Here is a 282,016-nt window from a genome sequence, read left to right as displayed (position 1 = left end):
GTCCTGGAAGCCTTTATGCGGGGGATTCTCTGGTGACATGTGTTCCTTTTAAAAGCATGCAGCCTCCACCTCTATCTTTAGCAAGAGATCAAGGCCGTGCCTCTGGCAGAGGGCGGCTCTGAAAGGTAGGAGATCACTGGGGAAATAAAGTGTCTCAGCCTGGATGTGCAAATTGACCTGGATCATTTTAGTTTTGCATTCACGTCTGCACTTTGTAAATATTTGCCTGGCATCCCGCTGCTCACACCTGCTTGCTGTCCCCTCAAGTTTATGGAAGGCAGCAGGCACCGTCATTTCTCTGTCCCCACCTGGCACTGCTAAGCACTGCCGTGAAAGGAAAACTCTCCAGCGAAAGCCACAGGTGTCTCTGACAGTGCCTAAAACTAATGGCCTGTGGCTGGCCGCTGTGACTAATTCTCTGATTATTGACTTTATGATTTTACGCTTAAAACTTCTTTATAATAACACACAGAAATGTTTAATGGGCTCTATCCAGAGCCATAAAAATTACTTATTGAACAAGCGTTTTAAAACTATTAATCTATTGTTTTCCATTAATAATGGCTCTCCAAAGAACAGGCGACAGCTTAATGTATCCACGGCATTTCTCCTCGAAAAGTGGCCTTTTAATACATAAATGCCGCTCCCAAGGCTTCATGGGTTGGCTGGCCATCGGGCAGCTGGCCCTCCCAGGACAGATTTAGGCTCCACCAGTCCCAGAAAGTGCTTTAAGGATTTCCCTAAAAATCCTTAAGGGGGCCCTGGGAGATTTTCCCGGTCTCTGAGAGAGATCGAAAAGCCTCTCTGCTCGATATCTCTTTCTGTGCAAAAGAGAAGAGGTATTTCTAGGGCCTGTGCTGCGGTGCCCACGGTGGAGAACACAGAGGAAAGCGGGCAATGTGCACATCTCTCTACTCTTGTTCCCTCCAGAAGGTTCCCGGTAATCACCTGTGGTACCCACCCCCTTCCTACTTCCGTTGGCAAGCCCACGGCTGAAAGGCTTCTGTGATCCTATGTCCCTGTGTTCTGCTATTTCGGGTAAGCAGTTCCCTCACCAAGCCTGAGGTGGTTTCCCACTTCAGATATGTAAAAATTTCCCCTTTGGGACGCCTGGGTGGCTCAGTCAGTTAAACGTCCGACTTCGGCTCAGGTCATGATCTCATGGTTCGTGGGTTCGAGCCCCGCGTTGGGCTCTGTACCGACAGCTCAGAGCCTGGAGCCTGCTTCAGATTCTGTGTTTCCTTCTCTCTCTGTCCCTCCCCTACTCCCACTCTGTCTCTCTCTCTCTCAAAATACATAAACATTAAAAACGAAATAAAAAAAAAACTTTTGGCCCTTTGGGGCCCTTTGGCCCCACATCTATTTATTTTTCTGGGTGATTTAGATTTTGAAACATATCAGCACCAGATGGGCGTTTCTTCTAGGGCTTCAGGTTGTTTATTCATTCAACAAACGTTCATTGAGTGTCTACTAAGTACCAGGCTGTGTTCTCGGTTCTGGAGATACAGCAATAAACCGGAAACGTGGGGCCTTGCCTGCCCAGAGCTACCCTCTGTGGGGGGAGCACAGATAACAAAAGGTCATAAAGGATCATTTTGGGGGCTGCCCACCTGGGTGGCTCAGTCAGTTGAGTGTCTGACTCTTGATTTCGGCTCGGGTCATGATCTCGTGGTGTGTGGGATTGGGCCCCGCGTTGGGCTCGACAGGGTAACAGCGTGGGATCCCTGCTCAGGATTCTCTCTCTCCGTCTCTCTCTGTCCCTCCCCTGCGTGTGCACACTCTTTCTCTCTCAAAATAAATAAGTAAACTTAAAAACGATTATTAAAAAAAAATCGTAGAAGATCATTGTAAACAGTGGTGAGTTCTGAGGGGCAAATAGGGTGAGGTTGTGACTGGGGGTGGGCGGGGACTATGTTAGACGGAGAGTCAAGAAGGCTTCTTGGGGAGGTGGCCTTTGAGCAGAGATGTGAGTGACAGGAAGGAACCAGGGGTGAGAAATGGAGGAGGAGCATCCCGGGCAGGGGACAGGGGACACCTGGGATGAGGTATCCGGGCAGGCATCTCTCCCTAGGCGAAGACCTACCCAGCCAACAACTGTTCCCTACCCGGCAAGTGCAGAATTCTGCTCAGCCATCTGCCTCAAACTCTCCCAATCTCTCCTGGGCATCCACAGGCCATGTAGTCTCAGAGGCACTTGACCTTATCTGTCGAACAAGAAAACACTTCTGAGAAGGACGGAAGAATTTCTCGGCCCAGCCTCACTTCAGTGGACCGGTTAGGTAGGGGCATGGAGGAGTCACGTTGTCAAACCTGAAGGGGCCCTTTACCCCATGCGGAGGTGTTAGTTCAGAGAAGGTTAGAGGCCAAACGTCTTAGGGTGGGGTTTCTCAGACGTCAGTGTGCCACAAATCACCTGGGGGAATCTTTTTAAAGTTCAGATTCTGATTCCGTAGCATCGAGGTAGGGCCTGGGGTTCGGCAATTCTGTCAAGCTCCCGGGTGATGCTGTGCTACTGGTTCAGAGACCACACTGAGTGGCAAAGGTCCTGGAGGTCATGAAGTCCAACCGTGGTGTTTCACGGGGGGAGACAAGGAGAAATGGGACTTAATGGTGAGAGCACAGCGCTGAGGTCAGAGCACCTTGTTTTTTAATACATATAATGTATTGTCAAATTGGTTTCCATACAACACTCAGTGCTCATCCCAACAGGTTAGGGCACCTTGGTTTGAATCCCACCTCTTTTCTGTGTGTGTGTGTGTGTGTGTGTGTGTGTGTGTGCTGGTTGCTTAGTTTCAGTTTCTTCCTGTGAATTGATTGTATGATGACAATGGTGGTGATGATGGAAATGATGGTGGTGATGATGGTGATGATGGTGGTGATGAGGTGATGACGATAATGATGGTGACAATGATGGCTTTGACAGCGGCGATGATGGTGATGATGGTGACGATGGTGGTGATGATGGTGGTGATGATGGTGACGATGGCAAAGATGGTGATAATGATGGTGGTGAAGTTGGTGGCAATGATGGTGGGGTAAAGATGGCAACGATGGTCATGATTTGGGCAAGAATGGTGATGATGGTGGCAATGATGGTGGTGATGATGGTGACGATGGTGGTTATGATGGCAATGACAGCAACAACGATGGTGGTGACAACTTCATAGGGTGGATGCAAAGCTCGAATGCATGCAAACTATGGTCTTTACAGGGTGCTCATTGTAGAGAGTGGTGCCTAAAGGTGACGGCTCTTATGATGATAACTACCGTCACCCAGAGACAAAACGACTTCTCCATGGTCACAGAGCAGTAGAACCGGATGCCCAAACATCCCTACTATAATTTTCCAGCTCATCACGTAGCCAAACAAATTACAGTGTCAGAAATCGAGCCAGTGTTAGAACACACATGACCCTGAATCAATATGGAACCCATCGTAACGTTCCCCTTCTGGTACAGGAGGTACATCTGATTTCTGGCAGGCCTCAGGGCCATCGCTGTCGACACAAGCTCTGGGAGAGTCAGTAGAGAAAATGGGGACTCTGAGCTGAATCTTCACAGCACAGACATGTGATAGCCTGGTACGGTTTAGAAGATATGAGTAGACCCTGTGGAACTTGTTTACCGGTCACTTGACTCCGAAAAGTTGAGTAGGGGCAAGCCAGGGCATCCCTGGAGCTTTGCAACTCAGGTGAGGGCTCCAGGTAGAGGGCACAGGCTAGAGGTAAGAAACAGTCTGCAGTGTCCTGATGCCACCCCACCCCCACCAGTCTCCAGATGGCATCCAAGAAGGATCTTGAATATGTGAGATCATGCCAGTCCCTGCGGAGAATGGTTCAACAGCTCCCCACTACCCCTGGGAAAAATCCAAACACTTGCCCAGCCCATGCAGCCCCACCCACTTCTCTGTCCCTTCCATCACCATCGTCCGGCCAAACTCGTCTTTCTCTCCCTCGGGTCCTCTGCCCATACTGTTCCCTCTGCCTTAACACTGTTCCTCATTCTTCACATGGCCAGCTCCCCTTTATCCGGCAGGTCTCAGCTTCAGTGTCGCCCCCTATGGAACACCCTCCCCGACCACCTCCACCTGTTACCTACCCTGGCCTTGTGTTCGTTTCCTTCCCGGTTTACATCACTGTTGGGAACTATGTTACCTAACGGCTCAGAAGGATTTCTGTGCATTTCTTCCACTTGAGTGAAGGTACGTGCAGATAAGCTTGTCTCCCATTCAAGTGAGGATGAGCTCAAGGGGGGCAAGGGCCGTGTCTGTCCACACTCTGTTCCCAAGGCCCTGCCATTGACCTGTGCCTGGCATGTAGAACTGTTCAGTAAATATTTCACAATAAATAGCTATAGCCGGATCCTAGCATGCTCAAGAAAAGGGGAATGATGGAAATAACGTGGGGTGATTCATCTGCTTCCCTTCCTCCCACAACACGTAACTGATAAGCTCTACGAGAAAGCCCAGATTATGTCTAACTCATTCACCGTAGCACCTACAAGGCTTTGCCCAGCGCAAGGTGCAAGACCCCTGATAAGTAACTGTTAAAGATGTGTTTTGGGGGCACCTGGGTGGCTCAGTTGGTTGAACGTCTGACTTCAGCTCAGGTCATGATCTCACGGTTCATGGGTTCGAGCCCCGCGTCGGGCTCCGGGCAGACACGCTCGATGTCTGGAGGCTGCTTCCGGTTCTGTGTCTCCCTCTCTCTCTGCCCCTCCCCTGCTCGCGTTCTGTCTCTGTCTCTCTCGAAAATAAAATAAAACATTAAAAAAAAAAAAACACGTGTTTTCACCCCAAGTATGCTGGACTTTTCTGTAATCACACGGGAACAATATCAAGTGTGAGGGTTTGGCCAAGGGAAGTAGAATCTTGTTGGATGTGACACGTTTTCCAAACAGATCCCTGCCCATGCCCCCCTAATGGCACAGGGTCTATAGAGTTCTTAAATTAAGTATAGTCTAGATGTGACTTCTCTGACAACTGGAGAAATGGGTAGATGAAAAAAATCTCATCTCCTGGGTTAATGTGTCTCCCAATGTCAGAGGCATTGAAGCTCCCAGAAGACCACAAGACGCAGGGGTCCCGGAGTTGGGATGTCAGGGCTCAGATGCTGGATCTAGCTACGTGACCCAGACAAGCCATTTAACATCCACAAGACTCCATTTCCTCTTCTGCAAGATGGGCACATGTGCAGTAAAGGGTTAACCCTGCCTATGGAAAGGTCTGGCCCTTCGCCCCCCGTTCCCAGGAGGCAAATTCTAAGCCCTTGGAATATTTCACGTGGGAGCCTTGGGCCACACCAGATAGCCTAAGCCTCCACGTGATGTATGGTAGGGCGCCTTGGACCATGTGATGTCAGCTCAACCTTTGGAGGAGCTGGAGACTAAGTCAGCTATGCCCTAGCGAAAACTCTGGACACCCAGGCTCAGGTGAGCCTCTCTGTGTACCTGTCACACACTGTCGCTGGAAGGTAGTGTGGTTAGCATACCTCTCTGGAAAAGGACAGACAGAATCTCGGACCTGGATACTTCCGGATTCTGCCCCATGCTCCTCTGCCCTGGGCTGATCTTAATCTGCATCTCTTTGCTATAATGAACCGTAACAGTGAGTAGAGCAACTTTTTTTTTTCCTTTTTAAAAAATTTTTTTAACGTTCATTCATTTTTGAGAGACAGAGAGAGACAGGGCGTGAGCGGGGAAGAGGCAGAGAGAGGGGCAGACGCAGAATCAGGAGCAGGCTCCAGGCTCCGAGCTGTCAGCACAGAGCCCGATGCGGGGCTCGAACTCACGGACTGTGAGATCATGCCCTGAGCCGAAGTCGGACGCTTAACAGACTGAGCCACCCAGGTGCCCCAAGAGCAACTTTTCAGGGTTTTCTGAGTCCTTTTTGTAAACTGAGGGTGGTCTTGAGGACCCTTGAACTTTGAAGCTGGTGTCAGCTTGTCACCTCGTCAAAGCAAGGGTGGCGTTGGGGACTCTGAAAACTTTCAGGTCAATACTAGCACCTCCCCCATTGGATATCAAGAAGACATGAGCCGATGCAGGTGAAACCCTTAGCACGGAGCCTGGCCCGGAATACATGTTCAACAGGTATTTGCTCCTCCTCTGGAGTCTTCTAGTTGGCGCGGTGGCTCAGTGTAGACCCTCTGGAGCTCTGCTGCCTGGGCTGAGGTCCTGGCTGTTCCCCTCGTTGCCGTGGGACCCGAGACTAGTCACCTTCTCCTCAGGACCTCGGTTCCCTCGTCTAAAAGTCAAGCTGTCATAAGGATGAGTTAACGGACACAGATCCCTGAAGGCAGGCCTGGCACACACATCATGCTCCGTGCGCTGGTTTTTATTATTGAAACAGTGCTAATCTCTGAGTCAGAGGATCCCAGGCCCAACCCTATTTCTGGCACCAGCCAGCCACCGTGACCTCTAGCACTTGACCTCCGGGAGCCCCGTTTCCCTGCTGGGAGGATGAGATCATGAAATCCACGCTTCTGCAGAAAGCTTTCTCACCCCCAAAGTTACCCAGTCTCCCCGGGGTTGCTTATCAATCTGCTCAGTGGGGAAATGCCGGAAGCCTGATGCGAGCCATAAACACGTGATTTATTTACCTGCCAGAAACATCAAGTGCAGGGCTTGGCCTGGCCTTGTTTAACCTACAGGGGAGGATCCATGGGAACAACATGGGTTGAACACAGATTAGACAGACGGCCCTACAGGAAAGGAAGGACAAGGGAAAGGAATGAGGGGTAGTATACAGCTGCTTTTCTCCTTTCCTTCATTCAACCCGTTATGTTTATTTGTTGTTTTTTTTTTAATTTTTTTTTCTTAACGTTTATTTATTTTTGAGGGACAGAGAGAGACAGAGCATGAGCTGGGGAGGGGCAGAGAGAGAGAGAGGGAGACGCAGAATCCGAAGCAGGCTCCAGGCTCTGAGCCGTCAGCACAGAGCCCGACGCGGGGCTTGAACCCGCGAACCGTGAGATCATGACCTGAGCCAAAGTCAGTGGCTTAACCGACTGAGCCACCCAGGTGCCCCCCATTATGTTTATTTGAAGCGCCCACCCCACGCAGGGACCAAGACGGGGAAAGACCCACTGAAAACAAGTAAAGAAATACATGAGCGAAGTCATTCCAGATGATGACCCAGCTCTGAAGAAAATAAAACAGGGCAACGAGATACAAAGGGTTTGGGGTGAGGAAGGTGAGTGTTAAAAGGTAAATTTCAAAAAAGGTAACATCGTGGCTCTTGTGCAGACAAAAAAGAAAACGAACCCGTGTTAGAGATTTTATTTAACTCATTATTAATGAGGGAACCAGGCAGAAGTTACAACCAGTTCAAAGAAGAAATCAAAGAACAGACACATTTATAGATGGGGAATGTTGAAATGAATTTGCAAATAGATCCGAAACTGGCTTCTTCCTTATTCTGCAGAAGGGGATGGAAGTCAATTGAACCGCCCCGATGCCATTGATTTGCCTGTCCAAAGACAAGAATCACTTGCATTGTCATAGGAGATCTACATCTTATAACACTAAAATAGCTCTGAGGCAATAGAGTCGGGGAATCAGCAGGAAGGGTGTCCTATAAACAATACAGTTTTCGGGGCGCCTGGGTGGCGCAGTCGGTTAAGCGTCCGACTTCAGCCAGGTCACGATCTCGCGGTCCGTGGGTTCGAGCCCCACGTCGGGCTCTGGGCTGATGGCTCGGAGCCTGGAGCCTGTTTCCGATTCTGTGTCTCCCTCTCTCTCTGCCCCTCCCCCGTTCATGCTCTGTCTCTCTCTGTCCCAAAAATAAATAAACGTTGAAAAAAAAAAATTAAAAAAAAAAAAAAAAAAGAATGAAGGGAAGCCCTAGAGAGATCTGAGCAAGGAAGGAACAGGATCTCACTTACGTTTTAAGAGAATCTTTCTGGGGGCTCCTGGGTGGCGCAGCCGGTTAAGCATCCAACTTTGGCTCAGATCATGGTCTCACAGTTCGCGGGTTCAAGCCCCGAATTGGGCTCTGTGCTGACAGCTCAGAGCCTGGAGCCTGCTTCGAATTCTGTGTCTCCCTCTCTCTCTGCCCCTCCCCCGCTCGCGCTCTGTCTGTCTCTCTTTCTCTCCCTCAAAAATAAACATTTAAATAATTTTAAAATAATAAGTAAAAGAATCTTCCTGGGGACACCTGAGTGGCTCAGTCAGTTAAGCGTCCGACTTCAGCTCAGGTCATGATCTCATAGTTTGTGAGTTCAAGCCCCGCGTTGGGCTCTGTGCTGACAGCTCAGAGCCTGGAGCTGCTTCGGATTCTGTGTCTCCCTCTCTCTCTACCTCTCCCCTGCTCATGTTCTGTCTCTCTCCGTCTCTCTCCCAAAAAAAAAAAAATAAACATTAACAAAAATTTTTTTAAAGAATCTCTCCGGTTGCTGAGGCAGTAGCTATTTAAAAATGACTGTAGGCAAGAGCCTGAACTTCTCAGGAAGATGTTTCCTTTGGGGGAGTGTAGGAAAGGATCTTGGACCCAGAAGCTGGAAAGAAGAAAGACTGACAACAGCAGGAGAAGTAGGAGGGTAGGAGCAGTGAGAAAGCTCCCTCCTCCTGGTGGGAATACATTGGTTCAACCACTTACGGACCCTCATAGAATCTACTAACACGGAACCTCTCCAGCGTCTGATCTGCAGCAGAAATGCAAGCACATGGGCATCAAAGGACATGCACAAGATTGTTCGCCACAGCATTTATTTCCTGAAACTGGGAACTGCTCAAATGCCCATCAGTAGTAGAGTGGATACCGCGGTCTCTTCATCCAATTCATCCAACGGCCTCCTATGAGGCGATAGAAAGCAGTGAGAGACTGATGAGTGTATACAACACAGATAAACCTCAGAAACATTTTGCCGAGTGAAAGAAACCAGACGTTGAAGCATACGTGCTCTTTGGTGACACGTATCAGAGGTTTAAAAATACACACAACTAGCCCTTGGGTTTGGAAATCTGGACAGTAGTTACCTTCGGGAAGAAGGCAAGAGGAATCAATGGTTGGAAGGAGCCCAAGAAGGGCTTCCAAGGAGCGAATGTCCTATTTCCTATCCTAGGTTGTGGTTCTAAGAAGGTTCTCTTTGGGACAATGATTTGAGCCATACCATAGAGCTGAGGAGAAAAACAGTGAAAGCTTAGAAGTGGATCCCCCAAACTACGAGGTTTCTTCAGTAGAAAACTGGGTGTTGTCTAGGAATTGGAATTATTTTATTCTATGCAGCTCTCATCATCTTTGAGCTATTTTACAACTCAGTTGTTGACTCTTGGGAATAATGCAAATGATTCTTCTTTTCTTTTTTAAGAGAGAGTGCATGCGCGCAAGCATGAGTGGGGTAGGGGCAGAGAGAGAGAGAGAGAGAGAGAGAGAGAGAGAGAGAGGAAGAGAGAGAATCTGAAGCAGGCTCCATGCCTAGCTTAGAGCCCGACGTGGGGCTTGATCCCATGACCACCATGAGATCATGACCTGAGCTGAAATCAAGAGTCGGACGTGAACACACTCAACCAACTGAGCCACCCAGGCGCTCCTGCAAATAATTCCTGTCCAGAAAAATATACACTGTGTCGGACAGAGTGACAGTTGGCTCTGGACTGTGGATGTTGACCAATGTTGTATCTGTGAGGCTGATCTGTCCTGACTGCCTTCAAACCGATGGCAACATGGTAGCCGCTCCTCATTCGTTAATGAATTGAATAAAATCCCCGACACATGGGGGCACCTGGGTGGCTCAGTCGGTTAAGCGGCCGACTTCAGCTCAAGTCACGATCTCGCAGTTCGTGGGTTCGAGCCCCACATCGGGCTCTGTGCTGGCAGCTCGGAGCCTGGAGCCTGCTTCGGATTCCGTGTCTCCCTCTCTCTCTGCCTCTTCCCCGCTCAAGCCCTGTCTCTCTGTCTCCATGTCTCTCTCTCTCTCTCTCTCTCTGCCCCTCCCCCACTTGTGCACACTCTCTCTCTCTCTCTCAAAAATCAGTAATTAAACATGTAAAATTTTTAAAAAGTTTGTTTAAATCCCTGACACATGTTTATTTCATATTTGTATGAAAGTCATACTTACAGCCTTCTTTAAAATTTCGCCTTTAACAAGGTCTCTATCTTTCCCCCCCGTAGGAGTGTTAGAATCCCATTTAAAAGAAGTGAATAAAACAAGTTACATTCAAAAGGGCAGGAAACATCACCATGGTTCTGTGCAAGGCAGTTACCCTCCGGTCCTTCAGTTCCTGGGTGGGACAGGGGGCCGGGCTAACTGCCAGGAGTGGGGCTGGCAAAGAATGACAGGTGATGTCCCCAGCCTGGAATCTGAGCAGAGGGCAGAGTCCCTCTCCTAGGAGGCGGGCTGGCCCTGCTCTTCAGGCGACTCCTGAGGCTGAACCTGCTGCGGGCCTTCCTTCGGTTCCCCGCAGGGGGAGGCGCTATTCTTATTCGATTAATTCGCAAAACAAAGACCTGGCTGGGGCCATTGGGCTTGAAGTAAGGTTCTCCAAGGGCGAGCAAATCTGACACCAGGGCACAGAAAGAAACCGGGGGAAGGAGAGGTGGCTGTCCCTGACATTTAGCAGCCATCCTCGCTGGGGGAGATTCCTACCTCTGCCCTTACATAAAGGAAGGCTGCGCAAAATCGAGCTTCCAGGAGGCCACGGGCGCCTCCTTCCCTAGCCGCTCCGATACTCCTCCTCGAGCTTCTGACCCCGCCGAAGGTTGACAAACGGTTAGGAGGAAGGGGTGAGTTGTGGGTTTTGCCCCCTCGCTTCTGCAACCCAGCGGAGGCAGCCCCTGACCTTGCCCGTCCCAGCCTTGGAGTGGAACCACATTCCATCCTACAGCTGAGCCCCCTTGTTGGGCGTTCCTGAGAAGCAGGTGGGATCCAGGATCTGCAGGAAGGAGCAAGGGGGACAGCGCCCAGGCCTCCTCCCAGCTGGCCCTTCCCTGCCCGCACCTCCTGTGCCTTCATCGTCATCAGACTTACCAACCTCACCTACCGGAGACCAAAACCCTGCTGCGATTGCCACCGTCCCCCCCTCCCCAGGGCCCCCCCACCCTCCCCAGGGAGTGGCAACCATCAACTATTGTTGACAATTCGAGCCCTTGGAGACCTCACTCCCGATTCCGGCTCCCCTGAAGGAGCTTTTCAAAGTCTTTCTTTCTTTCTTTCTTTTTTTTAATGTTTATTTTTTTATTTTTGAGAGAGAGAGAGAGAGAGAGAGACAGAGCATGAACGGGGAGGGGCAGAGAGAGAGAGGGAGACACAGAATCTGAAGCAGGCTCCAGGCTCCCAGCTGTCAGCACAAAGCCCCAAGCGGGGCTCGAAAGCACAAGCTATGAGATCATGACCTGAGCCGAAGTCGGAGGCTTAACCGACTGAGCCACTCAGGCGCCCCTCCTTTTTTGTTTTTTTAATGTTTACTTATTTTTTGAGAGAGAGAGAGAGAGAGAGAGAGCTCTCGTGCTAGTGGGGGAGGAGCAGAGAGAGAGAGAGGGATAGAAGATCCCTCCAAATCTTTCTTTTTTTTTTTTTTTTATTTTTTTTTTCAACGTTTATTTATTTTTGGGACAGAGAGAGACAGAGCACGAATGGGGGAGGGGCAGAGAGAGAGGGAGACACAGAATTGGAAGCAGGCTCCAGGCTCTGAGCCATCAGCCCAGAGCCTGACGCGGGGCTCGAACTCCCGGACCGCGAGATCGTGACCTGGCTGAAGTCGGACGCTTAACCGACTGCGCCACCCAGGCGCCCCCCTCCAAATCTTTCTTAAAAGGGGATGTCAGGGGCGCCTGGGTGGCTCAGTCGGTTGAGCATCCGACTTCGGCTCAGGTCATGGTCTCGCAGTTCATGAGTTCAAGGCCCACGTTGGGCTCAAAGAAAAAAAAAAAAAGGATGTCAGCGGGGGAAAACAGGCAACAATTCTGTTGCAAAGGAAATTGAGATTTTCTCTGTATCCTTACCATTTAGTAGCTCATGACCACAAGCCCATCATTTGAAAACTCCTTGAAATCAAGCATCTTTTAGCCAACTCGAACCCTAATTTGTCTTAAGAACCCCTCCAAGAAACACAAGGAGTGCTGTTTCCTTCGTGTTCTGGGAGGCAGGTGCACCTGAGAAAGCCCGCCCCTTCCCAAAGCACCCCCAGACCTCATCCAGCCTCACACATTTGGGCCCCTCTCCCACTATGAAAAAGGAGACAAGAGGCCCCAAATGGAGTCATTTGTGCAGCAAAGCAAGACTTAATTCCTCATCTAATTTCTGTTCCCGACGCCTTAAAAGCCTTTCCTTTCCTTCCGTTCCATGGGGCTCCTTTGCATTTGCTAGATGGGTGCTGCTGATTTCGTGAATCACTGAATGAGGCCAATTTGATCTTTAGATTTACGCAGATGAATTTTGTTTTTTTTTTTAACACCACCTAGACGTGAGGCTTCAGGCCTCTGATGGAAAATATTTGGCCTCTGCTCCAAGGCCTGTGGGGATTTTCAGCACTCCCCTGGCTTTTCCCATTTCCCACAGGGACCAAGGAAGACCTTTCTGGATGACCTAGTTAAGAGACACTTCGCAGACAACTGCTGGGGACCCTCCAATCCTCAGGCTTGGCCACTCTCTTCTGCCCTGGACGGATTTAAGAAACAGAGCCAAGAGCACAAGGGTCAGCCTCTTCTTTTCCCCTCCAGTGCAGATCTCAAGGGTCACTGTGGTACCAGAAAGCACAGGTGGACGCCACCGTATCTCAACCCTTCCCTGCCCGCTTTGGTGACATCAGCTGCTTCAGCCCTGGGAGCCCCAAGTGAAAGATGCTAAGATTCCCCGGAAAGGCAAGGCCTCCCCCTCAGCTTGAAGGAGAAGGTTGTGCAGGGAGGAGAAAAAATTCCCTCTACTTCTTAGGGTCCCTGGCCACACTAGGGTCCACACATCAAACCACCGACAGAGACAGATTGTAGGAGAAAACACACACGTTAATATAAGTTTTACGGGACACAGGAGCCTTCCTAAGGAAATGAAGACCTGGAAAAAATGGTTAAACCTGAGAGTTGGTATGCTAGGTTGGATGAAGAGAGGGCAGTCGTGGAAAGATATTACGGGCAAAGGGGTGTGCGTGCAAGATAGAGAACTGGGGGAGACCTGGCAAGGCCCGTTCGCTCAGATCCCTCTCAATGTCCCTCTGTCTCAGGGGTAGGGATGTTCCTTTTCTCCAGGCATACAGAGGACCCCTCTCTCTCAATGGTTCTGTGACCTGCTTCAGGGGAAGGTCAGAATGCCTCCTGCCTCTGCCATTTTCTCACTCCTTTACGGTATTCAATACGCCAGAGTACCACGTTTTAGGGGAGCATGATGTTCTGAGCCCTGTCAGCTGTCTCCAGGCCAAATGAAGAAAAGAAAAGAAACTCAGAAGCCACGTATAACTTGAGGAACAGTCGTGTTCTCTTGACCCAGCTTCCCAGAAACCTCCCCAGGGCCCTTCCCGGTGGAGGTCAGAGGTCGCTGAGAGCAGACACAGCCAGCTGAGGCTTAGAGGGTTTCGGAGAGAATGAATGGAGAATTTCTGAATAAAGCAGCTGGGGCGAGAGAAATCATGAACAGAGGAGGGAAATGAACTGACTTGAGGTTTTTAAGGGGTCACTGTGGCTGCCGGGTTGAGAATGGCCTAGAAGTGGGTGAGGGAAGAGGGAAGGAGACCAGCTGAGAACATCCTAACACCCCCCCCCATCCAGGAGACAGGTGTTTCCCCTCCCCAACCCCAAATACACCTGGTCCTTCCTGCCTCAATCTATGCTCTGCTCTCCCACCCCCACCCCCACCCCCCCGCCCTTGGCAAGACTCACTCAGCGGAGTGAGTGTTCTCCAAGCTTTCCAAGACTAACAGTGTGTGCCTGGATCTTGTTGTTGGATCGTTTTTTTTTTTTTTTAAGTTTATTTATTTTGAGACAGAGAGAGTGTGAGCAAGCAGGGAGGGACAGAGAAAGAAAGAGAGAGAGAATCCCAAACAGGCTCTGCTCCGGCAACTCGGAGCCCAATGCGGGGCTCGAACTCACAAACTGTGAGATCACGACCAGAGCTGAAACCGAGATTTGGACGCTTAACCGCCTGAGCCACCCAGGCGCCTCTGTTGTTGGATAGTTTTAAGCATGTGATGCTTTAGCCCCACAAAGCAAGGCTGCAAACAAGACTGGGAAGAAGAAGGAGAAGGAGAAGAAGAAGGAGAAGGAGAAGGAGAGAGAAGGAGAGGAGAAGGAGAAGGAGAGAGAAGGAGAAGGAGAAGGAGAAGGAGAAGGAGAAGGAGAAGGAGAAGGAGAAGGAGAAGGAGAAGAACCAGACCAGAAGTTGGGAGACACATCCTGGTCCCAGTTCTGCTGCCGATGAGCTTGGGCAAATCCTTTCCACATCTGCTGTTACGGGCTGAGCTGTGTCCTTCTGAAATCCGTAGGTTGGGGTCCTAATCCTCAGTACTTCAGAACGTAACCTTATTCAGAGGTGAGGCCTTTCCGGAAGTCATTAAGTTCAAATGAGGTCGCTAGGGTGGGCCCTGATCTAGTCTGACCGGTGTCCTTTCACGAGGAATTAGGAACCAGACACACGCGGAGGAAAGATCGCGTGAAGACACAGGGAGAAGACGACCCACAAGCTCGGGAGAGAGGCCTCAGGCGAAAGCAACTTTCCAGACCCCTTGATCCCGGACCTCCAGCCTCCGGACTGTAAGAAAATCCACTTCTGCTGTTGAAGGTACCTAGTCTGTGGTACGTTGTCATGGCTGCCCCAGCAGACAAGTGCACCTGTAAAGTGACGACTTAGGACCCTTTGGCTCCTGATGTCCCTTGCATGTCAAAAATATATGTCTCGATTCTAACTGTGCCCATTTCATCTGTACCTGTAGCTTCTCCCCACCCCCTCCCCCGCACCCCAAGAGTTGGCATCGTTGAAAAGTCCAGGACCAGGGCGCCTGAGTGGCTCAGTCGGTTAAGCGTCTGACTTCACCTCAGGTCACAATCTCGCGGTCCGTGAGCTCGAGCCCCGCGTCAGGCTCTGGGCTGATGGCTCAGAGCCTGGAGCCTGCTTCCGATTCTGTCTCCCTCTCTCTCTGCCCCTCCCCCGTTCATGCTCTGTCTCTCTCTGTCTCAAAAATAAATAAACGTTAAAAATTAAAAAAAAAAAAAAAAGAAAAAGAAAAGAAAAGTCCAGGACCTTCAAATCCCAGCAGAGTGCTGGGCACACCCTAGCTTTCAAAAAACACTGAATGAATGAAGAAAAGTAGCAAGAGGGCAGAAATAGTAGGGAGGGAAGCGAAATAGAGGGGACCTTTGACAGACATTTGACAGGGCCTGGCATATAGTAGGCACTTGTCAAACGGGGACCCGCAAATCCTCAGGCGTGGCCACTCTCTTCTGCCCTGGACGGATTTATCCAGAAACAGAACCAAGAGCACAAAGGTTAGCCTCTTCTTTTCCCCTCCAGTGCAGATCTCAAACCCCATTCCTCCTACACACACGTACCCCTACACACATAGCTGCACACTCCTCTGCACACCCTTACGCAAACCTGACGTGTACCCTTCACGCACACCCTCACACACACAGGCGCACACAAAAGTCTCCTGTCTTGGAGAGGCTTAGATTCACCCAGCTCTTTTCAGTGGGGCTCAAATTGCATTTCTCCATTTGGGAAAAGTCACATTTTCAAAACTGCTTTTACTCGATACACCGGAAGCCCCGGGATTGGCTGAACCACAGCCCCTGCACGGTTTCACCACAGTTTTATTTACGAACACCCTCCCTCTCTTGCAAATGAGAAATTGCGAAATCCTTTTAAAACTAAGGGCCCTTCTACCTACTAACTAAGCCGGTTTTTCAAAAGCAGAAACCACTGACCCACTCATGGGTTTCTTTTGATATTTAGAGGTCAAAGATTAATAAAATATATTTAACTCCCATTGCCAAGCTTCCAAGGCATTTTAAATGTGCCCATCTCAGTGAGATCTGGCATCATCGTCACCACTTTATAGATGTGGAAACTGACATTTAACCAATTATCAGGCTTGCTGAAAAGCTTCCTGATTAGTCCCTTAGAAAACACACACAGCACCCTGGGAACCAGGAAATGAATGGTCAACTAGTTGTGATGCAGAAACAGAACTTTCTTCTTTGCTCTATTAGAAGGAGTGATTTAATCCATTCTAGGAAACAGTTCCCTCTCCTGGAACAGAATGCAAATCTTTGACTCTCCTTCCCTCTCCAAGGGGGGAGCCCGTTTTCTGCTGCTGGAAATCATCATTTATTGAGTACCTCCAGAGCCAGGCCCCGTTCTGAGACCTAGAGCATCTAATTTGGGGATTCTTACCCCAGGGTCCACCCCAAGGCATATACAGAATCTGGGGGTTCTTGAATTTGGGTGGGGAAAAAAATTACTTCTTTATTTTCACTAACTTCTAACTGGAATTTAGCATTTGCTTCTGTTATGAAGGTAGGCAATACGCCAGAGCGTTGTTGTAACTCTGTCCCCAACAGAAATCCCCAATAGTTTGTTTTGTTTTATTTTGAAGTAGGCTTCACGCTCTTTGAGAAGCCCAGCACGGGGCTTGAACTCACGACCCTGAGATCAAGACCTGAGCTGAGATCAAGAGTTGGATGTTTGACTGAGCCCACCCAGCACACCTATATGCTTTTTTTTAATGTTTATTTATTTTTGAGAGAGAGAGAGAGAGAGAGAGCGTGAGCTGGGGAGGGACAGAGAGAGAGAGGGAGACACAGAATCTGAAGCAGGCTCCAGGCTCTGAGCTGTCGGCACAGAGCCCGACACGGGACTCAAACTCACAAACCACGAGATCATGACCTGAGTTGACTGAGACACCCAGGCGCCCCCACTATGTGCTTTTTAAAATGTTATTTAGAGAAAGGGTCCATAGGTTTCACCAACCATAGAAGGGATCCATATGTAACACACAAAAGATGAAGAAGCCCCATGAGACAGACATTAGAAAGATGGGCTCAGAGAAGTTAAAACACTTGCCCAAGGTCACCCAGCGGGGATTCGAGCCCAGCTCAGTCAGACACCAGAGCCCGTTAATATGGTATGACTTCCCTTTCAGTGAGACGACTTCAACTCTGGTTTCAATGGGCATTCAGGGTCTTTCCGGATGGGCCCTGAAGGGAACAAACATATCTTACATCCCAGCACAGAAGCCCCAGGCATGGGTCAGCGTTTGTAGGAAGAAGGTCAAGCCTGTTCTCCACTCCCACTTCTTGGGCAGTACCCATTGGGTCTGGGTCTTTACTCGGCCTCTTTCAGACCCCCTAGTGAGGATCCCAGGACAAGGAGCCCCAAAGGGACCCCTGGATGCCTCCTACGGCACCCGAGCCCCCAGATCTGGGACAGTGGGGAGTGAGCATCCGATTATAGCCCCAAGCCTGTGAGCATATGGCTGGAATACCCTTCCTCTTTTTTTCTCCTTTCAAAATTGTTTTAATGTTTATTTATTTTTTATTTATTAAAAAAATTTTTAATGTTTATTTATTTTGACAGAGAGAGAGAGAGAGAGAGAGAGAGAGACAGAGCATGAGCGGGGGAGGGGCAGAGAGAGAGGGAGACACAGAATCCGAAGCAGGCTCCGGGCTCCCAGCTGTCATCACAGAGCCCAACACGGGGCTCGAACTCACAGACTGCGAGATCATGACCTGAGCTGAAGTTGACGCTCAACCGACTGAGCCACCCAGGCGCCCCAATGTTTATTTATTTTTGAGACAACGCGAGACACAGAGTGCAAGCAGCGGAGGGGCAGAGAGAGGGAGACACAGAATCTGAAGCGGGCTCCGGGCTCTGAGCTGTCAGCCCAGAGCCTGATGCGGGGCTCGAACTCACCAACCGTGAGATCATGACCTGAGCCGAAGTCGGGCGCTTAACTGACTGAGCACTCAGGCACCCCTGGAATACCCTTCTTACGTGACAGCTGGACGAGAGCAGTGATCCCAAACCCCACATGAAGCCATGCTGTCCAACAATCGTGTTTTACTCCCGACCTAAACTTTCGGGTCCTGTGATGCCTTTCGTCTAGCAACATCTCCCTCAGAAAAAAGCCAAGTACCCAGATTATTCACACTGTCATGGGAGATCCTCTGGAAAATGCTAAACTCTCTGACATCGCCGCATAATGACACTTTTTCCCTTTCTCAGGAGCACTGACAGGGTTAGAAATAGTAGCTAATACTGACTGGCACCTTTTATGTGCCAAGCACTTTGCTTCTCCAGCAACCCCACGCGGCAGTGACCATCACTAACCCCACTTTACAGAGCAGGAAGTAGAGAGGCCCAGAGCATTTTGTGATTGGCCAGAAGTCACAGGGCTGGTGAGAGGTTTGCACTTTGACCCCAAGCGGTCCGCATGAAGCACTCCATGCCAAGACCTGTATGTCCCCTTTCTAGAACACAAGCCTCAAGCTGCGACTTCCTCGGGGAGGAAGGCACCTAAACGCCTGGGAGTTTCTCTGTTAAAACATTTCTTCCCCCCGCTCTGTTTAGAAAATATGCCAGTTGCAGAAGAAGAAGATACACTCGTTGGATTTCAAGAAGCAAATGAACAGGAGTCGAGAGCCCAGATTCTAGAAATACTCAAATTCACTAGAGATCAGAGAAATGCAAATGAAAACGACATTAGGAGAGAGCATTTTATACTCATCAAAATGGCAAAAATTAGGAAGGTGGAAATTAAGGGTGGAGTGTTGGCAACGCTGTGCAGAGTCCCGAGATCAAAATGCTGAGAGCCACAACCAGTCAGGGGTGGAGTTCACGTCCTACCCTGGCATTTCTTTTTCTTCTTCTTCTTCTTTATTTACTTATTTTGAGAGGAGGGGTGGGCAGAGAGAGGGAGAGAGAGAGAATCCCAAGCAGGCTCTGTGCTGTTAGTGCAGAGCCCGGCGCAGGGCTCGATCTCACGAACCGCGAGATCATGACCTGAGCTGAAATCAAGAGTCGGACACTCAACCGACTGAGCCGCCCAGGCGCCCCGCCCCCGCCTGGGCATTTCTGCGCCGGTCTCTTCATCTGGCAAACGGAGGTGACATTGCCTACTTCACACCCTCGCGTTGTGAGGGTCCCAACGCTGTTGACGCCAGGTGCTGAGAAGGGCACCCGAGCGGGGTAAGGGCCCCGTGAATACAGAACTGGCCACCGTAAGCTCCCAGAGGGCAAGGACTTTTCTCTGCTCGTTTGCTGTATACCCACTGCCCAGAATAATCGCATGTTCTGTAAGTGAAGTGCTCGGTTAATATTTGTTGCATAAATGATGCGTGTGACTGGTCTAGAGAGAGGAATAGCTTGATGGGATGTCAAATAGTGAAAAAGAGAAAAACAAAAGGAAAATCTTGGAAATTGTTAACAGCACAGAAGAAAGGAAAATGAAGTGTGCGGCCACGGCATGAGCCAACTGTCTCACCTCGATGTGGCTCAGGGAGGTTTGTGACGGGGAAGCCAGGGGGCAAGCCAGAGGCTCACAGGGGAATGAACCAGTAAGATGAGGGGGTCACACGACAGAAGACCGCAGCAGTTAGAAGCCGTCACTCAGAGCACGGCTTGGCAAGCCTTTTTGTAAAAGGCCGGATAGTAAATATCTTGGGCTTTTCAGAGCATAGAGTCTCTGTTGCTTTAGGCTTTAGATGATATACAAATGGACGGGTGGACACTGAAATGTGAATTTCATGTAGTTTGTGTATGTCACAAAACACTATTCTTCGTTTGATTTTTTTTCTTTCCTCGACCATTTAAGAACCTTAGTTTGCAAGCTATACCGAAACTGTCGTGGCCCAGATCTGGCCCTAGTTTGCTGAGAGTTGTGTATCCAACGACACAACAAATTCTAAAAAATGCAAAGAACAAAGCCAGTGATCTCAGGCAGGATGACAGCTGGAGAGAGATGACCACACATCCTGTTTTTCCAGGGATAGACTAGTTTACCCCAAGTCGTCCTAGAAATTAACAGCCTCTTTTTCACTCTCAAAAGTCCCAGATGGGATGATGAATTACATGCATGCCTCTACTCCATTAAACCCTCATTTGTTTTGGGGTGCTTGGGTAGCTCGGTCATTTGAGCAGCCGACTTCGGCTCAGGTCACGATCTCATGGTTCGTGAGTTCGAGCCCCTTGTCGGTCTCTGTGCTGACAGCTCAGAGCCTGGAACCCGCTTTGGATTCTGTGTCTCCCTCTCTCTCCCTGTCTCTGTCTCTTACTCACTCTCTCTCTCTCTCTCTCTCTGAAAAATAAACATTTAAAAAATTTAAAAATTAAAAAAAACACATTATTTGTTTTATATAAGTTAAAACATATGTTAAATCACTGTACCCTAACATCTCAAGCAGGGGTCAGCAATTATTTTCCCTGTAAAGGGCTGGATAGTATATATTTTATATATATACTATATAAAGCCGATGCAGCATGAGAACAGCTATAGACAAGATATAAATGAACGAATGTGAGCGTGTACCCCTAAAACTTACTGATGGACAATTTGCATATCATAAAATATTCTTCTTCTGATTTTGTTTCAAAGAATTAAATATGTGAAAACCATTTTTAGCTTGTGTGTCTTACAAAATCTGGCAACAGGCTGTAGTTTGCTGACCCTTGGTCAGGAATAACACCTCGCACCTGGTAGGCACTGCATAAATGGCTTGCTTTGCTGAGTACACTCACTGAACAACCATGCATGTCCTTCAAGGACCGGTGCATGATTTAAGGTGCAGGCGGCAAACACAAGTGTGAATGTCCTGGGGCAGGGTGAGAGGGGCTAGGGATTAGGAATATGTGGGGAAAATAAATAAGAGAAATGGGGAAGAAATGGGGAAGAAGTGAGATGCGGGACAATGGTGGATCATGAACTGAGAAGGTTGGTAAACCCAGCTCCACTTCTAAGGCCCAGAAAGAAAAAGAGGAAAAGAAAAAGAAGTGAGGGGTCTGGAGCCGGACAACCTAGAGTTGAAACCCTGGTGCTGCCTTGACTATCTGGTGATCGTGAATAAGTTTAACCTCTCAGCGGCTCTTTGCAACTCAAATACAACTAAATACAGTACGTGCTTCCTAGAGACGTTGGAAGGATTCCATGAACCCACGCACATAAAGTGCTCAGAACAGTGTCAGGCACTTAGTAAAGGGTCAATAAATGTTATGATATTGTGGTTGTTTTCTATAAAGAATAGAGAAAAGGGGTGCCTGCGTGGCTCAGTCGGTTAAGCATCTGACGCTTGGTTTCAGCTCAGGTCGTGATCTCACAGTCGCGGGACCGGGCTTCACGTCGGGGCTCTGCGCTGACAGTGAGGTGCCTGCTTAGGATTCTCTCTCCCTCTCCCTGCCCCTCCCCCTGCTTGTGCTCTCTTTCTCTCTCCCAAAATAAATAAACTTTAGAAAAAGAAGAAGAAGAAGAAGAAGAAGAGAAAAACTTGTTCCAGAGGATGGACAAAATGGAGTCAGAACAAAAATCCCCTGCGAAATACTCCAGAAGTTCCCAGAAGTTGGGCTGGGGACTCTGAGCAAAGACTCTGTGGAGGAAACCTCTAACATGAAAGACAAGACCAAAACAAACAAACAGAAAATAATTATCCTGATGAAACAGACATAATGCTGAGTGCACGAAAACATCAAGGAAACTATCATTAGCGTCTTCCGAGAGTTAAATAAAAACGTCAGTTCTGTGCAACAACAGTTGCTGTCATTGAGGAGCAATCAAACAATGAGAAAGATCTTTTGGAAAACAAAAATATAGATGCTGAACATTTTTTTTGAGCCAATAGAAGGATTGAAGGTAGGGTTGGAGAAATTCCACAGAAGGTAGAACAAAAAGGAAAATTTGCACAATAGAAGAAGAAATACTTTTTTTAATGGTGGGACATTGCAGGAGATTCGATAGCTAGCTAATAGAAATTCCAGAAAAGAGAACCAAGAAAGGAGTAGGGAAGTAATTGTCAAAGTAATACTACAACAAACATTTCCAGGACTGAAGAACAAGAGAATCTAGAACGAAAAGCTCTCCATGTGCCCAGAACAGTGAACAAAAAAAAGATCTCCAGGAAAACAAAGTCACCATCTTGAATTTCAGGCTACAAACAATAAGGAGAAGATTATGAATGATTCCAGAAAGAACACACAGAGTACGTGAATGACCAAGAACGCAATAGACTGCTCAAAAGCAACAAGAGAAGCTCGAGGGCGGTGGGGAAAATGTCTTCAAACATGTCAACCTAAAATTAAAAATGTCTTTCAACCTAAAATCCTGTTGCAACTGACTACCAGTCAAGTGTGAACATGGAATAAAGCCATTTTCAAACATGTAAGGAAGTCCCAGGATGACAGCTGAAACAAGGTCCAGAAAGGAGGGCTGAAGTCTCCAAGAAATTTTTAAAAATGTAAATTATCTGATAGATTTGACTGTAAGGAAAACCTTGAGAAGTTTATACATCTTTTGGAGAGTGTAGGGGGAGATTTGGATGTTCAAAGAATACAAAACAAATGAAAAAAACCCAGGCAATTATTAACGCCAGGGAAAAGAAAAAGTTGCACAAGAAAGGATACTTCTTGGCTCAGTATTGAATGAAACGTATTTAGTTATAATAAGGAAAACATTGAATGTGTACTTAACTAAAAATTGTGAGGGCGCCTGGGTGGCTCAGTCGGTTAAGCATCTGACTTCGGCTCAGGTCACGATCTCACAGTTCTTGAGTTCGAGCCCCGCGTCTGCTATCAGCGCAGAGCCTGCTTCAGATCCTCTGTCCCCCACCCCCGCCCTTCCCCCACTCATTCTCTCTTTCTCATTCTCTCTCAAAAATAAATAAACATTAAAAATCAATCAATCAGGGGCGCCTGGGTGGCTCAGTCGGTTAAGTGTCTGACTTCGGCTCAGGTCATGATCTCACGGTTCGTGAGTTCGAGCCCCGCGTCGGGCTCTGTGCTGACAGCTCAGAGCCTGGAGCCTGCTTCACATTCTGTGTCTCCCTCTCTCTCTCTGCCCCTTCCCTGCTCATGCTGTGTCTCTCTCTGTCTCAAAAATAAATAAACATTAAAAAAAAATTTTTTTAATCAATCAATAAAAATAAAATTGTGATATTTTAAGAGGATGGAGGAAATGATAAAGGAGCGTGTGTGAGATGAAAACCTTCACTGATAGTAATAGGAAATCAACAAGATCATCTCTAAAGTGGATACATCAAAGTATTGTAGAATAGATTTATTATTTAAGTATGTATAAGTATAACTATGGGGAAAATCAGTTTTTTGTTTTGGGTATTTTTGCACTAATTGGCTGTTCACAAAAAATAATTTAGAAAGTCTAAGACCTCAGTCAAACAGGGGAGGCATATCTTGACTTTGGCAGGTTCTAAGATACTGAAATTAAAAGGAAAGTCAATCGTAATGAAACTGAAATAGCTTGCAACAATATTGTTATTTTACCTTTCAGAAATGCTCGTGACAACCAAAGTAGCAATGAGTACACCTAAGGTCCAGATTCTAGTTTCTAAATGCCTTTTCTCACAAAAAGGAATCAGGGCTCTTTAGAGGAATTCATTCATTCCAGGTGAACCTGGAACATCTTGTACCAGAAACAAGAGCATGCTTAAAGACTAATGGAGACACATTAAAAGGACCCGAAGCTAGTTTAAAGGGTTTCCCCGGCCATCATCAGGACAATCTGATCATTAAAACCACTAATGACTGTGACTTATTGTAAAACATTGAATAAATAAAATCCAAGAGTTCATAGTGACTATCAAAAGAGAGAGAGAGAGAGGTGGGGGGCACCTGACTGGTTCTGTTGGTGGAGCATGTGACTCTTGACCTCAGAATTGTGAGTTCAAGCCCCACATTGAATGCAGAGATTACTTAAAAAATAAAATCTTTAGGGGTGCCTGGGTGGTTCAAACAGTCGATCGTCTGACTTCTTACAGCTTATGAGTTCAAGCCCCAAGTCGGGCTCTGTGCTGATGGCTCAGAGCCTGGAGCCTGCTTCGGATTCTGTGTCTCCCTCTCTCTCTGCCCCTTCCCTGCTCATGCTCTGTTTCTGTCTGAAAAATAAATAAAAACATTTAGAAAAAAAATTTTTTTAATTTGCCATTTTGCAACCCCAACAAAGTGACTGAATCAGGCAACTATCACCAGTGGATGCAAAACCATGAAGTGAAAGGTTGTAGGCAAACGGGATATTTGCCTGTGTCAAAGTATCACCCAGAGATTACTTGCAAATTGCAAAGACGGAAAATATGTTTTTCCGGGAGGGATGTGGTGGTCATGCTCTTAACCAAGAGATCAAATTTAGCATCACCGAAAATAAGACAACCAGGCATAATGTGTTCCTGATGGGGCGCAATGGAACATACGTAGCTTTACTCACAAAGTGTTCAGGCCATTATGTCTAACCTAAATGTGATCTCAGGAAAAATAGGGGAGAGAGGAATGAGCTAAGTAATGCCATGAGGAACCAATCTAATGAATCCAAAATGCACCACCTTCTACAAACTATCTGGCCGGATATCTTCCAAAAGTCAGTATCTTGGATGGGGAGATTATTCTAGATTTAAAATGACTAAAGAATGGGGCGCCTGGGTGGCTCAGTGGGTTAAGCGTCTGACTTCGGCTCAGGTCATGATCTCGCTGTTCATGTTTTCGAGCCCCGCGTTGGGCTCTGTGCTGACAGCTCAGAGCCTGGAGCCTGCTTGGGATTCTGTGTCTCCCTCTCTCTCTGCCCCTCCCCTCCCAAAGATAAACATTAAAAAAATTAAAAAGACTAACGAACACAATAACCAAATGCAATGCATGCAACTTAACTGGATCCTGATTCAAGAAAACAACTGTAAAAGACATTTGGGGGAATAATTGTGGAAATTTGAATACGGACTGGATACAAGGTGCTATTAGGAAATCATTGTCAATTTTCTTGGGTGTGATAGCAGCATTGTGATTATGTAGAAAAATGTCCTTGTTCTTAGGTGATGCAGGTTGAAGTATTTAAGAGTGAAATGTCACAACAACTTCAACCTACTTTGAAATGGTCCAGCAAAAAATGGAGAGCTAGCTAGCTAGCTAAACAAATAGGGCAAAATGGTAATGATCCTTGCATCTGGGCGGTGACTATGCTAATACTCATTGTAAGTTTGCTTCAATTATTTCTAGTTTGACATTTTTTGAAAGAAAATTTTCTTAAATGTTTATCTAGTTAAATTGAGAGAGAGAGCATGTGGGTGAGCAGGGGAGGGGCAGAGAGAGAGAGGGAGAGAGAAAATCCCAATTAGGCTCTGCGCTGTCAGCACATAGCCTGACACAGGGCTCAAACTCACGAACCATGAGATCCTGACCTGAGCTGAAATCAACAGTCAGATGCTCAAGTGACGGAGCCACCCGGGCGCCCCTATTCTCACAACTTTATCGTAAGTTTTCAATGATTTCAGAGGGGGCAACTGGATGGCTCAGTCGGAGGAGCATGAACTCTTGATGTCCAGGTCGTGAGTTCGAGCCCCACGTGGGGTGTAGAGATTCCATCCATGTACACTTAAAAAAAATATTTTGGAGTAAAAAATTTTAGAAAAATCTAAGTCAGACCTAGACCAGTTGGAGATGCGGCTTCCAATTTAGGGACCTAAAAACACCAGGACTAAGAAAAGTAAACCTTGACAAAGTTGCCCTTATTTAAATACTTGTATTGTCTTGGTTCTTTCAGCGTTCAGGAATGTATGTACACTTTCTGGAGCTGGCAGAGCTGGGAATCTAGGGGAGACACAGCCAAGTGACTAGAGTGAAAACTGGGGCCCTTTCCCAGACATTCTGGTTCTCCGCCTAGTGTCCTTTCTTTCCAGTTGAGATTCCTCATCCTTGTGCTTGGAAGCTAGCACCCCAAAGAGCTATTGGGGAGCCCCTCGGTCCCTCAGCTTCTGCCTAGCACTGGCACCCGTGTCCTTTATGTCCTCTGGGATTGTTTCCCAGCTACTCTCTGTCCCAGCCCCCACCTGGATTGTAGACCACTCCATGCAGGCTGTGGCTGGCTTTCATTTTTCTCGTGTGTCTTTACACTGTAATTTTGGCACAGTGCTGGATGAGCCGTGAGAGCTCGGTATATCCTTTCTGATCCATTATCTTCAGAAAGCATTTAATAAATGCTCAGAAGAGAGGAGATGGGTAAGAACAGGAATGTCTGGCCTTCTAACAAATCCTCAGGCTTAATGTGTGCAGGATATGAACAAACAAACAAACAAACCAAGGGAACTTACGAAACACATTTCAGGGTGCCTGGGTGGCTCAGGTGGTTAAGCCTCGGACTCCTGGTTTCGGCTCAGGTCACGATCCCATGGTTGATGAGTTCAAACCCCACGTCGGGCCCCGCACTGATGGTGCTGGAGCCTGCTTGGGCTTCTCCCTCTCCCTCTCTCTCTGCCCCTCCCACACTCTCTCAGACTAAATAAATAAAATAAAATAAAACACACACACACATTTCAAACAAGTAGAACGTTTGATATGATCATCGCTGTAAAGCTGAAGCCCAGAGATGAATTGCAATTAAGAGCAGAAGGATTCCACACTGTCCAGCCTCCCTCTGGCCTTATCGATTCTCTTCCTGAAGGAGCATTTGCCCTCTTCAAGACAGTGTCCACTGGTCTTCTCAACTGGCCGCGAAACTTCTGGGGGGGAAGGACAGCTTTTGTGGTTTTGTCCCTGCTTGACTTTTCTCCAGTTTCTGCACACCCTGCTCCACCCACCTATGGCTGGCATCCAGGGCCCACAGAGCTGCCCACACTAAATGCCTCAGTCTCAATCATGGCACAGAGAGTGGGCCAGGCTGGAGGATGGAACACAGCTTCAGGGTCTGACAGAACGGGGGAGAGCAATTTACAGCCTGGATGACACATATGGGCAAGTGTGTGACCTCAGGCAAGTCACTTGGCCTCCGAGCCTCAGTTTCTTCTTCTGCAAAACGGGAATAATAAAACTAACTTCTCTCCCCAAATGGCCAGGTGGATGAGTTTAGATGACTCAGGCCTCTGCGCTTGATCTAGTGCTGCAAAACGTTAGTGACCACCAGGAGCCACATGCCCAGCTCTGCCGTCCTGCGTGTAGGGCCGCCTCTGGGTGTCTGTCTGCCCCCACCCTCTCTTCCCTTATCCCTGCGAATTGATTCACGCATAATCTGATTAATATGAACAGCAGGCATCGGGACTGGCAGGTCTTGACATTTACTCCCTAGGAAGCTTCAAGGGGGTGGCGGTGGAGCTCCTCCAGCCCGGAGCCAGACTGCCTGGGTTCAAATCCCAGTTCCACCAGTTACTGGCCCTGTGAGCTTGGGCAAGGTGTGTCCTAATGTAGACAAAGTACAGTATTATCATCAGAGGCCTGGAGCTGGAATATTTTAGCATTAGGGTTAGAGTTCAAATCCCAGGTCCACCATTTACTACCCGAGGGACTTTATGCCAGACAGTTAATTTCTCTGTGCCTCAGTTTCTTCCCTCATCGGCACAGGCGAATTGAATCAATAGTACCTACCACACACAAGACTGTAGGGGCAATCGGATATGTGAGTACGTGGAAAACACCTGGCACATAGTAGGCTCCATCATTTGACTATTTCAAACAAGGTCATTCTTTTCAGGTGTGGAGATCGGCTAGGGGAGGGAGGAGTGGATGCACTCGGCTGGCTTTTTAGACAAAGGGGGCTGGACTCCCGGGCTCGCTCCGGCCTCCAGAAGGTCAACCGGACCGGGGATCCAGCTCCCAGCTCCGGTCTGGCCCCGCCCCGCCCGAACCTGGCGTCTCCCGGCCCCGCCCCGCCACTCCTAGCCCTGCCCCTGCGCTAGTCTCGCGCACTTTGAAAGTGCGCGAGCTCGGCCGAGACCCGGGGCCGACGGTTGGCCGGGCGAAGCCATTTGTTACGCTACGTGGGGGGAGCTAACAGCCTACGCCTCCATATTTTTGTCAACTTTTAGCCTTTCAGGCTCAGGTCCTGGTTTTACTGTCGCCTTTAAGTCCGTTCTGTTTGCTCAGCCTCCCGGAAGGGAGCCCTGCCGCTCTGGGGAGAAGGTCGTTGTGCCTCGGTGCGGCGTCCTTCCCCTCCCGACGGGGAGCCGGTGGGAGAGGACGACGGCCGGCGGGGGGAGGAGGCGGCCCTAGCGCCATTTTGTGGGAGCGAAGCGGTAGCTGGGCTGCTCCTGGAACCGTCGCTGCTTCGGGTTCCCTGTCGGGCTTCCTAGCAGCGGCCTAACGGGTGAGTTGCGGCCGCTTCTCACCGAGGACGCCCTGGGGGTCTCGGCCTCCGCACGCCGCGGCCCGTGGCGGACGCAGCGGCTTCCGCCCCCGCCCCGGGAAGGGAGCCGTGGGGCCGGGTCCGCCTGGTCCTGCCCGAGCGGGCTCGCGCGGGCGCGACGTTAGGGGCCTGGCGCTGGGTGGCAGCCGGCGCCGAAGCCGGGACGCTGGGCCTGCGGTGCCGTGCAGCCCGGGGCGGAGCTTCCGGGCCCTGGCAGGGCTCTGTGTTTTCGGCGCTTCGCAAAGCGCCGGGGGACGCCGCCAGCCTGGGCCCTGTGCTCCTGCTTCTGGTCCTCGGGCCGCTCCGAAAAACCCCTCCCTCGGCCGCCACGCGCTGGCTTGTGGGAGGTGGCGGCCCGCGTCGCGAAGGACCTGTTGTCGCTGTCCTTGCCCGAGTGTGGGGAGCCCCCGGAAGTCCCACAGTGAGGAACAGGGAGGAACTTTTCTTCCCGCTCTCTTCACCTGGTTCGCTGCTGCTGTTCTCAAGACACAGCTTCTGCATCTGGTTCTTAGGGACATCAGCTTTCATTCCCACACACGTCTCAGCCTCCAGGATGATTATTTACTTCTTTCTGGCAGCGCGTATCAGGGCCGTAATAAATAACTGCTTGTTTGGTATCCTCTCCGTATGTTCCCCAGCCCCCAGTAACCATCTTGCCACCTGCGACTGACTGTTTTCACTTGAGCATCTGATGCCTAGTAGGCACGCGGCAAGTGTTTATAGCAGGACTGAAATAGCAAGGCATCGTGTTTTGTTAAGAATCACTGGCCTTGCCTTTGCCTCGTTTCGGTGGTAACCCGCGCGTGTAAGAGCCCAAACAGCAGAGATGTCCCCGGAACATGGACGTGGTGGTGGTGTTCACCAGGTGATGATAAGCAAACAACTACTCTGACTCGAGTGTCGGTCATTAATGGTTCTTTTTCCTTTAAGAAAACTAAGAGAAGATGTCTGAGTATATTCGGGTAACCGAAGATGAGAACGACGAGCCCATTGAAATACCATCAGAAGACGACGGGACCGTGCTGCTGTCCACGGTTACAGCCCAGTTTCCAGGGGCCTGTGGGCTGCGCTACAGGAATCCAGTGTCTCAGTGTATGAGAGGCGTCCGGTTGGTGGAAGGAATTCTGCATGCTCCCGAAGCCGGCTGGGGAAATCTGGTATATGTTGTCAACTATCCCAAAGGTTCGTTGCCGTTTGGCTTTGCAATGCTCAAGCGTTTGTTTCTCATTCTAAGTCCGATCATGGCCTCGTTTCACGGCGAACCATCTCCTATAACCCAAGTATTTCTTTAAATGTTACTGTTAGCTGCTAGTCCTAATTAGTGAAAATTGGAAATACAGAATTTTTTTGAGAGAGAAAACTATGTATTATGTGAACAGATGCTGCCAAGTTAATGCCAAATTTAAGGAACCGCTGAGAATGCTTTGCAGTAATCAGCCTCTTGTAAATAGATTCTTTTCAGGTGCCCTGATGTTTTGCTTTGGTTTTTGGTCCTTGCAGGCTTCCATCAGTCATTCAGTTGATCTGATGTTTTTGCCCCTTAAATCGATTGCTGTAACCCAAATCTGAATTAGTGCAACTATAATTTGGGGTTTTGGTCTTATTCTCACTGCCCCTTATCACTGATGTTCTAAATCTAAAAAAAGGAAATACGAAGGAATGGTGCCAAGGAAGTAGGTACATTTCAGCAGAAGGAATTTGCTGTAGTTGATCTCTTTTGTTAAAACGCGATACCAACAAAGTATCATTTTTGATTAGTGTGCAAGACTTTGACTTACATTTTGAGAACATTTTTAACAGCAACTTGGGGTTTTTTTTGTTTGTTTTTTGTTTTTCGTATGCTGTTTTTCGAGCCATTGGCTATAGATTAATATTTACCCAAATTTAAAATGTCATGTAAGGGCACCTGGGTGGCTCAATTGGTTAAGTTCTGGATTTTGCCTCAGGTCATGATACTGCAGTTCTCAAGATCGAGCCTGGTGTAGGGCCCTGCGCTGACAGTGAGGGGCCTGCTTGAGATATGCCCTCCCTCCCTCTCCCCTCCCCATGCTCGCTCTCAAAATAAACAAACATTAAAAAATAAAATGCCATTTAGATGATAACGTGTCAATACAGGTTCATTGGTTGTAACAAATGTCCCATACTGGTTTGGGGGGTTATTGATAATGGGGAGAAGCTATCCATGTGTGAAGGTAAAGGGGGGTATGTGGGAAGTCTCTGCCATCCTTTCAGCTTTGCTGGGAACCTGAAGCTGCTCTAAAAAATAGTCTTTCTAAAAATCTCACTTAGTTCCTTTCCTCTTCCGAACACTGAGGATTTTTGTTTGCTTTAATGTTAGTTTATTTTTGAGAGAGCAAGAGCGAGAGTGGGGGAGAGGCAGAGAGGGAGACACAATCCCAGAAGCAGGCTCCAAGCTGTCAGCACAGAGCCTGACAACATGTGGCTCTAACTCACAAACTGAGATCATGACCTGAGCCAAAGTCAGACGCCTAACCGACTGAGCCGCCCAGGTGCCCCCCAAATACTGGTCTTGAAAAATAACCTAAGATTTTGGTTTTTGTTACAAAATCAATGTGAGTTCACTGTTGAAAGTTTATAAAAGAAAGAAAAAGAAAATTGAAATTACCCTTAAAATCCACAGCTGGAGATAAAAGTTGATTGTGTTTTGGTCCGTAACTTTTAACTTATAGGCATTAAGGTAAGCAGATATGTTTAGTAGGCATAAAGATATTACAGCACTGTTTTTTAACCTGTTTTTTTTCCTTCTTAATGTGTTTTAAAGTCCAAAATGAAGTAGAATTAGTTTTGTTTTGATGTGCCTTTTGAGAGGAGAGAACAAACCATTGTAATCTTGAGATCCTGCAAAACCAGAGGTGGGTGGGAGTCCCTGCATTCGCACCAGAAAAGCCCTTCAGCCATTTATTCAGTCCCTCCTTCTGTCTTTGAGAGCTGATGTCACTCCTTGCCAAAAGTTTTCAGTATCTTATTGTTCTTAGAATCTTTTTGCTTGTCGTTGTTAGGTGTAGGAGTTAATATGTCCTAAGAAGTGTTAAATGGGGAGTTCACTGAGAGATTTCTGCTCATTTTGTTCAGATAACAAAAGAAAAATGGACGAGACGGATGCTTCTTCAGCAGTGAAAGTGAAAAGAGCTGTCCAGAAAACATCTGATTTAATAGTGTTGGGTCTCCCGTGGAAAACGACTGAACAGGATCTAAAAGAATATTTTAGTACCTTTGGAGAGGTTCTTATGGTTCAGGTGAACTTTGATTTCATTTGACAGTTTTTCTTCTCCAGTGAATTCTTTTCCCCGAATTCCTGCAGTTTAGTGACACTGCCCTTCATGTTCAGCAGCTAGTATCTTTAACATTTGTTACATGTATGCATAGGGGATGCCGAAATGGTTCGGGTGCCTGGCGGGGTTAGTTGGTGGAGTGTGTGACTCCTGATGTCAAGCCCCATGTTGGGTCTAGAGCTCACTTAAAAAATTTGGGTTATACTCTTTCCCTTTATGCATATATTCTATATTAACTTAGATTGTTGGGAGATTAAAAAAAACTTTTTTTTTTTAAGTTTATTTACTTTGAGAAGAGAGCGTGAGTAGGGGAGGGAAAGAGAGGGAGAGAGAACCCCACGCAGGTGTGGACCCTGATGCAGGGGTTAAACTCAGGACCCTGAGATCACGATCTAAACTGAAATCAAAAGCCAGGCAACCAATTGAGCCACCCTGGGTCCCTAAAAAAACACCTATTTTTTTTTTAAAAGGGGGAGCCACTTCGCTGGCTCAGTTGGAGGAGCGTGCAGCTCTTGATTTCCATGTCGTGAGTTCAAGTCCCATGTTGGGTGTAGAGATTACTAAAATAACTTTTAAAGAAAGATAAAAACACATTTCCTCTTTTTCCAATTTAAGAATGTAAACATTAGAGGGGTGCCTAGGTGACTTAGTTGGTTAGGCATCTGACTTCAGCTCAGGTCATGATCTCACTGTTCGTGAGTTTGAGCCCTGCATCGTTCTCTCGCTGTCAGGACAGAGCTGGCTTCAGATCCTCTGTCTCCCTCTCTCTGCCCCTCTCCCACTCTCTGTGCAGGCACGTGTTCTCTTTCTTCCTCTCTCTCTCTCAAAAATAAGTAGTTTAAAAAAAAATGTAAATGTTAGATCTAATTTATCTTTGCATTGTAAACCAAGTTGTTAAAATTCTGTTTCATAACATGATTATTAACATCTGGATTCAACATTGACTCTCCTGTTGTTTTTACTTCAAGAATAACTTGGTTAAATTTTAATTAAGCAACTCCATCCGAGTGAAGCCATTCAAATTACCAAGGAACTCTGATTTGGGTGTGTGTGAGTGTGTGAGATTTTAGTAAATTTCAGTGATTTTTTTTTTTCCCCCTAGGTCAAGAAAGATCTCAAAACTGGTCATTCAAAGGGGTTTGGTTTTGTTCGTTTTACGGAATATGAAACCCAGGTGAAAGTAATGTCACAGCGACATATGATAGACGGACGATGGTGTGACTGTAAACTTCCTAATTCTAAGGTACTTTACTCTTTTTTCCTCTGCTTTGGGAATTTCCTCTGCTTTGGGAATTTTTGTCAAATTTTGACAAAACTCCCTTAGAAGACACTGTAGAATAATAGTAAATGTACTTGGAAAAGGTAGTGGCGGCTATATTCCTGAAACATTTTGTCTCGTTAAAGCCTTAGGACCTTCATGCATGCTGAATGTTTTATGTTTGTTTGAAATAGTTTATTACCTCTCTTACTAAAACTTCGTTCATTTTATTCTTTTTCTTTGTTATTTCTGGTGAGTGAACAGTTTCTTACGTGGTTACGTGTTAAAGCACAAAGACAGTGAGAACACATTAATCTTGTCACAAAGGCCTAATTTGTTCCTAGCAAGCAAGACTTATTTGGAGAGTTACCATCTTTGCTAGGGCGTTCCTCAGTCATTGACTTTCCTTAATCCAAATAAACCTTTTTGAACTTGAAACCTTAAGACTTTGGAGGCACCTAGCTGGCTCAGTCTATAGGGCGTGCAACTCTGGATCTTCCGGGTTGTGCATCTGGGCCTCGTGTTGGGTGTAGCGATTACTTTAAAATAAAATCTTTAAAAAATAAAATGTTACTCTTCGCTGAAGCATTAAAGACAAGTGCTAATACAGAAGAATGTATCTCCTTTTTAATGGCTAATCGCATATAAAAGGCAGATCGCTGTCGTTACATCCTCTATCATAATGCTCTTTTCATAGCTCATAAAATATTTCTCATGTTTTTCTTTCCTTTCGATTTGACCAGCAAAGCCCAGATGAGCCTTTGAGAAGCAGGAAGGTGTTTGTTGGGCGCTGTACAGAGGACATGACCGCCGATGAGCTGCAGCAGTTTTTTTGCCAGTATGGAGAAGTGGTAGACGTCTTCATTCCCAAACCGTTCAGGGCTTTTGCCTTCGTTACGTTTGCAGACGATCAGGTACTTTTCTCTTTAATGATAGTCCTCTGACTGGGTAATTTGTCGTGAAGATTTCCCATCCCGCTGATTGCCGTCCTCAGCTGAGCTTTCTCACCTTGTAAGCTTTGGGATATGTATGGGTCTAGATAGTCGTCATAAACCCTTTAGGTATTTTTTCAGGATGTGGCACTTAAGTGGGAGTGTTTTATATCTTTTGAAAATAAGCTGAAAAAGTCCGTGCTGCTGTTACTACAGCTAAAGTCCATTTTACGGGTTTAAATGAAATGAGCTTATTTTTCCTCCCGCGTAGACACTGGCTTGAAATCTAAGTTTGATTGCTACTCTGGTGCATGAGTCAATGGTTTAATTTCCTTTATTTACATCCCCTATTTCTTATAGGTTGCCCAGTCTCTTTGTGGAGAGGACTTGATCATTAAAGGAATCAGCGTCCATATATCCAATGCTGAACCTAAGCACAATAGCAATAGACAGTTAGAAAGAAGTGGAAGATTTGGTGGTAATCCAGGTGGCTTTGGGAATCAGGGTGGTTTTGGTAACAGTCGAGGGGGTGGAGCTGGTTTGGGAAACAATCAAGGTAGTAATATGGGTGGGGGGATGAACTTTGGCGCTTTTAGCATTAATCCGGCAATGATGGCGGCTGCCCAGGCGGCACTGCAGAGCAGCTGGGGCATGATGGGCATGTTAGCCAGTCAGCAGAACCAGTCAGGCCCATCGGGTAATAACCAAAGCCAAGGCAACATGCAGAGGGAGCCAAATCAGGCCTTTGGTTCTGGAAATAACTCCTATAGTGGTTCTAATTCAGGTGCAGCGATCGGTTGGGGATCCGCATCAAACGCAGGGTCAGGCAGCGGTTTTAATGGAGGCTTCGGCTCCAGCATGGATTCTAAATCTTCGGGCTGGGGAATGTAGACGGCGGGGTTGGTATAGACTGGTGGGAATTCCGATTTTTCTAAACACATGGTAAGTATATTGTAAAATACATATGTACTGAGAATTTTCAGAATTGGTCTGTTCAGTGTGGAGTATATTCAGCAGTATTTTTGACATTTTTCTTTAGAAAAAGAGGAAAAGCTAAAGGAATTTTATAAGTTTTGTTACATAAAGGGTTGAAATATTGAGTGTTTGAAAGTGAACTGCTGTTTGCCTGATTGGTTAAAAAAACAAAAAACAAAAAACCCAACACACTACAATTGATATCAAAAGGTTTCTCCTGTAATATTTTATCCCTGGACTTGTCAAGTGAATTCTTTGCATGTTCAAAATGGAAACCATTGATTAGAACTACATTCTTTTCTCCTTGTTTTAATTTGAACCCCACCATATGAATTTTTTTCCGTAGGAAAATCTCCTTTTTTGGAGATCATGGTGTCACAGTGTTTGGTTCTTTTGTTTTCGTTTTTGTTTTTTTTTTTAACACTTGTCTCCCTTCATATGCAAAAGTACAATATGAAGCCTTCATTTAATCTCTGCAGTTCATCTCATTTCAAATGTTTATGGAAGAAGCACTTCATTGAAAGTAGTGCTGTAAATATTCTGCCATAGGAATACTTCCGTCTACATGCTCTCTCATTCAAGACTTCGTCATCACACTGCACAGGCTGCGTCTTTGACGGTGGGTGTCCCATTTTTATCCGCTACTCTTTATTTCATGGAGTCGTATCAACGCTATGAACGCAAGGCTGTGATATGGAACCAGAAGGCTGTTTGAACTTTTGAAACCTTGTGTGGGATTGATGGTGGTGCCGAGGCATGAAAGGCTAGTATGAGCGAGGAAAGGAGAGAGCGCGTGCAGAGACTTGGTGGTGCATAATGGATATTTTTTAACTTGGCGAGATGTGTCTCTCAATCCTGTGGCTTTGGTGCGAGAGTGTGCAGAGAGCAATGATAGCAAATAACGTACGAATGTTTTTTGCATTCAAAGGACATCCACATCTGTTGGAAGACTTTAAGTGAGTTTTGTTCTTAGATAACCCCGTTAGTTGGATGTGTTAAGTGAAACGATACTTGTATTTCCCCTCCCCTTTTGTCAACTGCTGTGAATGCTGTATGGTGTGTGTTCTCTTCTGTTCCTGATCTGTAAGTGTGGTCCTGTGAACTGAAGCTGGTGGGTTGAGAACATGGACTGAGCTTGTGGTGTGCTTTGCAGGAGTACTTGGAAGCAGAGTTCACCAGTGAGCTCGGGGTGTCGCCACGAAGGGTGGAAGTTCTAATGTCTGTCAGCTACCCATAAGAATGCTGTTTGATGCAGTTCTGTGTCCTGTGCTTGGATGCTTTTTATAAGAGTTGTCAATGTTGGAAATTCTTAAATAAAACTGATTTAAATAATATGTGTCTTTGTTTTGCAGCCCTGAATGCAAAGAATTCATAGCAGTTAATTCCCCTTTTTTGACCCTTTTGAGATGGAACTTTCATAAAGTTTCTTGGCAGTAGTTTATTTTGCTTCAAATAAACTTATTTGAAAAGTTGTCTCAAGTCAAATGGATTCATCACCTGTCATGCATTGACACCTGATACCCAGACTTAATTGCTATGTTCTTGCATTGTCCAAAGTGAAAAGTTTTTTTTTTTCTTTTTAAACCTAGTTTTTAATAAGTCTGGGTGACCGCACCTAAAATGGTAAGCAGTACCCTCCAGTTTTTTTATTAGTGCCTCTGTGCATTTGGGTGATGTTCTATTTACATGGCCTGTATGAATCTCCATTGGGAATCATGCCTTCTAAAAATATTCTTATTTGGGGGGGAGTGGGAAAAACGACGTTGATTATTTTCAAATGCTTTGTAGCAAAGCATAGCAGTTGGAAAGGAGGGCATTTCAGCACCTTTTCTAGTTTGGGATTTGAAAAGTGGAATTAATTGCAGTAGGGATAAAGTAGAAGAAACCACAAATTTATCTTGTGCCTGAAATCCATTACAAAGCCTGATAGCTTTAAGAACTAGCAGGGTGGGATGTCTGTCTGAAAGTGTTAAGTGAAATGGGCTTTGTCCTCCACAGGTGGGGGAATAGAGTAACGTTGAATGAAATCGTTGACAGAAAACTCAGATTAGACTCTCACGGCGCATTGTGCAGTATGTAAAAGCAATAATCTATGATTCTCTGTTGTACTTTTTATGTAACTGCTGTGAGAGTTGAGCTTGTTTTCTGATGGAAGAATGTTAACATTTTTGTGTCGGTAGCTTACCTGATGCCCTTCTCTAATTAGATGATGATAACTAGGTTTGTCATTTTTCAAGTTACGTGTTTTAAGCTTTTAGAAATGAAGTCGTCCTTTAGACTTGTGATCGCCACGTTGTTTCGTTACTCAGTTTCCTCTGTAAAAGGATCTTGCATTGTTTTAATTTTTTTCTGCATCTCCATTGCATGATTTCCAAACCCTGTACCATCTGAATTTTGCATTTTAGCACTTGCACTGTTACTCAGCAGCAGTAACTTGGTAACACTTAAAATGGTATTCGGGGACCTCCAAAGACTAAACTGACAAGCCTTCAAGGAGCCCAGGGGTAAGTTCACTTGTCAATGGCATGGTTTTAATCCCTTACTTGCACTTGTTGTGAATCTAGTTTCCGGTCTTAGAAGGCTTTCGATGTGCAGCAGCCTTCTGTTAACAATGTTTGTGGTACTAGTAGCTGTGGGTATTTAATTCTACCCTTAAAATTAAAAAAAAAAAAGAAAGAAAGAAATGAAGTCTAGAAGTAAAACTATTTGGCAAAGATTTGTTTTTAAAATTAAAAGTCTTATTTGGTCATCTCAATGCATTCATTCTTAAAACTTTTTTGAACCAGTTGAATAAAAAATTTGTTGCCACCACAGTTTAGTGTCTGGAGTCTTACTGGAAAAATTCAATTTCTTTTTTATATGTGACAAAGGTGATGGAAAGTTACTTTGGAAAAGTCTCAAGAAGTTCCCCTTTAATATGCACAAGAGGAATCAGGCAGAAACTCAAAATGAATTTTTACATGAGTGGTAAATATTTGGCTAGAATGAAACTCTTTGTTAAGTGTTAGCTATTAAAACTTTAAGGAGGAATAGCCAGCCGAAATGACCTGAGATCTTTAAGGTTAGGTGAGCTTAAATTGTGTCCTTAGGGAAAGTATCTTAACCGCTTGATAATTCCAAAGATGTAGGTGATAATTAGAATAATTTGTTGTTGAGTGCCAGGAGAGTAGCTCTTCATTGTGTATGAGTTCTATACTCAGCTCTTGTGATTTGTGATCTGTTGTTTTAAGTATGCCCAAGGATTTTCGTGTTCATTGTGAGAATTAAAAAAAACTACAGACTTACCTATGCTATGGCCACTTAGTTCTGTTGTCGTAGTTCTTCTTAAGGAATTGCCACATTTGATTCAGCTGTCTTCTGAATTTGAACATTATTTAGGTTATTATTTCCAAGTGCCGGGAACATCCTCACAGCTGAATTAAATTCTTAGCGTTGGCGTTACTAGGTCAAAGACTGCATGCTTTCAGGGCTTTTCAGATACATTGCCAAGTTGTCCTTCAGAAAACCTGTGTTGTCTTTGACAGTGTGAAATGGTGCTGTTCTGTGTTTTTCTCGTCTGCCAGTTGGATAAGTGAAAAATTATATCTCGCCAGTTGATGGCATTGGTTTTGCACATGGGAATCAGTCAATACCTAACCTGAGGTATTGATGTTTCCGTTTTATCTACAAAATCACGATTCTAGGTTATCCCTGAACCAGTACTGCTATAATATATAAAGCTCTGTTAGAGATCAAGAACAAGTCCCCAGACAATGGAAGAGTTGTCAGAGAACATGAACGGGCAGTTTATGGAAATGCAGATATCTGGTGCAGATACTGCCCTTTGTAAGTCATGAAATGCAGATTTAACTGGTGATTTTCTGTGGGATTGGCACAGGTGATCTCACTTGCCTATGTCCCCTCGAATCCGGCAGGAAGCGGTGAGAAGCCCCAAGGGAGGGGCACCTGTGGTGGCCTTCTTCCCCGAAGTTTGCTTTTGGTTTTGGCGGTAGGGCAGTAACTGCCGTGCTAATGTCTCTCGGGTCACGTTGCTGCTACGGTCTTTTAAAGGGGTTTCTAAAAAGAATCCTTTTCTGATTGAAGACACAACGAATTAAAAGTTATTAATTATGTTCTTGATCCAGGGAATATAGTTAACAACTTTTGTGTAGACCCCATACTGGTTTGCTTCCCCACAATTCATGGAACCCCAGGACACTATTCCTCCCACAAACCATGTCTGTGTCTCGTTATCTAGAAACACTAATGCCCCTCCACTGTCCCCTTTGCAGCTGTCCTTGCCCCCGCCTTCTAAGCCAGCGCAAAGCATGTTTTCTGTCACCCTTCCCCCTGGATAGGGCTGCTTTTCATACGCAGCAGTACATTTCTGGTGATCGACAGTTGGAATGTCAACAAACATTAGACTCCTGGCAAGAAAACCCCTTTGGGTTAATCCCCATCCAGACACGGTTCCAATGTCATTTGTCCTCATGAAGGATTCGGCTTCTTTTCGTGGCAAACAGATAGGCAGGATGTTGCTGTTGATTACAACTCTGTTCTTCAACTTAATCAGTGCTATGTCGTTATCAAAGCCAGCATCATGAGTATAGCCTTCGTGTATAAAAATGGCCTCGGCCCAGGCTTGTGTATAATGAGCTGACAGTCTCTTCAGGGCACCCATTCTGATCTCTAAGGAGGAGGCATCTTCTTTTTGCTCATACACAGCGTGAGCAGCTGTGAGGATCCAGTTGTCCTGTAGGAGTGCGCCTGCTGCCGTAGTTCGACCTAGTAATAGGACTTGCCAGGGAAAATCGCCACGCTTTGCGTTTTGCCCTCCATATATACGCCCTCTTACGGTGCGAGTTGATATTCCACAAACTAGGGAAAGAAGCAGATACATAGAGCCTTTATAGAAACCCAGTGGTGTTTTTTTTCCGTAATCATTCCCACTTTGGAATTGTATCTATTTAATATCATCCAAAAATATCATCGGGTGAATTGGTGGGTGTCCACCCACACGGGCAAGTGAGACTGCTTTAAAACGGCACAGTTCGAACCTGAGGAGGAAACCTTTTGGTATTAGCATTAGCTCCTCAGAAAATGAGGTGTATGAAAATTAGCTTTTAGAAACTAATTTGTTTTGCTGAAATAATTTGGCCTACACGATAGGGAGTATTAATAGGGCAGACAGGAATTGTCTGGGCTGATGTACTGGGGTGATGTGATTACAAATCCAGTGAAAGGAAATAACCTTTTCATTGCTTCTGTTTTCCTGCTTGTAAAATGGGGTATTTACCCTGTAGTTCTGGGAAAGCAGGAACTAAGGTCACTGTTGCAGGATTTGCAAAATCACTTTCGCCTTTGAACATTTAAACGTTTTGCAAATCAGAATGTTGGCAGTTGTAGCCAGGAACCTTCAGGTTCGGAAATTACTATTTTAGTCTAGTTGGTTCTTCCAAACTAGATTTTCCTGTGTGTATTGCTAACTAAATACACTCAATGTAGCAAATATGTCTCCTGTTGTGGCAGAATACTTGCACTAAAACGTACAAATGTTGTGTCAGCTAAGATGTAGTTTTTTTAAGAAAACTAATTTAAGCCAGATAACGCAGGAGTAATGAATACATTATTACCTTTCTGATTTTTTTTTTAATCGCTGTACTCAACTACATCTTCAGAGCCAATTCTGGCAAAAAAAATTTTTTTTGGGTACTATTCAAAAGGCAGATTGCATTAATGTTTAAAAACTAGATGTCGTTGAAAACAGTTGCTAGGGAAATGAGTTATTAGCTTTGGGTTTTAATAGTTTCACAGAGAAGAAAAAGTTAACTCCACAGCAGGACTTGTGTTTATAAATGTAAATGGTTCAAGATAATTCTTAAAATCGTTTCATTTTTTACGCTCGCCTAGTTGTGAAGTCAAAAATAGTCCAGTGACTGACGTGCAGTCGGCACCTAGCAGCCCCTCCGCATGGAAAGGGGAGAGTGAGAACGTGTTATCTGGAAATAATAACTTGGTGTAAGAGCCAAGTGCTGAGGTTCCATTTCTGCCCAACACCAGCCAGAGCTCCGCTCGCCTCCCGCCCAGCTGTACTTTCCATCAATTACGCGTCTCTTGTGTAAATGTATCCATTACCAGGCTCACAGACTGGGAGCGATTTTTCTCCTTTGGAGCTCGTCCAGAATCCATCAGCCCCACACACATATTTACCTGCAAATCATTGGAAAAGCAAAAATGTTTAACTGCATGGAGAAGGTGGTTGTCATTTGCTTGAATAGCCCCTTGAAGAATGTTGATTCTGGAGCATCATCGGGAAAGAGAGGTGTCTGAATAACCATTTTACATGATTTCATAAATAGGAGGTCTCTGCATTAACCATGTTTGCCTGCAAAGTGGAAACCTTTTAGATGTGTAACTTGAATATGTATCAAGATCTCAAGTGCTTAATGATAAGGTTTTGACTTGTTAAATTAAACCATTTGGAATATATTGTGTGTTTGTAGTAGTCATTTACTAGATAAGATCTGTTTTCAGATTCTTGCAAATTGACATTAAAGTCACTTGAGCTGTAATACTTCACTTAGCGGGCGGGGGTAGTGCCTTTTAATCTTCCCCGCAGCCTTAGCCAAAAATGTTGGCTAAAGTTTATTTTCAGATCCCGAGGGTTTAGGTTCCAAATCACTCACCCCCAACTTTGAGCACTTTGCTTACCATCCTCCGATCTCATCGTGTAGAAGATCTCGTTACAGCGGTATTGAATCTCCGCCTTGTATGTGGTCACTTCAGGACCTGTGACGTACTGCACTTGGCCGTTGGGTAGATCTTCCGGCGGGCCGCAATCCACAACTGGTAAGGGGAGAGGGAGGAGTCAGGTCGCACTAACCTGATTTGTGTCCAGCGCTGACCGCGAAAGGCCAGACGGGCAGGTGGCTGTGCTGCTGGGCGCTGTGGCCCGAAGCTCCCCCTGTCTGGGAACAACGCTGACCCTCTTCCCTGAAAATGGAGAGGTCGGCCTTACTGTGATCGTAAAGCATCGCCTTCCTCCCGTTCCGACCCGAACGCCTAGGTTGCGGTGAGGCCCCTGGGGTGGGAGCCGCACGGTGCTTTCCAGAAGGAGGGGGTTTGAAGCCACCTGGGACTCCTTAGTGCCCGTGCCCTAACTTCTGACGGAAATTCTGGGGCAAAAGGGCGTCAAGGAAGGAAGAACGGGGCACCGCCCACGCGTCCCTGGAGAGCAGTACTCCGTTTGCAGTTTGGCCCTGAGAGTCAACAATAGGACGGAGGACTTGGTTTGTGCTATAAGGCTCCTTGTCCCAAGTTAACTTTTTAGGAGATCTGGAAGTCCTAGTACCTTGAATTTGCATTAGAATGCTCACCCGTTAGGACACGATCTACCCAGTGTGTGAACGATCTACCCAGGTTCGGAGATGAAGTGATAGGCCAGAAGCCCTACTTCACGCAGGAGGTCGAAAACTCGACACTGGACGTTCTTTCTCCAAACATTCAGAGCTTACACTGAGATAGCAACTTAGCCGTGAGCCTGGTTCTGTGCCGAGTGCTCCTCTGATTCTCCGCAGAGAGGTGCCCACGGCTACCTGGCTTCATTAAAGTGGCCGCGCTGGGGTTCGGAGCCGGACTCCCAGCTCCCAACGCTCCCGTGGTGCCGGCTCTCCTGCTTTGGAACTAAGCATTGGTAGTCTCGGTGGTGGGGCTGAAGCTACGAAGTGAAAGTGTTTCAATTGCCTGTGAATTCTGTGGGAACCCTTGCACAAAATGTGCACAAATACATTTACAGGGGCGCTGACCACAGCAGTGGATGTATTCGGAAAGACCTGGGGACAGCACACATGCCGTGGCGGGGGTGCCACGCAGCCACTAACGAGGGCGTGATTCTCCTAACCCTTGGGTTGACGTGGAAAGAGAGCCCAACAACACGGGGGAATCCGTGCGATCAGACCGAGTCTCCTTTTGCTTGAAGAGTGTGGACTAGTGAGATACGTTAGGATACACACACAGCATGAGAGCTAAAGCACGTGAAGGCACGGACCTCCAAACTCTCAGGGGTCGTTTGGGGATGTGGGCAAAAGAGGCTCTCGCTGTAGGTTTCGGTAAACTTAGGTTTTCGACTTAACTTGCATTTTATCGCTGGGAAAACAACTTACGATGTGATTCTTAACTCACAGGCTGGTAAGTACACCCTCGCTCCAGTTTGGTGTGTATGTGTCCGCGCAGTGACCGCCGTCCCTACAGTATGGTGGCCTGTACCTGTGCACACGTGTGAGAGCGTGTGTGACCGCGGGCGTGTTCTAACAGTGGGATCGCGGGCCTTAAAGTGCCATTTTCTCTTTCCCATCCTGCACGGAGGTTTCATACTTGGAAAAAACAGTTTTAAAGATTACGCTTGTCCAAAGGCGATACTTTTCCTAGTAACTTGGTTCCCGTTTAACCTGTAAGAGCGCCCGGAGAGGCCGGGGAAGAGGGGCAGGTTTGGAACCCGGTCCCCGAGAAGCGGACCATTTCAGAAGAGACCGGAAGCAGGCACGGGCGGCACAAGCCGCGCGGGGATCTAGGGTCACGGGGCCTTACTGCTGCACTGCGGCATCGGCTTGTCCCAGGATCCGTCTTTCTGGCACACGGCAGCAAATGACCTGAGGGGCAGACGACCCTAAAGAAGAAGCCGGAAAGGGTTGCGTTACTCGTTTGTATCGGGACCCCACTCCCCGAAGCTCCGCTCCCGCAGCAGTGCGGGGGGGGGGGGGCGTCAGGGGGTGCCGCACCCACGTGACCGGCCACACCCCCGACTCTGCCTGGGTGCCCATGCTCGCTGGCGGCCCACAGCTCTGCCCGTTGTGTCGCCGATGCCGCAGACCTCCTCTCCCTCTCTAAGAGAGGTGTTGGCGCTGCAGGGATCAAATGGTGACCTCTGCGGCAACTGCGGAATACTTTTCGCTCTCCACTGCAATCCAGGAACACAACACGTCCAGTGCCTGCTGCTTTTTCACCAATTCTTTACATAAAGGGCCAAAGGGCGGTGGCCAAACTTCGGGGAAGGCCCGCCGGCTCCCGCGTGGAGCGAATGTGCCCGGAGTTTTCTAGCATTGTGGCCATCAGCTGGGGGGAGACAGTTACTAAAAATACTTTCCTAGGCCTCGCCTGTGCGTTCTCAGTGATTGCCAGAATGGTTTGCAGAGAACGTGTCTGACTTACTGAAACGTTATTTTAAAGTTGGAAGTGAAAGATCACTTGGGCAGAGCAGAAGAAGCCTTTATGCTTTCAAGGAAGCAGGAGGGTTTTTTGTTCGTTCTTTTTCCCTTCCACCCCCCCACCCACCCCCCAGCAGAAACTGAAGAGGTTTGCAGTGCAAGGAGCTGCGGGCCAAGACCCTGGCCGGGAACTTTGCAAGGTGGGAAAAGTGCCGGGTTTTGTTTTGCTTCGTTTTGGACTCACTCCTCCGCAGGACTGGACTGAATAGCTAACTATCGTTTCCGTGTTATTACTTTGTACCGCTGGGATTCAGTGACAATTTTGAAGAACATAAAGAGGACGTGTTAATCTCTTACCTGGGCCCCTGAAGCAACACAGTAAGCATTTTTAAAAAAATTATCCTCCCTCACCCTTCACAGAGGTCACTATTTATAACTTTGCAGAATGTACCGTTTCCTAGTGCCATTTAATCTTTGGTGCGCCCGGGACTTGTGGCAAGGAAAGGTCGTCACGTGACCGGGGGCGGGGCCTAATTTAATGCCAGGTGGTAGCCCGGGCCTCTCGAGCTGCCTTACGGTGTGAACAGGGCAAAAATCCCTTTGAATCACCAGCTTCGGAGAAGAAAAGGGCTTCTTCTTTTCTTCCTTCCTTTCTTTTTTTTTTAAAGTTTATTTTGCTTATGTTGAGAGAGAGGGTGGGAGGGGCAGAGACAGAAAGGGAGAGAGAGAAACCCAAGCATGCTCCGCATGGAGCCCGCTGTGGGGCTCAAACCCAGAAACCGTGAGATCACCGCCTGAACCGAAATCAACAATCCGGGGCTTAACTGCCTGAGCCGCCCCAGGTGCCCCTTAGAGCTTTCTGCATAAAGAACGAAAGAATTCTTCATAGACCTCTCTCTTCTAGGCCAGCTTATCTCTTTGAATGTTAGTGGCTAATCGTGGGCCAAAGAAAGCCCCGTGCTGACCACAGCTGTTTTTCCACTTGCACCCGTCTGCCGATGCGAATATGTAGCCGCGTAAAAACCGGTCATGATCCTGCTGCGCTTGGAGCTCTGTGCTAACTTACCTGCAGGAGCTCGTACCCAGTCTCGCAGAAGACGGCCAAGCGGTCTTTCAGGACGTACTGGGCTTGCACAGGCGCGAGGCGGCCATTAGGTGGAGCCACCGGACCAGGGCAAGGCCGAGCTGCGCGGGGAGGGGGGGGTGGTTGGAAACCGGGTTTAGGGGTTTTGATGCGGCCTCTCGAAGGCCCGTCTGAATGCAGCCATTTCAAGGTCTTGATTTTATAGCCGGAACACTTAACACACAGAGCGAGCTCGCCACAAGTGGGGTAGACCGCTTCAGAGTTCAAACCAGAGGCCAGATGACCCTGTGGGGCGCGTATTGCACCGATCGGGATTAGTAGCCGCGCCTGGGCCTCCCGGAAAGCCGCGTTGCAGAGCCGGGCACCCGGGGGGCGTCTGCTCTGCCCCGGGGACCTTACAGTCTCTGCCGCAAACCAAGAGAGAGTGTCGCTTGGAGGAAAAGAGCTAGACCCGCATTCGCAGCAATTACTTTTAGCCTCTCTGGGCCTCCGATTCCTCTAGGGGTCGTGAGGGCCGGATGTAAAGGCTAGTGCCTTGCTGAGCGCTGGGCCAGAGTGGGTGCGGGCGACCGCCCACAACAGCCCGGAGACACCTGGGGTTCCGATCCCCACCGGCACTCAGGGAGCCTGTGCTTCCCCCTCGCCAGCACGTACTCACAGCGCTCAGGCCCCCCGGGGACACTGCCTTCCACTCCGGCCCCCAAACCCCAGCCTGGTGTCACCCTCGGCTTCCCCTCTGCCATGCCAGTGGTTTGCTAAGTCCCCCCAGCAGCTGGTCTCCGTGCCCTGGGGTGGCTCTCGGTCCCTTGCTGTCCCAGAGCCCTGCCCACCAGCGCCCCCTGCGCACCCCCCACACCCCCACCCCTCCCCTGTCTCCAGGGACAGCCCTGGTGGCTGCCCGGCACCCAGGCCAGAGCCCTGCTCCGCTCTGCCTTGGCCCTTCACCCACCAGCCCCGCAAACCTGACTCCCCCTTTGAGTTGCTCTGAAAGCAGCACTTCCGTTGAAGATGTGTTATTACTCTGACCTACAGGAGAATGAATGAACCGGGGACAAACCAATCGGTCTCCTAGCTCCGGCCTCCCTCCTCCCGACCAGTCTCGCCCCTTCCCACGTTTCTAACCGAGGTGGCCCAAGGGTCAATCCTTTCTAATGCAGTTTCCTCGTTTAAAAAATGACTCCAATCCCCATCATCCCAATTATCACTTCCTCCAAGCCACACACCCTGTGCTCAGCGCCTTCCCCGCATCAGCCCAGGAAGGAACGCCTTTTGAAGGAGACATCGTTCTTAATTGGGACGACTGGGACATTACGGCTCAGAAAAGTTATGTGAGAGGTTCGGCGTCACATAGCCAGGCAACAGGTTCGTGCCTGGACACACATCTAGGCAGCCTGACACCAAAGCCTGCACTCTGATTTCCTGGATGGGTGGGTGGTTGGAGAGAAGGATGGATGGATGGATGGATAGAAAGATGGATGGATGGATGGGTGGATGGAAGGAAGGCAGGCACTGAGGATGGAGGGAAGGAGGGAGACATACTCTTTCCCCTAAGAGAAGGTGATCTTGCCTGGAACAATCCTTTCTTTTCTTTTGCTTATAACTGTCTTGCCCCCTCTTTCTTCCTAGGAAAACCCTCCATGTTTGTACAACCCCCTTCAGAGCTCCCTTCCACTTGGTAGATGGGATGCTGCCCAAATCATGAATCATTTAATGAAACCAATTAGATCTCACATTCGCTCAGTGGGATCTCGTTTTCTGGTTTTGATGGCTGGACGTGAGGGGTGGTGCGAGAGGGCACCCCAAGATATGACTCTTTAGCATAAGGATTGTTTTGAGCTGGTTATTTCCAGACATTGCAGACACAGGAGAGGCTCTGAGAACAGAGTCGAAGTTTTCCTTTTGTCAGGGAACTTTATGTTTACAAAAGACACGTCCATTTTGTAAGCGTGTCCCCCTCTCTGCCCTAGAAGAAGGATGAATACGTCACTAGAAAACTCATCACCGGAGAAGGCAGGGTCTTAAATCTGTATTACGGACCTTACTATCATTTACCATACTTTTCCTGGTCACGTCACCTGCCCGTAACTGGCTCCCCGCCCCCCCCCTCTTTTGTCTTTAGCTGAAGATGTTATCGAAGCCTGAGTTCTAAGTCCCCATTGTCCCCTGGGTAATCTCCCACGTGTGCATGAGACGTACCTGTTAACAAACTTGTTTGATTTTCTCTTGTTAATCTGTCTTTTGGTCCCAGCTAAGAATTTAGGAGGGAATTATTTTTTCCTCTCTTACAGAGGAAGGAGGGCTGGTCGGGTGGATGGAAGAGGGAGGGACAGGAGGAGGGGTGAGGAGAGGGATGGACACGTGGGCGGATGGCATTTCCTCTTGGGGTACCATTGTCTCTCACAGGCCATCCCCCCCACCCCCAAGCCTGCTTTGTCTTCTGGTGGAATTTGGGACATACTATCCCAAACTACAGCACCTTGGCATGTTGAATATCTTTTTAAACTGAAGGAGTTTGAGAAAACAGAAACAGGGAGATCCCTCAGACCTCTGCTCCCCGGCCCTTTGTCATTGTCACAGTCAGAAGACCCTCATGTACTGTCATGTGACAGGTGCCCTCCTTGTGCCAGGAGGGAAGGAGCATCCTTATCTCTAAAGACAAAGGGAGCCAAGAAGAATCCAAATAAACAGGCCTTTCTAAGTCCTCCTCCCGGCACCCCACCCCCCACCGAGTCTACCGCACTGACCTTAACGTGTCATTTTTTTTCCCGTGACCATCCATCCACCTTTCTGCAAACCCGGCACAAAAGTACACAGGCCTGTTTCTTTGGGTCTTTCTTTCCTTATGACGTCTCCCATGTAGAACTTACGTGAAATAAATCTGGACGTGTTTCTCCTGTTGATCTGTCTTTATCAGTTTACTTTTCAGACCCAGCCAGGGACCCTAAGAGGGTCAAGGAAAACTTTTTCTCCCCCTACACTTCCCAGGCCCAGCTAGGAAAAGTCCCATCCCGTGTGGCTCCTTGACTCTCCCGAAACAGCTTCCTGCTGGGATCTGAGACCCACTGGCCCTCCTCACCTGTGCTGGTGTAGTGGATCTTCCAGCCCGTGTGGTCCCCCGACTGATCCGTGACAAAGGTGATGGTCACCGCGTTGCTTTTTGTCTCAATCCTGCTGGGCAACGTCGTCCCGCAAAATGGGCCATATTCCTCTTTGTCTGTTTGAATCTGAAGGCAGAAAGGGCCCTGTCACCTCAGGACCCGCCAGAGCCAGATGAGGTCCAAATCCCGGGAACCTGACCTTGAGGGAGTCGTAGGGGCACAGGGTTTCAGGGTGCGTCTCCACGTCGAAGGACCCCACGAAGTCCAGGATGATGCTGAACCCCTCCTCCAGGTGGATGCTATAGGAGCAACTGGACAGTTTGGGGTACGGCTGTGGGTATTCAGGGCTGCTGAGCACCCCCGACCGGCCGGTGAAGACCTGACCTGAACACAGGGCTGAGAGAGGGGGTGTTCCTGTGAGCCGGGGCGCAGGCAGCCTGGCTCCGCCCCGTCCGGCTGTCCTCGCTGCGGCCCGGCCCGGGGCCCCGCGCAGGCCCGCCCCACAGACACCTCCTCGGACCGAACACCCCACCCCAGTGGTGAAGGGACAATCTGGAGTTGCTCGGGCTTCCTGGCTTTGGCTGAAACAGGTGACACCCGGATGTACATCCTCCAGGCCCCACTCACACCCCTGGGGCTCCTGGGCCAGAGTCACAACCCCCGGGGGGTAAAGAAGTGAGCGAGGTCACGGCGGGGTTGGGGGGGGGCAGAGGGGGGCGGAGACGGGGGGTGGTGGTGAGGGATCCCTTCCTTATCTACCCCTGACCCCAGCAACTCCCAAGTTCATCCACCACGGGGCTCCCGCCCACACCCGGCCCAGAGCAGTCCAGCCTTCCCTGGTTCCCCACGGGGAACAGCGGGGGCCTTCTCTTGTCCACTTCCCCTCCCACCCTGGGCCTGGGCTCCGCCCCAGGGGGGTTGGTTGAGGGAAGTTCAAGTTCACACTGATCAAGCGTGTCTGGTGCCCTTTCCCCACTGGGCCAGCTGATCGTGCACTTGCTGAGGGAGCGTCTATACCAGCCATGGGAGGTGTCCGACCACCCCTGCCCCAGGCTGTAGACAGGGGGTGTGGGCATTTGAGCCGGGAGATTTCCAGAACTGAGGAGTCCCAGCACGGCCTTCCTTGCTCTGTGTGGCTGCTCCCCAGGGGCAGAGGGAACAGCCCCTGGGTGTGGGGGACCAGACCCCCCATCAACACAATCTCGCCGGGCCTCTCTGCTCGGGGTCAGGCTCCCCCAGCCCAGCACACGTGGGACAGGAGCCATCCTCTGAACAGGAGCTGGTCTCAGGATGCTCCCAGCTCAGCCCCTGGGGACCTAGTGGGGCGTAGAGAGAGCTCGGTTTCCCTGTGTGAACTCAGGCCAGCCCTCGCCCCTCTCTGGGCCTCAGTGCCCCACCTTCCAAATGGACTGGGGGCTGCCGAGTAGGCCTTTCCAGCAAAGAGGCCCGTGGCCCGTGGAGGGGACTCCCACTGACCGAGGTGCCTCCAGGCCTCGGCGAGGGTAGGGAGAGAGGGGAGGCGGCCAGGGTGCACACCACGGCCCTCTCCCCACAGGGCCCCCCAAGAGACACGAAGCAGAAGTAGAGGTGGAGGCAGGTTTATTGTTAGGCCCGGGGATGGGGCGGTCGGGGGGGCTGCAGCAATCTCGGCCCGACCCAGACCGGAGCCGGAGGTGAGGCTAGGGGCTCTCCTCTGGAAGAGAGAACAGAGAGACAGGGAGAGACACTGGGAGAGAGACACTGAGCAGGGGGAGGCGGGGTCAGCACTGAGGCTGGGGGCCGCCCTCTCGCCAGGACACCCCCGGGGTTTCCTGCCGTCTGGCCACCTGGCGCCTGGCAGGAGTTCAGAGGGGGCGGGCAGTAGAGGCCGAAGGGGCTGGCCTGCTGGGAACCAGCCGCTTTGAGCACGCCCTGTCCACACTGGGAAGTTTTGTGCAGGGAAGCTTGTGTGAGCCAGGCCCGCGTCCCCCACTCTTCCCATCTGGGGGCCCAGGGCGGCTGTATGGGGGCGGGGGGGTGCCCGGAGCCCAGACGGGATACACGGTGGGGGCCTAACACATGCGATTTAAGGGAACGGGCTGAGGACCAATGGCCGAGCCGAGGGCAGAGGGAATGTGAGTGGATGGGACACACGGCAGGAGGGGACAGAAGATCAAAGGTGGGCCGGCGGCCTGCCAGGAGAAGTGCCGAGTGGGCCAAGGCCAGGGGTCCCTCCGGAGCCCCGGGCAGAGCGGCTATGGCCTTGAGGAGCTGGCTGTATCCTGGGCCAAGGTGGGGGCTGGGCTGGGGGCCGTGTCCGCCCCGCCCCCACGGCCACAGCTCACCTGAGCACGTGCGCTTGTTGCGGTGGAGAACGTAGCCCGCGCGGCAGGAGCAGTAGAAGCCACCCAGGTGGTTGTGGCAGTGGTGGTGGCAAGGAGGCGCCTCTCCTGGGGGCACCTGGCACTCGTCGATGTCTGGGGGAGGAGCGGGCCAGGCGGGTGGTCAGAGGGAAGGAGACGAGGCCGATCTGGGGCCTCACGGCTGAGCCGAGAGGAGTCCCCTCATGTCTCAAAGAGGCTGGTGCCCGGCCAAGCATGTTCTAGGCCCAGGGGCACCGTAACGTCCCCGGGACGCTTGGAGGTAGACGTCAGCACCACCTTCTCCAAACCAGGGACAGGTGAAGCGTCCTGCTCCGAGTCACCCAGCTAGCGGGTGATCGGTCGAACCCACCGAGCAGGTTCCGCCAAACCCCGCTGCACCCTCCTGAGGAGCACAGAGAGGTTGAGCCACGTGCCCAAGGTCACACAGCGGGCCCCCCCACCCCGGAGCCGCCATGTGAAATCAAGGGTCAGGCTCGAGGCCCACGCACAAGTACAGTGTTCCGGGCCGTCCGTTCTCGGCGGAGTAAGTGGGCTCCCTGGGCCCTTGCACCACAGGGGGTCTGTGGGCATGTCCCTGGCTCAGCACCGTCAGGCTCAGTCGGAGGGCGGAAGGCATGGCTGTCACCGATATTTGCACCGGGGATGGTGTTGGACTGAGCGGCGGACTTCTCTCCCGCTGGCTTGGCAGGAATCCAGCCTCGGGGAGGTGAGGAGGCTGAAGGGAGAGCTGGCCTGGCCCAAGACAGAGTCGCCCCCGGCCTGCAGATGGGCCCTCCCCCGCCCCCACCTCCTCTCGGCTCACCCTCTGCCGCATAGAAGGCCTCAAAGCCCGTGAAGGGCTTCTCGTTGGAGTAGTCGGAGTGGAAGGTGACATCCAGGCTGGAGGCCGGCGAGTAGAAAGTGTCGTTGCCGGGGGCCCGCTCCGTGTCTGTGCTCTCCTGCCCGCACAGCGTGGCCAGCACCTTGGTCCCTGAGCTCAGCTGTAGGGTCGGGGTCACAGGGAGGGAGGGCAAGACGCAAGGCCCGCCGTCCCTCCTTCCCTCCCTCGGAAGCCAGACCCCGCTCCCACGTGTCCCTGCCCAGCACCCCCCCCCGCCGCGGGGCCCCTTCGTCGGGAGCCCCCAGCCCCCGAGAGGGTCCGGGTCACCCCCCGCTCCGTCAGCACCTTGACAAAGTCATACTCGCAGAGGTAGGAGAGCTCCAGGTGGAAATGGGTGAAGTAGAGGCCCAGGCGGTAGCCGGGGGGAGCCCTCAGGGTCCAGCGCTGGTCCTGGTTGTTGCCATACTCCCCGGGGAAGCCAGGAGATGCCAGGCGCCCGAACACGGGCTCGGGCCACTGCGGGCCCTGGGGTGCGGCTGCCGAGCCCCACAGCAGGCCCAGGAAGATCAGCAGCAGCCTGAGGGCGGCGGCACGGGGGTGGGTGAGGGCCCGGAGGCCTGTCCTCACCCCTCGCCCCTGCGGGGGAGGCTGCTGGAGGGGGAGGGGGTGGTGGTCCACTCACCTCATCGTGCACCCATCCAGCTGACCAGGCCGGACCTGGAGCCTCATGGTCTCACCTTTGATCTGTTTGTCCAGTGCCCGGCCCTGCCCCCAGCCTCCCTGACCCTGGGATTCTGGGAATTGACCCCGTGACTCCGGCTTGCCCCGGCTTTCCGGCAGGGAGGACAGGATGCCCCAGGAGCCAGGAATTGCACCTGGATGACAGATGGCCCCGGAATGAATCTTGGCTCCGTCCCTCACCCTTAACTTCCTCCTAAGGCCGGAGGGGGGCCTCCGCGACAACGATGGCTTCTGGACGGAGGTGGGGGACGCATTTATGTTTGCTCCCTCCTGAAACCCTATGCAAGATGGGAGAGAGAGGTTTCTTAAATGTCTTTTATTTTATTTTATTTTTTTTTAATTTTTTTTCAATGTTTATTTATTTTTGACAGAGAGAGACAGAGCATGAACGGGGGAGGGGCAGAGAGAGAGGGAGACACAGAATCGGAAACAGGCTCCAGGCTCTGAGCCATCAGCCCAGAGCCTGACGCGGGGCTCGAACTCACGGACCGTGAGATCGTGACCTGGCTGAAGTCGGACGCTTAACCGACTGCGCCACCCAGGCACCCCTAATGTCTTTTATTTTTGAGAGAGAGAGGCCGCAAGTGAGGGAAGGGCAGAGAGAGAGGGGGTGGGCAGAGGATCCGAAGCGGGCTCCACACGGACAGCAGAGAGCAGCCCAATGTGGGGCTCAGACGCACTAATGGTGAGATCGTGACCTGAGCTGAAGTCAGACGCTCAACTGGCTGAGCCACCCAGGCGCCCCGGGAAAGAGAATTTTTAAAAACACATGAATGTATGAGGATGGAGGCTATGGGAGAGGAGGCAGCGTTCCCGTTTTGGAGGCTGGGGAAATGGGCAGGTGAAAATAACCCTCTAGAAAGCAACTCTAAATCGGCAACGGAAGGGGAAATCGGCTTGGGGATTGGTGGCACTGAGTCCTTCTGGAAGCGCTAAGAAGCTAGCCAATCCCGGGATGCCTGGGGGGCTCAGTCGGTTGAGTGCCCGACTCTTGATTTCAGCGCAGGTCATGACTCCAGTGTCATGAGAGCGAGCCCCGCGTCGGGCTCTGCACAGTCCTCTGCCAGACTAAAGCTTGGGGGTAGGATACGGCTGAGATGTGTGTTACTCTGTGGCCAGGCCCTAAGGGACGCTGCAACTTCTGTCTGGCTTTTTTTTGGGGATCAGTTGCTCTGGAGGCCAGCTGCCATGTTGTGAGGCCACTCAGTATCCCTATGGGGGCCACATGGGGGAGGAACTGAGGCCTCCTAGCAACCACCGGCGTAATTTGCTGGTCACCCATCAAATCACCAAGATGGTGAGGGACCCGTCTTGGAGGTTGATCCTCCGGTTCCAGTTAAGGCCAGGTGACTGGCCGACGGCTTTGCCGCAAACTTACGGAGGAGTCTAGGCTGCACCAGCTAGCTAAGGCACTCCCAAATTCCTGACCTGCAGAAAAGCATTTCAATCTGCCACCTCTGAGGTACTTTGCAACACAGCAAGAGATAATCCATAAAAATGGAAAAGAGCAAATCTCAAAATGCTAAAGGGAGATGATTTCCAACATAGAATTCTATACCTATCCAAATTCTATGCCCATCAGTCAAGCAGTGGAACAGGGACATTTCATGTGTGTCAGATTTTTCAAGCATCCCCTGTCCCCTTTCTCAGAAAGTTACTAGGGAATATGCTCCACCAAGACCAGGGAGTAAACCATGAAACGGGAAGGTATGAGGTCCAGGAGACAAGACTTCTGATAGGGAGTTCCACCAGGGGTGGTCTGAGGCTCAGGGGTAGTCAGAACACTTGTTGAGTCTAAACATTAAAACTTTTTTTCAGGGGCGCCTGGGTGGCTCAGTCGGTTAAGCATCCGACGTTGGCTCAGGTCGCGATCTCACGGTTCATGAGTTCAAGCCCCTCATTGGGCTCTGTGTTGACAGCTGGGAGCCTGGAGGCTGCTTGAGATTCTGTGTCTCCCTTTCTCCCCTCCCCTTCCCCCACTCACACTCTATGTGTCTCTCTCTCTCTCAAAAATAAATATACGTTAACAAAAAAACCCTACTTTTTCAGTAGTTATTGTTTCTTAAAAGAGTGCTATGTACTTTCCGGTATAAATCATAATGAACAAATGCATATTAGGTATGTTAATATTTCCTGTTACTGAACATTCCATTGAACATAATCATGAATGAACTATAAATTATAATGGGGCAGTTACTAGGGTCTCATAGCAAAAAACTGGTTAGCATTCTGTCCAGACCCTCATGAAGTATATTGAGTCCAAAGATCTTAAAAAGAGCTCTCAAGATTTGGTAAAAAGTTCGGGGCTGAACTGGCGATGAATTTATTAAAAAATTAAGCCAATGTGAGGGGCGCCTGGGTGGCTCAGTCTGTGAAGCGTCAACTCTTGATTTCAGCTCAGGTCACGGTCTCACAATTTGTGAGTTCAAGCCCCGCACCGGGCTCTTCACGGACAGCGTGGAGCCTGCATGGGATTTTCTCTCTCCCTCTCCCTTTCTGCCCCTCCCCTGCTAATGTGAGAACACACACACACACACACACACACACACACACATACACACACACACTCTCTCTCTCTCTCAAAATAAACTTAAAAGAGATTTAAGATGTGAAACACCCCCAGGGGAAGTGAGGTGTGCAGATGAAGTTGGTCTCCTGTCCCAGCCGAGAGTGACATTTATAGAGCTGTACTGGCACCTGTGCTGAATGTGGCCCCAAGATGATCGTTTAGTTGTTGAGAGTGTGGCTGGGTCAGGGAAGGGAAGAACGAAATCCTCAGCTTCCCTAGTGGAAAGTCAACAGATTATGACTGAAGCTGCCACGCTGAGAGGCAGTAACTCAGGATGCTCCGGACGTGAAGGCAAAGACCAGAAGCCTCGGCTGGAAGAGGTACACGCGGCTGCCTCTGCGAGAAGTGCAGTGGCCGAGGAGGCCTGCTATTTTCCTTCCAAATGGTCCACCTACTGGAATCCTTACACCGGAGCAGGGCTAGTTTTGGTAAATAAGTATACTTCAAAGCTACGGGGTGCCTGGCCGGCTCAGTCAGTAGAGCACGTGACTCTTGATCTCAGGGTCACGAGTTCAAGCCCCGTGTTGGGCATAGAGCTTAAAAAAAACAACCCAAAACTCAAACAAACAAAAACAAACCAAAAAACAAAACCCCAGAACGTCTTTATCCGCCATGCCACAGAGGGGGCCTGTTTGTGGCCCTCTCCGGCATTTCTGGGGCCTCGGGGCTCGGGCCACGTCTGCACTGAATGCCCCCCTCTGCTTTGGTCCGTTAGTCTGTGTCTACATCACACCCACCTCGATGTGGGGCCCAGTGCTAGTCCCTAACTAACGTGCACCCCTTCAAGGAGGCTTTATTAAAAGTTGGGTAAGTGGAGGGCTTTACGCTGCGGACAACTTCAACGTCCAGGAGAGGCATTCTTGTTTCCCGATGGCCTCCCTCTTTCTACACCTTGGGGCCTCCTCTCCTCTTTCTCTGCCCTGATTCTCACGTACTCAGCAAGCACTGCGTCACCTACACCCCTTAACGAAGCCCGTCATGGGTAAGGGCTATGAATGCTCCCATTTTACAGGCAGGGTAAGCAAGTCAGGAGCAGAGTGGTTCAAAGCCACAGAGCCAGCAGGAGGCAGGGTTGAGATTCAGATCCAAGTCCAGAGCCCCTGCCAGCAGCATCCCTCAGGTTAACCTTGGGACAGACCTTCCTGATGTCTGGTAAGATGGGCTGGGGCAGGAGGCGCCCTGAGAGCAGGGGCCCGGTGATGTCCCTGCTGGGGCCCGAGGGTGCTTGGGCTGAGCTGCAGAGGCATGTGGGGCGGGCAGAGTGGAGTGGCTCTCAGAAGGCCAGGTGCCTGGTACCCCCCACCGTGTGCTGACTAGATGTGTGGCCCTGGGCAGCATCCGCCTCTCCTGGGCTCAGTACCTTACAGGCAGCTGTGAAGGTTTAAGGAACGAAGACCTGTGCTGGGTCAGGGCTTTGTAATTGGCCACCGCATCTTCTTTTAACTGACACTCTGCCTTGCGGCCCAGACTTGTCGTGACGCCACCCGGTCTCCCTGGGAGTGGGGAGACCTGGGGGAACAACGCCCATCCCCAAGCCTGGGTTTCTGGCAAAGTTAGCGATCAGGTGTCAGAAGGTGGTCCGGGTCCAGTGAGGGTGTGGGGTTGGGGTGCGTGGAGCCCAGAGCAGGGAAGTGACCTGCCTGCGGCCGCTCAAGGAATTATCTGTGCAGCTGGAGGCTTGCTCCCCAACCCCGTGATGACTGCAGTTCCAAGCCCCTGAAACTGTCGGGTCTGGGGTAGCTGCCCAGGGCAGGTGCAGGTCAGGGGGGGTGTTCTGGCATCCTTCCTCCCTGCTGGAGCCACTCCCTTGTCACCGCCCTGCCAAGTCCCCTTCCAGGTCAACTCATCCTCTGGCAGTGCCTGTCGAGGGTGGAGAAGGCGGTTGGTGAGGTCGGCTTTTCCAAGGAGCAGGGCTCTTTCCTGTAGACCCTGAGATGGGGGTGGGCTGGAGGCCTCCCCCCTGAACCTGCACCGTGTTGTGGCTTCTCTCGTACCAGCAGAGCCTCAGTGCAGGTCATCGGGAAGGGTAAGGTGCCTGGGGCAGAGGATGGAGGTTCAGCACCTTGGAGAGGGGACAGTCATGCGCCCGCAGTCCTGGTGTAGCCACCCACACCTGTTTTCTCAAGTTCTCTCAACGCTCAGGGGAACTTCTGGGAATTGACCACAGCACACTCACGGGTTGGCAGGCAGGATCGGAACCTAAGTCTGAATCCTGGGCCACGTTAGGGCACCTGATGTGCTTACACAGGCCCAAGTAACCGGACCCCAAGCGTGCCCCAGCCAGCTGCCTGGAGTCATCTCCAGCTTCCCCACCCCAATCCCCAGGATGGCACCTGACAAGCCTGTGAGTGACCCAAATTCTTCTGAGACGACAAAGCCTCCGAGGGGCCCCGCCATGATCTTATCAGCCCCACAGCCCCGGCCCCAGGGGTCTGTCACCTCTGTCCTTGTGGGGTTCGGTGAAGGAATGACTAAGGCAGTGTCTCAGGACAGGACAGATGCGGGCACAGTTTGATAACTGCTGTGTCCCCCGGTGCCTGAGGTCGAGGGCCAGTCCAAGGCTACACAGGGAGGGCGTGGGGCAGACACCTAGAGGCCCGACACTGGGGCCGCCTTGGAGCCTGCTACACAGGAGTGTCCAACCGTGGCTGAGGTGGCGCCCGCCTGGGCCCACTCAAGATCGGGGGACACACGATTCAGACTTTGTTATAAATACACGTGTTTGGTGAGTGAGGGTGACAGAAGGCGGAGAAGGTGCCATACACAGCTGCCATAGGCTTGGAGGCTGAACGCCACATTGAGAGAGACAGACAGTCCGCCCAGCGGGCAGGCTGGGCAGCATTCCGGGGCCTGTAACACTTGCTTGGTGGGCGCGCCGGTGGGGCAGGGTTGGGGGGGTCCTGTCCAGGGCTTGTCACACCCGGGCGCCCCGGAGGCTCCCTGGCCTGAGGTCCTGGGCAGCACGGGCGGCGGTACCTGGGCTCAGCTCACGTCATTCAGGGCCTGGGGGGACAGAAGACCTCGTCAGGGGAGTGCTGGGTCACGTGGGGGCTCAGGCGGACCCTCGGGAGGCCCCGGGCCCCCCTGCCCGGTCCTGCCAGCGGCTCACCTTGCGGGCAAACTCGGGCAGGACGAAGGCTGCCTGGTGCACGTCGGAGTTGTAGTATTTCAGCTGCATCTGTTCAACCTGCTTCCGTGTCAGCTGCTGCACGGGCTTCCGGAAGTCGGTGCCCTGGGGACGGGGGACGGGGGCGTCAGGGAAGCGCCTTCGTGCCCACCTGCCCCCCTCCTAGCCCCAGGAGGGAGCGCAGCTCACCGGATTTTTGCTGCACAGCATGAAGCCTATCTGGCCGCTGGGGTAGGTGGGGATACTGCAGTAAGCGTAGGCCACCACGGGGAAGAGCGACTTGCAGAACTGTCGCATCTCCTTGATGAGGTCCAGGTGCAGCCACTGGCACTCACCTGTGGAGAGAGCAGGGCAGTATCAGCGCCGGCAGGCAGGGCCGCCCAACACTGGAGGACCCCCGCCCCGCCCCCGACGCCGGCCTGCTCACCCTGGCAGCAGAGGACGCCATCATCCTTGAGAGCCGTTTTCATGAGCTGGTAATAGGATTCCTTGAAGAGACTCTCCGCAGGGCCTGCAGTGGTGGGGACAAGGGACAATGTCTGAGACCTCCTGAGCCTGGCTCTGGCAAGTACCACCACTGCCCCTTTACACGTTCACAGCTGCCAAGGGGGCAGGGCCGGGATTTCAGCCCAGGTCTGTGGATTCAGAAACCAACCACAAAGAGAGTGCTTTTGAGAAGCGCAAGGACCCACTGTCCACCTGAGGAGGGCTCCATGTTTTCACCCCATTCCTGGGCGGGGAGGTGGGGGGTTCTCATTGCCATTTTGTTGGGGGACTCTCCACTCTGGGCCCTGGGTTGAGACTAGATCCCTGCCCTGATGCTGGCCTATTAAGACCAGAGAAGAGGCTGAAGAAGAAACTTAGGCCTCAGTGGGCCAAGACCAGAGCCCCACCCTCCTCTAGGAAACCAACCTGTGAACTTTGGGCAACAGCGTGGTCTGCCTCTGCTGGGCCAGGGCTGGGTTGGGGAGGTAGCAACCAAGACAGGAAAGACGCGGGACCCCCGCCTCTGGACGGTGGCTGCCAGGGGGGCCCAAGGCCCATCCCTTGCTTACCCATGGGGTCTGAGGAGTCAGTGATGATGACATCGAAGGCATCCTGGTTCTGTTTCATGAACTCAAAACCGTCACCCACGTGTAGGGTCAACTTGGAGCTGGAGTAGCCCACGGCCATGCCCGGCAGGAACTTCTTAGAGACCCGAATGACGTCCTGAAGAGGGAGGAGGGACCGGGCTCTGCCGTGGGGGTTGGAGGCCCTCCAGCAGTCCCTCTAATCGCCCGGTCACTTGGTCAAGCCATTCATTTTGTGGAAACCCGGCTTCCACATCTGTAAGATGGGGGGCACTCTGGTACCTCCCTCTCAGTCATGGCAGGATGGCTCCTCCCTGCTCCCCGGCCCACATCCCACTGTCCCTGTTCTCTGTCCCCAGACCAAACTGTCCCTTCTGAGTGACTTTCTTGCTATCTCAGAGGGAAGCGAGTCCAACCTCTTCCAGGAGGACCTTCCCCGGCCTCCACGTGGCCAACTGTTTTCCATCCAAGCCTCAGCTGAAATCTACCTCCTCGGGAGGCCTGCGCTGACCAGCCTTCACCCGTGAGCTCTGAGCCTGCCTTTTCCTTTCACCCCTGGCTCCCACCACGCCTTCACCAGATCACCCTCTTAAGTCTCTTCCTCCCTGGAAGACCGACTCCAAGGGGGCGGGGACTGGACGGTCCATTCACCACTGTGCCCCAGCATCTAGGACGATGGCTGCTGCGTACTAGATGCTCATTAAAAACAAGCTGAGCGTGAAGGGTAAACGCACGCACGAGTAGTTGGAACGCTCCTGGATCTTGACTTGAAAACCAGCTTAGTCTTACTAAGAGCCAGCATCGAGGCACACTTATTACGTGCAAGGCCCTTACCACCCAGATCTTCTACTGAATCCTCCCAACGAAGAAAGAGGCTGAGCAAGGTTAAGCAACTTGCCCAAGGGAACACAGCCAAGTCCCAGGGCGGAGCTGGGACTTGACCCCAGAGCCCAACACTCACCTCATCAATCTCACACTGGACCACGGACTCCACGGAGGAATGCTTCAACACCTCCCGCAGGACACCCCCGTCCCCACCCCCGATGATCAACACCTAGGAGCGGGAGGAACAGTCAGAAGCAGGGCATCAGCTGAGCATCAGCCTCACCAAACAGGCTCCAGCAGGACTCAGCGGCCTGGGCCCGCACGGGGCAGATACACTCACGCAAAACCATCTGAACAGGGTAGGTCTCTCAACCCCGCCGATGCACAGACCTTATTATTTCATCTGCTACTCTCAGCAACGCTGTCCTGCCTCAGGAACCTGGCACGAGGCGTCCCCTTTTCCTGGAAACTCCTCCCAGGGCTGCTGCTTCTTAAGCTTCGGGCCTCAGTGAGAAGGGTTTGCTCCTCAGAGGCTGTGTCAGCCCCCACCCTGTGAAGTGGGCCCGCCGCCACCCCCACCCAACTTACTCCCCTTGTGCTTTGCTAACACTTTCTGACAACCATTTAGGAAGCAGCTGGGCCGAGCATGGGCACATCCATGCCCGTCGGGGCCTCCCGCACTGTTCTGCGGGACACGGAGCGGTGGGCTTCCTGTGTGGGGGCTGAACCTTGCAGAGCCGGGGTACCTTGCGTGGGTTGGGGTGGCTGCAGAGGGGCAGGTTGGCTATCATCTCCTGGTAGGAGAACTCGTCCCTCTCTGTGCACTGGATGACGCCGTCCAACACCAGAACGTTGCCGTAGCTCTTACTGAAGGCAGGAGTGACAGTTAGGGACCTGGGTCCCCTGCAGTGGGGGCGATGTGCCCCCACTCGCCCTGGGTGAGAAGGATCTCCCCCGACCTGCCAAGGGGTCCCAGGGGGCAGTACTGGGGATGACACGTGGCGAAGCTGGGCGGGCAGGCAGGCCCGCCGGGTGGGGGGTGGGGGTGGACTCAGGGTCCCGGCTCTGACGTGTCCGGGACTGACACGTGGAGCTCGGCGCGTGGGGTCGGCGCAGACTCCGACTCCCTCCCCGCGGAAGAGGACCGCCCCAAACGGCGGCCCCCGGCCCAGGGAGACGGGGAGCAGGGTGGGGAGGGCATCGCGGCAGGGGACGGGACCGCGGGAGGGGACGGGCCTAGTTCTTCAGAACTTCTGACAGTTTTGCATGGGGAGGGGCGGGGGGAGAGACGGCCGGGGGCGGGGGGCGAAGTAAAGGGCGCAAGGCAGGGGTCGGGCAGGAAGAAGGGTGGTCGGGACCGAGATTCGGGCAGGAGGAATCCCGGCTGGCTCCGGAGCAGCGGGCAGCGGGCGGTCTGGGCTGAGGGCCGCCGCAGGCGCTCGGTGGCGCGGAGCCGGGTGGGCGGTGGTACCTGCGGAAGACAAGGATATCCTGGTACCGCGAGCGCTGGTGGTGTAGCAGCTGCTCCACCTGCAGCGACAGGGCCTGGCCTGGCCACAGGCTGCACGTCTCGCGGAACCAGCCCTCGCGGATGTCAGCGGGGCCGAAGGCGGTGGGGCCGTCGGGGCCGGGCTCCATGGCGGGCGGGCGGGCTGCGCGGGGCGCGGGCCCGGGACTGCAGGCCGCGCGGAGCCGCAGCACAACGGGACCAGCTCCGCCCGCCGCCCGTGAGGCAACCTAACCCTGCCGGCGGGGCGGGGCCTGCCGGCAGGGGCGTAACCCAAACTCGCCAATGGCGGCGCGGGTACGGGAGCGCGGCGGCCCGGAGGCACCGCCCCCACCGGCGCTCAGAGCGCGCTCATTGGCTGTCGGCCCTCAGCGCGGTGTCAGTGGCTGGTCGCTCTGTCCGTCGGCGGCAGCAGGGTAGTGCGGCCCGCTCCGAGGGGCCACGTGGGGACGGGCCCGGGCGGACGGGCCCAGGCAGCGGGGAGGGTTCCGGCTCTGGGCGAGCCGGGCCGGCGGCGGGGGTCGGGTCCGCGTCCGTCCCCGGGCCCCGCGCTGGCCGGGCGGTGCAGGCCCCCGGGCCCCGCCCCTTCTCCGGGGTCCGGGAGCCGCCGGGGCCGCAGGGAGGGAGCGAGGGGGCGCCCCGGCGCGGGAGGGGAGACCGGAGCGGGCGTCTCGGGCCGGGCGCGGACCCTCCGAGCGCTGGGACGAGCGGACCGCCCGCCTGAGCCTTCGGTCTGCAGAAGCGGGAGCGGGCGGCTACACTGCAAGGCGCAGAGTTACGTTGTTGTGCCAGGGCGGACCAGGAGAGTGTAGCTCTCGCCGTGTCCCCAAATTTGGCTCCTTGTTGGACGGAAAGTGTGGCTTGTCGCCAGGCGCACTGTTGTTGTTGTTGTTTTACTTGAAAAGGACCGACTTAGCTCCCTGACTTAAGCGAGATCTAGCCATTTTCTCTCAGATTCTCCTCCGACCCATGAGCCGTGTGGCTGGCTGCTGGATAAGGAGTCTTTTTCGAAACGAGTTTCTAAATTTACGAGCAATGTCCCGGAAGAGGCCAACCCACGTATATTCAGCACCAAATAAGACTGGCACGCGAGTTTTTTTAATTTGTCTTTTTATTTTTTCAAACAAACTGGGCTTTGCTCTTTGAAGGGGTGGGCGGGAACGTGCTGTTTTTAGGAAAATGTCAAGGAACTTATCTGAATCACATTAAGCATGCTAATTACCAAATATTACATGCTAATTGCTCTACACGCATAGTTCTTTGCACGCCAAGGAAGGGAGCTGAAGCTGGTGTAAAACTACCCGTGCCATGAGAGGGATGTCTTTTGACTGACGTTTTGCGGCCTCCCCTCGGAGGCGGGAAGCATGTTCTCTGTAACCTCAGATGAGTAACAGGCTGGTGTTTACCAGCTGGTGCAAGCCTCAAGCCTTACAGCAACAACGTATCTTGGTTGGCTTTAAGCTCCTTTTACAGGGAAGGTGAGCCAAGACAATAAAAGAATTGCTAGGAGACGTCTCATACAAAGCCGTTTCAGGACACGAGGTCATTCAGTAGAGGGTCGCACAGCAGGTAAGATTCGGTCAACCCCTCTGTCCAGTTACCACAGGCTTGCCTGCGTTCAGTCCTGTACTGGGGTCATGGCATTTGCCTCACAGCCTGTCCAACCTCCGTCAAGACATTTGCACCTCTGAGCTCTGATCGCTTGTTTACTTCTGTGTCCCGAGGCAGACTGTAAGCTCCATGAGACTAGAGCTGGCAGCACTGGGTAACAGGCTGAGTTGATGCTGGCGGCCTGGGCCCTAGTCCAGGCCCCTCGTAGTCAGCTGTCGCGGCTTTCTTCCAGGGACTGCACAGCTGAGACCAGACAGGGGCCCTGGCATTCCTGGGGCACTGCAAGGTCAGGGGATGGGGGGAGTGGAAGATCAAGCCCATCCCATGCCCCCTGTGAGCTGAACAAAGCTGCTCCCAGCATGCGTCTCCTCACAAGAGAAGGAACATAAATGACATCTTATCGCCTCCCGTAGAGGAAGTGAAACCACGGTCTCCGCCTCAGCACCAACAGGGAATGGGATCTCTGGGATGGTGTGTATAAGCAGTAGCTCAAACCTTCCAAGTTCAAAGAAGACAAAGGCCCTGAATAAAATACAGGCAGAAAAGTCCCTAGATGTACAGGACCATGATCCATCCCATAAATGCCACTCGACTTCAGATCACGAGGAGGAAACGCAGTGGTTCTGCCAGAAGTGGCCATATTGTGGAGCCCAGTTATTCAAAGCAGGTGGGGAAAACCAGGATGGAGGCAACCAAGGTATAGCATGAAATGTTTCCCCGAATTCAGACCAACGTGCATTTAAGATTCCGTTGTCACGCGTCACTGTCTAGCGGGTCAACTATCCCAACCTGTTAAAGTGTAGATAATATGTAAAAAGGGGGAGAGGGGAGAAGACAGAGGTGGGCGACTGGCCACTGTCCAAGGTGGAGCTTCAGGGGGATCGCGTGGGAAAGGTATGTGTGTCTGTCACCGGAGACTTTTAGCAGCTAGCACCTGAGGCATGTTTTAGGCACTGTGTTCGGCCAGGCTGACAGCTGTGGCCATGAGTGGGAATGAATTTGGCCACCGCATGGTATTACTTGGTGAAGATGTTTATGGCAAGCTGACCAAAGTGCCACAAAGAGCAGCATGCCTCCTTGAGTGAAGAGCCCTCCTCATAGATCCTCTCTCCGCCGCCAGCCCGCTGACCCTGCAACCTCACTCCTCCAGAGCCCAGGCGCAGTCCTCCGCGGTTCCAAATCACCGAGCCTTTCCTCCGCAGGCTTACCCATCCTCCCACGGCCTTGGGGATCCACGTGCTGTCCCCATGGCTTGACACATCAGTGAATGGAAATAGAGCTGTTCTCCAAACATCCCCAAGGTTCAGGTCTCCATCCCGTGGCTCAGGAGTCCTGGACTTGTGGTTTCAGGGCCCGGCCAAGTTTCAAAAACCCATCTGGGGACTGACGTTCAGGTTTTGCCAGCTCTTTCTTTTGCAAGGAACGGCATTTAGAAAGACCTCAACTAGTACTACTGTTCACGGTCCCCATCTTTTTAGAAAACAAACGCACCAAAAACCATTGCCACAAAGACAAAACTAATAAAGATAATTTCCAAGTAAAGGACAAGGAATCGTTTTAGCCACAGAAGAAGCTGAACACACGGTCTTTGTTGTTCTCATTTCCCCCTTGGCCTGCGTGCGGGAAGCCCACTGCGGCCCGCTAAGCGAGGCCTGGGGCCCACCGCCCCGCTTACCATGGCGGTCCTCAGACTTAGGCCACTGTGACAATCACCCGGAGAGTTTGCCGAGCCCAGCTCCCGAGGCCGCAGCTCCAGCCTGGTTGGCAGCTGTGGGGTAGAGCCTGGGTTTCTTTGTATTACAAGGTTCTCTGGACTTTCTCCCTTCCTCTTCCAGGTCCGACCCAAATGTGCCTTTCATGAAGTCTCCTCGGGCCATCCTCAGTAGAAAATGATTGCTCACTCTTAAAAATTCCCATCTGTCCATTTTTTAATCGCAGGGACTCTGAGATTTTGGGGGAGACTGCTTATTGTGCCTCACTGTCCATTCTCTCCAAACTGCATCAGAATCCTGGACTTTTAGGGGCACGTGGGCACGGAAATGACTTTCCCAGTAGCCCTTGCTGTGGCATGTGACTATAGGCCGGCCAATGGGAAGTGGAAACGGGCAACTTCCACGTAAAGGGAGGTGGGTGTGCATCTCCCACTCCTTCCAGCTGAATGGAATGCAGATGTGATGGATGGAGCCATGGCAGGTCCCCGTAACCCATGCGGTGGAAGCCCTACGTTCCTGTTGAGAATGGCAGCGCCACACTTAAGTGCCAGAGGGAGGACTGCAAAGTTGTCCCACTAGCTCTGGACTAACTAGGACTGAGGAGAGAGGAAAAAAACATCTGCTTTGCTAAGCCACCGACAGTTTGGCTTTTCTGTCGGTTGCGACCTTTCCAGTCCCGACTAGGCCAAACATCAGCCCGTTTTGGGCCTGGGCTGTTCTTCGCTGCTCTGCCTGACTGGCTGCTCCCTGGCAGTGCACCTGCTTTGGCTTCACGGCCCCTCCGGGGGTCGCACACAGCCGGCCCTCTCGATGATCTCTGGGAAAAATTTCTATGAAAATACGTTCTTTGTTTAAGTAGTTGTGAAAACAAAAATGATGGTATCTTTTGTGCCTTCTTGGCTTAATATCCCATCTCGATATTAAAATCAAGTGAAATTCTGAAGAAGTTCAATGCTCCATCATTAAGAAGAACATAAAAATGCAAATATACATGTTCAATAATGGTGCTTAACTAGAATGAATTTTGGAATGAGAAAAGATAGAAACTTTAAAGGTGAAAAACTGCAGGAGCATAAATCCAAGTTTGGAAATGAACACACACATAGTAGAAAGCCTTTCTACCAAAGCGTGAAAGCTTATCTCTGTGTGGTAGGGTTACAGACGATATAATTGTTCTCTTTTCCTCATTTCCTACAGTGAACATGCTATTACTTTTTTAATTGGGGAAGTTAAGAAAAAAAAGGGGGGTGGGGAGACAGGTACAGGGAAGAGACCGGGCCCTCTAGAGGCCACAGTTGGCTCTAAAGCTGTACCAGCCGCCCCCCACCCCTGCTCCACCCCGCCCCCCCCACCCCCACCCCGCCCCGGCCATGGGGTCTTTACCATTTGGCTTTCACTGGCATGACTGGAAGGCATGTGAAGGAGGGAGCATGGCTCATGGAACCGTCTTAAAATGGAGAGTCGATGCTCCATGAACAGGGTGCTCTGTGTTTTGTGGGTGCTGCCCTTTTCTGAGTCATAGGAGATTCTCCTGTGTTCTCTCTCAGGAATGATTCTGGACTTCTCCAGAAATCAATCCTCAAGGGCACGCTTACCCACAGACAGCCGGAGACGGTGATCTGAACAGGGTGGGATCTGTCCTCTCCTGCCGGAACTGTGGTGGCAGCAAAGGAAAAGTCAGGAACCCGCTTTCCTCCAGTAAGAATTATTTTTAATGGTTTAAAAATGAGTCTGTACAAAACCAGCACCACCGTCTGGTGCTTCCGGTCCGCTGGGGAATTCCAGGGGTCTCTTCCAGCGCTATCTCTTTGGCCAGCTGTGCCTGAGACCTCTGCGGAGACAATATGAAAACAAGAGTTACTTCTTCCAGTTTGGCTGGAGAGCTGCTCTCAGCTGTTCATAAAACCTTGCAAACCTTAATGCACAACTGGGGGAGCCTGGTTTGTTGGGGGGGGGGGGGCGGTGGTCCTGGACAACTGAGCTTGGCAGTAGGGTGCCCCCCCACCCTGGCAGACAAGAGCGGGCTGGGGCAGTGCCCTGGGGCCCAACGAGGGTGGCTGTGCTGGCTAAGATCTAAAGGCAGATTCCCTCATCAGGCCACCCCCCAGGGGTGAGTCCTCTGGTTTCAGGGTCTGTCCTGAGGATAAGCGTTTCAGGTTCTTAACTAAAATTTTCTTAAATGACAACCCACATTTACTTCACTGATTTTTCCCCCCCATTCCTCAGAATTGGGCTGATCTAGGAAAATTCCAAGCCTATCTGCTCGGAGGTGACCCCGAGGCAGCTGTGTGGCGATAGGTGGTGAGTGACAGGAATCTGAGTCTGGGACACAGTAACAGCACTCGGCAGTCCCTTCCCCTCCTCCCAGCTCGGCTTTCCTAGAGTGACCGGGAGGGATCTGCTCCAGTGAGGCTCTCTGGGTCTTTCCAGCTGAGACCTCTGAGCCGCTGCTGGGTTTGCGGGGCCACGCCGGCCTTGGCCACATACCTGTCTGGCTTTCCGCTTGGAAAGGACATGCTTTTGTTTCCCACCGACTGTTTAAGTTTTTTGGGTATGGCGCATTTCTGAAAAGATAAAAAGAAAAAAAAAAAAATCACTTCGGCTGAGTGATAACCTGACTGCAGGAGACACAGGAAACAGCTCAGAAGGCCCTCCCGAGACACCAGCGCCGCCGGTGTGACTGGTTTTCTCTCCACTGGACGTTTCTGGGTGCTCTGAAGAAAAGGCCGTCTGGATGAGCTACTAAAGGGACAGGAGGGCTCCACACGGGCCTCAGCCTCCGCGTGCAAATTTTCGGCCATTTTTGGCTCCGACTGGCACCGACACCCACGGGGGCGAATGCAGGCTTGTGCCGGCACAGAAAGGAGTGTCTGTGGCCTGCGGCTGTGATTCCCATGGTAGCAAACCGTATGCCAGCCTTTACGGCCTCTTTAAAAAAAGCTGTTTTTTTTTTTCTTTTTCTTTTTATTGCTGGAAGAGCTGACGGGTATTGTCCGGACTTGGGAAGGGATGAGGTGAGGGCAAAGATATGCAAAGGAAGATGACTGATGATTCCTAGCTGGGCCCTCTTCCCAGCAGTGGAAGAGGAAAAAAAAAAAAAAAAAAGCACCATGCGCACGTGAGAATTCTCAAGCAGATTTCTATTTTTCATGTAAAAATTTATTTTAGAGAGAGTGTGTGTAAGTGGGGGAGAGGGGCAGAGGGAGGGAGGCAGAAAGAGAGGGAGGGAATCTTAAGCAGGCTCCACGCTCAATGCGGAGCCTGACGTGGGGCTCGATCCACGACCCTGGGATCACGACCCGAGCCGAAGTCAAGAGTCGCATGCTTAACCGACTGAGCCACCCAGGTGCCCTGTCTTTCCTTTTTTCTTTTTTTTTATTAGCTGTATCTTCTGTTTTGTTTTTTAATTTTCAATCAAAATATAGCTGACATATACAATCTTACTAGTTTTCGGTGTCAAATACATGTCTTACCTTGCCAGATGGCATCTGCTTATTTGGATCGAACTGGGAAGAAGGTTTCGATTTGCTGTTTCCTGGAAGGTAAGAGAAGAGAGACGCCAGTGATCACGTACAGGAGTTAGTACACCCAACGGGCGGACTCCTGGGTGGGTGCCCAGTGTTCAGGAAGGGTGGGGCTGTCAGCCTGCTGACCCCTTTACGAGGAGGGCCGATAGCTGACACATTTCCACGTGTCACGCTCCCAGTACAGAAGGACAGCCCGAACACTCGTTTCTCACAGATCTATTCTCAGCTCAGGGCAGGTGGCTACAGTACTGCCTCTTTTTCCACCGAGGAGACCCATTCTGGTCTGTGTGCTGGTCAGATGCCACTGTCGGGAACTTGGGCTCTGAGGTGACAATCCTGCGCTACCTTCTCTCTCTTCAAAGGGATGTGGTGCCAAGGAGGCTGCTCTAGAGTCAGGAACGCCGCCTGTAGCCCCTCCAACGTACACGGACTCTGACGGGCCAAGGAACCGCAGAGCACCTCACGGGCATCAGTTTCTTCAGTAAACTCCTTACCATGTTTGTGTGTCTGAGAAAATGTGTTTCTGGGCCCAAGCTACAGTGAGGAAAGACCACGCGTGCCATCTCGCTCAGCTGCCAGAGAGGCCCCGGCAAGTAAGGCCCAGCACGGGAGGGCGGCACTTTCTGCCCGGGCGCTGCAGGCTCCTAGGGCGCCGGTGCCTTGTCCTTCTCGGGCTTAGTCGGTGCCTAGCGCACGCTTTCTCCGCGCTACAGTTCCTCCCCCCTAAGGCGCCAGACATTCCTTGGAGGGCACCAGTCCCCGCCTCACCAGCGAAAGCCTTGAAATCCGACTTGCTGTAGTCGTAAGGGGTGAAATCTTTTTCTGGCAGACCTGGGTCTTTTGGCTTCTTAGAAGTTTTGAGTCGTTTCTTCTCTTGTTTCTGCTCTGTGGTCCTCGGGTCACTTGTCGTTCGCTCTCTCTTCTTGGCGGCGCTTTCTAGCTGTAGAGGGAAGGAAGCCGGGGGTGGGTGAGACAGACGGACGGTCCCACTAGGGACTCCGCCGCTGTGCTGGCAGCTGGAAGGGGAGTGCGGGCCGTGAGTCTGGGCAGGGCTAGGGCCACGTGGAACAAATCCCTCGCTGGAGAATGACGGCAGGTCACCAAGGAAAGATGGGCTATGCGCTCTGGAGGGCTCTGGGGGGTGGAGAACGAAATACATACTAGGGCAGAGCAGGACGGTAAACAGGCTTGGCTGTTAGAAGCTTCAGCACCTTATCTACTACTAGAGTCAGGGGTACAGTCTGTTGAGCACAAATTCAACAGAGGAAATCATCTAAGAGGAATTACGATATAAACTTTTTGGAGGGGAAATAAGGCAGGCGCTAACTGACAAGCCAAAATGGACGGGGAAGACATAGCATTTAATTTGAACCACAGGGCAAGCCCTCCTGCCATTCGAGGAAAATCCTGGCCACAACCAGGGGCATCGGGTTTCCTAAAAGAAAGAGAAGGGCCGGCACGTACGGCAGCCTGCTGTCGGACGGACACGGCCTGTTCCGCTGTTGCTTTGTACTCTTCCCTGGCCTGGTCCCGGGTGGCTGCAAGAGAGAGCACTGTCTGTGGAGCTGCCGCCTCCGGCAGCCAAGCCTCCTTCCTCACCCGGCTGCCCCGGCTGCCGGGGCCGCCACAGCCGGGGTGCCCTCCCTGCTCCCCAGCCTCCCGCTCCGACCCCTCTCCCCCAGGCTCGGAAGAACGGCTGCCTTGAGGCTCAGGCCCGGGCGCTCTCCCCACACTCTCAATCTGACGGCCTACCTGCCCCTCTCCTGAGAGCCCAAGCCAGACGTCCACCACCTACGTGACTCCTCCCTGAGGACGTTTCGGATGGACCTCAACCACGGCACATCGAGGACCAGAACGAAACCCAAATCGGCGCCCTGTGCGCTCTTACTCTGTTGCTGGTCACCCTCGTCTTTCTAATCACTCAGGCCCAAACCTTCTGGCGTCCACGGCTCCCTTCCTCCTCTCACGTGCCTCACCCGACTCGTCGTGAAGTGCTGTCAGTGTCACCACTGGAAACGTCAGCTTCCAGCCGCTCGTCCCCAGCTCTGCTACCGTGCCTTCCGAGCCAGCGGCCCCTCACCTGGGTTACCGCCCTGTCTCCTCCCTGGGCTCCCACTCCTGCCCTCTCCACTGGGCCCTCTGTGGCCCCTGAAGATCAGTGCAGGTCACTGCTCCACTCAGACCCTCCAGAGCTTCCCAGTCCGCTGGGAGTACAAGCCGTGTCCTCACGACAGCCCTTCCTGCTCTCCTCCCCTCAGCCACGCTGGCTTCCCGGCCTCTCTCTGTGCGCGCCCGACAAGCGACCGCCTCGGGGCCTTGGACTTGTGGGGCTTCCCCTGGAAGCAGCCCGTCTTTGCTCAGTGTCACATTGATTAGACTGCCTTCACCAAACGCCACACGGAAGCAGCCACCACTCCCCCGTGCCCGCCCCCAAGCACCTCCTACCCCTCTCCCCGCGGAAGTGTCTCTGGCCATCTGAAAGGACAAACGTTCACGGCAGGCTGTCCACTGTCCCCCAGGAAAAGGCAAGCCCCGCAGGCAGGGGCCGTGCCATTCTGTTTGCTGCCATACGGGCACTTTGTTGAACAAACAGAATGATGTCCAAGGCCTGTTCTTTGACAGACACACTGACGGGCTGACTTACAAGGAAGTGAGCGCTACCTGTTTGCTCCGCTGCCTTCTCCTTGGCAATTTCTTTAGATTCTTTGCGTACCTGCACCTGGCTCGCCAGCTTCCAATGGTTGCTGATCTACAATGAAAACAAACGAGACAAAAACGCTCCGAAACTCAGCCACCTAGGAACGCTGTATTTTTTTAATGGGGTGATACCGGACATGCTAACCTAACAACTACACACGTTCTAAGTCAGAAGTTCCAAATCTGATGACACACACACACACAAAAATCCATTTTATTTATAAAATCTTTATCAAGAAGGACAAAGGGCAACTGTATTGCAGGCACTGAGCCGGATGCTTTCCCGTCCGTTGTCTCATTCAATCCCTTCTAATAATCCCCGGGACAAAGGCATTATCATCACCCCCACTTTGAGATGGGAAATAGGTTCAGAGAAGCTAAATAACTCGTCTGAGGGCACACGGTTAGCAAATGGTGGAGCTGGGATTCAAGGCAGGACTTCTCAGGGCCGTTTGCTTCTGTATGAACATTTGCCTGCGGTCAGGACGCATCTCGCTGACATTAGACAGAAGCACGGTAAGGGACGTACAGTTGCCGAATGGGCCACAACTGGTGGGGGAAGTGGGGGAGAAGGCATAAGATCCACCTGACTCCCCATTTCTAAAGGCAGGAGGCTAACCACCAGCGACAGGGCAGGGGCCCGTCAGGTTTCTGGCCTGACCCTTGGTGCCTAACGAAAGAGCGGGAGGCAGACGGAGCCAGGCCGTCCATCTGACTGGAGCAGGAACTTCCTGCAGGAAGGAAGAAGGCTTTTAACAGACAATTAACAACGCTGGCTCCCAGGAACATCTCATGGGGCTCCAGGGAAGGTATTTCCTTATTCCTCATTATGCTATTAAAAACAAACCAAACAACAGAAGACAGAGTGTTTTAAATTTAAGCTGTCATCTATAAGAGCCTTAAAGTAATATTCATATATAAAAATGCATCAAGCTGATCCACAAAGAACTTATCAAACTCAACACCCAAAAAACAAATAATCCAGTGAAGAAATGGGCAAAAGATATTAATAGACACTTCTCCAAAGAAGACATCCAGATGGCCAACCGACACATGAAAAAATGCTCAACTTCACTCATCATCAGGGAAAGACAAATCAAAGCCATAGTGAGATACCACCTCACCCCTGTCAAGATGGCTAACGTTAACAACTCAGGCAACAACAGATGTTGGCGAGGATGCAGACAGAGAGGATCTCTTTTGCCTTGTTGGTGGGAATGCAAACTGGTGCAGCCATTCTGGGAAACAGTGTGGAGGTTCCTCAAAAAATTAAAAACAGAACTACCCTACGACCCAGCAATCGCACTACTAAGTATTTATCCAAGAGATACAGGTGTGCTCTTTCGAAGGGACGCATGCACCCCCATGTTTATAGCAGTGCTGTCGACAATAGCCAAAGGATGGAAAGAGCCCAAATGTCCATCAATGGATGAATGGATAAAGAAGATGTGGTGTATATATACAATGGAGTATTACTCGGCAATCCAAAAGAATGAAATCTTGCCATTTGCAACTACGTGGATGGAACTAGAGGGTATTATGCTAAGCGAAATTAATCAGAGAAAGACAAATATCATATGACTTCACTCATATGAGGACTTTAAGAAACAAAACAGACAAACATAAGGGAAGGGAAACAAAAATAATATAGAAACGGGGAGGGGGACAAAACATAAGAGACTCTTTTTTTTTTTTTTTTTTTAAATGTTTTTTCAACGTTTATTTATTTTTGGGACAGAGAGACACAGAGCATGAACGGGGGAGGGGCAGAGAGAGAGGGAGACACAGAATCGGAAACAGGCTCCAGGCTCCGAGCCATCAGCCCAGAGCCTGACGCGGGGCTCGAACTCACGGACCGCGAGATCGTGACCTGGCTGAAGTCGGATGCTTAACCGACTGCGCCACCCAGGCGCCCCTAAGAGACTCTTAAATATGGAGAACAAACAGAGGGTTACTGGAGGGTGTGTGTGTGGGGGGGATGGGCTAAATGGGTCAGGGGCATTGAGGAATCTACCCTGAAATCATTGTACTATATGCTAACTCACTTGGATGTAAATTAAAAAAAAAAAAGGAAAAAAAGGCATCAAGCTGTACACCTAACATCTGTGCACTTTGTGACATATAAATTAAACTTCAATTAAAACCAAAAGCCTCAGGGCACCTGGGTGGCTCGGTCGGTTAAGCGTCCGACTTTGGCTCAGGTCACGATCTCACCGTCCGTGAGTTCGAGCCCCACGTTGGGCTCTGGGTTGACGGCTCAGAGCCTGGAGCCTGCTTCAGACTCTGTGTCTCCCTCTCTCTCTGCCCCTCCCCTGCTCACGCTCTGTCTCTCTCTGTCTCAAATTAAAAAAAAAAAAAAAAAAAACATTAAAAAAAACCCCAAAAGCCTCTTTCTTAAAAGGTTCCCAAATGCTTCTGAAAGTCAGAATAAAGTTCTCGCCCCTCTCTCTAGAAGCTATGCTTATATGTATTTATATATAAAGTGTTTTCTGTATTCAGGAGGTTCAAGATGGGCTTAAGACAAGAGCTAGTTCAGATAATTAAGAAGTCTCCTTTTCCTAGAAAGTCACTCTTGGAAAGGATGGTGAGTCCACTTACTTCATAGATTTTTGATGACGGATCAAACTTCGCTGCCTGAGAAACGTGAGCGCGGCGTTCGAGAGAAGGCAGAAACTGGAGGGACGGAAACAGTCGTGTTAAAGGCGGTCAGGAACTGGACGGGGGGTTTCGGCTGGTGTCAGCATGGGAGGCCTCGTTCAGAGCATCAGCCGAGCCATAGCTCACTGGCATTTGAGCGAGGTATCCTTGCCGGTTTCATCTGAGAAGATCCCGACTCCATCCCAACCTGGACACCAGGGACAACGGACACACTGGATTCAGGGGCTCCCTCTTTCCTGGGCTGTCGGCCTCTTTTCCAGGCAAAAGGCCCCTACAGCGGCAGAAACCTCTGCCTGTTCCGTCAGCCCTCAACTAGATACACAACGCTTACTTACCATCCTAAATGGATTTTCAAAGGACTCCATTATGTTCTGGGCTTTCTTCTGTGCAACTGTTAGTGGGCCCTTTCCACTCTCTTCAGCACTAGGTTCCTGCAGGGACAAACAGAAAACGATCAACTCATCACCGTCATCATTTTGTGGCAATACGATACAAGCAATGGCATAATCGTAACAGTAATAAGAATACTGGCTAATTTTTTAGGGCTCTCGTCTGCATAAAGCACTGTAATAGCCTGTAATAGCACACAGTGGGGTGTACTTAACATCTATTTATTAAACCAATGAACTCTCACTGTGTCCTTACAGACTATTAAAGTATGTGGTATTATTCTCCCCATCTTACAGATGAGGAAACTGAGGCACAGAGAGGCTAGGTCTTCCAGACCCTGACGGCTAACAGCGGCACAATGAGGACTTTAAACTTAGGTCCATCTGGCTCTAGAACTCGAGGTTGTAACCGGACACTCACAAATGAAAAAAATTACACACTTTTGCGGGGAATCAGGACAATTCTGCACCAGGGTGTTGCTTCCAACCGGGTTCAGCATGCATGCTATCCTTCCGCGTGCTCTGTGGTAGCAGTCTTGCCACCCAGGGCACAGAGACACGACGGTCTGTTAAGTACAGCGCTTCCCTGTTCACATGGCCCCAAGTTCATGCTCGGATTTGTAGCTGCTGAGTCACCTTGATGACTCAAAGCGCCCAGATTTCTCTGGTCACGAGTTACTGAAGCCAGACCCAATCTAAGTTTATGTGATTAAGTGAGAAAGTTAACTCTCAGGCACCACGTCTCGCAGGCGGCATTTTGTCTCCCTGGCTGCGGCCTCGCCTCTGGGGTGATTCTGGAACCTACGGAACCCACGTTCTCACGTGAACCCTCTGTTTCCTCTCACGGAACCCTCTGTTTCTCACGTGAACACCTGCTAAGCTCGATCCTCGTCTTTGTCCAAACGGATCAGACGCTTGCTTCTCTTTCCAGAAATTCTGAATTTTTCCTCTACCACCTCTGTTGTTGGCAGTATTCAGTCGTACCTGTGTATTTTCCCTTCATCCTGGTCATTTTGGTATCTACCTATCTTGACCAACAACCACACCCTTCATCCTCCCTTTGCAAACAGCCTGAAATTCCAGTACTGGCAGAAACACCCACTAGGGAGGACAGACGGGGACAGGCTCCGTCACAACCCAGTACGTATTCCGGGAACACGGCCTGACCCAGGTTGGCCACACTCGGTCCCATACTGGATGGGGTCACGACCTACCACGACTCAGCCCCTCTTTGGGATGGGAAACACGTATCTCCCCGCTTCCCAGTGCCCTCATATCCTGCCCTTCGCTTTCCTTAATCGGCCAGCATAGAGAAATGCGTTTCAAAGCCGCCTCTTTTGCATCCAGAGCACACGCGGATGGCACCGGGGCGTGCTGGGGCGCAATGAGCAGCGCGATACGCTCACGAGAGTGCTCAGCCGGCCCCTTCCGGGACTCAGGCCGAGCCGCCTCCACTGTGGCTGTCGGGAAGGTCAAGCTGCCTCCACTGTGGCTGTCGGGAAGGTCCTGCTTACCGATCACCGTGGCCCACGCCCTCCTCCCCGCCAGGCGTTAGCGCTCTCGTCAAGATGTTAACCCTTCCTCGAGGATCTCTTCACACAGAGCTCAGGAGACAATCCTCCGCCCATCTCTCACAGACTGCTTAGCAGATCTGTCTCCACGCCTGTCCCCTCCGGCCTGGGTTTTACTTCTGGCATTAGCGTCCACAGTGGATGCGACGCTCCAGGCACATAGCCTGTCTGGTAAAGCCAACAAATCCCTGCCGGTCTACATCACCTCACCGGCGAGTCCCACTACTCACGTTAAATAACGTGATGACAGCGGTAGCGATCAGGCATTTGGTCTCTGGAGGGGCGTCCTCTTCTCTTTGGTCAGGGAAGAGGCTTGCCTGTTTCTGCACGGGCACGGGCCCTACAGGGATGGAAGTCAATAAGGTCAAAGCCTAGCGGACAGCGTGCAAGGCAGTTTCCAGGACATTCCAGAGGCCTCTACGTTACCGTCGCTTGCGACGACAGGGTAGCCATCTGAAGGGGCGTGGGAGCAGTCGTGGGGTCCAAAGAGAACATTCTCCAATCTCTGCGTCAGAAAGAAACCGACAGGCCTCATGAAAGCCTTGCAAGCATGCAGCAGCTTTTCACTACTGTGCTGGGGGCTGCCTCGGACAGGGAGGTTTGTCCTGCACCGGCTCTGACTGGTGTCCCCCCCCACCCCGCCCGCCCACCAGAAAGAGAGGACAGATGCAGGACCATACCTCGGGACTGGGCAGCGGGCTGGTCTTCTTCACGCCGGTTGCCACTTCAGACTGAGGAGGAAAAACAAAAAGCATCTGAGGAAAGGTACGCCAGTGGGGCGCCCGCACGTGTTTCCCTGGCATAGACTGTGCCCTTCACTAGACTGTCGTTCACGAGCCCAGAGATTTTCCTTTGTCCTTCATCCCTTACAGCGCCTGGCGATATGATCAGTTGGTACTCGGTAATTATTTGTTGAACGAAAGAATGAAAGCCTTTCTCATGGCAAGGGACGACGCAGCAGATTTGCAAGAGCTTGAAAGAGATTCTTGTCTAGAGACCAGGGTTTCTCTTTCCGTGGACAAGCTGTAGAGCCAACAAAGGAAACTTTAACACGAGGACTGAGATGTGTATATCTTTACACATCCTAAAGGAATTGATTTTAAGTCTTTCTGGGTCAATAATCTTTCAAAATAATTACAAATACGGTTTACCATATACCAATATTACTACTGAGGCAACACCGTTAAAAATTGTCCCCTCCTAGCTCGGAGCCTGGAGCCTGCTTCAGATTCTGTGTCTCCCTCTCTCTCTGCCCCTCCTCTGTTCACGCTCTGTGTCTGTCTCTGTCTCTCTCTCTCTCTCAAAAATAAAGATTAAAAAAAAACTGCCCCCCCCCAAATACAAACCAAGACACGTAAATCTATCTGAACATGCTGTAGCATCGACACAAGCATGCACACACACACACACACACACACACACACACATCCGCCACCGTGCCCGCACCCGGGCGCCACGTGCGTGGAGATGCAGGTAACCGGACTTTTGGCTGGCTAGCCTGCCTTCACCTGGGTTTGTCGAAAGTTTGGCATCTCCTTCACAAAATCAGCTCTTCCTGAGTTCCCCATTTCTATCCGAGGCCCTCCTATTTTCCCAGTCACCTAGGCTTTATATTTGGAGTGAGTTGTCCTAGACTCCACTTCCACTATCCCCAAATCCACAGTCTGAGAACACGCCGGGGTACTTCGCCCAGTGCTCAAAGAAAATGGCAGTCGCTTTCATCGTCTGTTACTAATTCCCATCGACCTTTCTTCTCATGGCGCTTCTTGTTCGTGTTCCTTTCCTTCCATTTCTGGGACCGCCAAACTCACAAGACATTATCACTTCACATCTTGGACCCCTGCCAGGCTTCCAAAACATGCTCCCTGGACTGAGACCCTCAATCCATTTTTTTTTAAAGTTTATTTATTTAAGTAATCGCTACACCCAATGTGGGGCTCAAACTCACAACCCTGAGATCGAGAGCCGCACGCCCCTCCGAGCCAGCCGGGCGCTGTGACCCCCCAATCCATCTTATTCCACCAGGTTAACTGCCTCCCAACAACACCTAACTGGCCCAGTCATTAGACATTACTTGCTGTCGACTTATTGAAGACAGGATCATAAAATAACAAAGATGAGCTTTAGCTTTTCACTGTCATCAAGGAGACATGTCTACTGGCTTTCCTAGCCCCTCTTATTTTCTTGGGGTTAAAAAAAATTTTTTTAAATTTTTATTTATTTTGGGGGGGCAGAGTGTGAGCGGGGGAGGGGCAGAGAGAGAGGGAGACACAGAATCTGAAGCAGGCTCCAAGCTCCGAGCTGTCAGCATAGAGCCTGACGCGGGGCTCGAACTCACGGACCGCGAGATCGTGACCTGAGCCGAAGGTGGACGCTTAACTGCCTGAGCCACCCAGGCGCCCCTCCTGGGGTTTCTCTTTAGCACGGAGACCAGATCATGTATGGAGAAGACCACAGGTGCCAGCAGACAGAGCCTGGTGAGCTGAGAACCTTTGGCAGCAAAGCTTCTTACCTTCAGCAGGGGCATCTCCCGAGCCTGCTGGATCAAGAGGTGCATCTCATTGATCTGCTGCCGTACGAGGGGTGGAACAGGGTTGCAGCAAGCTATGATGCCCTGGGGTTCCCTGAAGACAAGGAAGGACAAACTCATCACTCCGGGACACGGCCCTCCGAGGCTTCCAGACAAGCACGGTGATCAGGGAAGCCCGAGCGCTACGGCTGAGGGGAAGACCAGGGAGACGAGCTCCTAGCGGGGGGCAGTCGGGGCCAGCCGCTTCCGCATGTGCTCTCTGCTGCGGCAAGCTTGGAGGAGGTGGCCCCTGCAGCCTGCCTCCGGCTAACAGGGAGAGCTGGAGAGGGGCACCACAGCCCTGCCGAGCCGTTGCACTGCAACGGGGTCAACAAGAGATCACGAATTTGGATTCTCTGCGTATGCTTCAATGAACATCATAAAGCATTCAAAACCCCAAGATTCCAAATTACAGAGGAGAGCATCTGTGACACTTTCCTCCCTTCAGAGTGGGTACTGGAGGCTCAGACTCACAGCGGATCCGATGTGAGGCGTAACCATTGAAAACGGCTGCAGTTCAGAAGCTTTAGTTCCTACTGGGCAGTCCAAGGGAGGAAATTCTGAATCCTTGGACTCGTGAACTTCCTTAGAGCACTCATTTTCTCTGAGTCAACAGCACTGGGGTAATAACTATCAGAGAGGCTGATTTTTGAAGGATAAAATTTCTCTGTTGAGAAAGTCAACATATTTATCAGTTCCCAGACTCACTTGGGCAGTTCTTCAGCTATCTTTAGCATCATGTGGTTTGGCAGGACGTATCTAGAACAAAACACACAGTGGTAGCACGTTAAATTCAGCCAGCGAGCCCCATTAAAAGGCTACAACCCGGGAGGGGAAAACATAACACACTTTCAGGGTGAAAAGAAAAAAGCCCATTATTTCCTTGTTACCCGAGCTGCTCAGTCTAGGAGCAGATATTAAAACAACGTCTAATCCCTTACCCGTAACTTTCATCTTCCCTACGAGCTGTTTTATCCCTCCAGGCAAACAGCAGCTGAAAGGCTGTCAGCTGCTGTGTGTTGAGATGCTTCTTCTGCTTCCTATACAGTTCGAGGTAGGATTCGTCCGTGAAGATAGGTTTGATGAATTTCTGCAATGTATTACAGAACATTCAGGATCAATGGGAATCAGAATTGTGCCCTGGGCTCTTGAAGACGTTTGGCTCTTTTCCTCTGTGTAAAGAACAAAGCAAAGCACGAGGACCCGGCCCGAGATAGGGTGGCCGTGACCGGTGACACTGTACCTTGAGGCAGATGTCCCTGCTCCGCTGCCACACCACCTGCAGCTGCACGGGCTGCTGGTTGCCTCGCTCCCACAGCTCCAGCCTCGTTTTATCATAAATGTAAAGCAGGTAATGGGTGTCATCTCGGGCGTAGTTGAGCATTTCCTCAGGCAGAGGTCTAGAATTGCAACAGAGGCAATAATTTCGCTGGTTTCTGCCCCGGGTGAAACCCTAACCCTAAAGCAATGTAAGCTATGTGCTCTGAGGGTGCTAATAAGACTTTGGCTCCTTGTAGTATCACAGCCAATACTCCAGTTATGGCGACATTTCCTACATCTTAACAGGACAAGCCACTGTCTCCACGGCTGGGGAGAAAGGGCAGCAGGTAACGATGTGGTTGAAAATAGAGACCCTGGGATCCCGAGTTTGAATCCTAGCTGTCAACACCTGTCCTCGGACAAGTCGCTGGGCTCACTTTCCTCACCTGGGAAATGAAGGCCGGCACCTCACAGGCTGCTGTGGGGACCACCCAGCACAACATCCCCGAAGCTCTTAGCTCAGTGCTTGGCACATGGCAAGGGTTAACTAACAGGTAGTGGCTTTCAGGCTTTGTCAGTTTTCATCTTCTATCTGGGCTTTGTTAGATCCTCTTTGGAAGTTCTGGTGTGCACAACTGGAGGAAAGCTCATTGGAGGAGGCTGCTTCATACAACAGCTGCAAACTCAGGAAGCCGGCCACCTGACAGTGATCGAGCTGAGCCCAAACCCCGGAAAGTGTGGCAGGACTCCACCAAAATCTTACACTCTAGTAAATACTCATTGTAAGGTGCGATCACCTACATACCTCAGAATTCTTTCAGACCTCTGGGAATTCACCACACACACGCACGCACGCACACACGCACTCACCCATCCCGACTGCAGAGATCTGAGTTTCAAACGAGAGACTGGCAGGGATACAGACACGAACACGGCACACCTCTTCCAACCTCTATTCCCGAGAAGCATGGTGTGATAGCCCTACATACACTCCACGTGGTCACCCTAAAACTTCCAGCTGTGCTGGAAACAGCTGGAAGAAAGACCAGCGACATTCAACTCAAGGTTTGGCTGACGTCACAGTCTGAACAAAGGTCTGCGGGGACGAGACGCTGATGGGCACCCATGCTTCCTGCGCCATCAGCATTTCCTCGTTAAGCACAAACTGACCGTATCCTCCAATCAGCCAGCTGAAACTGTTTGTTGGATTCCACGTTGCAGTAGAGTTTCAGCAGATGGTCCAGCGAGTGCCTGCCCAGGTTAAGAAGGCGTGCTGCCTGATGGGTATCGAACATGTTCACTACATACAACCCGAAGTCTTTCTGTAGCCATTCTATGTCTGAATCGGCACCGTGGAAGACCTGAAAACAAAGCCGGAGTCAGGGGGTACAATGTGCACGAGGCCACTTGTGCCCCGAAACACACTCTACCTCTAGGGGATTATAACTCTGGAATCAGAAGCCAGAAGGCAGATTCAGATGGGTTCAGTTTTAAACGCTTCTTTTAATTTGGACCGACAGCCTTCTACGCTCCTAATGGTACACTCCTCAAGTCTGAAACTGCTAACAGCCAGTGATTCTGAGAAAACAGCTCCACTAGCTTCAAGGATAGTCATGAAGTCCGCAGGAGCCTGATGGCATGGGCTCACTGCAGGAATCCTTAACATGACGTACCGTCGCCCCGGGTGGTGACGAGCTGTAAGCTGTATCTTAGGCTGTTCTAATTGGGGCTTAGAAACAAAAGCAGTTTAGTGTGGGGGATCCGAGTGCAGGAAATTACAATGATTTCTCTCCACGTCACCAGGTCTATGTTGAAATAATGAAACAGTAAAACAAAAGCACTTAAATCCCGCGCTCATGCGCCAAGGCTGGAAAAGGCTGGCTGACCTTAACGATGGCGGGGTCTGTGAGGCTCTCATTGAGAATGTACATGTCACTTCGGAGCTCCAGGGTGTCGACAATGAAGTCTTCTGTTCGGGTGGAGATCTGCATCAGGCAGGTCAGCCCCAGGAAGCTCCTGTAGGAGTGGTGCTAAAACCCGGAAAGAGGGGAGAACAGGGAAAAATGATTTTGCTAGGCTTTCCTTTACCCATTTTAGGTGGCCAGCTATAAAAGTTACAAGGCTGATTGGTCTTTGCCAAAAAATAGATCTGATGGTGTTAATTTTATACTCCTCAAGTAGGTGCACTCATAGAGGATGTAAAATTTCACTCAAGGTCATTCACAACTTACCTCTAAGTCTACCGCAAACTCCTGACAAGTCAAGAGCTTCTCATTGAGCTCCACCAGTTCGTCCAGGGAGGATACAAAATGGCAGGGTGTTTCTCCCACAGGCCTATATAACTGGAGCATGAACGCACAGGTAGGAAGAGAGAGGAACATTACGAATCATCCTTCGCTAAAGCACAAAATGAATTAGGAGTTCAAGAAATGACCCAAAGTTGCAACCTTCCACTTTAAAAGATATTTAAAGAAAGCCAAGATTGCAATTGATTGGATTTTTCCTGGGCTACCTGGCCATCATCCATAAACTCAGTTTGGATGCTAACCTGGGGTTCTGGCTTTTGAAGGACTGAATCTGGTGGAGTGAAGTGATCTAGTTCATACTGATAAGGATGTGCGAACCTGAATAAACAAAACAAAAAGAAAAGTCCTTTTGAGGAGTTTTGTGATTCAAGGAAGAACAACTGCTTTAATCCAATTTGTAAAGACAAATGAGCAAAGAACACTGTGAAAATATCTTCTCTCTATAAAAAGCACCATTATTTCAGTGAGAATTCAAGGGCATCAAAAAAAAAAAAGATCATGTCATACTGGTTCACCCTTATACTGTGATTAATTAAAAATCTACTGATTCATGGGGCACCTGGGTGGCTCAGTCGGTTAAATGTCCAACTCTTAATTTTGGCTCAGATCATGGTCTCAAGGTTCATGGGTTCGAGCTCCACACTAGGCTCTGCGCTGATAGTGTGGAATCTATTTGGGATTCTCTCTCTCTCCTCTCTCTCTTTCCCTTTCTCTCCCTCCCTCGCCCTCTCCCCCTCCCCCTCTCTCTCCCCACTCTCTGCCCCTCCCCTGCTTGCGTTCTCTGTGTCTCAAAATAAATAAACTTAAAAAAAAAATCTCATTTATAAAAAAAAATTTTTTTTTTCAACGTTTATTTATTTTTGGGACAGAGAGAGACAGAGCATGAATGGGGGAGGGGCAGAGAGAGAGGGAGACACAGAATCGGAAACAGGCTCCAGGCTCTGAGCCATCAGCCCAGAGCCCGACGCGGGGCTCGAACTCACGGACCGCGAGATCGTGACCTGGCTGAAGTCGGACGCTTAACCGACTGCGCCACCCAGGCGCCCCGAAATCTCATTTATAAAAACCTGAACTCTTATTTCAAAACACTGTATGACTGCCACTGTGGATGATAAAAAAATGTGCAATGTAGAATTCCTTGTGGTTTGGGGGGAAAAAACACAAACCTGTGGAGAGAGAGAGGGAATGGGGCAGGTATCTCAATTGGTCATATGCTAAAGGCTCTATTTTTTGTTTTTCTGTCATCTACTTGCATAAAAACCCTAAATCTCTGAGTTCCTTGAGGGCAGGGCCATGAGTCATCACCTTTATTCCTTTGCACCTGCCTGTGGCCTCATGGTGCAGAGCTGGGGCTGAGGGCATGCCGCTAGGGCAGACTCCAGCTATATGTGAGAAAAAGACCAACACCAGCAAAGTCATCACCACCTTTTTCTTTCATACGGAAGGCAAGGTCCCTTTGTCTATTTTAAGCAGTTAATTATTCTTTTTTAAATTTTAATTAATTTTTAAAAGTTTATTTATTTCAAGAGAGTGAGAAACAGAGAGTGTGTATGTGAGCAGGGGAGGGGCAGAGAGAGAGGAAGAGAGAGAGAGAGAGAGAGAGAGAGAGAGAGAATCCAAAGCAGGCTCCGTGCTGTCAGTGTAGTGCGGGGCTTGAACCCATGAACTGGGAGATCATGACATGAGCAAAAATCAATAGTCAGATGCTTAATCGACTGGGCTGCCCAGGCACCCCTACGCAGTTTTTTGCAGATGCTTACACTGCCAGTGAAAAATGCCGTCTCCCTACTGACTTTATTAGCGGGCGCCTATCTCATGCCTGGTGAGAAAGGCAGAATGTCAGAGAGGAAGGACAGGTTTTTTTTTTAACATTTATTTTTTTGAGAGAGAGAGACAGGGCATGAGCAGGGGAGGGGCACAGAGAGAGGGAGACACAGAACCCGAAGCAGGCTCCAGGCTCTGAGCTGTCAGCACAGAGCCCGACGCAGGGCTCGAACCCATGAACCATAAGATTATGGCCTAAGCCGAAGTTGGACGCTTAACTGACTAAGCCACCCAGGCGCCCCTAGAGGAAGGACAGTTTTAAGAAAACTGGAGGTTTCGAGTTCTGGTTGTGTGGGAAGTCAGCATCTCTCGGAGGGGGTGGTGGGGGTGAGAGCGAGTGCTACCTCTGAGGACTGGTGACGGTTACCCAAGATGTCACCTGTGCAGGCCCTCTGTGAACACCAGCAGGTTTGACCAAAGAGATCCACTGTTAGGATAGTGATAACAATCACCCATGCCTCAGATTCTCTGTTTACACGGATATATTTTACAAGAGTGAAGCCGAGTGAGAATGTGGCATAAAGGCAATAATCACTCACGGCAGAAAGTCCCGACAGGCAAATACTCACATGTCCTGCTCCACCTGCTGGGTTCTCTGCTGATGGATGAAATCAGCCAGGGCAGGGGGGACATCCAAGTCCTCTGGACGATCCTGTGGGCGTTCCCTCCTTTCTTTAGAGAGTGCTAGAGACCCAAGGAGCAACAAAAACGTCATCCCAGGGTGTCTGGGTGGCTCAGTCAGTTAAGCATCCAACTTCGGCTCACAGTTCATGAGTTCGAGCCCCACACTGGGCTCTGTTCTGACAGCACGGAGCCTGGAGCCTGCTTCGGATTCTGTGTCTCCTACCCTCTCTGACCCTCCCCACTCGCACTCTGTCTCTCTCTCTCAAAAAGAAACATTAAAAAACAAAAACAAAAATGCCATCACAAAAGGGGTGAATACATTCACATCTTGTCTAGTTATGGAGGAGTTAGCTGGCTCCTTCCAAGACAGGGAGGCGGGGGGAGACTTTTCCCGCTTTCTTTAGGCAGAGCCTGCACGACTTACCCTGAGGGAGGGGTTTCTGAGCGTTGGGCTTGATGAAGATCTTAGGAAGAAATGGTGTGTTGGAGTTGTCGATCCTTTCTCGGAATTTAAGCTGAGGCCGGGTGATGTTTTTGGCATGAAGCAACCGGAAAGTTTCAGATTTTGTTTTTTTGCTATATTCTCCTGCCTACGATAACAAATACAAATAGCTTATAACGCCGCAACTCATCGATGAGAAATATAAATCCCATTTCTGCCTTCCAAGAGCATTCATTTGAGAGTGTATGTTGTGGATTAGGTTGCAGGGTGCAAAGGAGAGAAGAGGTAATTAGGTTGTGCCTGTCCACGAGAGCAAGTTGGGCAGTGGCCAGTTCTGTGTCCAATGAATCAGAACAGAAATGCAGACTTGCACGGCCAGGGGCCCTATTGTAAAGCTGACATTAGAAGCTCTAGTCCATCTGAAAAGCCTCCCTCACCTTGCGGTTCCAGCTGGACACTATTGTCTTGGGGACCTGTAATCCTGCAGGGAGGACTGGCTGTTGGTTCTTATTCACACCTGAAGCCTCATCCAGTAAAATACCCTAGGGGCAAGAGACAACAGTTCAGGGTTAACAGGTTAATTATTTGACATTCTTAAGAAATACATTCAGGGGCGCCTGGCTGCATCAGTGGGTTAAGCGTCTGACTCTTGGTTTCAGCACGGGTCACGGACTCGCGGTTTGTGAGTTCCAGCCCCGCACTGGGCTCCGTGCTGACAGTGCGGAGCCTGCTTTGAATTCTCTTTCTCCCTCTCTCTCTGCCCCTCCCCCACTTGCTCTCTCTCTCTTTCAAAATAAATAAATAAACTTAAAAAAAAAGAAATATATTCAAAGAATCATGCATGGGAACATATATAAACACACACAAGAAAGTCAGCCCAAATAATTAAAACATTATTTGCTCAAAGACAGGGCAGTAATTGACCACTCCCAACCCTTGATCAGTTCCCCTGACAGCTCTCAGTTGAACTGAAAATTGAAAAATGATTAAACAGTGTGATCTGGCCCACAAAAAGAATCAAAAAGACCCTAGACTGTAGCTACTAAATAAGGAAGGATGGTACTCAGAGGGAGAAGGGAGGGTGTTTTGATCCATTCTGCCCCATTGAAGCAGACGTAGGGTATCAGTCTGGGCATCCAGATGACAAATGGTAGCATGGCCGAACTTGAAATCATAAAATATGAGCAACTGCTGAAGGACCCGTGGGCATTGAGACTATGAGAGGGATGACTTCACAGGACAGGAGTGTGGGATTTAAATATCTGCAGGGCCGTCACATGGTTGAGGGTTCAATTTGTTTTGGACGATCTCTGTGTATTTCCGTAAATAACTCTGCTGTAGAATTGGGCCTAAGTAGACAGTAAGCCAGATCATATGATCCACATCTCCTTCTAATCATGCAAATCAGGCTGTTTAGCAGATAGTAGATAACAGTGAAAAAAAAAAAGACTCAATTTTGGTTAGGCTCTGTACCCAGAAGCCTCTTCTCTCGCAACGCAAATAGGACTTGCAAACCTGGAACGTGGATTTCTTAACAGGCCTCCACTGAGCAGTGATAGGTTGAAGTAACTTATTTGAAGACAACTGCGTTATCTTTGGGGAAAAAAGGCCAACTGTCAGGAAGGGAATGTCATTGGAACAAGAAATGCTAAATTTCTGGGGCGTCTGGGTGGCTCAGCTAGTTAAGCATCTGACTCTTGATTTCGACTCAGGTTATGATCTCATGGTCGTGAGACCGAGCCCCACGCTGGACTCTGTGCTGAGTGTAAAGCCTGTTTGGGATCCTCTCTCTCTCTCTTTCTCTCTCTCCCACTATCTCAAAATAAATAAACACTTAAAAAAAAAAAAAGAAATGCTAAATTTCCTTTTCATTTCCTCAGATGCTGGGGTTTCTTTTCATATTTTAATAATACAAAAGCTCCTCATTTGTTAATTATCTTTTTTTTTTTAAAGATTTCATTTTTAAGTAATCTCTATGCCCGACATGGAGCTCAAACTCATGACCCTGAGACCAAGCCAGCCACATGCCCCCATTTGTTAATTATCTTAAGAGTAGGGTGAAACACTCACCACTCTTTCCAGAATGACGTCATTGGTATCGACCAGCAAATCAAACTTGTCCTCCAACTCTGTCACTTTACTTCGGTCCTTAATGTTGCTTCTACACCCATGGTACTGCATTACTCTGCTCATGCTAAAAGGACAGGAAAACCAAGGTTAGTTTGTATACCTTTATTCATTTGTTCCCAGTCTGAGAGAAAGCTTGAAAGGCTTGGCTTAGACTGTTCCCGATACTTTGTGATCAAACTAATAATATTTGCACCCTTATAGCAAAGTTGCGTGGCCTTGGGCAATTCCCTAAATCTCACTCAGACTCACGTTCCTCACCTGTCAATTGAAGGGATGGAAGAAATTAAATTCTAAAGAATGCATCATACTATGTAAATAATACACTCCGCATTCATTGCTTTATCATGAAATCTAAAAGAGATTCTCTGTCACATGACAGTTAAACAAAAACACTGTTTGTGTACTGTCTGTCCTCATACTCTTATTAAAAAGCTAATCCTCATGTCCCTGCAAGCTGTATGAGAGACTCTTGGATCTAGGTTTTCAAGTCCCACGTTATTCAAAAAGATTCATATATAGTGCAAGAGTCAATATGTTTTTTAAAAGTTAAACTTGGGGCGCCTGGGTGGCTCAGTCGGTTGAGCGTCCGACTTCGGCTCAGGTCACGATCTCCCGATCCGTGAGTTCGAGCCCCGCGTCGGGCTCTGGGCTGATGGCTCAGAGCCTGGAGCCTGCTTCTGATTCTGTGTCTCCCTCTCTCTCTGCCCCTCCCCCGTTCATGCTCTGTCTCTCTCTGTCTCAAAAATAAATAAATGTTAAAAAAAAAAAAATTAAAAAAAAAAAAAAAAGTTAAACTCAAAAGGTACCAAATAACATTTCCCTAATCAAAATCCATTGTCTTGGGGGACCTGGGTGGCTTAGTCAGTTGAGCACCTGACTCTTGATTTCAGCTCAGGTCATGATCCCAGGTCGTGGGATCAAGCCCTGCATCAGGGTCCACTCTGAGCATGGAGTCTGCTTATGATTCTCTCTCACTCTCTCTCTCCCTCTGCCCCTCTCCTCCGCTCACTCTCTCTCTAAAATAAATAAAATTGGGGCACCTGGGAGGCTCAGTCAGTGAAGCCTCTGACTCTTGGTTTTGGCTTAGGTCATGGTCTCATGGGTTTGCAGGATCGAGCCCCACGTCAGGCTCTGTGCTCATAGCAGTGCGGAACCTGCTCAAGATCCTCTCTCTCTCTCTCATCTGCCCCTCCCCTGCATGTGCACACACTCTTCCTCAAAATAAATAAACATTAAACAAAATAATAAAAAAATGAAATAGATGAGAAAAATCCACTCTTTAAAAAAATTTATTTTTTTAATGTTAAAAAATTTTTTTTAATTTTATTAAAAACATTTTTTTGTTTATTAACTTATTTTGAGAGAGACAGAGAGAGCAAGCAGGGGAGGGGCATAGAGAGAGGGAGAGAGAGAATCCCAAGCGGGTTCTGCACTGTCAGCGTAGAGCCCGATGTGGGGCTCGAACTCATGAACTGCAAGATTACGACCTGAGCTGAAACCAAGAGTTGGATGCTTAACTGAGCCACCCAAGTGCCCCTAAAAAAATTTTTTTTAAATGTTTATTTTTGAGAGAGAGAGAGAGAGAGAGAGAGAGAGACAGAGCACAAGTGGGGGAGGAGAAGAGACAGAGAGAGACACAAAATCTGAAGTAGGCTCCAGGCTGTGAGCTGTCAACACAGAGCCCGACACAAGGCTTGAACTCAAACTGTGAGATCATGATCTGAGCTGAAGTCGGACACCCAACCCACTGAGCCACTCAGGCACCCCTATTTTTTTTTTAAGTTTATTTATTTTGAGAGAGAGAGTGCGTAGGTAGGGGAGGGGCGCAGAGAGAGAGAGAGAGAGAGAGAGAGAGACAGAATCCTAAGCAGACCCCATGCTGTCAATGTGGAGCCCAATACAGTGCTCGATCATGTGATCAGTGAGATCACGACCTAAGCCTAAACGAAGAGTCAGACACTTAACTGAGTGAGCCACCTAGGCGCTCCAAGGGTTTTATTTTTTTTTTAAGTAATCTCCACATCCAACGTGGGGCTGGAATTCACAACCCCAAGATCAAGAGTCACATGTTTTACCGACTAAACCGCCCAGATTCCCCCACTGTCTCATTTTTATATGTTATAGGTCTTGATAGCACAGAAAAATATGATTAAGATCAAACTAATCTAGGAAAAATTATCGTCTTCTTTATATTCATTATTCTCACTGTAATAAAATAATAGAGTACTCACCACTGAAGCAGCCTGTCTCCCTGTGTTTCACAAAATGCCTGGAAACCAGGAAAACTTCGGTAGAAATCATACTCATCGCCAAACTGTGGTAGGCCCCCAGATGCCTTGGTGACTGCCACCACTGACCCAAGAGCAAACTGTCAAAAACCAGAAAAAAAGCATTTTTTGTTTAAAGTTTATTCATTTATTTTGAGAGACAGCGTGTGTGCATGCATGCAAAGCAGTGGGGGAGGGGCAGAGCGACACAGAGAGAGAGAGAGAGAGAGAGAGAGAGAGGGAGGGAGGGAGGGAGAATCCCAAGCAAGCTCTGCACTGTTAGCACAGAGCCCGTTCTGGGGCTCAATCCCATAAACCGTGAGATCATGACCTGAGCCGAGATCAAGAGTCAGACGCTTAACTGACTAAGCCACCCACGCACCCCAAAACAAGCATTTTATCTATTTATTATAACAAGCATATTTTAAACACGGGTCCCCATTCATTCAAAAGCTCATTTTTCTCAGGGCGCCTGGGTGGCTCAGTCGGTTGAGCGTCCGACTTCAGCCCAGGTCATGATCTCGCGGTCCGTGAGTTCGAGCCCCGCGTCGGGCTCTGTGCTGACAGCTCGGAGCCTGGAGCCTGCTTCGGATTCTGTGTCTCCCTCTCTCTCTGCCCCTCTCATGCTCACACTCTGTCTCTCTCTCTCTCTCTCTCTCTCTCTCAATAATAAATAAATGTTAAAATAGGGGCGCCTGGGTGGCTCAGTCGGTTAGGCGGCTGACTTCGGCTCAGGTCATGATCTCACGGTCCGTGGGTTCGAGCCCCGCGTTAGGCTCTGTGCTGACAGCTCGGAGACTGGAGCCTGTTTCGGATTCTGTGTCCCCCTCTCTCTCTGACCCTCCCCCGTTCATGCTCTCTCTCTGTCTCAAAAGTAAATAAAACGTTAAAAAAAATTTTTTTAAAAAGCTCATTTTTCTCAAGATTTACTATATACAATACATTGTGCTAGACAATGCATCTTCACACATTCAACAAATATTCATTTAGTGCTGATTTTACCTCAGGAACCAAGTTTTGGAGCTTACATTCTTGGGAGAGTGGGAGAGCAAGACTAAATACATACAAGACTAATATTCAAAATGGCCTGGGTTTGGGGACGCCTGGGTGGCTCAGCCGGTTAAGCGTCCGACTTAGGATCAGGTCGTGATCTCACGGTTCGTGAGTTCGAGCCCTGAGTCGGGCTCCCTAGTCAGTGCAGAGCCTGCTTCGGATCCTCTGTCTCCCTCTCTGTCTGCCCCTCCCCCGTGCTCTCACTCTCTCAAAAATAAACATTAAAAAAACAAATGGCCTCGGTTTGAATCTTGGCTCTGCTACCTATCAGCTGTGATCTTGGGTAAGTTGTTTAATTTATCTGGACCTTAGTTTTCTCCTCTGAAAAAGAGGCATAATAAAAGTGTGAACCCCATAGAGCTGTTGTAAGGATTAAATGAGCTAATGAAATCAGAAAAGGTAGTGCTTGGTAAGCACCTAAGTGTTACCATTATTACCACTCAAATTCAGGTCCATGAATTTTCTATGGGAATTGACTTCCATGTTTCCATTTAGGCAAGCATCTAAAACGTAAGAACATTCTAGATCCTTTCACTGACCAAAGTATAACCATCACTGCCCACGACTGGACTTGTGTTTATGTTCCAGTTAGTGCCAAGTGGTTCTTTATTTTAATTGTGGTGCGATCATGAGAAAAACACCTGAAGTGCTGTCATAAAGAAATCATGGTTGGTAACATGAAGGCCAAACGACACCACCGTGAGTTGTGTAACGAATGGTTCCAGTTGGGGGGGGGGGTGGCGGGAGAGAAAGGAGGTGGGATACATGGTAGCTGGTGAGCATGAACGCCACCCAATCAGGACCATGGCTAGTGGTCCAGGAACTATCCCAGCCAAACAAATGAATTAATAATGACATCTGCTAATGATGATCCACCTAGCTGAGTGGAGGTTGGGGGAATACACGGTGCTAATTTACAAATTATTTTAGTTTTGTGGATTTGTAAGAGTTATGCACGAGGCATAATTAAACCTACTTTTGTTTGTTCATATTTAAAAAGCATTACACAAATAATTTAGATGAACCCTCTCTGTGTTCCTCCGAGGAGGCAATGGTAAATGTTCTAAGGCACCCAGAGGAGGCTGAGTTGGTGGCAGCTGTTACAGGTGACATTAAACCCAGGGTCTGGGATTATATAGGACTGCACCGCATAAGAGGAAAGGACGATCATCCCGGCCGCGGGAGAGGAGGATGCCCGTGCGGCGTAAAGCAGCCGAGCCCCTCCGGGGAGTTGGTCAGGTGGCTCAGGCCCGGGCGGGGACGAGGGCCCGAGGGCTGGGGACATCAGGGTGACAAGGAAGCCCTTCCCAAGACGCTGACACGGCTCTCCACACCCGAGGCTGCATGGGCTCAATGTGAGAACGAGGGTCCTGGGAAGCGGGGCGTCCCTCAGTGTTCGCGTGCGATCACCGCCCGGGAGGGGAAGTGAAAGACTGTGCCCGGCTCGGACAGCGGCCTCTCGATCCCTACCCGGGGCCGGCAGCAGCGCGCGTGCGGCCGGCTGGGCGGCCGCCGACTGGATCCGGGCCTACCTCTGGCCGACCTCGGGCGGCTCCCGATGCCCCAGAGGCACAGCAAACTTACCTTCACGAAGCTGTCCGCGTCCGGGAAGCCCGGTAGCACCATCTCCCCATCGGGTTTGGCCGCGCTAGTGGCCGACTGGGCCTTGAGCTCCCGGGGGCTGGGAGGCGCCATTTTTCCCAGCCTGCACGGCTCTTCTCGCGAGAGCGCCTCAGGTCGACGCGACGTGCGCGCACTACGCATGCGCAAAGTTCGTCTTCTCGGGGGACGTGCTGGCTGGGAGTGTGAGTTGCTTTTAATCCCTGAGCGCCGCGGCCGGGGAGTTTACATTTTCTCTTTAACCTCTTATCGTATCTTCTTGATAACCTTGTGTTTTACGGTGGGACCCGGGGGATCCAAGTATCCTCATTTAAGGCCAGCTCCTCGCAAGCTCGTCCCGTGCCCGCTTCACCCGCTTGGTCGTGTCTCCTGTAATGATGCCCTTTCTCCGCACAACTGTGAGCCACCCAGGCTTCCTTGTAATGATGCCCTTTCTCATTCCTAACGGTCTACACGTGTGCTGGCATCCCTGCGACAGAGACACAAAACATCGCCGCACACCTCCTTCCAACAGCCGTCACGTTTCTCTTGCCCTTTTTAGGTAAACTATTGGAGAAGGCGTTTTCCTGCCACACGGGCGGGCCCTCCAACTCTCTTGACCTCCTCCAATCAGTCATTTCCCCCCCATCTGCACCGCTGGAAGCACTCTTGCTGAGGCACATATGGGGAACTCACACATTTGTTAAGTGAACCTGGGAAGAGGGGCTTTTGTTCGGAGGGAGGCAGTTTTGGCAGCCCAGGAGATGGTTCGGAAGGTTAGTGGGGTGTAGCCTTTCTCCTAAGTTCAGGGGTGGCACACCTTTAACCATTCATTTGGCTTAGTAAATGTTCAGTAAACATTAACAGATCCCATTATTCAGACTGCCCTATTAACGGGAATATCCTCTTAAGAGAACACTCGTTTTCACTCTCCCCCCTCCCCACTGGCAGGGTACCCCGGCAGGACAAAGACCTAGCCTGGGTCATTTTAACAACAAATATTTTCGAGCACTTATTCCGTGTGGCTCAACCTAATACCACATTTCAGGCTGTGCTGTGTGCTTTACATGGATTATCTCGTCCTCAAAACAGCCTTATGGGCTAGATCATACTGTTCTCCACACCGTCAGAGGAGGAAGCAAGCATAGATTGAATAACTGCACAAAGGTAGTTTGAGGTGGAGTTGAGATTTGAAACTAGGCAGTTTGACACCACAGCCTTAGTGCTTTCAAACTACTTTACATGCCTCCCAGAGTTTTAAGACCTAACCTACAGAAAGGTACCAGGGCTTGCAAGGATCCTGAAAGTCCTTTGCTACATGCCTCCCTTCACACAGGGTTACGTGAAGCCATCAGGGATGGATAGGTTAATTACGACTGTCCTTAAAGGTTTCCATCAGCTCACCTTGCTTGGGTCATTCATCTCAACAGAGTTGGAAGTTTTTGTCTAGATACAACCTGAAACCTGTTAGATTCACTAAAGATCTTAATCCCGGTGACTCATGTCCAAAGAGTATGTCTTTTCCATTGATAGCCACCATTTTCCCGAGTCCACTCATTCCCATACCCTTTATCTTTCACAGAAATGGTAATGTCACTGTAGTCCCTGATAGTGATTTCACGTAGAACCAAGAAAGTTATGGTGCCCGTATTTTCTGGAGCAGAATGGTTGATGCGTGGTGTAGAGTGACTATGGAAAAATCTAAGACAGGTATGAGACTTTCTAACTGGGGGGGTTAAAATAGTATCAGTATTTAAACCCATCTTTGCTTTAATACAGGAGTCCTCCAACAAATGTGTACGGAGCATCACTGTGGTCCAGGTCTCTGGCAGGTTTGGGGGATACAAAGTCTTATAAGAAATGGCTCCTGGCCTTGCAATTCTCATGCTTTCCCTAATACAGGTTCTCTGAACAGCGTTTATGACTCAGTATTTCAAACTGGGTAGCTGCGGCCCATGGGAATTTAGAAATAGGAAATTTACTTGAACTGAAAATGCTGTTCTTCGGAAGAACTCCTTAGGCATGCTCTCTCTAGAGGACTCTCTATATAGTGCTGGGCAGCTCCATGTAGAGTTCTCTCCTTCCCATTATCGTACGCCTCTTTAATAGGTCGTGTGGCTTCTAGTTTTCTCTTTACCCGTTTGACACTGGTTATGTTTTATTTTTTATTTTTTAAGTAGGCTTCACGCCCAACGTGGGGCTGGAGCTCATGACCCTGAGATCAAGAGGCGGATGCTCTACCGACTTAGCCAGCCATGCGCCCTGATCTGTTTTAAACACTACTCAGATTCTACTTCTGTTTTAGAACTTCCCATGGTTCCCTGTTGTTCCCGGTGTCAGGTTCAAACTCCTTGCTGTTGAATTGTGAGGCAGGCCACGGTCTGCCCCACACTCTACTTTTTAGCCTCCTTTTAGTTGCTGTTATTCCTTTTGTTCTCCAGTGACCACTCAGCCAGACGTGCTGAACTGTGAGGTCCGACTGGGTGAAACTGCCGTTTTACATATCAAAAATGGTCTAAGACTTGCAATTCAATACAGTTCAAGTTCACACTTGCCATTCCTGCAGGATACTGTACTTTCAGACCGCTTTTCTGCAGAATGTCTTCACTTGCTTCATCTGATAAGCTCCCACTTATCCTTTAGAACCCATGGCAGATGTCCCCTCTCCATGAGGCTTTCCTGGCTCACCCGGTGGAATTAGTGCCCCCAGCAGAGGCTCACACCCTGGATGTGATTCTTCTCCCCACTTAGCTTGGCGGGAGTTACCAGTCCACTCCTACACGATGCTGACCCGCCTTGTCTGGCCTGTGAACATCCCAAGGAAGGGGACCATGTCACGAAGATCCCACATCCTGCACAGCCCTTAGTGCCACGTGCATAATGCTGACTATTGGAGGACTACCCGCTTCCTTTATGAACTTGTAATTATGAAAAGACACTCCTACATGTTTTTAAAATTCTGATGTCGTTTATTGGCACAAAAATTATTCAGATACAACATGGTGTCTAGAATGGCTACACTTGATACTTTGTGCATTTACTTTAATATTTCCTTTGCTCAGAATTCCCAGTGGGTACCAGACCTTCCCTCTCTGTGTTGAGCAGCTCCACGACAGCATTTCTATTTCCAAGCCCTTGCTCTAAACACAGAGCGTTCGGACTTCACTGACAACATCCCAAAACCGTGCTGGGGAAGGCCACTGTGGGCCACCCTACCGCACCACGATCTCTGTGCATTTGCTCAGCTAAGGCCACCTAGTGCCTGGAAGAAACCCCTCCTAGCACTGGGGCCTTGGATTGAAGTGAGTTAAGTCGCGGCATCACGAGTGAGGCAGAAGACAGGCGCTTGCCACCCATTTTGGCCCATCTTACAAATGTTGTTGCCGTCCGCGGACCAGTGAGGTAACGGGATGGGTGGAAGTGACCAAGTCAGCTCCTCCCGATTTCTAACACGTGTCCTCCATGGCCTGAGGCTTCCTGACTGTGCAGAGTTTGCCGTGTCCTTATCGGGAAGGACAAGGAGGCCATTCTTCCATCAGCAATGCTTATGATGAGTTCTCTTGTGAGTTAAGTCAAAACCCGTATTTCTAAGTTATGGATCTTCTGTTCCCCCAAATCAATGGCTTGACTTATGTAGTATTTCTGTGTTTACTGTCCTGGGAACCAAATCAAGCCTTGTGTTTCTGACAATATATTCTTCAACAGCAGCTAGAAAGTTGGTTCAAACCAACGTTTAATATACAGTAGTTCTTTTCATTTACATTTCAAGATATTTAACAAAGTCGAACTTCCTGGCCATGGTTGCGGTCTAGTGGAAGCATATCCAAAGTACAAAAGCCTCAAGAGAAACGCTGTGGGCCCTTCTGGGCCTCGGGTTACCAAAAAGGACACCTAGGAAGACAGAGAGAAAAGGAGTATTTTAATAATTTGGGCTTTTTCAGGGCTTTACACAGATACACTGAAAGTGGAGAGACCAAGGTCTGACAACCCCTGGGGACATTCCTTGAGATCTCCCACAACTAATTGTGTCGGACACACTCATCATTTCCAGTCAAGGGCTGATGCCTGCTGCGGTCCCAGAAGGACACTTCGCCATCCCCCTCCCTCTCAAGTTTCTATCTTCAGACGTGCCTCCGGCAATTCATCAAAGCAGACCCCAGCGTGGTCCTTGAGGTTACAGTCCCAGAGCATTAATTAGTCTTTGCGTCTCCTGCTCTGTCACTGCTCTGGGTTCTTTTCTGTGGCCCTTCCCTCCATCTTTGAATTGACAGCAAAAAATCCAAAAAGAACCTCTCTCCCCACCCCTAAGGAAAGGGGGACTCACCTACTTTTCTAAACCACTTTTTAACGTAATTTTATTTCGGTGTTTGCCTTCCAAGTAGGCACCCGTGTTTCTCAAGTGGCTCCCTTTCTAGAACTGTGAGTGCACACGGTGAATACCAACTTTTAAAGAGATCTGACACTACGATTACCCTTTGTGGATAACCCCCCCACCCCAGGCTTTCTGCAGCTCTGGGACTGGGGCACAGGACGGGGCCCCACTGGCTGGTTTTAGCACAGGCGCTCCGGCACGCCCACTCACCAGCCGATGTAGCACTGGCACAGGTTTTCATGGGATGTTGCTTGCTTGATCAGCAGCTCAACTTGAGTGGGGACATCCAGGGTTTCGTCATGAGAAAAGTCCCGACCTAGGACAAGAGAAACAAAAACAGCTCTTGTGCACTTGGTTTTCAGCTCCGTCCTTGCCCCGGGGTCGGCTGATCTGTCTGTGCAGCCCGTATCAGGTTCTCCTTGCCTGTGAGTATGAAGGCTACGCGGTGGCTGGATTTTAAATTCACCTCTGTGAGACATGAATACACACCGGTCTCCTCCTCCAGACAGAGACTGGGTGTGAAGAGGGTAAGGGTAAAGGTCTGCGGTTGGCTGAGCCCAGGGGTGATGCAGGTCTGGCTGATGGGTCTGCGGAGATTCCTTTATCTGTTGCCATCTTCAGGCAAGTGGACGGGAAACCCTTCCCCCCTTTCAATCCTATAACCTCTGTTGTAGAGCCTTTGCTCCCACGGGCCGGCTTGCCTCCGTCATAAACCAGAACAGGCACTCGTGGCCGGCCGATGAAACCTCTGGTGAACGTGCCTGTCGACCTCCCCGAGGGCTCAAGATGGTCGAGCTGGCTTTTCACGGCTGGCTTCTCACCGCCAGCATGTGCCCTCGGCTCCTCCTTTACAAGTTAATTCATTCACTGAGCTCATAGTTTCGGACCCCTGATGTGTCAGGCAGCGCTCGAGGCGCTGGATTTGCTGGACACGAGCTCTCTCCTCATTGCTGCTACCGTCTGGAGGCACCTCTCCTCCCGCTGAAGGCGAAGTTCCTCTGCACTCGGATCCCAAGGCCTCCCGGTGCCTAGGGGGGCTTCGCACGGTCACTTGCCCTCCTTCCCTGTCTTTACATTTTGTAAACTAGGTCCTCTTGCCCATTAAAGAACAAAGGGCTCCCGCCCAACTACTCCCTCTGCAGCCAGGGACTCTCCGGTCCCTGCACAGCCAGCTTCTCACACTTTGGACACTTGTCTCCCCTGTCTGGTTTCTCTCCCCAGGTTCACATCCTCTTCAACCCCTTTGGTCTGGCTGCCAGCCTTGTCACACACTCAGAAGGCTGCCAGTGACTTGGGGCTTCCTGGGTGCCTCCCATCCTCACGACCCATCATCATCAGTCCCTTGGATTTTGCCTCCTGAAGTTCTGGAGGCCACCTCAGTCTAGTTAACTGTCCGGCCACCACTTCGGCACCTGCTTCCTTCCTCCATGCAGCCTCCACGTGGCAGGACAGGCAGGATTCCCCAGGGTAAACCCAGCGGGCCATTCCCGCCTCTCCACCCCACTTCAAGACCTCAGGGCCTTCCCGCTGCCCTGAGAATGGAGAACGAAAATGCAAGGCCCCACGTGACCCCGCCCCAGCCCCCTCAGAGCGAAACATTTTGCGCTGTGCTCCTCCCGTGTCGCTCTCTGCGGCAGTCACACTCGTCGGCTTTCAGACCATTTTTCTTGCCAGCTTCCTTCCCACCACGGGGCCCTTGCATGTGCCGTTTCCCTTACCTAGAACAACGTGCCTCTAATTACGTCCTTTTTCAGGTGTTAGCTCAAGGGCTGTTTGCCTAGGGAAGCTTTCCTGAACACCAGCACTTAGATTTCCCCGTTACCGGCATCACAGCCCAAGCCCTTTCTTGCACCTGACACAGTGTCTCCTTTAGACGTTGACCCCACGAGGGCAGGAAATCCAGCTGCTTTTACCAGCACAGTTTCTTCAGCATCTAGCGCTTGTAGGCGCTCAATAAATAAATACAACTTGACCACAACACTTCTGTGCCAGCCCCTCATGCTAAGGCTTGGCATCCCGTGTCTCACTTGAGCCCCGCCGCCTTCTGAGAGAGGCGCTGTTGTCATCTTCCAGATGAGCAGACAGGGAGGCCCGGGAGTCACACAGGATGCGGCAGAGCTGGGGTCTTCGGTCCCCCGTGACCACTGCCCGCCCCCCCCCCATCATACCCCCTGGTCTGTATGACACGTCTCGTTTTCAAAAGTATGCATTTCTCTCCCTCCACGCTCTCCACTCCGTTAACAGCCACCAAAGTGCAGGAAGGCAGTGAATCAGAGTGGTCAGATTTGCTCCAGTATCAAGCCAGGATGAGAAAAAAAATTTTTTCCTGAATTTGGCGGACTTTGGACCCAAAAGGACTGTACCCACCTCTGTCTGTTAAAATGAGATTAACGTCTGCTTACAGTGGGTTTATTGGTCTTTAGAGAATCAGAGAGGGTCCTTAACAGATACAGCCTCGGAGACCCTCCAGTGAGCTGCAGAGTCCAAGTTTAGGCGCCAACACCACCGGGAAGAGGCTGACCACCCACTCGAGGACAGAGAAATCTCTCAAGATTCTATGTTCCTTTTAAGCGAACGCACGCACACACTCACCAGTGAGCTTGTCTCGAACCCGGTTGATAATCTGAATAGCTTTCTTATTTAGGGCCTCTGGTTTCACCAAACCGTCTCCAACTGGAATACACAAAAGTAGAAATAACAGTAGGATTGGATCATCTCAACAGTCTCAACGGACGCCCCTGTTTTTCTCAAATATTCACTTTTGTAAGTGTTGGGTAATTCTCCCTCTGTGTCTTTCTTTGTGCTTGGAATATAAAGAGGAATTCACAGAGCGCTGTCTGCTCAAAGGCAGTTTTGTTGCCTCGCCCTGTTGGCCCCTCTCATGGCACAACACAGCCGCTGTGCTCTTCATGAGCCGGTCCTCGGTGCAGTTCCTCGGACGTTGCACTTACTGAAGGAATGAATGGACTCTGGCACCGTGGTCCCTGTTTTCTTATGCGCGGGTTCCCCAAGCTCCACACCGTCCAAAATTTCTAGGAGGAAAAAGAATCGACTGGCAGAACATTCCACCACCAAGAAACCACTGTTTCAAGTGTTAGCTCTACTTCTCCACACACCACCTCCCCTTTCAAGCTCGCCCTGCCACCTCTGAGGGGAAAGGAGAGGAAGAAGGGTCACTATGGATTTGAAAGATCTTACGTCTCCAAACACAAATTTTCAAGCAAACGGCCTTTATAAAATGTTCTGACGTAGAGAACAGGAGCGGGAATGAAAGCCCTGCTGATAAGACTTGTTTGGCTCGACAAAATCTGATCATATAAAAAACACGAGCCTTCCCTGGGTCACGCTCATGACCTGAGTGTTATTCTTTGGAGGAATCTATATGCCATTTCTGGGCAGAAAAAGTCCTCAGGCTTTAGGGTCACTCTCCACCAATTGTGGCCTTCAGGAGAAAAGAGTCTGGAAGCAGGAGTATGAGGTTATTTGCACATTGCCCTTGCACACCACAGGCCTTCAAAATGAAGCGAGTAGTCGTAATACTTCTATGAAACTTCACTTTTAAGCCCCATGACACCAGCCAGGTCCACCACTCTCTGGTGCCACCAGAACCAGCTGTCCTAATTCCCCGTAGGCAGCACAGAGGAGTCATGCGATAATGTACGAACGAGGTGGACCCTGAGCACGAAAGTCTCACATACTTTGGACAAGACCAGTCACCCGCACAAAGTATCCCAGACACCGCAGGTAATCCCGGCATCATTCACAAATCCTGTCGCAGTGTCCACGGTAGAGTCCGCACCGGTTCACAGATTGCACCATAGCCCAGGACCTCAATGTCCTGCCCAGAACACCCCCTTCCCTCCCACTCGTCTGAAATGACCCTTCTCGACTGCAGTTCAGAGTGGTAGGTCCTTGCTCTCAGCCCCACAGCCTCTCCTCTGAACCAAACCGCAAACCTTGAGCTGCGGGACCACACGGCGGGGGATGACAGTTGTCTGATCACTTCGTGGACTATACATGTTGATTGATTCTGTGATGTGATTCTATGCTTCTCTAAGGTAATCTCTGTATGTCATTCTTTTTGCACCCTTAAACATTATTTGGCTTAGCTAAGTAACAAGTTGCAAATGTTCCATAGGTGTTTGTAGAGAATATTTACCTTTTTTTACACCCCAACAGTATTTCCAAGGTGCGAACTATGTAGGATGTTGTTAGATGTTATGGGGGAAACTGGGGAGGAGGGACGGGGAACGTGAAACAAAGTTAAACCGCTTTACTCTTAAGACTTTTGAGAGGTTCACACAAACCCCGTTCTGCCTCTTGAAGGGCATTATCTTCCAGGGACCCTGTTCTGTGGACCCACTCTTGACAGCAGTGTTTCCTGTGGCTTCCCCGCCCCTCAGACAGCAGTGTGAGTACACTTCCAGTAGCTTCCTGGGTCCTCAGCCAGCAGTACGAATACACTTCCCGTGAGAACACTTTCTGTGGTTTTCCTCAGACGACAGTGTGAATACGTGTCCGCTGCTATTTCTAAGCTACTAACAATTCTCTAGGCCCGTGGACACAGCTAATAATTATCCCAGTCCAGACAGCATTCAAGGGCATATACTGGCTAATATTCAGACATACTTTCAATTGTGTTTACAGATAGATTAAGACTGGAAAGTTTGATCAAAATTTCTGAGCCTCAGGTACCCACCCCATCCTGAGAGGCATTAAATAAAAAAAAAAATGTGTGCTCAGTAAATATTTCTAGACTAACTTTCTGAAGTTACATAAATGCCCATTAGACGATATTTTAGCAGTGACACACACAACTTCTGCATGACCGTATCATTGGTAAGAGCCTCTAGAAACACATGCTTCCTTCCTTCATATTCAGCATCCATTACCGCTTTCCATCATGCCTCCTAATGGCAAGAACAAAGCTCACCCTGTTTGAGACAAACTCTGCACAAAAGGGACAGAATCTGCAATCTCCCATGGGATGCACCCACCTACTGACTGGCCAGCAGAGTAGGAATCTGTCCTTGTTCGGGACCGCTTGTTGCCTTTGGTATTTGCTGGGGAAAGAAATAAAGAGAGGATAAAAAGTGCTTCCAACTGTCACTTGAAAGAAATTTGGTTGAGACGATGTTTTCTTACAACCATAAAAATAGAATTTTTCGAAAAGCTAGAGCGTTGGGGAGAACTCAGGATGGATCCCTCAGGAGTCGGCAGGTGAATGTGAGCATGGGTGTCCATTCCTGTGGGACGCGCTATGTCATGGAGCTGAATGTAGATACTGGGGACCAGATAATAGAGGGTGAAAACAGGGTCTGTTGGCAGTGGTAGAGACACCTGTGTTAGTCACCCCCTTCTAAGGAGGAGGAGCAAGGGGGAGACGGAGAGGTTGCTGCCCTAGGTCACAACTGCCTGTGTCTCCTGTCAAGATGCCCGCTTGCTACTCTATATGAAATGCAAACAAACAGAAATCACTAGGGTACTTAATTTATCCTGAATTTATTTATTTGTTTATTTATTCATTCATTCATTCATAATGGATGTCTTATTTTTATATATTTTTTAATGTTTATTTTTGAGAGAGAGGGAGAGAGACAGTGTGAGCAGGGGGAGGGGCAGAGAGAGAGGGAGACACAGAATCTGAAGCGGGCTCCAGGCTCTGAGCTGTCAGCACACAGCCCGATGTGGGGCTCGAACTCATCAACTGCGAGATCATGACCTGAGCCGAAGTCGGATGCTTGACTGACTGAGCAACCCAGGCACCCCTAAATGGATTTTGTTTTTTACGTTTATTTATTTTTGAGAGAGAGAGAGAGAGAGCGAGCAACCAAACGGGGTGGCGGGGGGTGGCAGGGAGGGGATGGGGAGCAGAGAAAGAGAGTGAGAATCCCAAGCAGGCTCCGCACTGAGAACACAGAGCCTGACTCGGGGCTCGATCTCAAGAATCACGAGTATGACCTGAGCTGAAATCAAGAGTCAGACGCTTAACAAAATGAGCCACCCAGGCGCCCCTTAATTAATATTTAAATTGATGATTGGTGTTTTCTGTTCTACTTAGAAAAACAAACAAAAAAAACCCCTTGAAATTCATTTCCAGCCACCAGAACAGCTCTGTAAAAATACAATGCAATAGGGGCGCCTGGGTGGCTCAGTCGGTTGAGCGTCCGACTTCGGCTCGGTCATGATCTCACAGTCGGTGAGCTCGAGCCCCGCATCGGGCTCTGTGCTGACAGCTCAGAGCCTGGAGCCTGCTTCAGATTCTGTCTCCCTCTCTCTGACCCTCTCCCATTCACGCTCTGTCTCTCTCTCTGTCTCAAAAATAAATAAACATTAAAAAAAAAAAATACAATGCGATAGCCCAGTAATACACCTCAGGCTCCAGGCTGGCAGGGGAAAGATCAGTGAAATGGAACACATCAGATGTTCCCTGTCTGGAGGGTGTGGGTTCCAGCTCCCAGACATTTGCTCATACTCACTGTCCATCAGCCTCCAGTTCAGCAAGGGGTCATAGACAAAGGCTTCCAGCACAGCCATGACACTATCCTTGTGTTCCCGAAGCACTTCCATCACTGTGTGGCACGTGATTCTATAGTTGCCATCCAGACCAGTAACCTGCAGGACCAGAGCCATTCGCCACAGAAGTCGCTGGTACCAGCCCACCCCTGAAGGCCCCACAAGCAGAAGCAAGTCAAGAGGGTCTGCTCCCCACACTTAGGAAGCAGACACAGGCCATTAATGATGTAGCAGGATGGGAAGGTGTTCGGAGCAAGGGGTGGGGTCAGGCCTGTGGTTCGTAGGAGACAAGGTCTGACGTGAAGCATCTCAAAGATGGATCGTTTCTAACACAATGGAAAATACCAGGAAACCACCACAGAAGCCACCCAGGTACTTCAGGGAACTGATGAGATCTAACAAGCAAGTCTGTCTTCAGAGCGGGTCCTGACTATACCAGCCCCCATTCCAAAGTAGCTCGTTCCCAATGCCCACTCACCTCCATAGCATTGGTCAGCATTCTGGTTAGTCTAAATGGAATCTTCTCTGGGAATTTCTCCCTGGTCATAGCAACCTGTGGGGAAAAGAGAGAAAAACCAAGTCTGATGGTTAAATTGTTTTCTTTAGAAGAAGCCAGGCGAAGGCAGACGGCTTTTCTTTGTACTGATTTGAATTAGGGCGCAGAGATGAAGTAGCTTGAGTTTAGCGAGGGGACTTGTCACAGGGATTTAAAAGACAACCAGAGAGAGAGAGAGAGAGAGAGAGACAAAGGGATAGAGGGGAAAAAAGAAAAAGGACAAGCGTGCATCATGCCAGGCCTTTGACCGGCAGGCTGTGTCGGGAAGGAGGATTCCTCCACTTGAGAGGGTGTGTGAGCAGCCTTGCTTGCCTCCAGAGAAGTCAGAGACCAATTACAGCAAGTATCAATGAGCACTGATTGTGTTTCTTAGATTGACTTTCTGTTGCTTTGGTAGGAGAGGCAGGAGTCAGGATAAGCATTTTGGGCTTAAATTTGCTGGAATGGTCAGAGGGTGGAAAGTGGTCATCTGGAAAGGAAAGCTTTATGTGGTGTTTGAGAACGCATGGTCACCTCAAAGCAGTCCCCAAAGTCAATGTGCAGGATCTTCCCGCTCAGCCGGTCCAGCATTAAGTTGGATGGGTGTCTGGGAAACAGGAGAGAGACCGGGGAGAGGTCACTAGAGCAGCACTGATGAATAAATCAACAAGGATGTGATATTCCAGGCCCCGTCCACAGGCCAAAGCCAGCCCCCGCCTGCTTCTGTAAACAAAGTTCTACTGGACACAGCCGTGCTGACTGGTCACGTTTTGTCTCAGGCTGCTTTTGTGCTACGATAGCAGACATGAGTAGCTGTGAGACGTCATATGGCCAGCAAAGACTGAATTATTTCTAATCTGGCCCTTTACAGGGAAAGTTTGCTGATCCCTGCTCCAGGTCTGAAACGAAGGCTTATCTATGTGAATCCCAAGTTGCTTTCCCAAGGTCTTTGGTCACAAGATAAATCATTCCTGGTGGTGCTGGCATCTCAGAGTGACAAGGCTCTATCAATACCCCTCAGCATCTACCACAGGGTCTCACCTCTGAATTCTCCTGGTTCTTTTCAAAAACAAGAATTTATTATTTTTGTGGGAAAAAATTATTTTACTCTCAAATAATTGCACAAGACATGAGCCCGAGAGAGAGTAGATACCAGAGAACTAGTTTTTCAAAGACTTCTGGTGAGTCAATTTCTGAATATTCCTTAACTACTTTTTCAGTCAGTATATTTAGATGCAATTTCTTATGTAGAACTACCAGGAGGATCTACTTTGGTTGGTTTCATTTACAGAAGTAGAATTATTTATCTCAGCACAGAGGTGACCGATAAACGTTTACTGAATCAATACAACCAATCAAGATTGTTCTTTGTCTTTTAAGTAAGGTCTGCACCCACTGTGGGGCTTGAATTTGCAACCCTGAGATCAAGAGTCACGCACCCTACTGACTGAGCCAGCCAGGTGCCCTTGTACGTGGCTTTAAATATATCAAACCAACCTATGGAGAAAGCAGTACCCTAGGACTAAGCTTTCTCTTCTCTTTAGTTTGTTGTGTGGCTGTCGTGTGGATAATAAATTGGGACCTAAGGCTGATGCTGCAAACGAGGGCCTGGGGTACAAAATACAAATATTTACTAGATGGTCATAAACCTTACTAGAAAACAAAAGGAAACTGTTTAAGAAAGGTACAACGTAGAAAAAAGACTAAAAAAACCAAATTAAGTTTGCTCACCTATCTCCTAGGCCCAAAATATACCCGACCATGGACATGACCGCTAAAGAGCGGGTGTAGTTGGTTCTTCGGTCAAACCACACCTGGAACACAGGAGCACACTTGAACCAAGGCTCTGGAAGCTAACTAGCTTCAACATAATTATACCTCAATCAGTTGCTTTTTAATATTTCATCGGTAACTCATTAATAACATAAAATAGAATAAAAAATCTCATTTATTATTATAACAATAAAGTATGCTTGGAATAAACTTAGAGATGTTCAGAACCTAGATGAATAGAAAAAATTAACCTTTGCTTTGGAATATAAAGACCTGAGTAGATGAAAATATCCATGTAAGACAGAAAAAATATAATAACCTCCCAAATTATTTGATACATTTAATGTAATTCCACTAAAAATTCAGCGGTACTTTTCCGGGGGGAGTGTGACAAAATGATCCCAAAATTTATCTGGAAGAAGAAAAAAATTAAAATAGCCAATGAGAAGAGACTTTATACTAATAGTTGTATTAATAGTATGGTACTTGAAATACAGTATGGTACTTGAGAATAGGCTTTGGAAATAAAGATCAATGAAATAAAACAGAAGCCCTAGAGAGAAATCCAATGGCACAGAAAAAAATTTTTGTATAATAAAAATTAATTCTCTTAAAAGTAGGGAAAGGATGGATTATTTGCTGAATACTACGGTGTTGGCTAATCATCTTAAAGAAACAAAATTTAAGGGGTGCCTGGGTGGCTCAGCTCAGTTGGTTAAGTGTCTGACTTCACCTCAGGTCATGAACTTGAGGTTCATGGGGTTGAGCCCTGCTTCGGGCTCCACACTTTTAGTGTGGAACCTTCTTGGGACTCTCTCTCTCTCAATCTCTCTGCCCCTCCCCACCTGTACGTGCTCACTCTCTTCGTCTCAAAATAAACAAACTTAAAAAAAAAAATTTTTAATCTTACTCTTAAATTTTGAACTGGGTCGAGGATTTATATATTTTAAAATGTTTATTTATTTTTGAGAGAGAGGAAGACAGTGTGCGAGCAGGGGTGGGACACAGAGTGAGGGAGAGACAGAATCCCAAGCAGACTCTGCACTGTCAGCACAGAGCCTGATGTGAGGGCTTGGTCTCACGAACCATGAGATCACGAGCTGAGCCAAAGTCAAGAAACAAGACACTTAAGCAACTGAGCCACCCAGGCGCCCCTGGGTTGAGGATTTAAATGGATAAGTAAATCTTAGAATCAGTACAAGAAAATAAATGTAAAAAGACACATAACCTTGAGGTGGGGATGGCCTTTCTAAATGTAAGGCCAAAGGTAGAAACCTCAAAGAAAAGGATAAAAAACCTGGTAACTTCTAACTTTCAAAAAAGTTTGCGTATCAAAAACGAAACAAAAATCCCAAACCAGGAAACATACCATTAACAAAATTAAAAAACCAAATGGACAGGAAATTTATACCGTACGTGAAAAAGATGTAACAGCCTTAACGTAAAGAACTCAAATACTATTGCAAGAAATGGGAGAAACATTAAGTTACTAAATCTCTATCTGCTAAGCTGCACGGCTCACCCATTTAATTGCTGCTAGAAAAGACCGCACATAATCTAGAATCGTTACAAAGACGAGTCCGCCAGCACACGTGAAGGAACAAGAAGGCCATCCCCGACAAACGAGTGGGCCAGAGGGCGTGGCGTGTCGTACCTCGGAGCTGGGGCTTTTCAGCCATAGCAGCTTGGCCAGGTCATCCCCGGCCGTGTTATTGACGGCGTGCTCGAACACCTCCACCTTCTGCATCAGCGTCAGATGGTCGTAGTCCGGAGCCATCTGCATCAGGACACAACCATTCTGAGAGCGGCCCCAGACTAGCAGCTTGGACCCAGGAAGAAACAAGGCTCTGGGCCCAGGCAGAGCTGGGTGCTAGTTTCACCACCCCGGCCCAAAGGAAGAGGAAGGAAGAACAGTGCAGAAGGCAAAAGGGTGTGGCCCCTCAAACCCAATGACCACAGGGGAACTGCCAGGGCCTGAGGATAAAACATCAGGCCCCACCCTGAGTACAGGCCTGCTGGTGGGAATGACAGCAGTGCGGGCGTCAAGGTTCCGGGTAACAAACGAGTCTCTTTCTTACTACTTACGTATCCACTAAACATTTCCCCACGGGGCCAGTGCTCTGTATACATTAGGTGTTCAGAAGATACACACTGCCCGATAAACGATCCCGTCCAGTCTCACCTGGAATGACCGAAACCTAATTTCTGGGCTTTAGGGTCCTTCTGTTTCTTAGAGGTAATCTGCTGTACCTGCTGTAGGGCTCACTTCATTAAAACTTCTTCCATAGCTAATTCTCCTCAATAGACTTTTCGGTGATATACAAGCACCGAAGAACGACAAGTGCAGCTTTGCCTAAATTTCTCAACTTGTGAGTTACGTCCAGACGTGAAAGCGCTGGGCTTGGCAGCCTCATCACGTACCCGCAACATGATGCGATGCTCGATGTTGAGAAGGATCTTCTTTTTCTCTCTGTAGTCCCGGATGAGGGCGTGCAGCGTGTCGCAGTGGGGGACCCAGCCGATGAGGCCCGAGTTGGTTGATAAGGGGATGACGGCGTATCTCTGAATGCTGGCACCCACAGGAAAGGAGGGTTATCGGACAGTAAAAAGAGTGCATCTTTGACCCGCTCGCAACACACGTAAATGGGCCGAACGAAGTCCCCTGCACAGGGCTGTCGTGAGGTGTGCAATGAGGGCACTTCCCAGAAGGATATGGCTGTGGCTGGGGACGGCATCAGCCTCCTCAACCTGCCTGACAACCTCCCTGCTTCGGGGGAGCGGCCCAGCGATTCTCAGCCAAAAACAGCCTCACCACTTAACATCCGTGTTCTTTTTTTTTTTTTTCAACGTTTTTTATTTATTTTTGGGACAGAGAGAGACAGAGCATGAACGGGGGAGGGGCAGAGAGAGAGGGAGACACAGAATCGGAAACAGGCTCCAGGCTCCGAGCCATCAGCCCAGAGCCCGACGCGGGGCTCGAACTCCCGGACCGCGAGATCGTGACCTGGCTGAAGTCGGACGCTTAACCGACTGCGCCACCCAGGCGCCCCAACATCCGTGTTCTTAACAGGAAGAGGAGGGAGAGCAGGGTGGACAGGGAAGGTCAAACACACCAAATGTATAGCATCTCTAGTCTAGTGGCCACGGGTTGTTCTATTCCGGACCCTTTGGCATTGTCACAGGCATTTCCCGTGCAAGCACGTTAAAAATACGAATTCTTCTCTGTGTTTGCCACCTTGGCTGTTGAGGACCTCCTGTCCGGGTACATAGTTCTATAACTGATTTCGTGAAGGGACGTAAGGAGACCCTAGAAGACCTGTCACTACCGTGCCCCCCCGCCCCATGTCCTGAATACCTGAGGTTCTTGCGAAGAGACGTGGGGTCGTTGGCCAGGAGGGTGTTCACCAGGCCGAAGAGCTGCATCACTCGCTCGTCCTGCCGCAGGTCCTCGTGGCCCTTCAGGAGGAAAACAAACTCATGCCCGTTGCTGCCTGTGAGGAATGGTGGGAGCAGTTAGCACAGACCGGCCCCGGACTCACGAGCTCCTACAGACTATGCGGACCCTACCCAGTCACACTTCCCCCAAACACGAAAAAACGCCCTGGACCTCATGAAAAGAATGGCGCTAGTTTTGATGGTCTCCCAGTGAAAAATGAAAAATGGTCTCAAATGAAAAATAAAATTTTAAAAAGCTCTGTCTCTGAGGATCAGGAAGGCCTCTGCACAGAGATGGTCACTCCGGACGTTCCCTCACAACCCACTGTCCGCCCTTCTCTGGTGTGCTTGAGCCCTGTGAAGCCTGACCCCTAGAGACCTCATCACCCAGGCTCCCGGTTGGGCTGGGACCATGGCAGGAGGTCAGAGGGTGGGAAGAGGGAGAGGCCCAAGGGTTTGCCCCTGACGAGCGGCCAGGCTCCAGTTCTAGAAACAGCCGTGTTCCCTCCGTCTGGGCTACAGCTTCTGGTGAATGGCCCCTCTTTCCAGGTCACGTGCCCTTGACGGGCTCCTTGCCCTCTCGGGTCTGGAGGGTGGGGGCAAGTCACAGCTTCTCACTGTTGGCTCTCTTAACCCTGTCACACCCTGGACACGGGTCCTTCATCCAAGTCTCTAATGAGACACCGTGGAGAACCTGAGTGACACACAATTTAGTACAGGAGACGCCAGCCCACGGACACAATCACTTGTGTACCACGACTAACTGGTGGTGAATAACTACTGCATTTAAAAAGCACGAGCCTTTCTGAGGCGCCTGGGTGGCTCAGTGGGTTGAGTGTCCAACTTCAGCTCAAGTCATGATCTCACGGTTCAGGAGTTCGCGACCCGCATGGGGCTCGCCGGTGTCAGTTCGGAGCCGGCTTCGGATCCTCCGTCCCCAACCCCCCTCTGCATGCGTGTGCGCTCTCTCTCTCTCTCTCTCAAAAATGAATAAGCCTTTATTAAATAAATAATTAGCACGAGCCTTTTTAAAGGTGAGAACCCTCCAAGGACCACCAGAGCATCCAGGCGTCCTGCAACTACACGAGGTGACAGAGCTGCCCGTGAGAACTCGTTTCTACCTCGGTTGTTCCTTTTACACAACCATTTCCCACAGAGAGAGACTGTGACGGTAAGAGAATATTCAAGAGCCCGGGAGCCCTTTCTCCAGCCCTGCTTGTCCCCTGCCACACCTGCATCCAGGCTCCTCTTTGCTGGCCTGGTCAGTCCCCTACAGCCCCCCCCCACCCCCACGTCCCCACGCCGGACACCTTTACGGTTCCCTCCACCTGTCCCGCTGCAGGGCCGTCCGGCTTCAGGTAAGCGAGCACGTGATATGAACGCAGTGGGAGTCCTGAGGAGGACGTAATAAGGAGCCCGCTTGCCCTCTGTTTCTCCCTCAATAAGCAGGAGCGAGGTGTCGCATATGAAAGATGGGTGGTGTGAACGGTAAGCGGTAATTTCAGAAAAGGGGAGGGGTTCGGCCAGGGTGGGAGGGAGACGCAGGTGGCGGGAGCACAGGGGTCCTTACCCATGAGGGTCAACTTCCGGGGCCGCTGCTTGGAGGTGATGACCTGTAGAGACGGCGCTATGGACTGAATGCGGATGATCGGCTGGTGGGGGTCGTATGTTCCCGGCACGGCCAATTCAAGGTCCCGGCACATCAGAAGTTTGGGGGAAACATACTGCAGTTCTAAGGATGTGAGCTGTAAATAATTAACCACAGGATTTAGTTTTCTACCTCCAGGGAGGAATTTCAGTGCCATTTAGGTAGTTTTCAACGGACTGCTGATAGCAGTGACTTGTCTGCACACACAAGTGCAACCAGATGCTTCGGAGTTAGCGTTAGAACGTTCATAAAAAGTAAGACACACAGGACTCTACCGACAGTTCCCGCCAGAACCTGGAGACCCACCTGAGGCAGCTGCTTTGAGATTCGTCTGAACACGTGATAGTAGAGGTCCCAGGCTTGAGTGAGGTCCTTCACGTTTCCCGATTTCATGTACTTCCTGCACCACTCTTGGGCCTCCATTAAGTCTCGCCCATATGCCTGAGCGGGGAAGCGGGGGAGGGTTGCGAGCTGTCAAGGTGCGGACTAGGCCGCGGGCTGAACCCCCAAGCCCAGACAGCGGAGCCGCTCGGGCATACGCTATGGCCGGATGGCTCCGGCCCCTGGCAAGGCGTAGCTCTCCGGTCCTGGAGGCCCCAATCCCAGGACGGCTTATGGGCAAAGTAAGGTCAGAGGAGAGGCGAGATGACCTCGGGAAGAATCTTGTGGTTTTCTGGTTAAAATCTGGGGAGGGTTCCCATAAGTTAGTGACAACTAAACTGTGCTGGTGTTTTTAGATTGTGACCTCAGTTCGGAGAACACTGTATTCAAGTCAGCAGAAAGGCCAGAGGGAAAGGGGTCTGGTAGCGGCTTTGGGTCACGTCGTGTCGCACTTTCTTATCCCATACCTGATTAAAAGACGTTTCCTTCAGAGTCTGGGGGCCCCGTTCCATCATAGCATGCAGGGGCTCCAACACCTCAAACATGCCTTTCACATTCCTCTCCCCAAAGTATAAACGAGACGCTTCTTCTAGGCCTTCGTGCCACATCTCGTGCCAGAGGATGGCCACGCGGATCAGTTCCTCACTCACCTGGACCAAAGAGGGGAAAGAGACAAGCGCCGAGGATGAGCTAACCTCGGAAAGGCCTGTCTTGGGGGTGCCTGGGTGGCTCAGTCGGTTGAGCGTCTGACTGTTGATCTTGGCTCGGGTCACGAAGCCCTGCCTTGGGCTCCATGCTGAGTGCGGAGCCTGCCTGAGATTCTCTTTCTCCCTCTCTGCCCCTCCCCTGCTCATGTTCTCGCCCTCTCTTAAAAAAAAAAAAAAAAAAAAAAAAAAAGGCATGTCTTGGAGAGACAGGAGGTACTCCTTTCAGCAGCACTGTCGTGAGGAAGAAACCATCTCCCTCAAGACCTCTGGCTAGGTGGTGGGGTCCACGAAGGCCCACACGGACTCCTGACTCACCATCATGGCCTGCTGGACCAGGGTGTTACTGTGCTCACACATGTTCTTCAGAATCTTGTTGGCTGCGTTGTGGCGGGCCGTGGTGGTGGACTTGGAGGCCACGGTCAGGGGATAGATGAGGGCCTGAGGCAGACACAGAAGGAACATTCGCAAACTCTGACTTTCAGGAGGACAAGAGAAATGGCCGCCAGCGCTCCTGTGAGTCCACCAGGCGGGGGCGCTGCTCAGTCTCGGGGCGGGTGGGGGGCTCTTTGTCTTTGGGAAGGCCCCGGGCCTGGGACCTCCAGCTGGACGGGTGGGATGCCTGGCTCCCAGTTCCTGCACTTGCGTCTCTAGAGCAGCTTTGGGAGAGGCTGAGCACCAGGTCAAAAGGCCAGCTGTTCGAGGAGAAACCGCCCAGGCGCCCACGTACCTGGGGGTGGTACCGGCCAATGTCGGTGAGAAGCTGGTGGATGAGGCGTCCCACCAAGGGCCTGGGCGTATCAATTCTTGCAATGAGCTGAGGTATGACCTGGTATTCAGAAAGACCCGGAATGCAGCATGTGAGACACAGAAACAACTAGTTATTCTCCTGGGCAACGACCAGCTCTTACAACTTGTCACGGTAGATGCTGGGAAGCTCTGAAACGGTTCGTTCCCTTCAGTCCTCTGGGAGAAACTAAAGAAACTATGGCTCGACCCCTACCTCTTTACCACTGTTGACTGAACACGCGCGACTCCGGGAGGAGACAGACCAGGAGTGAGTCCGACCCTGCCTTACCTGTAACCACGTGTCAATCTGGATCGCCTTCACCCCCTCCACCAAGGCTTCGTTTACGTCCGGCCAGTGACCGTAATCAAACCACAGGGTGAGGACTCTGGAAACAAAACATGAGAAAGTCACAGAAAACTTAGTCTCCCAGCTTGTGCGTGTGTGTGTTTTAATCTTCAAGGCTCTTGAGAAAAGAATTAACTGGCAGGGCCTCAAATCGGTGGCTCCCCAGTGTTTGGTCTCGGGACCGCCTGGAGGGTGGGTGGTGATGGCCGTTTAGAACTGGGCTCACATGAGGAGGGGCATCCCAAGTGAATGCTTATTTTATCCCAGATAAAATCCCAGAGGGATCGGCACGGTGCAAGCTCGGAAATCGGACAGATGAGCCCAGGGCTAATCACGGATAATCTTTGCACGTATAGAAAATCACCTGTAGAACGGTGTCAACGGGCTAAATGTGGGACTTAGCTGCCCCTTGTCACCTATGGTCTCCGGACTGGCCGGTCTGTGCCATGTTTAGGCCTTCCTAAGTGGCCTCTAAAAGCCGAGGGCATTTCGGCACTCGGGCTTCCTCCCGACAGAACACAGCACACGGAGTGCTCCCAGGCCACTCCTCCTCCTGGGTCTTGGCAGGGGGAGGCCTGTCAGCAGTTCCCCTTGGACACACCCATCAGGGTGGGGCGGGGGAGGGGACCTCCGTGTTATTCCGTGTCCCGCAAGAGGCTCACGCAGCCTAGCAGGGCCCGCCCTTCGAGGCTCACACAGCCTAGCAGGGCCCGCCCTTCGATACCTCAGCGTGTCCTGGAGGTTGTTGCCTCGCGACAAGGAGATAGAACGGAAGAAGCCCTGGACGGCAGGGACGGTGTACATCAAGAGGGTTTTGGACAAATCCTGTTGGAACACACATTCTCGCCTTAGTGTTCCCATCCGTAAGAGGGGCCTAGCAGCATCCCAACAGTATCTACCTCAAGGAGTGGTTACCAAGTTAAATCAGTTAATGCATGACGACCCTCTGGACTAGTACCTGCACACAGCAAGCACTCAATAAATGGCAACTGTGTCACAATCGCTATCATCTTGGGCTAACGGTGGCTTCCTGAGCAGGGTGGCAGGAGGAGGGGCGCGGAGTCTGAACACGCTGCTCTCTGAACTGACAGCCTGGAGGGAGGCGGGGCGCGGGGGGGAAAGGCGAAGGCAGAGGACGGATCCCGTCAGCCTCTGTCCTCAAGTGGACCCGCAGATGTGCACGGCCACCCACGCGCGCAGGTGCAGGGCTTTCAGGGAATGAGCTCATTCTCATGGGAAGAACGACAAGAAACTCAATCTTCAGCTTTGGGGCCATAGCAACGCCTCAAATACAAATACGAGCACAAGGGCACCGTCTCAAACAATGGCGGATGGCAAATGAGCAACATCGTCTAGCTGTACGTGGCACTTCGGGGTGAAGCCCGGGTTCGTGAGGGCCCTGACAACACCCCACTCCTCAGAGCGCCTGCTGCCTGGGTCTGTCCTCGGTGAGGGAGGAAGGGAAGGGTACCTCAGTGACCTTCTTCTGCAGAGGGGACGGGGTGGGGCTGTTCTCGGTGCTCTCGGCCTCACTCTCGCTGTTGCTGCCCTCGGTGCTGGTGGCCGTGGCGGTGGCGGTGGCCGCTGTGGTGGCGGCAGTGGTCGTGCTGGTGACGTTGGCCCCGCTGGCGTGACGCAGCTTCTTCTTCTCGTCGCGGGCTTGGTTCTGATGTTTGTAGTGCAGCACAGCTTCGAAGTTCATCACTGCCCACGCGTGCCAGGCCTGGGTGTGGCGAGAGTCGAGGATGAGGAGGCCTGAGTGCCAAGGGGCTGCCCTTCCCTCTCAGTGGCCAGCAGAGCAAAACTGCACTTCACTGAAACACTGGGGAATGGGGCCTTTTACTAGACGCAGCCCGATTCCTTCATTTTGTGGGGCCCTTACTGTACCAGCACTGTGGCGAGTGCTGCGGGGGAGGGGTGCCCCAGGAGAGGCAAGCCGGGTCCTCACCTCAGGGCGCTTCTGGTCTGGTGAGGGGCCCGGCAACCCAACGACAGGCGAACGTGGGGGTGGGCAAGGAGAGACGGGCAGTGGGCAGGCCAGGGCAAGCTTCACAGAGGGGAGGGATTTAGGGGAGGGCTTGAAGAGCAGCCTTCAACGGACAAGGCAGGGACAAGAGGGCAGCAGCAGGGACTTCCTGGCCTGGGGAGGTCAGGGACGAAGATGCGGGGTGGCCAGCACAGGGCGATTCACAGGAAACAAACAGACCTGATTGGAGTGCAGGTACGCAGGAGGACGGTGAGGGGAGGGTTAGAGAAGCAGCGGGGTCAGATTATGGACGGGTTGACATATTAGGTCAAGGAGGTCCCATTTCATTCTAGGTTTGGAAGATTCCCTTGGCAGCTGGTATATGAAACAGCTTATTTAAGACAGCGGAGACTTAGTGGTGCGAGTCTTGACCAGGTTCCAGGCCAGTGGGAAGGGGAGCACATCAAGAGCACGTATGGGGGCCGGCATTCCGCCATCCAGCTCTCCCATCCGGCCAGGGCGCGCAGCCTGTCAGAGAGCCGATGCGCCACGACTGTTTGCTGGGAGAAGCCTTTGGTGCTTATTTTGGTAAAGGACAAACTATCCACCCCGTGCCATGTTCAAGGACGGTACAGCACTGCCTGGTGTAGACAGCAGGAGGCACGCTTTGATTTGGGGGCCTCGTGAGTGAGTTTGCAGTGGTGGCAGGGCATCAAATAATCCACTAAGAGTTGGACTTTCTGGATAATCAGGCAGTTCCTTTGCATCCCTTGCTAGAAACCTTTCTTTAACATAAATGTCTCCATTTTTCCACCTAAGCAGAGTAGGTGGACCACAATTGACCTTTATTTGATGAGTAACAATTCTACAATGACCCAGGCTCAGTTTCCCAATACCTTCATTTAGTCAACAGATCACTCCTCTATATCCACTGCATGACGGGCACTGAGCCAGGGGACGCGGTGAGCAACACGGAACCAGTCTCTGCACACCGATGGGACCACACCATGGGCAGTAAGACAGCATAGACCCCAAAGGACTCATACGAGGGAAAAACTTAAATTCCTGGAGTCCGTTTTTTTCCCCTGATGACTCGTTTCTTTTCTAATCTGGTTAGGAGATAGTTCTAATTGGTAAGGTTCCGGCTAGTCAAGGGTTTACTGGCTATATTTTCCAGTGTAGGACTGAAGCTGTTCTAGATAAATTACTGCTGCTACCACGAAATAGGCATTTTTCCGATCAGAATGAAGCATGCTTAAATCAGGATAAGATTTTTACTGTGGATGCTTCTGTGTCTTCAGATGCGCCTTTTGATCCCAGAGGGATTAAATCACAAAGTATCAACAAGTTAAAGAAATACTGGAAAGAAGTGATGACATCTGTTACACCATGCGGCCATTACCAGGAGGTCCCTGAGGAAAGTCTAAAAACTCAGGGTATGTGCTCTCCTCAAAGATGTGTTCTTCCAAAAATCCCTCCTCTACCGGTCAACCACATCTTTGATACATTTTCTAATTTTGTTTATCTTCCTGAAAAGTCTCCTATGCCGTAACAGGATGTTACCCAGAGCTTTCCAATACAAATAAGAGAAAGTCAAGTTCTTAGATGAGGACCAGGCAGGGATGGAAATCAGGAAGAAGCCGGGAAGGAGCGGATGACCCAAGGGAAGACAGAGTTCCAGAGATGAACTGTGTGTCCAGATGCTCGTAGGAAAACAATCCGCTAAGAGTCTAGAAGACAACAGCATTCCCCAGAGCCACACACGTAATAACGGTGCAGCAACAGATAAAAGATTCGATCAATCTTTCTGTATCGATTAAGCTCGTAAGGGGCCTCTGGCAGTCCAACAAGCAAATGCCCAGAATCGGACCGGCACCACGAGGCTCTGCCGTAAAGCACAAGCGCTCGGGACGCCGGGAGCCGGGCTCTGCCCCGGAGGAGGCGGGGCTGGGACACGGCCCGGGCCGCGGTTACCTTGTACCAGCCGCGGTCGTGCTCCGTGGCGGCGCTGTAGTACTGCAGCACTTTGGGGATGGTGCTCTCATTGATGCCCTGCAGGTTCAGCTGCCACTCCCCGAGTTTCAGGAAACACCTGGAAACAGAGAAACAGGCCCCTGTGTCGCCGTGCCCGCACACCAGCCCTCGCCCTCCACCTCCACCAGGGAGGACAACTGATTGTGTCAGGGGGGCACGAAAGCCTCCCGGACAGTCACGCTTGCTCTCGGGAAGCGACGTGGTGGAACCATAGAATTCTCAATCGCACAGGAGGGAAAAAAAAGGGCTTCGGGGATGCGTATTTTACGTATCGTCTCTTCCCCTTGATGTGTCCTTCAATGCTAGCATAAACCAGTACCTGGGATGGGCAGGTCTGTATGGACCTGTCCACCCCCATGTCAGTGTTTGGTGGGAGTTGGCTGTTGAGTAACTTTCCTGATCGACTGCCCCTGGCTTCCCCCTCACTTCTCCCTTCTCCTCCATTTATAATGAATGATACAATACATATCAAAATATTACACATATACTAATAACATTAAGAGCCAACATTAACTGATTGCTACTCCATTCCAGGTACGGCTCTAAATCGTTGCCCTGTTTGTTCTATTAACCCTCATATCACCTCATACCACCCTCACAAATAGGAGCTCTCATTATCCCCTTTATAAATGGTGGGGAAACTGAGGCACACAGTGGTTAAGTCATGCATCTGAAGTCACACAGCAGGGTAGCGGTGTATCTGGCGTTTGCAAACGAGGAGTCTAACTCTACACTTGATCTTAGCCGAGAGGCCGAGAAGCGATAAGGAGTCTAACTCTAAAGCCAGACACCAGGAGGGAGGACCACAGCACGTGGATGCTCTCGGGCTGCTGAATCCTGGGAAAACAGCAGCAGGGGCTCTGGAGCGGCATGATTCGATGGCCGCCTGGGGTCCCTCCCGGAAAGAGCCGGGTCAGCAACTGGCGGCCCACGGAGCCCTGAGCGCTCCCCCTCCCCGTGCTGCAGAGGCGGCTGGCGTTGGTGGGACCGGAGCACGACCGGCCCCGGCCCGGAGGGCCTCACCTGGCCATGAGCTTGTGCAGCTCCTGCTTGTGCTGCTGGTCCTCGCTGGCGATGGCGTGCTGGGCTTGCTGCTGCATGGTCTGCACGAAGTGCTGCATGTGCTGGAAGGCATCGATCTGGAGCAGGACACAGGCACAGGGAGCTGCTTGGTTGGGGCCCAGCCTCAGGGGCAAGACACTCCTGTCCATCAAACGGGCGCGTGAGCCAACCCCCCCTCCCAGGGGGACACCCCGGAGCGGTGGCGAAGGGTCCCCCAAGGTCAGGGGAGCAGGGCGTGATGCTGGGAGGTGGTTAGGCTTTTCAAAAAGATTCGTAGTTTTCCACCTCGAGCCTTAGCTCCCCTTGGTTAAATGCAGTACTATTTTCCTAAGTCTGGGAAAAGCTACGGCCCGGCCACCCCAAAATAACAATTCATATGAGGTAATCTGAAACGACCGCTTATTTCGCTATCAACACACTGCCCCGGGGCAAACCAGGGTTATGGGGAGCTATTTGGGGCCCGTAAAACTTTAGTTTTGTTTAAAACACTCTGGTACCTTGGGACACTCCAGCGGGGCAAAAACTGTGGTTTAAAAAACCCGATAGAACCCTCAGTGCCCGACTGAGAATACAGAGGTGGCGTAGAAGCCCCTCATACGTGCAGGTGAAACGGGGGGTGGGGGGAGACACCAGCCGAGCAGACGTCCAGTTGAATGGGGTAGCTTAGGAGCAAAATGCTCACAGCAGCCTCAGTCAGATCTATTTACACCACGGGGTTTTATACCAACAAGCCACCTGGGCTAGGAACGGGATGCCGAGTGAGGGAAGAGTGGAGGGAGACACGGAGCCAGAGACCTGGGAATAAGTTACAAGCCGTCTGTAGAAGCCCACATGTCCACACACACCAGTATCTTAATAAACGGGGTCCAGGGGCGCCTGGGTGGCTCAGTCGGTTAAGCGTCCGACTCTTGGTTTCGGCTCAGGTCGTGAGCTCACGGGTCGTGACTTCAAGCCCCGTGCCCGGCTCTGCACCGGCGGTGGCACGGAGCATGCTTGCGGTTCTTTCCCTCCCTCTCGCTCTGCCCCTCGCTCTTTCTCTCCCTCTCAAAATAAATAAATACATAAATGGGGTCCATATGCTCTTCAAAGGGCTTCACGGGTGGAGACAGAGCATATGGACACAAACGTTCCGACGGAAAAAAATGGTGGAATCTAAACCCACCAACACAGTGAGGGGAAACGCTATGTGAGAGGATGTGAAAAAGAGGCTACGAGTCCTTTCCTGTAGAAGGGGGCGGGGCAGGAAAAGCTAACGTTTTAAATAAATAAGGTCAAAGGGGTCTTCTTCCGTGTTTTTAAAACACAGAAGCAGGTCAGCGGTGACAGTCTTGAAGGAAAAATAAAACTTCCTGGCTTGGGGGCAGAGACCAACCTCAGACACTTTTCAGCGTAAGGAATTAATTGGCGTCAACGGGATGGGCTCACCCCAGAGCCAGAATGATGTGACAAACGATTTATCAGGCAGCTAATCCGTGCGGGGGGACATTGCAGACACACAGATGTTCAACAGTTAACAAGACAATTGTCCCCCTCAGACAGCTAGCTGCCTTCATAGGGTCCCATTACTCACCACTGGCTTTGAAAAATGAACTACGTTAGCATCCCACACCTGGGAAGTGATAAATGTTCTTTTAGTTTTTCTACAAGAAACTGCACTGACCAGACTTAGAGCTGATTAAAAAGAAGAAGAAGAAAAAAAAAAAGAATTGAGAGGCAGCAGTAAAAAGATCAATCGGGGGGCTCCTGGGTGGCTCAGTCGGTTAAGCGTCCGACTTCAGCCAGGTCACGATCTCGCGGTCCGTGAGTTCGAGCCCCGCGTCGGGCTCTGTGCTGACAGCTCAGAGCCTGGAGCCTGTTTCAGATTCTGTGTCTCCCTCTCTCTCTCTGCCCCTCCCCCATTCATGCTCTCTCTCTGTCTCAAAAATAAATAAACATTAAAAAAAAAAAGATCAATCGGGAGAAAGGTGGCTGACTGATAGCTCAGTGTGACAAGCGTGTCCATCAAGCAGGTAAGAACTACACCGGGAACGCTGAGGTCAGGGCTGTTCGGAGCCCATGAGCTCTGTGTCACTGACAGTCCAGACACACAGGTTAGAGTCTTTTGGGGAGGCTCAACAAGGCACTGAACAAAAAATAAATTGCCCAAACCGGGGAGGACTGGGTATTACTTTGGATTTGAAGCTCAGTATAAAGTCAATTTATCCCACTCGGGAGAATCTATATCCTTCTCCTCTGTGGCATGGAGGCAATTTATTTTCAAGGAATTGAAAATGTTCTATTAAAATCCCTCTTGGCTCCGCCCCTGGGAAGCGAGGAGAGAAAAACTGATTTTCTCTCTCTCTCTTTCTCTGACGGATGAGGGACCGGCCACTCAGAGGAAGGGGTTTCTCTCATGCCCAGAGTTTAAGCTGCACATCATACTCTTGGCTCCTGGATGCCTGAGTGGTTTGTGGGCAAGACGGACAAGCTCAGCTTAGCGAAATGTCACGGAAGGACCGGCCTGTCTCTAGATTCCGGGAAGCGGCTCACCTCGGAAAACACGGTACGTTCACCTACTGCCTGACGCCTTCCTGCAAAGCCGACGCTGCTTTTCTCAAACTCTTTCTGCCTTATGCAGGGCAGAACACAACAGTTTACTGAATTGTTTCTAGTGGCAGGAAAGCAGAGCTCAGAGAAGAAAAGCACCTTGTTCAACAGCACAGTTATTACTAAGCACTTGGTTTTCTTTGAGTAGCTCCCGAATGTCTGCGAAGGCAGAACATCTCTAGCTCTGGGCTTGAAGTTCGAGCCCCTAACTTGAAAGAGGTTTCTCAATTTCTAATCCATGTTGTTTTATGGGCTCCCACCAGAATGTGGGCTCCCAAGAAGAGGCTGTGATGTGTGGAGAAGCCGGGCTGTGGTCCCATGTTGAAAGAAGCCACTCCTTGGTTGAGACATCAGCCAAGAGGCTCCCGCTGCCTGCCTTCGGCAAGACGTTCAAAGACTTGGAGGCTGCACGTAGGAAGGAAACCGGATATATTCAGATCCAGTACCTTCTGTTTTTCTCATCTGCCTGGAGGAGGTCAGGCTTTGAATCGGAACCGCTCTGGCCTGGGAAGCTTGCAGAGCCTTGCAACCACACCAAAGCAAACCAGACCCCAATGAACAACAGGAGGAAACACCCCCCCCTTCCCCGCCCCCCGACCATACGAGTAGGGAATGCAGCTCGGGTCGATACGACTGAAGCGCACCCCTGTCGAAGACCAGCGCTGGGCTCCAGGGCCCCCGATCCCACTCTGGGCGGCGTTCGTCGTCAGAGTCGACCGTCCGAAAAGAAGGCAGTTTCCAGACACAGTCCTAGATTTCCCTAAGCATGCCTCCCACTGAGACATGACTGCCATGTTACGGCATCTTTCCACGGCCACAGCCGCAGTGCCGACCCCTCTCACGACGGGTCCCAGTGCGGGGACCACAGTGGCGAGAGAGGGAGAGCTGGGACGCCCTCTCTGTCTGGTAAGGAGGATGAGGAGCCAAAGCGGATGCTGATTTTGCCTCTGGGGCCAACTTTTTGTTAATCATCGCCATCATCCAGGAAGACGGTTTCAAAAAAATAAAACCAAAGCCCCCGCCAGGAGCCGCATCTAATTCCCTGTCAGGGGAAGGCCCTGCCTGTAACTGAAGTAAGAGGAATTCTACGCTGGCTCCAAGGTGACGCTCCCGACTGGATTCAACATTACACTCAGTGTGGCTGCTTCTGAATCCCAAGCGATGATAGGACAGGAGACGAGAAGTCTGAAAACGCAAACTGGTCTTGTGAAATTTCCCGTCTGTGCTCTCACAGATAGGCTGCCCTTTCGGTATTGAATAGCCCACCTTCTCCTGGGGGGGGGGGGGGGGCGGGCGGCAGAAATTCAGCTTTCTCTATGTTCTAGCATGCTCTATGTAATATAATTGATTACACTCATTGGTTCGATCAACTGTATACGTGCACGTCCTCGAATATGATTCACTTTTGAAATCGGGCCAAATAGCTTCCTACCAGGAGCTAACTCCCTGACATGGTGGTTTGGATGCTGTTTCCCTTTGGGCCCCGAGGCAGTGACAAGCCGATTAGTGAGCATTCTGGAGCGACGCGGTCTACTGCTGGACGGAATGGGGACACAGACCTTGCGAGCACTCTTCCACATGTTTTTCATGTAGGCGTAGGTCACCTGAGGGTGAACTGTTGGCAGAGGATGGTCAAGTTGCCGAGACGGATCAACTCCCAGGAGCAACACCAAGGTCTTATGAGCAAGAGCCTTAAAACCAAGAGAGGTCAGGTTATAAACAGAACGGGACCGGGAGCGCTGTGCCCTCCTCAGCCTCCCACCCTGTCCTGGTGGCGGGGGTGACTCACCAGCCTGCCACTCTTGCCACACAGGCTGGCATACTTGAGCCAGGTCCTCATGTCCTCGTGGGGGCTGACCACAAGGGAGCGCACCATCAGGATTTTCTGCCAGTCCTCCACGATGCGCTGGCAGCCCTGGAACATTCGGGGGTGAGAGTTAGGTAGGTCTCCTGCTGTCGCTTAATCCCCGACAAGCAACAGCAAAACCCACCTTGAGCCAAAGAAAAGAAACTCATTTTTACAACCTCAACTTTCTCAAGGGAAGGGTACTGCGAAGAAAACAAGAAAACAAAACACTTCTTAGGAACCTCTCAAAATCTGAGGACCAGGGGAGTATGGACTCTGGCGCTGGGATCCTGGCCCTGCCACTTACCATCTATGTGATGCTGTGCAACCTACTTAGCTGATAAAAGGGGGTAAAGGCAGTACCAACTTCATAGGGCTATGGTGAGGGTGACAGGAGTTAAATTATTTAAACTGCTTTTCTGGAATGTAAATAATGCATCTTTAACTTTGATTTTTTTTTTTTGCTTCAGTTTCTCTGGATGAAGTGGACTATCACTGACAAACGCAATGTTAAAATGTATCATGCAGGGGCTCCTGGGTGGCTGTCGGTTGAGCGTCCGACTTCGGCTCAGGTCACGATCTCGTGGTCCGTGAGTTTGAGCCCCGCATCGGGCTCTGTGCTGACAGCTCAGAGCCTGGAGCCTGCTTCAGATTCTGTGTCTCCCTCTCTCTCTGCCCCTCCCCTGCGCGTGCTCTCTCTCGGTCTCAAAAATAATAAATAAAAACATTAAAAAAAAAATGTATCATTCAGGGGCGCCTGGTTGGCTCAGCTGGAGAAGCTTGTGACTCTTGATCTCGGGGTTATGAGTTCAAGCCCTGCGTTGGGTGTAGAGATTACTTAAAGATAAAATCTTTTTTAAAATGTATCATTCAAGATTTGAAAGATGAATTAAGTACAAAAGAAGTTTAAACAATTAAAATTTCACATGACGTTGCTCGTAAATTGGTGGCATAAATAGTCCTGAAGTTATTAATCCCAATTGATGATAGGAAAGGTGATGAGGAACCTGAAAAACCGAACCAGACTTGTGACCAGTTATTTATTGACGCCTAAACCTTCATGAAAACTTGCCTAGATTCTTTCCTCTTCATTTTCATTTGTCCCAGAGCAAAAACTGCACGGAGAAGGAAAAGTGCCTCATTTGTTCACATCTATACATTCCTTTTAATGACAACAGAGTGGGGGCACCTGGATGGCTCAGTCGATTATGCGTCCGACTTTGGCTCAGGTCATGATCTCACGAGCTCGAGCCCCGCGTCGGGCTCTGTGCTGACAGCTTGGAGCCTGGAGCCTGCTTTCAGATTCTGTGTCTCCCTCTCTCTCTTTGCCCCTCCCCTACTCATGCTCTTGGTCTCTCTCTCTCTCGAAAAAAAAATAAAAGTAATAATAAAAAAATAGAATGAATTCATCATTATTAAAAGGGGTAGGCTAATTTTATATCAAAAACTTCTGAGGGAGAGTGGGCCTCTCCTCTTCCTCACTGTAAGAAGTCAGGCTCAGAGACAGATCTGCAGGGGAGCAGAGCTCCTGAGACCTGTCACTCCTTTGGTGAATTCATCCGTTCAAAAGGCAAATGGAACCAAATGAACCATCCCTCCATGGACGCGATTCTGAGAGTCCAGCAGCAATGGCCACAGGCTTTTAAGTGTAACAGGATCCAGAGTGAACTTAAATGCAGAACTCAAGGCACATGAGGCTGACCTCTCATGCTCCCCACTGGGGACCTCTCATGCTCCCCAGCTCTCATGCTGGTGGGGGATCTCAACGGAAATGACCTGATCACAAAATGGCGGCCTTCCAGCTGAGGCGGCTTATCAAGTGCTTTGACGACAAGCCATCCATGAGAGCCAAATTTCTGCCACAAACTTAATGCTTTATTTTCAGGCCTCGGACCGTGTCTTTCCGTCCCATTAAGTGTGGCAACAGTGATTTGGAAAGTTATAAAAACAGAAAAAAGTACATCGAGTGACTGTTTTGGGAACTTCTCACCATCTGCTAGTTTCTTCCAGATGCTGAAATGATCGGGCCCCCTGTGAGCCAAAAAGCGTCTTGCTGTCTCAAGGTAGGAAAGTCACGAAGGCCTCCGATGACGACAGTGTTTTGGACACGGTAAAGTCAAGCACGGGTTTCCCCTCTCCAAGACTCATTTATTCCACCCCCGTCCGGGTCTCTATTTGGACAAGGTCTCCCTTGTCAGAATGGCAAAAGATTCATCAGATCTCTGATGTGGAAACTCTTTACCCCATTACAGACACTTAAAAAAAACCGGGGTGTGTCCAAGGCAGGTGGGAAATGCTTGCTCTGTGGAATTCTTTTCTGGTGGCCAATAGACAATTTTCCATCAAAACATTCACTGGGCATTTCATAATTGCTAATAAAACATCTGAAAGAACTGCATGTGCTCACTGCAGAGCGTAAGTGACTGCATTCACACACGATCTTTGCCTCCCGCTCTCCCCTCGCCAGCGGAATGTGCCCAAAGCTCCCCAGACCGGAATGCAGCCTGGAGTGAAAAGGTTTTATCACAGCCCACTGAGGAGGGGCCTGGAGCAGAACCTGGAAATAGGTATGGATGGGCCAAGAGGAACTGTCTAAAACCGTGGTGGGGGGGGGGGGGGGACGACGGACGAGTGGCTTCTGGAGCGGTGAAGGCTTTGTTCGCCTTTGCAAATGAACTTGCCCTCCTACCAAAGCAAGGAATGGGAGAGCTGTCCTTTCCAAGAACACTTAAGACTGCTGACTCCCACATCTGGAACGGACTGCTCCTCACGCTTCAAACGATCAGAATGTACAATGAAAACACTGATGCAGGACTTGGAGAAGTTCCTCCGTGAGGGAAACTTCAGAGTCAGAAGAGAGACTGTGGACGACTATGGCCTGAGGAACTGTACACGGCAGGGGTCGGTCAATCGAAGCATCAGGTAACCCCAGTTAAAAAGCTGGATGTGGGTGGCCAGTAAGTGGAGTCAGAGCAGTGGTTCTCAGTGTTGGCCACACACTGGAAACATCTGGGGAGGCTGAAGAGATACTGATCCTGGGTCTGTCCCCAGAAATTTGGATTTATTTAGTCTGGGAAGCGGCCTAGGTATCCGGACTTGAAAATCTCTGCAGGTCATTCTATCATGCAGCTGAAGTGGAGAACCACTGAATCTGGGGTTAAGATTCTCAGCAAGTTGTCTAGAAGTGGCACTTATTAAAGACGTTTTCTTGCACTCCTCGAAAAGGGTAAGAGGAGGCTGGAGAATTGGTCACTCTCTCACACCTAAGGGCTTAGGTGCCCAGACTTTGAGCGCTTTGCCTTGAACGCAGCCCCAGCCTCTGTGAGGAGGCAGGGAGCGCGTGGCGAGCCAGAGCAGGGGAGGGAGAGTGGGCGGGCCACCCCGGGGCTTTCCACCGGCCTCACCTGCAGTCTCTCCCACCAGATCTGGCGGATGATCTCCCGTCGCTCGGGGACGAGTTTGTACTGGATAACCTCCTCCAGCTCGGAGAGCATGTGGCAAGAAACCATGGCCTGATGGAAGCAAATCACATTCCAACTTAATACGGCATGAACAATCCACAGCCAGGATTCATTTCAATCATTCCTTCTGGCGACAGGGTATCTGCTGAGAACACACAGGCATGTTCTCAGCGGCCTGTGAGTCCTCACCGGCCCGCGCTGATAAAAGAACTGAAATGAGCCTTTAAAACGGCACTGTGCAGAATGCTCGACACTCACCCCATATGCCCGACTGTAGCTCTCTCCTGCCATAGCAGTTAGCTCTGCATCCAGCAGGTCCCTGGCTTTGTCGATGCACTGGAAGAGAAACAGAGAAGCCTGGACCTGAGCCATGGGCTCGGGAGCCGAGCGTGGTCTTAGGCTTCCTAACTAGTTGGAGCTTACCCGTTTCACTTAAATTCCAGGGATGGAGAGAAAAGTGCACTGAAGAAGGAAAGAAGCCTTTTACCAGATTTGCAAGGCTAAAGAAGAGCATTATCCAATTTCCCAGAAAAGACAGAACGTACGGCAACCAAAAGCTTAACATCCCGAATCCTAGGTAACAAGGGAAGGAAAAGGTATGCTGAGAATCACTGTGTTCTCAGGACGTCAGGGTGGCCCAGTCGGTTGAGCGTCCGACCTCGGCTCAGGTCATGATCTCACAGCTCGTGGGTCCGAGCCCCACATCGGGTTCTGTGCTGACAGCTCGGAGCCCGGAGCCTGCTGTGGACCCTGTGTCTCCCTCTCTCTCTCTGCCCCTCCCCTGTTTGTGCTCAGTCTCTCTCAAAAATAAGTGATAAACATTAAGTAAAAAAAAAAAAAAAAAAAAAGGAAAGAATCACTGTGTTCTCCTGTCTCAAGACAACAGCTTGCGGACCTGCCTTCTTTCATCTTTTCCTTGCTGGACGTATTTGTGAAACTAAACTGTGCAAACCCTTAGTAGCTCCAGGTGGCCATCACTGGCTTCTAAGCGTCTTGTCCTCATGCAGGAGTGCCGTGGCTCCTGGCAGAGGAATGTCCAGACCTGTCCATGTCACAGGCGCTTCTGTGCCTGTGAAACGACGGCCCAGGCCTCAGTTCTCATCATGTAAGCCCGAGCTCAGGGGATGGCCCCAGGACTGTGGTTTGAGTCTTGTGTTTCCTCAACTCAAGACCCCGCATGCAAAGCTTTTCCTTTCTCGAATATTTGAGCTTCGTTACTGTGCCCCCATCCCTTGGGTGCTCGGGTCATTTACCCCAGCACCTCACCCAAGACAGCCTGGTGCCTGTTAGGATGTGACCACTTTGTTCTTTTATCCCGTGAGCCAGCACAGGGTTCTCAAATACAGAGCTCCCTTTCCCAGGCTATCGCTATGTGACACGCCTGAACAGCCGAAGAACCTGGAGACTGACCTCTGCAGACGGGGCTGCTGCTTCCCAAACCCTCCTCGGGTGAGACACACAGCCCTTCTGTACTACAAGGGACGCTGCTAAAGCAGAGCGATCAGAGGGTGCAGTGCTGACCCGAGAAGCGAATTCCAAAACCACGTAAATGGCAAATTCCAGAACACCTCTGTCCCTCTTAGAGCAGTAAGTGGCCCTGGCTGATGTGCTGGCAGTCTTCTTGCGAGTCTTATGCTCCAAAGCCTAGATTCTGATGTGCTCACAGAGCCGAACCCCAGAGCGGAAGGACATTAGCCCATTTCCACAGGGGCCGCGTGCCTCGGAACTGACGGGGCACAACTAATTACCTTTCCTTTGCTAGACGGTCTGAGTACACGTAGGCTTTTACCTGTTGCGCCAAGGAGAAGAGGTCCTGATGTAGTGCCAGCACGGCTCTATAAAATGCCCCATCGTGGGTGTCCCGAGGGATCATACAGGTATATTCCTCCATGCTGTCCCACTGACCTACACACACACACACACACACACACACACACACACACACACACAGAAAGAGAGAGAGAGAGAGAGGAAAGCATTAGGGTGGTCAGCTTGCTAGGATGCTAAGGTAGCAGCTCAAATTGGCCTTGTCATTGTACCTTGCATTTAGCTTGGGGTTCAAACGAGACGGGCTCGTGCCTGATGTATCAAAATCCTGCAGAGACTCTATACCCTACAGGGTTGAGCGAGCCAGTGTAACAAACAAAGCCACATCCGTCTTCCAAACACAGGACTCCACTGCTGCCCCAGGGAGCTCCGTGAAAGATGGGAGAAACCCAGTGAGTGCAAAGCCTACCTGTCAAGAGGCTTTAACGTAGCACCTCATTAACCTAGAGGACTCTCTCAGGCTTCCCTAGGTGACACGGGATGGCTTTCTTCCCTACTAGCAAAGCAGCTCGCAGTTCAACGGTACATTGGAAATTACATTTTCCCCTCAACGACTGAAAGAGGCCATTACCCAGACAGGGGGCAGGATTAGACAAAGAGTTCGCCCGCCTCACTCTGGCACTACCTGTGCCTCAGGAGGGAGGAGATAAATATTTTAAGAGGTTCTGTTATAACAGAAAGATGGGCTGGGTCATAGCACAGTGGTCTCCGGATCAGGGCACAGACCGGGGAAAGGGCTACATCCAGAAAGAGACATTGACTTCCCCTGACGGGGGGGAGCACGCATCAGATGCCAGCGTTTCCAAGCCCATCTGCAGAAACGCTATCAGCCTCATTAGCTGCAGACTGCAGGGCAGCCGATTTTACAAGGCATTTTCCTGCCTTTCACTCCAGACCATCGACTCATTCATTCTCGGTGCCTCTGGGCAAAAGCAAATGGCAAACGATGACTCCTCAGGAAGCACTTTGTTTTTGAAAAATGTCCTGGATCCAGCCCAGAGCTCATGAATGGAAAGGATATAAGCTCCGTGACTCAAGAGGGATGGAATGGAGGTAGAGGGTTATGTAACCTTCCTCTGGACTCCACAGGTGAAGCTTTTCACTTGGGGCGTCCTGTGGCTTCTGTCCCCGCTTATTGAGAACATCTCTGGACCAGACACTGGTAATCTCAGCTGGGGCCCGGTGTCAGAAATCTACACTTGTCTGCGGGGACCGAAAGGAGATTTCTGCCTTAAAATACTCAGGGAGTAAGGGGGGGTATCAGGCAGCAAGGAGGAGAACAGAAAATACAGAACTGTGAAAATGTTTATAAGTGCTGGAGAAGGTGAGGGCATATGGGAGTTCGTTCTACTATTCTCTTCACTTTTATATGTGTTAGGAAAGTTCTAGAATAACAGTTAAGAAATAAAAGGAGACAGACAGCTGTCTTCTCTCTTTATTCCTGCTAGGGGTAAAGACATGATGGGTGGAGCTCCAGCAGCCGTCCTGGATCATGAGGTGGACTTGAAAATGGAGGTCCCACGCAAAGCGGAAAATATGGAGAGAGGCTAATGGCAATGGAGCCAGACACTGGGTTGGAAATTTCTACTTCTAGATATCATTCGTAAGAGAGAAAAATAAGCCAGTAATTTGTTTAGAATAAACAAAACCTCACTAAATATGTCAGTTTTGATGCTGGCTGGCTGGTTTTCTTGGCTTCCCTGGCGAGGGCCGTTTTTACCCGTGTCTACCAAGTCAGTCACGGTCATCAGGTAGAAGGGACGGGTGGGAGAGACAGACGTGGGTACAGGCTCTTTGACACTTCTGTGGACCTCACGTTTCTACCTGTAACCACAGCTGCCTTGATTTTTGAATGCGGGCCCCAGCCACCCCCTCCCTGCCCCGATGGGGGTGCCTGGGAGGGAAGCCTCACCTAAGCCCCAGGCAGCTGCAGCGGCCATCCGGGCCATCTTGGCTTGGGTCTCATCGTTAACCAGGGTCCACTTCTCACAGCACTGCTGGTGGAGCTGCCCCCTGAAGGAAGAGAACCAGATAGTTGTGTTACCCGAAACCACTTCCACAACCTGTGCGTCGTCCTCTCTGGCCCCCTGGGTGAGCTGGGGCCTGCCGTGAACCGGGAGCCTTCAAATAAAAAGCACCCTTGACTGGGTCCTAAGATATAGGAGAAGTGGTCGGTGACTTCTTTCTACAGCCTGGTGGCTCACCGTTTGTCGGCGGATGACTTTATCGAGGCTGGGGACTGTGTCTAACTCTGGGATCGGTGATGTCCTGGGCATCCTGCCCCCTTCATAAACACTAAGTAGCTTCTTTCCTAGGCCAGTGAATTTTGGGCTCTTTCCCCTTAGCGGGCCTACAGAGAAAGCAATCTGAAGAGACACAGCGACATCTGGACGTTCATCTTGGGCTCAAAGGTTTAGGGAGAACGGGCTCTTGAAAGTGTGATACAAACGGCTGTGGTCTGAAATGAGACGCAACTGAAATCCATCAGCACAGGACGAAGAAGGCTCAACCGTGGTCACGCCCACCAGAAACCCAGATGCTCGTTCCCGGATTTTATACAACTGCCGTTCGCGTGGGGAAGGACTATGAGATACCGAGATCTGAATGGTGCTCAAGAGACTTCAATCCACCAAGAGGGCAGAAGCCTCTCGAGAAGCGAGACGTCCCGTTGACTCCTGACACCGTTGCCTTCCCATGTTCCCCTCCTGAATGAATGGATGTCAAACCTTGCTGGTGGGCGGACAGGACCCTCTGTTTTCCTGTCAGCTTCAAGACTCAGCTAGGAGACTCTAATCCTTCACGCTTTCCCAAAGAGCCGCTGCAGCATTTTTTTTTTTTTTTTTTTTAAGGATGTTCTAACTTGGTCTTGGCAGTGGAGTCAAGAGAAAAGGTACAAGTTCCAAGTGGCCCAGATCAGAAGCTGTGTGGGACACGAGCTACACGGTGTGTGGTAAAGGATGCTGAAGCCAGTCAGTTCTGAAGGGCTCTAGGCTGAGCTCACCGAGAAGCGGACTAGCGACCACCGCTAGGACAACTGCTCAGGGCCGTGATCCAGCACGGTGGCACAGCCGTCATTAACTTCTCTGGCGCACGATCAAGAGAGCCGGGGCCACGACATTCTAGTTCAGTACACAGCTAGGATCAAAAAGAGGAGGAAGGGGAGTGGGCCGCCTCCGTGCCCTAGGCACTCACTGAAGCTCGGTGACAGGAGCAGGATGGAGGTCGCTGTTGGCTTCCTGCCATCCACCCCCAAAACCTTCACCACTGGGCCCTGCAAGGGGCGACCTCTGAGCAGCAGTTCTCAAACTGTCTGTGCATCACAATCCCCCGGAGGCTTCTTCCTTCAAATAGATTGGTGGGCGTCACTCCCCGAGCCTGACTCAGGAGGCGTGCACTGGGGCCTAAGAAGGTCCATGTCTAGCAAGTTTCTAGGTGATACTGACACTGCGGCCCCGTGTCTGAGAATCACGGACTCAGCGGCAGATTTTTGTTGGGGTCCTGCCTAGACGTCGGGGAGGAAGCTGCCTGATCTCTGAACGGTTCTTCTAACCCTAGATTTCAAATCTGTATAGCTGGGGGCCACAGGCAACTCAGCACCCTCCAGTCTTGTCAGGACCACTCAGCTCTGTGCCGTAGGTCTGCGGACCCAGCTGTGCTTTTCATCTAGAGGCAGGGAGCGAGTTCAGTGTGAAACACCACGAACTGTTACCTGAAAAGACACAGCAGGGAGCAGCGGCCCCCGACGGCAGACATGGGCACCGCCTCCAACCCGTGGCCGTGTTAATAGCTGCCAGCACACACAGAGGGGGGTTCCTCTCCCATCAGCATTTGTCACAAACAAAAATGCAGAATACACTGAATCTTAACGTTCAAAGGCAAGGGGAGAACAAAATCAAATACATAAGAAAATAGGAGTCTGTGTGTGGGGCAAACAGTACGATCTCTTTTCTGGTACCTCTCACGGCACTCCAGGGAGAACTGGGTAAAACGCCTGTCCTCCAAGACTTTGACCTTCCCACTGAGCACAGGGGCAGAAAGCTCGGAAAGTGTTCTTTCATTTGAACACCTAAGTGGCTGACGGCCTCTGATCTCGCTCCTGAGCAATCTGTTCTCTAGGACCCAAGGGCCTGTGAAGGAGTAGTTAGGGAGAGGGCTTACTCACACTCACCCTGGCAGCAGGTGTGGCTGTGTGTGCCATGGGGCTGGGCTGCTTGCACTAAGCTCTTGCACTTAGCTTCCTGGGGCAGACGAGCAAGGGGAAGGGGTAGGTTCTTAGCTCACTGGTAACCCCTGGTCACTGCTGACGCCGCCTCTGCGGGCGTGTTCAGGATACATACTCGAAGCGAAAGCTGCTTAGAAATCGCACGTTCGATAGAACTGACCGAACAAACCATGTGAGAACCCTGCAGGTGATCAGGAAAAGGATTCTGCTTCATTCATCTCTTTTTAAAATTTCTTTCAGCCGGCCGCGTTCCTAAATCCCCTGGTCAGCATCACCAGCCACTTACACTTTATAGGTAATTGTGGAACTGGAACGAATCCAAGAGAGCAGAGGTAAATGGGACCCAGCCCCGCCACGGCAGGAGACCTGGATCACTTAGCTCTTGGGACCCCGCAGGCAGGCTGTGTCAACTTCCCCGAGTGTCACAGGGGATTGGACAGAATCACAACGAAAGCCTCCTCAATATATCCAAGCTACCCCTACATAACCAACGTAAGAAAGTGCTCGTCTCGAATTCCTAAAGTGAGAAGGGGGCTGGAAACGGTGTTGAGGAGGAAGAAACAGTACGGATGGACTTTGAAAGGGGGGCAGAGTTTCAAAAAGTGGAAAAAGGAGCAGAGGAGGAAGTGGGTACACTTCAGGAAACTGAATCGACAAACGCAGAGGAAACAAATTCCGTGGAGTTTGAAGAGCAAGGTTTGGCCAGAGCTCGGATTATGAGGTAAAGTTCACTGAGAAACGGGCTGGGGTCACAACACAAAAGACTTGGATGCTAGGCTGTGACACTTACATATAAATTTAAGGGCAAAATGGAGACGCTAAAACATTTTAGGAATTGGTTAGAGTTGAATTTTAAGAATGTTTACACCTTGTTTTTTTTTTTTTAATCTTTCTCTTAATAGCATGGTTGTATGATAACCAATTTGAGAGTGGAAAAAATTGTTTTTGAAATAACATGGCTAGTTTTCAACATACTACTCTTGCTTTAGATCAGTACCGTCCAATAGAAGGTTTCTAGAGTGATGGAAATGTTCTCGATCTGCACTATCCAATGCACCAGCCATCAGCTGCATGTGGCTGAGTACTTGAAATGTGACCAGTGTGACTTGAATCATCAATTTTATTTAATTTTAAATAGCCACACTTGGCTAGTGGCTACAGCAGTTTTGGATACCTGTCGGACATGAAAAACAAAAAAAACCTTAGTTGTACAAACTAATGAGGCAGATTTGATAGGCTATGCTTCCTCATTTATTGAGGTGAACGACTCATTAGGAGAATGCTAATTATGGAAATAAATAATAACATTTCAATCTCCCTAATAATGGTTAAACCAGACAAACCAATTTCAAGCAATTTTAGACTATTATCTGCATATATGTGATCCAATGCCTAAGGCTAAAATCATTGACATTAAATTTTCATGCAGTACAATTAGATCTTTTGTCTTAGGAATACAGTAATAACTTTATATTAAGAAGTAAAAATAGCCATCGTTTGCCAAAGAATATCTATAATTAGGTACAGAAAGTGTGTAGTGGGAGAGCTTTCTGCATTCTTCTTAGAAGCCTTCCTTTGATTTTTCTCCAATAATATTCTTTAAACTGCCCAAGGTATAACATTTCAGAACAATCTAAATTTGCCTATTTAGACAGACTGAGATTTCCTAATAATGACAAAATGGAATACCATGAGGCCCTTGAGAAAACGAGACAGCACTTCAGGGAGTGACGGGAGAGTGGCTTACACGCGTTAAGTGAAAAAACAAGGTGCAAAGAGGTGTGCAGAATTCGCCATCATAATGTGCATGGTGCACCGACGCGGACCGTCACCGGGAGTCTCCACAAGGACCCGGCCTCGGCGCCTGCGGGTGTGGGTGGCTGCGGGACGGGGAGAAGACTTGGTTTGCACAGTTCCGTCACTGTTTTGTACTAGTGGATTCTGTACCATGGTGGATTTCACCTTTTCAAAAATACAATGCTTTAAAAATAACTGATTACAAGAACGTAGAGTAAAAAAAAACAAAAAAAAACAAAAAAACATCCTTCAGGGACAGAGGCTGCCAATGCAGATCCAAATGCGAGGGTGCGGGCCTGTGGAACTTCCCCCAGACGGCTCCTTGGAGGCCTGGTTTCAGGGAAACCTTAGGCTTTGGGTTGATCTGACCTCTGAGGAGCTCTGGGGGTGTTCCAGCTTCCCTTTATTCTGGAAGCTAAAACCGTAATTTCTTCCGTCCTCACTTCCACACCTAATCAGACTCCAAATCCTGTCAACACCGCCTCCTAAACACCTTGGGATCCAGCCCCCTCCCTCTCCCCCTTCTCCCCTTGGGTGGCCTCTGAACAGGCCCTTCCAACCCTTCTCTGGTCTCCCTTCGATCCACTCTCTTAATTTGCTCTGAAAGGTTCTGTGTATAATGCAAACCTGCCAGTCACGGCCCTCCCACTCCTCGGAGGGCCGGTCAGTAGCCTTAACTCCTCACGTGGTATACACCCCACGCCACCTGGCCCCTGGCGACCTCTTCTGCCTCCCCCGTTACCTTTCCACATCACACTTGACCCTCCGAGCCACACTGAACTTTCAGAACACTGAACATACTGTGTTCACTCCTCACTACACACGTTCAAGTTAGGTATCACTTCCTCCTGGAAGCCTTCCAAACGTTTCTACGCCTGGATTAGGGCCCCTTCTATTTCCCACAGCCCCCTGCACTTCCTCTTTATTACTGTATTCACTCTGTACTACTGCAGCCCAGTTACCTGGCCTGTGAGCTCTGGGAAGGCAGGGGCTGTGTCACCTGGTTCGCTGCTGTGTCCTTGGGACCTGGCACAGACACTGGCCATGAATAGGTGCTCAGTAATTACTGGCTGAATGGGTACATAGGGGCCCTCCGGTCTCCTGTCTCAGAGAAAGTCTGGATAATCCACTCGTGGGGAAGCAGCATGGCATTTCAACTATTTAAAACTATTGTTACAGTATTTCAGCATTGTGACGCCTGGGGGGCTCAGTCGGTTCAGTGTCTGACTCTTGATTTCGGCTCAGGTTGTGATCTCACGGTTTGTGAGGTTGAGCACCGCGTCGGACTCTGTGCTGAGAGTGCGGAGCCTGCTTGGGGTTCTCTCTCTCTCTCCCTCTCTCAAAATAAGAAATAAACATTAAAAAAATAGCATCTCACCACTGTCCTGTGGCCTTTTGTTCCAACTATTTAAAAAAACTGCACACAGGGGCGCCTGGGTGGCTCAGCCGGTTGAGCATCTGGCTTCGGCTCAGGTCATGATCTCACAGTTCATGGGTTTAAGCCCCGCATCGGGCTCTGTGCTGACAGCTCAGAGCCTGGAGCCTGCTTTGGATTCTGTGTCTCCCTCTCTCTCTGCTCCTCCCCCGCTCATGCTCTGTCTGTCTCTCTCTCTCTCTCTCCTTCAAAAATGAATAAAGACATTGGGGCGCCTGGATGGCTCAGTCGGTCGAGCGTCCGACTTCAGCTCAGGTCACGATCTTGCGGTCCATGAGTTCGAGCCCCGTGTCAGGCTCTGGGCTGATGGCCCAGAGCCTGGAGCCTGCTTCCGATTCTGTGTCTCCCTCTCTCTCTGCCCCTCCCCCATTCATGCTGTCTCAAAAATAAATAAATGTAAAAAAAAAAAAATTTAATAAAATAAAAAAAAATGAATAAAAACATTAAAAAAATTTTTTTTTAAAACCTGCACTAGATGCTGGGAAACAGAATAGGGACCATTTTTCCTTCAATGTCCCCCCAAAAATCCCCAGACCAAGACCTCGGCAAGTGTTTGCAGCTAAACTCCCCATTTCCCTTGAGTGTCCCCCAGTCTTAGTCCTCCCTTCAGGGGGGAGGGCAAGGCCATCCTGCTCCCTCCGGTGGTTAAAGTCGTCTGCTCAGACCACCGTTACTGTATTCTCCGGCTTTAATGACTATCTGCGATATGCTTGTCTCACGGGCCTCCTGATGAAGGGAGGCCTTATTTTCTGTGCCTCTTTTATGTCTGGGGCCTGGCAGAGTGCTGGGCACGTAGTAAGCATTCAATATAGATGAAGCATCTGAAGAGGGCGGTAACTCGTTCTTCTCTTCCAAAATCATTAGCAAGAACTAATAAAGAAAAGGCTGCACAGTGAGAACGTGAGGTCTGCATAGTCAAGGTCAAGAGGCAGACGGGAAGGAGCAGGTGTAGATCCTAGCAGCTCACCCAAGCCCGCCCTGTCCTCGAGGACTTATAAAGTCTAGGTCTGGAAAAAAAACCTCCAAACACCCAAGGTCTAGATGATCCCCGGGAAGATGCCCAATGAAACAAAGAGGAGTGTCTTGGGTGAGAACTCTGCATGGGGGAAGCCCTCCAAATCCGAAACCCCAGAGAGGACGTCCCCGGCGGCTCACCATTCCCCCAAGGCCTCGAGGCAGCGCATGCGACCCAGCATGAGCTCTGGGTCGTCCTTGTTGGTGTCCATCTTCTTGTCGTAGGCCACGAGCGCATCTTCCCACTCGTGCAGCTTCTCGTACCAGGTGGCCTGGATCTCCTGCCAGGTGGGAAAGAGAGAAGACTGCTGTGCGCATGGAGAGCTGGAGAGCAAATTAAAATTGCACGTTTTAAACCCTATGCTGCCTTTCCTAAGGTGCTAGATGCTTCCCCCGTCACCGTATGTCCTGGCTTTGGTGGAAAAGAACTTCAGCGTATCTGGAGGCAGCTTGGGTGGCGGTGCGAACACAGGTGCCTTGGCACACTGATGGAGTGACCCTGTGATAACCTGACAGCAGATGGCGGGCCATGTCCCCGTGCCCCGTCACGTCCTGCCCAGACGCAGGGGCCACCAGAGCCCCGGCAGGTGGGGATGCGATGACAGGGGAGATCCTTTGGGACAGCAGGAGGCCCCGACCAGAGCTCCTGCAAGGATGCCAAGGCCTCGGTCCGCTGGAGTGCGGGCCGCGGGCCACCGGACCGGGAGCTGCTTTCCTGATGGGGCCGGAAAGACCAGGCATATTTGCACATTTGCTGGAGGAAAATAACTCGAATTTTTAAAAGCTCCTGATTCTCTGCATTTCTTAATGCGTTTTTAAACTTTCAGGAAATACTGATTTAAAATACGATAGAGCGCCACCACTTAAAATTCTTTGGAAAACCTTTCCTCCCTTCTTCGACTCCTGCATCCAATGTTCCCTCCTGCTCAGCGCCTGGCAGGTCTGCCAGTGTCGGGGGCCAGAGGATGGTTTCCATTACCCGGGCAGATGGTGCGCCACGCTGAAATTCAGTGCTGGCCACGTGAGGAAGAGGGGCCACAGGCTAAACGGGGCAGACTCTGGCTCTCCAAATGGTCAGGGGACAGACCGCTTCCCAAGACGTCTTTGCCTGCAGCAACCCCCCCCCCCCCCCACCCTCCACCTCAGTCTGACTTCTGGGCTTCTTCCTCACCAGCTTAGTGAACGGCTACTTCTCTACAGGCCAGGGCAGTGGCTCTCCAGGGATTTCTCTAACAACAAGAGGAGTCTGCAGCGGATTCTGCACGATACGATCCAGGGCCCACCCGCGCTTCCCCCCATTGCCCTCCTTTCCTTTCTGAATAAAAGTCTTATTTGAGTGGTATTATTTGAGTAGCCGACCGCTACTCTGCTAAGCTCTCTGAAAGGACCTTTTCTTCTCGAACCTCCGTAAGGAGGTCATTTCTATTTTCAGTCGTTAACTCGTGCCGACTTCCCCTCGGCGGTTCTTGGCACAGCCGATCCCCTCGGCCGCCCCTGCACGAATTCCGCTGCCCGACAGCCCTCTGCCCTGTGTCGGTGCACAGGAGGGTTCACCCAAACCGGCCTGTTTGGCTCTGCAGAAGGGAAAACTACTTAAACTTCATTTTCTGAGGCTGTTTAGAAGAATATGAGAGAGAAAACTTAGAAGTGTGGCAGTAAAGACAGCGTTAAAATGAAAAACGCTAAAATTGGGAAGTAAATGATTTCTACCCCAGCGGGAAAGAGGAAGGGGGCCGGTGACCAGCGATGGCACACGCTAGGCGCAGACAAGCAGAAAGCAGAGGCAGCGGCATATGGAGCAGGTCAGGCAGGGGGCAGGATATTTTGAATTGCAATAGATTGCAGAAACTATAAGGTTTAAGCAATGAATCACACGAAATTCTAATGAGATTGCTGTTACATAAATTGTGCTGAGAAAGCGCAGGTTCTGCCAAGAAAAGCCAAACCATTGTCAGGCTTAATACGCTTCAGCTCCCTAAATATAACAGAAAATCCACCACGGGTTTAGCAACAATCCTGGACCTAATGGCCACCTTTAGAACCTGGAGACAGAGGAACTTGCACTTAAGGCTGGCGCTCTGAGCCGCTGGGTATTAGCTAGCTGCTGGCAGGTCACCCGAATGCCAGATGGTCATGGGAGCTTCGTTTCTATCGCCCTTACTGCGGCCCAAGCTCTAGGGAGAGCAAAGGAGGAGAATGAACGTCTTTGAGAGACTACGTTAAGTGCCCCCTCTGCAATCAAGGATTGAGGCAAAGGTGCAGACGTTGTCCCTTCTGTCCTGTCATCTGGACAGATGCTGTCTTGGTCTAGTTACAGATAGGTGCTCAAGATGGCAAAATACTCCCTGGAAAGTTCCAGTCCAATTGACTAGCCCCTGTGTGAGGCAAAAGCCTATGAAGCGGCCATGGATTTCTTCACTCTAACACACTGGGCTCTCGATCACGGCAAACCTGAGTAAGTGACCCACGCGACTAACAAAAGGTTCCTCATCAAATGCACGGACCCAGAACATCTTGACCTTCCCGGAAGTCAATGCCGAGTTGATTAAGTCAATGCTTTATATATGGTTAGGTAGTTACCAAAGCACCCTCCCCGGACCACAGAGGGTAATGGAAACATTTTAATATTGATAAGGCAAAGATGGCAGGAGAGAAGAAGCTATGTGAGCAATAATGAAATGGAACAATTCCTTAACAGGAGGTATAAATTATAGTACATTTTTTTCTGGAGCACTGGCCATGGTTTCTTCTGAGGTATGCACTGAGCGTTAATCGTGGGCCGGTGGCGATGCCAGCCGCCACAGATGACACAAAATAACTCAGGTCAGGGTTAAATGGATGATGCCAGACTGCCTGGGTTCAAGTCCTGGCTCGGCCAGTGATTCGCTGTCAGATCAGGTGAGGTTGCTGTTCTGCTGGGACCACCGGCTCCCTTCCTGTAGGATGGGGTCACGATTGCACCTCTACTCATCGGGCTGTCGTGAGGACCGAATGAGATGGTGTACACAAAGTACGCGGCGAAGGGTCGGGCACGTGCCAAGAGGCTGATGCACGCCAGCTATTACTATGTATCAGGTTCCGTCCTCCCGACCTATATTCAATTTGAATGTAATCCATACAGCCGCTGTCTCCTTCATCCTTACGGTACAGCAAAGTCAGGTGTCAGCAATTGGGAAAAGAACAGGAAAGTAACTTCCTCCAGGGGGTGGCTGAGTGCCTCCCTAGCCAGGTCTCTGCACTTACCAGCTCTCCGAAGTGTTTCATGGCATATTCTAATACCCCGGCAGCTGCCTCTGGCTGTTGTAGCTTATTATTAATGCTGGGGAGACAAAAGGAAGAGGGGGTTACACTCAACATGTCAGAGAGTGGGAGGCGTGGGGGTCAGGGCGGGTAGATGGCTCACCAGCCCACTGGAGACACGTCTTGCAGAGAAGGTGACTGTCTGTTACCACCCAGCAAGCTCAGTCTGAATGACTTCTTCTAAGGAACGATTTCATCTCGACCCCACACTCCTGGTTTTGAGGGGGCAGCGTCTGGTAGACAGGGAGCCTCACCGGCTCTGGGGCCCTTTCTCCAACCAGCACGGACTGGCCTCCTCTCAGATACTGTCAGTCAGGCACCTTGTGTCTGTTTTCTAAAAACTAGAAGCCCTGGGTCCGTATTTGGCCCTGTCGTTGAACACGACCAGATGAGGTCCCTCTGGACTTTGAACTCTTACTTCCGCTCATCAGTTGCCTCCAGGAATCAGAATGATCAAAGTCAATAAAAACCATCAGGCTCTGCGGGTGACACAGAAGTGGCACGGAGGCTGGGTCATCCACGTTAATGACGGAGCACCCCAGGGACTGTGGCTGTGCAACCATCTTGACTGCTCCCCTGATAGCCCATTTCCTTCCAAGATGGACGCTTCCTTAGTGTCTCTTCGAGGACCACCCCCTCCCTCTGCAGTGGGCAGCCAGGGACCTCATCCAGGGTCACATGCCTGGCGGAACGATGCTCTTCACTAACGACACGCTACTCTGCTGTCATCTGGGGGCAGCATGTGGCCACTGGGACCGACTGGGGGACTGTAACGTATTGGGACAACTAGGCGGTAGGCTGGCAGTGGGTGCCTGGCGCTGGCTAACCAGGGAGGCTGCAGAGAGGCCCCGGAAGTTGGACAGCAGCAGGGCCGAGACCCTTGTTCCGACGGGAACATACACGAAAGGGGAAACGGAAACTAAGCCAACACTGAACGTAAGCTGGAGTTACAGAAGGACGGAAACAAGGGACGAAGCAGGCCTGAGAAACTCATAGGACAGCAGTTTCTTTATCTGTTCACAGGTGGGGAGCAAACGATGTCAGTCCAACTTGGGAGTCTAGACTGTTTAACGAGCAAGGGACCCAGTTTATTGCCCTAAGTACAAACTGTCTACTTGACTAGAATTAATTTTTAAGTGGTTTTGGGAAACTCCAGGATTTGGGTGGAATGTGGTAATAATATGGCAAGAGATTGCTGGTATAAATATTATTTTTAAAAATTCAAATTCCACCACATTTATTCCAATAAAACCAAGAGGGAACTGCCCACAATCTGTCAAACTAGAGAAGTTAACATTTGTGAAAGTAATAATCTAATGCCTCATGTTTACAAAGCACATTTCAAATCATCTTTCCAACCTATCACTGCTTTAACCTCATGCATCCCTGAGAGAGTGGAAAGGAAAGGTATTACCAGTCTTGTTTCACTCCTGGGGAGACTCAAGCCTGAAAGGGTAGCAATGTTCTCCGAGGCCCACAATGAATGGGGAGAGTCTCCATATGATCTGAAGCAATTTTATGACTCTCCTTTGTTAAGGTGAGGATGGGGAGGGGGGAGGGGGGCCGCTTTGGATTTGGAGTCAGAGAGCTTGGGTTTACATTTCTGGAGGTCCAATCCTGCCACCTATAAGCTGTACGACCATAAGCAAGTTCCCTTTTTTGAGTTTTAAGCTTCTCATCTATAAAATGGGCCTAACACCACTCCTTCCAAGCTTCCTCAGGGAACAAAATGAAATAATGGGTATGAAATTACTAAGCAGATCCTGGTAAATGCTCCTTCCCTCATTTGGTTTTGTCTAAGAATAAAGGTTGCTAGTAACATAGCTGTATGCTTGTGTACAGAAAAAACACTCATCTAAGGTTGAGCCTCGAGCCAGCACTAAGAAATCATCAACTCATCCTGCAGACAACTATTTGAGTAGGGTGCCCAGGCTCTAGGCCCTGCAACTGGAGGGAAGAGTCACCATACAGATGTCTCTCTCCTTTATTTACAGCAGACAGGTGACCTCAGGTGGCATCTACTGGGCAGACCCACCGGCACTTCTGTGCTGCTCCTAAGCAATGAGCCAGAAGGTTCTCCATATAAGTCAGTCCGCTGCAGGACTCAGAAACATTCAAAGAGAAGCGATAACACCATGGTTTCTTTCCAGAGGTCCTATGAGATTTTAAAAAAAAATTTTGTGTATATATGACTGTATGTATATATTTACTTAAACAATTTTTTAAAGTTTATTTACTTAGTTTGAGAGAGAAGAAAGAGAGTGAGAGTGGGTCAGGAGCAGAGAGAGAGGGGAGAGAGAATCCCAGGCAGGCTCCATGCTGTCAGCACACAGCCTGACTCGGGGCTTGATCTCATGAACTATGAGATCATGTGTGACCTGGGCCGAAATCAAGCGATGGCTGCTCAACTGACTGAGCTACTCAGTGCCCCTGTTTATTTTTTTTTAAGTAAGCTCTATGCCCAATGTGGGGCTTGAACTCACCACCCCAAGATCAAGAGTCACATGCTCTACCAACGGAGCCAGCCAGGCACCCCATGTGAGTTTTTCTAATAAGCTCACTCACACAGGGTTAGGTGAATTATATTAATATCACTCTTAGCTGTATCCATACAGCTTTGTGATTATCTAGTTCCCCGAACCCAAACACAGATTTTGGAAGCTTAAGAAGACATGGAAAAAAAAAAAAAAAGCCAATGTATCTTCTATAATGAAACATGTAATATGCCATATGTAAATACATATAATTACATAGTCTGTATATTCTTTTTGGTTCCAGTGTGGATTCTGGGATGGCCGTGGCAGAGGTATTAACTACTCTGGTGAGGAAGACAATGTGTTCCTTGCCTAAAGCAAAAGAAGTTAACTCTAAGAATCACACATAAAAATCCAGGAGTTCCAATAAATGTCTTCCGATCTTGCGTTCTGGAGCATATGCTATTTTCAAGAGCAAATTACAAACATTGCCAAAGTTTGCCTCACTTGGGACAAAGCCAGCACAAAAACGGAAGCAAGCAAAAGCCTCTTCCCACCCCATTCTCCCACTCATTATGCCTAAAAAGGAAAGCTTTACAACAAGCTGATCAGGAAGTAATAATGACTAGGAACCAGAGGAGAAATACGAATTTTACCTTAATATTGCTATGGCTTTGATATCCCTCATCAAAGGAGAGACTGACTTAGCTTTGCAAATTAAAAACAAAACAACCCCCCCCCCAAAACTCATCGTATGGCCCCTAATCCTTCAAGGGAAAGTCCAAATAAGTCCCCTACCTGTAGAATACAGACAGAGGTGCTGGGCTCGCTTGGGGGAACCACCGACCAGGACTTTAGAACCTGCCAGAAAACTGGGGGTTGTACCTTGAGATTCTGTCCAACAGTAAGGATGATCACTGAAAAATTACAGCTTTGACTAAACGGACTAAAACACAGCCATGAAAAATAACCGGGATCAGCCTGAGGAAAGGGTCCCTTATTAAATCCTCGGTCTCTGGATTGAGGACCTGAAGGAAAGGAGGAGACCGTGTGCACCTACGGGCGACCGTTCAAATATTTTGAGTTGACCGGCCGCTATCCCCATTTATTCTTTTCTCCTCCCTGCTCCCGCTTTATTTTCCTGACTACGCTTCCCTCTTCTTTCCTTCCATGGAGTCTTCCGCGCACGCTACGAGGCTGCTGGAGAATGCAGCTGCGGACGCGGGGAGGGGGTTCTGGTGAGGGAAGGAAAGAAAACTCTTGGTGATACAAGAGTCTGTCATCTTGTTTGGGACCTTAATTTTTTCTCCTTCCGCCATGACTTCTGGCATTCCACTGTGGGAGGCAACGTATTAGAACAACAAAAAGAGATCTAAATTTACCGAGCGCTTACTGTATGTACCAGCCACGGGGCTTACTGCTTTTATATGTTATCTCATGAAGTAGGCACTAATATTAATATTCCCATTTTACACATGAACAAGCTGTGGCCCAGGTCACAGGGTCCTGTGCCATTAAAAATGATCTTAAAAAATTGTTTTTTAATGTTTATTTATTTTTGAGACAGAGAGAGACAGACCATGAGTAGGGGAGGGGCGGAGAGAGGGGGAGACACAGAATCTGCAACAGCTTCTAGGCTCCGAGCTGTCGGCACAGCACCCGATGCGGGGCTCGAACTCACCGACCGCGAGATCGTGACCTGAGCTGAAGCTGGACGCCTAACCAACTGAGCCACCCAGATGCCCCTAAAAAGGATCTTAAGTTGGGGCCTTAAGATGGCTCAGTCGGTTGAGCGGCTGACTCTTGATTTCGGCTCAGGTCACGCATGATCTCACAGTTCATGAGATCAAGCCCCGAGTCGGGCTCTGACTGACCGCACAGAGCCTGCCCGGGATTCTCACTCTCCTCTCTCTCTGCTCCTCCTTGCCTGCATGCATGTGCTTTCTCTCAAAATAAGTAAACTTAAAAAAAGTTTAAAAAATAAAGAGCATCTTAATTAATAACTAAGAGTGCACTGTAGCTCTGCAACGGGAGGGACAGCGCCTCAGCCTTCCCCTCTCGGATCAGCAGGCGTGCATAAATGCTTGTACAAGGAAGGAAAGCACGCATCGGGTGGGGGGTGCTCCCTATAACCCGCCACGCGGGAGAAAGCAGCCCTACCAAGCTTTCGTTTTAATTTCCTCATGGACGCTGTGGCTGACCGCCCCTCTGCACCCGAAGCTCCCATCCCGTCTCTTTCCTTTCAGAAGCTGCGGGTATGCCTTGACGCTTCCCGACAAAACAGCCAGCCAGGTCGCCACCGTGGGCTTTTCCCAGGCAGCGTGTCCGAGGCTGCTGGGCTTACAGACACAGCCCAGGCTACAAAGTGCGGACTGCCTGAGTCTCTGTAGTCAAGTGCCCAGTCTCCTGCCTACTTGGGTGACACAGGGCTGTCCTCTGAAACAGTCCCCTTTAAAAAAAAAAAAAGTTTTTTTAAAATGTTTATTTATTTTTGACAGAGAGAGAGAGACAGAGCATGGGCAGGGGGCGGGGGGCAGAGGGAGAGGGAGACATAGAATCCAAAGCAGGCTCCGGGCTCCGAGCTGTCAGCACAGAGTCCGATGTGGGGCCCGAACTCACAGACTGTGAGATCATGACCCGAGCCGAAGTCGGGACGCTCAACCGACTGAGCCACCCAGGCGCCCTGAAATAGTCCCCTTTTAATAAAACTCAGATGTGGTTTTATGAGACTGAAGGGAGAGGCTCTATGTTTGGCTCGTGGGGAGAAATCACCTTCACTCAAAGCCCCCTTAATGAGGAACTCTTGTTTCATGGGGCAGCTGGGAGTTTTCTATTGTCCGTTCTATAAACGCTCCCTTGTGTGCCCCTCAGTCGCTCCGTGTTACTGCTGGAGGCTTAAAAGGGCAAACCGTTCCAAACCCCACAACAAAGAAGCGCTTAACGACACAAACCAGACCCCACGGACATCAGTCCAGGTGACAAGATCTGACCGCAAACAAGCTGAGAGAGGTGGAGGTTCGGCAGCAACGTGCCCACGAGAACAGTGCAGAAGGACAGGCTGACGAATTTCCTGTCTCCTCTCGACAGGGGCTGAGGCCACAAGAACACAGAGCTTTGCCAGCTGGTGGAGGCCCAATCGGAAGGGGTCTATCTGCATTCTGCTCTGTCTTCCAGTGGGAGCAGCCGGTTGAGATCTTACAGGCACGAATCTACAGAGCAAACAGAAATGCCCTGTCCACGTGATCATCCCGGAGCCCACAACTGAACCTGGCGTTAGAAAGCCCGTGAAGAGACAGACAAGAAGACAGCAAGGTAGGACAGCAAGAGGGGGAGAGGCAATTCTACCGACATTCACTTTCACTCATTCCCCACCCCAAGACTTAATTTTTATTAAGGGAAGTGGAGTTGAGAGCTAGAAACTGGGAAAATTCTTGGCAATTGAGGGAGACACTTTCTAGAGTTGCGCCGAATTAACAAATAAGGACGAGACAAGAGTGCCTCCATGCCTTCCGTGGCAAACACCTTAAACCATGTATCTTCTCTCTCTGCTGAGAATTCTTCTCCAGAAGCAGGGGAAGCGGGTCAGGAGGGCCAGTGGCTCAGATGTGAAGGAGATTCTCTCGCCGCCTCGGCAGATGCCCCGTCAAGAGCGATGGCGGAAGAGCTAGTGCTGGCGGGAGGGCCTGCTTACTTCTTCACGGCTCTCCCTCTCGAGCTTCTCCTCAGTGCTTTTCCCGTGCAGGTGATGACCAGCCCCACGAGGATGAAACCGACCGAAAGGGTCAATCACTAAGTCACTAGCTGCTCGGGGTCTTAATGCTGACTCTTACTGCATAGCGGTAAGACGGTCTCTGGCTTGGCATCCAAATGCCACTCCTATCACCTGAAGAATCCTCAAAGGGTTTGGCTCGTGGGAAGAAATCCCAAAGCGTTCTCAAAGTCATTGCTCCCCACGCTTCTGGATTGATGTCAAATCCCAAGTGGCTTGGCCTGATAACTAATTCCTTCTGGGATGACTCCTTTGGTTATTGACCTCATCTCTTAGCCTCGCTGCCTCAGCGACCTTCAGGCTATTAAGAACAAAGCCCGAGGGGCGTCTGGGTGGCTCAGTCGGTTGGTCGCCCGACTTTGGCTCAGGTCATGATCTCACGGTTCGTGGGTTCGAGCCCCTCGTCGGGCTCTGTGCTGACAGCTCGGAGCCTGGAGCCTGCTTCGGATTCTGTGTCTCCCTCCTTCTTTGCACCTCCCCTGCTTGTCCTCTCTCTATATCTATCTCAAAAATAGACATTTAAAAAAAAAATTAAGAAAAAAAAGGACGCAGCCCAAGCCTGTTGGAAAGTCAAATAAGGAGCATCTGCGGTCACATCTGGGGGACCGCTTAGGCTTTCCTAGCGCTCCCATCAGGAATTTAGGAGAATGTTATGCACTCGCTTCCCAAATGGCTCCGGGCCTTCTTTCTCCTGTCTATTTCTAGTGCAGACCACAGTCTGTGTTTTATTTGGTGCCCAGTCAAGTAAGAATTCTCCGAATTCCCTTAGCGCCAGGCTGCGGACACATGCAACACAGCTGACTGGGGACCTTGGCAGGTCCGACCGAGGAGCTCCTGACCAGCCAAGATGAGGCCAAGGGGGACATGGCTTTGCATCCTTACCACCTACATCGAGCAGTCCCTCCTGCTTCTCTTGTAGAGGCAGAGCTGCTTCAGACCATTCCCTGTCCCTTCTCCCAGCACCGAGGCTTAGCTCTGTGTGCCAAGCGTGATCCCCGCACAGAGCCAGGGAGATCTGCGGCCGGCCGGGCCCCGTGTCTTTATCAGGCAGTTCCCCCGGGACTCTGGGAGCAGCAGGGTAGACTGGGGAACCCAAGGGTGTGGCAGCCTCTTTCTGAAGAGGGTAAGTGAAGACAGAAGGCCACGTGAGGGCATCGGAACTGCGACATGGACAAAGGCCGTGAGGACGATTTAAACTCAGGGAGTAGGAAAGCGCAGGCAGGCTGGTTGGCCTCCGTCGCCCACGGACAGCTAGGTAGGTGATGCCGATAGCACCTGTGGCTCTGTTAGGGTCAAACTTCCCTTTTCTGCTCTAGGAACTCAGGAAAAGTCACTTTAGTCCTTTTTTTACATATTCACAGACAGGAGGCTGGCCTCATTAGAAGGTTTCAAAGCTGGGACATTCGGTGTCCCTGGTGTTCTAGGGCACCTGAGGCATCCAGGTAAAGAAGATTTGATGCGGAAGAAGCGGCCTGCCTTGGACAGTCAATGGGTTCCCGACGTCTCAGTCCAGAGTGGCTTAAGGGTAAAGAGCTCTTACTTGGTCTCCACCCTTTCCTTCAGTCACAGTTTAAATGGCGTGTCGGTCACGATACTTGGAGGACATGCTAACCCTGCATGTGAGAAAGTGGGAGATGTCAAGAGGAAAAAAGAACACTAACAGCTGTGTTAGGGACAGATTAGGGACAGGGGAGACAAAAAATCCTATCTTTCCAAGATTGGAGAGGGGAGGTGTATCTTCTTGTTAAACTCCACTGCAATTCAACCACTTTTCAAAATACTGTTTTCACCTACGCATATTCTATATAAACAGGTATGTGTTTTATACACAGCAGTGAGCAGAGCATTTGTACAATTTTGTATGTTGCTTTTGCACGTAACACGGGCGTTTCCCACTCGATCCAGTCTTGGCAATTACTTTTAAACAGCTCCACCATTTCGTCCTGCCTGTGATCGGTCTCACGGGGGCACCTTCTTGGCTGGTGGGCGGGCAGCACTCGCGTTAGATTCCCGACCTCCAGGCACGCCGCTCAGGAGCACACGTTCGGCGCTCTCGCACGCGCAGTAAGTGATCTGTCCGGCAGAAGTCTGCAAGGCCCGCTCTGGGAATCCAAGCCCCAAGATGAAGACAGCGCTCAGTGACAAGCCCGGAAGGCTGTCCCATTTTACACATCACCTCCAGGCAGCCCCTGGCTGGACACGGGGCCCAGGTGCCCTAGCACAACCCGGCATAAGGCACGGAGAGGCCGCAGAGCCCCGAAGTGTCAAAGCACACGATTTGTGCCGGCCGGGTTTCCAACCCAGGGGCCCGTCAGAGGCGCGCTGTAAAAATGATGAATGGCTGTCACATTTCCAAGGCTCCGGCTGATTTAGGGAGCCATTGGCAGACACATCACTCCCAGCATGTCAGCCAGTTAATTACTTCCAACTTTATCTTTCTTGTCAACACTTCTTGACAAATTGGCCATTATCTTTTTATTCTACAACAACGAGCACTGCTCCTTTTCTGGCGATGCCTGGAGGTTTTTCTCCTTTCCGCTTCTTCGTACCCAGAGTGGATTGAAGAGCTCTGAGAGAGCCGATTAGAAAGAGGAGCTGTCAGGAAGAGGACAAAAGCGGCGAGGGCTGCTAGAGTGAACCCAAGGCTCATTATCAAATGTCTTCACTCAAAGCAGAGTTGATATTTTGGGTAAAATACTGATTTCCTGGCTTCCCGATGTCCGAGAGCTCTGCCTCAGTCTCTCGCGGGGACGAAGTTGGGACACAGAAAGGTAAATGAGCTGGCGTCTGCTGATCTGCAGTGCTGAGCTCTTCTCCCCACCTAACTGGGTACGCGGACGTGAGGTGGCCCTCCGCTCCCCTGAGAGGCCACATTGTAGAAACACTGATGCCCATTCTGGAGTCAGGGAAGAGGGAAAAATAAACCTACTTCTTGGTAAGGCCAAGCCAGTAGAAGATGAGCATGACACGCTATAAACGGGCCACCGAAATTCAAAGTCTATGAGATGACCAAAAGTATCTGGAGAGACCAATGGTGTCACCACCAATACGTTTCGCCATCACTGCACGGACGTTGTCAGGGGTGGCCATGGGGCAGAACCCAACCCCTACTGTACTCCGCCAGTTGTAAGACACACACTTTAACATCTCTGAATCATGATATGGCATATAATTCAAGGCTTGAGAGCGCTGTGACGTGGTTTAGTTGCCAGCAGTAACCCCCGCCCCGCCCCGCCCCAGAAGTACATAAAAATCAGAAGCACCGTCTCTAACTCACCATTTACTGGTCCCATTAAACCTCGAGGCGTTCTGGCGGGTGAGCTACGTACAGTGGAAGGGCAGACATTTACTACTGAACTACTGCGAGCTTCTCCCTTTGGGATGGTCTTGGGCTGCAATGAAAGACCCTGTGTCCTTTTGGTTCAGCTTTAGGGGAAACCCCGGGATTCTTCCCTTCGTACGGCTCCCTGCGGACGGCCGGCTTTCCACACTGACAGGCAGCTTCCCTGGGGTTTCTGAGGTGCTCTATAAAGACAGGCTGTCGTCCAGTGAACCTGTAGAAAGCCTTCAGAACAGCCAGAGATACATTTATGCTCTCCTGGCGACTGGTGAGAGACCTGACCTCTTGGGTAGGGCTGGATGTTAAGAGGGCACTAAGGCAAAAGACGGGCCCGGGAAGATACAATCTGCGTTTGTGCTCTGCCTGCACGGGGGTTTCCTCTGTCCATCCACTCTCCCCTGTGTGGAGCTGCCCTACAAGGGGTACAGATTCCTAGAGGCACATTGCACTTTTGAAGTCAGCATGAGCCCAGAGGTTTGGAATGTGTTTTTGTCGAGAAGTGAGGAGCTTTGAGCAAATCCTCACCCCTCTGGCCAGAGTGCTTTTTCTTCCAGCAGAGGTAGGGGAAAAGAACACGACTCTGTAACTTTTCTGGAAGCCAGGAAACAACTGTGAAAGCAGGACTCATACTTCCAAGCAACACAGCGGTGACACCCTGGGAACATGTGTTTAGAATTAAGACAGAGTGGGTTTTATTCACCCCTCTAGCCCCTCGCCGGTAAATGGCAAAGCGCAGTCACGCTTGCCATTAATTGGTTGCTCAGGCACAACTGGCACACTTTCTCGAATGTTCTCAGAGAATTACAGTTCCCTTTTCCCATCAGTGCTGCCTATGTCAGGGCGGCAGAGGTCCGGCCTGAAGGGAAGCTCTGGGGATCCCAGGGCACCTGGGTACGAACGTGTGATCCTATCCTGCACTTCTGACGGGGTCTTGTCTCCGGCTGAGAGTGACTTTCTGCTATTGTAACGTAATGGGTATTTCATCCCCTTTTGGGGACAGCAAGATCTGTCAGGTTCCCGGATAAGTTCTGGTGAACACAGCTGCCCCGAGATGCGGCTGTTTTTACGGGGACATGCGACTTCATTCTGCCTTCAATGTCAGCTGTTGCGTGTGGCCCCTCAGGCCACGGTGATGGTGAACAAACAGGCTGATGCAGGCGGAAGTGATCAGATAGGCCATTTACCCAGGCCTCTGGAATAAAGTGGAGCGGGACAAAACCTTGCCCCAAATGCTCTGTGGTCCTTCTGTTGGTCTTCATACGTAAAGAAAGAGGAGGGAGACACAGATCGATGGTTTCCAGGGAGACAAAGGGATTACACAGTGAGGATGCTGCCCCCAGTTATTGATTAAAATACAAGGTTGAGCCAGATGATCTCAGTGTTTCCAGTTCCCACTTCCTTTGATTCTGTGTCTAAGACCTACAGAAGGAAAATGGACTCAGAGCAGGACAGAACGCAGGGGCCAATGATGAAGACCTCACGGTGACAAAGTACCGCCAACGACCATGGATAGAGACCCTGAGTCTCCACAACAGATGTTTTAGGTGAAGAGAACCTTCTGCTGGGGATTCATTCTTTCACTTGATGAGTTCCAAATAAGGAGCTCTTTGGTCTCAGTCTGGTGCCAAGAGATAGATGTTAGAGCTACCGTGGTAAATACGACAGACGAGGTCTTTGCTTTCGCAGAGCTTACGGGCTGGTGAAACAGATATACAAAAAAAAAAAAAAACGAAAACAAAAGCAAAACAAACAAACCAAAAAACCCTGAAATAAATGCTGTGAAGGTAAACACCAAGAAGAAAACAGAGCACCTAGATGGAGACTAACGTGGGGTGGGGGGGCTTAGTGTAGACTCGGAAGGGCAGGGAGGGCTTTTCTGATGAGATGATAACTGCATACCTAACTAGTAATACTTAATATTTGCTGGACATTGACTATGTGTTCGTCACTAACTTGTATCATGTGCACTATCGATTTTTGAATCAACTTCCTAGTTGAAGTGTAACACACATATAGAAAGGTGCACACAGTGTGCAGCTTGATAAATCGCGGAGTGAAGATACCCTTGTAAATACCACCCAGAGCGAGAAACAGAACACAACATGCTGCCAGGGTCCCAGAAACACTGAGCCTTGTCCTGACCGCGGCTCCCCTCCTCATCTCTAGAGGCAACGACTATCTGACCTCGACGCAACTGGTTAGTTTTGCCGTTTTTTTTTTTTTTTTTTTTTTTTAGTTTAGTTATTTACATCAAAAGAGACAGAGAGAGCACGAGCAGAGGAGGGGCACAGAGAGAGAGAGAGAGGGAGAGAGAATCCCAGGCAGCTTCTGAGCTGTCAGTGCAGAGCCTGATGTGGGGCTTGAACTCACGAAACTGTAAGATCATGACCTAAGCCAAGAGCAAGAGTCGGATGCTTAACTGACTGAGCCACCCAGGTGCCCCACAGTTTTGCCATGTTTTGAACCTCACCTGATGCTCAACACGATGTCTGGGACATACGTCCGTGTTGCTATGTGCCACCAACATGCCACGGTCGTTCTTCCTTCTAGTGCTGAAGACTCGTTCACTCTATGAATATATCACAAAGTATCCATCTTCCCACTGATGGGCATGTAGGTGGCTGTCAGCTCTTGGCCGTACGAGTGCTGTCCCTACACACGTTCTTGTACTGGCTTTGGTGCAAGGGTGCTGGCGTTTCTGTTGGGACCCTACCAAGAAGTAGCACCTTTGGGTTACAGGGTGTGTTCTGCTTTCGAGGACACGGACAAATTGCTCCCCAGAGTGGTTTCAGCAATTGACATTTCCACCGGAAATACCTGAAAAGCCCAATGGCTCCACATCCTTGTCAACACTTGGTACTGTCCGTGTTTCCCATTGCAGTGTATTGGCGGCATGGGAGAGTTTTGATTTGAATTTCCATAATGACTAAGGAGCTTGAGCAGCTTTTCATGTTTATTGGCCTTGTGGAGATCTTCTTTTGTGAAATAAGTCTTGCCAATCTTTAAGTTGGCTACCTTTTTCAAAGTTGTTTGAGAAGAGTTGTACGTATAATCTGGATGCAATAAACACAAAGATATCTATTGGAGATAATCTTCCTCCCTTTTCGCTCTCTTCGTGGTGTCTTCTAATGAACAGAGATGACTCCTTCTATTGCATTTGATACTGTTTTCTTGTATGGTTAGTGCTCTTTGTATCTTGTTTAAGAAATCTTTGCTTACCCCCAAGATGCCGAAGATAATATCCTATGTTATCTTCTAGAAGCTTTGGTTTTACCTTCCACATGTGGAACGGAAGCCTCCTCTGAACTTGAAGTTTTATGTGTGGTGTGAGGTAAGGGTCAAGAGCCCTCTTCTCCCCGTAAGGCTACCTAGCTGACCTGGAAGAACTTGCCGAAAAGACTGTGCTTTCCTTAGTGTTTCGTGGTGCCACCTTGTCAAAAATCAAGTGTCTACACACATGCGGGTGTTTCCAGACATTTGATTCTGCTCCATTTATCTGTGAGTTTAGCCTTGTGCCACCACTACGCTGCCTTTAATCACTTACAGTAGCTTTATGATAAATATTGATTTCTCAGTTTAATTCCTCCAAATTTATTTATCTTATTCAGAAATGCCTTCACTATTTTTATTTTTTATTTTATGATTATTTTTTAAATGTTTATTTTATTTTTGAGAGAGAGAGAGAGAGAGAGAGAGAGAGAGAGAAAGACAGGATCTGAAGCGGGCTCTGAGCCAATAGCAGAGAGCCTGATGCAGGGCTCAAACTCACAAATGGTGAGATCATGTCCTGAGCTGAAGTCGGATGCTTAACCAACTGAGCCACCCAGGTGCCCCGCCTTAACTATTTTTAATCCTTTGCTTCATTGAACCAAAAATCCTGTGAGGTAAAGTAGTTAGGATTTGCATCACCACTGCACAGATCTGTAAACTCAGAGAAATAATTTGCCCAGGGTCATGGAACTACCAATGATGGGAAGGGATTAGAACCCAGATTTGTCTGATTCTAGACCCAACTATTTCAAGTCCTTCATATACCGCCTCCTTAATCTTCAAGCCAGATGATCCCTTCGGGGCATTTAATATGAACGCATTACAATTTCAAGAAATTCGGATGTCCTAGGCCGTCCCATTTCCAGTTAAAAATCTTGTGGGGCAAGTACAAAAAGCCCCTTTCCCGGTGAGACTCAGGAAAACAGAGCAACAAGGGTAAGGAGCTGCTTAGATTCCTTCCAGAGACTCGTCTGTCTTCAGAGGAGCAATCACGCCCCTCACGTGGACTCCTCGGGGCCCTCAGGCCTGGCTCCCCTCCACCTCTCTGGCTTTACTGTCCTCTGCCCCTGACTCTTAAGCCACACTCAACTACTTACGTCCTCCTACTAAGCCAAGGTCTTTCACAAAGCTACACCTTGCTCAGAATGCCCGCCTCCCACCCCTGGCTACCTCCTCCTTTCTCTGTGAAACCTGGGTATCACTCCCCTTGGGAGGCCTTCTGGACCTCATCTGAATTGGGCACTCCTCCTCCTCTGTGTCCCTCTCCTAGCATGTCACACTGTCCCAGAGCTCAGCTGCCTGTTTCTCCAACTGGACGGTGAGGCAGTTGAGGCTGGGCCGGCATTGTTAACGGTGCTCTGCAATGTACATGCTGGCTAACAGAACAGACGTTTGCTACAAAGTCTGAGCGCAGAGACAGACTCTCTTGCTAGGTGCTGTCGTGAAACAATAGACTCTAGAAGGAAGCACAAGAGAAACGATTTCTAACACGTCCAGAATGCACTCTGGTACAAGTGGCAGATCAGGAGACTTAGGGAAGAGATGGATGTGCCTCCTGGGGTGGGTGGCATTTAACTGAGGCGGAAATAGGACTGAGCGACAGGAGTGTCAGGTATTGGGGCACGTGGGTGTGGCTCAGTCGGTGAAGCGTCCGACTTCGGCTCAGGACATGATCTCGCGGTTCGTGAGTTCGAGCCCCGCGTCGGGCTCTGTGCTGACAGCACGGAGCCTGGAGTTGGCAACCTGCTTCAGATTGTGTCTCCCGTCTCCCCCTCTCTCTGTACCTTCCCTGTTCACACTCTGTCTCTCTCTCAAAAATAAATAAACATTAAAAAAAAAAAAAGGAAGAAGAAGCATCGGGTATTAAATGGCCGCATACAGTAAGGCAAAGCCGTGACTCACTAAGACTTTAGGAGAAGTAAAATATCCCCATAAAGAACACTATTAAACTAACAACAAGGCAGGCAGGTTCTTCTGAGATGTACTCATGCCACAAACTGAGAGTCGGGTTCTAAGGGTAGCTGTTTCCCTCACCAACTGTGCAAGTGGTGGTTTAAGGGCAGGCAGGGGCAGGAATATATTAGCAAAGGAGGAGGCTCTCCAATCGGGACGTTTTCGAGACAATGCGACATGACGCTCCATTTGCATGGAAGGAGAGACCACCTCTAGGTCTTACCCAGCTCTGTAATCCTCAGGCTGCTGGAGGCTTCCCGTCCTTGGTGCCAGCCCAAGGCAGTACGGCCCAGACTGTGAAGTCTCTGAGAACTTCCAGGCTAAGTAAAAGCTCGCTGGCTTTTTCTCATTAAGACTATAAATTTGATTTTCACAAACATCTTCCCCAGAAACACCAAGCTGACCCTCTTTCACCAGCAGCAAAATAGAGAAAAGGAAAAACTGCAAGATGTCCAACACAGGCTTTCCTTATTTTCTCAGTTAATTCCCATTTTTATGGTCACTTTATCCACTGAAGGGCAGAGAAGGTAAAAGCCTCTTGGAGAAGGGAAAACTGGTCTCGTCCTCCACATTCTTCCTGGTTTTCTCCACTGGCTTAGCTGTACTCAAAACAAGGGCTTACTTTTCTTTCTTTCAGAAACTCAGAATCTAGGACATCGCAGGGTTGTGGATGTATGCAGGACTGATAATCTTCCAGCATGGGAAACACTCTTAATTTGCTATTTGTTTTTTAATTGGGAGGGCTATTGACATTTGGGCAGCTTAGGTGATTTAAGAAAATCTTCAAATAAGGAAAGCTTCTGTCTCTAACTTGTACCTCATGTTAGAAACAGGCTTTCAGCAAACAAATGTCAGAGAGTAGGCATTCATGCTAACAGCTAGGTGCTTCTGATCCAAACCTATGAACCCCCAGAAGGGATTGCTACATGGGCTGCAAATACAAATGATTGATTCACTTTCTGCCCAGATATGAAAATCTATTCGTAACAATTTCCTGTTTGGGCCGGGGAAGTGGCCACTGGGAAGAACAAACAGAAAGTTGGCTGGGAATCCATAAAGCTCCACTGATCCTTTCTCTATCACGTTGCTGCGGGGGGAGCACCGGGACGGCAGGGTCACAAAGGATGCTCCACATGCCTGTGTGGCACAGGGCAAAAGCTCAGTGTCAGCTGATGGCTGGGAGATCGACGTGAAGATCCTCACCGGGTTCAGGAGGCCGTTGGATGCGGATGGTTGGGGCTGGGTTCGTGTTAGCGAAATGAACTCCATGTGGCCGAGACCGCAGTGCCCAGCTGGGCTGGGTATTTGCGAAATAAGAGCGGGGACTGGCTGCCAATTCTAAACAGGCTCTTCTGAGAGGACTGGCAAGCTGCTGTGGGGGGCCAGCCACACCCTCACCCCTCGGTAGGCAAGGGGACTCAGGAAGGGAGAAAACGAACCCTGGGACGCCTGAGCCACAACCGCTTAGTGATTTAAAGGGGGGGAGAAAACCTGTTTGGTAACTCTAGCTGCTGAACAGAAATGACTTTCTGAAGCCAGAAGTGCCACCTGTAAAGGGACTCCGGGGGTCATGGCAGGGAAGGAGGGCTGTCGGGCACCAGGCTTGTGTGTGAAGGACCCACATGGAACAGCAACAGGACGGGGTCTGCCTCGGTGGCTCCGTAACATGGAAGCAGAAAGAGCACGTTCCAAAGACAGAGGCAGTTACTGCTTAAGGATGGAGAGGCCTCTGTATTCGTTCTCAGTGAAAAGCTCATTTTAAGTATTTACGGTTTGCCGAAGCCCCAGGTTTTTCCCATTTGTTTTCAAAGGAGTAGTGCCCTTCCGTTCCAATGCATGAGAAGTGACAGCATCCCTATTTTCAGGGACGTACATCAGATATAGAGAAGAGCTTCAGATTTGCAAACTGTATTGTACAGGAAGAGGGACATAAGACTGTCGATATGGGTTAGGTGACAGAGATTCTTTTCCCTATGATTTAATGTACGTTCCAAGTTTTGAATCACGGGCCAAGGATGGGCCTGTTCTCCGTTGTGCCTACAGACCGACGGAAGTACATCGGCATGACCGTGCCAGGACCGTGTCCGGCACTCCTGAGTTTTTGTCCCTGCCGTCCTCTCCGACACCTCCTTGTCAAATGCCACGTGCGAGGAGCCAATACGGGCCCACTTGTGGAAGAAGGAAGTACGTAAGAAGAAAGATGACTGAGCAAATCCTGTGGATACAAACCACAAAGCCTTTTTTTGCTTCCTAAGATGCTTACTCTTTCTATTTCTAGAGCTCTTCTAAGTTGGAGATTTTCCACCGTGACAGTGTTAGATCTAGGCGGAACGAGGGTTTTGTAAAACATCATTCTCTGAGTGATGATCAGAGAAAGGAATAACCAGCCTTGTTAAGAGCACACTCAGCAGGATGCCAAAATATACCAGATCCTCATATAAACAGCATGGATTACATTAACAGGCCTCCCTGGGTGAGCGGGAGTCGTATTCCCAATTCTCTTTGCCTACCTTACGCTCACCCCACGGTTATGTAACCTTTAGAACGGAATTTGGAAATTCTTCCGACCCTGCCCTGCTCGCTGATAGAGCTGAGCCAGTGGCTGGCAGGGGCATAATCTACCAGGCGAAATTGGAAACACACAAATTCATAGTCCTCTTGTCCCAGCCCAGAGACTGTGCAGGCAAGGAAAGAAAGACTCGCCACTGTGTCCCTCCTCCCCTCTGGCCTAAGTTTACGCTGACTTCACCCAACAGGCACCTGACCCTCCCAGATGAGCTGGGAGGGGCTAAGGCACCATACACGGCCACAGTGGGGGTGGAGGTGCAGGCAGCAAACAATATTTAAGATGCTGAGTTTGTAGAGCGTTCAGGCTTGGGAAGAAAGGTACAGGGAGCCCAGTTAGGCTGCACTTTTAAACCCAAGCTTTGAGAAAGGCTAAGAAAGAGCAAGGGAGGACAGAAAGCAACAGGGTGGTGAGCCCATCCGGAGTGAAAGTGCACAGTTGTAATTTGCTGCAGCTTTGCAGACCTCAGCCGGGCATATCCAGATCCCCCAAAGGAAGATCCTTCCCCACCCAGGCCCACGAAAGATGCTGAAAAAGACTCTCTCAGCTATGACCTGGCTCTGCATTTTCATCACGGCCTTTGTCAGCCACCCAGCGTGGCCACAGAAGCCCCCGAAGCGCAAGACACCCGCGCAGCTCAAGGCGGCCGCCTGCTGTGAGGAGGCGAAGGAGCTCAGGGCCCAGATTGCCAATCTGAGCAGTCTGCTGAGCGAACTGAGCGAGAAGCAGGAGAGGGACTGGGTCAGCGTGGTCATGCAGGTGATGGAGCTGGAGAGCAGCACCAAGCGCATGGAGTCACGGCTCACAGACGCGGAGAGCAAGTACTCGGAAATGAACAACCAGATTGACATTATGCAGCTACAGGCAGCACAGACTGTCACCCAGACCTCGGCAGGTAAGGAGAACGTGTCCTCACGCTACTTGCCACCTTCTCGTTCAAACACCGGAGCGTCTCTGTGTGGCATGGTTTCTAGATGGCTTGGCCATCAGAATGATGACTGGGGGTTCTTTGGGGGTGTATTTTCCTGGGTATGTGCCACCGGCTCTAATGTTCTGTAAATTTCTGTCAATTTCCCCAATGTCTGCACAGTGTCTTTACTCACACCATGATTCAGCGTAAGGAAGGTACGAATCCCCATCCCGGAGCGCACAGGGACGACGTGGTTTGCCCAGAGTCACATCGCAAGCCTTAGAAACAGGGTTTAAGTCTCCCTGATGGGTTCGCTTCCTCACCCAGAGCCGACAGGCTGTACCCACAGTCCTAAGGAAGCAGGATTGAGCACCAAAACTGTAACATCTATCGTTGTAGGAACCAAGTTTTGCCAAAAACAGTTCTCCTGTGTCCCTAAGATTTAGTGGAATGGGCATTAATGGGTTTTTGTGTCCTGTCTCTGCAAACCTGACTCTGCCCCCTGGCTCAGAATTAGGTATAGATGCTGCCTAGAGCCAGAAGAAGAATTCCTTTGGGTCAGGAAGGAGAGGCTCGAGGTTCCTCACTTCTGAGATTTCTATTTTCCCCCAGGATCTCAAATAAAATTCTCCCATTACAGCAAATAAGAAAATGTGATGCTGAAATCTGGATTTTTGGAAGCCCCCCACGTAAGATACATCCAATGCTTTCTTTCCTAAAATAACTTCTGGTTTCTAGTTAGGTTGGCTCAGACCGGCTAAGGTGAATTTACTGTTCAGAGAGAAGAAACTGGGGTTTCTGAAATCATCAGGAAATCGTTACTTGTCAGGCGAATATTCTACAGATATGTCATTTATTACTGATATAAAAACTTTCGGTCACATCATAGACCAAGTCAAGAAATAGAAGACAGTGAGTCACTGATGACTCTCAGTTCAAACAGAGAAAAAGCTTTAACGTGAAATAAGCTTAAATGGCCCGTTACCCAATAAACCACCATGTGAAAATCACTTCCTAAGCATGTACTTCCTGCCCCTCAGTGTGGGACTAGAAAGGTATCCTCAGGACATTTTCCAGACAAGCGCGTCCCGATTTGGCCTGGCGCGGCAGAGCAGGCCAGGCGGGACTCTGATTGTGCCGCCCCCTACTCCTCCAACTGGAGTTTTCTCCCCTCCCAGCAGGGAGCTTCTTGGGGGTCAAAGGCAGCTCTCCTGCTGGGCCTCCTACTCTTCTTGCCCAGGACATCCTTCCTCTGTTTTCTTCTCGATTGCCAGCTGCTGGGTCACCTTTAGACTCTCTAAGCAGGTAGCTCATCGGAGAAAGCAGTAAGTTGATGCTCTCCTCAGTAACAGAAAATGAAGGACGCTGATGGCGAAGGCACACATCTCCCCCTCCCTCAGTGTGCTCTGCAGGAGCACTCTGGGACAGTTCCTGGTGGCAGTGAGCGTCTCTCGAAGGGCTCTTCTCGAAGGCCCAGCGCAGGGGCCTCCAAGAAAAGAACCCCAGAGACAGAGGACAGGAAGCGTCTCCTGGACAGCAAGAGTTCCCGCTCTTTGAATCCCATCAGGAAAGGCGGTTTCTTTGATATTTGAGACCTGGAGACAAAATCTGGCACAAAGCTGTAGCCCCAAGATGGCCAAGGAAGCGTTTAAATCAACCCCAGGGTGAACACCAGCCTGTTCGATGCTCTGGTTTGCTTGTTTTAATAATGCTGCCAGGGGAGGCCTCCATGGGTTCCTCAGGGTGTTTGCACTTCCGTTTGAGGAATGAGCAGTGTTAGACGAAGCAGCGGGGGGCGGGGGGGTGGTTCGGGGAAGAAGATGTTAAATTGATCTCCCTCAATTAGGGTCCTTGTAGGCAATCTAGATAAAAATAGCCATTCTCAAAGGTAGAAATAGCCATTCCCTCTGAAAAACCACCCCCACCCCCAAATAAACCAAGAAAACAACAAAACCAGACCCTATGAGATGCTCATAACGTACATGGTAAGAGAGGCTAGCGGTCCCAGAAGTGGAATTTATTAAACAGGCGCATCTATTACGTGGCCCTCGCACACTGTAATGTTCCCAGAGATCGTGGCCTAGAAGAACAGAACATAGCAGGATGATCTATTTCAGAGTTAACCTGAAACCACCTGTTTGATGGTCCCATTGATGCTGCTATCCAGGTGAGGGCTTCCCCACCACCAACGAAGCCAAAAGACACTCCTTTTGGTCTCCCAATGGCCACACCCCTCCAAAACCCAGACCCTGCCTAGTAATGAACACTCGTGTGAATTGCGTGGTAGAAATGAGATCTCAGTTTTTAAACTTTCAGTGGAGACGGGGCACGAGTGCCCACCTGCCATGGAGCCCCTGGGTTTGGATGCTCACTCCTGCGGTTTGCTCCTATTACAGACGCCATCTATGACTGCTCGTCCCTCTACCAGAAGAACTACCGCATCTCTGGGGTGTACAAGCTTCCTCCCGATGACTTTCTGGGCAGCCCTGAGCTGGAGGTGAGGTCACCAGAGCCCACGGCCCAGGTTCTACCATCGGTCCTCTGCCCCCTCACAGAGCTGGGGGCAACAGGACTAATCATGGTCTAGAGAATGGGAAACTCAAGACAGAGAATCAGACACACCGAGTACCAGAGAGCTAGCCACACACACACTCAGTTTGTGGGGGGAAACCCCTCCCCCGGCATCTCTTTTGCCCCTTCAAATCATTACTGACCAAACACCAAATCTTCCGACACAGATAATTCTATAACCTCCACCCGACTTGTTGACATCTCTTGCCACGACCCAGAGCAGTTATTCTTGGGGGAAGGAGATAAGAGAGAACACGTAGAGAGCACACATGGATTTTCTTCTCTTGCAACTATACGTGCAATTGCCCCCCTCCTCAATTTTGACAATTCTCCCTTAGCAAGCCACCGCCCCACTCCTGCTCGCTGACACCGGGGTAGAGTCGTAGTGAGCCCGCGCACATCCACTGGCCCTGCGGCAATGGGAGGGAGGCGACGAGGCCCGCCCTCGGGCTCCTCTGCCTGCCTCTGTGGGTCCCCGACCAGAGCATCCTCTCTGCCACAGGTGTTCTGTGACATGGAGACGTCAGGCGGCGGCTGGACCACCATCCAGAGACGAAAGAGTGGCCTCGTCTCCTTCTTCCGGGACTGGAAGCAGTACAAGCAGGGCTTTGGCAGCATCCGCGGGGACTTCTGGCTGGGCAACGAACACATCCACCGGCTCTCCAGACGGCCAACCCGGCTGCGTGTGGAGATGGAGGTGAGCACAAGGCCCCTAGGACTGGAGCAGGTGCCACACACAACTGTGCACGACTCTGGGGGCGCCCTTTCCACTCTTTCTGACTACAGGCTTGTGTGCTTATTACGGCGGTTTTCCTGCAGGCTGTAGTGCAGTTGAGAAGAGAGTTTTTCCTATTTGCTCCCAAAAGCGAGGCTGCAGATACACAAGAGGCTGGACTCGGGCCAGAGTGGGGGGATCCAACAGTCAGCTGTGCTGACACACTACAGTCCCCACTCGGGCCTGGGGCTTGAGCTCCTCTATGTGCAAACCTTATCGACACTGACTGGTGACGGTCGTGGAGGGAATGGAGGACCCGCTACCTTCTCCAGTGACTCTGAGTGGGACACAGAGAGACACACACCCACACCTCACAGACAGACAGGGACAGGAAGGATGCAGAAAGAGGGGCTAATCCAGGCCAGATGGCGACTCAGGAGCGAGACTTGCTCTGGGACCCTTGTTTTGTGACTCCCAAGCCTAGTGTGGTAGCCAGAGGCAAACAAGTGATAAAGGCTCGCTGGGCCCCCGCGCAAACGGACAGACGGACGTGTGGCTGTGAGCCGAGAGAGAGAAGGCCGGTGGCGTGGCGGGAAACACAGCCCCCGCGCTGCTTCTCTAAGGTCCACCTGCTCCCCAACAGGACTGGGAGGGCAACCTGCGCCACGCCGAGTACAGCCGCTTCGCTCTGGGCAACGAACTGAACAGCTACCGCCTCTTCCTGGGGAACTACAGCGGCAACGTGGGGAACGACGCCCTCCTCTACCACAACAACACGGCCTTCAGCACCAAGGACAAGGACAACGACAACTGCCTGGACAAGTGTGCACAGCTCCGCAAAGGTGAGGTGGGGGGGCTCGGGGGCTGGTCCCAGCGGGGAAGGACCAATTTAAAGCCGGATTTAGAGCCGCGTGGCCCGGCGTTCTGGCTTTGGCACTTCTGACTGCAGAGCTACGGTTCAAACGGCAGCTCCGCCAAGCCTCCTGTCCCGTGTGTCCGCCATTTCTGGGGCGGGGACGAACCGGGCTCATGGCCCCGATCTCTCTCTTGGGCCAGGTGGGTACTGGTACAACTGCTGCACAGACTCCAACCTCAATGGGGTCTACTACCGCCTCGGGGAGCACAACAAGCACCTGGACGGCATCACGTGGTACGGCTGGCACGGCTCGAGCTACTCCCTCAGGCGCGTGGAGATGAAAATCCGCCCAGAAGACTTCCAGCCCTGAGTGCAGGCCTGCCGGGGGGCACGGCCAGGGAAATGGGGACAATCGGAGGCTGGGTGAGGGCAGGGAAGGGGAGGAAGGGAGTGGAGAAAGGGTAGGGACGGAAAATGGCCTAGAATCTCCAACGAGAGTCTGTCTCTAGGGAGCACAATAAAACTGAGAGGACAAGGACATTACATAAATGGGATGAATTATTTAAACACGATGGGCCATCACACAACTTCCCAGGGGCCTGGCCCGAGTGGGCTCTCTGTGCCTGTGATCCCTGACATATTCACTCAAAGCCTCTCCTTTCCACTTGATTTTTCTGTGAAAGAAAAGTAATTGTGACATCACTGTATCTATTTAGTTGAAGGTCTAGGTTAATGTGAGGGGAGAAAACAGACCCCTTTACTAAAAAGAATCATGTGATTTTGATCTTCAAGGAGAGGCCTTGGGTGATGGAGGAAGGCATAAAAGAGAGGAGTGGCAGGGGAAAGGAGTTTCGAGTTTTAAATCCAATCCAATGAAATTACCTTCGGTCTACACATTTTTTCTTTAAAGACAAAAATTATTCTGCTGGCAGTGGATTGACCCAGGAGGGATCTCCAGGGTCCCGGGCCTGGTGGCAGGCCTCTGCCTCCTCCCTGCTCAACGTCAATCAGGGTGCAGTGTGCTGAAAGGCAGAAGTGGGTCTAGTGGCGGCTGGGGAGTTCCAGTAGGAGGTGGGGAAAGTCCCTCGTGGATGCTTGCACAAAACTGCCTTAAGATATTCAGTCAATACAGATATATTGGTTTTTATTTTTTACTTTGTAAGAAAAGGGCTCAAAGAGCTTCCTCTTTTGCCTATAAAAGTGGCTGCAAAATGAAGGTAGATGACACTATGGTTAATGATTCATGCTGTTTATAAGCATTTTGCTTTGTAAAAATACAACACTGTAGGATGTTGTAAACATCTGAAGTTTCCTTTTCCTTCCACAATAAATTCTTTTAAAACGTGTTGGTTTTTAAATTACCACCATTACCATTTAGAGCAAGGTAAAAAGCTTAAGGGAAAGACCAGAGGGTGAGCAGTGAGAAAGAGACTGATTTTGTTACAGTCTTTAGGGAAGCCAAAAAGTGAAAAAGCAGGGGCCGACAAGGGCAGCAGCCGTGGGGAGAGGTCGGATCTAGCCACCTAATCACCACGGAGCCCGATGCCACCGCCTGGCTTCAAAATACTTTGCAAACCAACACTCCTACTTTCTTTCACCTTGAGCAAACTAACACAGAGAGGGGGCATGTCTTCAGCCGTAACAGATGCTAAATTCATTTTGAGTGGTAGGAAGTCATTTTTCCTTGCCAAAAAGAACCATTCCCTTGAGCCAGTCAGTGTAAGGTGAGCCATTACTCCTACTCAGTGTTCCCTATTGTACCTATAGTTCTTGGGCTGCTGGGAGCCTATTTAATCTTAAAAAGAAGAACGCGGGGATTTTCCAAGGAACAGAGTGAGCACAGAAGAGGTGCGCTGCAGCAGGGCATTCCACAGGACAGGCATTCAAACAAACTCCCCGAGGCAGGCGGGGAGTCTGAGGTGCCAGCAGCCGGCGCAATACTGCCTGGAAAGTGAGGATAAAAAGATCAGGGGGTTAAGAGAAGAGCAGGAAAAGCGTAAACGCCTCTGGCAGAAGTAGCTAATAATTCTCCCTCTCATCTCCTCTAACCCCACAACTAAAAAAACATCTGAAGCTCTAGGCACCAAAGGCTAAAATCAATAAGTGGGCTCACCTAGAACTAAAAAGCTTCTGCACAGCAAAGAAGCAATACGTTGAAAAGACAACCTGCAGTATGGGAGAAATGATTTGTCATCTATAGCCCCTCGTGAGGAGTTAATAACAAAATATATAAAGGAATCATACGACTTAATAGCAAAAAAGTAAATATTCCCAATTAAAAAAAGGGCAAAGGTCCTGAATAGACATTTTCCCAAAGAAGACATTCGCGGAATGGCCAATAGGTACGTGAAAAGGTTTTCAACATCACTCATCATCAGGGAAATGCAAACCATCCAATGAGGTATCTTCTCATACCAGGTATGATGGCTGTTATCAAAAAGGCAAGAGACAGCAAGTGTTGATGAGGATGTGGAAAATAGGAAACCCTTGTACATCGTTGGTGGGAACGCAGATGGGGAGATTTTTAAAAATAAAATTACCATATGATCCTGAAATTCCACTTCTGGGTACATAGGCAAAGGAAAGGAAATTAGTATCTTGAAAAGATGTCCGTATTCCCATGTCCACCGTAGCATTATTCACAATGGCCAAGACATGGAAACAGCCTAGGTGTCTGGTGACAGATGAGTGGATAAAGACACACACACACACACACAGGAATATCATTCAGCCATATAAAAGAAGGAAACTGCCATTTATGATAACATGGATGAATCTGGAGGGCATTATGCTAAGTGAAATAAGATAGAAAAAGAAAAATACCATATGGTATCCCTTACATGTGGAATCTAAAAAAACAAAACAAAATGAAACAAAAACCATAACCACCACCTGATTCCACAGAAAGAACAGAACCATGGTTGCCAGGGGGTGCAGAGAGCTGGGGAAATGGGGAGACAGGTTGAAGGGCATAAACTTTCCACTGTAAGATGAGTAGATTCCAAGGATCTCATGCACGGCATGGGGACTATAGTCAGTGTTGCACATTTTAAAGTTGCCGAGAGTGGGTTTTAAGTGTCCTTATCACACACACACACGAGTTAACGATGTGAGGTGATGGGTGTGTTAATGATCTGGAGCTTGATAAGCATTCCATAATGTGTATCAAGTTATCATGTTGTACATTTTATTTTATTATTATTATTTGTAAGTGTTTATTTATTTGGGGGGAGAGAGAGAGAGACAGAGAGAGAGAATCCCAAGCAGGCTCCATGCTGTCAGCACAGAGCTGGATGCGGGACTCAATCCCATGAACCGTGAGATCATGACCTGAGCCAAAACCAAGAGTCGGATGCTTAACCGACTGAACCACCCAGGCACCTGCCTTCATGTGGTACATTTTCAATATATACAATTATATTTATTAATTATTCCTTAACCAAGTTGGGGTGCAAAGCATCTACACCGTCCTAATCCAAACCTATAGTTGCTAAAACTTACTCCTATTTTTACATGTACACAATTGCGTAAACAGAAGTGTAAATTTTTCGTGACAATGTTAATGCTGGAGGACGCCTCCAGCCACTTAACCTACGGTGCGGATTCTGACCAGAACCACCACTTTCCAAGCACGTCTCCGGGTGCAGCCAGAGGACAGACACCAAGGATTCAGAGAGGAGCCAACACAGTCTCTGGCCCTAAAGAGGACAGAATCACCAGGAACCAAAGGAGAACTCAGTGTCACCCCGGAAAGTAAAGCACATTCTGTTTCATCCTCCACGAGGTATGCTGCTGCACAGCCACCGTGGAAGTGCCGGCCCCTGGTTTTGGTCTTAATTCTGCTAATCTCGGTCAGAAAATTCTTAAAAAATGGGATTACTTGCTAGGGGTTGGGCAGGGATGAAAGCATGCAGCTTGGATCAGACACTTCCTTCTACTTTGGGTGAGAAGCAGGTCCTGTGGACTGAATGTGTGTGTCCCCCCCAAATCCTACGTTGAAGTCAATTCCCAATGTATTCGGAAGCGGGGCCTTTGGGAGGGGATTAGGTCACGAGGGTGGGGTGGCTCACGGATGCAATTAGGGCCCTTATGAAAGAGACCCCAGAGAGCTTGAGCTCTGCTTTCAGCCACGTGAGGACACAGTGAGAAGGTGGCAACGTGGCAACCTGGAAGAGGGTGCCACCAGTGCCCAACCGTGCTGCTCCCTGATTGTGGGCTGCCCAGCCTCCAGAGCCGTGAGAGGTCAAAGCTGATTAAGCCCCCTGGGCCGTGGCATTTTGTTACAGCGGCCCGAATGGACTGAAACAGGAAACTGGTACCAAGATGCGGGGTGCTGCTGTACCAAACACCTAGAAACGACGAAGTGGCTCTGGAACAGGGTGATGGGCAGAGGCTGGGAGAGTTTTGGGCTGCGTGCTAGAGAAAGTCCAGACTACCGTGAATGGACTCTCAAAGGCAAATTCTGGTGAAAGCTCAGAAAGAAAAAAAAGAGAACCACAGAGAACGCTTCTGTCTTCTTAGAGAACATGCATAGTTGTGAACAGAACGGTGACAGAAATACGATGGTAAAGGCCATTCTGACGAGTTCTCCGACGGAAAGGAAGACGGGTTATCGGGGAATAGAGAAAAGGCAATCCTTGTTATAAAGTGGCAAAAATTTTGCCCGAATTGTGCTCAACGCCGTAGTGTTTGGTGGAAGGCAGAACTTGTGAATGATGACCCTGGGTATTAGCTGAGGAGATTTCTAGGCAAACTGAGGAGGAGTGGCTTGGTTCTTCCTGACTGCTTAGAGTAAAATGAGAGAGGAGAGAATCAACAGCGAAAAAGGAGCCAGGACTTAAAGATTTGGGAAATTCTCAGCCTATCTCTACTGTGAGAAATGAGTGCGTGCATTTGGGGAGAGCACGAAGGGTACGGCCACGTGAGGCTTTGCTCAGGGGACTGGGTGTCATGAACCATGGACCTAATCAGCTACTCCGGCAGGAAAACTACCACATTGAACAGATGGGCAAAGAGACAGGAGGGAATGAAGGAAGGCTGTTGAACTTCCTGGATTTTACAGGACGGGACTATGGAGCTATTTGGCTGTGAACAAGAAGAGAATGATCCTGAAGTTGATTCAGAGATCAGTAGGGCTGCCTGCTTGTTTTCAAACAGGAGGACCATTGCGGGGCGCCTGGGTGGCGCAGTCGGTTAGGCGTCCGACTTCAGCCAGGTCACGATCTCGCGGTGCGTGAGTTCGAGCCCCGCGTCAGGCTCTGGGCTGATGGCTCGGAGCCTGGAGCCTGTTTCCGATTCTGTGTCTCCCTCTCTCTCTGCCCCTCCCCCGTTCATGCTCTGTCTCTCTCTGTCCCAAAAATAAATAAACGTTGAAAAAAAAAAAATTTTTTTAAAAAAACAGGAGGACCATTGCCTTGCTTTTAACAGGCCCGTGAACTGTGCCCAAAGCTGTGGGGGTAGAGCCACCACCGGGCCATCTAGCCGGTAGAGCTGTGGGGCCAGGACCTCTGCCCAGCAGGTCCAGAAGGCAGACCGTTACCCAGAGGGCTTGGAGAGCAGAGGATCCAGCCAAAAGCGATTACTCTGGAGATCTCATGAAGTTTGCCTTGCGTGGGACCTGTCACCCTTTCCTTCTTCCCCGTGTCTCTTGGAATGGGGATGGCTCTCCTGTTACTGCCCCATCAGTGTATTCTGGAAGCATGTAACTTGTTTGTTTTCACAGGTTCGCAGCCAGAGACAAATTTTGCCTCAGGATGAACTGTACCTAGATTCTCAAGTCTATCCCTGATTTAGATGATATTTAGATGAGACTTTAGAGCTGATCCTGGAATGGGTTGACTTTGGAGCTGTTGTGATGGAATGGATGGATTTTGCATTTAAGAAGGACATGCATTTTGGGGGCCAGGAGAGGAATGCTGTGGACTGAATGTTTATGTCTCCCCAAATTCCTGTGTTGAAGGCTAACTCCCAGGGTGATGGGATTGGGAAGTAGGGTCTTTGGGAGGTGATCAGGCCATGACGGTAGAGCCCTCACAAACGGGATTAGGGCCCTCATAAAAAAACAGCCTGGGGGCTCAGTCAGTTGAGCATCCAACTCTTGGTGTTGGCTCAGGTCATGATCTCATGGTTTGTGAGTTCAAGCCCTGTGCTGGGCTGTGTGCTTTCAGCACAGAGCCTGTTGGGGATTCTTGCTCTCCCTCTCTCTCTGCCTCTCCCCTGCTCACACGTTCTCTCTTCCTCTCAAAATAAAAATAGACCTTAAAAAAAAAAAAAAAAAAGCCCAAAGAGCTTGTTCTCTGCTTTTTGCCACTTGAGCACACAGAGAGAAGTCGTCCGTGGGGCAACCTGGAAGAGGGTGCTCGCCAGAACCCAACTGTGCTGGCATCCTGACCTTGGACTTCCCAGCTTCCAGAACGGTGAAAAGTGTTTCTTGTTTAAGCCCCCCGTCTATGGCAATTTGTTACAGCGGCCCTAATGGTCTGAGTCAGCAGGCACTAGACCTTAACCTAACGCTACAGGCTAACCAAGTAAAAGCCGGTGTGTGTGTATGTTTACAAATAATTCAATACCATTTAATCCTCTGTTCCCTTATGAAGCAATTATAGTTACTGATATATACAAGCTTTGAGGAGATGGAAGTAGTTTATAATGTCTCACTGTGAGCCTGGTTTGAGGATTACATGTGAGATTTAATTTGTCCGGGAGTAAATAGTAGAAACGTCAAGAAGTAGGAAGTCAGACCAGTAGCAAGAGAACAGTACTGTTAGCACAACACAGCTTTTAAATACAAAAACAAAAACTAAGGAACAGCTGTGCAAAGACATTTTTGTGAACAGGTAACCTGATTGTTTCAAAGAGAATTTAAGGCAGTCGACTCAAAGATATATACCAGAATAACCTTTAAGAAAGGGCACAAACAGTGAAGGGAAAGAGCAGGAAAGACAAAATAAAGCTGGGAGGAGAGAGGGCAGCAGACAAAAGAGGTCGAAGGTCTGTAGTCTGTTAGAGCTCAAGTTAGAGTCTATTAGAGGTGGGCCAGGACCCGAGCTGTGAGCTCCCCGGCAGCCACGGCGAGGAAGGGAGTTCAATCTATCACTGAGGAGCCGTGTCTCCAACACGGGACCCAAGCAGTAACACAGGGACACGCAACCACCAGCGGTGGGACCCCTGGGAGGGGTTTCCACGAGGCTCAGCTAGAGGACTGGGGTGGTGCTGGGCGCACATTCTCTAACAGCACCTTTGCCTAAGCCTGTTTCTTAAAACTTTCTGTGGGGACAACGATGGCAGAACATTGCCATGGTGCGTAGGAAGTGCAGTTTTCAGTGGGAAAAGCGGCCAGTGGAAACAGAAAAGTGACGTTATGGGACAATGGGAGGCAGCACTGTGAACTCGTGAACTCGGCTCAGTCAGGCCGGGACAAAACCGGAGCTCAGAGCACTGGCTTCATCTGGGAGCACAGGTTTCTATTTGTCTGTGTTCTTTTTTTTTTTTTTTTTTTTTTTTAAATTTTTTTTTTCAACGTTTATTTATTTTTGGGGACAGAGAGAGACAGAGCATGAACGGGGGAGGGGCAGAGAGAGAGGGAGACACAGAATCGGAAACAGGCTCCAGGCTCTGAGCGGTCAGCACAGAGCCCGACGCGGGGCTCGAACTCACGGACCGCGAGATCGTGACCTGGCTGAAGTCGGACGCGTAACCGACTGCGCCACCCAGGCGCCCCTGTCTGTGTTCTTAAAGTCAAGATCAGTCTGCAGGGATTTCTGAGGACTCATTTTCAGTTACACTGGCATAAGAAGTTAATGACTTTCTTGGACACTTTTCCAGGCCTCTAACTATACCTTCCTGTTACAAATCTGTATACACACTAATGCTTCTGTGATTGTTTCAAATACGGAGAAAAACCTGGGGTGGCACCAGGGAGGTTTCAGAGAGCTGTCAAACAGAGAAAGCTCAGCAAGGAAACTGACACGCAAAACTGGTTCTTTGACACTGAGGTTATTATATTCAGTTGCCATATTTTCTATCAGTTATCAAGGAAGACAATATTACCAAAGCCAGAGGGGGTGGGGGGGAGGGGGGGGGAAGAAATGCAGGTTTTCACATCTGCTGGACCTAATCTGAAATGGAAGCCGACCCCAGAGGATGGCATGTTTGTATCTGTTGGTGTGTGATATCGTAGAAATCAATGGTCTCTCCAAGTTCACTTCACTTGGACAAAAACATGACTCTCTCGCCTTTTGGTCACTTTTTAAGGTGTTTAAAGGAATACTCAGCATTGACTCAAAAGCAGGCCTGGCAGGGAAGCTGGCTATTTGATTATTCTCTCAAATGAAGGAAGCACCACACACAGCAGACTGTTTCAGCCACAAAGGAGGTACTTATTAGCTGGGTGATTTTCCCCTAAACTATCTGTAGTGAAATAATCAACCGTGTTAGCATTTACATGAAGATAATTAGATCCCAGAGTTAATATTCTCTGATAATCATTAGAGGAAGCGAACAGTTCTCTGGGAGCTGGAGCTAACATCTGAGGCTGCTTCTAATTTCGTAACAGCAGAAAATTTATTAAACAACCTATTTTTGTCCATGCCCAGAAGACTCAAAACCGTCTTACGAGAGAACGCATGACCAGACCAAGGGAAAAGATCACTGAGTCTCAGACTTCGCTCTGCCTCTTAGATTCACAGAACCCCAGAGGAGGAAGACTCGGGCAGCAAAACCTCAGTGGCCCTTGGGGCAGTGGAGCCAGTATTTTACTCCCACCAGAGAGGGAGATGGAACCCCCGTGTCAAATCTATCGCTCCTAGGCTGCTACTGCCCCGGAATCGTTTCTGGACTGATTTCCCTGGGACAAGCAGGCCCAGGTTGGAAAACAACGGGAGCCCATGTGCTGAGGGGTAACAGAAGTGACAATTACAGCTCCGACAGCGGGGAGAGCCGTCTGCAACCACATCGCATTTAAACGTGCTGGCCGGACCGGGCGGCCGATTTCACGGAGCAGAAGTCTCCACGTGACGGCGGTGATTTGGTACCAGGCGGCGGAGGGGAGAGAGGTCGTTTCAGATGAAGGCGGATTAAAAAGGGTTTCGAGCCTACCTGATGAGAGACTCTAGGATGGCAGGGGTCGGACCTTTCTGGAACTCCAGCTCTTTGTAGTGTAGTGCTTTGGCATATGCTCGGCACTTGGCAGCCCTCTCGCCCAGCAGGACGATGCCGTTGTCGTCTCTCAGTGGCAGGGGGCCCTAGGGCAGAACAGAACCCACAGCGTAGGAGCGCGGCGGCCGGGCCACTTCTCCCGCCCACCTGGCTCCTGTCGGGCTCCATCCGGACAACGGCGGAGCATCTCACCTTGTCACTGTGTTCCATGAATTCAGCCAAGTTTAAGAGAGTTTGCGTGACTTCGGCGATGTCCTGCGAGGTGAGGGCCAGCTCGATGCTCCTGATGAGTTCATCCTGCTGGTCTTCGTTCAGTTCAGACCAGCAGGACACAAACGCGGCGTTGAAAAGATCCCTGAAGGCGGAGAGAGCGGAAAAAGATGTTGGCAATGCCTCTCGTGCCTCTGCCCGGTGCCATCAAGTCACACCCGTCAATCTACTCCCAGCGTCACTGACTTTGCTGGGACACACAGACGGGTGCTGTCCATCAGAACTTGCTGGAAACGCTCTGTATCTGTCCGATACGGTAGCCACTGGCCACTGAGTACCTGAACCGTGGTGAAGTGTGCCTGAGGAACGGAATTTTAAGTTCTGTTTAATTTTAATTCCGTTCGTGCAAGCACACGTGGCCAGTGACTCCTGTATTTACAACGCAGGCACAGACGCTGTGCGCACAGCAAGCTGTGTGGGGGTGCGAGGGGCAATAGCCTGTCTCACAGGCACGTTTCTTAGCAGAGTTCGCATTTTTTCTCTTCAGTGGGCGGGGGGACGAACAGAAAGGGGACTTCCAGCACAGAAGTTGGCATTAGCCGATTCAGAATATGATCATCTCCAAAGGATTCTTGAGATCCTTCTCAGGTAATGTCCAAATTCCTACGATCGGAAGCAGCAGAGGCAGCACCTATGACTGCTTTTCAAAACACGACCAGAACCCTAGGCTGAATGGTCACAGACACACAACAGGACTTAAGAAACTAGAAGCGTTAGCGAATAGAATCCCGAAGGATCCCCTATGCCAACCTCACCACTGGAGACCTGGAACCAGAGGTGTCATTTCTAAGATCACTACGACTACTTTAAATCATCAAAGCATCACACGAACGGACATATTTGCTGTGCCCGACGACATCTGAACTTTAATCCCATGCCCTTTTGTGGTGAATGTTGGGGGAAGGGGCTTGGAAACTATAAGATATGCTTACAATGGATGGGTTGAGCATTTCATGCCTCTACATATGCTTTTTATTACACATTAAAAAAGGTTAAACCAGACCAAGTATCTAATTTTGGAATCTTCTGGAAAAAACAAAATGTGAAATTCAAAGGATAACACGAAGACCAAAAGAAGCCCCGTGTAAATTAAGAAATAAACTTTCTGACCTACATCCAAGGCCAAATGCACACAGTTGGCACTACAGTGATAAACGCATATGTGCATGTTTTATCACAAGCCTCTTTTGGATGACGTTGTGTTCGAACATGACCTGGGGCAGAAGAGAGATACGCTCCATCAGCTGAGCATGTGAAATCTGCACACTGTGCGACCAGGGAAATCCTAGGAACTATTTTTAAAGCATAAAAAATAGCACTTTATGCCCCATTATAAATAATTATCCATCATAGAAAAATCTGGAAAACAGAAAAACATTAACAAAAATACTCCGTAGGCCTTCCTACTTAATCACTGCTGTATTACTTTCTAATCTCTTCCCTCTGTACAAGTGTTTTTTATTTTTTTAATTTTTATTTTTTTTTAATTTTTTTTTTCAATGTTTATTTATTTTTGGGACAGAGAGAGACAGAGCATGAACGGGGGAGGGGCAGAGAGAGAGGGAGACACAGAATCGGAAACAGGCTCCAGGCTCCGAGCCATCAGCCCAGAGCCTGACGCGGGGCTCGAACTCACGGACCGCGAGATCGTGACCTGGCTGAAGTCGGACGCTTAACCGACTGCGCCACCCAGGCGCCCCTGTACAAGTGTTTTTAATAGTTGAAATCACACACACCATCTTGTATTCCATTTCGTTCGTTTACATTATACTGTAAATCTTTTACATGCAGTGAAACTTTTTATAAACCAGATCTTCAATGGCTGAGACTTATTATTTAAAACAGTATTTTTTTATGGCAAATTCTATTTCTCAAAGATGGCTGCCACAGTCTCTCTTCTTCCACATGTTCTCCTAGAATCTTCCTACTCTCCTGTCGATGGACAGCATAATCTCCTCCCCTTGAGTGTGAGTGGGCTTCTGTGACTGCCTTGAACTACAGAGTGTGGCAGAAGTGACACTGTGTGACTTCCAAAGCCACGTCATACAAATATCATACACTTCTGCCTTGTTCCCTTGGGGACATTCAGTCTTGGACCCGCCAGTATTCTGTGAATGATCCCCACAGAATGAGCCACACGGAGAGGAACCAAGGCTCCTAGCCAGAGCAGCTCCCACTCAAAAGCTCCAACGGGGCGCCTAGGGGGCTCAGTCGATTAAGTGTCCGACTTGGGCTCAGGTCATGATCTCACAGTTCGTGGGTTCATTCCCCACATCGGGCTCTTTGCTGACAGCTCGGGCCTGGAGGCTGCTTCGGTCTCTGTCTCTCCCCCTCTCTCTGCTCCTTCCCAACTCATGCTCTGTCTCTCTCTCTCTCAAAAATAAACATTAAAAAAAAAAGAAAAAAAAAAAAAGCCCCAACCTGCCAGACGTGTGGATGAGCCACCTTGAAAGCGGGTCCTCTGACCCCTGGACAAACAGCCCCACTGACACTGAAGCAGAGACGAGCTGTCCCCACAGGTCACATCCAAACTGCAGATTCATGAGCAAAACAAATGACTGTCGTCGTTTAAGACCAGTAAGTTCTGGGGTTATGTGTAATGCAGCAGTAAAGAATTAGAGTATCATTATTATCGGAAAGCAGTTAGAGTAAACCGTTACATCGTTGTTTTCAGAGTTGTAAAGGACGCTGTAATTAAAATTCTGGACCTAAATCGGGGCGCCTGGGTGGCGCAGTCGGTTAAGCGTCCGACTTCAGCCAGGTCACGATCTCGCGGTCCGTGAGTTCGAGCCCCGCGTCGGGCTCTGGGCTGATGGCTCGGAGCCTGGAGCCTGTTTCTGATTCTGTGTCTCCCTCTCTCTCTGCCCCTCCCCCGTTCATGCTCTGTCTCTCTCTGTCCCAAAAATAAATAAAAAACGTTGAAAAAAAAAATTAAAAAAAAAAAAAAATTCTGGACCTAAATCTCAGCAAGGTTAAGATGTGACATGAGCTTGTTCCTGTGACATGAGCTTGTTCAATTTGCCTTTCTATTTTTTTCCACCACGAGTTGGCAAAATTAAAAATACTAGCCCCTTTTACTGCTACGGCCGATAGAAAGGAACTTATATATGGTTTTCTCTGTGCTGAGTCTCTTGATCCCACACTGAAGCAGGGGAGGAGGGCGGCCGGCCACGACATACCTGGCCATCGGGTTGTAGGCCTGAGCCAGGGCCCAGCACGAGCGCAGGGAAGGTGAAGACGAGTCCTTCAGGAGCTCCAGACTCAGCCGCCTCAGCCATTCTAGCCAGTCATCTTTGGAGACCCTTCTGGCAGCTCCCCAGGCCTGCGATCCCCAGGCGACAACGGAAAACCATCAGCTTCAAGGGCCAGTTGTGAAGAGCCCTCATCTATTTAATGATTATTCTGTCTTTGATTTATGAAGTCGTTACCTCCCGTGACCAAATTCCCTCAGAGCGCAAATACAAAAGAGTAACATCTAATTAACAGCCATAAAACAAAAGCGGCAACCTTTGGAATATAGCACGATAAAGAAAAAGACTGTTTTACAACTTTGTGCCGGACCCTACCTCTATCAGCCAAGCCAACAGCTCTACAGACCCATGATGGACGGGGCCGTCACACGCAGGGTGCGTTCAACAAAGCCTAACGGCCCCCGCAGTGTGTGATGGGCCCTGGGCCCTCTGCATGAGGACACTGGCCCACCTGACAGCAGAGGGTCACACAGGGAGAGGGAAAACGCTCAGGTTCACGCTACCGTGAACCACGTTACGATCAGGCGAGCCTGAGCCCAGAGCGCACGGCACTGTGGTGGAATGGGACAGAAGGAATAGAACAGATCCAATTTTTACTTTCTGATCTATTCCCTCCAACTTTCCTCAAGACTCTGAGCATTCCAGGCACGAAGGATTATGACCAGGGGAAGCTCAGGGAGCGGGGCGGGAAGGTCCAGCCTCTGGAGCTCGGCAGCTTGAGCTCAAACGGCTGTTATCTAACTCACTGGCTGTCTGACCTTGGGCAAGTTACTTCTCTGTGCCTGTTTCCTCACTTGTAAAATGAGGGCAATAGGTCCCACCTCATAGGGTGTTTTAAGGATTAATTAGGTTGAATATGTGTAAGAGATTTATACCAGTGCTTGGCACAAAGTTAGCGCTCCTGTGAGCACCTGTAACTGAGAAGTCAGGCACACCAGTGGGAATCCTGGATCCGCCACTCGGCAGGTGTAGCACTCTGGGCAAATTACTTGTGTTGCATCTAAGCCTCAGTCTTCTGCATCAAGGGATAAAATACCTAAAGTGCCCGGCTGGAAGGGAAGAGCAAAAAATGATTGCTATTATTATCAAAATGACATTTCTTTAAACTGGCCTAGCCCAATTTTTACAACATACCCTTAAAAAAATTTTTATGTTATTTTTTTGAGAGAGAGAGAGAAAAAGAGAGAGAGAGAGAGTGCAAGCTGGGGAGGGACGGAGAGAGAGAGAGGGAAAGAGACATCCCAAGCAGGCTCCACGCCATCAGTGCGCAGCCTAACATGGGGCTTGATCCCACAAATCTCAAAATCATGACCTGAGCCCAAGTCAAGAGCTGGACACTTAAATGACTGAGCCACCCAGGCACCCCTAAAATATATTCTTAGAAGATTTTCCAGGGGCACCTGGGTGGCTCAGTCGGTTGAGCGTGTCTGACTTCGGCTCAGGTCATCATCTCATGGCTCGGGAGTTCGAGCCCCGCGTCGGGCTCTGTGCTGACAGCTCGGAGCCTGGAGCCTGCTTCAGATTCTGTGTCTTCCTCTTCCTCTGCCCCTCCCCCACTCATGCTCTGTCTCCCTCTCTCTCTCTCTATCAAAAATAAACATTCAAGGGGCGCCTGGGTGGCTCAGTCGGTTAAGCATCTGACTTCAGCTCAGGTCACGATCTCATGGGTTGTGAGTTCGAGCCCCACATCAGGCCCTGGGCTGACAGCTCAGAGCCTGGAGCCTGCTTCAGATTCTGTGTCTCCCTCTCTCTGCCCCTCCCCTGTTCACACTCTGTCTCTGTCTCTCTCAAAAATAAATAAACACTAAAAATTAAAAAAAAAAAAAAACACATTCAGAAAAAAAATTTAATAAAAAAAAAAAAAAAGATTTTCTGGCCGAACAGACACATGGATCTTCCCTAAACTAGGGAAACTGAGTAAACTAGAGCAGAGGTTCTCAAGCGAAATTGTCCAGGGAATGAAAGACGTCCCCATGTGCTACACCACCTAACCATCAAAAACTCAACTTCTCACTTCCCTGGGGTCACCTGGAGACCTGCAGTGGCTTCTGATGAGTTATCAGTGGGTGACATCATATAAACTATTAGTTTATGTCAGAAACTAAAAGAGAGATGTTACGAGACAAACTGAAAAACTACGTGCATGATTCTCAACGATCGTACAATGAGAACCCTGAACCCGGAAGAAGACTGACACTACTCACTTGACTTTTAGACCTTGTTCTATTGAACAAAATGGGAGCACCAAGTTCTTTTCTATCCAGAGGCTTGTGGCTTCCTCCCTACACAAAAGATCTCTGGACAGCTGCTCTGCAGTGCATGGCATTTGAAAAACATTTTTTTTAATGTGTATTTATTTTTTTTGAGAGAGAGAGAGAGAGAGAGAAAGACAAAGTAGGAGGGAAGGAGGGGCAGAGAGGTGGAGACACAGAATCCGAAGCAGGCTCCAGGCTCCGAGCTGTCAGCACAGAGCCTGATATGGGGCTCGAGCTCATGAACTGCAAGATCATGACCTGAGCTGAAGTTGGACGCCCAACCGACTGAGCCACCCAGGTGCCTCCCCTCCAAAAAATTTTTAAATGTTTTTATTTATTTTTTAGAGAGAGACAGAGTACGAACAGGGGAGGGGCAGAGAAAGACAGGGAGACACAGAATCCAAAGCAGGCCCTAGACTCTGAGCCCGAGGCGGGGCTTGAACTCATGAATCACAAAGATCATGACTTAAGCTGAAGTCAGATGCTTAACTGACTGAGCCATTCAGGCACCCTCCCCCTTCAAAAATTTTTTTTTTAATGTTTATTTATTTTTGACAGGGGATGGAGGGGAAGAGGGAAGGAGACAGAGGATCTGAAGCGAGGATCCATGCTGGCAGCAGAGAGCCCGATGTGGGGCTCGAACCCACAAACTGTGAGATCATGACCTGAGCCCAAGTTGGATGCTTCACCCACTGAGCCATCCAGGCGCCCCTTCGGTGCATGGCATTTTAAAAGCTGAGGACATACAAAAGGGAGGATCACTAATGTCTTTTCCCTCCAATGACGTGAAGTCGAGCCTGGGTAAGGCGGAGGTGATTCAGCACGGTGGTTAAGAGACTTGACTCTGTAGTCACGACACCCAGGTCAAATCCTGGCTCCACCACTACCAGCTGACGTTGGATAAATTACTTAACCTTTCAGGGCCTCAACATCCATGTCTGTACGGTGGTGACAGTAATGACAGCACCTAACTCATAGGGTGAAGGTTAAATGAGTCAATGTACATAAAGTGCTCGCACCAGTGCCTGACACGTTGAAAGCACTCAACAAATGTCGGTAGTTATTATTGCTATCGTTCTGGTTAGCGTTTGAGAAATGGTAGCAACTGAGTGCTTGGAAAGCTTAGCTTCACGGACAACTGCGCAATCTAGCAGACAGGCCAAGTCCCCCATATGGGCCTTTCATTGAAAACACAACCCACTCTTGCTTCTCTGGGGTCTGTAGTAACTGTTGACACCTGCCACCGTCCCTCTGCCGCCACCCGCCGTGGACTGCCTCAGCCGGTGACGCTGGCGCATGTTGACAGGACATCAGCTCATTCATTTAGAACGTACGCCCAGACAGCCTCTCCTATGACAGTAAAGCTGCTGAAAATCCTGGCGGGCATCCTAGAGGCATATACGAATGGTTTCTCTGTCTCTGGTCCCGTGTAACTCCTCTATTAGCACAGCCAGTAGAAAGATGGCCGAGGTGGCGCACTGTCGCTCTGAAAGCGGCTAAAAGTGGGGGCCACGCTGACCCCGAGCGCTCGGCACGCGAGTACGGGGAAGCACAAACGGGTCTGAGAGTCCGCGCTGGAGATCCTGCTGAGGCTTTCTGGACTGGCTCTGTTCTCTCAGGTGAGATAAACTAGAGGCTCTTTCTTCCTTCTGTTTGGCAAGGGGGACGCTTTTTTCTCCAAGTCCTGGGTAGAAAGCAAGCCTTCCTGGAAGCAAACTAGACTACTGGGGAATTTCCTAAAATAGCCCGAACAAAGCTCTAAGAGAAGGTGGACAGCTGCCTGCTTGGAAGGACATTCTGAACCCAGGCGGGCTGAAAACACATCTGGGTGGAAATGTGCATCTGGCCTCCTTGCCCGGCCCCTCCCTGAAGTGTGAGGTGTCAGCAGGGTGGCCTCGACAACCGCCCGGGAGTGCCGGGTGACTGGTGACCTTTTCCTTCTCCTGGAGTCCCGGGCTAGCAGGACACACTCCACAGAGGGACAGCAGCGTCACGCCTGCCCCAGGGGTCTTTCACCACCTCCCTCTCGGATCATCCAACATTTCTCAGCAGGGGTCACTTTATAGCTGGCTGTGCGGGTGCAGAAGCCTGGCTCAACAGTCAGTGATAGGCCTCAGTGGTCCCAAGCTGTGTGTCAACACACACACACACACACACACACACACACACACACACACACACGTGTTCAAATTGTTACGGGCTGGGCCAAAAGCAGAGAACAGGGCAGCTGGGACCCAATCCTGCCCAGTTCTTTATCTCGGTCCATGCCACACTTGAAGGGCAGCTGCTGTGGGGCAACTGCTAATGAAGGAAGACTCCTACGATGGTGAAGTCCAAACAAGGACTGCTTACAGTCTCCAGAAGCACTGACACTAATACAAAACGTGGGAAATAAGCAACCCGGTGTATGTATTTAAAAGTCAGAAACGTCACGATTACTCTGCTCCGATCGACTAGTGATGCTTTGAACCCGCCTATTTTTTAAGTGGATGGCTGGTGGCATACATGGTGAGACTACTGGTTACATCCCAGGCTTTTGTCAGCACAGAGAATTCGGTATTTGTCTGCAAAGATCTAAAAGATCTTGCTGGGGGTGTCTGGGTGACTCAGTCAGTTAAGTGTCTGACTTCGGCTCAGGTCACGATCTCACAGTTTATGAGTTTGAGCCCCGCATCAGGCTCTGTACTGACAGCACGGAGCCTGCTTGGAATTCTCACTCCAGGCTCCTTCCCCACTCACTCTTGCTCTCACTCAAAACTAAAATAAACGTTAAAAAAGGAAAAAGCTTGCTACTCAAAATGTGGTCCGTGGACCAGCAACAGTGGCCTTACATAGGACTCTGGTAGAAATGCAGAACGTAGGCCTGACCTTGGACCTCCTGAGTCTGAGCAAGTATCTTCCACCCGCTGCCAGCATTCGGCGAGCCCTGTGAGTCTCGGGAGTCTGAGAAGTCCCGCTTTAAAGGGCCTGCATCAGTCTCGGTGCTAACTAAGGAGCTCACTGGTTTTGTTCCAGTCATGTAAGAGATGAGAATGTTACTCACAACGAAGGACTCTATCAAAGCTCCAAGGAAGTTTAGAACTTTGTTCTATATTTACCCTCTATTAAAAAAATGTGTAATTTGGACACCTAGGGACAGACAAAATGACCTAAGTTCACGGTACCTAGAGTTTCAGAAAAACGCTTGGGCTGGTCTTTGGTTGTTTTACGCTGGTGGCAGCAAGAGCTAAGAGTTCTAGACAAGAGGGAAAGCAGGCCTCTCCTTGCCAAGTCCCCCCAGAAAGCATGGACCTGCCTTTTGAAGGTTGATGGTGCTGACATGCAGTTTCTTCATGGGTCCTGTTTCTACCGGCCCACTGGCCAACGCATCCCCTTGGCCACTCCTCAGCATTCGATGCTGGTAAATCAAAGGGTCCTCTTCTTCATCAGCAAGGGTGTATCCCTGCAACCAGAGATTCACAGAAAAACCCTGCAGCTCCTCCCAGTTTGGAAAACACCCTTAATTAAACCCCGGGAAGGTCCCACCTTCTGGAAATGTCAGGACCTCAACAAGAAGGAAAAAGTTAACGCATGGACAAAATGAACCACGGGTCAGCTATACTCCCCACTGCAGACCCATCTCCGCTGGTCACTCTTGGTCACACTGACCGCACGGACTCCGTAGTATGAGCCACGCAGCTGGCGAAGCCCCAACAACTGGGGGCAGTGATCAAAGGGACGAAGTGTCAGGAGCAGGGGTGGCAGAGAGCCCCTTGCCTGGCTTTGCTTGGCCCTAGAGCCAAGAAGAGTTTCCTCATTTTCCGATGGTTGGGAAAAAGAACAAACAAAGGAAGATGAGGATTTTGTAACACATGCAAGCTGCTAGAGAAGCACGCTATGGTGACCGCAAGCAAAAGCGCACCGGCAGGTGGCCGGGCTCATTCCCGTCCACGCGCGGACAGCCACTTGCGGGCCGCGGCGGCAGGGCCGAATCATTGCGTCAGAGCCCAGGTCGCCTAGAGAGCCGAGCAAAACTGGCTATCTTTACAGAAATGGGCTGCCCGTCGCCGGTTCGGAACTAAAAAGCTAGATGTGCTCCCACAGCTAAGACCACGTGAATACCAACGGGAAAAGACAACGGGGGACTCTGAAACAGAAAGAAAGTGCAGTTCACCTTGACGATTCTGCAGATGAGGACGTCATAGCGCTGATGGTTGATTCGGTGTCGTACCAGGACTTTATTCACCATTGGAATGAAAATTTGGTACTGAGAGAGAAGAGGGAAGAGGTCAGAGATGCCACTCCGAAGAGTGGGAAGCAGAGAAAGGATTATTACCACCACTATGTTATAGCTAGTTCTTTGGGGTTTGGGGTGGCTTGGTGTTATTCAGAAGAATCATTTCTCTCTGTCTCTTTCACACACGCACACACACACTACATTCCTAGTCCCCAGCATCTTCCACCTGGGCTCCTGCGATGGCCTCTGTGCTCTCTCTGCTCCCCCGCTTGGCCTAGTCTGTTCTTCCACACGGCGCTGAGTGTAATCAGCTCAGATCACAGTATCCCTGTGCTCCAGAGCCTGCAAAGACTTCTAGACTTGCCTAGGGTAAAAGCCAGGGTACGTATAATGACCCACGGTAGTGATGTGCAAATTCTGATGAGCAGCAGAATAACCTGGAGGGTTTACGAAACCAGGGACTGCCAGGCTCCACAGGCAGTTTCTGGCTCAGGTCTGGGCAGAGGCCCGAGAATCTGCATTTCTAACAGATTGCCGGCAACTGACACTGACACCGTCTGTCCAGGGACATCTGAGAACCGCTGGCCTATTGCATCTCTGTGCCCCACTGCCTTATCTCTATGACCTGAACTCCAAGGCCTTTCCCCTGAAGCTCACTCCTCTGAAGACACACGCCTTTCTGTGATTCCGTAGACCCTTCAAGCATGCTGCCTCCTCACACCTTTGCATTTGCCACTCCTTCTGCTGGGATCCAACCCTGTGGGCTCACTCGGATTTTTATGTTTACATCTCTGCTCAAACGTCAACTCAGGAGAGAGGCCTTCGCAGTCTACCCTAAATACACAGCATCCCTCCCCCACTGACACTCTATGCTCTTATGAGACAGGCTGTGCTTATCAGCTTTGCCTCACTGGAATCTAAGCTCCATGAGAACAAGGACACCATTCTGTTTACCGCGTTACCCCCGGAACAGCACTTAGCCCACAGAGGTGGCTCAAGAAATATTTGCTAAACAGATGAACAAAAAAAGCAAACAACTTTCAGTTCTCTGACAGTTGCTGAGACCTACAGACTAACATATAGAGACCTTCAGAGAGGTCATCTTCCCAAAGCCGGGCAGAAGAGCACGTTCACACAGGGGTGCGGCCTCACCTTCTTCCCCAGCTGAAAGACAAGCGAAGACAACGTGTCCATGGCCGTGGGACGCAGTTCCGGGCTCTGGTCCAGGGTTCGAACGATCGGGTGAATGATCCGGGAGGCGTAGTCAGTGAAGTCCAAGGACTCTGTGAGGCGGTCTACCGTCTCTAACGCTGCCCTGCAATTGTTAACAGACAGTAGCCGCTAACATACGGTCCTAAAGTGCGAGAAGTGGCTGAGGGTTATCTTAACAGCACCAAACGGGAAGGAATGGCCTCTCCGGTATCACATGACACGGATCCAACATATATCCCCGTGGGATGGGGACAGCTAAGATCTCCATCAACCTGGGACATTTCTAAGCTAAGATAAAGGGAGCTGAGGTATCAACAACAACAACAAATGGAAAGATGGTCTGGGAACTTAAGAAAAGGACATTTTCAACAGAACATGAAAGGCTTAACTGCGGTTAGTGATGGTTAGTCCCAAAGGGCAGGTGCGTACTTGCGGGACGGCAGGGGGACTTCAGGGGCGTCAAACAGCTTCACGATAGGAGGCAACAGCAAGTGCAAATAGTCGTCCAGGTTGGCGCCGAACAGCTGGATGGCAGCCAGCAACTGCGAGAGGGAGCAGAAGGCTGGTGGTGAACAAACACAGGCAGGCACCACGCATCTAAGCACACGGAGGGGGGTGATGGTTTAGGCAACTCCAAATTCTGTGGGGACTCGAAAGGCCTTCAGTAAGTGGTCTTGAACTACGTTCTTTTGGTAGCACTTCCCCCCTCTTTCATTTTGCTTCGGGATTGTTTTTGCTTTCTCTGAGCTTATTTCAACTGATAAGGAATCAGCTGCTAGACAACAGAGAAAACTGGTGTGGGATGAAACATTCACCACGAATAAGCCATGAAAGGAGACAAAACACAAGGACAATCGAGGCAGGACTGTAAACATCCTGTTAACCGCACGCCTCGGGGATCAGCGTTCTTTCGGATGGAGCATCACCCTGTCACTCAGAGCAGGGTCTCGGCTCTTAGCTGATCATCCCCGGACTGTGAGGGATGCTGGCAATCTCTCTAGAGGACGCCCTCATGGACTCACCTTGATGGAGACGATGCGGCCTGGGCTGTTGTCATGCATGAAGACACGTAGCATGTGTGGGATCAGCTGAGGCAGATAGAGCTTAAATTCGCCCCCAAGAGCTACCACGATTTGCTCAATGAGAAGAATGATCGTGCTCTGGATCGAGGTGTTCATGACCCAGAATTCCTATAAAGAGGGAAGAGACAGAGAAGCAAAGCCAGGTGCCCTTCTGCCGAAACATGAACCAAGGAACTGAGATGGTCCCAAAAGAAGGAAATACGCAGTGAGCGCAGTCTGCCCCGTGACAGACCCCTTGCCTACCCTCCTCTCCCCGGGCCTCTCTGTAGCCCCTGTCACGGTCACAGTGCGCAAATTAAACCGCCTTTCCCTGAATGCAACCAGGCCGCTTTGCTCTTCTGTGCTTTGCCTGTGTTCTTTGCCTGGAACTCCAAAGACCGCTAAGCTCCGCGGTCTTTCTAGCCCCGGCTCAAGCCTCACTTCCACGAAGGCTTTCTCGCTCTCCTCCCATTACTCGCTTTGGGTCCCTCTGCCCTCCTCTTTTCTAGCACCTGTAATACTTAATTTTCTTCGCCACCTTCCCTCTACTAGACTGTAAACTAATCAAGGGCAAGAAACCCCTCTGAGCCATCTCTGTCTCCCCAGAATCTAGCACAGCACCCGGCAGAGTCCAGCCACCTGAACACGTTGACACAGTGAATGAGTGACTAGGCTTACATCACTCGAGGGGCTCCCAGGTCACCCAGGGTGGATTCTTTACTTTGGGTACCACCTGGTCTCTACCAGGGGTAACTCCAGTGTTAACAAGGCTTCCTGCCCCTTCTGGATCTAGACTTTGCTACACGACACCTGCCATTTGTCCCACATCATTTTCAGGCCTGGATGATGCCACAAAAGGAGTGCTTTTTCTATACCCAGAGAGTCATGTTCCATATAAGTTACGAAAAACTTGGCTGATCGGCCACAGATCCTGCCTTGGTACCCCAAAACTGAGTTTCTGACTCCAGGAAAAGCTGTCATTTCAAGTCAACTCAAAAAGAGAGCTGCCTACTACCTTGCCTAAAACCTCTGGAGAGGGAGACTTAATGATGACAGAAGTTGAACTGATGACGGCAACACACACATATTAATACTTTAGGGCCCCCAAATAATTCAGGAAAGTCAATGGGGAAAAAAAGAGAGAGAGAGAGAGAGAGAGAGAGAGAGAGAGAGAGAGAGCGCGTGCGAGCGAGCTCCTCAGAAGAAGGGCTTTATAGAAGCCTAAAGTATTTTTACTACAACTTTGAAAAAATCCTAACAGTTCAGAAAGTAAAAACCATACTAAAAGATGCTGGTAAAACTTTTATTTCTCTCTGCTCGGAGAGAGAAGTATTCTCTCTGAAAAAGCTATTTTCTCTAGACCAAAAACCTCTGCCAAAGAAACACCACAGATTTTATGACCTCCACGGTTTGTCTGATGCTCACTCACTTGGACCGCACTGTGCCTTCTTCAGAGAAAGCCCACCCACCTTTCTGCTGCGCTACTATGGGCTTCTCTACCTCAAAGAAACCAGGCAGCCTGCCCAGGGATCACTGTTAACAGAGACTGTTCTCGTCCCAGGCTCGGGGCACTCATGAAAATGCCCAGGATCAACAGAAAGGAAGAGCCCTGGACTACCTTATCTATCTTGGAGGAAATGAAAGCTGCATTTTGCAGGTGTGAGGCTCCCTGCCTCAAACCCCGATGTTTTGGGCCCAAGTCTTTTTTGGGGACTAGGTCCCCGATTAGTCCAGTTTCAAACCACGAGTACAAACCACGAGTACACACGGCTGCGTCCTGGGACCCTCCCCCCCGGCCATCCGCCTGCTCTCCAGCACTCTGCTCAACTTCCTTGTACGGAGGCCTCTGTGGCAGGAGTCGGGGAGCAAGAGTGGTTTGAATTATTTATACAGACAGGAGATTTTTCAGCTCTGAGACCCAGTTTCTGGGAAGTTCCAGTTTTGAAGTCAGCCACTTTGATTTCAGTCCTGCCGCTTCCTCCAAGCTAACTACAAAGAGCTGGCATAGAAGAACAGAAATCGGGGATGAATTGTCTTCCAATTCTTTGAGGGCACAGCCGTCTCGGCAAAGCAAGTCCCCCAGCAGAGACATTTAAATGATACAGAACAGCAGGAAGCAGGCCTCCTCCTCAAACGGGAAAACGGCATCGCCACCGATGGGGAGTCCTCTGCACCTGCTTAACGCAGGTTATAAAATCTGGGATGTGAGCCTTTCCTCCGGTGCTGCTACAGTCAGAAGGTGGCATTTATGCTCTTAAAGGCAGTGGGGGAAAGCCTCGCCTTCTTCCTCAGTGCCTGCCAGGAGTTCATCGTATTTAATAGCCCTACGAAAAGCCAATCCTCCAACCTCTCTTAAGGCCATGGTTTTATGGGCCGTAAGAAGGAGGGCTTTCCTGGGAACAATAGAGCACTGTTGTGATAGTAAAGTGAAATTGCTTTGTTGTGTGTGAGGCAAGAAACTCGAGAGTTTATTTCTGGCAGAACAATGACTTCAGTCTCCCTCCCCTGTTCTCGGGTGCCACAGCTTCTGAGGGGGCACCCCCTCCCCTGTCAACACCCACTGGGGAACCGGGCCCCCGCTTTTTATCCTCGGGCTGGAACAGCTCTCCGGAGACCCATGCCACAAACTGCCCATGTTATCCAAATCTGCCTCCGAACGTTCCTTGACCCAAACACTGATGAAGTGGCCAAAACATTAACTTCTACTTACTCTCATGAGGGTGACTATTTCATCCATGTAAGGTCTGATGTGGCTCTTCACAAAGGACACCAGCATCCCCAGCTGCTGGAACAGAAACTGGAATGGAGAAGAGGTCAGCAAGTTGGCATCAGGAAGGACGTAGAACTCCCAGGCTTACCCTAAGTCCGTGGGAACAAACGAAGACAACTATGGGATCGGTTTCCACACCATTCTATGCACTGAGAGTAAGTCTAAGAAAAAAAAAAACCCAGAACCGAAAATTTTGGTGGTGACAGTGGTTGGGGCTAAAAACAACTGTCAGGTGGCTTCATACCCCAGGTGAGCTAGTTACTGCACAGCAGGTGCCCTGGGGCCACACTGGCTTTTGTGAGCCATGATGCTACCTATTAGCTCTATGACCTTCATTTACCTTCTCTGCGCCCAGCTTCTTTGGTTGGAAAAAGCAGGTAACAGGCCACTTGTCTCCGAGGCTTATTTTAAGTAAAATGGGATAATACCTGGATGTGAATACTATTAAGTGCTCCATGAACACCAGCTATCACTGAAAGATTTCTGGAGTTACTAAAGACTTAAAAACGGACATGAAATTTGTAATCAAATGTAAATGTGTCTTGTCTTTTCAGTTCTAATTCACTACCACTTACTTTCTAAAAATACAGCTATTATGGTTCATTTATAGTAATTAATTAATTAGGTCTTAATTCATTAGTTAGCAGTGTAACTCTAAGAAACTTTGAACCAAACAAAACAGTAAGCAAACAGGGGGAGGGATGGGATAAGGAGACCTGTTCAGGTCGATACGGTACAAAAGTTAAGAAGAGGTGCCTTCTGCTAAAACAAGCTGGGAACGAAAAGACTGGGGGAAAGGCAACCTCTGCTACTAAAGAGGTCTTTAGGGCATAGTTTTTATCTTGTTAGGATCTTCAGATAGTGCTACGTGTCAATATTCAGTAGCGAATCATATTCTAAATGTCCCTCCCCAAAAGATTTTTATAGCCCTCTATGCCTTTGCCTCTCCCCATTAATAAGGACAATTTAGTGTGAACATAATATTTTCACTCTTTCCACATTTGGAAACTTGAGTAAGTTGGGGATAAATAAAAAGTGTTGTTTCAAATAGTGAGCAACGGACTTACGGACTCATTATCTGATGAGGAGAGACTGACAGGACAGACAGGGTTGGGCTCGAAGGGAGTGTGGACGCATTCTCTAACCACAAGGACACCAATGGATTCTAAGCAGTTACAATCCGCTCACCACATGGCACAGTTCCGATTCAACTCAGGACGGCCGTTCCTACCTATCTCTTGGGTGCCTCCTCATTGAATCGCTGAGAGTTTTTGTGAAATGTTCTCTATAAAAGGACATTCCAGAGATCAAGGGACGTGGGACTCTAAATATAATGGTTTTTTAGTTAAATTTTTGTTATGGCAAACCTGACAAAAGGTAGAAAATCAAAGCTGGAGGAAGAGCAGGGCGCTGGGGATGGCAGGGCAGAAAGGACAAAGTGTCCTGATCCTTGCTGTCATTTCATATTAGGTGTAACGGGGACGCCTCTCTGTGGCTAAGTCATCTGCAGCGGCCACACAAGGGTACCCACACACAAGTGTCCCCTCCACAGCAGCCACCTCATTTCTTCTCCTGTAGATTCTCTCATGAGATTTTTCTTCTCTTTTCCCCCTGAATGTTAGTATTTTAAAAGAACATATAGTGTTGTTCTGAAAATATGGTGGGTTAGATATCCTTACTATGAAAAGCCTAAAGATAATGCATAAAAGGTAATAAATATTGTTATTATACTAAGAGAATTGAAACCTGTCACAGAAAGCCAGACCTTCCGAGGGCTACATAGTAAGAGAAATGGTGACCCTCCCACCCCTAAAGCTGTCCAATGGCAAAAGGAGACAAAGACATCTGTCAGTCTTGATGTGACATCTAGGTAGGAAAAAAGTCTCCCCCAAGAGCTTATAATTTCAGTTCATTTTCATATGAGTTTAGATATGGGTTATTTGGACCATCTCTGTGGACTGAGAAACTCTAAGCCAAGAAATTAACTTAAGGTTCTCTTGGATCACAGGGCAGAAGCAAATGTAAATCTGGAGAGATGCGACCTCAGAGCCAGGGAATGCCAGTGGGCTAGGATATGCGATCCAAAATTATAAAACACATAAGGACAGGCCACTCAGAGCATGACTCAGCAGAAACAATAAGTAGCGGGATCAGACCCATCAAGGATTTTATACATATTGGAATTATTGGATAAAAATATAAAACAGATCTGTTTAAAATGCTTAAATTCTCACATTTATTTATGTGAGAATTTAGGGCGCCTGGGTTAAGCATCTGACTTCGGCTCAGGTCATGATCTCATGGTTCACGAGTTTGAACCCCATGTCAGGCTCTGTGCGGACAGCTCAGCGCCTGGAGCCTGCTTCAGATTCTGTGTCTCCCTCTCTCTCTCTGCCCCTCCCCTACTGGTGCTCTCTCTCTGTCTCTCAAAAATAAATAAGCATTATATATATATAGATGAACCTAAAAACTCAAGGACAGGTCCAAAGACACAGTTGAGGAATTCATGAACAGAAACAGGAAGTGAAGAAATATCTAGAAGGGAATCTCAGAGAGATAAAGATGAAAAATACAGAGAAGAAACTAACAGACATTAAGGACAAAGTGAGAAGCTCTACAGGTTGAAACGAATTCTGCAAGGAAAAAATCGAAGGGTGGGATCCTCATATTCAAGAAGTCCACAAATCCCAAAGAGGATGCAAGAAAGCAATCCGTATCTATACACACAATAGTGGAGCTTCAGGGCAACAAACACAATGAGAAGATCTGAAACAGACACTGAGAAAAGTGAGGTTAAGTGAAAAGGAATCATGATTTCTCAACAAAAGAAATGAGAAAACGTGGGATCTTATCTACAGTTGCAGAACCCACAATCGTATTCTCAGCTAAGTAAGGATTTTAAAAGAGGGTGAAATAAAAATGGTTTCAGATAAAACAGAAACAGAGAGCTTACTCTGATGGATGCTCACAAGAGGAATGTGCCTTGGCTCTACAGAAGGATAATGATGCTAGGAGGAAGAAGAGGTGGGAGATAGAATAAGGAGAAGTGAGTTGGCAAGTGTCTCTGCACACAACAGCAATAACGTTTAGTTTGGTGGTAGAAAAAAAAGGGATACTTCATAATAACATAGTCTAAGCAATCGTTCTAAGTTTTGTATGTTATTCTGGGGAAGGACAGAGATACGGATTCATTTTTAAAATTAGGTATGTGAGGCAAAATCGTAAGGGTAGAGAAAGATAACACGAATCCATCCTGTACACGGGGACATATTCCAAAGAGTTCAAAGATCTAAGTGTAAAAAATGAGGGGGCACCTGGCTGGCTCAGTCACAGGAGCACGTGACTGTTGATCTCAGGGTTGTGAGGTCACACCCCACACTGGGTGTAGAGATTACTAAAAAAAAAAACAAATAAAAAGCTTTTTAAAAATGTAAAAAATGAAAAAGAAATGTAAAAAATGAGGCCAATCAAGTACAAAAAGAGGTAAAAATTATATGCACACACAGCTTTTTGTTACAGGATTATTTGAAGTATCAAAAGAGTGGAAAAAACATAAAATACATCCACAGGGATGGGTTAAATGGCAGGGGGATATCCACAGAGTGGAGCGCCATCACCTCTCAAGGAAAGAAGGAAAGATAAATTTAAAAACTGACCAAAACGGTTACCTCAGGGGGTGGGAGTGCAAGTTGGTGCAGCCACTCTGGAAAACAGTATGAGGTTCCTCAAAAAACTAAAAAGAGAACTACCCTACGACCCAGCCATTGCACTACTAGGTGTTTATCCACGGGATACAGGTGTGCTGTTTCGAAGGGACACATGCACCCCCATGTTTCTAGCAGCACTATCGACAATAGCTAAAGGATGGAAAGAGCCCAAATGTCCATCGATGGATGAATGGATAAAGGAGATGGGGTATAGATACACAATGGAGTATTACTCGGCAATCAAAAAGAATGAAATCTCGCATTTACAACTACGTGGATGGAACTAGAGGCTATTATGCTAAGTGAAATTAGTCAGAGAAAGACAAAAATCATATGACGTCATTCATATGAGGACTTTAAGAGACAAAACAGATGGACATAAGGGAAGGGAAGCAAAAATACCAAAAAAACAGGGAGGGGGACAAAACATAAGAGAGTCTTAAATATGGAGAACAAACTGAGGGTTGCTGGAGGGGTTGTGGGAGGGGGATGGGCTAAATGGGGAAGGGGCACTAAGGAAGCTACTCCTGAAATCACTGTTGCACTATATGCTAACTAATTTGGATGTAAATTAAAAAAAAATAAAAAAATTAAAAAAAATAATAAAATAAAATGTAAAGAAACATTAAAAAAATAAAAATAATAAAAAATTAACTACCAGTAGAGAAGATTTAATAATACATGATTGAACATTAAAAACAAAACAACCAAAACCCGGTTACCTCAGGGGGAAGTGCGGTAGGTAGAACAATGGTACGCCACAGATGTCCATGCCCCAATCCCCAGAACCTACCAATACATGACAAAGGGGACTTCAGAAGAGGTGATTAAGGTTCAGGACTCTGACATGTGGAGATTATCCAGGTGTGGCAAACCTAATCAAAGGCATCCTTACCTTAAAAGCAGAGAACCTTTCACTGGCAGTGGGCAGAGAGAAAGATCTGACAGCAGAAGAAGGGTCAGGGAGAGGCAATGCTGCTGACTCTGAAGGTGGAGGCAGATGGCAAAGGAACGTGGGAAGCCTCTAGAAGCCAGAAGAAGCAAGAAGATGGATTCTCCCCTACAGCCTCCAGAAAGGAATGTGGCCTCAATGGCACCCTGATTTTGGCTCAGTATGACCTCTGTCAGACGTATGACCTACAGAGCCATAAGATAATAAATTTGTGTTGTTTCAAGCAATGAAGTTGGCGGTGATCTGTTATAGCAGCAATAGGAAATGGCAGAGGAAGGAAGAAACACGGAATAGGGATGCGGGGAGAAGTTAGACTTCACTGAACATATTTGATAGTTTTGGCCCTGGAACCATGTTAATGTCTTACATAATCAGAATGAACCTCAAAGTGAAATCAGAAAACCTAGTTAAATTGGAAAAACCTCAAAGAAATTTCTAAAAATTGAAGACAAGCAGAAACAATTTAACTATAAATCAAGTTGGTTGGACAATCACTCAAAGAATTTCAAACAACTTTAAGCACAGCATTTTAAGGGGTGCCTGGGTGATGCAGTTGGTTGGGTGTCTGACTTTGGCTCAGGCCACAATCGTGTGTAGTTCACGAGTTGGAGCCTCGAGTCAGGCTCTGTGCTGACAGCTCAGAGCCCAGAGCCTGCTTCGGTTTCTTTGTCCCCCTCTCTCTCTGCCCCTCCCCTGCTCATGCTCTGTCTCTCTCTCTCTGTCTCTGTCTTAGAAATAAACATAAAAGGGGCGCCTGGGTGGCGCAGTCGGTTAAGCGTCCGACTTCAGCCAGGTCACGATCTCGCGGTCCGTGAGTTCGAGCCCCACGTCGGGCTCTGGGCTGATGGCTCAGAGCCTGGAGCCTGTTTCCGATCCTGTGTCTCCCTCTCTCTCTGCCCCTCCCCCGTTCATGCTCTGTCTCTCTCTGTCCCAAAAATAAATAAACGTTGAAAAAAAAAAATTAAAAAAAAAAAAAAGAAATAAACATAAAAAAAAATTTTTTTTAAATAAAAAACAAACACATCATTTTGGTGTATATCTCCAAAAGGACACAGCCTAAGAAAAACAAAAAATTGCAAAAAACCTTGAACTGCATTCAGTAATCTTACTGTTATTACTAATTCTGGTCATTTGCTATTTACATGTATATAAGATACATGTAGGTATGTATTTTGCAAGATAAAGCAAGTAATTATAGAGATGTCAGAACCAAGGAACCAAGTTTTTCAGTGTGAGAAACAAGTATAAAATCAAAGTAAAAACTCTTAAAACTTAAATATGCATTACTTAATTTTCCTCTTTCTAAAAATTACTTATTTCTAGGTCTGTTCACTGAAATGGCTGAGAATAATGATATGTCAGTAGCAATGAGCACCGTAGCACACAAACTGCAGTTTCTAAGTACCATCTCTCACTTAAAGAAACCATAGCTCTGGGGACGCTTGGGTGGCTCAGTCAGTAAAGTGTCTGACTCTTGATTTTAGCTCATGTCATGATCTCACAGTTCAAGGGATTGAGCCCCATGTCAGGCTCTACACTGACAGTGTGGAGCCTGCTTGGGATTCTCTCTCTGCTCCTTCCCCACTCATGTGTACATGCTCTTTTTCTCTCTGTCTCTCAAAATAAATAAATAAACTTAAAAAGAAAAAAAAAAAAAAAAGGAAAAAAGAAACCATAGCTCCTTGAAAGTGGCCATGACAAGGCTTGAGTGAAATGTACTTGATAAACTCAATATATCTTTTTTTTTTTTTTTGGCCAGAAAGCAAGAAAGCGATCAAAGACCAAGACCACTGGCAATGTAAAAAGAACACAACAGCCACGTCGAGTGGGATAATTAGATCATGAGAAAAAACAGTGCCTTCAATGAACAGAAAACACACACACACACACACACACACACACACACACACACACACACGTTGATACTGATACTCCAAAAACAACAGGGGTCGTGGGGTGGTGCCTGAGTCACCTTGGAGAGGTTGCAAAGGACTTGATTCATTACTCTGAAAAACTGATAAATAAAACAATCGTGCATTTATTTTGCCCTTCCTGCATGAACTATACTTCAAATTAACTAAATAGTTGATAACATAAAGTTCTTTATAGATAATTGCTAGCTGATAAATCCAGAAGGGGTAACAGAATTAGAAACCACCGTTTTCCAGTTGCCAATGAAATAATGGTTCTACAAAACAATCTTCAATGAGCACTAAAAGGATTAGGAGAAAAGCTGATGGGGAACACAGGATCACAGTACCTGAGCCCATCGATTACCCTTTATGTCACTAGAAGTGGATCATTTAGAAAAGACTTGCTTACTAACTGTTGAAATAGGAAGTATGCGGTACCCCCCTAGGAAGTATTTCTCACCAAAAGGAACCTGAATCTAACTAAGCATCTAAATCTAACCAGTTTACAAGAAGTTAAAAGACATCTTGAAGATATTATCAGCCAAATCCAGAATGGGAAATTCTATAGGAAAAATGACCTGTTTCCTTCACAAATAAATGGTATGAAAAAAAAGTGGGGTAAAAAGGGGGACAGAAAGACAATTGGATATATCAGCTGAATGCCACGTGCAGGCCTTATCTGGATTATGATTTAAATAAACCAAATGTAAAAATACATTTTTAAGACAAACAAGGAGGGGGCCTGGCTGGTTCAGCTGGTGAAGCGTCTGACTCTTGAGGTCAGCTCAGGTCTTGATCTCGGGGGTCATGAGTTCAAGCCCTGTGTTGGCCTCTGCACTGGGTATGATACTTAAAAGAAAAAAGAAAAGAAAAGAAAAGAAAAGAAAAGAAAAGAAAAGAAAAGAAAAGAAAAGAAAAGAAAAGAAAAGAAAAGAAAAAGACAAACAAGGACATTTGAAGAAGGCTTCATATTAGAAGATACTAAGGAATTATTTTTAATTTTGTAGGTCTTGTAATTTTGGTTATATGGGGGAAAAGCTTTTTATTGGTGAAATAGTACAATACCTAGAATTTGCTTTAAAATACCCCAGAAAAAATGTTTGTGTGTGGGGGGGAAGAGATTGGTGGGGGTGGTAGTGATAAGATGAAACCAAACTGACAGAGTGCTAATAATTATTAATGAGTATGGGAATTTGATAGAAGTTGTCCGCTTTTGTTTACAACTAAAATATCCCATTATAGATCATTTATTAAAATTAAAGGTGGCCAACAAGTAGAGGGCAAAAGACAAGAAAATGAAAGCTTAAATCAAGCCCCAAAAAGACAGAAAATAAAGAAAATAAACAAACAGATAAAGCACTAGATCAGATGGTGGAAATAAGCCCAAATTTACCAGCAATCACAATAAATGTAATTGGACTGAATGCAAAGATTTTCAAACTAGATTAAAGGGATAACCTAGCTGCATTATTATACATATCATGATCATGAGTGACCCATCTAAAGCAAAAAGTCCTTAAGACAATTAAAAGTAAAAAGATAATAAAAGACATCCTCCCTCCCTCCAAAAAAAAAAGATGGTGTAGCTATATTAAAATTAGGCAAAATAAATTTTAAGGTATTATTAAAGATATAAAGAGTCATTGCAAAATGATAAAAGATTCGACTTATCAGGAAGATACGATTTTAAATTTGAACGTACCTATAATATATCCCCCCAAGTACATAAAACAGAACTGACTAAACTATGAGAAATTAATAAAGCCAGCATTGTAAAGGGAGATTTTTATCTCACTTCTCTCAGTAATGGACAGATTAAGCAAACAAAAAATTAACAAGAATACAAAAGACTTGAACGCAGCAAGTAGTAAGTTCAAATCTAATGACATACGTGGAACCTTGTGGATAACGTTAGCAAATACACACTATTCCCAAGCATGGAGGAAACATTTATCGAAAATGGACCAAGCATTAGACTATTAAGGCGGCTTCAGCAAACATCAAGGAATCACAAACCCAATGCAATTAAGTCAGAAGTAGATATCCAAAGAAGAAATCTGAAATCCTGTAAATCTGCAAATTAAAATATCCATTTCTGGATAACTCAGGGACGCAAGAAGAAAGCATAGGAAACATTAAAAACACTTCCTCTGAGCAATAATAGCATTACATTATTATTTAGCTAGAAAGAAGGAATAAACTACCGATCCACGAGGAACTCAAAAGGATCACGTAAAGTGAAAGAAGCTAGACACAAAAAACCACATGATTCCAATTCTATGAAATGTGCACAGAAGGCAAACCTACAGACAGAAAGTAAATAAAATGAGTAATTTCCTAGAAAAATGTGACCAAAACTGTTGTGACCAAAACTGTTTTTTTTTTTTTTTTCAACGTTTGTTTTTTTTTTTTTTTTTTTTCAACGTTTATTTATTTTTGGGACAGAGAGAGACAGAGCATGAACGGGGGAGGGGCAGAGAGAGAGGGAGACACAGAATCGGAAACAGGCTCCAGGCTCTGAGCCATCAGCCCAGAGCCCGACGCGGGGCTCGAACTCCCGGACCGCGAGATCGTGACCTGGCTGAAGTCGGACGCTTAACCGACTGCGCCACCCAGGTGCCCCTGACCAAAACTGTTTTAAGAAGCAACAGAAGGGGCGCCTGGGTGGCGCAGTCGGTTAAGCGTCCGACTTCAGCCAGGTCACGATCTCGCGGTCCGGGAGTTCGAGCCCCGCGTCGGGCTCTGGGCTGATGGCTCAGAGCCTGGAGCCTGTTTCCGATTCTGTGTCTCCCTCTCTCTCTGCCCCTCCCCCGTTCATGCTCTGTCTCTCTCTGTCCCAAAAATAAATAAACGTTGAAAAAAAAAATTTAAAAAAAAATAAAATAAAATAAAATAAAAAGAAGCAACAGAAAAGATAAACAGATCTTTGAACCTATAGTAAAAAAAAAAAAAAAAATAGTAACAATTACAGGCAAATTCCACTCAGGATTGCTGATGTAAAAAAATCTCAATTAAGTAGTAGATATAAAGTCAATGTATTAACAAAATACATCGTAACCAAGTTGGTTTTAGAACAAGACTTCAAGAATACTTCAACATTAGGACATACCCATAAATTCAACATATGAACACCCTGAAAGAGGAAAAAATACGCGATCATCACGCCAGACAAATAAAAGGCAGTTGATAAATCCAATACCTGTTCGTGATAAAAACTTTAGCAAATTAAGAACGCAAGGGAACATTTATAACCCTTTCAAAGCTAATTACCAAAAACCTACAGCAAACATTATATTCAGCAGTGGAATCTTTACAGCTGTCCCACTGAAATCAGGAACACGATGAAAGATTTCCACTTTGACTGAGCTAATCAACATTGGGTTGAAGGTCCTGGATATACAATGAGAAAAGCAATAACTAACTGGTTTACAGGCTAAAACAAAAAACTAGAACTATCTTCCTTCCTTCCTTCCTTCCTTCCTTCTTTCCTTCTTTCCTTCTTTCCTTCTCTTGTTTTTTTAAGTTTGGGAGAGAGAAAGCATACATGCGCTAGAACAAGTGTGAGCGGGGCGGGGCAGGGCAGAGAAAAAAATCCCAAGCAGGCTCCACGCTGTCAGCACAGAGCCCGATGTGGGGCTAGAATTCACAAGCCACGAGATCATGACCTGAGCTGAAATCAAGAGTTGGATGCTTAACCGACTGAGCCACCCAGGCCCCCCTATCTTTCTCTTTTTGTACACTGTATGATTATCTAGAGTGAAAAGCTAGCTGATTAGAATTAGTAAGAGTTCAATGAGGTTGAACACATAAAAATAAACTGCACTTCTCTCCTCCAGGCACAAAGTTAGAAAATATACTTTCTAAAAAGATACTATTTCCTCCAAACGTACATCAAGTTGAATATATAATCACAGAGAGAAAAACTGATTAGAAAAATTAACTCAAGTATCTTTATAACATAGTACTCTGGGGTGCCTGGGTGGCTTGGTTGGTTCAGCATCCGACTCTTAGTCTCAGGGTCGTGAGTTCAAGCCCCACACTGGATGCAGAATTTACTTTAAAAAAAAAAAATTAAAGGGGCGCCTGGATGGCTCTGTTGGTTAAGCGTGTGACTTCGGCTCAGGTCATGATCTCACAGCTCGTGGGTCTGAGTCCCTCATCGGGCTCTGTGCTGACAACCTGCTGGAGCCTGCTTTGGATTCTGTCTCCCTCTCTCTCTGTTCCTTCTCGCTCATGCTCTGTCTCTCTCCTTCAAAAATAAATAAACATAAAAAAAAAATCAAAAACATTAAAAAAAAAAAGCCCCCTTAAACTTTATTTAGCAGGTTTGTTGTCAGTAGTGGCATACGTATAATAATCACAGAACCACTCTGCAGGTTCTGTGGTTCAGAGAAAGAAAAGAGAACAAAAGGGAGCTAAGGGGAAGGAAAGGGGAAAATTCTACCTAACAGGAATGTGCCAGCTGTTAAAAGTAGAAGAAATGGTAGAACTAGAAAGTCCTTACTTTGCAATCAGTGTGACAACGGATTCAGGCAAGGATCACCTGTGAATACTCAGCCACGGGGTAAAAGGTAGTCAGGGAACAGGACAGTTCTAGTCTCGAAGTATCACCCCACAGATTACTCGATGGCTCATGGAAAAGGCAACTTTACAATGGAGAGATCTGACAGATGCCAATTTAACCGTGTGCTCAAACTCATGATCAACACTAATGGGAGAAGCTGACATTATGAGATCTGATAAGAACATCACCTCTGCAGTATTCTCATTAAAAATGATGGACTTAGGGGTGCCTGGGAGGCTCAGTCAGTTGAGTGTCCGACTCTTGATTTGGGCTCAGGTCATGATCTCACAGTCGTGGGATCGAGCCCCACCTCGGGCTCTGCATGGATAGCGCAGAGCATGCTTGAGATTCTCTCTGTCTCTCTGTCTCTGTCTCTGTCTCTCTCTGCCCCTCCCCTGCTCTTTCTCTCTCAAAATAAATAAACATTAAAACAACAACCACAAAAATGATGGACTTAAATCTAATCATGAGAAAGCAACCAGAAGTCCACAGTGTGGAACATTCTCCCCAACAAATGCACTGAACTCTAGACACACACACACCCACCCACCCATTCATCACCATTCTGAGGGGATAACCCAGGAAACCGGGCCGAGCCAACCGCACCTGTTCCGTCAAGTGTGAGGAGGGAGGACAGGTGCTCAGCTCAACAGCCAGCAGAGGGCAGCGACGGGAAGCTGATATGCAAATAATCTGCCTCAGCGGACCAGCTGGGGCTCAGGCGGAGGGAGCAGGGGTGGGGTTTTAGCTACTTACCTCCCGGATGGCCCCGTCACAGACGCGAATGACGTTGAGGAACGTGGGCATGACCTGGGGCAGGAACTGCACACACTTGAGGCCCAGGGACTTGAAGATGAAGGTGATGGCCTGGACTACCATGGTGTGATGGTGCGAGAGGGACTGGTCCCGGAAGATCCGCATCAGCGCCACCATGGACACGGCGGGGTAGAACTCGTCCAGGGGCAGGTTGCCCATGTTGACCAGCATCTCGCTGGTGCTGTAGTCAGCTAGGACAGAACGACGGCAACAGTCACGAGCTATACGTGCGTGATGTGACTCCGACTTGGAGTAGAGCCTGGCGTGAGACCAACAGCCCGAGCGCCATCGGCGTTCACGGGGAGGACAGAGAACATCAGGACCCAATGAATAGGCTGTCACCATTAAGGCTTCTAAGAGTTTCTGGCTTTTCTCTGACCCCAACTACAGAAGCCTAGAATGGTACATGATAGGTTCTCCTTAAATTGCTCTGTTTAACTTAGCGTCTTATCATTACAAGTGACAACTCTGAAGTTGAAACCGTCAGTAAAAATAATCACACCCCCTAAATGAAAGTCAAGGCCAACTCCCCAGTTACCCCCAAATTAGGCCAGCATCTGTTCAGTAGCTGCTCAGTCCCTCTAGGGACTTCAGAGAAGGGGTGGCAAATGCCACCAGACCTGAACAGCAAGGATCTCAAAGACTGGGTGAGGGGAGGCCGAACGGTACACTGAGGAGGGTAAGAACTCAGTGGGTCAAGAGGCTGGACAGGCACTGCTGAGTAAGGACAAAACCCGCAGGGACCCGGCCCCCACTCTGCTGAGTCACGGGTCTGACAGGGTGCTATCATAGGTACACTCCTCTAACACACAGAAGAATACATTGGAAGCAACAAGGTTCCTTCCATAGAGTTTGGAAACAAATTATTTGGGGAAAACAACATTTTGCTGGAAGGGCTGGGAGAGCCACTGCTGGATTTTCACTCTTTCGGAAATAAGTCGGCCCTAGAAGAATCTGCTGTAACCCCATACCCTACCCAATCTCTCAGGCTACTTGTCAACAGACAGAGGGGCTCCAGAGCCAGACCAGTTGATGGAAAATACAGCCCTGGATTCTGATAGCTACTAGTTTGTCTATGCCCCCGAGCCTGGCCTCAGATTTCCCTACCGATTAAAACAGAGAGGATAAATTCTACCCTCTTGCTCCTTGGGCACCAGGAGAATAGAAAATATCAAAGAAGGACTAACAAAGAACGACAGATGAACAGAGGTGAGGGGGTGATGATTCACATCTCTCTCATCAGCACCAAAAAGCGGGTACAGGCTTAGCCTGTTGACCCTTGGCAAAGAGTCTGGACAGATGTAAGGATTCCAGACACATTGGGAAGCAGCATCCCTATTGCAGTTTAAGACAAAACTCAACTTTCCACTCAAAAGTCATGAAGTGAGCCGATGTGCTGTCATTTGTTAACCAGCCCAAGGCTCTTTCCAAACACAGCCGGCAAGCGCTTCGTGAGGCAGAATGTGATAAGTCTCTCATCAGTCCCCTCAACTTACAGGAATCCTGACTTGACTTGGATTCTGACAGGCTAACAGCAGAAGCGTCGCGGGACTGGTCAATCATGCCAATGTTCACTTTGTGCTTGTAGGGATCCAGGGCCCCCAAAAGCCCTAACACACGGATAGCCTGGGTGGGGAGGGGGAGGGGAAGAAGAAAACATTCATCACAATATCCGATGACCATAGCTTTGATGCGTATTCCTCTCGACGCTCCATGATACCCAGTTCATACCTGAATGGCCAGCTATGAGGACGAAACAGGAGGACAGGACATCTAACCAACATGCTCTCAAGAGCGTGTTAATGCCACAATCTCTCTCCATTCTTCCAGCAAAATCTTTAAAGACCGAGTGTGCCATGTGCCCTACCTCTCTCCGTGTACCCTGGTTCTGCTCAGTCTTCAGAAAATTCAGCAGGACCTCAAGCAAAGTGGGGTACTTCCTGTAGGGCTCCACCACATAGCCAGTGCTGGCCACCAACTGTCCCAGGGTCCACAGAGCCACCTGGACAAGGAACAGATCGTGTGGTCGGTCAAGTCAGTAGGAGAAAGCATCGTCTGTACTCTTCCTTAAATAATTACAGCGAAGTATTGGAGGCTTTTCCAAGAAAAAATGTTTCCAGTAGAGTTCTGTTAACCGCCAACAGAAATCCTTGAGAGTTCGGGCATAAAAACAAGGCCACAAACCGATGCCAACGATCACTGGATACAGAAGAGCCCCATCTTCCTCAAAGGAAACACACAGTCCTTCCACATCCTGAATGATTAATGGGAGAAATCGAGCTTCCAGGGAAATTAAGACTGTTCTTAACGTTAGTCACCTAATGGCCTCAGTGGCCAAAGTGAAGCCAGGACTGGGGGTGGGGGTGGGGGCTGCTGAAGCGTGGCTTTTGCTTCCCCAGCCACAGGCCCAGGCTTTCCTTTTCCCTCTGGGGGCCGGGGCTCTGATACATGATCTGGATTTTTCTTTGAGCTGCTACTTCCTCAAAGTTGTCTCCAGGTCAGGATGACAACGAATCCTGGTTCCATATCTTCCTTCCCTTTACTCAGCAGATACTTCTGAGTACCTACTGTGTGCCGAGCTCTGGGTCAGGCACTGGCTGGGGGCAGTGAGTGACTAAGAGAGACAAGGGCCCAGGCCTCCCAGGGGCCTGTCCTGCTCAGTCCAGAAAGAGCAGTACTCACCTGCCTTTTGGCCAACAGGGAGGAGTCCTGGAGCATGTCCATGATGATAATAAAGAGTTCATCAACCCATTTCCTCATTTCTAGGCCACTGACCTACAAAACGAAAAAGACCGCGGTAGAGAAGATTAGAAATTACGGCCTTATTTTGATTTCCTCAGAGGCTAAACAGTATTCTTTCCATCCTGTGGAACAAGTGGTTGTCCCCTTACCTGAGCCAACTCTCCTATTGTGGCCAAGACATTATTGATCACACCTGGGTTTGGATCAGGGTCTGGATCTTTCAGTTTCAATATTAAAGCCTATGAAAAGAAGGTATGAGAAAATGAATGCAGGACAGCATCTACCAGGAACCTTTCTTTTACATAGGTAAAATTCACCCAAGAGACCATTTCAGTCACAGATAAATTACTTCTAGGCTTTACAAATCCAGGATTTCTCCGGAATGTGGATTCTAAAACTTTTCTGAGCCCAGTCTGACATACGAGAGAGCTGGGAAGTGCCATGATCTAAAAACGTTTCCCATGCCTCCTCAAATGATACCTGTGTGGTCATCTGCCCAGATGCACGTAAGTTCTGAAAGATTTCACATGCCTCTAAACGCATTCGGATTTTAAAGCTCATTTTTTCTTCATTTTGAAGGAACAATTTTATGCCACTATTTACCTACTTCTTTCCAGGCATATTTGATGATGTGCTGGAACCATCATTTCTTATCTCTTGTAAAGAGAGCCCTTTCCTGCAATTGGTGGGATTTTTGTAGTTCTTTCGCTGAGAAGGGCCTGATGTGGCCCTTGTCCCCGAGCCTGGGGCCAAAGAACTTCTCTACTGAAACACTCCCATCGTCCCGAATGAGCTGACATAAGATCACCTGGCGAGAAAGTGCCAGTCTCTCTAGCTATTGTGGGTTACCTTCAGAATGGGCTCCATGTAGGGGCGGATGAGCCGGGGGGCATTGGAGACCAAGTGGCCCAGCATGCGGGCACTCTGTTCTTTGATTCTCCCGATGCCGCTGTGCTCCAGCTCTGTCAAAATCTGGAGGGAAGAAAGGTCTGTATGATAGAGGAAATTCTAGAGAGGAACGGTGTGTCAAAGGGGAAAGGTGGCAGAGAACCAGAGGAAGGAACCAGAACTCCATTACGGATCAAGTGGTTGCTAGATATTCGACAAAGGCAAACAGTGGGACACAGCAGTGGTGGGAAGAGAGACGGTCTGAAACCAGTCCCAGCTCCCACGGTCCCACGATCGTCCCCGAGCAGAGCTGTGACAGTGCAGCACAGTCACAGGAGACTGAGAAAACCACCAGGGACAGTATGAGCAGGGGTCTGCAGAAATAAGGATTGAAGTGGGGCATCTGGGTGACTCAGGTGGTTGAGCATCCAACTTTGGCTCAGGTCATAATCTTGCAGTTCGTAGGTTCGAGCCCTACAGTGATCCTCTGTCTCCTTTTCTCTCTGTCCCTCCCCTGCTCACACTTTATTTCCCTCTCTCCCTCAAAAATAAATAAACATTAAAGAGAGAGAGAGAGAGAGAGAGAGAAATAAGGTATGAAGGAAGGGCTCTCTTTGAGAAAAATCTCCATCCAGACAGCAAATCACTAAGAGGGCTTATAACTAATGACAAAAGAATCTAAGAACAGTCAGAATAGCTATGATGTTGAAAGAAATATTAATACTCAGTAGTGGTTTCAGGCACATCTAAACCCCAACAGTGAGGGATTATATCTATTGATTCCCCTTGGACCTTTATGAACAGAAATAACATGTTTGTTCTGACATCCTTAAAACACCTGCAAATCAGCACGTTCTACTCATAGCGACTTCATAGAAACAGCTTAATATAGACAGACTTCTGGTGAGCTGAAGTTGCCAGAAGGAAATCTCTGAACCATGAGAACAGTGCATGTTAACTCAGCTACCCAGAGGAGGAGTCTACAATTTCACATTATATCTTGTCTCCGGTTATTGATTTAATAATCCTGACTTTCTGGATCCCCCTGGCAGCCTGTTTTTCCCCTGTCACAGCAGACAGCTGTGAGAGAGGATGGACAGGGATGCTGAGAAAGGACCCACGTGAGCAAGGAGACGCAGGCGGGGAGAAAATGCGTGCCCGTGAGGAGAGCACAACTCTCGGGGGCGGCAAGGGCCACTTCGAAGATCCCCGATTCATTTCCAGAGCCAGAGAGCATTGCTGTGCCCCCACAACAATACCCAATGCCCTCTCTGGTGATCAAGGCATCAGAAAAAGGCCAAAGCACATTTAGGTAATGTCCCTTATTATCAAGGCATGAAAATGTCCAATTCACCTTGGGAAGGTCTGTATATGCATTTGAAAACAATCAGAAATTTTGGTGTTACCAGGGCTGAGCTCAGTACATGGTAAATTCATTCAATAGTGCTTCACATTCCAGTATCAGAAAAATGAGATAGCTTATTGTAACCTTCCAGAAGACACAGGCCATGCCTGGCTTGTTCATTAATAGGTTTCCAGCACCCAGCAGGACCTGAAACATAGCAGGTGCTCAAAACATCTACTGACTGAACATACTGATATTCTCATTAGGAGATATTTCTGTTTCAAGCTTCTTTAGCAGGATTTGGGCTGGTAGGTTCAACAATGATTTCTTTTCCTTCCCCAAACCTTAGAGATTATATATATACATACATACACACACACACACACACACACACACACACACACACACACACACACACATATATATCTAATTTTTTTTAAATGTTTATTTTTGAGAGAGAGACAGAGTGTGAGCAGGGGAGTGGCAGAGACAGAGGGAGACACAGAATCTAAAGCAGACTCCAGGCTCTGAGCTGTCAGCACAGAGCCCGACGCAGGGCTCGAACTCACAGACTGTGAGATCATGACCTGAGCTGAAGTCAGACATTTAACTGACTGAGCCACCCAGGCGCCCCAGGTATATTTTTTTAATGTTTATTTTAATTTATTTTGAGAGAGGGACAGAGAGCATGAGCGGAAGAGGGACAGAGAGAGACACACAGAATCTGAAGCAGGATCCAGGCTTTGAGCTGTCAGTACAGAGCCTGACATGGGGCTCGAACCCACGAACCGCAAGATCATGGCCTGAGCTGAAACTGGACGCTTAACCAACTGAGCCACCCAGGTGCCCCGTAAAACCTTAGGTATTTTAAAAAGACTTAAAGTGATGGACACTCCTCACACAGGGCAGCAGTTGAAGAAATAAACCATTAGGCTAAACACAGAAGTGCCGGCAGCATATTGATGGATCTTGTTTTTTTAATCCATTCTGCTACCTATGTCTCATTTGAGACCTAAGGACACCTGCAGATTGAAAGTGAGGGCATGAAGAACCATCTATCATGCTAACAGAAGTCAAAAGAAAGCCAAAGTAGCCATACTTATAGCAAACCATATTTTAAAACAAAGACTGTAACAAGAGATGAACAAGGGCATTATTATCATAATTAAGGGATCTATCCATCAAGAAGATCTAACAATTGTAAATATTTATGTCGCCAACTTGGAAGCACCCAAACATATAAATCAATTAATCACACATGTAAACAAACTCATTAATAATCATACCATTATAGAAGTCTTTAATACCCTACTTACAGCAGTGGACAAGTCAACCAAGCAGAGAATCAACAAGGAAACAATGGCTTTGAATGACACACTGGACCAGATGGACTCATATTCAGAACATTTTGTCCTAAAGCAGCAGAATACACATTCTTCTCGAGTACACATGGAACATTCTCCAGAACAGATCACATACTAGGTCACAAATCAGCCCTCAAGAGGTACAAGAAGACTGAGATCACACCATGCATATTTTCAGATCACAACACTATGAAACTTGAAATCAACCACCAGGAAAAATTTGGAAAGCCCTCAAATACATGGAGGTTAAAGAACATCCTACTAAAGAATGGGTTAACCAGGAAGTTCAAGACGAAATTACAAAATACATGGAAGCAAATGAAAATGAAAACACGACAGTCCAAACCCTTTGGGATGCAGCAAAGGCAGCCCTAAGAGGGAAGGAAATACATTGCCATTCAGGCCTATCTCAAAAGCAAGAAAGGTCCCAAATACACAGCCTGACCTTACACCTAAAGGAGCTAGAAAAGGAGCAGCAAATAAAGCCCAAAGCCAGCAGCAGAAGAAAAATAATAAAAATGAGAGCAGTGATATAGAAACAAGAACCCACAGGAGAACAGATCAACAGAACTAAAACCTGGTTTTTTGAAAGGATAAACAAAACTGATAACCCCCTAGTGAGACTTCTCAAAAAAGAGGACCCAAATAGATAAAATCACGAATGAAAGAGGAGAGATCACAACCGACACCACAGAAATACAAACAATTATAAGAGAATATTACGAAAAATTATATGCCAACAAACTGGACAATCTGGAAGGGAGGGACAAATTCCTTAACACTCACACACTACCAAGACGCAAACAGGAAGAAATAGAAAATTTGAACAGGCCCATAACCAGCAAAGAAATTGAATCAGTTATCAAAAATCTCCCAAGAAACAAGAGTCCTGGGCCAGATGGCTTCTCAGGGGAATTCTACCAGACATTTAAGGCAGAGTTAATGCCTACTCTTCTCAACCTGTCCCAAAAAATAGAAATGGAAGGAAAGCTTCCTAACTTATTCTATGAAGCCAGCATTACCTTGATTCCAAAGCCAGAGACCTCACTGAAAAGGAGAATTACAGGCCAATATCCCTGATGAACATGGGTGAAAAAATTCTCAACAAGGTATTAGTAAATCGAACTCAACAGTACATTGAAAGAACTATTTACCATGATTAAGTGGGATTTATTCCTGGGCTGCAGGACTGCTTTAATACTCATAAATCAATCAATGTGATACACCATGTTAATAAAAGAAAGGATAAGAACCATATGATCTTTTCAATAGATGCAGAAAAGGCATTTGACAAAATACAGCACCCTTTCTTGATAAAAACCCTTAAGAAAGTAGGGGTCGAAGGAACATAAGTCATCATCAAAGCCATATATGAAAGACCCACCGCTAATATCATCCTCAATGGGGAAGAACTGAGAGCTCTCCCGCTAAGGTCAGGAACACGACAGGGATGTCCACTCTCACCACTGTTGCTCAACACCGTGCCAGAAGCCCTAGCCTTGGCAATGAGACGACAAGAAGAAATAAAAGGCATACAAATGGCCAAAGAAGACGTCAAACTTCCACGCTTCGCAGATGACATGATACCCTAACGTGGAAAACCCAAAAGAGTCTACCAAAATACTACTGGAACTGATACGTGAATTCAGCAAAGTCGCAGCATATAAAAGCCAACATACAGAAATTGGTTGCGCTTCTATACAACACAACAAAGCAGCAGAAAAAGAAATCCAGGAATCGATCCCATTTACAACAGCACCAAAAATACCGATAAGATACCTAGGAATAACCAAGGAGGTAAAAGGTCTGTATGCTGAAAACTATAGAAAGCTTATGAAAGAAACTGAAGAAGACGCCAAGAAATGAAAACACATTCCATGCTCTCGGACTGGAAAAACAAATATTGTTGAGATGCGTATGCTACCGAAAGCAATCTACATATTTAACACAATTCCTATCAAAATAATACCAGCATTTTTCACAGAACTAGAACCAACAATCCTAAAATTTGTATGGAACCAGAAAAGACTCCGAACAGCCAAAGTAACGTTGCAAAAGAAAACCAAAGCTGGAGGCATCACAACCCCGGACTTCAAGGGGCATTACAAAGCTGTAATCATCGAGACAGTATGGTACTGGCACACAAAGAGACACACAGATCAGTGGAACAGAATACAGAACCCAGATATGGACCCACAAACGTATGGCCAACTAATCTTCAACAAAGCAGGAAACAGTATCCAGTGGAAAACAGACGGTCTCTTCAGTAAATGGTGCTGGGAAAACCGGACGACGGCATGCAGAAGAATGAACCTGGACCACTTTCTTACACCAGACACACAAACTCAAAATGGATGAAAGACCTAAATGTGACATAAGAAACCATAAACATCCTACAGGAGAAAATAGGCAGCAACCTCTTTGACCTTGGCTGCAGCAACTTCTTACTAGACATGTCTCCAGAGGCAAGGGAAATAAAAGCAAAAATGAACTATTGGGACCTCATCAAGATAAAAAGCTTCTGCACGGTGAAGGAAACAGTCAACAAAACTAAAAGGCAACGGATGGAATGGGAGAAGATATTTGCAAATGCCATATCAGATAAAGGGTTACTATCCAAAATCGATAAAGAACTTATCATACTCAACGCCCAAAAAACAATCCAGTGAAGAAATGGGCAGAAGACATGAACAGACACTTGTCCAAAGACATCCAGATGGCCAACAGACAATTGAAAAGATGCTCAACATTACTCATCATCAGGAAAATACAAATCAAAACCACAACGAGATACCACCTCACACTTGTCAGAATGGCTAACATTAACAACTCAGGAAACAACAGATGTTGGCGAGGATCCGGAGAAAGGGGAACCCTTTTGCACTGTTGGTGGGAACACAAACTGGTGCAGCAACTCTGGAAAACAGTATGGAGGTTCCTCAAAAAATTAAAAATAGAACTACCCTGCGACCCAGCAATTGCACTACTAGGTATTTATCCAAAGGATACAAAGACGCTGATTCAAAGGGGCACATGCACCCCGATGTTTATAGCAGCACTATCAGTAACAGCCAAAGTATGAAAAAAGCCCAAATGTCCATCAAGTGATGAATGGATAAAGAAAATGGGGAGAATGTGTGAGCGCGTGCACATGCACACACACACACGCACTGGAATGCTACTCGACAATCAAAAAGAATGAAATCTTGCCATTTGCGACCACATGGATGGAACTAGAATGTGTTATGCTAAGTGAAATAAGTCAGTCACAGGAAGACAAATATATGATTTCACTTATATGTGGATGAACATAAGGGAAGGGAAGGGAAGGAAAATTAAGATAAATACAGAGAGGGAGGGAAACCATAAGAGACTCTTAAATGCTGGAGGGGAGGTGGTAGGGGGATGGGCTAAATGGGTGATGGGGACTAAGGAGGGCACTTCTTGGGATGAGCACTGAGTGTCATATGGAGATGATGAATCACTGGGTTCTACTCCTGAAACCAATACTACATTTTATGTTATCTAACTTGAATTTAAATAAATTAAAAATAAAAATAAAAACAGAAGTGCCAACATAATATAATCCTCTAATTTGTTGACTGATACAACTTACACTCACTTTAGCTAGGACAGACCGTGAATACATGACATTTGTTTAGGATGAAAGTTACACGTTAATGGTTTTTCTGTGTTTAACTTTTTACGCGTTAGGAAAGTATCTGTTTCGAAAGAAACCATGGGAGATTCAGGAAGCAGAGCGGGGCGTAGGGACAAGGTGGAGTCAGGGGACAGGAAAGGACTGGGCGAGCCACACTGAGACCCAGAAGAGGTGGGTGGAAATCACTCAAGGCAAGGACTGGACCATGGGCCCCTAACCAGGAGGCCAGAGAGTTTATGCGGCTAGGTGGAGACAAAAACTGAGGAGTCAGGTTTTGGCAGGAATTGCAAATCCTGGGGCACCAGGCTGGCTCAGTTGGTGGAGCATGCGACTCTTGACCTCGGGGTTGTGAGTTCAAGCTCCACACTGGGCCCACTTAAAAAAAAAAAAAGTCCCAATAGATGGAGCAGCAAGGCCAACCGAAATCTACCTCTGGCTCCAGTCCAGCAGCTTCGCTTGGCATCTGACGTTATTTAAGAACGAAAGCCACGGACCACAGGCCGGGGGCAACGACTATGAGAAGCAGAGTTGGAACCACTGTCATCCTGGGCCTCTGCGCCTGACCTGGTGGGAGCAGGAGAGCAGGGGGACAGAGAGGTGCCAGCAAAACTGACACCATCGGCAGCAGACTGAGCCAAACGTGCCAAGAAGCGGGATCTCCGGTGACTTGCCAGGAAGAAGAAAAGAGCTGCCTGCAGACGAGGTTTGCCGGGGAAAAGAGGCCCCTGGAGTCGTGCCGCTGGGGTAAGAGGCTCATGAGGCGATTAGCCCTGAACTCTAACTGCCAAGCTGGGAAAACAGGGACTCTTGGAGCCAAATGTGGCTTTTACCAGGCATGTTGATCTTTCTCCCCTTCCTTGTCCTCATCTCTCTTTCCCCAAGTGGCTCTCACAATGACAGTCCCTTCCAGACTGCCACTAGGTGTGACTGTCACCCCATTACCTGGATGAGCATCTTGCGCAGGAAGGGCATGACGAAGGCCGGGTTCATGCTACTGAGCCGGCCCACCGTGCAGATGGCCAGCTCCCGGATCTCAAACACCTGGTCGTTCAGGGCCACAAACAGGGCCTGCAAGTTCTCCGCCTGGGCCAGGTGTGCATCAAAGCGCTCATCCAGCGATGCCAAGACGCAGTAGCGGATGTCGGGGTCTGCAAGAGCAATCGAGCCTTGGAATGCCTCTTCAATGCCGTCATCCTCTGGTCCTTTCCCAGTTTCCGCCCCCACTGCCCCCGGCCTCGTGAGAGGCTGCCACTTACCCTTCTCTCGTCTAACCTGTCTTTCTTTGCTCACAGGAGCAAAGACAACGGGATTAAAGACAGATCGTTTTACGCCACCTGGCTGGAGTAGCCAAGCCTAACGCTTTGGCAGAGAAAGAGCCGGCCATCACCTCCCTGAGGGCACGCCATGAGACTGGCTAATTCCCGGTGCCCCGGGTGTCCAAACTCCCCCAGACTGCTCCTGTCTCATGAACCTCACCAGGATCTGTGATCCCGACCACGAGCAGTTTGCTGAGCACGTCTGCCACCACTTGCACCGCAGTCTGGCTAACGACGTGCGCGTGGCCGCTGATGAGGTGGACGGAGGGCGTGAGCAGGCGGGAGCAGGTGCGGGCGGCTTCCATGCGGATCTCCTTGTGCTCGCTGTTTAGGAAATGATCCGCACAGTGGCGGACAAACTGGGTCAGAGAGTGGCCTGGATACAAAGGCAGAGAGAAGACAAAATAAACACCGCTGCTCTGGACGGCAGGCCTACAACTTGCTGGCTGCGTTTTTCATTTCATGGCGATGAATTCAGTTTTCAACAAGATATTGACCCAGAACTCTTCTCTTAAAAAGGTAACAAGTGGGTTTCGAATCAGCAGAGGCAGAAGGGAAGCAGAGGAGCTGGGAGACAGAAAAAGGGCATTCCCCCCCACCCACCCCCCCATCCTAATCTTTTCTTTATTCCCTTCAAAGGATGAATTATTTCGTTTTATTCTGACCCAAACCTTTCTTTATGTTCCCAGAGAGTAAAACAATTCTTGATCAAATTTACCTTGTCTATTTTAGTTCCCAGATTTGAATAGCAAAAGAAGAGTCTGATGTTGGCTGGGTGTAAATATAGCTACTTTCTATTCATTAGAAATATATTATGCTGGGTGTTAATCAAGGCAAGTGAAGGAGCTACAGGAGGGAAACCACAGATGGCTGTAAGCATTCAGACCGCACATTTAGGTTTTTTGTACTTGCTTGTTTCCCTGTAGTCTTGAGCAACCACCTACATGATCTTAAATTTCAAAAGTATCCCTTTTTCTCTCCTGAAACAGATCTCCCTAGGGGCATTAATGTGGGTTTATCTGCAGCTTAGAACTCTAAACCGAACTACACAGGACGCCACAGCTGAAAAGCATACTGCCGTAGGAACGGAAACACCTTAAAGCCTCTGGCTTAGACATTTTAAAGCATTAAACGCCATCTCCGCTTCATGGATGTGGGGGGATGGGGTGGGGCTCCATCTCTGACTTTCTCGTCTCTCTGAAGCATTCATTCCTTGGATCAATGCAGAATTTCCCTGAACGCCATCTGCCCCCAAACTCAGGGTGGGACAGAGAAACGAAGAGTACGAATTAACAAAGCGTGCAAAGAGCCCAGAAGGCTGAGCCGCTACCCGATCAGCTACCTGGTCTCCAGATCCCCAGCCAAGACCCGGCAATGCTAGGCACCCTTGTTCTTTCCTCGGGGTTCCCAGCAACACTCCGTGTCTTGGTAAGAGCTGGGGCAATTTCTTACCTTCAAACTCAAAGCTGCCGAGAGTTCGCAGGGCAAGAGTAATGCTGCCCACGTCGCTGGCCTCAGGGAGGGCTGTGAGGCCAGGGGAAGCCAGCTGATGGGCCAGGCCCTTGGGCATGCCCGGGTGCCGGAGGGGTTTGTGCATAAGGACCAGGGACAGCATCTTCAGTAGCCCATCCTGGATGTCCTTCTTCAGCTGTGGAATCTGACGGCTCAGGTCGTACAGCACAGCAGTGAGGGCAGGGCTGAGGGGAAGGAAACCAGGCGTGTATGGCGCTGGACAAGACATCTGTCTGTTCTTGAGAAGAAACAGCCCTTCTCGTCCAGCAGGGGGTTAGGCCCATCACCGCTTGGTCTTTAAAGTAGAAAGGATACTACAAACTAGGATAAATGACCGGAACTCTGTTGGCCTGGTCAGAGGTTTCAGATCAATCTACGAATTTCTGGTCTTTGCCAGAGAGGAACTTGCTTAATATAATTTAGCCACTGCAGAAGACCAAGTCTCGATTAAAAATCTGGGAAGCAAACGGAGAGCATCGTCCTTATTTTACAGAGAAAGAGAACTAATGCAAGGAAAGCCAGGCCATTTCCCAACGATAACATAAATAGCTGCAAACATCGGTCGGGCACTTCTTATACACAAAGTCGTGTGCCGAGAGTGGCTATTTCATGAACTCCTTCACTTAACCTCCATGACAACCCTAGACAACAGGAGCTGCTATTGTGCCCGCTTTTTAGGTGAGAAAATGGAGGCTCGGAGAAGTTAAGTAACCGGGTCAGGATCACACAACTAACTAGAGATGAAACCAGGATTCAAAACTAGCCCGTGTTTAGCGCGCACTCTCCCGCCTACCCAATCTCACACGCAAACACCCACGCCTCGCTTTCAGCACCACCCCGAAACCGCGGTTCGAGTCTCATACTCCCCGAGACGGGAGCTCAGGTTTCCGACACCCACCTCAGTCCCACTGCCAGCATGGGCTCCAGCAGCTCCTTGATATCCTGCTGGATGCCTGGCCCCATTGCCCGGGCCAGCATGCTGATGCAGGTGAACACTGTGGCATCCACCTGCATTGCCTTCTGTCTCCTGCAGAGGACCGAAAGAGTGAGTGAGTGGCCACTTGAGACACAATGACATTCTGTGATGCCCCACCTCAAAACCGCCTTGGGGCGAGGAGGGCAGGTTACCCAGGCAGGGCCACGACTTGTTGGTGTGCCGGTCATCTCCTGCCCAATTCTAGGGGGCCCGCCACACCCTAGTCACCATACATTTGAATCTACAACAGCCCAGCAGATGGCAGATGTCTTGAGGAAGGGGCCCCTTTTCTGAATTCGCACAAAAGGCACCATGTGGCTTAGCGCTGGCCAAGGTACCTATTTAGGAAGCGAACTGAACAATGTGTACATCAGGGACCAGGGTGCAGAGCACAGCCACCGGACGGAAAGAAATTCTCCCCGCAACGAGAAGGCTGGGCTCTAGAATGGGGAGGCTTATCCCTTCACCAGGCCAATCTACTTATACGTACATATATACATATGCACACACACACACACACACACACACACACACACACACACACGTATTATCACTTAGTTTGAAAAAGGTTGGAACTCAACTGAGGAAGGGTTGTTCTTTGTATGACTTGCTACACCCTGGTGGTTAATGATGCAGAGAATGGGCTTGAGCTCCATGGAAACTGGATAGAGCATCCTTCCTCCCCAACCAAATGGGGCGGAGGGTGAAATCCTAATAGAGACACTTACTTATGGGCAAAGTCCTTTGGGGGTAGGGCTGCTCGGATGATGTCCAGCACACGAGGCAAATAGACCTTGAACTCAGATCTCACAGCCACAGAAAGGAGCCCCAGGGCTTGGAAGGCTGCTGTCCGTTCCTTCTCTTTCTTGACACAGCTCAAGACGTGGTTCATGGTATCTTGGAGGTACTGGGTATCTGATCACAAAAAAGACAAGGCATACGGCTCAAGGTCAGGGCTGGTGTATGTACCAAAGGTCAGAGTTCCTATAAAACACTTACATTTAGGAATAAATTAAGAGAGCCGCCTGGAAAGATGTAAAGAAGAATTTAGAGGATGTATTAACCAGTCTTGATAATCGCTTGCTAATCACTCCTCAGATACATCTTTTGGAAATATTAGAAATGTAAGATTTTTTTCCCCCTTTAATTAAAAAAAAAAAAAAAAACAAACCCACCAAAAACTTAAAGAGCCTCTGAAACAATAACATGGCACGATCGTCCCCATTAGTGCTATATTTTGAGGGAACGACTGCATGCTCTTACGAAGTATATGTTAAATCTTGCTTAAAAACAAAGAGAATCATCTAAACGATTTTATATTATGTTGAAATTTAAAGTACTGTTGGATACTGTTTGCAATAAACAGGCCATTCTATTCAGCTTAGGCCTGGAAATCACTTTGCTATTACCCAGAGATTTCTGTTATAGTTATATTTAATAGAACAAGATTTAGTCTGTAATTTGGGAAGCCACAAGTGTATTTTCATTAAGTTTACATCAGCCAATGTGCACGGGTAGGCGATTCTTGGGCAATTTAAGCCAAAGTGTTATTACTCCTCTGAAGGTTGGAATTTCCTGATTTTTGCCTCTCTCTATTTCTTCCCTTCCATCTTGCTGGCCTCAAGAACATACACAGCAGCAGAGAAGGCAAGACCGCACATCCATTAGAAAGTGAGGGGTGCTGAGGGCCACAGCTCATTTAGGAGGCAGTGAGCTGAAGTCCCAGACAGCACATATGCCTCCCTGCATTTATTCTGACGAGAAAGATCTTCTCTCGTGGCTCTCGTGGTCAAATGACACCGAAGCATGCTGGGGCTTGAAAAATCACATCACGTCAGCCAGGAAGACGGGACTTCTGGACGGGAACAGCATTTCAGCAGGAAGGGAGCTTAAATCAAGAGGGTGATTTCCTTTGCCAGATTTAGCACCCTAAGAGATTAAGGGATCTGATATTGTGAGAGAGCCCAGCCCAATCTTAGGGCATTTTTGATAGGTCCAGAGCTTCCGTCATTAGGAAGTTTAAGCGGCGACGTCCAAACTGTAAGCTCTAAAAATGTGGCACTTTCCCAATGAGGCTCTATGGATGGAGGCTGCCCAGGCTGAACATCAACGACAGGCTTTAGTATATTATTTAATAAAACAACAAAAACCCACATCAAAAGAATAAACCTAGGGGCCCTCTGAGCCTCTGTATCCTGCTGCTAGGCGGTCCTTTGAACTTACTGGGGTAACTGCTTCCACAACATGACAGACTTTGATCAAATTTGGCCTAGTTATTACTTTCTTTTGAACCAGAGACTTTCACACCACAATTATTTAAGGCTCTACTGAACAGGGGCATGTCTGGTCATTAAAGAAGAGAATAGCTGCTGGGTACCAGGTGGGAAAAACGGAAAACTGGAAAAAAATATGGGCAATTTTCATGATATCATTTCTCTCTGGTTCATTGATTTTATGTGGCTAATTGTCTTGTCCTTCCTCAACACCTTCTATTCTCACACGCAGCATATTTAACACCTCACCAACTATACTTTTTTCCTATTTCATCTGGACTGGGGAGTGTGAAATGAGTCTGTGTGCTAGAGGATGGCGTCTGTGGAGGGTCAGGCTGACCTTCCACTTCCACTCCTGGCTCTCATTTGGTCCTGAACGCTTATTAAGCACAGGCGACGGGCACCACAGTGAAGTGCAAAGAGACGCTCGAGACGGCGGCTCTGCACTCAGCAAGCAGGGAGGTAAGATGAGGATATTAAGTATGAACAGGCAACCAGAGTATTATTCTAATTTTTCCCTTTACCTTACTTCTAAGATGGATCTGAGGAGGCAGAGGAGGCAGTACTAACAGAATAATGGTTTCCACTTATGGGGGCCTACTCTGTGCCAGGCATTTAGAGCAGGTGTTTAGGCATTAACACGATTCACCTTGTGAGGCAAGGATTGTTGTTATTCCGCCTCTACGGGTCAGGAAGTGGAGGCCTGGGAAGGTCAAATAACCTGTCTGAAACCTCACGGTGAAGGACAGAAGCAAGATTCATCCCAGGTCTGACGCCAAAGTCTTTCCACGGCCAGAGGCTATCGAGGAAGGGGGAAGAGCACTTCCGGCCAGAGTAGCCCAGGAAGACCCAAGGGAGAAGCCAGCATCTGGGCAGGGGCAGCTCTGGGAGCTGGGAATTCTTGCTGCCCAGTGAAAACAGGGCAGGAATACAGGAGCCCCAGGCCATCATCCCCGAAACCTGCCTCTGAAACTTCCAGTCCTTCCTCCCCGTGAGCGGTGAGGCAGTGGGTGACCACACCAGGGGCAGAAACAGGGTGGTCACCACATCCTCCCCGCCCCACAGAGGGGCTGCTGCAGAGTAGCTCAACCCAAACTGCCCTTCCTTCGGTCCCTCTGACGTCCGTCATGAACTTGTTGGCTTCCCCACACACGAAGTCGCTTGGCTCCAGGACTGCCTCTCTGCCTACACACTCTGGTCCTTGCCGTGTCGGCTGCCTCAGACGCTTGTGGAAACCCTACGCCGGGCCCCACTGAAATCAGACGAGAGACAGAGAAACCAGAGACTAGCCCCTTAGTTGTTGTTTCCAATGAGAGGCAGACGTAACTTTCTGGAATCACTTCCGTGTGATTTCCCTTAAACAGGTAATGATATGACGTGTCCACGGACATCCTCACCTGTGAAGGCAGAAGGTCGAAATGCAGCCAAGCGGGGCAACAAATTAAGGATTGTCATTTGGATCAGCGAGTTCTTGCTATTCCTGCATTTCAGCACCCACTGGCACACCTGAGACAGGAGAACACAGGGTTGGCCACGGAAAGGGAGCACGGGGCTTGGGAGAGGAGGGGGCAGGCCTCTCGCCACCTACCTGATCGAATTTCTCCTCCATCAGGTCTCTGCAACACCGGCTCTCCACCAGCGTGGACTTCGCTGGGCTGGGGGAAGCCCCGAAACCCATGAGGCCTTGGTGAGAGCTGTACCCCAGCAGTCCCACCAAGGCGTTGGACTGCGGGGGCTGGCCAGCCTGGAAGCTGGTGAAGGGGGTGATGTGGCGAGGTTTCGTCCCGAAGCCCATGAGGTCTTTGCAGTACTTGTCATGGACCAGCTGCTGCTGCGTGATTTCTTCCATTTCTTCTCTCAGGCGCTGCATGTGGGGAGGGAGATGACCTTTACTCACAAGTGCCACCTGCCAAGCCCCTGTGGGGTCTACACAGCAACTCTTCTGCCCGACCCTGCAGGGGAACTATTTGCCAAGTGGAGGGAGCCCACTCTTCATCTTTAGGAGTTGGACTCCCCCAGAACCTTGCAGGGGGCCTGGTTTTGTTCTAACTTAGGCAGAAGAGCACCACCTACTGAACAACGAAGAAGCGGCAGGGGGCGGGCCCCCAAGGACCCCTCCCCTGGTTTGGGAAAGCTGAGTTGCAGACCTGAGGTCACAGCGAAGAGGTCACCCTCTGGCGAGGGTGACAGGGTGACAGGGTGCTGGGCGGCCCCACGCCAGGGTCCCGTTGAGGACATGCTACTCTCCTTGTCGCCGGAAACCCAGGTAGAAACAACTAAGGCAAGTTATTTTCTCAGAATCTGAAGAATTCCATGGGCAGCACGGACTAAATGGACTGGCTGAGAATTCACACCTATTTCCTAGCCAAAGGGCTGCTTAAAAACAGTCCAAACTGAGGACAGGAAACAATTTCTCAACTTGCACACTTTTCTCGACACAGGTATTTTCGCTTCTCAGACATCTTCTCCACTCTCCTTGTCAAGGTCACCAAGGACTCTCAGTCTGCTAAATCGGATGCTCAGTTCTCAGCCTTCACCCTATTTGCCTCGGCTACAGCATCTGATCCAACTTAATAGTCCCTCCTCTTCGAAAACTCTTCCCTTGGCTTCTTGGATCCCGAGCTTTCCTGGGTCTCCTCTCCTCCTCACGCCGCTGGTCTCCCCTGCTTGCTCCTCACCTCCTGACCTCAGGTCCCCAGCACCCCCCTTCTCTGACGCTGGTATGCTGCTGGGGAACCTGAAATCACAGCTATGTGCTGACGGCTCCCCAAATCTGGGTCTCCGCCCAGATCCCCCCAGAACTCAGTTCTCTGCTCAGAAGCCCAACAGGTGTCTGAAACACGTTCAAAAGCAAACTCCTGACCTTCTACCCCAAAACGCGCTGCTCCTTCCACCTCAGTCCTCCTGACTCAAGCAAACGCCACCCTAACCTTCCGGTCACTCAGGACAAAAACCTGGACTCCTCTCTCCCTCACTGACCCCCAAATCTCAAATTCAAGAATCCAGCCCCTCCTTGTGCCTGCACGGTTCCCGCTAGGGTGCAAGCCGCCAAAGTCCTCTGCTAAGGCTGCCGCAGTTCCCTCCCAAATAGACCTCCTGGCATCACCCCTTGCCTCGCGGATAATCCCGCTCAACATGCAGCCACAGCGATCCTTCTGAAACGTGCGTTTCAGCTAGCAGCTAACAGCTTCCCATTTCCCACACACGGTCCGTACGGTGGCTCCCGAGACCCTACACGATGTGCCCCTTACCTCATCCCAGGTATTCCTCTGACCCCATCTCCTGCCACCTCCCTCCTGTCACACGGCTCGGTCGCAGTGGTGATCTCGCTCCCGGCCGAAGGCAGCGTGCTGCCGCCATGAGGCCTTCACGCCTGCAGAGCCAGCTGTCTAGAATGCTCCCCCCAGATATGTATTTGTATGGCTTGCTGTCTTACGTCCTTCACAATTGTGCTCAAACATCACAGGAGTGTGAACTGCACTGGTCCACTTATATGCGGATTTTTTTTCCCCATAAAGACAGTGCAGGGTTATAAATGTATTTTCTCTTTTTCCTATGATTTCCTTAACGCCATTTTCTTTCCTCTAGCTTACTTTATTGTAAGAATACCGTATATTATGTGTATAACATACAAAATATGTGTTAATTGACTGTTTATGTTACCGGTAAGGCTTCATTGGTAGCTAAGTTTTGGGGGAGCCAAAAGTTATATGTGGATTTTCAACTGTGTGTGCGTTGGGGGGGGGGGGGGCTTGATGCCTTAACCCCCACATGTTCAAAGGTCAATCGTATATATTTTCACTTATTTGTGTCTTGTCTCTCGCCGCTAAATATAATGTTTTGTCCACTGCTGCATTATTCTAGCTCTGAGGACTTGGTGTAGCTGGCCCACAGTGGGTGCTCAGCTCAAACTTGTTCAATGAACGAACAATGACAAAATTATGATACCTTACATTTGGATAATTCTTTAGGATTTATAAAGTACCATCACAAGTACTATTTTTTTAATTTTTTAAAAATATTTATTTATTTATTTTTTTTTAATTTTTTTTTTCAATGTTTATTTATTTTTGGGACAGAGAGAGACAGAGCATGAACGGGGGAGGGGCAGAGAGAGAGGGAGACACAGAATCGGAAACATGCTCCAGGCTCTGAGCCATCAGCCCAGAGCCCGACGCGGGGCTCGAACTCACGGACCGCGAGATCGTGACCTGGCTGAAGTCGGACGCTTAACCGACTGCGCCACCCAGGCGCCCCTAAAATATTTATTTTTGAGAGAGAGAGTGCAAGCAGGGGAGGGCAGAGAGAGAGGGAGACAGAGAACCCGAAGCAGGTTCCAGGCTCCGAGCTGTCAGCACAGAGCCCGACTCTGTGGGGCTCGAACTCATGAACCACGAGACCATGACCTGAGTGAGCCGAAGTCGGACGCTCAACCTACTGGGCCACCCAGGCGCCACACAAGTACTATTCATTTAATCTATTTAGGTGACACTGTTCTGTTTTCCTAGGAGAAACAAAGATCCTCGGGCTGTATCTGCTCATCCATGGGAAGCCCCATGTTATAGTTAGACGGGAAATCTCTGAGGGGTACCATTTATGGAATGCCTACTCTATCAGATGATGTGTTAGGCACTTCGCGTAGACGGCCCACCCTTGATCAACGTAGAGGTTAGGGGCACAGACACCCTGTGAGGTCAAAACTCCATGTGTAACTTTTGACTCCCCCCAAACTTAACTGCTAGTAGCCTTCTGTTAACTGGAAGTCTTACCGATAATAAGAACAGTTAATCAGCACATACTTTGTGTATGGATTACACACCGTATTCTTACCACGAAGAAAGCTAGAGAGAAGAAAATGTTATTAAGAGAATCACGAGGAAGAGAAAAATCTATTTACAGCCCCGTCCTGTATTTCTCTATACTGTAAGTTTATGTTGTCTGTTTATGAGATGAATCATCTGTCAGCACCCACGTGAACATTATCTCCTATGAAGCAGAACGATGTGGACGTTACATGCATTACTAACACCGGATAGCAAAAAAAAAGATGTGAGAAAGAAATTCGTGTTTACTTATAGGTATAATGATTCAGGCACTAATAATGAAGCAGCAGCAATAAGACTGCATCACGGTAGCTTAGTGTAATCAATACGATTGCTTCATGGTAGCCTCGCCTATGCTCTGATGAATGAGTCGTTACCAAGTTTTTATGGTGCACAGTATTACAGTCATATTCACATTACAGTGCTGGAAACGCTGATACATTTTTTTAAAAACCACGTACCTGTGATAGGTTGATACACACTTCCTCCAATTACCGGAGAGAGACGAACTGTACTGTATGGTGACGTAATTCTTTGAAAGCAAAGTTATAAAACAGTAAGAAAACCAACATGCTATTAACTTCACAGTAAATCTCACTCACCTAACGCCCACACGGGAATAGGCGGTCCACTGCCACACGAGTCTTGCACACGATGTCTGACACGATGAATGGTCAGGCAATCAGAATACAAAAACATCTTGTACCGTTCTTGCCATACAGTCAATAGATTGTCACACGAAGACCCACAGAGTACATCAACTCTATGGCACGATGATGATTTACCGTTCACTAAATGGGAGTGGCTCATCGTAAGGGTCCTTATCCTGGTTAGTCTCCTGGTGAGTAGGCTAAAGCAGAGGAGGGGTCGGCTTGAGGCCTCAGGGGTGGCAGAGGGGGAGGGGGAGGCTGGAGACGCGGCACAGCGCTCTGTGTAACTTTACAGAAATACGTTGTAATTTGTCTGACTTCTTCGCTTTTCCATTTCTCTAACAATGTTGTTGTTTTTTTTTTAACGTTTATTTATTTTGAGAAGGGCAGGGGAGGGGCAGAGAGAGGAGAGAGAGAATCCCAAGCTCTATGCTGACAGCACAGAGCCTGACGTGAGGCTCGATCTCACAAACTGTGATGACCTGAGCTGAAATCAAGAGTCGGATGCTCAACCGACTGAGCCACCCAGGCGCCTTCTCTAACAGTGTTTTTATACGGTACCAATCTTTCTTCCACTGTCTCCTTCAGTTTCAGTACCCATATCAGAAAAAGATCCAGGTCATAAAAGAAGTCACAAGCAGTCTTGAGTAACTCGAACCCTTCCGCCGGACTGTCCAGTGCCAATCGGTTTCCTGGCACCGCTTCTTCAAGGTCTTCTTCATCGTCCAGCACTGGTTCGGAAACGCTCGTCTCCCTCAAGCCGTCTTCTGCTAATTCCTCTGGTGTGGTGTCTGTTAGCTCTTGAATTTCTCCAAGATCCATATCACCTTTCAGCGCCGATCTTTTAGGCCACCTCCACGTTCTTTCACTCTCTTTCATGGTTTCCTTGATCGGCTTTGTCCTAAGTCCTGTGAAGTCATGCGCAACATCTGGCCACAGTTCTCTCCGGCAGGAATTTACTGGTCCAGGCTTGATGGCATTTGTGGCTTCTTCTACAACCAAAATGGATTTTCAGCGATGGAATCCTTCTAGACTTTCTATCAGGGTTCTCTTCAAAGTGTTGACAATCCTTTTCATAAAGTACCATGTGTAACGAGCCTTAGAGGTGATGACCCTGATCCAGAAGCTGAAATAGAGACGTTGTGTTTGGGGGCAGTCAACCCCTTCAATGCCTCTAGTATTGAACTCATGGGGTTCTGGGTGGCCAGGGGCATTGGCTCATATGGCAAGAACTGTACAAGGCGACGCTTTACCGGCAAGGTCCTTCTTGACTTCAGAGACAAAGCATCAAGGGAACCAATCCAGAAAAAGGGCTCTTGTGTCCAGACCTTCTTGTTTTACAAACAGAAGACTGGCAGCTGGTGTTTACCTCTTCCCTTCAAAGCTCGAGGGCTAGCGGCTTTATAGATAAGGGCCGTCCTGATTGTAAACTGGACCGTATTGCACAATGGCAGGATTATCCTGCCCCTTCCTGCCTCAAATCCTGGTGCTCGCTTCTCTTCCTAATAAATGTCCTCTGTGGCATTTTTATTCCAGAGCAGGGCACTTTCGTCTGCATTAAAAACACGTTCAGGCAGATACCCTTTCTCCTCAGTGATTTTCTTTTACAGCCTCTGGGAACTCATCTACTGCCTCTTGGTCAGCAGAAGCTACTTCTCCTGTTATCTTGACTTTTTTTTTTTAAGTCAAACCTGTTTCCAAACTCATCAAACCATCTTTTGCTGGCATCCGATTCTCCGGTGCTAGGTCCTTCACCTTCCGTTTGCTCTACGTCGTCATATAATGACTTTGCTTTTTCTCAAATCACATTAGAGTTTTAAGTATGCCTTCCTTAAGGCAATCCTGCACCCACATAAAAGCTACATTTACCATATGCGATCAAAAGATACTTCACAAGGGGCACCTGGGTGGCTCAGTCGGTTAAGCGTCCGACTTCGGCTCAGGTCATGATCTCGCGGTCTGTGGGTTCGAGGCCCGCGTCGGGCTCTGTGCTGACAGCTCGGAGTCTGGAGCCTGCTTTGGACTCTGTGTCTCCCTCTCTCTCTGCCCCTCCCTCACTTGTGCTCTGTCTCTCTCCATCAAAAATAAATAAATGTAAAAGCTATTTCTCAAAAAGTGCAAGAGTTTTGTGCCTGTAGGCACAGCTGTGGCAACAGCTTCACGCTTCAGCGTCCTTTTCTTTTTTTGCAACGGTGGATTAAATGCTGGATTCATTTATCCTGAAACGGTGGGCGGTCACAGCTGCAGACCTCAAGCTGCGGTACGTCTCAAGCAAGGCAACGTTTTCTTACAATATCATGACTTTGCTTCTTGGGAGAACTTCGCCAGTGGCACTTCACATGGGTTCCACAGAATTATTCAAGGTTTATTTACGGTATCGCACTGAACACGACGAAAAACACACGAGGACGGAGACAGATCGACAGATCGCTTTTGCGACACACGGCTTACTGGAGGGGTGAACTGGGCACACGGAGATGATCAGCCTCGCACGGTGTTTTAACCAGACATTCCCAACACTTGAGCTCATTGCAGCAACAGAGGTGGCTACGAAATTACTACAGTCGGTACGGTTGTACTACAGTTAATTTTATGCGGTTAGGATTTAATGTTGTACCTTCGTGTTTGTTCACATTTCTCTCGACTGCAAATGGCACCAGGTATAGTCTGTGAGTGCTCGTGCACTTAAGTTTAGGTAATGTTTAACTCTAACAAGAGATTTGTGTATATTTTACGATGGTCAATAATAAGACTAGGATCTACATCTATGTTACGCCTTCGTGACATACTTAGCTTCTTAATTTCTAGGCTATGAGGTTTCCATCTGTGAGTTTTTTCGAACGGTCACAAACCTCCCAAAAAGTTTTCTAGTTATGTGTACCGAAAACAACCCACCTAGAAGTGGACCCATGCAGTTCAAACCTGTGTTGTTCAAGGGTCAAGTGTACTTGGAAACCTCCCAGGAGCCCAGTGAGGTGGAGATCCCCGTTAACAGCAAGGAAAAATGAGGCTAAAGGAAGTAAAATAATGTACCCAAGTCACACAGTGTACACATGAATGGGGATTCCGAGCCGGACTCCTGAGCTCTCCATACAGTGTAGCCCAGGCCGCCCGCATCTACAGCACAGCCATCACCAAATGATCATCCGGTCTATTAAAGCAAGAAGCCCTGGGGCAAAATTCCACACCAACTCGCTCCCCGTAGGAAGACCCGTGGATGGGGCTCTACTCCCAAATGTATCCCGAATCCAGTGTCAGTGGATTGACACTGAATCCACTTCTCAGTGTCTGCACTGCCAACCCTAGGGAAGCCACCACCATCACTTGCCCAGACTACTCCAGTAGCCTCCCACGGTAGCCAGGAGAACAGGATCAACTACAAGGAGTGCAGTTGACAACGGCCCCGGCCACGACTCTAAAAATATCACGTTTGTGCCAAGGCCACATTTGCCACAGGCTGCCTCTAGCCAACGCAGGATGCAGGAGGAATGCTGAGGCAGGGCTCCCGGGGGGGGGGGGGGGGGCATGGTGGCCGGAAGACCCCCGTGGTGGCTTTGCACGGTAGCCTAGCACGCTCCTGTCACTTTCCTTTGCTGTCTCATGGCTGCTGATGGCTAGCCGGCCTATCCCTGCTCCCTCCACGTCCCCCGCCCCCACCATAAGTTGTTTCCCTGACAAAAGTCCTTGCACTTTTAAACACAACCCCCTAACGAGTCTCCTGCTTTCATTCCTGCCGCTGCACGAGCTTTCCCCGCACCAGTAGCCAATGATTATTAAAAATGGAGGCCCTCACCCCGCTCCCCTGGGCACGCATCTCCAACGTTTATGAGAATAAGAGCCAGTGTTGACCGCGACCCTGAGGCCTAAGAATTTGACCCTTCCCCCAACCTCCCTTGCTCTCCGTGCCCCAACCACATTTCCCTTTTTTCTGTTCCCTGAATTTGCCAAACTCTCTCCCGCCTCAAAGCCTCTTCCTGGAACACCCCCACGCAGCACAAAGCTCGCTCCTCCACATCATGTGGGTCTCAGTTGAAACAGCACCACCCCAGAGAGGAAGTCCCCTCCCACTGCTACCCTCCAACCCGTTATTCCACAGGACTTGGTGCCTTCTGAAGTGACCTCATCGACTTGCTTATTTCCTGGTTCCCTTATAAAACGTCCTCTGTAAGGACAAGGATCTCGCCTTGTCTCGTTCACAGAGCGGCATGTGGGAAGCCAGACTCCCTTCTGACATGCTTCCTCACCTCTCCCTCCATGCTGCTGATTCGGACCAACTCGTTGAGGATCAGCAAGGCTCCATGGATGCGATCGTCCCGATTCATGCCCTTCTCCTTGGCCAACGTCTCATCAAACCCCTTCTCGGCTTCTTCGAACGTGTGCTATTAGAGACACGGGACGTGTTAATTACCCCATGTCCAAAGGGAGAAAGACCACCAGCCCGCCCCTTCTGCATGGGGGACCCTGAGGCGTTACCATGCCTGCTCAGTGGCTTGTGCCAGCAACATCAACGATAGGGATTCACCAAGCTCTCTCGTTTAATTTAGCTTCAACGTGCACCGTACCATGAGGCAGAGGCCACGACCATCCCCATTTAACAGATAAAAACCAGAGGCTCAAGGAAATTAAATGACTTGTCCAACGTCACACAGCAAAGCCAACCCTAGAACCCAGGTCTCCAGTGCCACGTTTAGGAGTCTCTCTGTAGTACCAGCTCTTAGTTAAGAAGTGCCAGGTCGGGGGGCGCCTGGGTGGCGCAGTCGGTTAAGCGTCCGACTTCAGCCAGGTCACGATCTCGCGGTCCGGGAGTTCGAGCCCCGCGTCGGGCTCTGGGCTGATGGCTCAGAGCCTGGAGCCTGTTTCCGATTCTGTGTCTCCCTCTCTCTCTGCCCCTCCCCCGTTCATGCTCTGTCTCTCTCTGTCCCAAAAATGAATAAACGTTGAAAAAAAAAAAAAATTTAAAAGGAGTGCCAGGTCGGTCTCTCTCGTCTAATGTCACGAGCCCTGGCACTTCTTAAATTAGTATCATTGTGTGTCGCTGCTTCTCAGACACCCATTTTTCTATATTTTCACACCTCTGAGAGGAGAGCTCTTATAACTGGTGATGAGACGGCAGTAAGTCATAGTTTTACTGTATCACGTTTTCATTCATCCTGAGTGGCACGTAAAATAATGGTGTGGCCACCAACAGATCTTTGCATTAATGAAATCCAATGAGGTAAGTACTGACTCATACTGAGCTTAAGAAACCACTTGAGACCAACACAAAAGTGACATTTGCTCTGTGGCAAGGGCCCTGTTGCAGCCCTTAGGCCAGGTGGTGCTGTATATAAACGTGCTGTGGGGCGCCTGGGTGGCTCAGTCGGTAAAGCATCTGACTTCGGCTCAGGTCATGATCTCCCGGCTCGCGGGTTCAAGCCCCGCGTCGGGCTCTACACTGACAGCTCGGAGCCTAGGGCCTGCTTCCGATTCTGTGTCTCCCTCTCTCTCTGCCCCTCCCCTGCTCATGCTCTCAAAAATAAATAAACATTTTTAAAAAATGTGCTTTGCAGGCGAATGCAACAGAACCATCTCCTCACCCTGTACCACTGAGGCTTCTGCATCTCCTTCGGCTCACGCTGGGTGGTGAGAATCAAACAGGCACGAAGGGCGGCCACAGCTCCCTCCCGGATGGCCTGTTTGGGGTCCCACACGGCCACAAAAATGTTGTCAAAGAAGGGCTGCACTTGCTGGAAGAAGAAGGTGGGGACGCTGATAGCCAGCTCGCGGAGAACCAGAACCTGGGGGAGAAAAGCACACAGAGAACCCTCGTCTGTATCAGAGAGTTTCGTCCCATCAGGATGCGGCTTCTTGCCATCCTGGAGCCTGTGTGTATATACATCAGGAAAGGAGCAGACTCGTCCTCTCTTCTAGCTGGGAACCTCTGGGGACATAGGAATAAAAGAAAAATTGATCGAAAATCTCAGTGTTCATTATCCTAGGGTGTTTACAAACACAGGATTCTCATAATGTTAGAACATGAGCTCTGGAAGGGAGACATGTTTACGCTTTGCATTCTGTCCCAGTGACAGCCTAAAACCATCCCTGGAGCACAGCGGTATTTGATAAACATTTATTTATTTTTTAAATGTTTATTTACTTTGAGAAAGAGAGAAAAGCACAAGCGGGGTGGGAAAGAGAGAGAATCCCAAGCAGGCTCCGCACTGCCAGCGCGGAGCCCAATGCGGGGCTCGAGCTCAGGAACCGTGAGATCACGACCTGAGCTGAAATCAAGAGTGGGACGCTTAACCAAATGAGCCACCCGGGCGCCCCTTGATAAACGTTTATTAAATGAGTTAATAATCCCGTTCAATATTTAATTTTGCTATATGTCCATCTGACAGTGGAAGAAACTGAAGGTCAGAGGTTGGCCCGAGTTTCAGAGTTAGGAAGGACAAAGCCGCCTTGAAGCAGGGTCCACATGGCTGTCCCTCCCCCAGTACCAGGGTCCCTCCTCGTGGTACTGGCTCCTGAAGACAGAGCCGACAGGAAAGGATCCAAATGATGCTCTGAACCCCCCCACATTCATTCCCAGATTCTCAAGGACAGACTCTCCCTCATCTCGCGGCCTGGAAGCCTGGTCCCTCAAACCAGGCTTTTTTCAGGGCCGAGCCTCAAAAAAGCAGTGGGGGGGTGCACCACGAGAGGATGAGAAGCTCCCACTCCCCCAACTGCAGAAGAGCCAATGGGGAAAGAGGGAGTTTGGGCCAGGTGCCCACCAATCAACAAATGCCTAGAAAATAAACAAGAAAGGCCTGAAAGGAGGCAGACCACCACTCCCACTGCCCCCGCTCCTCTCCTCCTCCTAGTATTTCTGTGTTCCCATAGGACAGCAGAGAGACCTTGACAGAAACACTGACAGGATCACACAGATAGGACAGCTGTCTGGGGCTTTAGGAGCCTTTTGGCTTGTGATTTCGTCTGCCTGTGGCCAAGGGGGGAAACTTCTGCTCAGGAGGCAGTTTTGAGTCTAGGAAATCAGAGGTCCAGACAGCACCGCACTCAGGGCTGTGCCTATTGGGCAACAGAAGAGAACTTTCAAGTTTCCTCTTTGGGTACGGAGCTTGGGGCAAAAAGAGAATGGGATTCAGGACAGAACCGAAGGCCCCTTAGAAGCACAGCGCCTCTGCCTGGAGCGTCCCCTCACCGCCTGCCTTTCAGGGACCCGAGCACGTGGTGCGGAGGACCCCGACAGGGCCCCCTTGCTCCCCAGCCAGCTACATCCCTCCCCGTGGGCACTCACGGCTGCGTGTCTCCGGCCCTCGTTGCGGTCAGCGCCCAGCCACTCCAAGGCTCGCTTCACCTCGAACTCCACATACTCAGCTGTAAAAGTGTCGCCTGCCATGGCAAGGCGGCCAATGGCCTTGGATGCCATCTCCATGACAACTGGGTCATTAGAGGGGAGGAGGTTCCGAAGATAGTTAGCAAATCTGCCGATACGGGTGGCATTCCCGCCTTCCACTCCTATGAGGCTGGCTGGGAAAGACAGGAAGACAAAAGGTGAGGATGGGCACGTCCGGTCCCAGAGAGCGCGCGGCCCTGACAGGAAGGCTGGCGCGTGACCCCTTCCTTCTGCTTTGAGTACCAAGCGCAACTTCCAGATGGGAAGGATGCAGACAATATTTTCATTTTTTTTTAAATTTTTTTTTTTTCAACGTTTATTTATTTTTGGGACAGAGAGAGACAGAGCATGAACGGGGGAGGGGCAGAGAGAGAGGGAGACACAGAATCGGAAACAGGCTCCAGGCTCTGAGCCATCAGCCCAGAGCCTGATGCGGGGCTCGAACTCACGGACCGCGAGATCGTGACCTGGCTGAAGTCGGACGCTTAACCGACTGTGCCACCCAGGCGCCCGACAATATTTTCATTTTAAGCAGCAGGTTTGACATCTGTGCCAGAACTACTTACATAAAGCAAAACAACCTTGTTTTAGGACACGTAATTTGTTTTCCCAAGAAGAAAAGGAGTAAAACGGAGAATGAATAATAATGCACCAGACCGGTCCCTGGGATGTGAAAATGACATGCTTTGTATCACTGTACCCCAACTTCGCCTTTCCATTTGAGAGCCCCGTTACGCCGAACTGCCCGACAAGGAAACCAGAGCCTGCAATGAGCCACACGGGGTGGGGGGAAGAAAGCTGGCTTGCAGTCTCGGCTCAGGCACCACCTGGTCCTACGAAAGTTGCGTAATGGTTCTGAGACTGTATCTGAAGACATCAGCTGTGCCACCATCCCAGGACCGTTGCTAAGATTAATGCCTGAATAAGTACACTGAAAGCCACAGGGCTCCTTAAAATTTCATGAAACGGGTAGGAACTCAGCATCTAGTAAGCAGCGGACGCAGGTGCAGTGGACACAGAGGTGACCGCCCTTCATTCCCAGTTGTCCCGGTCACCAGAGGCCCTGCCCTTACCTATGGCCAAGATGCCACCTTTCCTTTCATTGGCATCCGAGCTGGAAACCAGTTCAAAAATGTGATGGTTCAGCTGATCATAGAAGCGAGTAGACTCCTCTTGACTCATCTGCGGAAGAAGATGTACTCAGAACAACTTCTAATGTCTCCCTAATGCTGGGGGCGGGGGGGGGGGTGGCTCCCAAAGGTCAGGACTGAGAGGTGGCCAGCAGATCTGGCTCACGCCGAAGAGGACAGAACTACTGCCCACGTTTATAGCTGTAAACTGTTGAGCAGATGAACCCACAGCTCATTTGTATGTGGAACAAATGCCTGTTGAGTATCTACCCCATGGCAGGCCACATCCTGGGGTTACAAGGATGAGCAAGAGACACCGTCCAGACATCAAGCATGCTCTCTCTCTAGAAAGCCCCAGGCTACCAGCTCCTCAAACCCAGCCCGACTACGGTTATCAGATAGAAAGAACTGAAGGTCTGGAATATGGTGGGAAAAGGAAGGAAGGAAGGAAGGAAGGAAGGAAGGAAGGAAGGAAGGAAAGAAAGAAAGAAAGAAAGAAAGAAAGAAAGAAAGAAAGGAGAAAGAAAGAAAGAAAGAAAGAAAGAAAGAAAGAAAGAAAGAAAAGAAAAGAAAGAAAGAAAAAAAGAAAGGAAAAGAAAGGAAAAGAAAAGGAAAGAAAAGGAAAGAAAGAAAGAAAGAAAAGGAAAGGAGGAAGGAAGCACAGCATAAGAAATGCCACAGAAATGTGTAGCCACTACAAAGGAACCGGCGCACCCTACAGACAGGAAAAATTGGGTGTCTTTGTTTTCCAAATCCTCACTCAGCCGTCAGAAGGAATCGAAACCAGTGCCGGTGCATTGAGGCCCAATACTCCACGACAAAGCCCAGAAGCCCTGACCTCTCGAAGCTCCATGGTGACATAGTGCTGGAGCTCCTTGGCAGCTTTGGCCCTGGTCTCCTCATTCCGGCTCTTCAGGCCGCTGGCAAACTGCTGCAGGACGCTCACGTTGCTGGACGTGGTGGTGGCTGTGGTGGCGGTGGCAGGTCCGGTGCCCAGCATCTTGACCTGAGGTTCTTTGGAGAGAAACTTCCCTCAATATTTTGCATAACAAACTATGGTGTCATGAATATATTTATGGTGCCCGTTCCTCAACACGGATCTCCTCTCTGCCCGTTGTCGGGGGGCGGGGGGGGGATCCTAAAAAGGTTGGGAGACCTCACTGAGGAACGTAGAGAAAGCCTTGATTCATTCCACAATGACTGGTGTTTAAAAGAGGCGGGGGGGGGGGCACCTGGGTGGCTCTGTCGGTTAAGCATCCGATTCGTGATTTCAGCTTTGGGTCTTGATCTCGCAGGTTCAAGCCCCACATCGGGCTCTGTGCTGACAGTGTGGAGCCTGCTTGGGATTCTCTTCCTGCCTCAGAATAAATAAATAGACTTAAAAAAAAAAAAAAAGAGGCAGTGTAGCAGACAGGGTTAAACTGTGGGCTCTGAAGCCAGACTACCTGGGTTCGAATCCAGTCCAAAATTATGTATTAAATTACAGATTGAGTTAATAAATGTTAAAAAGTGCTTCAGTGCCAGGCACACAGTGAGTTCTTAATAACCGTTAGCTGTTATTACCATGACCGGCGCCAAAATCAAGAGTCAGATGCTTCTCCAACCGAGCCACCCGGTTGCCCCCATAAATGTAATTTTAAATCTCCTGGCAACCATATCAAAAAGACGCAAGAGGAAACAGATGAAATTGATACATTTCTTAAATCTAACAGATGCAAAATATCATTTCAACATGTTACCAACATAAAAATTACTGATGTACTTTCCGTTCTCTTTTTGTACTGTGCATTTTCCACTCAGGGCAACCTCAACTTCAACTAGTCACATTTCAGATGCTCTAAGCCACCTGTGGCTGGTGGTTATGATATTGGACAGTGCAGTTCTCTTAAGTACCAGTACTTGGAATGTGAGCTAAAAGAGACTGATTCATTCCTGAGATCACTCATTCGTTCCTCAATTATATACTGTCCCTCCTCTCAGTTGAGCTTACAGTCTAGAGGGAAATACAAATAATCAGGCAACCACCATAAAGTGGCCATAACAGGGCTCAGCCCAGACTGCTGCGGGAGGAACACATATACCGGTCCAAGGTATGTCCACATTATATTAGAACACCAATTTTTCCAAAATTCTTATTTTTGAAATTATCTGTGAGATGCAGAGAAAAAAAAATTAGGGAATAATTCGTTTTGTAAGGCTTTTAAGTACTTCAATGCCAAGAAAAAGGCTGCAGAAGGAAATGTCATCCTTCAGGGGAGAGGAAACCCAAGGATCCCTGATGAGAAAACTAGGAAGGGGTGTGTGCCCCGCCTCTGCGATGAGGGGGAGGGAGGCTGGCAAGGAATTCTCATTCTCAGGAAGAAACCAGAGTATCTTCACAGGGTCTAAGGCCCACAGGCCCATCTGCTCCAGGCAGAATTCAACTAAAATACTTGTAAGTCCAATATCCTAAGAGTCTTGGTGACGGCTGACAGAAGTTAAAGTTGGGGTGGCTGAAACTGGAGATGGGGGTGGGGAGGGCAGAGAGGATGAAACCCCAGGATGGAACCCAGCTCAGTTCTGGGGACTGGGTCCTTGAGAGGTCCCCAGGATGCAGTGCATGGGGTACACACGGACGTTGCTCCTCTCTGAGGACAACCTGTAGGTGGCTCGGAAGATGGGGTGACTGCGGAGCATGGAGACCCAAAGGCGCCCGGCGGTACCGGAGCTGATGGGCCGCCCTTCGCCGCGCCAGGGACACACGGCAGGCTGAGGGGTCCGGCGGTCTCCTGGGGGTCCGGAAGGAGGTGGGTGCTGCCTCGCCGGGTGGGGGTCAAGGGCTCAGACGGCGCCCAAGTCCGTAGGGACCTCACGGACCAGACGGGCGACTTCCCGGCACCCCCCCTCCCCCCCAACGGACCAGGCTGACCCTGGGTCTGGAGATTCCTCCACCTTAGAGGGGTCGGTGCCAGGCCCCAGACTCACCGCGCGGCTTCGGCCAAGGCCTCGGCTGCCGCCACCTGTGCGGGTACCGCCGCTTCAGGCCCCCGGCCCCACCACCCGCCTTCCCCGCTGTCCTCTAAGCCGGGCGGGAGGGAGGGCGGACTCCTAGCGCTGAGGACCAATCGCCAGGCGCAAGGAGAAGATGGACTGGAAGGCAGACCAATAGAAATGAAGGAGAAGTGAGGCCTGGGACCCGGCTTCTCTAGGGGGCGGGGACTGTTCAAATAGACAAACCACGCGGCCAGTGGCAGACGAAAGGAGGCTTAAAAGAGGACTGCGTCCACTTGGGAGAACCAATCGCTCGTGAGTTGATTTCTGCCACTTCCACGCGCACATCCGGTGCATCGCTACTATTATTCCCCGCTGCATCGACACTGTGGCCGTCCGGATCCTGGTGTGTGGGTACCGCTGTAACCAGGGTGTGAGCGACGTGGTGCCCTGTCTTTAAGAGAGCAAAGATGAAGAACTTTGGGCCCAGCGCTAATTATGCACCCGTGATTTCTCTTCTTTGAAATGCAATGTGCGTTTAAAAGCGTTTTTAGTTAGAATTTCCCAGTTTTCCAAAATTACCTAGCTCACAAGATCATCCCCATAACCAAGTTTTAACTGAATGACCTACTCCTAAATAAATACTTTTAAAGCAACATCACTTAAAAACATCCAGGGGCTCCTGGGTAGTTCAGGGGGTGGAGCCTGAGACTCTTGATCTAGGATCCTGAGTTCAAGCCCCACCTTGGATGTGGAGCTTACTTTTAAAAATTAAAATAATTAATTAAAAACATCTTTTCAAACGATCAATGGCAAAAATGGCATTTGACGGCATTGAACTCCTCGCTGACAGTGCGGAACCTGCTTGGGATTCTCTCTTTCTCTGCCCCCTCCCTGCTTGTGTAGGTGCGCGCTCTCTCTCTCTCTCTCAAAATAAACATTTTTAAAAATACAAGCTGTACAACAATAGAAGTATAATATAACCCCTTATAAAACATTTATATATTTCTTATGTGTCTATTCAGGGCGGGGGTGGGGGAGGGATATGCAACTTAAGATGCAATGAAATACGGAGAGGGCATATTTTTTCCTTTATCCATTACCATCAATTACTTGTGTAATAAAAAGAAGTGTCTAAAATACCATATGACCTCACTCATTTGTGGAATTTAAGAAGCAAAACAGATAAACATATGGAAAGAAGGAGAGAGAGAGAGGGGAACAAATCATAAGAGACTCTTTAGGATAGAGAACAAACTGAGGGTGATGGAGGAAGGTGGGTGGGGGATGGGCTAAATGGGTGATGGGTAGTAAGGAGGGCACTTGCGATGAGCCTTGGGTGTTGTATGCTAAGTGATAAATCACTAAATTCTACTCCTGAAAACAATATTATATGATATGTTAACTAACTAGAATTTAGATAAAAATTTGAAAGGAAAGAAAGAAGTGTCCATTGTAGATATTTAAGTTTCCAGAAGTTCTGAAATGCCAAATTAAAGAGGTTTGGCAATATTCTGTGGCTAACAAAACACGTTGGCAGATTCTCTTTTTATCCGTACTCTTATTTTCCCTTTTTGTTACTATCTGTACTGTTCTGCACTTTTAACAATTTTAGTAGATCTTGGAGATGTTTCTTAGTTTATAGAAAGCTCCCTTGTTCTTTTGTTATTATATAGGTACATAGTATTTCATCACATGGATGTATGGTAATTTATTTTTCCAGTCCTCTGTTGCTGGACACTTGTATTCTTGCTATTACTAATGATGCAGCAAAGAATGCTTTTGTACATATATAATATTTCCCCTGGAAGCTATACCAAATAAATACCCAGAAATCAGATTACAGGGTCAGAGGGTAAATGCGTGTATAATTGACAGACATTGCCATATTGTTCTTATAAGGGAGGTACTAATTTTCATTTCCACCCGCAATATATGAGATTTTTGCCACCCTAAGTTGTGATAAGGCCCTGTTTTCTAACTAACAATCACATGGTTTTATAACAACAGTAAGCAATACATATGTAGGTCTCTTTTCAGTTTACGAAGAGCTTTCTTATCATGTTAAAATGGTAAGTAATATTTATTGAGCACTTACTGGGGCGCCTGGGTGGCGCAGTCGGTTAAGCGTCCGACTTCAGCCAGGTCACGATCTCGCGGTCAGTGAGTTCGAGCCCCGCGTGGGGCTCTGGGCTGATGGCTCGGAGCCTGGAGCCTGTTTCCAATTCTGTGTCTCCCTCTCTCTCTGCCCCTCGCCCGTTCATGCTCTGTCTCTCTCTGTCCCAAAAATAAATAAACGTTGAAAAAAAAATTTAAAAAAAAATATTTATTGAGCACTTACAAAGTATCAGGCATTTTGGTAGACATTATAAAGTAGTGGTTAAAAGCAGCTTGGAGTCTAACTGAATCTGAAACTTTGCTCCAACATTTGCTAGCTATACGACCAGGTACTTAATCTCCTTATACCTATTTATTTATCATAAAACCAAAGAGATTATAATGCATTACCTCCGTAAGTAGTGTGGTGGGGTTAAATGCTAACATATGTAAAGTACCTAAAACCCTCTATGACGCATGTGAGCAGTCAATAAATTCTATCACTGTTATTCTTGAACATTGAGGCATTCAACATTCTTGAACTGGGAGGCATGTTGTGTATTGTTCAGACTTTACACGTGAGTAAACTGAGATAGAGAGGGATTAGGTTATAGAATTGGTAAACGATGGAGCCAGGGTTTTGATATACCTGCTTCTTCCTCTTGTCCAACTTGGCACCAGAGGACACTTGGGTCTGGCCAGCATCACAGGTATGTGCTAGGTAGTAGAGATGTAAATATTTAACAACCAGCTAGCTGATAAGGTGGGGGTGGGGGGAGGGACATGTTGGTATGTTTGTATGTACAAGGGCTGGCTTTGGGGCTGTGTGAGGTTGTATGGCTCTTAATGAAACTCTTAATGCTTTTTGACCAAGGGGCTGCACATTTTTATTTTGCACTAGGCACCAAAATTATGGGGTCTGTCCCGCGTCCATATATGCTACGTGCATATTATAACTGTCACCAATATAAAGGATGTATCTAGCACGTAACTTCTAAGTAATAATAAAATGCACAATGCTTTTCATTGCAAATTCCATATGGCCAATTGATTCTAACAGGATGCGTCTTTTGGATATCGTATAGCCTCCCAAGCTGGGAGAGATGAGTGGTAGCCCGTCATTATATCGTATTTCCACAATGCGATAGACAACAGACAAAAGAAACAAATGGTAACATGGAGTGAGATAATTGGGAAGTAATGAGTTTTGTTAACTTTGTTTTAAATATAATTTATCTAATTGTAAGTTTGTACAATTTAATTTTTAATCATGGCTGTGCTTAATGACGGGCTCAGAAAATTCCTGAAAATTTAACAGTTGGCTCCCTCCAGCCAGAATGAGCTACGGCTATGGCCCATAAGCTTCCAGAAGGCGGGCAATGAAGAGCCAAAGCTGGCCACCAGACAGAGTGGGGAGGAAGACGGTTATTTGCATGAATAAGTGAGTAACCTAGAGTATGGATAAAAAGGCAGGCAGGACGGTACATGGCAAATGGTAATCGTTCACAATAAAAAGCGGGAATTATTGCCGTGGTGATTATTACTGGAGCTAATAATTTCTTAGATATCATTTCCCATTTCAGAGCTTCGTTTCCCATTTAAAAAGTGGGAGGTAATTCTACCTGTTTCATTGCCCTCAATGCCCTCCCTGATTTTTGTCCATTTTGTTCACTGCTGCCTAGCATAGTAAGTGCTCAATAAATACTTGTTGAATGAAAAAAACGAGTGAGTCCTATTTTGGTGAATGGAAGCTCTAGGTAAGTCGTAAAGCGACACGCGGTCGAGGTCGTTCCTGTGATGCTGAGGCTGTTTCCTGCGAGTCTGGGGGTAGCTGAGGACCTCGGACCCCCGGCGGGAGAGGGGCTTGGCCGCGGGGTCGCCGCTCCGCCCCGGCCCGCCAGGCCCCGCCCCGGCCCGCCAGGCCCCGCCCCGGCCCGCCAGGCCCCGCCCCGGCCCGCCAGGCCCCGCCCCGGCCCGCCAGGCCCCGCCCCCGGCCCCGCCCCGGCCCCGGCCCCGCCCCCACCGGCCCGGCCCGCGCGGTCGGTCCCTGTTTCCGGGCGGGCCTACGGAGGCTGGCGCACAAGATGGCGGCTCCAGTATCCTAAGGCGCGTGGCCGCAGTTCGGCCTTGGGCTCTAGCCGCGGACTGAGGTCCAGAGACAGGTTTCGCCCAGGTGACAGGAGGTCGGGGCGGTGCCGTCGGGCCTCGTGGGCTGCCTGGTCGGCTCGGTGCTGCCCCCGGGGCCCGCCGCCTCCTCAGCCTTGCCCCGGGGCGGAATCGAAGGAAGGTCAGGTTCGGCCGCCCCGCCCCTCTTCGCCGCTGAGCGGTAGCTGTGCCGTGGGTGGCTCACTATTAACTTTGACTTCAGCCACGTGCAGCTTCCATGGCGGCCTCTCACGTTCCGGGGGAGATTAACATACAGGCGGGAGAGACGGCCAAGGTCGGGGACAGGGACCTGCTGGGGAACGACTGTCCGGAGCAGGACAGGCTTCCCCAACGCTCCTGGAGGCAGAAATGCGCCTCCTACGTGCTGGCCCTGCGGCCTTGGAGCTTCAGTGCCTCACTTACCCCGGTGGCCTTGGGCAGTGCCCTGGCCTACAGATCCCAGGGCGTCCTGGATCCCAGGCTGTTGGTGGGTTGTGCCGTGGCCGTCCTTGCCGTGCACGGGGCTGGCAATTTGGTCAACACTTACTATGACTTTTCCAAGGGCATTGACCACAAAAAGAGTGATGACAGGACCCTGGTGGACCGAATCTTGGAGCCCCAGGATGTTGTCCGGTTTGGAGTCTTCCTCTACACTCTGGGCTGTGTCTGTGCCGCTTGTCTCTACTACCTGTCCCCTCTGAAACTGGAGCACTTGGCTCTCATCTACTTTGGAGGCCTGTCTGGCTCCTTTCTCTACACGGGAGGTAAGAATTGGCCTGTGTTCCTGGCTGCATGTACGGGAAACTGCTGATTTGCATCGGAGTTTCAGGGCTGGAGAAGAGGTTCCGAAGGTTCTTCTCTGAGTTAGGCCATTTATGTGAAACCTGTAACGTGTAGGTCATGTGGACTTTTTGAAAACAGTAGTGACTTGAGAAGATCCCAGCTTGGCTTATGGATGGTAGGAATCACAGAATCACGTGTATGTAAATTTTTCTATTTGGTTTTCTTTCGATGGTCGTATCTTAGGAGGCCACGGTTTCAAATTTTAGAGGAATTAAATTTGAAGAACTCAGAATTATACAGCTAATTACTGGCAGCTGGTTTGCTGTGTCACTCCTTGCAACAGGCTGATTAAGGTAGTGATGGGCAGGTGGTCAAGTCCTACGTATTGAGCACCTATTATGTGCCAAGCACTGTTCTGTGTGAACCCAGGAGTCGCAGATCCCTGCCCTTGTGGAAGTTATTTCATAGATCTTGAGGAGACCTGGAAAATAAAAATAATAAATTATATTTAGGATGACCCAATGTCCTGGTTTGCTCAGGACTTGAGGTGGTTCCCAAGATGCTGGACTTTTGGTGTTGAAATCGGGAAAGTTCCAGGTAAGCCCCGATGAGTTGGTACCCTGGTCATCGTATATGAAAATATTATTAGTGCTATGGGGAAAATATAAGTAGGGCAAGGAAGGAGGGTATAGCTGACTGTTTGAAGTAGTTTGATCAGGGTAGGCCTCATCAAAAAGGTAATGTGAGCACAGATAGAAGGAAGTTGGCTAAGCATGTATCTAGAGGAAGGATGTTTCAGATCTTGGAATAGCAGTTACCAAAGGCCTTAAGGCAGGAGTGTGCTTAAAAGTTTAAGGAACCGCAAGAGTCCGGTATTGAGGGAGGGAGTGAGTAAAAAGGTAAAACCAGAGAGAAGTATGTTTGGGGAGGCAGAGAAGCACAGAGATTGTGGAGACCTTCATGTTTTAAAAGAATCATTCTGGGTGCGGTATTGAGAACGGGTAAAGGTGAGTGGGCAAGGACGGAAGCAAAAAGGTGAGGCTGTTCGGCAATCCAGGCAAGAGAGGTTTGGTGGCCTGGATCAGGGTGGTAGTAGAGAAGGGGGGAACGTAGTCAGATTCTGAATATATTTGGATATATTTGGAAGGTGAACAGGGTTTGCTGATGGATGAGATACAAGGCAGGAGAGAGACGGGAATTCAACGTAACTCAGAGGTTTGGGCCTGAGCACTTGAAATGATGGACTCGATGTCAAGGGAGCTAGAGAAGGATGCAGACAGGTTTGGGGGGGAGAAAACTGGGAGACTGGCTTGGGACATCTTAATGTATTAGATCTCCAAGTGGAGATGTCAGATGGCTGGCCGGATATAAGCACCTGAGTTCCAAGGAGAAGCCTAAACTGCAGATGCAGATATTTGGGAGTCTCTGGCACAGAGATAAAGTTGTGTGACTGGATGAGATCACCAGAGGAGAGAGTGGTGATAGAGACCATGGAGACCAGGACTGCGACCTGGGGCACTCTGATGTGAAGAGGGGGAGAGAAGAAGGAAGGGGTGGGGGAGAGTATGACAGAGCAACCAGCTGTGAACAGCTCTGTGAAGGAAATCAGTCGGGTGCTGTGGTAGACCGTGCATGGGGCGGTGGTGAAGAGGCCCTTGAAGGATAAGGAGCCAGCTACAGGGCAGAGTAACTGGGTCTGATTTGGGAGCGAGTCCTTCAGGGCTGGAGGAGTAGCGCATGCTAATGCCCTGGGGTCAGGGAGAGCTCAGCGTGCTTTAGGATCCATGAAAGGCCAGTGTGATTGAGAGGGAGAGCGAGGTACTGTTGGGGAGGCCACTCAGGGCTGGATCATTCTGGCCTCACAGGGCCTCTGGCTCCCCTGCTAGTTAGTTGTTCCTTACTCCCAGCCTCCGGCTTCAGTCCTTGGACCCCTTTCCTCTAACTCCATCCACTCTCCGGCTGCTTTTACCAGTCTCATGGCTTCATATGCCATCTGTTAACCTGGTGACTCTCAAAGGTGTTCCTCTGTTCCAGATTTCTCCACTCAACCCCAGACTCGCCTAACTTCTCCCTCAGTAGCTTCTCCCCAAGATCTCACAGGCATCTCAAGCCCGTTGTGTCTGAAACCAAAGCCCTGATCGCCCCTAAGAATCCTGTCCTACTCCCCACCTCTCCCCATCTCATTCCGTGGCAGCTTCCTCCTTCCAGTTCTTCAGGCTAAAAGTCATGGGCATCATCCTTGGCCCTTCCTTCTCCCATCCAGTCCATCAGCAAATCCTGTCGACTCCACTTTCAAAATGCATTTGGGATCTGGCTGTGCCCCACTACCTCCGGCCACCGCTGTCGTCTCCTCAAAAATGGCAGCAGGTTCTTTATCGATACGCCTTTCAGGGTGCTCCCAAATCGGAGCTGGAGTAGTCCTGTGAAAACATAAGGCAGCTACATCAGTCCTCTGCTCAGAATTTTCTAATGGCTCCCATCTTGTTCAGAGGAAAGGCCGGGGTCCTCACAGTGACCCCCAGGACAGTGCATTATCTGTTCGCCCTCTCCCCTCCCTCCAGCTCTCTGACCTGCCCCCTTCTTTCTTCCTGCTCATCATGCTCCGGCCACACTGTCCTCTTGGCTCTTTCTGGTACAGGCAGGACATGCTATACCTTTGTAGATGCTTTTCCTTGGCTTGGAACCCCCTTACTCCTTCTGTCTGCTGGATTCACTTTCTGACCTCTTCCACCCATTTGCTCACATGTCTGCTGTTTTGTGAGGCTTTACTTTCTACCCTATTTAAAATTACAATACAAAGTTTTTGCAGCAGATAAAAATAAAATACAGTAAAGTAAAATAAAAGTGCCTGCACACACACACACACACACACACACACACACACACACACCCTGTGTTTTCCCCCAAAGTACCTTTCCTATTTTCTATTTTCCTTCACAGCACATACTACTCCTTTTAAAAAATTTTTATTTATTTTTTTATTTTAGAGAGCATGAGCAGGGGAGGGGACAGAGAGAGAGAGAGAGAGGGAGAGAATCTTAAGCAGGCTCCACGCTCAGTGCAGAGCCCAGAGTAGGGCTCGATCCCACGACCCTGGGATCGTGACCTGAGCTGAAATCAAGAGTCAGATGCTCAACCGACTGAGCCACCTAGACGCCCCACAGTTCATACTATTTCTAACATAGCAGACTTTGTTAATTGTCTTCCCCTTAAAACTGTAAGCTCCCTGGGATTAGGGATTTGGATCTCTGTTCTTTCTGAACGCCTGGCGCCCAGAACACTGCCTGGCATATACTCAGAACTTAATATCCATTGAATGAACAAATGGGGAAACACTGAAAAGTATTGAGCATATTATGTAATGATATGATTTATGGTTTTTTTTTTTTAAACCATTGACGTTTATTGATATAATTTGCTTACCGTGAAATGCACAGATCTCAAGTGTTACCGTTTGAGGAATTTCGACAAATGCAGGCAGTTGTATAACCCACACCCTGTCATGATACAGAACATTTCCGTGACTCAAAAACTTACTTCTCCGTCAATTTCAATTTCCACTCTCCCCAACCCAGAGTGGCCCAGAGGCCACCACTATTTGATTTCTTTCACATAGATTGTTTTGCCTGGTCTGGAACCTTATATAAGGGGAATCACTCAGTATGAATCCTTGTGCCTGGTGTCTTTGCTCAGCGTGGTGGTCTTGAGTAGTTCCTTTTTAAATGCTGAGTAGTATCCATTGTGTGGACATACCACAATTTGTTTATCCTTTCTCCTGTTTAGAGACATTTGGATTGTGTCCCTACTTTGGCTTTTATGCCTGAGCATTCATGTTTAAGTGCCTGAGCATTCATGTTTTTTTTAATTTTTTTAATGTTTATTTATTTTTGAGACAGAGACAGAGCATGAACGGGGGAGGGGCAGAGAGAGAGGGAGACACAGAATCTGAAACAGGCCCCAGGCTCTGAGCCATCAGCCCAGAGCCCGACGCGGGGCTCGAACTCACGGACTGCGAGATCGTGACCTGAGCTGAAGTCGGCCGCTTAACCGACTGTGCCACCCAGGCGCCCCTGAGCATTCATGTTTAAGCCTTCCTGTGAATATTTGTTTTCATTTTTCTTGGATGAATGCCTAGGAATGGAATTGCTGGGGTCATAGGGTAGATGAATGTTGAACTTTATGGGAAGCTGCCAAAGCATTTTCTTTTCTTTTTTTTTTTTAAGTAGGCTTTATGCCCGCTGGGGAGCCCGACGTGGGGCTTGAACTCATGACCACCCACCCCCACCCCGAGATGAAGACCTGAGCCTCATGAGATCTAGAGTCGGGACGCTTAACCGACTGAGCCACCCAGGCGCCCTGCCAAAGCGTTTTCTAAAATGGTTGTACTATTACTTTCATTCCCACTGGCAATGTTTAAGAGTTCCATTTACTCCACGTCCTTGCCAACATTTTGATTTATGTTCTAACAGATTCATTCTGGCCGCTGTGTGGAGAACTTATCCAGTCTTTCACTGTGTTGGCTCATTTGGAAAATGGTGGTGGGAAGTTCCGAGGTGGGCCGCATTCTGAAGCAGGTGGAGCGCGTGAGCCCTGGGCCATACGTCCGCCCCGACTCTTAGGAAGCAGCTTTCTCCCCAAGGGCTCTATCGTTTTCTTGTGTCAGATAACCTCAAGAAGGCTACCAGACCTTTCTCAGCTCTCGAGTGGGTTTGTGATTGGTTTTTGTGTGGGACCTGTTCAAGGTGGGGGCCTATCCTTGCAGGCCCAGGTTTCATTCCACGTTGCTCACATCACTTTTGCCAGGTGATCTAAGAGGATGTTCTTGGGTAATCTAGCCAGCTGTCAAGGCTGTAGAGCTTTTGTGTTTTCTTCCGTAGCTACAGCCCTGACATCCACCTGGAGAGCTGGGCATGTAAGCAAAAGACGAGTGGGCAGCTGGTGGAGAAGCATGCCGGGTCCCTGCTGGGAGCCTTCCTGCCTGGCATCTTCCTTGGGCAGAGGTTGTTCCCTCAACGTGTGAGATTCTGCAGGAGACAATGATTGGCTAACTTAGTACAGGAACCAGTGCTCTGCTTGAGAGAACCTCCTCCTGGAGGGCATGTCCTCAGAGGACTTCCCACAACACTGCTTGGGGAGTGCGGAATTCGTTTGCTGCATGTTGGCGGGTACCGGGGGCCACGGCTATGACAGCACTTCCCTGGGGACGCTTCAGTCTAAAGAACCAGGGGTGGTCATTTAGCACCAAAGCACCCCAACTAAACGGAGGCGTTAGCTAATACTGTGGTGGCAGTCATCTTGCGATATATGAACGTAGGAAGTCTACACGTCGTAGACCTTACGCTTTCGCTGTGTTCTAGGCCAGTTTTCTTTCAAGAAAGCTGGAAGAGAAACGGCCGCAAAGAAGCCCAGCTACCAGTGTGAAGGTGATCTTGGGCTGAACCCATTCTTTGGCTGCCCTGGCCTTAGGTCATCTGCAGACCACCGTCCCTTATCGTTTTCGGCTGGTTAAAATGCAGTTGATGACCCAGTACTTTTCTTTGTCTCCTGATCCTGAGGCCACGCGTTGGAAGCTTGGTTAGATCGGGAGGTTTCCCAAGCTTCTGTGTGTGTGTGTGTGTGTGTGTGTGTGTGTGTGTGTGTGTGTACCATACCCCACCCACTCCATGCTGCCTCCCTCTGAGTGGGCCATTTTCCTTAACCTCAGCCCCAGCTCCAGGTGCTTGTTACTGTAGCTCTGTGTTCAGCCTTTGTGCCCACGTGGGGGAGCGAGCTGTGAACAAACCAGACACCAGGCCCTGCCCTCATGGAACTTCTGGTTTGAGGGGAGGATGCAGACTGAGTAATTAGAACCACAATGAACTTTGTGAAAGGGGAAATCTGGGGTGCCCTGGGAGCATATTGCAGGGGGACCGGCTGTGGCCTAGCGGGTGAGGAGGGGCTGTCTTGAGGAATGGTCTTTAAGGTCTTGAAGGGTGAGTAGGAGTCTGTCAGGCAAAGGTGGGGTGGCGTGCCTGAAGGCCTTGGGGAACCGACAGAAGTATGAGTGGAGGAGGAGGGAGGCGGGGCCAGAGGTGTGCCGGTGAAGGATCCTGAGGACAGCTTGTGATAAGGGTTTTGAGGTGTATGTTGGAGGAAGGGCATGGTCAGATTATGTATTTTTTAAAATGTTTATTTATTTTGAGAGAGAGCAAGCAAGGGAGGGGCAGAGAGAGGGAGAGAATCCCAAGCAAGCTCTGCCCTGATAGCTCAGAGTTTGACCTCATGAACTGTGAATTTATGATCTGAGCTGAAATCAAGGGTCAGATGCTTAACCAACTGAGCCACCCAGGTGCCTCAGGTCAGTATTTTGGAAGGACCCCTCTGGCTGCCCGTGAAGATTAGATCTGGGGGGGTGGTGGGGTCATAAGCATGGCTGTCACCATGTTCCAGGCATAGGATGACCATGACTCCTCTTTGGAGATGGGAGTGAGGCCAGATGGAGTGTGGCATCGCTGGAGAAAACTGGGAGGTTCTGACGAAGTGGTTTAGACAGGATTTGAAGCGGGTTGGCAGTCCAGGAGGAGTTCACAGGGCGGGGGGAGGATTTAGTTTGAACTTCATGGGGGAGGAGAAGCTGGGGGGAGTTAGTTTGGACTTCATGGGAACCAGAGAAGGGAAGCAGCATGGGAGCCTCGTCTTAGCCGTTTTACTCGTTATGTGGACGAAGGTTTCTTTATGTGGAGTTTGGGCACCATCAGATTTCACTGAGATTCGCTGCAGGTTTTCTAAACTAGAGGCTGTGGAAGAAGGAGGGAGAAAAGTAAGAGACTGGGATGGGCCTTCTGTGAGGTACTGACCGACGGAAGCGATGTCTCTCATGGGCCGGCAGAGGGAGAGAGAAACCAAAGTGGCCTGTGAGACCATTTAGATCCTCCATGGGCTCCCCCGTTGAATCGCGTGTGGTGGGAGCCCACTGCTGTTTGTTGTAGGACTTTGCTGGGGGACAGTAGGAAGGAGAGCGTGGGGACGACCCGAAGCCCAACTGGGTGCTAAGAGAGGAGTGTTCCCTGCCCCTCTGTGTCACTGGAGACAACCTCAGGTGTGCTCTGGAGGGCAGGGAGCTCGCCGACTGCCTGTGGTCTCTGTCTGAGAACCCCCTGCTCCCGACCATCCGTTTCCAGCCCTGGATCTCACACCTCCTCTCTGGGTCTTCTGGCCGTAGGAATCGGATTCAAGTACGTGGCCCTGGGAGACCTCGTCATCCTCATCACTTTCGGCCCGCTGGCCGTGATGTTCGCCTACGCCGTCCAGGTGGGGTCCCTGGCGGTCTTCCCCCTGGTCTACGCCATCCCCCTCGCCCTCAGCACCGAGGCCATTCTCCACTCCAACAACACCAGGGACATGGAATCCGACAGGGAGGCCGGCATCGTGACGCTCGCCATCCTCATCGGCCCCACCTTCTCCTACATGCTCTACAACACGCTGCTCTTCCTGCCCTACCTGATCTTCAGCATCCTGGCCACACGCTGCAGCATCAGCCTGGCCCTGCCCCTGCTCACCATTCCCATGGCCTTCTCCCTGGAGAGACAGTTCCGGAGCCAGGCTTTCAACAAACTGCCCCAGAGGACTGCCAAACTCAACCTCCTGCTGGGGCTCTTCTACGTCTTTGGCATCGTCCTGGCCCCAGCGGGCAGTCTGCCCAAACTCTGAGGGTCCCGGGAGCCCTCCCCACCCCCGTCCGTGCCCCCTCATCTTAGAGTGTGTTTGTTGAAGGCAGAGAATCACAGGAGGGAGGCTGATTTGGCAGTGAGGGGCCTAAAGATGGCTTCTGAACTCCCACCTTTTTTCTAATTATTATGCTTTTAAAGATAAGGTTTGTTTTTGTGTTTTTCCGTTTGACGGTGACTCTTGGAACCACTCGCATCAGAAGGTGAACTGGAAGCATGGCCCTTGTTTTATTTATAATTTCCACTAGGGGGTGCTGTTGGGTCACTTTAGAGTGGATTCAAAGGCCCTAAGATTTTGTGAAGGAGCCACCAGGTTGGCCTCCGGTCCTGAAGAGCCCTTGTAACTGGGCTCCTCCTTGCTCCATTGACACGCAGCCGGCTTCCTCCCGGTGTGCTGGTCTTGCAGGATGTGCTGGCGATCGGTGCTGGGCCCCGGGACACAGGAGCATCTGTCTCTTACCCTGAGCCCTTGCGTCCTAAAATACACTGCTTGAGAGAGAGTCCCTCGTTAGCAGTCCAGCGTGGCTCCCAGCTTTGTGCCTGGGTTGTGTGTCAGGCGCGTTTGTCCTTTGTCCCCCCTTTCACTTATTGCCACAGCTGAGTGTCCTGCAGGAAGATAGTCAAGCTGAGGGCTGGGAAAGGAAAAAACAAAAAACAAAAACCCACCCTGGAGGCAGCTGAGAAAATCACTCTGCTTTTGGATAGAATTTGGTGGGGCAGCTGTTTTCCCTGTATAGAATCTACTGGAATGACTCCAGCCCTTTCAGTAGCTATTAGGAGCCCTGAAATTGTAGAGGCACCGTCCTGGCGGACTCCTTAAAGCCCACAAGGCCGCCTCTTCCCCCACCTATTGCCTTTCCTGATGCTCCCCTGTGCCCACCCCCCATTTCTGTCCAGTTCCCATTTGTGCGTCTCCTGTCCGTGCAGCCTGACTGGGTAGCAGCTTAGCAGCTGAGTTGAGGACAGTTGTCACTTTCCACAGAGCCCCAGGGAAATCAGCTCTTCCCTGAACGAATAAGCCGACAGACACAGTCCTGACCCTGTTCAGCCGGAAGAAAGGCCCTGCCGGAGAAGGAACCGTGTCTTCGTCTTTGAAGACAGATGAGCAGCATTGACCCCGCTGCTCCCAAAGGCTTCAGTGGCCTTGTGCAGAGATCATTTGTGCCCAGAATGGGGGAACTCCAATGCTGCTTTTCACTTCATTGCCTGCAAAGTGTAATTTCTGGGCTACAGTTGCCCAGTTGCATTTGGTCCAAGACTGAAATAGATTGAGACCGTCATCATCATGCTTTTCCGTTGTGATTACAGCAGTCTTTCAGATAGGTGATTCAGGGGCCCGGCCTGCCAAAAATGACAAGAATTAGTTCTTCACCCTTAAAGTCAGGCTGATTATGAGTTGGTTCCTTAAGATTGGTCAGTCTACTTGGGGAAAAAACATACTTGGAAATTGCAAACGTTCCTCCAAAGTTAAAGGTGGTTTGACTGCAGAGCTGCGGGATCCTCGAATGGTGGTTAGAGCCCAGTGACAAGAGAAGGAAGGACGGCCCTCCTCTCCTGCCATTCTTCCCAGCACCACTCTCGTTTTGACGCCAGGCCTGTGGCATTTTGGTGCTCATAGGGGTCCTGCCTTCAAAGATAGGCTCTGTGGCATCTCTTCAGAGCAGGCCATTCTCACACAGGGCTCACTCCGGTGGCCGCAGGACCAGAGCTCCCTGTATCCCCAGACCAGACCCACCTTTGCAAGCACACGTGTCGGGAGGTGACATCCGGCCTCTGCACTGCATCATGGTACAGATTTTAACGCGTATTTTTTTATATAAATGTTTCTAAAAGGCCGGATTTGGTGCCAGGTTTTATATACAGGTCACCATAATTTGTATTACACCCCCTGATTCAATGAAGGTTTTCTTTAGACTTGTTAATAAAAACAATGTCTTATCAGTTGTCTCTGCTTTTCTCCTACTTTCTGTCTTGCTGTGAACTGATTCATGAATCTCAGGAGGACAGCGCAGGAACACCGGGCCATTCGGCGGGGGTGCGGGTGCGGCGCCTGGCCTCCGCCGACGAATCTGGATAGGGGTTTGGCCAGATTTGAGGGGCCTTTAGGAAAGACGGGAGGGACCGCTTAGAACAGCCGGGCCAGGTCATCCTCACTTCCTCTGTCCTGTCCTGCATTCGTTTTCTGTTTCCTTGGTAGGGTCGCTGCACTGATGGGTGGAGAACATGTAGTTGATAGAGGACATTTGGGTTTCAGCTGGCATTTGACAATGTGTCCCTAGGAACAGAGCAGAGATGTGCAGACCGGATACCAGTCTAGTCAGAGGAATTTGTGGGAGACGGAACACACTGCGGGGAGAGAGCTGGCTGATGAGGGCGTCCTGTCAAGGGGCAAGGAGGCCTTTAGTAGCCCATGTGAGCCTGCCCTCTGCCCTCCACCCTCCAGCCGGCCAGATCCAACACCTGTCAATGACTGGAATTAGCCTAAATCGCAGGCTTTTTTAAACCTTGGAGGAAGAGCTTAGAAAATGGCTGACCATTAGGATCCTCATAAATCGAAAGGCTTCTTTGATGGGTCAAAGGAGAAAATTCGCATGAATAAGTCTACTTGGGTCCCCAAATCAACTCGTGTGACACCAGAAGGGGGAGATGCGTGGCGCGGCAGCAGTAGATGTGGTGGCTGTGAATTTTATCAACGACCCTGGGATACAATATCCCGTGCCTTTATTTCTGTGAGTCAGATTTATTCTGCTTCCCAGAGGGGTGGCTGGAAATTCAACCTCAGTCACCTGTTGGGCCCACTCCCATCCCTCTGGGATCACCCAGGACTCCTGGGTCTCGGGTGGGGGGAGCAGGAGGCCAGGGGTGTTGGCTGGGCGGGAAGCACCTGTTCGCTCCACAATCTAATAAGTCCACCTCCCCTGTTCAAAGCACTTCCTGCGTCTCCAGCCGTTGCAGGACCTTTGCCCAAAATCCCAACCCGGGGACTCCATGCTGGCTTCTGGAATGGGGCAATGAAATACATCACATGTTATTAATTTTTCCGTTGGTCCTGTGTTCAAACCAACACACCAAAACCTGAGCCTGTTACCTGGCCCAAAGGTCAGTTTGAGTCAGTAATGAGTTCTGACTTCCGTCAAGGTTAATGTGATCCGAGGCAAATTAATAGGCGATTAGTGTCCAGAACAAGGAAAAGCGCAGGCCCTGCCATCCCTGTGTTGTTGGATTCTATATAGGGGGTTGGGTCCGTTTCTGAGCTCTTTTCCTTTCTTGTTTATTTTTATTCTTGATAGTCAATCTGGGGATGGGTCAAAAACATGCCATGGATAGAATACACTTGGATCTCAGCAAGGCATTTGGCAATACGGTATGAAATGAGAAATGGATGAAAATGCAGTCAGAGGAACTTTATTTCTGTGTGCACGTGCGTGTGTGTGTGCACGTGTGTGTGTGTTTTCACGCTGGTAACAGCTGCAGCAGAGACTTTATGTCCCCGGTATGGGAACTGCATTTTGAAGATAATGATTAACAGACTGGATCTTGTCCCGAAAGCAATAGGCACACTGGCCAGGACACTTAGAACAATGTCAGCATGTCAAGGAGACTAACCAGAGGTGTGTGTGTGTGTGTGTGTGTGTGTGTGTGTGTGTGTGTGACTTCAAAGGTCAAACCTAGGACCAATGGATAGAAGTTAACATGGCCCCAAGTTTAAGCTCTTAGGTCAGGAAGAACTTTCCAGCCATTAGAGAAATTGGCAGGTGGGATATTCAAAACATCACAGTAGTAGTGAGCTCCCTGTGACGAGAGGCATTCAAGTGAAGGATGGCTTGTCAGAAACATTGAAGCAAAGCGTTGGATGTCAGAGGGGTGGACAAGAAGACCTTAAGGGTCTCCCAATCCTGTGATAGAGTGGTTCTGTTTTTCTGGGATTTTCTCTCAAACCTGCTCCCAGGGGTTGGAAGGACAGAGGACAAGAAATATGTCACCACTTCCTCTCTGTGCTGTCAGATTGTTGTCTGTGTGCCTATTTTAGCAGGCACAGCTGTGATTAATGTTCCTCTTTTTAGAGACTATACACACACGCACACACATACGTGCGCACACACACACGCACACAAAGAGTTGATTTTGCCCTTGAAGTGGAGTGGATGACAGCTCTGTTCCTCTGAGCCTCGCAGACCACTCTGCTGCTAATGGACTGTCAGCCTCTTTCATTCTGGGCTCGACTGTGTGCCGGCTGGTGTAAAAGCAGCGCCTCTGGCAAGAACCTGGCACTTGGGTCTCAGCCAGTTGACATTTGTGATTTGCCCTTCTTCAAATCGGTACAGCCCTCCCACCGTGAGTAACTGAGCCAGGATGCCAAAGGGTGGTATAAACCAGGTCAGGTCCCCTGCCTGCAGAGGTGACAAGGGCTGAGCCTGGGCTCTTCAGGAGCGCCTGCAGGTGGTTCCTCAGTGGGGGAAAGGCTAGAATTGCAAGGCACGGACCCCTTCAGTGCCCCCGACCCACTGGACACCCGGAGAGCTCTGAGAGGGTGTTGATCACACGATGTCAATGACGTTTGGGACAGAAAGGGAAGTTGGTCTGGGGGCGCACTGTGATGCTAATACATCCAGAGAGGCAGCCCTCTGTGCTGTGTGACTCAAGGGACACCCCAAGTCCCCACCCCCACCCTCCTGCCATATCCTTGTCTCTCTGTCCCCCAGCCAGCCTCAGCATTATTCCCATTAGGGTCATGGTGGGTTTAACAGGGAAGCCCCGGGGGCTGGCCCTGGTGCCTTTGGGGGCATGTCCACATGACTGCTGTCCGTCTCCCCCAGTAGGTGGCAGGACTGGTGCACAAGGACCTGTTTTACTTACTGTCTAAGGTAGCACTTCAGATCCAGCTCGCCTTCTTGGCGCCCGGACGCCTCGAAATGAATGTTTGCTGAGTGACTGAGTGAATGACAATAATAAAGCTATCACTTTATTAGGTGATAGCTAATTAGCTTTATTAGGTGTGTGTTAGGCATTGTTCTGAAAGTGAAAATACATTCTTTTAATGCTCAGGACAACCCCATGAATGGAGTATTAAGGTCCCTTTTTCAGAAGAGAGGAAACTGAGCCTCAGGGACTTGATTAAATTCTCCCAGGGTCATCCAAGTAGTAAGTGAAGGAAGCACAATTCAAACCTTGGACTCTTCCAGGGCAAGGTCTGCCCCTCGTGCCTGTCATGTGTGTCTTGTGTGGCCCTGTACGCAGCACCTTGTACACGGGGCTCAGCCAGTTGGTCTACTCTTGGCAGTGCTGGTGTCGAGGGAGCAGACAAGGCTGAAGGGGGGGGGTGCCAGAGAAGGGCGCTTCGGAAGCATCAAAGAGGGACCAGCCGGGGCGCCTGGGTGGCGCAGTCGGCTAAGCGTCCGACTTCAGCCAGGTCACGATCTCGCGGTCTGTGAGTTCGAGCCCCGCGTCAGGCTCTGGGCTGATGGCTCGGAGCCTGGAGCCTGTTTCCGGTTCTGTGTCTCCCTCTCTCTCTGCCCCTCCCCCGTTCATGCTCTGTCTCTCTCTGTCCCAAAAATAAATAAACGTTGAAAAAAAAATTTTTTTTTAAAAATAAAAAAATAAAAAAAAAAAAGAGGGACCAGCCTTCACAATTTCCCTGGCCTCGCCACTGCTCGTCGGTGCTGGAACCACTCCCAAGGGTGAGTGACGGCGCCGGCTGCAGGCCCACAGAGGTGGCCTGGGGCCCTGGCAGGTGGTTTCCATCATGGAGGGACCGCCACCTCCTGGCTGCGGGTGCCCCAGGGAGGGAGGCACACAGAGAGCCTGAGGCTGGCAGCAGAGACGAACTGTTGAAGGTTGAGGAGGCGCCATGGGCTGGGCACTGGCCTCTAAACTTCAAGGTGAGCGCCTCCCTGCGTCCCCCACCCCTGCCCAGGCCCTCAGCCCTGCACCCTCCAACGCCTCCAGGGGGCCGACTCTACAGGGACGGTAATTAAGCAGCTTGTCGAACCTGCTCTGGTCAGTCTCATCCCCCACAGTGACAAGGGAAGGTCCGTTCAGGTTACATTTCTTCTCCTGCGCCCACCAGCCTACGTTCATGTTCTCTGTTCCTTGCAGTCCCCACCCAGCCACTGACTCAGAGTGCCCACGTCAGGAACGTGGGTCACTCTGCTTCCCGAGAGTGTGGCTGGCTGCCAAGTGGAGGGAGGGGTGGGGGAGACCGAAGGAGCCCCTCCCTACCTTCAGAGTGAGCAGCCCCCGGGGGCTGATGGTCATACAGTGCTGGGGACACAGAAGACGCAGTGGGAGGAGGCTGAGTGAGGCGTGTCACCTAAAGAATAAACACTGGCCACCACGGTGCCCTGAGGGTAGAGAAGGGGGTGCTAGATGGAGCTAATCATCGAGGCTTCCAGGAAGGCTTCCGGGAAGAGGTGGCCATGAGGGTGATTATTTCCTTGGAAGCTGAGGTGCTGGTGGACCCCGGCTGGAGAAAGTCCCTTGACCGCTGCCCGCGAGTTTGGGTGAAGCTTCATCAGCCTCTCACTGAGGCAGGTGTGCTAAGGGCCATGACACCACCACCAAGGTCAAAGCCAGAAGGATGAAAAACCCTGACACCTCCTTGCTGAGAAACAAACAGGAGGGGACGGTGGGGCATTTAATCAGCCAGGGCTGCCAATACCTAATCAAGATGAATGGCCTTGAGAGATGAAGCCCAGGAACAGCCCTGTGTTAGGAGATGGGAGACCGCGCTAGGGCCCCTGGAAGGCCGGATTCCAGAGAGATGCCAACGGGGTCGGAGGTCACCACTGTCACCAACTGTCACCAACCAGGGCTTTCCGGTTGACGCTTCTCTGGCCGAGGACCTTTACTGAGCCTGCTCTGGCCGGCTGTGTCTCAGGACTGATGATAAATGGGGCGCCCCCCTCCCTGCTCTTTAAGGACTCAGGTGAGCGGGTGGAGACAGCACACGTGGGTAAGTTATTCTCATGCTGTCGCAGGTGCCATAATAGGGGCCCAACGGGTGTGGGGAGGAATGAGGGTGGCAGAGATTAATTGCTCCAGACCCGGAACACCAGTTCACTGTTGACGCGAACCTTTTTCGCTCGGGCTTCTGACCGCTGGTCTTCTCTGGCGCCACCTGTAGGCGGCTGCGGGGCAAGCCAGTCACTCACAATTAATTGAGCACCTACAAACTGTGTTACACCCTGGGCTAGGCTCTGGGGGATAGACCCAGTCCTATCCTCAGGAATTGCACAATCCCAGAGGAAAGACAGACAAACAGGCGCTCCTTGTATCACTCGTGGAGTCTGGCGGCACTGAGTTTAGTCAAGTCCAGGCTGTATCGCTTGCCTACCAGGCGTGCTCAGCCACGCTATGTAACCCCTTTAAGGGGGTCCTTTCCCCCAAATGTACCGTGGAGAGAGGTAACATCTCTCCTTGAGCTCCCGTCAAAGTTCAACAAGGGAAGAACATCCAGGAAATATCTGAAGTCTGTTTTACCAGGGTCGCCATTAAATTACAAACATTTGCTCATGTGTAAGTGTGTGCGAATGTGTGTGTGCACTTGTGTACGTTGGGGGGGAGGAGGATACCTGCCCTCTGCCCCCTCACCAACAGGGTAGTTATTATTCTGGGTATTCAGGAAGAACCGAAAATTAATGGAACCTGATGCAATGAGCGACACCTTGTAAAACAATCTCAATTACCAGATAACCAATCTCCGTGCAATTCCAGAGAGGATAAAAAGAGGCCACGGGGGCTGTGAGCAAATGAGAGCCCAGAACTGCGGGCAGAGGCAGGGAGATGGAACCGTCCGTTATCTTGCCAGCTCAGAACAGAGGTTAGGCACAGGGGCGGGCTGCTGTGCTGAGAAGAGACATTCTTTCTCCAAGAAGGGGCGAGGCGGGGACGGTGAAGAGCAAAGATAACCGAGTTAGTCAAGTGGGGAAGCGGGCTGTGTAGTCTGTGACCCCCCGGGCCATCGGGTGGCTGCGGCTCAGCGCGCTTAGGCAGCGCTGGGACACCTGCTTCCCCAGGAGGGGCCGTCCCCCTGGAGAAGCCGGGCCCTGCCTTGGAACCTCCACTGGCTGCCTGGCGGACCGTTATATTATTCTCCAGCCCCTTCCCGGGCTCTGTGGGGAGGGTGTCCTCGCATTCACGTCCTGGGGTGTGTCCCGAGATGGAGAAGTTGAAGGAGAGGTGGGGGTAACAGCAGACCGTTCACCCCGCCTGACCGTGGTCAGAGTGAGAGTCTCCCTCCTCCGAGTCCAGGAAGCTGGGTGGCATTCACCAAGGCCCTTCTCCATGCACCTCTCAGCCCGCCCTCCCCCCCGCAGCCCTGAGAGGTGTGGCCTTGGCTGGCTCCACAGGCTGAAAGGTTCCGTGACTTGTTCAAGGTCACAAGGCCACAGAATGGCAGACCTGCCTTGGCCCTTCTCTGACTCTGAATGTGGCTCTCGTTTGGTTAAAAATCTCATTTTCAAAACTTTCGTGTGAAGGGGGGGGAACAACACATGATGTTTTTTTTTTTTAATAAATCTCATTTTGAATTTAAATCTCTTTATTTTATTTTATTTTTTTTCAATGTTTATTTATTTTTGGGACAGAGAGAGACAGAGCATGAACGGGGGAGGGGCAGAGAGAGAGGGAGACACAGAATCGGAAACAGGCTCCAGGCTCTGAGCCATCAGCCCAGAGCCCGACGTGGGGCTCGAACTCATGGACCGCGAGATCGTGACCTGGCTGAAGTCGGACGCTTAACCGACTGCGCCACCCAGGCGCCCCGAAATCTCTTTAAAAATGTTGAAAGAACCACAGCTGCCTGTCTGTCGTCTTCCCTCCCCTTCTCCTTCCTGCCTCTCCCCTCGCTTCCCTCCCCTCACCGGCTGCCCTGAGCTCCCCCTGCACATGCCGGCCACCCTGGGTGCTGGAGGAGAGATAGGAGAGGTAGGGTCAAGGGGCCTGGCAGAGGGAGGGGAGGGTCTCGGGGTTCCCACTGTTTGGCAAGGGGCTGGATGATTCTGTGCGTGGTGCTGTCTGACCCCAGAGATGATCTCCGCCATCCCTCCCATCGGGATCAGATGCATGGCTCCCGCGAATTCGGGAGGCATCATCTTCACGCCGGACAATATCATCTAAGGAGACCCACACTGCAGGGTCTCACCAGCCTTGTTCTCCGCCCTTTTGCTGTCTGAGCCGGGAGAGGCTCACATAACGTGTGTTCTCGCCTTTGAGAGTTATGGCGACTCCACGATGGAGTTAAAACGGTTCCGATTTTGTAGCTGAGGCAGCCGAGGCTCCTGCGGCAAGATTAAGCACCTTGCTCCCGATGTCCCCGGGCAGATACAGCCACCCAAGGTGGCAGAGCCAGTGGCCCAGCCAGGATTGGAAGGCAGGTCCTGTGACTCCGAGTCCAGTGCTCTCCCCAGCCATGCCGCCAACCTCGATCCCAGCCTCTAGAAGGCAGGGGTGGCATTGGAGGATTGTGGCTTCCAGGTTGCTCCTGAAACGCCCACGTCAGAGACAAAACGCAAGTAGAGCGGCAGGCCTGACCCTGTGGAGAGCGGAGAGTGGGGAAGCGGCAATGGCTCCCCGGGTGGGGATAACAAACAGGCGAGGAGCTGCTGATTGGGAGATAATCTCTGAGAAATGATCAAGTGCCAGTTGCTTCCGCAGCTGCAGGGCTGCATCTGGGCCCAGTGCTGACGTGAGCTCCACCCCCAGATCCGCATTGTCACTACTTGTTGGAAAAACAGATGTTATTGTCCTCTGTTCCCATCCCTTTGTCCCTAATAGGCACTTAAGTGCAGGAGGGGGAACGGAGAAACGGGGACAGAATCTGCGTCTATTTCAGGCTCTTTCCGGAAGCTTGCACTTCGGTGGGATTTGCTGCTTGGGGTAGAATGGGTGCACGGAAGGACCTCCTCTCCCTGCCCTGAGTGCCCAGGGCTAGCAAGTGCTGAGGACTGGTTCTGGGAGGGGGGTGACTCCATGTCTCCTAGGTGCCCTGCTTGGACTGGACCTTTGGCTGACGTTAGGCAAAGGGCCACCCCTGGCCTTCTGCCTTGACTCCCAGAATTTGGGAGGTTGGATAAGGTCAAGGGCTGATGGGATCAAGGTCTTGAGTCCTATTCTTATTTGGGATTCATTCGTTCGTTCGTTCGTTCATTCATTCATTCATCTATTCATTCGTTGACCTGCTGCTGAGCACATTTCTTCAGTTTAACCCAAGCTCTTACAGCAGCGTGCTGCTTTGCGGGGACATCCTCTTGCATCAGGTCACCGTGGCTCTGACTTAATGGGAGCTCAGAGGCTCTGCTGCACAGAAATTGCTCTGTAGCAACCTGCCCGGTGCCTTGAATCCCACCATCAGTCAGTCTTCTGGATGAAGGCATTGTATTTCCCAAAGGGCCCTGCCGAAACACAAGCGCATAACTGAGGAGGGCTCACAGAGGGGGAAAATAAGACCTGCCCGTCACCAGGGATGAACAGACCCACAAGAAGAGAGATGTCCAGCCTCTGGGCTGCTGCCCTGGGAGGGCAGCCTGAGGGGCTGTGTGAGAAAATTAAGGACGCGGGGGAGCAGTTCCTAGAGGGATCGGGTCCTGCGTGTCACTGGCTGCCCAGCTCTGCTCAGACCCACGATGTAAGACTAAGGAGTCTTACGCCAAAGGAAGTCTTACACTTACTAAAGAGTGAGGGGAAACTTTGTATGCTCTGCTGACCCTCAAACCTCAGAAGCTCAGAGATGGGGCCACGTCAGTGGGGTAGCAGGGGCAGAGATGGGGTAGAGATGGACGCATGCCCCTACTGCCTTGCCTCTGGCCATCTCTGTTCTGTGCCCGTCTCCTCTCCCAGCTGGGGCCAGGGGCTGATTGCAGGTGAGCTCAGGCCCCCAGCCGGCCACTTCCCTGGGCCATCCCGATGAGTTTGATGAAAGAAGAGAGAACGTCATCACTGATGGGGGTGCGGGAGACCCTGTCCTGCCACACCCCCTTTACCTGATGGGTATTAGGCCTCTAATTAACTGGGGAGGTGCCCACGAGGCAGAGATGCCCTCTGTAACCTCTTACTACTTAATATTCCAAACCTATTTCACCTCCCTGTAGCAGAACTTCTAAAAAAGTCACATAATTAAAGCACATTAGAATTCATTTGAAATGGTTTCCATAAAGACAGTTATTATCTAGTGATGATTCTAGGTGAGTGCGTGAGCTTACAGAATACCAGAGCTGAGGGAGGGCTCGCCCCCTCGCCCCACTTTGTTCTCCAGGAATCTCTCAGGAAGGGCCTTTGGAATGTTTCTTAATGCCCTCCGGCCCTTCCCCACCTCACTGCCTTCCACAGCAGCGTGAATACACCATCCACCATCCAGCAGCTTGCCCCCAACCCCTGAGTGATAAGGGGTTGGATGAGGAACATCGTTCAGGAGAAAATGGAAGGAATCTGGCCAGAGTCCCCAAAGCCTTGCTTACCTCTGGTGGCTCTTTATGCCTCCCCCAGACTCCTCTGCCCCCCTACACACTTATCCCTATCCATCCCTTCCCCTTTTCTCAGATCTGGTGTGGCAAAACGGGTGCTCTCTGGAGCACAGGGTTTTGCCGTAGGGACAACACTCAAAAGGCTTAGTATGGAGAGGAAACCTGGGAAGTTGGAAAACCATCTCCTTGTCCCCAACCAGGGACTCCTGATCCAAAAGCCCTGAAGGCAGTGACCGTGCCTAAGTCATTTCCCATGTCTGGGACTTGGGCTGGGCAGATGGGCCTCTTTAAGGCATGTTCCCTTTGAATATACTTTTTTTTGTAAATTTATTTTTAAAGCTTATTTATTTTGAGAGAGAGAGAGAGAGAGAGAGAGAGAGAGGCAGGAGGAGGGGCAGAGAGAGGGGGAGAGAGAGAATCCCAAGGAGGCTTTTCACTGTCATCACAGAGTCTGACATGGGGCTGCATCCCAGGAAGCGTGAGATCATGACCTGAGCCGACACCAAGAGCCAGTGGCTTAGCCAACTGAGCCACCCAGACACCCAGAGGTAGTAGAAAGCAGTGGATACTCCATGATTGGCTTTGACTTGGATTTGGGATGAGTGCATGATATGCAACATGCACTTGTTTGCAAAAGATTTTTTTTTCAACGTTTATTTACTTTTTTGGGACAGAGAGAGACAGAGCATGAACGGGGGAGGGGCAGAGAGAGAGGGAGACACAGAATCGGAAACAGGCTCCAGGCTCCGAGCCATCAGCCCAGAGCCCGACGCGGGGCTCGAACTCACGGACCGCGAGATCGTGACCTGGCTGAAGTCGGACGCTCAACCGACTGCGCCACCCAGGCGCCCCAAAAGATTTTTTTAAAGTTTATTTTCTTTACTTTTGAGAGAGAGAGGCAGAGAGAGAGAATCTCAAGTTAACAGTGAGGAGCCCGATGCGGGGCTTGAACTTGCAAACTGTGAGACCATGACCTGAGCTGAAATCAAGAGTTGGACTCTTAACCAACTGAGCCACCCAGGCTCCCCTGCAAAAGATTTGACTCTGTAAGTGTGTGTGCTGTTGCTAATATTAAAATTAGTTGGCAATTTCTGAATACATACTACTCGGCTTTGGGGTGAAATCGTCTAGAAGCTTCCAGGTGGCAGTGAAGTCAGACTGAGGCAGAAGTAAGAATTTGACATAGGTTATCTCCTCCCTCCACCTCTTGTCCCTTGACTCAGTGTCTGATGTGGTTGCTGTCAGGTTGCTGAAATGCACATTTCTCTCCCGCTTTGATGGGTACCAATGTCAGGTCTTGAATGAAAGCCACCTCCTCTTGGTATGAAGGATGAGAAAGACACTGCCCATTGGAGGAGGGCGCTAGGGGCTGCTTCCAGATTGATGACTACGGTGCCCTGTATGCAACAAGCCCCCCTTCTCCCCGTGGCACGCCCGTTTGCAATGTGCCTACTCTCCAGTCTTCTTGTCAAGAGGCAGAGTCTCTTTCCCATCCCCTTGAACCTGGGTCGGTCTTTGACTTCCTTTGGCCAATACAATATGGTGCGCGTAATGCTTCCCAGCCTAGTCTCTGACAGGCCTTGCAGCTTTTGCTCTCCTCCACGGGGGACTACCCCGAGGCCACCAGGTGAAGGAGTCAGACCCAGCCTCCTGAAGGGTGAGAAGCCACATGAAATGGAGATGAACTATCGCAGCTGAGGTCCCCAGACCATCCAGCTGACAAGCCAGCACCAACCACCAGATGTGTGTGCGAGGCCAGTTTTAGGCCCTCTGGCCATCCCAGCCACCAGCTGATTGAACACGAGGGAGTCCGAGAAGAAGCAGCCCAAGACACCCACAGAATCACAAGCAAGTAAACAGTAATTCTAAGCCACTAAGTTTTGGGGTGGTTTGTCACACAGCAATTCATCACTGATACAGTTACTGACACCCTTGCCTGAGCACCCACTGGCCAATGCCAGCACCCTAGGGGACAGGACTGTGCCTTCAAATGCTTTGTCCATTCTTCCATCTAGAAGCCCCGGAAGCAACTTTTTTGCCTCAGATTTGTTTCTTTGCTCATCCCCACCAGTTTCCGGGCCTGACACAGCAGTGCCCATTGGTCTTTATTAGTTTAATATATGTTGAAGCTTCCAAATAGATGCTGGGGCCCAGGTGGAACAGATGAAATGTGACTAAGTTCTGGGGGATGATTGATAATGAGTAGGGACTGGAAAATCAATTGTGTTAATTCCTAGTCTGTCACTGGGACCGAGAATTAATGAGAAAATCTGTCTAACTTAATGGTATTTACACATTATACAGAGTGTGATAAAATTGTCGGCAGGTGCTGCCTGGCATTCCAATTACACACGGCCTGCACAGCCTGAGGGGCAGGCGGGTCTGAGCTGCCCAGGACCTGGGCTGGGCATATGGAGACTCGCCCCAACGGCCACACTAAACTCTGAGTAGATCCCAGACCCCTGCGTGGATCTCAGTGGCCTTTCTGGTCCCTGCCATTTGGGGGTGTCCAACTGGCAGTGTCTCTGGGATTTGCCGGAGGGTACATTTACAGGGCTGCTTTGAAGGTAAGCACTCCAGAAGCCACATGGGCAGTTGGACAATGGCCAAGGGTGGGCTCAGTCCTATGGGCTGGCATGATTTGAGAGACACAGATGATCCTCCTGACCCACCTGACCGCTTCCCCGTGGAAGGTCAGCATCAGTCCTGCCCTATATACCACATCCACATGACAAGTCACTTTTGGAAGACACCTTGAAAAGCCTCATGGAAAGTGACGGGAGAGTCTTCTTTGGCGTCTGTTTGCTTCCCTGAAATTCTGTCCTGACCAGGGCCGTCCATGGAGGTGTCCCCGAGAACCCTCAATTCCTGGTATTCACACCCTTGTGTGGCCTTCTTTCATACTGAATAGGACTGATCCGAGGATCCAGTAAGATAATGCAGACATGGCTGCATGTGACTTCTTTTTTTGTTTGTTTTAATTATTTTTCAACGTTTATTTATTTCTGAGAGACAGAAAGAGATAGGATGTGAGCAGGGGAGGGGCAGGAAGAGAGGGAGACACAGAATCCAAAACAGGCTCCAGGCTGTCAGCACAGAGCCCCATGCGAGGCTCGAACCCACGGACCACAAGATCATGACCTGAGCCGAAGTCAGACGCTTAACTGACTGAACCACCCAGGCGCCCCTGCACGTGATTTCTGAAGCCAGTTCATAAAAACGGCGGCAGCTTTTGCCTCGCTCTCTCTCATCGCTCACTCTGGGGAAGGCACCACCATGGGGGGAGGAACTGAGGCCTCCTGAGGCCAACAACGAGCACATGGGAGTGAGCCATCTTGGAAGCAGGTCCTCCAGCCCCGGTCAAGCCTTCAGATGACCACAGCCCCGGCTGATGTCTTGACTGCAACTTCCAGAGAGACCCCGAGTGAGCTTGCTCCTGAATCCCTGACCCCCGGAAATGGGGAGGGATCATAGTATAGATATTTGTTATTGTTTTAAGCTGCCAGGTTTGGGGGTACTCTGTTGCACAGCGATGGATAATAATACTGGTGGGAGGGAGATGGTGGGAGGTGGGAGGGAGAATAATACAGGTGGGGGGGCAGCACCAGGGGTCTCCATGTGGGGTGTGGAGCTGAGGGACGACCTGATTTTTATTCAAGTGAAACCTACTTGTGTGTTTCACTGCTTCCCATACCCTGCCTTTCCCATCCCGAGCCTTGAATACGCTACTCTCTCTCGGTGACTCGAGGGCTGGGGTAGGGTCCCAGCCCTTCTCACCACCAGAGCTGGCGGCCAGCCGGCTGTCTAATAGAGCGATCACAGCAGTGCTTGCAGGGGAGGCTCTGCAGAGCACAGGGAGCCCTGTAGATTTCAATCCTTTCCCTGTTTAATCTTTCCTTCACTTCCTTTGGTTCACATGTTTCCACATGCACTGCAGAGTTTCAAAAGATAAGCCCCACAACCAGACATGGCAATCCACCCTGCTGTCCCTCCAGCGGGAGCAGAATTCAGCCAAGCAGGAAGCTACAGACTCCCCAGTTCTGGGAGCTCGAGAAGCCTGCAGGGGTCAGGGACCTGGGAACCTCCACTTCAGGCTGTCACTTCCTTTGGCCTCTGTCTCGGGCCTTCTCAAATCCCATCAGCCCCCCCTGGATGGGCTGGGAGCTGCGTACCCCTGGAAGGGTTGGTCAGCCTGAAGCCATGAGGCCTAATGGTCAAGGGCAGGGGTCTTTGAAGTCAGATAGGCCTGAGAGTAGATCTCAGCTCTGCCACTTCCTGCCGTGTGGCTTCAGACAAATGACTTTTTTCTCTGGCATTCGATTTCGCTGGGCACTCAATAAGTAGGAATGGCCAGCCGTGAGACTTGAGTCTGCAGGTGACCCCTCCCCGATCTCAGTGCCCCTCCCCCCCCCCCCCCCCCCCCCCCCCCGCCCCGGCCTTCCTCTCGCTCAGCAGGTGAGCAAGACAACTCTCCTGCCTCCGAGCACCGGCCAGGCTGGGATGCTGTGTGACATAAGGACATTAAGCAATCCTTCAGGCCAAAGAATCCCCACATAACAAATTCATTCTGTGTAATAAAGAACTTGGCTGCACCCCTGTTCTGAACGTTTGAGATCCGAATTGCTGCCTTGAAACTTCAGAGACGGAGGAAGAAGAAATGAGCTCAGGGTCTCTGGGAAAAGGCCTTTAAACCTGTTTTGGAAATCAGACTTGTCTGACTGCGGCACATCTCCCCTCCGGGTTTGGATGAAGGGAAGGGACTCTGGAGGGCTGCCTGTGGGGGCACAGGGAACAATGGGTAAGGAAGGACAAGGTTCAGGAAAGGAGGGTGACAGGGACACACACATGCCCTCCTCCTGCCTTCATATGGCTCCCGTCTTCCTGCCCAAGGCTGCCTTTGACGCTTGCTCTTTCGTTCATTTACTCACTCAACATCCTGACATGGAGCACCCCTGGCTGCCAGTGAACAGGCAGGAAGGGCCGGGTTGATTAATGAAAGGTGAGTTCTAAATCCCAGAGTTTATGGAACCAATCCTTGCAGCTCAGCCCCCGCTCAGGAGTCCATGAAAATAGACGTTATCACGGGGGTGCCAACAAAGGGTGACAAAAACGGTCCACGCGAGACTGGGAAGGCTGTCACAGAAGAGGGCATGTTTGAGCTGGGTCTCGCAGGCTGAGCAGGAGTTCCTCTCGGGAGGAAAAAGAAAGTGAGGAGGAAGGGGTGGAGATGAGAGGAGCAGAAAGGGCATTCCAGGCAGAGAAAGCAGCCTATTCAAGGCACAGAGGTGGGGAGAGCATGGTGGGGTTTTTTTTTGTTTGTTTGTTTTTTTAATATATGAAATTTATTGTCAAATTGGTTTCCATACAACACCCAGTGCTCATCCCAAAAGGTGCCCTCCTCAATACCCATCACCCACCCTCCCCTCCCTCCCACTCCCCATCAACCCTCAGTTTGTTCTCAGTTTTTAAGAGTCTCTTATGCTTTGGCTCTCTCCCACTCTAACCTCTTTTTTTTTTTTTTTCCTTCCCCTCCCCCATGGGTTTCTGTTAAGTTTCTTAGGATCCACATAAGAGTGAAAACATATGGTATCTGTCTTTCTCTGTATGGCTTATTTCACTTAGCATCACACTCTCCAGTTCCATCCACGTTGCTACAAAAGGCCATATTTCATTTTTTCTCATTGCCACGTAGTATTCCATTGTGTATATAAACCACAATTTCTTTATCCATTCATCAGTTGATGGACATTTAGGCTCTTTCCATAATTTGGCTATTGTTGAGAGTGCTGCTATAAACATTGGGGTACAAGTGCCCCTATGCATCAGTACTCCTGTATCCCTTGGATAAATTCCTAGCAGTGCTATTGCTGGGTCATAGGGTAGGTCTATTTTTAATTTTCTGAGGAACCTCCACACTGCTTTCCAGAGCGGCTGCACCAATTTGCATTCCCACCAACAGTGCAAGAGGGTTCCCGTTTCTCCACATCCTCGCCAGCATCTATAGTCTCCTGATTTGTTCATTTTGGCCACTCTGACTGGCATGAGGTGATATCTGAGTGTGGTTTTGATTTGTATTTCCCTGATAAGGAGCGACATTGAACATCTTTTCATGTGCCTGTTGGCCATCCGGATGTCTTCTTTAGAGAAGTGTCTGTTCATGTTTTCTGCCCATTTCTTCACTGGGTTATTTGTTTTTCGGGTGTGGAGTTTGGTGAGCTCTTTATAGATTTTGGATACTAGCCCTTTGTCCGATATGTCATTTGCAAATATCTTTTCCCATTCTGTTGGTTGCCTTTTAGTTTTGTTGGTTGTTTCCTTTGCTGTGCAGAAGCTTTTTATCTTCATAAGGTCCCAGTAATTCATTTTGCTTTTAATTCCCTTGCCTTTGGGGATGTGTCGAGTAAGCGATTGCTACGGTTGAGGTCAGAGAGGTCTTTTCCTGCTTTCTCCTCTAAGGTTTTGATGGTTTCCTGTCTCACATTCAGGTCCTTTATCCATTTTGAGTTTATTTTTGTGAATGGTGTAAGAAAGTGGTCTAGTTTCAACCTTCTGCATGTTGCTGTCCAGTTCTCCCAGCACCATTTGGTAAAGAGACTGTCTTTTTTCCATTGGATGTTCTTTCCTGCTTTGTCAAAGATGAGTTGGCCATACGTTTGTGGGTCTAGTTCTGGGGTTTCTATTCTATTCCATTGGTCTGTGTCTGTTTTTGTGCCAAGCATGGTGTTTTTGAAAACAGCAGAACACAGCAGTGGTCTTCACTTAAAGTGCGTGGAGAAGGTACACGGGGATGTCTTCTCTCAGCTCCACACCCCAGGTGGAGACCCCTGGTGCCGCCCGCCCATCTCCCTCCTACCTGACACAGAGTCACCTCTGTGAGTGACCCATCACCTCACAACAGAGTATCCCTAAACCTGGAATCTTAAAATAATGACAAATATCCACACCTGAGATCCCTCCCAGTTTCTGCGGGTCAGGATTTCAGGAGCAAGCTCACTCGGGGTCTCTCTTGAGGTTGCAGTCAGGAGGTCAGCCTGGGCTGTGGTCATCCGAAGGCTTGACCGGGGCTGGAAGACCGTTTCCGAGATGGCTCACTCCCGTGTGCTGGTTATTGGCCTCAGGAGGCCTCAGTTCCTCCCCCTATGGTGGTGGCTTCTCCCAGAGTGAGTGATACGAAAGAGGATGAGGCAGGAGCTGCCATGGTTTTTGGGAACCGGCCTCAGAAGTCACAGTCAATCATGAAGGCTGGCAGCTTCCTCTATACTCCAGACAAGCATGGCTACTGGGGGTCCCTGGGGTCGTTGTCCCTGCCCCCCCCCCAGAGTGGCCAGCCCCTAAAGATTGTGATGTAGGTGTGCCCATGACTCTGTTTGGGAAATCTTGACATGAGTACCTGCAGTCAGGAAGGCAGACCCTTGCCGCACACCCACTTGAAACTCTGTCACCATCCTGTGTTTCCCCACACACCTCACCCTCTGCTTGCTGCACCCCTGCCTTGCTTTCTCTTTCATACCAAAGGACGATGCTATTGGAGCACAATTGGAGCACAGGGGAAGCAACGACCCCAGCCTTATGGAGTACTGACTGTGTGTTAGGTGAGTACTGAGCACAGTAAAAGGGCTAACCTCTTACAGCCTCTCTGTGGGGTTGCTGTGTCCCCATTTTACAGATGAGAAAACCGAAGCACAGAGAGGGTAAGTAGGCTTGCCCAAAGCCACCCAGCCCTTAAGTGGCAGAGCCGGGTTCTACCTCCACAGCCCATCCTGCTAACCTTATATTTATTGCATCTGTGAAGCCACGGTTCATCAGACAGAGGTGGGGGTTCACAGTGCAGCGAGAGAGATGGAGGTTAGACATCTAGAAGGTTCTCCAGGCTCCGAGGCCTCAGAGTAGCTTTGTCCCCTGTGTTCAGAAAACGGATCTTCCAGACTCTCGGGAGCACTGAGGCAGCAGCCAGGCCAAAGGGTTATGGCTTTTTTTTTTTTTTTTAAGAATTGTGGTAAAATAGGGACGCCTGGGTGGCTCAGTCGGTTAAGCATCTGACTCTTGATTTCAGCTCGGGTCATGATCTCACCGTTTGTGGGTTCGAGCCCTGCATCGGGCTCTGCACTGGTAGTGTGGAGCCAGCTTGGGATTCTCTCTCCGCCCCTCCCCTGCTGGTGCTCTATCTCAAAATAAATAAATAAACTTAAAACATTGTGGTAAAATACACATAATATAAAACTTACCATTTTAACCATTTTTTAAGAATACAGTTAGTGCGTTCACATTGTAGGCACCGTCCATCCCCAGGACGTCTTTGTGACACCTTGAGGTCTCTGCTGGTCCCCAGTTCTCCTGCCAACCTGGCCCCCCTCCCTCCCCGCTGCCGGGGCTGGGACCAGCGGAGGCAAGAGAAGACTCTGCTCTTTAGAGGGGAGGATTAAAACGATCCACCTCTGGGGCGCCCGGGTGGCTCAGTCGGTTGAGCGTCCGACTTCGGCTCAGGTCATGATCTCGCGGTTTGTGGGTTTGGGCCCTGCGTCGGGCTCTGTGCTGACAGCTCAGAGCCTGGAGCCTGTTTCGGATCCTGTGTCTCCCTCTCTCTCTGCTCCTCTCCCGCTCATGCTCTGTCTCTCTCTCTCTCTCTCTCAAAAATAAACATAAAAAAATAAAATAAAAAAAAATAAAATGATCCACCTCTGAGGTCTGCTCTCTGCTTCAAAGGCCCGCAGCCGCAGCACGGATGATGGGCTGTAACGTGGCATGAAAGGGAGTTTATCTATAGTACCGGGAGCTCGGTAACTCATAAACCTTTCATTAGTTTTACATCGATGACGGCTCAAGTCCTCGGAAGTAGACTTCGGCTGGAAGATAGATGTCTCTATAAATCATCATCTCTGAAAATTAGGGAAAGTGAGGGAGCCTTTTTATAGGATTTCCCGGCCGCTCACTTGCATTCCTGCCCCCTTTCCGAGCTGACGTTGGATTCCAGCCTCATGCTCTCAGATGGAAAACATGATCCGAGGCTCGGAGAAGGGACTAGAAAGGGCACCAAACCGCCCTCCCTTCTCCCGGGCCACCTCCGAGCCTGGAGGCTGCAATTCTGCTCCTATATGGGCTGTCTTATTATCTACAGAGAGGCTCAGGGAAGGAGCTTTCTGGAGGGTGTTTCTGTGAGAGAAAGAAATCAAGCAGCAGCAAGGGAAAAGACAGAGGAGCTTGAAAATCTAGCTCTCACCAGAAATGGGAAAGAAGAGGGGAGTCCTTTGCTTGCTGATGAGAACAAGAGTGATGAGAACTGCACTTCGAGCCGGGTCTGTCACGGAGACCATCACCAGTGTGTTTTAGGTATTATTGGGAACGTTTCTTATCTGCTATGGACTGTACTAGCGATGTATTATCATTACCCGCCCACTTTACGGATAAGGAAACCGAGGCCTAGAGAGGCCAAGCGACCTGCCAAAGATGACACGGCCAAAGGTGGCAGGGCTCGGGCCTGACCCCCTGCCTTACACGGCTGCTCCTCGTCCTCGGGGCCGCCTCTCTTGGGCTTGACTTTAACGATGCCACCTTCCCCTCTCTCAGTCTGATTCTTCATCTCCCAAATAGAGAATCAACTTCATGTCCCCCAGACGTGAAGTAGGAGGCGAGCCAGCCAGGAAGCTCAAAGCTTGGAGCTCTCCCGAAGGATAAACTTCCCCCAAAGGCAGGGAAAGCTGTTCGTTTCTGGATGATGTCCACACCTCTGATTCATGGTGTCTTCGCCATGTCTCATGGAGACTTGGTGAGTGTGCCCACTTTACAGATGGGGAAATTCAGCCCCGCCCTCCCTCTCTCCCCTTTGCCGTTTCAATCACACAGTTAGTAAATGGCCGAGGCCGGCTAGAAGCGGGTCCTGGCTTATCCTGTGGCGTCAGAGGCGGGCGGACCCCTCAGCCACCACAAACGGGCTCTGTGGAAGGCCGTATCTCCGCCCAGGGTGTCAGGGCATCGGTCCCCTCTGCTCCTCATCCAGGGAGGGGTCGTCTTCCCAGTGGGTTCCCTTCTGTTTTGCTCGGCCGCAGCCTCAGATGCTCCTGTCCCCACATCGCACTCCGCCCCGGGCTGCCCTAAACGTGCAGACAGACTAATTACAAGAAACAGCAGAGAAGCTATGGCAGAGAAGCCGGCGGGTGATTTGATGGACTGGGTGGGCCTCAGGACACCTGGTGTTTGCCAGGTGCCGTTAGGTTCCCAACAAGTCAAAGACTTTTCCATTTCCTTTCCTCTCCCCGGCTCTTGCCCCTGCAAGCTGAGCAGTGATGGAACGAGGGAGGGAGCCAGAGGGGAGGCGTTGCGGTCTCTGCTGTGTGCTGGCCGCAGAGCAAGAAGGCTCCCAGCAAGTCGTGTCCCAGGAGGACTTTTGTTCAGAAATAATATGCATGAGGATTGATTTCCTCATTGCTGGGCTTCCAGCTAAGGGCCGGCTTGTTTCCGCTCGGCTCGGGCAGGAGAACTCCCCTAAAGGTTTCAGCGAAGCAGCCAAAGAGTCGGATTCAACTAGCATTAACTGAGCACCTACTGTGTGCGAAGCCCTGCACCCATGGCTTTATTTACGCCACGGAACCTTCGGAGCCACCTTCTGCGTTTGGGATTCTTGTTCCCATTCTACGGATGGGGAAGGCGACTTCTTCAAGAGTCCGTAGTTAGTAATAACACTAGCAGCTGACATCTACTTTCTACGTGGACTTGCCATGAGCCAGTTACACTCAACGAGCTCCACCCGTTTAACTCATTGCATCCCAACAGCCCTGGGAAGTAGGTACTACTATTATTCCCATTTTGCGGATGAGGAATCTAAAGCCCGGTGAGATCGAGTAATTGTCTCAGGTAACAGAAGTTGTAAGCGATGGAGCTGGGGTCCAAATTCGGGCCAGCCAGCACCAGGGACCACGTGGCAGAGCTAGAAATCCCATCCAGTTCTTTGGCTCATGACCCGGTTCCTAAATACCACAGTTATTCTTGGCTTGGTGCCCTTCCCGTCCATGCGGAAGGATGGGGTTTGAGGGACTGTATCCACATACCTGAAGATCTCAGCAATTGTAAGGCCAAAACTTGGATGGACGTCTTGCTCGGGACATTTCGGTAGCAAGTTATAGAAACCCGACTCAAGAGGGGCTCTTTTGATTCCAGTGACCGGGGGGTCCAGGGGTGGATCCAGGGATCAAATGACATCATCAGGGCTCAGTCTGTCTGCCTCTGGACCTCATTCACCAGCAGTGATCTCTTCTGTCCTCGTGGTAGGGAGGTGGGTGGGGGGGGGCTGCATATGCTGGCAGTGTGGGCACGGCTCCAAGGCTCCCAGCTAAGAGGCTGGGTGGGAGCTGAAATATACCCGACACTCTGCTTGCCAAGCTCGGTCTCCTGATATACAAAGCAGTGTTGGCCCAGAGGGGTGCTTTTCCTGGTTCTTCTGCCAGGAGGACTCACCTATTCCTTTTTTTTTTTTTTTTAAGTTTATTTACTTTGAGAGGGACAGAGGGGGTGTGAGCGGGGGAGGGGCAGAGGGAGGGAGAGAGAATCCCCAGCAGGTTCCATCCACACTATCAGTGCAGAGCCCCATGTGGGACCCGAACTCACAAACCGTGAGATCATGACCTGAGAGAAATCAAGAGCCAGACGCTTAACCGACTGAGCCACCCAGGTGCCCCTCAGCTATTCCTAATACATTAAAATGTGTATAGACCATGGGTAATCCTGACCCGTTCTCTTGGGGTCCGGGACCAAGTGCACACCAGCACTCCCACACCCCCACTTGGCAACTCTATCAGATCCATACACTTAGTGAATATTCATGGAGCCCCTACCATGGAACACGTACTAATTTCCTGCAAACGTTCTACCCTCTGGCAGCTTACATTCTGGTAAGGGATCCAATTGGCTTTGCTTGGGTCACATGACCACACTTGGACCAATCACTATTGCCCAGGGCACTTGATTGACAGCGTCACCGGGACCACCTAGAGCCTGGGTGGTTGCTCCGAGGAAATCGGAAGATTAGGCTGCAGAGGTAACTGACATCCGTTGAACTGTGGGGTCCCAGGAAAGTCTTGGTCCTTCTCTTCTTTGGCCAGTAACTTTCCCACCTGCATGGGGAGATGCTATCCCTAAAGGGCTCAGCCAGGTGAAAAGTTCCTCAGGTCTTGCTCAGAAAGGTCATGGGTCAGGACCGTTTACCCAACATCATCGTGAGCGTGACTTTCAGTTTGGGGAAGAAGAAAAATGATGGCGCCTAGGGGTTTGTCTGGAGGGTGTCCATGTCAAGGAGCAGGGCCTAAATGGGGTTCCCAGTTCAGTTGTCTGTGGGTTGGTGGGGGGTTTACTGGGTCTGATGAACATGGAGTACTAGTGATGTGGCAGGAGCTTCACCTGCTCTGTCTCATGTAAGATCCGCACCTGCCAGGGAGGCATCGTCGTCCCATTTTGCTGGTGAAGAAACTGAGGCTCAGAGAGGTAAGGTAACAGAAATAGGTTCACTCGCTGTGCTGGCTCCAAAGGGCCCCCACTGAGCCCACAGAGACACTCCTCAGGCAGAGGGCGCCCTCCCCACACCACCTCTCACATGACCTCTTGAAGACGGGGTTTCAGCTCCTGGTCCCTGCCTCTCCTTCTCCAGCCCACCCACTCCTAGAGGCTCCGCAAACCCTCCTGCAGCTCTACCTTGTACCATCTCCCCTGCTCCCACTTACATCTGGGCGGCGTCTTCTGGGTTCCCGAGCACTTTCCTGTGCTCTCACCATCAAAGGGTGAACGTCATCCATTCCCCGAGGCCACCTCCTCCTCCCAGGTGGCCCATCCCAGGCACAAGGTCAAACCCTAGCTGAATCACATGGCCTGTCTGCCGCTAGAGGGAGCCCCCAGCGTGGCCTTGTGGCTTTCTGGGGTGCTGAGGGGTGGGGCCCCGTAGAGGGCGCTGGGGATGTCTTGCCAAGAGTCTCATGGAGACTGGGGTGTCCCGACAGGATGATCCCTCCGGAGACCAAGAGGCTCTGGTCTGTGGGCTCAGCATCTCCACGATTAAAGAATAAGTCTGGGGAGACGCGAAGAGCTGGAAATGGAGCCCCGGCGGCCAGAGCTGTGGCCTCAGGCTCTGCCTCCCCTCCTCTGTCCGCTGCTGCTGCTCACATTTACTGGAAGCCAGAAGAGAGCACGTGAGACTCAGCAGCCCATCAGCGGCTTTGGTGTTCCTCATTCATTGATTCACTGACTCATTCATTCAGAAAATATTTGAGCACCTCTACGTGGGAAGCCTGGGCTAGGCCTTGGAGATACAGACCACGGTGAGCCAGACGCAGCCTCTGCTGTCATGGAGCAGTTAGTCTTGTTGGGGGGGCGTGTAAGGGAGAGATGCATAAACAAGCCATTGGAGGGGCGCCTGGGTGGCTCAGTGGGTTAAGCGTCCGACTCTTGGTTTCAGTGCAGGTCATGATCTCACGGTTTGTGAGTTCGCGCCCCGCATCTGATTCTACACTGACAGTGCAGAGCTTCCTTGGGATTCTGTCTCCCTCTCCCTCTGCCCCTCCCCTGCTTGCTCTCTATCCCTCTCTAAAATCAATCAATCAATCAATCAATCCATAAATAAAATGAAAAATAAAAGATAAATAGACTTAAAAGCCCCCAAGCAATTGTAGTGTTGTATGTTACTTAACATACACTCCAGGTACACACAGGACGTACTTAACCTCTACTGTGGGGGACAGGAAGGCTTCTCAGGGAAAAGATGACCTCTAAGCTGAGACCCAAAAGAGCCGAGAATTAGCTAGGCAAAATGAAAAGTGTCACAAGCAGCGTGATCAGTTTGTACAAATGCATGCACACACGCATGTATCCATCCAACAAATACTTTTCTAGCACCTACTATGCACCAGGGACTCTTCTAGATGCTGGGGCTGGCTATAGTGGTGAGCCAGGCAAACCGTGTCCCAACATCAGGGTGCTTATGTGCTGGTGGAACATAGCCTCCAAAGAGGCCACAGGGACATATGCACCCCGATGTTTATAGCAGCACATGGACAATAGTCAAAGTATGGAAAGAGCCCAAATGTCCATCGATGGATGAATGGATAAAGAAGATGTGGTATATATATACAAGGGAGTATTATTTGGCAATCAAAAAGAATGGAATCTTGCCATTTGCAACTATGTGGCTGGAACTAGAGGGTATTATGCTAAGTGAAATTAGAGAAAGACAAATATCATATGACTTCACTCATATGAGGACTTTAAGATATAAAACAGATGAACATAAGGGAAGGGAAGCAAAAGTAATATAAAAACAGGGAGGGGGACTTAAATATGGAGAACAAACAGAGGGTTACTGGAGGGGGTGTGGGAGGGGGGATGGGCTAAATGGGTCAGGGGCACTAAGGAATCCAGTCCTGAAATCATTGTTGCACCATATGCTAACTAACTTGGATGTAAATTAAAACAAAAAAACAAAACAAAACACAGACGCACCTTAAAGTCACCAAGTTGTGCACTTTAAATATGTATAGTTTTTGTATATCAATCATTCGTCAATAAAGATGCTAAAAAAAAAAGGCCATAAGGAACCATGTGGAAGAGACAGGGGCCTCTCCCCTTTTCAGAGAACTCTGGGCCTCAGTCTCCATTCTCTTCCTGATGAGCCTTGCGACTAGCCCCCAAGCCTTCCCTTGACGGTCAGATGTAGGGATGTCACCCAGTCCATGGGGGAGGGCGCACCTGTGCCAACGTAACAATAGCCCGGACGGAGGCCTGCTGAGTGGTTCTGCTAATTACAGTGATAAATGGGTTTAATTTACTTGGAAGAGTAATGTGCTGTCACTCTATTGTCAGAGATCAGCCCCAGTGTCTGCTCCCTCCCCTCTCCCCGACAGGTGCCTGCCCAAGCTCTTGTAGCTTCCCCACTGGTGGCCCAGGCCCTTTCCTGCTCATCACCGTGTCTGCTTGGGACCTGTCTGCTGCCTCCTCTGGTGGCAAGGGGAGTAGAATTCTTAATCTTTTTTTTTTTAATGTTTATGTATTTATTTTGAGAGAAAGAGAGAGAGAGAGAAGGGGAGGGGCAGAGAGAAAGGGAGAGAGAGAATCCCAAGCAGGCTCTATACCACCAACGCAGAGCTTGAAGCAGGGCTCGAACCCACGAGCCACAAGATCGTGACCTGGGCCAAGATGAAGGGTTGGATGCTTAACCAACTGAGCCACCCAGGCACCCCAAGTAGGGGGAGAATCCTTATGTGTCTCCACTGCAGAGAGTTGTGGAGCCACAGCTCATTGGGAAGGGTAGACCTTCCCATTTCCTGGGTCACCACTGCATGGGGCCAAGAGCCCCCATCTCCTGTTGCTGCCACACCTCCCACCCCTCTATCTCATCTCCTAGATGAAGCCATTTTATGCGGTTCCCTGTTTCACGGCCACCTTCCGGCTCTAGGGCATGAATGCTGGAGGACAGGGAGCTTCTCAGGTGCTCTGTGTGTTGAATGAATGCGTGAATGCGTGCATTCATGAAAGGTCCATGAGAACCTCACCACCCCCCCCCCACCCCACGTGCCTCAGGCCTTGTAACAGGATGACTTTGGATCCTGGCGCTTTCCTTCTCCAGATCTTGTGTGTCTCCCTTCTCAGCTCTACTCCCAGGCGACGTCTGTAGGCAACGGGGGCCCAGACTCTTCATTCTGCAACCTTAGCGATGTAAGACCACACAGCTCGGAAGCTGAACGGAAGTTGAAGCCTGGTGATCTGAGCCCATCGTGGGCGGAGCAAGGACATCAGGACCAGAATGTGCCGCCCTACAGCCAGAGAAGCCCCGGTCCCCACTTCTAGAGGATGGTTTCGAGCCTCCCGCTTGGGCTTCCTTTGACTGCTGTCATTTTTACAGCCATCCCGGGAGGGGCAAAGCTTCCTTGTGATCACCAGACCGTCTTCTCCTGCTCTCTGGCCTGACTCCCCACCTCTGCACCCGACACTGCTCTGCAACATCACGTCTGAGTGGAGAGCTAGGAGGGGGCTGTCTTCTCAGAGCCAACCTAGCAGCTTTCTCCTACTTTCCAGGCCAATCCAGAGACCATGTTCAGGTCTCCTGGTTCCTCCAGGCCCAAGGACCGTTATTGCCAAGACTGTCCTAGCCTTGGGTCAGTGGTGTCAGCCTAGCCCCTCCCCTCCCCCCCCACCCCAGGGCAGCTGGGACAAGCTCCGCTGAGTGGATGGCCTTGGTCAGGGGAGAAGGGAGTGGTGTTTGTTTTGTTCGTTCATTGCCACGCTTGCCTGCCCGAGTAGGCAGCTGGCTGGCAGGATGCTCTAGGGAGACCTTCCCTCGGCTTAGCCAGGCATGACTGGTGCCGGGAGCCGGGCAGGGTTTGGTGGGGATAGGGCTGTGTTTCCATCTGCTCTCCCTGTGGGGGCAAGAGACCTCCCCCGTCAATCCTTCTGCCCAGTTAGAACTGGACAGAGGCAGCAAGGCGGCCGGGGGCGGGGGGAGGGTCGTGGCCAGCCTGAAAGAGAGAACACCTCCTCCCGGGAGGGAAGCCAGTCAGAAGACGTGGATGTCATCTGGGAGGCGTAGCCGCAGCTCTGCCACTAGCGGTCTGCGATGGAGGCAGGTCACGTCCTGCTTGGCCTCAGTCCCTCCATCTGTAATATAGGAGGAAAAGGTCTCTTCTAGTTCCGGGATTCACCATCTATAATTCCTGCCCCAAGACACAGCCGGGAAGGGAGCAGGGTGGACCCCTGACCCCTCGTGGGATGTCCAGCACTGGCCAGAAGCTCGGCCACCAGAGCCGGCACCTGCTGACCGGCTAGCTCCCTGCAGACCCAGCAGGCGAGAGGCCACGTCGATAATTGACTCCTGCCATGGGGGGAGCTGGCCCGGCCTCATCAGTATGCAGTGCCTGTGCCGAGTGCTTAAGAAAAACTTATTAATTTCCCCTCCACAAAGACTGAGGGCTCGGCAGTAATCACAGTATCAAGTCGTAATATAAAAAAAAAAAAAAAATCCCTCCATTGAAAATAGCAGTTGGGACTCTGGAGAGTTCAACAGGAAAAGATTGTATTAAGATAAAGGAGATGATAGCCGAGCAGACATTAAAGGTTGTCATTGTCTGGTAAATCACATCAGGGAGGCCCCAGGACTGCTGTATCCCAGTGAGAGAGTGAAGACCTGTGCTCCTGACCCGGCTACACATCCCCCACCCCCAACTGGCCCACCTCTCCCCCACCTCCTTCCCGCCCTCAGGCTTTGGAGCAAATGCAGGAATCTCCTGTCCCTGTGAGCGGCAACTGGCCTGAGTACCCTCATTAGGGGCAGAGGGAGGGACAGGCTGCAGATTCTGGAGGCTGGATCTCTAGCCTGACAGTGGGGATTCTGGAACATTTGTCAGTGGCAGAGGGGCCTGGGAGAAAGGGACTGTTTCTGGGTCACCTGTCCGGTTGGCATGTTCCTTGTGGGGACAGGAGTACCAGGGCCTGAACCCCCTGGACATTGCCCTGACTTGCCTACTAGACGGAGGCTGATTCAGAGAGGGTGTTCCTGACCTGCCAAGGGGGAGGCCCATCCTGGTGGAAAAGTCCAAAGAATTCTAGTAAGGAGTTATCAGGATGAAGCCACACACAGCGAGGTGCCAGATGACCATTGCCCTCTGGGGCTCTCAGCAAGTAGGGATTGGCTGGGTGGGGTGCAGGGCAGAGCCAGGGGGTGGGGGTGGGGTCCTTGCTCTTTGACATTTTCACTTGGCCGAATGAGAGGTTGTGCGGGCTCTAAAAATGCAGTCTGAGCTGAAAGTTACACTGGACTCAGAACAAGAAGTTTCCGGGTGTCAGCGGTTGGGAGTCCACCTGGAAGAGTGGAGTCATGATGGGCTTCCCCTGTCGTTACTGAGGGGACATTCCAATGTGAGGTCAAGAGGACAGACTCCTTGGCGTTGAGTTCTGGCTCTGCTATGTATTAGCTGTTCGTCCTTGGGCAAGTTATTCAACCTCTCTGTGCATCAACTTCCTTATCTGTAGAATGGTGGTAACAGTATCTACCTCGTAGGGTTGTGATGAGGGTTATCATACATGAAGAGCTCTAAATAAAAATCTGCTCTTATCCCTCAGTCGTCCTTGCCTAAGGTCACATAGTCAGCAGGTGGCCAAAGCACATCACTGGACCACCTCCCGCCCATCACCTTCTTTCCACAAGCCACTTCTTGAGGAGTCCAGCGTGGTGGCCAAGGGCTTGGGCTTCGAAGCCCAGAACACTCAGGGTTCAAATCTTGGCCTCAGCTCGGGCAAGTGACATTACTTCTCAGACTCTCAGCTTCCTCTCCTACAGAGAAGGAGGGTGGCCAAGGCAGGCAGCTTCCCTGGGGTCTCTGCCTGTGGATGTCAAGCCCAGAAGGGCAGGGTCCCCCACTCTCATCCCTCCAGGTGGCATCCGTCCCTTTGTAGCCGCAAAGCCGTGGGCACCAGGGACTGTTCTGGAGTTGCCCTGAAGTTTAACGAGGCTGAGCCGAGAGGGCCAGGCGTATTAAGTGTGATGGGGTTGTGTGGAGATTAATGTGAGGCTGGGTGAAATAGCGAAGGCAGTCCTTTTCCCAGTTAATATGCACACTTAAGGAACGATTTGAGAGTGTGAAAACATTTAAAAGGAATGCTAATTTCAGCAGGAGAGAGGAGAAATTCTGGGGAGAGGGATGCAGAAGGGTGGAGCTGGGGTAGAGGTGCGGGGGGGGGGTCCTGCTCAGAATTCAGCCCTGCGGGGTGGTTCTCTGAGGGCTTCTCTGTGCCCACCCGTCTCTAGGAACACCGGCCTAGGAAGGCCCAGAGCAGAAACTGGGGTGCATGGGGTGACTCTGGACCTAGGTCTGGGCTCTGCTGGGCTGGTAACCTGTGGAAGTAGGGGTCCTTGTCTGCCCTGTGAAGAATAGGAACAAAGTCAAGGTGGAGGGGCAGAGTCAAGGTAAGGGCCTGGGAGGGCTTCCTGGAGCAGGTGTTGTTGGACTGAGCCCTAAAAGAGGGGTTAGGAGGAGGAGGTGGGATCTTTTGGATGTTGGACTGTTCATCCAGGAGATCCCGGCGGGATGGGGCAGCCTAAATGCAAGGTAAGATCCAGGCTTCTTCAGGCTTATGTCCAGGCTCTAGAAGGGTCCTCATGGACGAGCTAGAAGGAGGCCAAGGAGTAGCCTTTTCTTCCTCAGGGGAACTCTCCCTCTGGAGCCTCTGGATGGGAAATGGGGATTCTCTGTTCCCACATCCTACAAATGTCACGTGCCCTCTCAGCCCCGGGGGCTGGACATAGTACTTACCCCCATGTCCCCCACCCCCCACCAGGGTTGGCCCTTCCTTCCAGAGGCTCATCCTTTAAGCACTAAATGTGTGTCACCCAGGACCTCTCAGGGACCCCAGAGCTCTGAGACCGCAGCCCATCCCATCCACTAGTCCCGCTTAAGGGTGGAGTGAGCCCATCCCCCAGCCTCTGGTTCCTGCCACGCCCACCAGAGACCTGAGCGCTGAGCAGGTAGTGCTTGCAAAGCTGCTCGGATGAAAAACCTCTCTAAGTGCCCAGTGTGGTTATTAATAACGTCTCTCGGCTCCGAATGCCTCTTTAATTCCTCTGCTTAAACCACTCAGGAATCCATAACACTTGCCCCTTAGCCTGTGGTTATTCTACTCTCTTAATGGCCTTTTATGGAGGGACCTTATTGAAAGCTTTTCCCTAGCTTGAGTAAATCATGTCCTCTGGGTAATCCTTGCCTGCAATTTTATTAACTTCTTATGAGAGGTCAGAGGGACCAGAAGGAGGCCAGTGTTTCCTCCGTGTTCTGTCCCGTCCAGTCTCAGCACTGTCCCTTACCTGGCTGGGGGCCTCAGAGAGGAGGTATTTGGGGCCAGACCTTGGAGATCAAGAATGCCAATGCCCCTCCTTCCTGTGCTCTCACCGGTCAGTCTTTCTACGTGGGTAGGGGCTGGGAGGCCAGGTAGCATGAGCTGGGCACAGGGGGAAGCAGGGCCAGGCACCAGGAAGGGCGGTACTCACATCAGTGTCCTGGTCCATCAGTCACCTGCTGTATCAGTCACCTGGCACGTTGTCTACCTGGTGCGTTAGTCACGAGGCACATTAGTTACCTGGTGCATCAGACGTTTGGTGAGCACTAGATTGGACAGCAGGGGTGAGGAAGAACCAGAGAAGGGCACTGAGGCCCCAAGTTGGGAACTGCAAAGGGTAAAGGACCACACGAATGCAAGGTGTTAATAATAGGGAAAATTGTGTGCAGGGGGAGGGGGAATATATGGGAACCCTCTGTGCTTTCTCCTCCATATTTCTATAAGTCCCGAGCTGCTCTAAAAAATAAAGTCTGTCTTTTTTTTTTTTTGAAAAAAAGCAAAGGAGTCTTCAGGAAATGGAGATGCCTAGAAAAGAGCAGGGGTCCCCCTGGGAGTCCGGGATGATTTTCAAGGTGCCTGTGTGCCTCTCTCTTGCCCCACGGGGGAGGGAAGAGGGGAGTCGGGGAGGGCTGGGAGAGGGGAAGAGGATAGAAACGGGGCTGAGGCGGGACTGGGTGTGGGGGGGGGGAGGAGGGGTCTCTCAGGGAAGCCTGAATTCACCTCTCCTGTCTGTTCCTTGGGCCGGAAGCAGGGGCGCTCACAGAAGAGGACCATCCCAGGTCGGTATCCAGCTGTCCCTTCTTGTTCCAACTCTGAACCCCGAAAAGATGCCAGCCCCTCCCCTCTGGTCTGGTAGAAGGTCAGGGCAGCCACCGGGCCAGCTCCGGAGCTCTGTTGGACTTTCTCCCCCTGCAGAGGGTTATAAACCATCATTATGACTGCAGCAAAAGCGTGGCTAGAGGAAGGGGGGGGAAGGGCAGGAGGCAGGGCTGAATCCCACTTTGGGAGGGGGCCCGTGTCTTCGTCCAGCTGTCCCCAGGAAGGGTCTCAGAGGGGTTTCCAGCCCTCGATGACCAGGGGCAACAGAGGTCTTGCGAATTCTATCTGGAGCCTAGAGAGACGGATTCCTCCTGGGCGGCTCAGTGAGGAGCCACTGTTCGTGTCCCATTGTCTGGGCCCAGACGGTTGGCCATCAGAGGAGGGGTCTGGGAGTCCCCTGTCCTTCTCCAACTCCGGGAAGTAGGGTGAGCACCAGACTTGAGGGTCAGGAGCCGGGCTATTCCTGCCTGCCCGTAAGAGGGGCCAGTTCTGAGATCCAGCCTGTGGCAGGAGAGAAAGCCGGCTCCAGCTGTCCCTTGGCCCTGCTATGGCCGGCTCTGGGCTTGGAGCCGAAGGCCCGTTCTGATGCCCTCACCCTCTCTCTGAGTCCCTAGCAATAGTGGCTGGCGGGCACTGGCACTTAGCACATGCCAGGCTGTGAGTCAAGGGCTTCCCACGTGTGATTTCAGCCTTACAACCACCTTCTCTAGATAGGCCCCCTCCTCCTGACGGTCACCCGTTGCTTCACCCCTCCTCTCTGCCCCTTCGTGCAGATCCCAAGGCCCGGTAGTCATTGTTGCCTTGTTACCTGTCTTCCCTCTGAGACTGTAAATTCCCCTTGTTGGCTGCAGCATCCCCAGCATCTGCGCTAAGTGCTCGCGCATAGTAGGTGCTCACTAAGTATTTGCTGAATCACTGAAGGACCTAATTAAGTGAAAAGGCTCAGCGAGGTAAGTCATTTTCTCAGGGTCACCCAGCTTGTAGCTGGTGGAGCTGGAATTCACACGGGCCGTGGACGTCTGCAGCCTGCGGACGGCACGGCGTGGGGTACTTACGTGCTCCCCCACTGCTGCCGGGAGGAAGCGGGAGTCCCAGGCCCAACACAGAAGCCAAGAATAACTCGCGTACCCTGTGCCTTCATTCTCCTCTGCAAAATGGGCTGAACTTCCCGGAGGTGCTAGGAGCGGAGGTGGAGTCTCCCCGGAGCTGGTCCCCCTCTCCTTCCCTCCAGGTAACCGGAGGGAGACGTGGCTTCATGACCCAGCTGGGGGTGGGAGCGAGCTTCAGGCTGGGGAGGCAGAGGAACAGAGGGGGGCACAGCCGCCGAACAGCTGGCTCCCACACTTGTCATCCTTGCCGGGAGAGGAGGGAGTGGCAGAGGCCAAGAACGTCTGGGCCAGCTCAGCCTGTGAGATATGCCCTGAATCCGAGGCATCTCCGGTCCCCTCCCCGCTGGCGGGTCCCCCACCACGTCGCATCTGTAGAGCCCAGCTAGCCTCCTCCTCCCCCGTGACCCAGAGTGATCTCAGGAGGACAAAACTCTGAAAACTCCCAGTGGCTTCCCATTCTGCCTACAAAACAAATCCAAAGTCCTCTTCTTCATGTCCTGGACCTGATCTGGCCCCTGCTTCCTTCTCCAACTTCTCATCCCCCCCGTGACCCCTCCCCCACCCACCTGCCACACGGGCCCTTACTTGCCCTCTCTGCACCTTTGCCCTTGCCCTGCCCTCTGCCCGGCACACGCTGTCTTCAGATCCTCTCAAGGCTGGCTGCCTGTCATCACTTAGGTCTCGGCACAAATGTCGCCTCCTGGGAGAGCTCTCTCTTAACCCCCTTGTTGAAAGCAGCCTCAGGCACTCCAATCTGCTTTCCCTTTCATTTCATTCATTTACTTGTAGTTTACTCACTTCCTGTCTGTCTCCTCCCCTGGAATGTCAGCTCCCCGAGGGCAGAGACTGTGTCTGTTTGCTCTGACCCAGAGGCCTAGACCGGTTGATGCTCACAGTTGATGCTCAATAAATGTTTGTTGAATGAATGAATGAACCTTTCACCTCTGGTGGGAGGCTCCCCTGGGGCATCCCTGCTGGGCGGCTCAGCTCCCTCCTGCCCCAAGGCCTTGATATGCCAATACTGGGAGGTGGGGAAGGGGGAGCGGGGCTGGAACTCCCAGCCGGAGTGCTGCCCCCATGGGTGCTGAGTGCTCCAAGCCAGACGAATGCACCTGCAGCGGGCAGCCTATTAATAATGGCAGTAGCACATGTCAGGAGGCCGTGGGGAGGGAGGCAGCTGTGACAGAGAGGGGATAATCCCTCCACTCCCACACCCGTCAGACACACAGGCCGGGCAGGCTACCAATGGGGAACTGCCACCATGTTTTCTAGAAGGCAAGACTATCCCTTTTTTATTGGGGCTGGCTGGTACCTGGGTGGGCGGCTGATCCTATGGACAGCCCATCCAGGGAGAGTTCTGCCCCAGCGGGGTGGACCCCACAAACCAGCCGGGGAGAGGCAGAGGGATGCCCCCTTCCCATCTCTGTCCTTGGCCGACCCGGCCTCCATGGAGGCCTCAGCTGAGAAGGGAGGAGTCTGGGCCCTGGGACCGGGGAGGGTGAACTTTGCCCAGACTCCTCTTGACGTCCGCCTCTGGGGGTGGAATTGAGGGACAAAAGTCAAGCTGAGTATGGGAGGGAGGAGAAGGAGAAGGGGAGACAGGAAGATTGCAGTCGGCTCGGTGGCAGTTGGGGTGCGGGTGAGAAGGCCTGGTTCAGACCCTACCCGGCACCGCCTTAGCTCCAGCCCCGGAGGGGGTGTCGGGGTGGGGGGGACTCTGAGGAGCCAGCGGTGCTGCTGACAGAGGCAGAGCTGAGCTGTCGTCTCCCGACAAGAGCCCTTGTCACAGTTATTTTAAGGGGAAACACCTGTCACCTCCTGAGACACCTTCTGTCCCCAGCAGACAGTAGCTCCCAGCACCTGCGAAATAGGGGTGCTGCGGACAGCCCCGCCCCCACCTGAGGCTCTGACTTCTCACACTGACCCAGATGCCTTGACGGGATCCCTCAGTGGTCCAATCTGTGGCCCCTCTGGTCCCCCCTCCATTGTCTGCCTAGAGCCCCTGCCCCCACCTCTATTGCTCGCCGAGCCCCTCCTCACGGCCCCTTAGTCCGTCTTTAGACCCAGCCCCTGCCTCTCACTGGGCCTGGGGCCACCCAGCCCTGTCCCTTCTCTGAGCCCTGATCCCCCATCCTGAGTCCTGTGGCCCTAGACACGTCTACACTTCCACGACCAAGGGTCTTTGAAAATCCTTCAGGTGCCTTCAGAAGCCCCAGCCCCCCCATCCAAACAGCCTCTGGCAAACCCACTGAGACCATGCCCACAGCCCAGCCCTGTCCCTCAAGCCCAGACAGCCCCCCCTGCCCAGCACTGTGTTCCAGGACCTCCCACTGCCAGGGGCAGCCTAGAGTTGGCAGGGAGACCTGCTCCTTCCGTCCTAAGCTGATAGGGAATGTCATTATTAGCAGGTTCCTAACTGGGCCACACTTTCTGGCTGTGGGGACAGCTTGTGCCCTGTGCCAGAGAAACATCACACTGCTTACACCTCACTCCCTGGGGTGGTGCCTGAGACTCCCAGCATGTGCTCGTGAAATGCCCTGGTCCTCTGGTTCCTTCCAGCCACCTCTCTCCGTTGTTCCCCTCTGCTGGGTTGGGGTATGGCTGTGTTGGGGTGTCACCAAGGGGCCTTAAGCATTATTCGCAGCCCTCAGTCCCCTTCCATCCATTGAGAGGTCTTCTCTGAGTCTCTCTGCTGGCGACCGTGTCTTCACCCAACCCTGGGATAGTGTCTGTGACCCCATAACCGGGAATTACCATTATCCTTGTTGTCAGCCCTGGAAACAGTGATTCAGAGATGTCAAGCCACTTGCCTAAGGTCACAGAGCTGAATGCTGGCAGAGCCATGACCAGGATATAGGTTGGGGTGGCTCCGGCCTGGGTCCTTGGGGCTCATATTGCCCCATATCTGACTGGGGGGACCTGTATAGGCATTTCTAGGTGGCGAAGCCTCGATCAGAGGTGCAGGGGAGAAGCTGGGTGGGGTCAGATACTGTAATCTCCTCCCTCATGACCTAATCACCTCCCAGAGGCCTCACCCCCTAATACTATCACATAGGGGATTATTTCGACATATGAATTTTGGGGGGACACATTCAGTCTATAGCATATAGTGTACGTAGTATATATAAGGTGCATATGTAGTGCATGTATATGATTATTGTGTATATAATGCATATGTAGTCCAGTCCATATATAGGATTAGTGTATATAATGCTCAGTGGTGATGCCCCTCCTGCCTGGTTCCTGGGGACCATTTCCGCACAAAGGAGGTATGCTGCCCTCCCCGCCAGAACCACTAGACCCCACGGAAGCAGGTGGAAACTTTGCCTCTTATTCAGGCTAGTTTGTTATTGAAACAATTTGAATCAGCTTCAAAGTAAGTTAAATGAGCAGAGATCGCCTTTCCCAGTCCCATAAATCAAGGAGGGTACAAAGGAAGCGGGAAACAAAGAGATCACAGAAGCCTGAAAACAGATGGGCTTGCGTGGCCCCGAGTTCCCGCCCGAGGAGAGGGGCAGGTTTCTGGGCCAACACGGTGCACCGGGAACAAAGCTTTTTCTTCCTCCGACTGAAGAGGCTGGTCCGGAAAGCCATTCCTCCTCCTGCTTCTGTGGTTGCGGGGGAGAAGCCGGCGTCACCGTGGTGCGGGCGGGTGTAAGTCGGGGGGCCCTTGTCCTTCTCCGCAGGCGGTGGACATGTCCAGAGTGCTTTCCTGCCTGCTGGGGTTCTGGGACCCTGAGGGGCAGGGGGGACATCCCCCTGGTGGGTGGTTTGGGGTGGCCGGAGGGTGTCTCTGGTTCCTCGATGCCTGTGAGGAGATGTGAATTTTTGAGCCTGGTTTGGAGGCCCGGCGGGCTAAGAAGACTGCTCAGTGCTGGTCTATTGTGCTCTGTGTCGCTGCGTGTGTGTGTGCGTGTGTGTGCGTGCGCGTGAGTTCCTAAGCATTCAGCGGGGCTTGGCCTGGAATACCAGATCCACTCCCGATGAAAGGGAGCTTCTGGCTGTCTGCTCTGTTTGCCCTAAGCATGGGTGCTGCCTCCTCTTTGTGCCAGGCTGCCTGCTGCAGGGGGAGATGGCGGGGGTTGGGGGGGGCTCCCTCTTCTGTAGCAACTCTTGGCTGGGAGACCCCATGTCCCACTCCCTAGGCTGCCTGAACTCACTACCCAGGACCAGGTCGGAGCACCTGTGGTCGGTGCCTGTTAGAGACGCAGGCCAGTGCCAGCTGAGGGAGGGGGACCAAAGACAAGAGCGAGACCCAGGGGGACACACCAGAAGGGGGGAAGTAGGGAGAGACGCCCTCAAGGGGTAGAAAGTGCCAGGTGCCGAGAGGCTGACTGAGAGAGTAGCTCCTAGGGGAGTAAGATCGCTCGAGAGGGACACAGGAGGCCCCGAAGTATCGAGCAAGAAAAATCTAAGGTGAGGGAGGCCAGCAACAAACTGGGAAGCTGCCAAAAAGACAGGAACCAGGGAGTGAGGGACAGAGCAGGGACAGAGTGGCCTTGGCTGGGGCTGGCGGGGGGACAGGTAACTGTGGCCTCGCTGGGGCTTCCTACACTGAGAGCTTGTGGGGAAGCCTAGCACTAGGTTGTGATTTCTTTTCTTTTCTTTAAAATTTTTTTTAATGTTTATTTTTTGAGAGAGAGAGAGAGAGAGAGAGAGAGCGAGCGAGCGAGCACCAGTGGGGGAGGGGCAGAGAGAGAGGGAGACACAGAATCCAAAGCAGGCTCCGGGCTCTGAGCTGTCAGCAGAGAGCTGGACGTGGGGCTCGAACTCACAAACCGCGAGATCATGACTGGATCAGATGCTTAACCTTGACCGACTGAGCCACACAGGCGCCCTTAGGTTGTGATTTCAACCAGGGCCTGGGGTCATCTGCAGAGAAACAAACTCCACTAAATGCCTCTCACCCTCTCACGGGGTGCCATCTTCATTTCGCTTTTGTCTTTGGAAGAAAGATAACTAGAAACTCCCTAGGTGGGTTTCTGCGCTAACTTTCATGCACACCCCCCTTCTGTCTTCATTGTTCTCGGCTCTGAGCTTCTTTGTCCCCCCCTGCCTTTCCAGCTATGGCTAAGTCTCCACCCTACTGGCATCTGGGGTATCTGGGTCTCTGCCCCCTCACCCCACACCTCTCCTCTCCCCCATGCTCCTGATGACCCCTGAGTCCCCCGTGGGCCTCCTCTCCCTGTCCCACCCCACCTCAGCCAGATGGGGGCTGCTCTTGACCCTTGCTTCTCCCCCCTGTCTTCTGGCACAGCCTACAAATCGACGGAGCCCATAAATCGCCATGGTGGGCGGGGCCCCCAAGGGCTGACGCGGCACCAGCTTGGGGGGCTGAGGTTCTCGGGGGTGCGGTGACCTGCTGGGGCACAGAGCCCGGGGCTTCTCTCCCAACGGAACACTTTGGTGGTGGCGCCTTGTTGGATGCTGGAAGCTGGCCTTGCCCAGCTCTGTAGAAGGTGGGACGAGAAGAAATAGGTCAAATATGAAGCGAAGGGGATTTAGGTGAGACTGACAGAAGAATTTACCGTAGTGAGGATTATCATTCATTGGCCAGGGGAGACCAGGGAAATGGTGAACTTCCTTAGCAAGGAGTTTATAAAATTTGGGAAGAGTCTGTCTGGTGATTTAGATATAGCGTCGCCTAAAGACGGGGGTGGAGTAAATGACCCACCCAACACAGAAAGCTTCGCTTGGTGGGAGGGGACACCGGGGGGGTCAGAAGACCTCGATTCCGGGCTCCAGAGGCCACGGAGCAAGGACACAGCCAGCACGGCATCAGGTCCTGGCTTCCCCGCTGACCCCCTGTGTGCTTTGGGCAGTCACCCCCTCCCCGGGCTGGTGTTCGTCTGTAAAGTGGGGACAGGACTTCATACAGTTGCTGTGAGGTTAGAGGACAGAGTATGTAAAGTGCTCTGCACAGTGCTCGGCCCAGAGGACTCTCTAGAAAGTTCTCTTTAGAAAGCTATGATTAATTGGGCAAATCCTCAAACTTTCTAAGCCTCATTTTCTTCATCCATAAAATTGAATGTCTAACCCTCGCTCACTCATTCAGTGCACGTCTACTGAGCCCCTGCT

General features: G+C 50.0%; 8 protein-coding genes and 1 non-coding gene across 13 annotated transcripts in view; 4 read left to right on the top strand and 5 right to left on the bottom strand.

Annotated features, from left to right (window-relative positions):
* The window catches only part of CUNH1orf127 (chromosome unknown C1orf127 homolog), a 19,981-nt gene extending 17,649 nt beyond the window's left edge, over positions 1–2,332 (bottom strand). The window contains 2 exon segments of the mRNA XM_047082399.1: positions 2,106–2,134; positions 2,328–2,332. Of these exon segments, the coding sequence (XP_046938355.1) occupies positions 2,106–2,134; positions 2,328–2,332 (34 nt within the window).
* Positions 2,333–28,088: 25,756 nt separating this feature from the next.
* Positions 28,089–41,162, top strand: TARDBP (TAR DNA binding protein). 5 transcript variants are annotated; one of them, XR_006962668.1, is made up of 7 exons: positions 28,089–28,197; positions 29,167–29,418; positions 31,330–31,493; positions 32,632–32,772; positions 33,531–33,701; positions 34,080–35,313; positions 36,047–41,162. XR_006962668.1 is itself a non-coding variant. In XM_047083095.1 (6 exons), exons 2-6 carry the CDS (start codon positions 29,181–29,183, stop codon positions 34,608–34,610), a joined length of 1,245 nt encoding a protein of 414 aa, XP_046939051.1. In that variant the 5' UTR covers positions 28,089–28,197; positions 29,167–29,180; the 3' UTR covers positions 34,611–41,162. The 5 variants fall into 5 exon arrangements, 1 of the variants encoding a protein (XP_046939051.1); XR_006962667.1 differs by having other exon boundaries at positions 35,848–41,162; XR_006962666.1 differs by having other exon boundaries at positions 34,080–36,317; positions 37,100–41,162.
* MASP2 (MBL associated serine protease 2) lies at positions 38,720–51,970 on the bottom strand. Its single transcript, XM_047083094.1, has 11 exons — positions 51,924–51,970; positions 51,587–51,818; positions 51,224–51,401; positions 50,383–50,514; positions 48,258–48,454; positions 48,037–48,184; positions 44,943–45,061; positions 43,260–43,338; positions 41,385–41,519; positions 40,809–40,883; positions 38,720–39,551 (listed from the first exon to the last, which is right to left on the bottom strand). Exons 1-11 carry the CDS (start codon positions 51,968–51,970, stop codon positions 38,788–38,790), a joined length of 2,106 nt encoding a protein of 701 aa, XP_046939050.1. The 3' UTR covers positions 38,720–38,787.
* Positions 51,971–57,246: 5,276 nt separating this feature from the next.
* Positions 57,247–61,292, bottom strand: SRM (spermidine synthase). Its single transcript, XM_047085378.1, has 8 exons — positions 61,045–61,292; positions 60,320–60,440; positions 59,710–59,802; positions 58,734–58,887; positions 58,106–58,189; positions 57,868–58,013; positions 57,661–57,783; positions 57,247–57,554 (listed from the first exon to the last, which is right to left on the bottom strand). Exons 1-8 carry the CDS (start codon positions 61,209–61,211, stop codon positions 57,534–57,536), a joined length of 909 nt encoding a protein of 302 aa, XP_046941334.1. The 5' UTR covers positions 61,212–61,292; the 3' UTR covers positions 57,247–57,533.
* A 4,800-nt stretch (positions 61,293–66,092) lies between these two features.
* EXOSC10 (exosome component 10) lies at positions 66,093–91,427 on the bottom strand. The gene is made up of 25 exons (XM_047084551.1): positions 91,305–91,427; positions 88,632–88,768; positions 86,341–86,464; positions 84,708–84,812; positions 84,253–84,418; positions 83,774–83,888; positions 81,623–81,698; positions 81,306–81,416; positions 80,961–81,104; positions 80,245–80,435; positions 79,058–79,214; positions 78,756–78,904; positions 78,523–78,573; positions 77,758–77,869; positions 75,926–75,976; positions 75,672–75,750; positions 75,476–75,585; positions 73,621–73,716; positions 73,226–73,300; positions 70,592–70,679; positions 69,395–69,468; positions 68,699–68,870; positions 67,877–67,938; positions 66,891–66,967; positions 66,093–66,234 (listed from the first exon to the last, which is right to left on the bottom strand). Exons 1-25 carry the CDS (start codon positions 91,413–91,415, stop codon positions 66,204–66,206), a joined length of 2,664 nt encoding a protein of 887 aa, XP_046940507.1. The 5' UTR covers positions 91,416–91,427; the 3' UTR covers positions 66,093–66,203.
* Positions 91,428–94,267: 2,840 nt separating this feature from the next.
* MTOR (mechanistic target of rapamycin kinase) lies at positions 94,268–230,039 on the bottom strand. Its single transcript, XM_047083090.1, has 58 exons — positions 229,958–230,039; positions 227,832–228,007; positions 226,937–227,045; positions 225,765–225,997; positions 224,062–224,262; positions 222,730–222,864; positions 214,601–214,876; positions 214,410–214,518; positions 211,468–211,654; positions 210,662–210,790; positions 209,704–209,948; positions 208,412–208,627; positions 207,878–208,083; positions 200,527–200,649; positions 199,827–199,916; positions 199,618–199,710; positions 198,803–198,937; positions 198,432–198,561; positions 196,876–197,126; positions 184,924–185,010; positions 182,175–182,342; positions 181,582–181,694; positions 181,093–181,255; positions 179,878–179,970; positions 179,020–179,166; positions 173,398–173,540; positions 170,141–170,303; positions 169,889–170,034; positions 138,312–138,387; positions 135,210–135,349; positions 128,513–128,613; positions 126,563–126,678; positions 125,032–125,109; positions 124,717–124,824; positions 121,256–121,381; positions 121,026–121,157; positions 116,842–116,957; positions 115,759–115,876; positions 113,290–113,541; positions 112,543–112,643; positions 111,762–111,858; positions 111,414–111,512; positions 111,002–111,124; positions 110,447–110,629; positions 109,905–110,039; positions 109,521–109,695; positions 107,871–108,006; positions 106,937–107,084; positions 106,170–106,292; positions 104,474–104,556; positions 103,277–103,349; positions 102,686–102,760; positions 102,171–102,306; positions 100,689–100,754; positions 98,643–98,723; positions 98,284–98,364; positions 95,902–96,007; positions 94,268–95,210 (listed from the first exon to the last, which is right to left on the bottom strand). Exons 2-58 carry the CDS (start codon positions 227,991–227,993, stop codon positions 95,195–95,197), a joined length of 7,653 nt encoding a protein of 2,550 aa, XP_046939046.1. The 5' UTR covers positions 227,994–228,007; positions 229,958–230,039; the 3' UTR covers positions 94,268–95,194.
* Positions 156,004–161,811, top strand: ANGPTL7 (angiopoietin like 7). Its single transcript, XM_047083092.1, has 5 exons — positions 156,004–156,635; positions 159,047–159,147; positions 159,724–159,918; positions 160,580–160,778; positions 160,993–161,811. The coding sequence occupies exons 1-5, from the start codon at positions 156,266–156,268 to the stop codon at positions 161,160–161,162; spliced, it is 1,035 nt and encodes a 344-aa protein (XP_046939048.1). The 5' UTR covers positions 156,004–156,265; the 3' UTR covers positions 161,163–161,811.
* TRNAR-UCG (transfer RNA arginine (anticodon UCG)) lies at positions 223,830–223,914 on the top strand. Its single transcript has one exon. It is a non-coding gene; the product is annotated as a tRNA-Arg (tRNA).
* Positions 230,040–234,358: 4,319 nt separating the features above from the next.
* Positions 234,359–244,635, top strand: UBIAD1 (UbiA prenyltransferase domain containing 1). Its single transcript, XM_047083091.1, has 2 exons — positions 234,359–234,969; positions 242,190–244,635. The coding sequence occupies exons 1-2, from the start codon at positions 234,444–234,446 to the stop codon at positions 242,675–242,677; spliced, it is 1,014 nt and encodes a 337-aa protein (XP_046939047.1). The 5' UTR covers positions 234,359–234,443; the 3' UTR covers positions 242,678–244,635.
* Positions 244,636–282,016: the final 37,381 nt, after the last annotated feature.

The sequence above is a fragment of the Lynx rufus genome, unplaced genomic scaffold, assembly GCF_022079265.1.
Source record: "Lynx rufus isolate CCGP_SWC_20201006 ecotype Redwood Valley unplaced genomic scaffold, mLynRuf1.p SCAF_2, whole genome shotgun sequence".
Taxonomy (NCBI): Eukaryota; Metazoa; Chordata; class Mammalia; order Carnivora; family Felidae; genus Lynx; species Lynx rufus.
Note: the sequence above shows the minus strand (reverse complement) of the source record. Positions and strands in the feature narration are given on the sequence as shown.

Coding starts and splice junctions, on each gene's coding strand:
- TARDBP (XM_047083095.1), top strand. CDS start 29,181: ATGTCTGAGTATATTCGGGTAACCGAAGATGAGAACGACGAGCCCATT. Junction 32,773..33,530: donor GTAAACTTCCTAATTCTAAG/GTACTTTACTCT, acceptor CGATTTGACCAG/CAAAGCCCAGATGAGCCTTT. Junction 33,702..34,079: donor TTACGTTTGCAGACGATCAG/GTACTTTTCTCT, acceptor TATTTCTTATAG/GTTGCCCAGTCTCTTTGTGG.
- MASP2 (XM_047083094.1), bottom strand. CDS start 51,970: ATGAGGCTCCAGGTCCGGCCTGGTCAGCTGGATGGGTGCACGATGAG. Junction 50,515..51,223: donor GGCCTTCTATGCGGCAGAGG/GTGAGCCGAGAG, acceptor CTCCTCCCCCAG/ACATCGACGAGTGCCAGGTG. Junction 48,185..48,257: donor GCCCCTACGACTCCCTCAAG/GTCAGGTTCCCG, acceptor TTCTGCCTTCAG/ATTCAAACAGACAAAGAGGA.
- SRM (XM_047085378.1), bottom strand. CDS start 61,211: ATGGAGCCCGGCCCCGACGGCCCCACCGCCTTCGGCCCCGCTGACATC. Junction 58,888..59,709: donor TCCAGTGTGAGATTGATGAG/GTGAGTGTTGGG, acceptor CTCCCTCTTCAG/GACGTCATTCGGGTCTCTAA. Junction 58,014..58,105: donor TGGCGTCCTCTGCTGCCAGG/GTGAGCAGGCCG, acceptor CTCTCTCCACAG/GTGAGTGCCAGTGGCTGCAC.
- EXOSC10 (XM_047084551.1), bottom strand. CDS start 91,415: ATGGCGCCTCCCAGCCCCCGGGAGCTCAAGGCCCAGTCGGCCACTAGC. Junction 81,105..81,305: donor AGTTTGCGGTAGACTTAGAG/GTAAGTTGTGAA, acceptor TCCGGGTTTTAG/CACCACTCCTACAGGAGCTT. Junction 77,870..78,522: donor ATAGCTGAAGAACTGCCCAA/GTGAGTCTGGGA, acceptor CCTTGTCTTCAG/GGAACCCCAGGGCATCATAG.
- ANGPTL7 (XM_047083092.1), top strand. CDS start 156,266: ATGCTGAAAAAGACTCTCTCAGCTATGACCTGGCTCTGCATTTTCATC. Junction 156,636..159,046: donor TGTCACCCAGACCTCGGCAG/GTAAGGAGAACG, acceptor CTCCTATTACAG/ACGCCATCTATGACTGCTCG. Junction 159,919..160,579: donor GGCTGCGTGTGGAGATGGAG/GTGAGCACAAGG, acceptor GCTCCCCAACAG/GACTGGGAGGGCAACCTGCG.
- MTOR (XM_047083090.1), bottom strand. CDS start 227,993: ATGCTGGGCACCGGACCTGCCACCGCCACCACAGCCACCACCACGTCC. Junction 170,304..173,397: donor GCCTACAACCCGATGGCCAG/GTATGTCGTGGC, acceptor CTCCGCCTTCAG/GGATCTTTTCAACGCCGCGT. Junction 110,040..110,446: donor AGGAAACGTCTTTTAATCAG/GTATGGGATAAG, acceptor TTCCCCGCTCAG/GCATATGGGCGAGACTTAAT.
- UBIAD1 (XM_047083091.1), top strand. CDS start 234,444: ATGGCGGCCTCTCACGTTCCGGGGGAGATTAACATACAGGCGGGAGAG. Junction 234,970..242,189: donor CTCCTTTCTCTACACGGGAG/GTAAGAATTGGC, acceptor TTCTGGCCGTAG/GAATCGGATTCAAGTACGTG.